The sequence below is a fragment of the Equus caballus genome, chromosome 3 (assembly GCF_041296265.1).
Source record: "Equus caballus isolate H_3958 breed thoroughbred chromosome 3, TB-T2T, whole genome shotgun sequence".
Taxonomy (NCBI): Eukaryota; Metazoa; Chordata; class Mammalia; order Perissodactyla; family Equidae; genus Equus; species Equus caballus.
Genome location: NC_091686.1, coordinates 28,494,406 through 28,782,763, shown reverse-complemented (window position 1 = coordinate 28,782,763; position 288,358 = coordinate 28,494,406). Strand labels below are relative to the sequence as shown.

General features: G+C 43.8%; 2 protein-coding genes across 3 annotated transcripts in view; one reads left to right on the top strand and one right to left on the bottom strand.

The window, feature by feature from the left end:
• The first annotated feature begins 93,975 nt into the window (after positions 1 to 93,975).
• Positions 93,976 to 250,679, top strand: CDYL2 (chromodomain Y like 2). Of its 2 annotated transcripts, none has more exons than XM_023637366.2 (7): positions 93,976 to 94,400; positions 197,506 to 198,094; positions 222,192 to 222,409; positions 230,202 to 230,374; positions 236,603 to 236,813; positions 241,457 to 241,600; positions 244,223 to 250,679. In XM_023637366.2, the coding sequence occupies exons 1-7, from the start codon at positions 94,377 to 94,379 to the stop codon at positions 244,379 to 244,381; spliced, it is 1,518 nt and encodes a 505-aa protein (XP_023493134.1). In that variant the 5' UTR covers positions 93,976 to 94,376; the 3' UTR covers positions 244,382 to 250,679. The 2 variants fall into 2 exon arrangements, with proteins under 2 accessions (XP_023493134.1, XP_070118186.1); XM_070262085.1 differs by lacking the exon at positions 93,976 to 94,400 and adding an exon at positions 147,200 to 147,378.
• A 35,098-nt stretch (positions 250,680 to 285,777) lies between these two features.
• DYNLRB2 (dynein light chain roadblock-type 2) overlaps positions 285,778 to 288,358 on the bottom strand; it is a 9,558-nt gene continuing 6,977 nt past the window's right edge. Inside the window, exons 3-4 of the mRNA XM_023637365.2 lie at positions 286,870 to 287,037; positions 285,778 to 286,020 (exon numbers count right to left, since the gene is read on the bottom strand). Of these exons, the coding sequence (XP_023493133.1) occupies positions 285,977 to 286,020; positions 286,870 to 287,037 (212 nt within the window). The 3' untranslated portion in view covers positions 285,778 to 285,976. The remainder of the gene's footprint in view (positions 286,021 to 286,869; positions 287,038 to 288,358) is intronic.

Below are 288,358 nucleotides of genomic sequence, written 5' to 3'. Positions count from 1 at the left end.
CTTTAGGTATTGAGCATGGGGCCAAACTATTTCAGAGGAAATATTTCAGAAAGGAGGCGTTTCCCCAAGAACTTGGTTACTTCACATCTCTCGGGCGTGAGCTAACTATGATAACGTAAATCACTCCTCACAGGGTTTGGATAAAGGGAGTTGGCCAGCGCCTGGAGCCATCAATGATGCCCCCTGCAAAGCAGCTTCCTTCCGAGTGGATAAACTAACATTTATATTGAGCACCGACCGTGTGCCAGGAGCACACAGCACGTGCCCGCTGCCACTCCAGACACTTCCACGCGCGTTATTTTATTTATTCCTCCCTGACCCTGAGATGGAGATGGCATTTTCTCCATTTTACAAACAAGAAAGTTGGGACTCCGAAGTGTCAAGTGACCTGCCCAAAGACACGCAGTGGAAAATGGCAGAGCTGAGCTGACAACCTGAGCCTGTCCGTCTCCAAGTGCGGGGCAGATGCGGGAGGCTGGCTGGACCAGGAAGAAGTGTGTGTGCGCGCGCGCGCGCGTGTCACCACGTGGGCCTCCCTGTGGCCTGGAGGGACCTGGAGGGGTCATAGCGGGAGAGCCGAGGGTCCCAGAACACGCAGTCTAGTCCTCTTCCAGGGAGAAGGGAGCCTGCTCTCTTGCCGGAGAGCCCATGGCGCGACTCAGGTTTAGTCGACGAAACCCGCTGATCTCTTGCAGGACGCCTGGCCGGGGAGTGTGCGATGGGATTTCGCTTTTCCCGGGGCAGCTGGAGAGGATGCAACCGACAGCTCGGGGCGCGGAGGAGGAGGCAGTGGCGGGGATCCGGGCTGGCTGCCTCCCGAGTCTGTGCGTCGCACTGAGGCACGGGGCTGTCTCAACAGTAGCTCTGGCTGCAAAGTGATCCGCCCAAGAAAAGTAGGTCAGCATGCGGCCAGGCAGCGCTTCCTGCTTCTCCCCAGCGCCCTCGGGCCCGCCCCTCCTCGTCGCGCCCTCCCTTCACTCTCTCCTCTCCTTTCCCCACTTCTCGGCTCTGCCCTTCCTCCCTCTGCGCTGCCGCATCTCTTCTCCCAGGGCTTCGCCCTCTCATCCTGCTTCCTGCCCTCTCCTGTTTCTGCTCCCTTCTCCTTTCTCTCCTCTGTTCTCTCTCTGTCCGTCTGACATCCTCCCCTCCTTCCTCTCTTTTCCTCTCTCCTCCTTTAACATCTTAGCATAGTCACTTCTGGGATCAGTAGTTATTAATACAACCAATGTATTGCTTTTTAAAGAGACAACGTGCTTGCAAAAAAATCAAAAGATGCAGACAAGTTTACACGTGAAAAAGGAAAAATCCCATCAGTTAGACGTAGCCACAGTTAACACTGGGTGAACACTGCTCCCGATATGTATAAATGTCTATTTGTAAATGTATTATGTATATGTATACAGTTAGAGGATAGATATAAATATAAAAATGAGATTAGAAAATAGATGCTATTTTTATCAAAAAGGATTCAATTTAATCATTTATTTTTATATAAATTTAATACAAGGAAAGAAATTATAGTGAAATGGAATGAACTGTTGAATTTTAAATAAAAGTGTCTTTACCACAAGAGGTATAATAAAATACTCCTTTAAGAAGGGGGAAAGGAGAGTGAGGAAGGATAGAAGTGGGGGGGAGAGAGAGAGAGAGAGAGAAGAAAGAGAATTAAGTGGTTGGAGATTTTAAAAAGCTACATGTTTCAGTTTTTAGCTAGTATAATTGATCCTTGCTAAGAAAGATGGGAGCATTAACATTTATGCATTTCCTCCTATCACTTCTCCTTTTATTTCCTGATTTTTAAAGGTAACACTAATGTTTGTTTGTTTGTTTGTTTTTACTATTGGTTCCGTGTTTACATAGATTCAGTTCTTGTCAGCCGTTTTCCCATGTCTTTTGCATTCCTGAATTATTTGTTTTAGGTCCTCTCTCACTTGTCTGGATTTGATTTTGAAGTCCTTGTTTCAAAAATGATTTCTGGGTCCTGTATTTCTTGAACAGCATCCTGGGCTGGGTATAACATTCTCAAGATATACTTTCTTGCATTTAGAACTTCGTAGACATTATTCCGTTGTCCTCTGGCACTGAGCAATGCTGTATAATTGTTTGAGGATAGCTAGATTGTTTTTCTTCCTTGTAGGTAATTTATTTTTATTCCTTGATGTTGTAAGAATTCTTTTTGATTCTATATCATTCCAGCTTAACTGGATGTAATTGGTATTGAGCATTCTGAATAAAATTTTCCTGCAATGGATTGTGCCCTTTAGAGCTGAAAAGTCATTCTTCTCTTTATTTCAGGAAAATTATTTGTATTACATCTTTAAGTACATCTTCTTAAAACTTTGTTAGATTATCAGTTTAGGGACTCAAACATCCATACATAGGATAATTTTTATCTTCCAGATCTATTAGCTTCTCTCTAAGAGTTTAAGATGTTTGTCATTTTAATTGCAATGCAAGCCTTTTATTTCAGTAATTCAATTTTCAGCACAAGATCTATTCTTTCTTTGCAGTCCTGAATTATGTATTAGTTCCATAATACTGTCATTTTGGTCCTCAATTTGTTTCCTTAGTTCTTCAGTCTCCATTTAAAAAGTCGCAGTCTGTTGATTTCTTATCTTGTTTGGAGCTCCTGCTTTATTAAGATTCACGTTCTTACTTGTTGCTGTATAGTCCAAAGTACTTGTTAGGGATTTCCTTGTTTTTTGAGTCATGCTTTCTTCTTGGTTGAGTTCTTTGTTTTATATTTGCACGTCCCTTCCTCCCCGTCTCCCTCCCTCCCTCCCTTCCTTCTTTTCTTTTTTGCCTTAAGTCTGCATAGTTTTTTATGACGTTTCTTTTCATCTTGCTTATGCCTGGGCAGCTCGGAGCAGACATTCTATTTGCAATGATATAGCGTGGATGACTTCTTGACTCTCTTCCTCCCCTATCCAAAACCAGATTGCTTCCCTTCCAAGCTATATTTTGAAGGCTAGGTATATTATGTTCCATCCACCTGTCTGTGGCCTGGGCAAATCCTAGAGGGAGAGAGAGATCAGCAGAGCAAAAATGCTTTCTGTTAGAATTGGCTGGGCTCCATTCCGTCTTCTAAATTCTGCCAAACATCCTGGATCAAGGTTCGCTCCACACAGTTGGGGGTGTATGCTCATTTCCCTGAGAGTTGGGTTTTCCAGTTCAGCATGTAGGTTTGGAGCCTTTTTGTCTGTTCACTTCTCTCTGCTGTTTCCTACCCACCCACTCCCTTTTTCTTCCCAGCAGTCCTTTCGCCTATTTCTATATCAGAAGAGAAAAAGGTAGGAACTGGGGGATTAAATAAAACTTCTCTGGATTTTGTTCATCTATAAGTACAACTTCTGGGAAAGGAGGGTGGCTTGAGAGCCATGCCATGTTGTACTTTCTCCTTTACTGCAGGATTTTTTGTTTCTTTCCTTAATTGATCTTTCATTAGTTTACCCTTTGGGGTCTTTGAATGCTGTTGATGACTTTTTGTTTTTTTGCGGGTTTAACTATTTTGCTCATTGTGTTAGGTGTTGGGGCTGGGAAATTTTAAGATGCAATTTCCTTCACCCTCTTAACCTCTTTGCCTGGAATTTCTAAAGTTGTGCCCTGTCTGTGACAACCAATTGTCCGCAGGCCCACCACTTTGATTTTAAAAAATCCTCCCTGGTCCTTGTCCATATTCATTCAGTTGATCATTCATTCACTCATTCCTTCAACAACATTTATGTTCAAGACACTGTGACAATTATACTATTTCTTCCCTGTCGCTTCCAAATTGCACAGACTGTATATTCCCTTTCAAATTGATCCAAACAGTTTAGCTGAATTGAGAGTATTTTCACCATGTAAGAACTATCAAAGAAATGGATAATTTAAGAAACTTTTTCCAAGTTGTTAAAAGGTAGTTTAAGTTGTAAACATATTCTTTCAATTTTAAAAAGTCTTATAGCAAAGTTCACTTTAGAACCAGCTCATAAACATACACACATACAGACCCCCCACCAAAAAAAACCTGAAGTTGTTTAAAACCTTGTCCTCAGCCCTGCTATGTATTAGTCTTCCAATTTCCTGTGGAACCATTCCCTTCAGTTTTTGCTGTTTCCTGATAACTGCAACATTTTGTTTATATGGTACATTACAGTTTAGAAAGTATTTTCCCTTGCTTTATTTCTTTTTTATTTGACATTTGCTATTTACCTCAACTTACAAGTGGTGGAACCAAGGCTTAGAAGGTGTGACTTTCCTGCATAGCTGGTAAGAGAGAAGAAACAGAAGAAAAGTGGAGTTCAACACAATCCCTATACTTGTTTTCCAAATATCATTTTCTCCTTCTATCTTGAAATGTATACGATGTTTTTGTTTACAGGGAATAAAATTTAGTTCTTGCTTATGGTGAAAAACCATTGTACATACAATTTTGTATCTTTTTTTTTAACCCAACCGCATCATTAACATTTTTGAATTCTCCTCAGTGTTCCAGATGTCATTTTTAGAGGATATGTCATAATTTACGATACGGTTTTCCAGCATTGGGCATTTAGATAGTTTCCAGTTGTTGTTATTTTCCTATAATACCAGGAAAGTAATAAATGTATTTGTGAGGTATAGCCCTTTGCTTTTGTTGAATTATGTCTGTAGGATGAATTTCCAGGAATGAAATTATTGGGAATGTTTTATAATATTGCTTTCCAAAGAGGTCATCTTAATTTATAATGGCACCGGTAATGAATGGGGTTCTAGTTTCACTCCAACTTGGCCCACGTTACATATTGTTTATATTGTGAAATTTTGCCAAATTGGGCCGATTTAAAATGATATGTCAGGATTGCTTTAGCCTGCATTAAAATTTAATAGCATGGATTTTTTTCCTTGTGCTTTTTTACCATTTGTATTGGCCCGTATGAAATCATCTATTTATACCCTTTACCTAGCTATCTATTGGGTCTTGAAGTGTCCATATAAATCTGAATTACCTCAGGGTTTGACATATTTAATCCAACTATTTTTCTCTGTCTATTTTTTCCATACTTAAATTTTTAAAAATTGAGGTACAATTTACGTATAGCAAAAACCACCTTTTTGGGGGGTTTTGACAAATGCATACAGTTGTGTCACCGCCACTACAATCAAAAACAATTCCATTACCCCCCAAAGCCCCTCATGTGCCTTTGTAATGAACCCCGTCCCCCAGTTCCAGGCCCTGGCGACTACTGATCTGTTTTTCTGCCCCATGGTTTTCCCGTTCCAGAATGTCATATACATGGAAACACGCACTCTCTGGCCTTCTGAGTCTGGCTGCTCTCCCTTATTCATCCCTTTGCGATTCATCTTGTTGTGCTCCTCCTCCTTGCTGAGTCGTACTCCATTGTTCGGCTGTAGCTCAGTTTATTTATCCCCCTTTCTGCTTCAACCCTTGTGTTTTTAGTTTTGTAACATCTCCCTTTCTAAAATTTTTGACTTTTAAATAAGTCTATCAGCCAATCTTTTCCATCGCAATCACATCTGTTGAGAAGATTTTATTTAAGCAATTCCTTTTACAAATAGAAGAATTCTGAGAAGCATAATCTGTACATTTGTCTATGATCCTTTCATAGTGGCTGACATATGTCCATATACCATCTTCCACCACTATGGGCCAAATTCTGGGCATCTTGGAGAAAGTGGCACAATCCCGAGAGCTCTCTTGCCGTGAGTGCTCAATTTTAACAGAATTTTAATCATTAGTGGCAGAAATGAAAATGCTGGAGGCAACAGTGAATGCCTGGTAGAACAGGGACATGGCAACACTGACAAGGATGCAGAAGTGAGGTGGCATGTCATCTGGTTGGGATACCTTGGCACCCGGAGAGTAAATATTACTTTAAATTCAAGGAAGTGGTTTGTTTTTATATTAATTGAATACTCAAGTAATCAAACATTCTCCCTGGCAGCTTCTTAAAGCAGTCGATAGATTATTTCCAATTCCTTATCCAGGCCATTGTTAGGATGGAGCTTGCATGGCTTCCTTGAGAGAAGTGGGAGAAGTAGAATGCTCATGGGAACTGATTTGCACAAGGGCTCTTGTACCCTACGGGAAGGGGAGCATGTGACACAGAATCTGGAGGTTTTCCAGATCTCCGGTCATGGCCAGAGATGCATGACACTCTCTCTTCTGTTCCCCTTGGCGGGATGCCTTGCTGAATAGGAGCAGCGTCCTTGAGCCCCAGGATTAATGCCTGCTGCTACCACTGGACTGCAGCCTCCATGAGGGCAAAGGCAGTGTCTGCTTCGGTTATTCTCGTATCCTCGGAACACAACACTTGATAAATACGTTGTTAATTGGATGGTTTGATGGAGGAACAGACAGACTTTGGACTGAACGCTTTTTGCTCCATTTGCTGAAGCTACAAAGGCTTGTATCACATAAATCCATTCAGGAAGCTGCACCTCCTGGTGCAGCGGGAAACGAGTTAGGAAGGCAGACCTTGAGATGGCGGCACAAGAGACACCTAAAAGGCTCTTGACTGTAGCATCCAAGATGCCAAAGAACTGGATGGAAAGTGAACCCAAACCTGTACTGTGGGCGTTCTGAAGTGTCCAGATTCTCCACGAGGAGTTAACCCAGCAGGTTTGGGAGAGTCTGCCTGTGGTTCACTTTGACAGTCAACACTAGGAAAGTGGGGCTCAGCCTGATGGGGGATCTCGCCCAGATACAGGGGGAGGGGAGATTCAAAAGAGCAGACATAAGACGGTTCCTTGGCACAAGAAGGTGCCACCACTGGGCCATTATTTGACTAAAACATTGCCAATCTTCTGAGCCTATTTCCTGAGCCCTGACATCCTCTTTTCACGCCCCTAGTCTTCCTTTTTCTTTGTGGCATGTCTTGTGGCCACCACCAACAGCCGAGTTTTCGGCCAGCTGTGGAGTATGGGGCTCGTCCTCATGGACTGTTGTTCCCAGCCTAACCCAAGTGATGCCAATTCAGAAGTGTGACTTCTGACCCCCAATAGAATGCAGACTTGGTGACGTGGGTCCCTAGGTCCCTGGCTCCCTTGGATAAAGGGCAGGGCTGTCCTTGGCAGATGCTGTGGGGGGTAGCATACGAGCCCAAACACCTGTGTGAATCCACTACTCAGTTTTTGTTTGTTTTGAATGTTAATATGGTGTAGACAAAACAACAAATTGTTTCCCTTTTCCTTTCTGTCACCATTTTCTTCAGAAACACATAAGGACCAGAGTCCAAAGCCCAGTATCTAAGCAGAGAAACAGCTCATTACCAACATGGGGAAGTTTGATTCGAACAGATGCCATGCAGGGAACCTGAAAACCAGCCACAAATGACAGAACACAAACTACATTCACCTCCTCACTGTTCGGCTCCAGCTGGATATCCCCTAGAAACCTGGGGCTCCATATGTCAAAACTGAGCTCATCCCATTCCCTGCTGTCCCCTCCCTTGGTGACTAATATCACGAATATATCTACTTGTTCATGGGGAAACCCATGAGTCACCTTGGCCCTCCTGCTTCCCTCCATCCCCACATCCGGTCACTTACAATCCTCATGATTCTACCTCCTAACTCTCCAGTCTTTCGCTTCTCTCCTTCTCGTCTTCACTCTCCTCCAGCATCTCTAGCCAGGGCGAGTGAGTGAAGAATGCTCCCAGCTAGTCTCCCTGCCTTCAATATCACTGCTCCTCAAATCCAGTCTTACCACAGGCCACAGACATTCTCCATTCTCTTAGGATAAAGGTCTTTTAGGATCTCACCTTTGTGAGTTATCTGGCCTTATGTCCTGGCTTTCCCTTCCTTGCGATCTAGGCTCCATCCACATGAACCTCTTTCAGTTCCTGCAATGTGTGGGCCACTCTCGGCACATCCCCTCTAACCCGGCCTCCACACCTTATTCCCATTGTCTGGCTAATTCCTACCCATCCATCAAGTCTAGTTAGACATCTCTCCTTGGCTCCCCAAACCTGGCAGGGTCGAGAGCCTTCCTATCATCCCTCTCACACTCTCTAATTTCTCCGCCCTGGCAGGTGTCAGGCTGTATCATAAATGCCTGTTTGCTGTTGTAGCTTCGTTGCCTAGTACAGAGCCTGGCACATATAGGTGCTTCATAAATGTTTGTACAACGAATGAATGAACAAAAACAGGAGAGAGATTGGCTTGGTACCAATGAACATGTTAATACCTGATAGGTGACCAGGATGTATCAATAAGAAATTGACTTTCTGGGTAATGACAGTGGTTATTTCTGATTTCCTCTCCAGCCCCCTTGCCCCTTCTTTGTGATCTCTTCCCCTCCTCTTCCTCCTCCTTCTTTTGGCTTACGTATTTATTCTAAAGTTTCTACAATCGACATGTATTTATTTCGTAATACTACAAGAAAAACGGATTCATTCATTGTATTTCCACGAAGAATGAATTTTGCTTTCTGGGTTTGAGTTTTGCATCAAGAGAGGAGATGTGGAGCTCCGGCTGCTGCTCGTTGAAGGCCAGCAGCAGCCCTCTATTCTGGACGTATTTTTCTCGTTTAGCTGCATTTCAGCGTTTCAAGGATTTTCAGCCAATTATGATGGAGGTACTCGGATGAAATGGCTAAAAAAAAAAAAAAGACTTTAAAGTGCTAAAAGTAGGCAAAACAGCAAACGACATTTAAAAGGAAGCAAAAACACTCTGAAGGGAGAAAATGTTACATATCATGGAAAAATGAATTAACTTTGACAAACGCTTGCTGCAAATATGAAATTAAGGTGGACGTGCCCTTGGACAAATAAGCTGAAAATGCTCAGAAGTGGAAGCAGGGGAAGTGACTCCTGGCATGTGTGCTGTGTGAGGTCATTCGGGCGATTGTGCCGCCTTCTGTTTATTGTATACGGTCCTTAAAGGAGAGGTCCTGCCCATCCCACCTGTGGGTGGCTCCTGCCTGAAGGACGACGTCACTCACCTGGGTGGTACCGGGGTCCTCAGGTAGGAAAAGGGGCGCCGGAAGTTTTATCTCAGGTAGGGGAGAAAGAGCACACTGTTTTATCTCGTGGTCTTGTTCTTTGGAGCTAAAGTTAAGGAATGAAAATGTCTAGCAAAACGCTTCCACTCTGCTTCGGCTCCCGGCCAGTTCGTTCTCTGCACGGCCGTCTGTTCTGGTTACCTAATGCCTCATAATAAATTCTCCAAAACTTGGTAGTGTCAGACAAGCATTTTTTGAGTTTATGGATTCTGTGGAGGAATTCAAACAGACACAGTGGGATGGCTTATCCCTGTCTCCCAGTGTCTGGGGCCCTCAGCTGGGGCGGCCCTACAAAGCTGGTGGGTGGAGTCGTCTGCAGGCTTCTGGACTCATCTGTCTGGCGGTTGATGTTGGCTGTTGGCTGTTGGCTGGGGGCCTCGGTTCCTCTCCACGTGGTTCTCTCCCTGTGGTCTTTCTCCCAGGGCTTATTTGGTCTTCCTCGCAGCATGATGGCTGGCTTCCCCAGAGCAAGCATCCCAAAAGGGAGAAGCTGGGCAGAAGCTGTATCCTTTGGATGACCTGTCTTCCAGGGTCACATAGCACCACCTCCACTGGGGAGAGCAGTCCCAGCCCCTGCCCTGACTCAGGGGGTGGGAACATGGACCCCACCTCTGGTGGGGAGGGTGTCTGAGTCATACAGAAAGAGCATGTGGGGTGGGAGGCCTTGCTGCAGTCATTTAGGAACTCCCCTGCTTACAGACCTCCAGTAGCATTCCATGATGAGCCTGGGATAAAGTCCAAGCTCTGGGTCCTACAGGCTGGCCCCCTCTCCCGTGCCCACTGAGCAGCCCTGGAGCCTACTTTGTGCTTCTCTATCACATCGAGGTCCTGTCCACCCCCGGCCTCTACACAGGCTCTCCTCTGCCTGGTACCATCTTCATTTCATCTTTGCAAGGCTGGCTGCTCCTCTTCAAGTCTCCCGTTAAAGGTTACCCCTTCAAAGAGGTCTTCCCTGGCCACTCTAAATCAGCTCAGGTATCCTCTATCACCACACCCTCTTCATTTCCTTTGCTGGTCTATTCCGCTTTGGGATTCTGTATTGATTTCTTGGTTAAGTATCAGATATATGCCTATTTTAATCAAGCTATATCCCCATTGCCTAGCACAGTGCCTGGCACATGGTATTCACCCCATAGAGATGTGTTAAATGAACTAATAAATACTACGAGGTGCCTACCTCAGAGAAGCTGGCTGAAAGCTGGCATCTAGGGCTGGCCTAGAGCCCCAGATGATCACATTTCCAATAGGAAGTATGTTTAGTTCTCCTTTGCTTTTCCCTAGTATTTGCAAACCCCAGTTCCATGCTTTAGCCTAGACTCCTCTGTACTGAGGAAGTGTGGTGGTCCCTCATCAAGGCTAGGAGGGCGTTAAGTGGGAAGCAGCGCCCCCTAGTGGTCAGCATGCTCCTGGCGGTTACAGATCCCAAAGGAAGCCAGGTCTCTGGGAACAAGAGTTTAGATATCCAGCTGCTCTGTCCCAGGTGGAGACTCATTGAGAATCCCATTGATTCATTTTCCAGTTTCACTCTTGGGGAATCTGGGTTTTATTGGTATTAGTGAACGTCGATTTTTATTACAATTGGCGATATGGGGAAAGACTGCATCACACAAATGTTTTTAGAAAAGTCTGTTGTGTCATGTATAAAATGTTGTAGTTATTAAAAACATGACTTTTAGGGAGCTGACGCTAGGTGAGCTGACTCAGAGCAGCTGTGACTTACCTCTGGCTCATACCTTCCATTAATAAAGCCACGTAACTATGGCTTCATCCCGTTGCTTGTCCTCTTCCCTTCATGCACGCTGCTCTGGCCTCTGCTAGTCTTCAGACCTGTGCAGAATGCCCCCATCCCAGGGCCTCCGTGCTGTCTGTTCTCTGCCCCAAGAACTTTCACTCCAGGGGTTTCACGTCTCGCCTCCTCATCTCCTTCAAGCCTTTGCTCAAAGAACATCTCCATGAGGCCTTCCCTGACCACCCTATTGAAAATTGCAACCTCCTTGCCGATGCAGGCCCCATCCCCTCTCCAAAAAACTTAGCCCCTGTTAGGGTCAAGTAAGAATAATTATTATTTTCCACTAATTATCTGACTGCTCCCACTAGACTTTAAGCTCTAGGAGGGCAGAAATTTTTGCTTGCTTTCTTCACTGCCATATCCCCAGCTCCTAGCCTCGTGCCTGGAACATGGTATGCGCTCAGTAAATCCTTGTTAAATGACTGAATAAACAACTCTGTTAATAACAATCCTTTCTTCTAGGAATTTAACAAATAGTTTGGATAATCAACACCAGCAGCCTATGAGATATTTCTTTATGTCTTTGTTTTAAAGAAGAGGAAACTGAGGATCAGGGAGGTTGAGTAATTTGTCTGGGGGAACACAGCTTCTACTTGGCTGAGTTTGGAACAGAATTCAAGCGTGTCTGACTTCAAGATCAATGCACTGTTCAGTCCTGCATTTTCTCTGATTGATGCAGACACCAAAAGAGACCCAGCCCCACTCGGTGGCTGGGCGAGAATAGCCAGGGTCAGAGAAGAGGAGACACACTATTCCAAGGTCAGGAGCTACGGTCTGGGCAGAAAGCATCAAGGATGTGGGCTGTTCAGCCCAAAGGGGCCTGTGCAAAGTTTGGGTGGGGGACAAATGTGTCATTCTCCACGTCATCCCACAGAGGCTGCAAACCAGAAGAAATGGACATGAATTTCAGGAGATTCCTGTCTGTAGAAAGCCTGGCCTACAGAAAATGGGAAGAACAATCCCTCTAGTTTACACGCTGATCAAATTTCCCAGAGAAGCTATGTTCCTGAAATAGTAGAATTCAAGGAACTTCACATCTTATATTGATAACATGATTATAAATGATTATAGGCGATATGATGATAAATATGGGAGTATTTTTAAAAGACTTTTTTTTTCCTAATGCAAGACTTTTTAAACTGAGTGCTGGCTTCTGACTGCTCAGGGCTAGGTCTCAGGAGGGAGTCAAAAGAAGAGGCCAGAGATTCTCGTCTAACGCTGGCAGGTTCCCTCTGGTAGCCTGGAAATGAGCTGGCCTGAGAGATATGAGTTCTGAATGGGGCTCTTCAGGTACCCTGAGCTGGAGCAAGGGCGTGTGATGGTGCAAATCGGTGGTTCTCAAAGTGAGGTCCCTGGACCAGCAGCATACGCATCACCTGGAACTTGTTAGAAATGTAGATTCTTCCCTCTCCCCTCCCCAGTGCTGATCGGGGGCCCCGTAGCCTGTGTTTTACCAAGCCCTCCTTCAGGTGGTCCTGAAGTCTGAGAACCACTGGTGTGTGTATATATATTAATGCAAAAGTAGGGCCTGGGCCAGACAGGCTTACTGTCCATGATAATCAAGATAGTGTCACCTTCTTGAGAAAAGGGCAGACCTGCTTACTGCCCATATTAAAGATTGGAGTTCTCTAAGCTCAGGGTTCCTCTTCTCTAGTGCAGCCTTCTATGTGTGCATCTGGCCGTCACCGCCCTGTGGGAATTGGGGCTTGGTGACCTGGCCCATGAAACTGCCGATACTCTAGCCACTGCTATTGCTATGAATAATAAAGTCCTTTGTTTCTGAGGAAAAAAAAGGAGGGTCTCGGTGACCTTTTGGTTCCTTCAATAATATTTGTCCCCACACAGCTGTGCCAAAGAATCAAGTGTCAGATCTGGGTTTGAATGCAGGTTTGAATGCAAAGGTAGTTAATTTCGCTAAGCCTCAGTTTCCTTATTTGTAAAATGGGGATAAAGAATACCTGCTTTATAGGGTTCTTATATAAAGTTAAAATTCAATGAGACAATGTGTGTCAAGTTCCTGGCACATAGTAGGTATTCAGTGCCTTCCTTTCTCCTTCCTCCCTTAGTCTGGACAGTAGCTTAAGGAAAATTTAAAATTTGATGGGTTTAAGGAATTCCTTGAAGATTTGTCCACACTTGCTGCCTCGAGTTTCTCTCATCCCACTCATTCTGGAGCCCACCCTCGTCAGGTTTTTGTCCCTCTGCTCCACCGAGACTGCTCTTCTGCAGGTTTCCGGTGGCCTCCTTGAGGCAAAATCCACTGGCCCTTTCTCAGTCCTTATCTGACGTGCCCTCTCAGTAGTATTTGACACAACCGATCACATTCTCCTTGACGCGCTTTCTTCTCTCGGCTTCTGGGACAACCTCCTCGCTTGATCCTCCTCCCATTTCTGAATGGCCAGTCTTCTTTGCTGAGTGTTGATCATTCTTTAGCTCTCCAAAGGTTGAAGTCCCCCAGAGCTCAGGCCTTGGACCTCTTCTCTTTTCTATCCTTCCTAGGTGATCTCATTCAGCTTCGTAGTTCTAACCCCATCTTTTTGCAGCTGATAACTTCCAAATGTATATCCCCAGCCTGGACCTCTCCCGTGAAGTGCACTCTGGAATAGCCACCTGCTTTTGCAGTGTCTCCACTTAGATGTCTAATAGGTTTCTTAAATGTAACTTGTCCAAACAGAGCTCCCGACGTTCCCTCGTGCACACCAAATCCCGCACTGCCATAATTTTCTCATCTTGATTAATAGCAGTGCCATCATCCGTGTAACTCAGCCCCAAAACCTTGGCTTCATTCTTGATGCTCCTCCCTCTCTTGTATGCTACATCCAATAAGCAGCAAGTCCTGTTGGTTTACTTTCTGGATCTATCCAGAATCCAAATCTCACCACTCTCTGTAGGTCACCATTATCTGTTGCCTGGAGTTTTGCAGTGCCCTCCTAAATGCTTGTGCCCTTGTTCCCCTTCAGGTACTTTCCACACGGCGATCAGAGAAATCCTGTTAACATGTAGGTCAGATCATGTAACTCTCATGTCCCAAATCCTGCAGTACACGTGTCTCCCATTGCCTCTCTGTATTGGTGTCCTAGAGCTGTCAAAAAAAGTGCCACAAATGGGAGCTTAAAACAACACAATTTTATTCTCTCACAGTTCTGGAGGCCAGAAGTCCAACGTCAAGGTGTCGGTAGGGCCAACCTGTCTCTGAAGTCTCCGAGGGAGAAACCGTCCCATGCATCTCTCCTAGCTTCTGGTGTTCTGCAGTTCTTGGCGTTCCTTGGCTTGTGGCTGCATTATTCCCATCTCTGGCTCCATCCTCACATGGCCTTCCCCTCTGTGTGTCTCCCTGTGTGTCTCTTCTCTTCTCGTAAAGACGCCAGTCATTGGATTTAGGGCCCACCCTAATCCAGTATGGCCTTATCTTAACTAATTACATTTGCAAAGACCCTGTTTTCAAATATGATCACATTCTGAGGTTCTGGGTGGATGTGAATCGGGGAGGAGCACTGTTCGCCCCAGTATACCCTCTAACCTCATATCCTGCTACTCCGCCCTCCTTTCAGCTTCACCCACAGTGTCCTCCTCGCTGCTCCTTGAACACGCCATGCATCGTCTCATCTGAGGGCCTTTGCATTCTCTGTTCTTTTGCCTGGACTGCTGACTCACTCAAGTTTTTCTAAAATGTTACCTTGTCAGTGAGACCTTCGCTGGCCTCCCTGTCTGAAAACCTAACACCTCCCATCAAATTTCATATTCCTCTTTTCAGCTTTATCTTGTCCTCTTCAGCATTTATCACTTTCTAACATACTATATCCTTTACTTCCTTTCTTTGCTTACTGTCTGTATATGCCAGTAGCATGTGGGCTCCCTGAAGGCAGAGGTTTTGTCTGTTGTGTTCCCTGTTCTATTCACAGCACCCAAAACAGTGCCTGGTACATAGTAGGTGCTCAATAAAACTTTTTTGGAAATTTTTTAAATTAATGAACTGAATAGTCTGGGAGTGGGACTAATTCGGCTATTAAAATTGTCATTTAAATTTAAATATAAGCAGTGTGCATGTCTATCTTTTGGGTTTGCCTTTCTGCTGGCTGCATTTTCAGGTGGGTTCTTCTCTTATTTGGGGGCAATGGGCGCCAGCAACTCTAGGTTTACGTCTTACCAGCTTGACAAGCATCTGAGTCACCGATTGCCAGATAACACTGCCTAGCAAGACACCTCCACCCTCAGAGGTTTACACAACAGGCATTTTCTTCTCTGGCTTGTGGGTCTGCTGGTTGGCTGAGGCAGCTCTGCTTCGGTTGGGGGCTGCCTGGGCTTGAGTCTGGGCTGCCGTTTGGATTCTGGTCTACCCCATATGTCTCCATATTCTCCCTGGATCAGCATCTACCTGTGGAATATTCTCCTCCCGGCAAATGGTAGGAGCCCGAGAGGACAAGTGGAAACATGTGATGCCTCTCAAGGCTGTGGCTTAGAATTGACACACTGTCACTCTGACCACATCTCTTTGACCAAAACAAGTCACCTGTGGTGGGGAATCAAACTCCAAATCATACACTCCAAAGGCACGTGACAGGAGAGAGTGAAGAGCTGAGATCAGTCAGCTCATACCCAACAGAAAGCTCAGCAGAAAGAAAGAGACTCTTGTTCAATAGTGCCCATGAAGGTCTTGGGCTGACCCTCGTTTGACTGACTTGGTTCATACCCATCCCTGACTTAATCACTGAGGCTTGGGGCAGAAAATACAATCATTGGTCAGACCAGTGTCATATGCTCATTCCTGGAAAGGGGCAATGGGGTGGGGGTGGTGGTGGAGGTTACCCTCTTCCAAGCCACTGGATTGAGAATCAGAAAGACCTTCCGAAGGAAAATTGGGGTTGCTGTTACCACGCGAAGAGTGAATGGGTGCTGGGAAAACAAACCCACAAGTGCACTATTCCCTCTAACCCTAGAATTATTTGAGACATCTGGCGGCAGTCCCAGGAAGCAGAGAACAGCGTGTGGCATGGCACAGAAGCTGTGGCTCTTGATTTGGGAGTCTGAAAGCCATACTTTTCCTAGGAGTATGATGAAAGGGAAATCCACGGGCCACCTCCAACTGACGTCTCCTGCCATTTGCATGGGAAGTGGGCCATCAGAGCTTGAGGCGGCTTCCAGCCCTACCAGCTCATGATTCACACTCGGGTTGGCCCAATCAGAGTAACACTCAGGACTCACCCAGGAGTCACTTGGAAGAGAATTTCTCTCTCTTCTGCTGGGCTTGAATCTGGGAGGATACAAGGGCAAAGTCTGTCTCAGCTGTGGCCAACACAGCAGAAGTGAAAGTCAGAGAGAGGCTGGTGACATTGTTTAAGTCCCAGAATGCAACCATGCTTCAGCCTGCCATAGCCCTGGTCTTTTCTGTTGCATATCAATAAATTTCCCTTTTTGCTTAACTGGTTTTAGTCGTCCCTAATTGAAATGCTGCTCTCCTGACACAAGGCCTATGCTAGGGACCAACCCTGCCTCTCGCTTGGCCTCTTTTGATCCCATTGTGCATTGAACATTTGCTCCCCTGTGGCTTCAACACCTGTGTAGTTTATCAAAGAAGACTGTAGACAAAGCGACAGGTCATTGACGACAGGTTTTCTGAGTGGAGAAAACTGTCCCCAAAATAGGATACTTTGTGCTCTTCCATTTGAAATGGCTTCACTGTCAAGTCACAAAGGCAGGTTTTGTCTCCTACATTTTAGGTATGTAACATTGCAACAAAGACCCAGTTTCCCTTTTTTGGGATGAGTATATATAGAACTAGCCATTGCCAGAAACGAATGTGCTAGATAAATGTACTCTCATAAGAAAAGGATTTTTCTTATAATTTTACCAAATTAACTAGTATTTTATAGTCTCTATATAGTGCTTTGTAAAGATTTTCATATATGTTATCTGATCAAGTCAACTTAGGTTAAAACCACCCCAAGAGGTGGGTATTATAATTCCCATTTTATGGATCTAGAAATTGAAGCTCAACGAGGTTAAACAGGTCACCCAAAATCTCTAGCTAATGAGGGTCAGAGATGGAATTGGAACCCAGGTCTCTGTGATTTCAAAATCCCATAGTTCACACCACACCGTGCTGGCAGAATGAGGAAGCTTGTGGCAGTGTTGCGTGGATTTTGGCTCCGAGTCAATTTCATATTCTTTGCTGCCAAGACGATCTCCATGCCTTCCTTGGACTATTGAATAAGGGTCATAGAAAAATCAGAGTGTCCCCGATGGAAAGCAGCATCCAGAGTTAAGAGACTGGGATATATTAAGAGATCACCAACCTGATCTCCTTCCCTCATCTTTTACCAAATCCTATTGGTTTTACTTCTTAAACAGCCTTCAGATCTATCCATTTCACTTCATCTCCAAGCCCCCATCTTCGTTTGCCTAGCCCACGGCTATTGCCTCCTCAGAGGTCTCTTGTGTCCACTCTTGTCTACTCCAACCCATTCTCCAAAGTGCAAAGGAGTGAAAGAAACACAAGCAGATCACGTCATTTCTCTACTTAAGATATTTCAATGATTCCATCTTCTCTTGGGGTAAAAATCAAGCAAAGGCTTTAGGGCCATGCATAGTCTGCCCTCTACTCCTAACTCTCAGCTCCCTAATCTCTAGCTCCAGCCACACTGGCCTTGTCCCAGCTCCCTCAGTGTCATCACCCCTTTACTCCGGGAGCCTGTTCCCTCACCTGGATGCTCTAACCACCCCACTCCTCTGTCTCCCGCATTCAACCCCTGTTCACCTCGTTTATATTGCCCACCCTTCCATCTCAGCCTTCTCTGTCCATTCAGAGGAGTCCCCCAATTATCTGTCCCAACAGCACCCTCTTTATTTCTTTTCTTTGTAGCACTTAGCACAGTTTGTAATGATAGGTTCGTGTGGTCATTAATTTCTCTCTCCTCAACTAGACTGTAAGCTCCGTGAGGACAGGGAATGAGTTTGTTGGCTGCTTCTAGTGGATCTTGGCTACCTGCTTTCCCCATTTCCATTATCTGCTTCTCCTTCCTAAGAGCACCCATGTTCTCCTTTGTGGAATCAACTCTACCCCGTTGTGTAACAAATATGAGATTTGAGGGGGAGCTGACAATGTAAGCTCCTTCTTGCTATAATGATTGGTACTTGGCAGAAAGTAATGCAGCCCTAAGCTAGTCTACATATGTCATTTACCTGGCCACATTTGGTTTGTCTTTTCAGTGACCAACTTTGAACCATTAATGGATGATTGAGGGAGCATCTTCTGATTTGCCTTCAGCCTTCCTGCTACCATCAAGGTAGCTTTCCTGAGAACAAATACAAAGCTGACATTCATAAGAAGGTAGAGCTGCGAGCATTGGAGAGAAACCAAGGCAGAGGGTGTTCTTAGCCCTTCATGAGCTTACATTAAGGATGATGCCCCAATTCAAAGCCTTCTCCAGTTAGTTCAGGTCACTCCCAGGGTGGCAATGTTTCTTATAGATGCTGAACCAAATCACTCTTTTTCTTTCTCTTTGGTTGCCTCCTTGTCACATTGTCTACCTTTATTGTTAGAGTCCTGGTGGGAGATTCTTCACTCTTTTCTACATCCATGCCTTTGCAAAGGCCTCATCATGGGTGGAGGGTATGTCCCCAGCCCTTGACCATGTGACTTGCTCTGGCCAATGTTGTATGTGTGGAAGTGACCTTAAGGGGGAGTCTCATACATTTCTGCTTGCTCTCTTGCTCTTCTGCCGTTGCCATGAGAGGAACATGTCCTGGTTAACCAGGTGGTCCAAGGAAGATGAGAAACACATGAAGTGGAGGTGCCTCGGTGGAGCCCAGCCTAAATGAGCCCAACTCTACCTGACTTGTAGACACATGAGTGATAATAAATGATCGTTGTCTTGAGATAACAAATAATTGCTTTGGGGTGTTGAGATCATTTGCTCTATAGCAATAGGTAACTGATACAATCTTCTAAGAAAACACTGCCCCACTGGGTATAGCCATTTCTGCTGGTGCCTTGTGGTTTCTGGCCAACTGTGTGTGTGACTAGCCTTCTTCCCAACTCTCTTCCCCATTTGGTCATGTGGACCACACGGTAGGGCTGTTTATGTTCAGCTTTTCAAATAGTCTTTCTTGAATGCAGCTCCTTCAACTTTTGGCCATTTCCCTTTCTTCTACGCAGGCTCAAAACCAGCTTCTAAGACTGGGTAAAGAAACAGTACTCATGCCACCCTATCCAGTAATTTGCTGTCCTCAGTTCCCAAACCCAAAATTCTATCATCCTCTTTCATAAAAATAAATAAAATAAATGAAAGCCTCCTTGCATTGACAGGCATGCAAACCCAAGCAAACACCTGCCTGTAGGCATCATTAGCCTATTTAATTTGGCAAACTGTCAGCTCTCTGTGATGGATTGAGTCTCCAAGAAGCGGACATTAAGATGGGATTAGACAAGTAAAAGATTTATCGGGGGACTTGCCTGTGAAAGGCATAACAAGGCGGAGGAAGCAAGAAGAGGCAGGACGAGCCTTCAGATTAGATCCAAATCTGACACCTGTGAAAGGAGAGTGGGAAGGAAGGAGGCTTGGCCAGGAAGAGCCTCAGACTGCAGCACAAGTGTAAGAACATTTTGGCCAGGTTGATAAGGAGTCCTCCAGCTAAAGTCACCCCTTCGAGGGGTCCCATGTCCTGTGGGAAAGGGCTGGCACTGTACTGTGCTGTGTTCAATCACTGGGTGGAGTAGCCTGGGAGAAGTGCAGCCTCAGTGTCAACATGGTGCATCCAGATGGGTGGCAGCTGGGGCTGTCCGTCAACTGTGCTCCTGCAGTAGGAGATCTGAGCAGTGCATTTCCATGGCTGCCATGTTCTTAATCCCAGATTGGCTCTCACCTGCTATGCCTGGATAGAGATGTGTATTTAAATAAAATGTTGAGAGAATAGGTGGTTGAGAAGGGGAGAAGATCAGATCTCTCCAAGGAGAGAGTTTGGCCTTTTTAGAAGACATTCATATGGAGCAGACATATGGGATACCTGACTCAGAGACAGGTACCCAAGGCAGGGTGTCTGTCTTTGTCTAAATCTGGAACACTAACCAGATGGCTTTGGAGCAGATAGCAGGTCTTGTGGTTGTTCACCAAAATACCGTTGATTGTCAAAGGGCACATGGTAGCAAGACTGGAGTATGAGGATCACTTCTGCACTTTCCCCTTCAAAGCAAAGGAGGAAGGTACACAAAACCCTCAAGACTTGCCTCCGCAGCCAGACTCCAGGCACAGGAGAGAAGGTGCAGGGTCAGCATGGTCATTCGTGCAACAAACAGTGGTTTCATACTTTTGCTCAGATCAGTGCCAGGTGCTACGGGAATGCTCCAGATAGCCTCCATTTGCTCCCTTCAGACCGTCTCTCCACCCTTCCCTGCCTTGCTCTGGGCCCAGAAGGCTGATTTTCATGGGCAGCATCAGGCTCCAGTGCCCTCTGGCTTCTGGTTGGGCTTGGCCAACAGGGGGTCCTGGCAGGAGATGGGGAGGAGGAGAAAGGAGGGAGAGTGAGGTCAGGTGCTTCTTCCTCTGGCTCCCTCCCTGTGCGGTCAGCTTGCATCTCGATGACTGGCCATCACTTTATTGGCTTCCCTAATGACCCCTCCCTCCCTCCCTTCAAGCCTAGGGTGCTAAGTTCTGGGTTACTCCCCCTATACCCACCCCTTTGTATAATTCAACCCTCCTCTGCTTATCCAATGCAGGTGTGCCATCAGTCTCCTGTGAGGCCTGGGAATGATAAAGGGACAATAACCAGGCAGTCTTGGTCTGTCCGGGGGCAACAGACATTGTCTTAATCAGCTCTGGCTGCCATTACAAAATACCATAGACCAGGTGACTTAAACAACAGAATTTATTTCTCACAATTGTGGAGGCTGGGAATCCAAGGTCAGGATTCAGTTCTTTCTGAGAGCTCTCTTCCTGGTTTGCAGACAGCCATCTGCTTGCTGTCACTATGTCCTCACACGGCAGAGAGCGAGCGAGAGAGTGAGCAAGCTCTAGCCCCTCTTGCCCCATCATAAAGACACTAATCCCATCATGGACGCCCACCCTCATGACCTCATCTAAACCTCCCTCCCTCCCAAAGGCCCCATGTCCAAATACCACCACACTGGGGGCTAGGGCTTCAATATATGAATTTAGGAGGGAAGGGGACACAATTTAGCCCATAGCAGGCATCAAACGAATAATTCCACAAACACGTAAAATTATAATACAATAAAATCTACAATGGAGAAGTATTCGGTGCCCCTTGTCTGGGGTCAGGTGGTGGTCTGTAATGGCTCCCCTGAGGAGGTGACGTTTCATCTGCTTTGTGCTGGGCAAGGAAGGAAAGTTTCAGTGAGGGCAATAGCACACATGAAGGCTGAGGTGGGAAGGAGCTGGGGGCATTCCAGGAACCCAGGGAAGCCTAGGGGGTGGCGGGTGGCAGCCTAGTCACGGCAGTGGGGAGAGTGGTAGCGAGGAGGTTCTAGAGGTGGATGGGGACCACGGGGGGCTTCTCCTAGGAGATGGGTAAGGCATATGCATGGGAAGAGATGCTCAGCCCTCCAAATCCCTATGTCCTGACCCCTCAATGGGATGTGCCATCTTCATCTGGCTGTTCCCTTGTCCCACCTCCTTGAGTCCTGGGCTTCAGGTCCTCTGAAGTTATTTTTCAATTCATGTTTGATCAATTCATACAAGTCTCCCTTGCCCTCTCTTTCTCTTTCCCTCTACAGAAAATAGGCTTCAAAGAGGTCTCCAGTTCAAGGTCACCTGCTGATCAGGTCAGGGCCCCCCTGGCTAAGCCAAGGGAAAAGTCCTAAGGTTCAAAATGCTGAGACAAGGCTGGGCTGTTGCTTTCTGCACTTCTCGTCTTCCTTTGGACTGCAGGGTGGATGGAGGAGTCACTCCTTGAGGCGAGAGGGTCCACATGGCTCAGAGGCAGAACCGGCCTAAAGCACAGAGGGCTGGTTCTGAAAGGTTCCCAGATGCCAGGGCACGTAAGACAGAGTGCACTTGGCAGGACACTGCGGAATCTCATTTATTGGATCCATTATCTGAATTAGGAACAATTTGAAATTATAACCACAAGATAGAAATGAAAGATAAGAGTGCTGGCAATCACCCTTGCCCCGCTTGTCTGTGCAGTGGGCGTTGTGGGGCCTCTCCTGCTTTTCCTTACATTTTAGATCATTTAATTAAATTTAATTGGTTTTTCTGGGCCCCCAAAAATGAAGAAAGGAGTCAGCATTTACTATATGCTAGGCACTGCATTAAGCATTTTGATCCTGGAAGCCACACACAACAGTTCAGTTTATCATTCAGGCTTCCCAGCAGCTCTACAAAGAACGTATTATTATTGAAATTCTATGAGTGGGGATATGCCGAAGCTTAGAAACATTAGATAACCTAATTGTAGTCCTGTAGTTAGAATTATACATCCACCTGTCCATCCGTTCACCTATTCATCTAGCTGTCTAGCCATCCATTTACCCATCTACCCATCCATCCATCAATCCACCCATCCACCCATCTATCCATCCATCCAACCATCTGTCATTCATTCATCCGTCTATCCATCCATCCATCCACCCACCACTTGATCAGCAATACTTACTGATTATGTTTCATGTGTTCTCCGCTGGGCTCTGGGGTATCACTGGGGAAGGAGACACTTCTCTCCTCATGGAACTCAGGGTCTAGAGGGGTGGGTGCTCAGACCTCCGTGGGCCCCTTGGGTGGGATGTGTCAAAGACCTTCTTATCCATTGCCCCATTCCATGGTCCCCTACACAGTCCAGGTCTGGACTTGGGTGTCTGGAAAAACTTAGGGCTATTCAGTGGCACATGAGCTCTCCTCAGTCCTCAAAGGGAATATATTTCGGGTGAGCAACTGACTGAGGAGTATCTCAGGATGTGGTACTTGTAGTGCTAAAACCAGAGAGTCCTGGGCAAACTCGTATGGTTGGTCACCATGATTCATTGGTTCTCAATAGGGGGTGATTTTGCTCCCCATCTCAGAGACATTTGGCAATGTCTTTAGACATCTTCAGTCAGCATAGCTGGGGTGGGGGAGCTGCTCCTGGTATCTAGTGGGTAGAGGCCAAGAATGCTGCTAAACATCCCACAGTGCCCAGGGCAGCTGCCTTCACAAAGAATCATCCAGTTGAAAATGTCAATAGTGCCCCATACACAGGGGACAGGCTAAAAGTGCCGAACAGTTAGGAGCAACGTTCAGCCAGTGGTGGGTGGGAGTTGGAGGGGAACTACCCCAGCTTCTTCACCTGTTGGGTGGGAGGACTGATGCATGTTCTACGTTGTAGAACTTTCCTGGTGGAACCCAGCCCCCTGGGTTGCCCATGGTGGTTGCCTGCCCAGTAACACACCCCTTCATTGGCTGCCTTCCATTCCCTGACTCATTCTCTGACTCCTCTACTGACACTCACCCCAAAACAGCTTGCACTCAAGTTCTTAACTCAAGGTCTGCTTCCAGGGGAACCCAATTTAGCTTTATAAACAGAAAATCAAACACGCCCAATTTTATTGAAAAGATAACAGTGGGTTGGCCACTTGGAAACTCTGCCTCCCCCATTTCTGGCCCCTAAACTCAGTTGCAAGGTCCTGCTGTGCAGCCAAATGCAGATGTGTGAGAGCAGGTGGCCACACGATGCTGAAGCTGCCGCTCCATGGCCCTCTTTGGGCGGCCTCAGCTGCACACAGATTTGCCTAAAGGGATGCAAGAAGGGCTGATGGTGTTGAAGGGAGACGTGGAAAGGGAAGTAGAAGCAGTCACGCAGGCTGGGCTTCCTTTGACCTTGCTTCCTTGACAGAAGGCACTCATGTCTGTTGGCCCAGTGAGCGTACATTGAGGTGTTTTCACCCCTAGTGAGTGTGGGTTAATATGGCGGGGTGCGTCAGGTTCCAAGCTCGGGAGTCAGACAGAGGTGAACTTGAAACCCAGAGTTGGCATTTACTACCTCTTTGACCTTGGATGACTCACTAAGTCCCTTGCCTCATGTGATTGTCATGAAAATTAAATGATAAAATGCACATAGCATGGCATGCGTTGTGCCTTGCATGCCATATAGTAGAAATGTAGCAATTATAATATTAGTGTGTGTGTCTACACATCCAATATATACAATATATATGTGTGTGTATATATAGATATACACACACATATATACATAAGTATACACAAATATCATTTTGCAACTTGCAAGTTCTCATAGAGCCTAGAAAATGTGGTGTGGCTGGCTCAGGCTCCAAAGTATATATCTGCAGAGAGTTAAGATCCCTGAATGCGGGATAAAGACCTATTTTCTTCAAAAGTTTTTTTCCATAGTGAAATTTTCAAATCTACACAAAAGTAGAAAAAATAATATTATGAACTCCCAAATATTCATTACCTAGCTTCAGCAATGATCAATATCTCGCTAATCTTGTTTTGTCTATCCATCCCCCAATATTTTTTTTTTCCTGGAATATTTCGAAGCAGATTCCAGGCAACAATTCACTTCAGCTGTCACCTTCAGTTTGCATTGCAACGAGTTTAGCCTCATTCTTCTTCACCTAGGGCTGAAGACCCTCTGGGTAGTGCCACGAGGACTCGCGTCTGCTCTGGGCCATGCACGGGGTCTCGACTGCCCCTTCCTACAGCCCTGAGGCCTGAGGTCCTCGCCCTCGACATGTGGGTCCTTTCCTCCCAGGCTGTTGTTTGTAATGATGGTTTCGAGGTCGTATCTCATTTATACGCAGGTACCTGCTGCCTGCTTCTCTAGACTCAGCCGGCGTAATTCATGCTGAGCGCCTGTCTCCAATCGGGGAAGGCACTGCTGCCTCCACATTTCACAATAAATATCTTTTTAAATGGCCTGGTGTTCAGGCTCGTTTCTCATTCCAAGGAGGCTTTTGACTGATGACCTAAAGAATTGCTTCCCCGTGACTGACAGGGTAATGCAGTCTCTGCAGCCTCCCCTCTCCTCTCTCTACAGGAGGCTGGGTGAGAGCTGTGACTTCAAGTGCCACAGGACACTTCCAACAGAGCCATTTACCCCAGTCACTACCCATTTTCCTCTGGCCCCACAGGGCTGCAGGCTGCCAGCCAGTAAGTCAGGTCCATCTTGGGGGTGCTCTAATGGGACGCATTTTTGCAGGAAATCAATGTGAAAGGCCTCCAAGGCCAAGGTGAATGAGGGCTCCCTGCCCGCCTGGCTCTGTGAACGCCCTCACTTGAGTCTGCAGGCAGCTCACAAAGGCACAGTTTAACAGAGACCTTGAACCCCACTGAATGCAAAAGCTCTACTAGGGGGAGAGTTGTGATTAGAACTCTCTCTTGATGTGGAGGCCCTGAGCTGCAAAGGCTGGTCATTTTATGATCTCCGTAGGCCCTAGGCACTCTTACTTTGTGAAGCACCTTTCATCACATCAATCACAAGAAAACGGACCCACATCCCGCATGAAATGCAATCATGTATAAATGTTAAGTTGCAGATGACTAGAGGCCTGGGACAGATTCTTTCCCAGAGCGTTCAGGGAGAGCATGGCCCTGTTTGTGCTACCAACGAAAGCCAAGAGGCCTAGAAAACGATGGTTCTTAACTTTCTATTCTTCCATCAGACTTAATTCAGTATTATAGAATCATGAAGGGCCTGAAAAAGTCACCTAAATTGTCCAGTTACACTTTTCTGGGTCTTATGCAGGAATACGTTGCCCAGATTTGGAGTTTTGTGATATAAAAACCGAGCTTGCAATTCTAGGTAACTCACTCCATTGGCAAAAGAAGCCCAGACATCTGCTTTCTAGATGACCTGGGAAGGTCTTTAGTCCTTGGGTGTGAACGGAATCCAGGCTGGAGTGACTGAGTTAGTTCTGCTTTAATGATTGAGGATGCTTCCAAGCTCCTAACCACCTCTATCTCAGAAGTCAGTCAATAAAAAATAAGTGCCATAAATGAGAAGGGCCTGGGGAGCACAGCTGGCTGGAGGCCACCAGGGGGCTCCTGAGTGGCTCTGGCTTCTCCACTCTGAGGGCCATCACCAGGTCATCCTGCTGCACATAGTTTGGTTCTGAGTGTGGCCCCTTGTTAGGGGCTGAGTTGTGTCTCCAAAAATTCATACACTGGAGTCCTAACCCCAGCACTTCAGACTGTGACTGTATGTGGAGTGACAAATAAAAATGGCAAGTAATAGGAATATATTGCAGTATATGAGGAAGCCATGTGGTGTAAACCTAATTCGGCCTGACCTTGTCTTTCCAAAAGGGCCTGACCGTGGCCATTGAGCATGCATTGTATATCTGCTTTAGACATTCCCTATGGCAAGAACAAAGGCCCTTGAGACAAAGTTGCAACTTCCCTCCCCCTCCCAACGTTGGCATTTCCTTCAGAATTAAGCATCTTTCTTTAGGCTGGAAACTGATCGCTGCACTCACCTGTGACCACCCAGCTGGAGACAATAGACTTGCCTCCTGCGACGCCCTCTGAGATAGCAGACCCACTACCTGCTGTGTCCATCAAGCACTGTGCCGACAGGGCAATCTTGTGACTATTGTGGGAGGGACATTTCAATCATATGTGAAACATCCTGTTTGGGGGTATATAACCACTCTGTATACCTCACTTTTTTGGTGCCCTTTCTTCCTTTGGGAAGAAAGGCCCTGGGCCATGGTCCTCAGATTTTAGCTCAGAATAAACTCTCCCAAATTTTCATTTATAGATTGGTTATGGATTATTTTTGTCAACAGGAGATAGGGTTTTTAAAGAGGTAATTTAAGTTAAAATGAGGTCATTAGGGTGGGCCCTGATCCAATATGACTTGTGTCCTTATAAGAACAGATTAGGACACAGACACACTCAGAGGGAAGACCATACGAAGACATGGGGAGGAGACATGTTCATCTACAAGCCAAGGAGAGAGGCCTCAGAAGAAACCAACCCTGCCAACCCTTGACCTTGGACTCCCAGCCTCTAGAATTGTGAGATAATAAATTTCTGTTATTTAAGCCGCGCTGTCTGGGGTATTTTGTACCACATTTTGTAGAGCAAACTCATACAGCCCTCATTCTGTGAATGGACTTCTGCCTCAGTCTCTTTCTCTGGGCCTCACCCACCACTCTCCTGCCCCAGGCCAATCTTTTCTCATCCCCCTCCCAGGGGCTGGTATCTGGACCCCACCTGTGACTGTGGCTTGGTTCTCTGTATGTGCTTTTCTGAAGCTAGCTCTCAAGATGTATGAATACCATGACTGCTGGATTCCTTGCTGAGATGCTTGCGTGGGTTTTGCTCGCCCATTGTCCTTCTTTTGGGAAACTTCCCTTCCCCCATTCCATGTGTTTATAGTAGTCACAGCATCTGCCTTTCTTCTGCTGACCCATCCATCTGGCTCACTCCATGCACCATTATTCTTGACCAAGAAACATTTCAGAGGGAGAATCATGATTTTGGTGGCCAACTGGATACGGGGAGGGAGAATTGAAGGTGATACTGGTATTCTGGCTTGGGCATCCGGATGGATGATTGTGAGACAGGGAACATGGAAGGAAGAGCAAATTTGGGAGAAAATGATGAGCTCTGGCTTTCAACAACTAAGAAATGAGCCAATAAGTGATGTTTTAGGAAGGCTCGTTTAGGATTGAAAGGGAGAGTCTGGAGGTTGGGAGACCAGGAAAGAGATAATAATTGATCCTGGTGACAGAAACGATGTTATTAACCAACCACTTCTGCATTGTAAGGATCATGGCAAATGCCAGGCTCAGATAAGCACGATTATCAAAGGTGGGCCCGGAGCTGTTTTGGGGAGTGGAAACTGGGGAGATTCCATTATTTTACAAGATAGAAGGAAGGGAATTTGAAGTTCCCAAGAGTAATCAAGAAGTGAGGGGGCGAGAGAGAAAGATGGAAGGAGGCTGGAGGAAGGAAGAGCCAGAGACCTGTCTCAGCCTGGAGATTCCATGTAAAGTGACTAGTCCCCGCTGATAGAGAGGCAAAGGAACGTGAAGCACGAGATACCCAACATTTAAAGTTCTCTGCTTTGCTCCACCCCACCTAAACTTTTGGTTGTCTCCTACACACACAACCTCTTAAAGCAGTTTGGTTTTGGTTTTACAAGGAAAAAGAGGAAGGGTCTGAGTGTGGATATTTTCAGCAAAGCGAGAGCATCCGGGCTGTGATACCACGCACCCACTAAGGGCGCCTCAGTTGACAGATGGGTTTCACTTGTACTGTCCGTTATGTGCCTCAAGTCTGAACTCACCAACCGGTTCTGAAGCGTCCTTCCAGATTGCCGCGTTCCACCGCACCCTAGAGGCGCTCGGAAAGCATCTGTTGATCGACTGACTGCCTCACAAAGGTTCTCCCATAAGAAGTCCCCGAATGATCCACCTTCCAGTTCTGTCCAGTGGCCTGGCCTTGAGAATGTTGCTCCAAAGACAGCGCAGAAATTGCCCATTGCCTCTTGGAGATCACAGTAAGGGAAGTGGCTGCATTCAAAGACGCAAGGTTCACTCAGCAGCTTCAGAAACTTTTTTTTTTTTCAGCCAAGTTTCTGTTCTGCTAGCAGTTCTTGCTTGTGACCTAAGGCAGCCAGAGCCCCAGGGACCGATGCTGTCTAAACTTCCTCCTATTTATTGGCCTCCCCTCCCCCGCCCCTCTCCACTGGGCACTTGTGCTTCCCAGCAGCCTTTGCGGGCCAGCCCTTCCTGCACCCCTCCTCCAGCCACAGCCCGGCTCAGAGCCCTCATCCTATCAGATGCTGGCCCGCAGCTGGACGGCAGCCAATCGCAGCCATGAATGTTGGCACCGGGCTTAAATCCACACTGGCCTCCCTCCTGCCTGCGGCGGGTCTAGTCTGGTCTTCCTGTTCTAACGTTTCTCTCTGCTTTGGCCAAGGCGCGTGTGCAGAATTTCTTGGTTCCCATCATACCCGAACAGCTGGTATTTGTGTTACGACATGCGTTCTGAGTGTTGTGGATGCGTCCTCTGGAAATGTTGTCTGTAAATTAATTTTTCTTTTGCATGTTGGTTTGTTTGAGCTATAAGCATCTGCAGCCCCCACTTTAAGAAATTTCAGAGCCCTCTTTTCCTTGTCTTTGAACGGAAGTGATTACTTGTCTGGTTGCCCAGATCTGGCTGGGAGCAGGGCCAAGAATCCCCTCTTATACACACCACTCAGTGCCCACACCCATGCAATAGTCTCTCAAAAACACTGACTCATCCTCTTTATTGCCATCATTCATTCGTTTACAATAATATCGAAACCTACTGTGTGCTGGGGACTGTGCTAGGTACTGAGGAAAAAACAGTGCTGGGAAAAAAACAAAAACCAAAAAAGCCAATGGCCCTGCCATCCTGGAGCTTGGAGTCTAATGGGGGATATAAATAAGCAAACAATTTAGTCCACTGATGTAATAGGAAAAGATGGAAACACCTAATCCAGACTTGGAAAGTCAGGAAAGTTTTCAGGAAGAAATGCCGTGTGCATGGGGCTTACAAAATGCTGACGTTAGGCAGGAAGGGCTGGCTGATGTTGGCCTAACCGTTGCCCATGCCATGCATTTATGCATCTATCGTACAGGTAAATGCCATGTCGCACCAGACTTAAGGAAACAGGGAAAGACATTGACTCAGTGTTTTTTCCATTTCTTGGCAGCCTTTCAAATGGAATTGTAGTGAATTGCTTGTCACTTTTTTGCTTGTAGAGTCTGTGCTTTGTAGGCTCAAGACTTTTGACTCTGTACAGTCAAGAGTTGTTCAGTGTCCTAATGGGTAAGCTCGTTACCCTATGGTAAAGCTGTATTTGGAACCCCCCAAGGTCAGCCTCATCTCTAAGCCTTGCTTTCTGGACATTGACCATAAACTTCTTGTGATACGTGTGCTTTAAAAATATGTATTGAAGGTGGACAGACAGGGATAGAGCACCTATTATTTTATATATATGAAACCAACTCAATCAGCAACTTTGGAAAATTTAGTTAAATTTGGAGTTATTTCAGGTGAATAAGAGTAGATAACACTTGAGTGCTTACTATGTGCCAGGTGCTAAGTGCTTGATACGTATGACCTCATTTTGTCCTCATAACCACCGTGGGGAGTAGGAAGTATTTGCTCTCCAGTGTAGAGATGAGGAGAATGAGGCATAGCCAGGTTGAGTAACTTGCCCCATGTCTCATGGTCAATGGACAGGCAGAGGCAAGAACTCAGGGCGCCTCCCTTTGGAGCCTGGGCTCCTGACCATGCTGACTCTCAGAAGTCCTACATGTTCTTTGTTTTTTTCATGCACAGGATCGAGCTCCCTTCCAGGTCCCTGGTTTGATTCTTTGGGTCGAGAGGATGTTTGGTCTAGAGAATCTGAGCATGGGAAGCGAGCCTGGAGAGAGAGTGATGTGTGAACTAGCACTTTATGGCTCCCTTGACTCATGGGCGAGGCTGCAGATCCATTCTTACAGCTTCTACACTCCCTCGGGGTCACCCCAGAGGGGTGGGTGGGAGCTGAAATCCAGCGCAGCTTCCCAGGTCAAGCCCAAGGGGGTGACTTTTCCAATTCTGCAGACTCTGTGGGGCCAGCCTGGTGGCACAGCGGTTAAGTGCACATATTCCGCTTCGGGGGCCCAGGGATCACCCGTTCAGATCCTGGGTGCGGACATGGCACCGCTTGGCAAGCCATCTGTGGCAGGCGTCCCACATATAAAGTAGAGGAATATGGGCATGGATGTTAGCTCGGGATCAGTCTTCCTCAGCAAAAAGAGGAGGATTGGCGGCAGATGTTAGCTCAGGGCTAATCTTCCTCTAAAAAAAAAAAGACTCTGTAGGGGCTGACTCTGGCCTGCCACCCTGCACACCACCGCTGTAGCAACCTCCCCTGCTCCCAGCCACACCCCTCTGCCTTGCCTGACCTCTGGTGCAGACCGGGCACTTCAGAGCCTATTTTGCCTCCAGGCCTTCCCCATGTAGATTTGAGACTTCGAAGGGCCAACCTGCTTCTCCTTGCCCCACATCCTGAAGCTGTGGCATGCCCCACCCCAGGCTCACACCCGGCAGCAGAATCTAACACCAGGAGATGGTTTCAGGTTTCTGAATTTCCTGGGAGGGGAATTCCAACTAAACAGAGCATTAGGGAAGAAGGAAGAACAGGAATGAGAAGAAGACAGGAAGAAATAGCAGGGGAGATGGATTGCCCATCTGAGGTCACTAATCGAAGCCTTAGGAGAAAGGGGGCCACACATCTCAGGCTAGATACAATCCCTACCCTCTCAGTGGGAGAAAAGTAGGGCTAATGGGACCAGCAGGCATTTACAAATAGATATAGAGCGTTGGGTTTTCAATTTCCCCCAAGTTACCTGTAAAAAATATTAAATGGCAGATGTGAAATCAGCTAACTATATCCTCAGAAAGCTAACTTCTCCGGCCAGAATAAGAAATAAGATGACGTTTGTCTCTTTGAAAGATTCACCTGTGCCCACAATACAGGGGATCCGTGTCTGGGTTTGTGCACATGTGTCCTTAGGCGTGCCCGCTTGCATGTGCCTATGCCGGCATGTGACCATGTGTGTTTGCATGTGTGCGTGCACATGGGGCTCTCTTCCTGCCGCGTCAGGAAAGCACAATGTCCCAGTTGCTTTGGAAACAGCATTCTTGCCCTGACACAGCTGGGGACGAGGGCGCGTGGCAGGCTGTGACATGACGCTGTGTGGCTGTGATTCTCTGTGGAGGCTCTAGGACTGTGGGTTGCTTCTCTTTAGTCCTTGAAGACACATGGGCCATGCAGGATGATAGGTGCCAGGAGGTCTTTTTCAAGGAAGTTATGAAAGCCTCATTTGAAAGCAAATCTGGAAAAGAAAGCCAACTGGCTGTGTAGACGTACTCTTGGATCCTTGTTTCCTACTCCCTGAAGAATGTGCCAGTTCTTCCCTTCAGTGAGGTCTCTTCCAGGGGAGCAGGTACTGGGGCAGAGTGGTGCCCCTTTTCGGCCACTGGGGGACATGATTTAAGGCATCCTTGGGAACGTCCTATATTTGTTTTATATAATGGAATGTTAGCAGCCACACTGTATTTTGGGTACAGAGGATTTTAGTGATTTCTGCTGCAAATGAAACAGATCAATGAGGAAACACCCGGTTAGAGAGACAGGCTAGTAGGAAAGCTTATAAACACAAATGTTGGTTTATAAGGAGTGTGCGCTGGTGTACTTTTTAATAAGGTGCTTATTCTTATACCTTAATCAATAATATCATTCAATCATTAAAGAAATCTAGGGGCCACACAGTGAAGACGCAGGATGAAAGATCCAGTCCATGTTCTGCAGGAGTTCAGAGAGGGGAGAAAGTGTTTAATTCAAGAGGTCATCTCGACAAAGTGTGATTGTGCCGAGGAAGGTGAAGTGCGAGGCGTGGTGGAACACCTCAGAGGGAGGGAGGGCAGACCCAGTGGTGGTCGTGGGATGGGGTGGGGGGGTGGCAAGCTTGTCCGCCCCTCCCCAAGCCCGTTTTTTATTCATACCAGCTTGGGAACTTGTCATTCCTGACCAGTGAGTCAGTTGAGAGGAGAATGGTAATGAGTAAAGGAATGTCACTGTCAGTCTTACCTGGGGGGAACAAACCCACACCCGCAGGCTCTCCTGGATTGCACTCTGACCCATAAAGGCACTGACTGCAAATTGCCATGGCCGTTAGTGAATATTAAAGTGACTTCACAAGTCGCCACTGAATGGGAGTGAGAACACAGATACTAGTGATCGTGACAAGATCAGCTGTTTGTTTTGTCTGCAGGATGGCACTGTGCCAAAAACTCTGCATCCCTCATCTCATTGAGTCCCCACTCATTCTTGTCCCCAGAACTTAGTTGAGAAAACTGCACTTCAATGAGGTAATAGGTGCTGAAGCTTCAGGTCTATATGTCTTGAAGGCCTGAGTCATTGCCACCGTCCCTCACACCCACGGCAGACAGACAGACAGACAGTCCATGCACATCAGTTGTAATGGGTCTCTTAGAATGTGATCAAAATCAGCTTTGTCTCCCTTCTTGCCTCTGCCCACTCCTCCCCCTGTCACGCGAAAAGTTCTTCTCTGCCCCTGATGGAAGCTCAGATGGTCCTATAGCTTTTCCAGCCTCTCTCAGATAATACAAAATATCCTTTCTGATGTCCCAAGGGTTCTCATTTCAGTACTCGGTCTGTTCTATCCTGTGTAAGGAACCAAAATCCAGACCTCCCTACCGATGAGACCTCTGCCCTGCTCTCTGCCAGCTGGGCCCGCTGTGGGCAGGAAGCTGGCAGCGGGAGAGGCTGTGTGGTCAGCTTCGCCCTGTTTCTCTGCCTTTATCTCCCGCAGCTTGGTAAACAGTTTCAGACCCCTGCAGGGTCCAAATGATGGAGGAGGGAGAGAGAAGGGGACACGAAGGGTCTTACTTGTCAGGTCTTGTCTTCAACTTACCGCTGTATCAGAAGGTTGCATGGAGGGAATATCATTTTAGCTCAAAAAAAAAAAAAATTGGCAGATTTTGTTTAGTTTTGGAGGAAAGGGGTCACTGGGACATGGTAATGATTGCTAAAACTAACTGAGCCCGTTTCCTGTACTGTACAATCACATACTCACCGAGAGGTGGCTATGATTACTTTTTCCCATTTTATTGTTGGGGAAACTGAGGCTGTGGGAGATGAGTAATTTGTCAGGTGCTGATAGCTCGTTGGGTGGGAGGCCAGGGAATTGAGCCTGGAGAGTTTGACTTCAGAACCTGGTCTCTTAACTGCCCTACTGTCTGAAGTTGGCTGTCTCTCAGGAGAGAAATGCATTATTCCATACCAACTTGACAGTTTGCCTTCTTTCTTGCTCTAGAAACACTACCAACCAGATAGCATTTCCTTTTAATGACTGGTATCAAAGCAAATCTAATGAAAATGTGTAACTTGGAAAAAACCCAACACTGTCTGAAATTGTAGTAATTTATACTCATGAGGGGATTTCTTGTGCTTGAAAATAACCAACAACTCCATTGGATGGTGTGTAAAGACTAAGGAAAACAAAATAAATCTCATGGGAACTAATTTGTATAACTAGAAACTATCTCAAGAGAATTATTTCTTGTATTGTATGATACTTGGGAGCATATTCCGTACAGTCGAATTTGCACCCGGAAGTAATTTGATGTAGGAAATAAGACACCCTCCTCTCAACTTGTGACCTGTAAAGAGAGAAAAATATATCATTGATCGTGGTTTTCACACGTAACGCTATTATTTCAGTTGTTGCAATTTGTCCCTTTCTCAATGCTTTAGTTTCATTGGTACTCACAGAAGCATTGAAACACTTTTCACATATTCCAATTCCTCAAAGCATTTTTAGTTCAAGAGATTGGAATATTTTGGGTGGAAGCAGGCATTTTGGAGTGGGTGGCTTGCAAATGCCAGTTCTCACCCCTTTGTCCAAGCCATTCCCTCTGCATGGTCTATCTTCACTGTCTCTACTTGTTGAACTCCTACCCGTCATGCAAGACCCACATGGATTGTCACCTCTTCATGGAAGACTTCCTAATTGCTACAACCAAATGGGCTGTCTGCCTCCATTGGGCCATAGAGAGTTTTATAATTTGCCTTTGCAACATTTTGCCTTGTATTGGAGTTGCCTATCTTTGTGTCATTGCCCTAATTAGAGAGGTCTCAGTAGGTAGCATAAGCCAGCTCTACGGCCCATGGGCCAAATCTAGCCCACTGCTTGTTTTTGTATAGCCCTTGGGATAAAAATGCATTTTAGGGGCCGGCCCGGTGGCGCAGTGGTTAAGTGCACACGTTCCCCTTCGGTGGCCCCGGGGTTCGCTGGTTTGGATCCCGGGTGCGGACATGGCACCGCTTGGCAAGCCATGCTGTGGCAGGCATCCCACATATAAAGCAGAGGAAGATGGGCACGGATGTGAGCTCAGGGCCAGTCTTCCTCAGCAAAAAGAGGAGGATTGGCGGCAGATATTAGTTCAGGGCTAATCTTCCTCAAAAAAAAAAAAAAAAGAATGCTTTTTATATTTTTAAATGGTTGGAAAAACAGTCAAAAGAAGAATAATATTTCATGACACATGAAAATGATATAACATTCAGATTTCATTGAACATAATTAAAGTTTTATTGGAAGCCAGCCATGCTCATTTCTTTGTGTATTGACTATGGCTGCTTTTGTACTAATACAGCAGAGGTGAGTAGTTGCGACACACACCATGTGGCCTGCAAAGCCTAAAATATTTTCCCTCTGGCCCTTTATGTTTGTTGACTTCTGCTCCTGAGCAGGTGTCAAATTTTAGTGTCTATCAGAATAACGTGGAGGGCTCATTAAAACGCACTTTTTTGGGCTCCACTTCTACAGTTGTTGCTTCAGCAGCCCTGGGGTGGGCCCTGGGAATCTGCATTTCTAACAAGTTCCCAGGTGCCGCTCCTGGTGCCGGTTGGACTCAACTTTGAGAACCACTGGTCTGAGGTCAAGGATGGTCTTTGAAATCACAGATAGATCTTTACTAATTTGTTATTTATCAAGCCACTAACCTCTCTGAATCTCAGTTTCTTCATCTGTAAAATGGGGTTAATGACAACCTGGTCAGACTGTTTGAAGATTCAGCAGATGAAGTCTGTGAAAATTCCTGGAACAGGTAATAGGGGTTCAATAAATGGCCGTGTCTTTCTTTTCCTCCTTCCATCTCTCCTTCCTTCTATTCTCTCTCCCCACCCCTTCCCTCTGAGAAGAAGCTGTGGATACTCATTTTCTCACTAACTCTGAGTCGTCTTTCTTCAGGAGGCTGCTTTGGAATTGTATAGCCGTGTACAGCTCCTGCTGTGTCTCCCTCCAGCATGGCGCTTGTCCTGAAACCCAAGCAAGGCAGGCTGGGAAACCAATCTTACCTAATTGACTTGAGTACCTACTGTGTACAAGTTTCTGTACTAAGGAAGAAAATTAGGATCAAGGACAGAAAAAGAGATTGTCTGTCTACCTCTCAGAAGTTTTTGTGATAAAGGCAGAGGCCAGGGTTTAAAAAATTAATAGTTGCCCTTTAGTTAATTGTAATCAGGCGGTTTTGTCTTTTTTCCCAAGAAGAATGATAAAGGGCAAGTGCTTTAGAAACAAAACCACGCTGAAATCTTTAAGGAACCAGATATGCGTGCACGCAAAAGAAATATGGGTGGTTTGAAAGCAGGATTTTTCTTGAGCCTAGTTTTAAAACCGTGGTTACATTAAGCACCCAAAGATACTAAGTGTTCCCTAGGATTTTTTTTTTCCCTTTAAAAGTTAGCCATTCTTTCTTCATAAAATTGTTATGAGAATCAAATGAGATAACTAATATAATTGTATTTGAAAATTATAAAGTAGTATTTAAATGCAAGGGAAATCAGGTTTACCACATGAAGTCACAATCTAATTAGGGGAGAAAGAGTGTAATTCATTGGCTGAATAGCAGAGGCTGTGGAGAATTAGGTGGATGCTGGAGGACCTCACTTCTCTCTGTCTTAGCTCCTGGGAATCCGTACACCTTGATTTACCTGTTAAGCTAATTATTGAGAAGCCCTTTTAACTTTCGTGCTCTCAAATTTCTCACTTTCTTTCTCGACGTGTGGCAGAACCTGAAAGATGAAGAATTGAGAATTAAGCTCATACAGTTTCTCTTCACACAGGGCACAAAATGTCAGTCATTTACCTCCCCTTAGCCCTGGTGAGGAAGAGGCACTTTTTCATTTTGCATTTTTCCTTTACCTCCTTCCCATTAGCTCTTTGACTTCTTCGGCTGTGGCCACATTTACAAATCATGTTTATGTTAGTGACCTTCTTCTACTGAGAAAAAAATGTTTCTAGGCAATGGTATGCTGGTCAATGTTTAACAAACTGGCTTTCTGGGAAAGCGTATATGCTTGTACGTTTATTATCAATGTCACTCATGGAAAGGACGCGTAGCACACAATTTACAAGTAATGATAACATACACAGTACTCTTCACTGTAAATTCCATGTAGCTGGTTGATTTTCACAGGATGCTTTTGCTGATTTCTTTCGAATTCTTGTATCCTATGGTTGCAATTGACCAGCAAGTATAGTTCTGGCATAAATGTTGCCTGATATTTTCCTGTATGTTAACTACTAAGATGAAAGTGAAACAATCAAAGATGTTTGTAAGGATGTTTGCCAATGATGTGAGTGGCTCCCTTGCTGACTTGGATAATAGCTTTTGACTACTGGAAGAATATTTCTTTAATTTTTTGTGTGATTATGCCTACCGACCCAACGCACATTTAATTTTAATCTGCATTATTAACATTCTTTTCCATCACTTTCTTGAGCCTAGATGATCAACAAAACAATACGTCAAGCCCTGATTTGTAGCCTTTGCCAGTTTCAGTGGTGTAAATACTCCCATTGCTATGTACTTAGGCCGTTCCTCTGACTTGCGACTTAGGCCATTGTTTATCAGTGTCGGGGAAGGACGTCCAGATGGGATATTCCTGGCTCCCGGTGGCTCGCCCTTGCTTCCAATCTCTGTTTTCCAAATTGGGAATATCAGGTATACTTTCAATGTTTGTTATGGATTCTTTGCTAGTTTTACTTCGTTTTGCTTGTTTCTTTCAACTTTAGGGATGGGAGTTTGGGATATCTGCCTTGCAGCTATCATTCTTAGGAGTTTCTCACGTTTGGAACATTGTAGAGAATTTTGAACATCGTATACAGGAAGAAAATGAAAAGCAGTCATAATCCAATCTCTCAAGATTGCGATGTAGTTCTGTCGGTTGCTTTTTTGATGTACTCACGTTTAGTCTCACTTTTTCTTTCTTCAACCAAATTAGGACCATAGTATACATTCATTTCTAAAGCATTTTTTAAATGAAAAGTATGATTATACACTGAAAAGTGCAAAAACTAATGAACTATCACTAAGTGAAAATGGCCATGGAACGATCGCCCAGGTCAAGTGATGAAATGTTACCGGTCCCTTCAAAGCCCCTCCAAATTTATACCCTCTCCCTTTCCTCCAAAGTTAAAGGTCACCCTATCATCTATTGGAAATTAATTTTGCCTACTCTTAGGTTTCTATTTATAAGCCTATGGAATATACTCTTTTGTGTCTGGTTTCTCTTTCTTAGCATTATGTTTGTGAGAATCATCCCTGTTGTTGTGTGTAGAAGTAATTTGTGCATTTGCACTGAGGATTTTTTCCCATTGTGTGACTCTACCACAATTTATTTGTCCACTCTACTTTTGATGGATGCTTCAGTTGTTTCCACTTTGGGCCTATTTCAAACAATGCTGCTGTGGACATTCTTTTCACGTGTCTTTTAGGGCACATGTACCCTCATTTCCGTTGGATAATCGCTAGGAATGAAGTTTCTCTTCAGATGTCATGTGTACTTACCACCTGGGGAGATGATGCCAACCATTTACACTCTCATCAGTGGTGGAGGACACTTCCTGTTACCTCATGTTCTCACCAACACTTGGCATTGTACTTTTGTTTTTGAACTTTTTTTTCAACACTTAATATCACATTGTGAATGTTTTTATGTGTTAATGATGTTAGTTTTTTCATTTTTTTTTTTGGCAAGGAAGATTGTTTCTAAGCTAACATCTGTGCCAATCTTCCTCTATTTTATGTGAGACGCTGCCACAGCATAGCTTGACAAGTAGTGCTAGGTCCGTGTGCTGGATCTGAACCCTGGTTGCCAAAGTGGAATGCGCAAATTTAACCACTATGCCACCAGGCTGGCCCCTGTTTCATGACTTTTAATGGTTGTATAGAGCAGGGGTCAGCAAACTCTTTCTGTAAAGGGCTGGAAAGTAAATATTTTCAGCTTTGGAAGCCACACAATCTCTGTTGCAACTACTGAACCCTGCCATTGCAACACAAAGGCAGCCATAGACAACATGTAAGTGAATGAGTGTGGGTGGCTATGTCTCAATAAAACTTTATTTATAAAAACAAGTGGTGGGCCAGACTTGTCCCTCAGGCCATAATTTGCCAACCTTTGGTATTTATGAAATTTCCTAATTATAATACTTTTCAAACTTGTTTTTAATCAGGAAAAAATCCACTTAAATCTACAAGAAACATCATCTATTTGTTGAATACCTTCTATGAACCAAGCACCATGTTTAGTTTTGGGAATCTAGTGGCATATCACTTACAGATAGGTTCTTCATGGATCTTACGTTCTAGTTGGGGTAGACTGACAATTACCAAAATAATAATGATAATACAAAGTGAATCTTAACTGGAACTCACTATGTAAAATAGATAAAAGCAGAACTGTTTGACTCAGAAATATAGAACTCAGTGTCCTAACAACTTGACCACAGTCTGGCCCCACTGGTTCCCTCTGTGTTTAGGGCTCTACTGATTACAGCTTGAAAAGCACGACCCAGTGATCAATTGTAGGATGTTGACAGTTTTTTATTATTATGCCACTGTTTTGAATTTTTTTGTACATAAATCTTTACATTATTTTCTACAATAGATGTCTAGCAGAGAATTTATAAAGTCAAAGGATATGACTGTTTTGAAGGCTTTTGCTCTATTTTGCCAAAACATTTTTCATTTTGTGCTACCCTGAGCACTATTATGTGAGTTGTATGTCACCTTTGCCAACATCCGATATTGGCATTTAAAAAGCATTTGCAAATTTGATAGGTGAAAAGTATCACCTTGTTGCTTTAATTTGCATTTCTTTGATTAGTTGAGTGCTGAACATTTTTTCATATTTATTAGTCATTTGCATTTTTCCCTCTGAATTGATGAGAATAGGACATTTTGAGCATAATTTAAACAGAGTTTTGAAAAGAGATTAGCAAATCAATTTTTTTCCGCAGATGCTAGACTTCAAATTGGAACGAGGTCATGGTCAAGAAAAGATTTTTGGAGAACTCTCCTGGGTAGTCAAGCTTGTATTTTTTTCTGGACACATTATTCTTCTTAATTTGATAAAATAATATTTTTTTTTCAAGTGTTTAAAAACACTGTTTGAAATTTTACGGGTGAAGATTTAAGTGTGAGAGAGAAACAGCGTGATGTCAGCAGAGGGGAGAAATGAAACTAGATGTAATGAAAGTAACTAGGTATGTGCTGTGGAGCAAATGCTTGTGTCCACCCAAATTCATTTGTTGAAACCTAAATCCCTAGTGTGATGGTTTTTGGAGGTGGGACATTTAGGAGGCAATTAGGTCCTGAGGGTGGAGCCTTCATGAATAGCATTAGGGCCCTTGTAAGAAGAGACTGGAAGGAGGCAGATGATCTCTCTCTCTGCTCTCCACCCTGTGAGGATTCAAGGTGAAGATGGCTGTGGGCAAAGAAGGAAGCGGGCCCTCACCAGACAGCCATCCAGTTTATATATTCTGTTATAGATATCTGTATTAGTCAGATGTACTAGTCTGTTTCTCCAGAGAAACAGAACCAATATGTATACATAAATCTCTCTCTATAAAAATCTCTATGTATCTTTGTAGAGAGATATATAGATTTATTATAAGGTATTAGTTTATAATAAAAAAAGCTAAGAAAGGGATTTATTGTAAGATATTAGCTCATGTGATTATGGAGGCTGAGAAGTCCCACAGTCTGCTGTCTGCACGCTGGAGATCCAGGGAAGATGCTGGAAGCCCTGACAGCCAGAGAGCCGAGGGTGTAGATTCCAGTCTGGATCTGAGGTTCTATGAATCAGGAGCACCCAGGGCAGGAGATCAACGTTTCCGCTCAGCAGTCAGGCGAGGAGTGAATTCAACCTTCCTCCACCCTTTTATTCTATTCAGGCCCTTGACTTCTTGGCTGATGCCCGCCCGTGTTGGGGAGGACCGTCTGCTCTACTAGAATCTGTGCGTGCTCACCCTCCACCCAAGCCGCTCTAGGTGTCTACTCCTGCTCCCCCTTCAGAGTTCTCAACTGTCCTGGGGGAAGCCTCCGTTGACCCCTGAAGTTAGGTCAGAGGCCCTGTTCTGTGAATCCCTTGACCCTGGACTCCTCTGGCATCATCGCAAAGGTACTTAAATAACCGATTGTGCAATTCAACCTTTGATGTCTGCATTATGGTTGCCACGTCAATGAAGCAAGAAATAAATGGAAGGCAGAATGGGAGCAGTTTTATTGGCCCCATGCCACGCCTCACACGATACCTGTCAGATAACATCTGAGTCCAATCTCTGAGAGGGAGAGAGCGGGAGAGGAAGAGACAGAGGGACAGTGGGAGGGGGAGAGGAAGACTTCTGTATATATTTATTTTTAAGCTGAATTTCTCTTCTCTCCTCTCATCGATTCTGACCCTGATGGAGAAAACATTTTCAAAGGTGGCGGGATAAATTGTCTTGTTATTGCTACCTTTGTCCTTTGTTCTGGGAGATCCCCTCCACCTTCTTGTGAGCTTCTGGCTCTCTGTCTTCAGCATCTGCCCATAAACACTGGAGAAGCTGAATTTTAAAAATCCTAGTGTTGAATTACCTCCCCACCCACCGTTTCCAAAAGGGAGGCAGGAAAACACCCAAAGTGTATATCACCAAGGGAAAGGTAAAAAGTGAGAGTGTTATCACCCGGCGGTTCTGTTCATCAGATAAAAGAGATGCAAGATGGAAAGTGAAACATTACCCAATCCTGGAGTCACTGTGACTAGACCTGTGATATTTCCCCAGGGCCACTGAAGGGATCAGCACAGACCCTTAGACCACAGCTAGGCTGTAAACCCCATGAGTGTGGGCATCCCTGGGGGTCTTGTTCCCTGCTCTGTCCTTGTCATCTCACAGCAGTCTAGCTCATAAATTTGTACTTGGTAACTGTGTGTTAAATGTCTGGAGGAATTAAACTCTTTAATCCGTTTAGAATTCGTTTGAGTGTATGCTGTGATTTAGAGAACTAGCTTTATTTTTCTCCCCAAATTATCAGTCTGTACCTTCACTGGCAAGTGTTGAATAATTTTCCCTTTTCCTGTTGACTGAAAACACTCCCCTCACTGTGTACTAAAATCATAAATATCCTTGGTGCTGTTTCTAACTTTCTATTCTGTTTATTAATCTGTTGATCTATTTGATCCCATCCATCACCCTTTTAATAATTGCTCTTGATTTTTGTTTTTTCAATGGCCAATAGAAAATTTACTTGTTTTTATAGAAAAATCTTACTTTCATAGCTTGTACAAGAAGATAACATTTGAATATCTTTAAAGCTCAGAACCCCAATCACAGAATATCAGAATATTGCATTCTGTCAACACACTTCGTTTAATTTATATGGCACAGGTAGTCATTTTATTTCCAATTGTGGGGTTCTATTATTAAAAATAAAATACAGATTATATTAAAAGTAGTACATTCTACCAAAGGTGCCTGTTTAGTAGGTTAAAGCAACTTTTAGCAACTATCAGCAATGTCCTTTTCTTTCTCTGGACAACTCTGAGTGAGCTGGAGGAAGCCAAACTTCCAGTCTTGTGCAAGGAAGTAAAAGAAATTGTAGAAGACATTATGCATTTCTGGAATGGCTCCTGCCTCCTCATTCCTAATTTTCAAAATCTTCTTGGCTATTCTCCCCCATTGATTATCCCACATAACCCTTACAGTCATTGTGTCAAATTCTGAAAGGGAAATCCCGCTGATATTTTGACTGGAATTGAATTACATTTGAAGGTTAATTTGGGGAATTTTTACATCTTTGCAATATTGCATGTTTTCATCCAAGAACATGATATGCTTTTTTTTTCCACTCAATTGTCTTTGATGTCCCTTAATAAGCATTTTTATCTTCATATGAGTCCTGCGTCTCTCTCTCTTGTTCCCTCCCTCTGTCCTCCCCCTTCCTTCCTTCCATCCTTCTCACTCTCTCTCTCACCTCTTTTGTGAATATATGTTTTTTCCCTACGAACTTTTCAAAGCTAGTTATTTGTTTAAAAAATAGTTATTAAGCTCTTTTATAGTGCCAGTCTTATTCCAAGTAATCTAAGCCATTGACTTCTTTTATTGTGGTGTATATATATATTTGTTTTCAATATATATACTTGTGTTATATGCAAATAAAGATTATTTCAACGGTACACAGAAATTCCACCATAATCTTAAATAGCAGAATTGATTAAGGGCGTCCTTGTCTTGTTGTCTATTTTAATGAGAACATTTTTAGAGTTTTTTTTTTTATGTTAAGAATGCTGTTAGTTGCTGGCTTGCCATTTGATACTGATAGTCTTTGCTACATCATAAGAGTATATTCCAATTTCTATTTTGTTGGGAGATTCTTGTTAATAATCAGGGACGGATGCTCTATTTTATAAAGTGCTTTTCTACCTTTGTTGAAATGGACAAAGTTTTTCCTATTTAGCCCTATTAATACTGAACGAGCTTTGCATTCTTAAACTTCATTTTGGTGTAGCTGTGGATCTTTTAATATGCTACTTTGTTAGGCTTGTTTAAATGTTATTTGGATTTTTGTGGCTCTACTTAAAGGTGAGGTATCTGAGAGAGAAATTTTATGTTTCATTCTTCAAGTTTTCTATTTGTATTTTCTTTCCCTTCTTTCTTTCTTTTTTTTATTAAACTTGCTACAGTTTATCCTTTGCTTAATTGGCCATTTCAAAGTACTATTTCTCAGGACTTTGAACAGATATATCAGTTTTATTACGTTTTCTAGAGTACTAATTTCTCCTTTACTGTAATTATTTACTTCCTTTTCTGTAGGTTTATAGCTTCCTGCATTGACTATTTGTTTTTATTATTTCTTGTTTACTAATAAAAGCATTTCAGACTATGAAAATTCCTCTGAATACAGCTTTGACTGCGTTCTGTGAAATGTGCAGTTTATTGTTGGAGCAATTTTCTAAGTTGTCTCTCTATATAGATTTTATTTCCAACCTGATCCAACAGCTACTTTATAGAGAGTTTTACATTTTGCTGGTGATAGAAGGGTGAGAACACATGCCCTGTACAAATTCCATTTTTGAAAAAATTTTCAAATTTTCTCTGCAGACAAATAAACAATGGGTATAAATTTTGGCATATATTTGTTTACTTCTTTTATTAAAAAATCAAATGTTTTAGTCTATTTTTTGGTCAGTTCTTCTGTTAAGTTTTTATAGCAATTGCTTTATGTATTTTGATGCCAGTACATAAAGGGTCTCGACCATTATGCGTTTATTGGTTCTGCCTTTACCAGGGGATTACATTTTACGTGAGGGAAGTGTTCCTGAAGACTGCAGATCTGACTGATTTTCCCATTGGAATGAATGTAAAGTGTGTATGAGAGAGTATACTTAGTGTGGGTAAACCTTCAACCACTATAGTGTATTTTTATCTCAATGATTCTTTATTTTTGAGCATTCTTCTGATTATTTCTCAAAGGACATAGTATGTCATGATAAATTTTTTACCCTACTTATAGTGTTGTATTATATCTAACTTCTATTTTAAAGTTATTGATTTGGGGTCACCAGTTCAGCAATAGCAATTGTATTATTATTCTACAAACATTCTTATAAATATATAAATAGTTTAAAATTAAAATTTAAAAATTGCTTTTTACTAAAACTGTTATTTTTACTGTATATATAGTAAAATAATAAATACCCACCAAAATCATCTGTGCAAGTTCTAGCATTTAATAGCAATATGGGTTCAGGATAATGACAAACGATGGGGCGTATATTTGTTTTCTGCTAATGTGGTGCCATCATGTGGCAGCATCAATCATTATCATCATCATCATCATTATCTTCATCATCATAACAAATACTATGTAATACATATGCCAGGATGCATTCTAAGTACTTTAAATATATTAACTCACTTAATATTTGTAACATCATATAAGGTCATTATTATTATTATTCCCACTTCATAGATGAAGAAAGTAAGGCACAGAGAGGTAAGGCAACTTGTCCAAGGGTACACAGCTTGTAAATGGCAGAATTTAGACCCTCTGGAGTCCGAATTCCTAACTACCATGCAATGCTATCTCTCCACAGTTTACAATTCACTTGGTTGGAAAGCGCTGTAATTTTGCTATTTTTCAAGTTTTAAAAATGCTAGGCTTTGCATTATTTCAAATTTTGCACATAAAGTACAATTTTCTTAAGATGTTTGTATCCCACTATTTAATTTACTTAATTCAAAATCACACAAAATGTAGGTATATTGTTTTGCTAAATTGCATTACAGAAAGTTTGCATGAGTTTATATTACAATCATACTACCATTATTTAAAAGAAATCTTTGTCAACAGAGGGAAATGTAAAATGACCTATTGTTTAATTTGCATCTTTTATTTCATTAAAAACAAATTTATTGACCTTTAGTGTCTCTTCTATAGATTTCATGCTTATGTCAATTTTTCTTCTGGGGTTTTAGTATTTTGTTCTTTGATTTATGAAAATTCTTTCTATTTTAAAGATATCAACTAATCCTTTAAATTTAAAACACCTTGACAAAATAGTACAGTTACATTTTGTATGATTTTGAGTTGCAGTTGTTGTAATTTTTTTGTTTGCCTTTGCCTCTGAATTTTCTTTCTGAGTTCTTATTTGGTTAATAGAAAATTTACATTTTTATATTATCAAGTCAGTTGCTATTTCCCTTCATAATTTATTACATAGGCAATCCTCCTCCCTCAAGAGGTTGATAAATATTTAATCATATTGGTTCCATTTCTTTTATGATACAATCTTGTTTTATTTAACTCTTTATTCCAGCTGGGATTTCTGTTTGTGCGTGGTGAAAAGGGAAATTCATAATTGAAAGTGAATCTTTACAATCCCTTTGCAGTTGTTAGCCTGGTGTGCTAACACAATTTATTAACATCTCTGTCTCTGATTTTGGATATACCTTTAATGAAATTAACGTACACAATAGATTCTGTTTCTCCATGATTGGTTTTGTTCCACCGATTCCCTTTATCTGTTCTTGTACAGTATCACGCTGTTTATTGCACCCTGAGATAGCTGCAGGGCTAGTCTGCCTCCTCTGGGGTTGTTCTTTGATAGCCTTATCTGTTTATTCTTCCAGTTTCATTTTAAAAGACAAGTTGCAGAGGCGTTTAGAGTATGGGCTCCGGGGCTGGACTTCTCAAGTTTAAATCTCGAGTTGATGCCTACCAGCCCTAAAAGCCTTGGGTAGGTTGCTTCCACTTCCCCATTTGAGAATAATGGTAGTGTCTTCTGTGAGAACAATAGTAGCATCTTCCTCATGGGGCTGTGGTGAGGATTAACAGAATTAAAACACATACTGCACATAGTTTAATGCCTGGCGCAGAGTAAGTTCTAAATACTAGCTATTATAATTTTGTCAAATTCAAAACTCATCCCACTGGGATATTGATTGGAATCATATTAAACCAAATTTATGCATTGGTTTGGAAAGATTGATAACTCTCTCTTTGGGAACATAGCTTACTTTATTCAGGTCATATTGTGCATTTTATCAATGAACATGTGTAATTTTACCCACGTGTAGTGTTCCAGTCGGATTCTTAGTTAACTAGAGCATTTAAGATCCAGGTGGAGAGTGGGAATTCATCCCAAACCAAGCCAGATGAGACCTTTGAACTAAATACTACCCACCAGTCTCTTGAAAGGATGAGCCCTTATTGAATGTGGTGGGTAAAGAGGATAGAAGTAGCATCAGTCACTCCTCTCCTTGATAAGAGTCTTGACTCTAAGACAAGACCCTCTCTGATTAGGAGGTTCTTCCTGGGGCAAGATGTGGCTGGTAGCGATGGTGATGTGGACTGGGCTCAAACTCTGGGTACCACCAACGGTCTTGTTGACGAGAAAGTCAAGGGTTCAACACCTCCACCTTCCCACCTGGATTACGCTCCAGGCCTTGTTAGAGCTGCACACCTATTCCAGTTAGAAACAGTAACCCTCAACTCGCCAGTCCTCCCCAACCTTGTTACATCAGAAACAGGGATGAACTTGTACAGACTGTTTACTCCTGGCATCCACTTAGTAGGAGCACTTATTGACTCATATCCTTTATTTTTCTCAACTAGTCAGTTTGACACGTTAGAAATGACAGCGTTCTTACAGTTAGTGCTTGCAGACCAGCACACATGGTTACTTTTGTTTTCTTATCAAGCACATGCTGCTCATGAACAAATTTGGGACTTGCTCTCCTTTTCTTATCTCTCAAGGCTAGGTAACACTAAACAGAATTTGTTCAGTAAATATTTGTAGCTTTCTTCATATACCACTCATAGTTTTCATTTAGACGTTTTGCAGATATTGCAATTCTTTTGTTATCATTATGAATTGGATTATTTTTTTCTAATTTGTTATTACTAACGTTAAAAGAAAGTCATGATTTTTTGAATATATATGTTTTAGCAAGCCACTTTACTCTTTTCTTTTTCCTTTCATAACTTTTATCGAACTAATCAAGCTTATTATCATTCCCCTCTCCTTCTCTGGTTTAGAAACTATACATTCTTCTTCTGTTCTTTTCATGTCTTCTTTAAATTTTTAATGACATATTTGACTTAAGGTTTAAAGTTACTGGATATCTTTGTTCTCTTTCCAAACATATGAAGACCTTAAAATGGTTTAACTCTGGTCTCCCCTGCCATAGTCCATATTTTTATTGTTTAGTGCTTCCATCTTAGTTTTTTTATTTTTAACATTTTCTTTTGAAATAATTATAGATTCACAGGAAGTTGCAAAGATAGCACAGAGAGGTCCCTGTATCTTCTGCCCAGTTCCCTGTAAAAGTCACATCTTTTGTAACTATAGTGCAATATCAAAACCAGGAAGTTGATGTTGGTACAATGTCTGTTTTTAGTTCTATGTCATTTTATCACATGTGAAGATTTGTGTGACCACTACCACAATCAAGATACAGAACTGGTCCGCCACCATAAAGATCTCCTTTGTAATATTGCTTTATAATCTCACCCTGACCCCTACTCTCCCACCATCTCCCATCCCTGGCAACCACTAATCTGTCCACCTCAATAATTGTATCATTTCAAGAATGTCATATAAATGGGATCACACAGTATGTGACCTTTTGAGATTGGCTCTTTTCACACGGCATAATGTCCTTGAGATCAACATTTGTTCTTGTTATTACTCTTAGATTTATTGATCCGTTTACCAGTTTCTCTACTTACTAGTATTTCTTGCAGTCCTCTACTTCCTTTTGAGTTCAGTTTCTCACTTCATAAAACTATTATAGCCTTTAGTAATTCTTTTAGTGAGCGTTTGTTAGTGCAAAATTCTTTCTGTCTTTGTTTATCCAAAATTATCCTTTACCCCTCCTACTCTGAATGGTAGTTCAGGAGGATAAATATTTCTAGATTCAAAGTTACTTTTTCACAAAACTTCCAAGATATCATATCCTTATCTTCTGACTTCTGATGTTGCTGTTGAGAAGTCCCCTGTCAATCTAATTATTATTCCTTTACAGTTAGTCTTGTTGACTCTTCTCTCCTGCATACTCACCTCTGCTCCCTCCATAGCTTTTAAGATTCGCTTGTTGCCTTGTGTCTTCCACAGTTTCATCACCATATTTTTAATTGTGGATTTATTTTTATTTATCTTATTCTCATCTCAGAACAAATTTCCAAAGTAGAGATTCATGACTTTTTTTTAAGGTATGGAAAATTCTTAGCCAACATATCTTCAATATCTTCTTCTTCCCTATATTCTTTCTCTAAAGTCAGGAGATTTTATATACAGTAAAATTCATCTTATTTAGACATACTGTTTAGTGAATTTTGACATACATAGTCATGTAATCACCACTACAATCATATAGAATATTTCCATCAGTCCAAAAAGGTCCCTCACCTCCTTTATAATTAATCCTCTAATTTCACCCCAGCTCCTAACAACCATTCATCTGATTTATGTCCATAGTTTTATCTTTTCCTAATTGTCATATGGTATAGAACTTTTGTGTCTGTCACTCTTTTTTTTTGCTCAGCATAATGCACTTGAGGTTTTTTTTTTAATTAAAAAAAAATTTTTTTTGAGAAAGATTAGCCCTGAGCTAACATCTGCCACCAATCCTCCTCTTTTTGCTGAGGAAGACTGGCCCTGAGCTAACATCCATGCCCATCGTCCTCTACTTTATATGTGGGACGCCTGCCACAGCATGGCATGCCAGGCAGTGCCGGGTCTGCACCCGGGATCTGAACTGGCGAACCCTGGGCTGCTGAAGTGGAACGTGTGCACTTAACTGCTGCACCACCCGGCCCGCCCCAAGGTTTATCGATATTGTTGTGTGTACTCAGTAGTTCCTTCCTTCTTATTCCATAGTATTTCATTATAAGGCTATACCACAATTTGTTTATCTATTCACCAGTTGTTTCCTGGGTTGGGCGATTATGGATAAGGCTGCTGTAAACATTCGTGCACAGGTCTTTCAGGGGACATCTGTTTCACTTTTTGTGGGTAGATATCTAGGATTGGAATTGCTGAGTCATATGGTAATTGTACGTGTAACTTTAGAAGAAAATGTCAAAGTGTTTTTCACAGTGGTTGTGGCATTTTGATTTCCCATCACCTGTGTTTAGAGATCTGTTTGCTCCATATTCTCACCAGCACTTAGTATTGACAGTTTTTAAAAAAACTTTGTCATTCTAATAGGAGTGTAGCAGTATCTTATTGTGGTTTTAATTTGCATTTCCCTAGTGACGACTTATACTGAGCATTTTTTCATGTGCCTGTTTTACCAACTATGTATCTTCTTAGGTGAAGTGTTCAAATCTTTTGTTCAATTTCTTAACTAGGCTTTTTTTTTTATTATTGTATTTTGAGAGTTCTTTAAATATTTTGAGTATAAATCCTTTATCAGATATGTGTTTTATAAATATTCTCTCCCAGTTTGTGGTTCATCTTTTCATTTTCTTAACCGTGTCTTTCGAGAAGCAGATGTTTTTAATTTTGATGCAGACTATCTTGTTTCTCTCTTTCATGCTCTGTACTTTTTGTGTTTTGTGCGAGAAATCTTATCTTTCTCATGATCACAAAGATTTTCTCTTTTGATTTCTTCTAGAAGTCTTAGAGTTTAGATTTTACGTTTAGGTCTGTGACCTAACTTTTGCATATTTTGTGAGGTAAGTGTTGAAGTTCCTTTTCTCCTTTTCCACAAATTTTGATATGCTGTGTTTTCTTTTCCATTCAGTTCAAAACACTTTTTAGCTTCCTTGGTTTCTTCTTTGAGCCATGGATTATTTTAGAAGTGTCTTATTTGGTTTTCATGTATTTGGGGGATTTTCCAGAGATCTTTCTGTTACAGTCTTCTATTTCAATTCCTTTGGGTCAGAGAACATATTTCACACGACGTGACTATTTAACATTTATTGAATCTTATTTCATGGCTCAGAATATGATCTATTTTGGTAAGTGTTCCATGTGCACCTAGAAAGAATGTCTAATCTTGCTGGTTTTGCCAGAGTGCTCTGTAAATGTCAATTACATCAAGTTGATTTATATTGTTCAAATCTTCTGTGTATTTACTGATTTTCCCTTTGTTCTATCAACTATTTACATGAATTTTGAAATAAATTCTGATTGTGGATTTGTCTATTTCTCCTTATAATTCAGTCAGTTTTGCCTCATGAATTTTGAACATCAATTATTAGGTGCATAATGTTTAAAATTGTCATGTGCTCTTCATGAATTGATCCCTTTTTCATTATGAAATGATTTTATTTATCCTTGGTAATATCCTTTACTCTGAAATCTACTTTGTCTGATTTTAATATATCTACCCCAGATTTCTTTTGGTTAGTGTCTGCATCCTTTTACTTATTTGTGTCTTTGTATTTGAAGTACTTTTCTTGTAGGCAGCAAACAGTTAAGTCCTGATTGTTTTGATCCAATTTGATAGTGCGTGGCTTTTAATTAGGGTATCTGGGCAATATACATTCAATGTGATTAACATGGTTAAGTTTAAACCTGTAATTTAGCTATTTCTCTGGGCAATTTACATTTAATGTGATTATTAATATGGTTAAGTTTAAACCTATAATTTTGCTATTTCTTTTCTCTTTATCTAATCTATCTTTGTTCCCTTTTTCTTTTCTTCAGCCTTCTTTTGGATTAACTGAACTTGCGTGTGTGTGTGTGTGTGTGTGTGTGTGTGTGTGTGTGTGATTCCGTTTTTCTCTTTTGTTGGCTTATCATATGTAACTCTTTGTTTTGTTGATTCACTGATTGCTCTAGGGTTTGATAGTATTATCTTTAACTTGTCACAGTCTATTTTTGAGTGACGTTATACCACTTTACCCATGAGAACTTTACAATAGTATGTGTCCGTTTCTTTCTGCCTGACCCTTGTGCTATGATGTCATACATTTTATTTTTATATATGTTATAAGCCCCATTCTACACTGTCATATTTTATGCGGTCAATTATGCTTTTTAAAAAACAGCTTTATTTAGGTATAATTTACCCATTGTAAGCATACAATGTAGTGGCTCTTAGTAAATTTATATGAGTCTGAAATCATCATGATGATCCATTTCTATCACCAGACAAAATTTCCTCATGCCCATTTGCAGTTAATCCTCATTCCCAATTTCAGCCCCAGGCAACAATTAACCCGCTTTCTGTCCCTATAAATTACATTTTCTGGAATTTTACAAACATGTAGTCTTTTGTGTCTAGCTTCTTTCACTTAGTGTAAATAATGCTCTTGAGGTCCATCTGTGCCATTGCATGGATTATTAGGTTGTTTACTTGTATTGCTGAGTAGTACTCCCTTGTATGGGTGTATATAGTTTGTTTATTTTCATTTGCTCATTCAGGAACACTTAGGTTGTTTCAGTTTTAAGCTATTCCAAATAAAGCTACAGTGAACATTCACGTCCAGATTTTTGTGTGAACATAAATTTTCATTTCTTTAGGATAAATACCCAGGAGTACGATTACTCGATTGTATGTTAGTGTATCTTTAACTTTATAAGAAACTATCAAACTTTTTTCCAGAGCAACCCCCATTTTACACTCCAACCAGCAATATACGAGAGGTCCAATTGCTCCACATCCTTTTAACCCTTGGTATTGTCAGCATTAATTTTAGCCATTCTACTTGGTGTGCGGTGGTATCTCCTTCTGGCTTTAGTTTATATTTCCCTAATGGCTAGAGAAGTTGAACATTTTTTCATATGCTTACCTACTATCTCTATATCTTTTCTTATGAAGCTTCTATTCAAATCTTTGCCCATTTTCTAATTGGATTTTTTGTTTGTTTTCCTACTGTTGAGTTTAAGAGAATTCTTTATATATTCTAGATACATATACTTTCTAGGACATATGATTCGCACATATTTACTCTCAGTCTGTAGCTTGTATTTTCCTTCTTTTCACAGGGTATTACATAGAACAAAAGTTTTTAATTTTGATGCTATTCAACTTATCAAATTATTTTTAGGGGATCATGCTTTTGGTGTCAAGTCTAAGAACTCTGCATAACTCTGAGTCACGAAGCTTTTCTCCAATATTTTCTTCTCCAAATTTCATAATTTTACATTTGTTATATAAATGACCCAAAGATGGCTTCTGTGTGCTGGCTCCTAGGTTGTTTATTTCTTTACTGCAGGCTGAGACTTCTTAGCTCAGAAGACCATTGGTGCCAAACTCAAATTTTTACGCATCAAATTATTTAAAAATAACCCAAACAAGCATATTTGGAGCCTGACTACTTTGCATACCCTGTGAAACCTCACCCAGCAGCTGCTGACCATTAGTAAGATAGAACTTTGTGCTAACAAGACCCAAAGGAGCTCTCTGGCCCAGAGACTCCCCGCTGTGCAGCTGAGTGACAGCATCTAGACAGTAAGACCACTCTCCCATCCTCCTTTTCTCCAGGAGTTTCCTTGCCCTCCTCTCGTTCTGGGTGGTGGCCCCACATTGTGAACCTCTGGATGGTCTTGTACCCTGAGGGAGTCCCTCTCTTACGCAATCCTATCCAAGCCACGCCCAATAAAGCATGTGTGTTGCTGCCTCTCACGGTCGTGCCTTTTCCATTGATCAGCCTCCAAATCCCTTGAACTCCCTACAACATTTTACATTTACAGTTAGTTTTTTGTATAAGGCGTCATTTTGTTTTTTTGCTATGAGTTCCAATTGTTTCAATACCATTTGTTTAAAAGAGTATCCTCTTTCCATTGAATTACTTTTGCATCTTTGTTGAAAGTAAGTTGGCCATACTTGTTTGGGTCCATTTCTGGACTCTATATTCTCTTCTGTTATTTTATTCTTTTTTTTTTTTTTTTTGGTGAGGAAGACTAACCCTGAGCTACATCTGTTGCCAATCTGGCTCTTTTTCTTTTTCTCCCCAAAGTGCCAGTACATCGTTGTGTATCCTAGTTGTAAATCATTCTAGTTCTTCTATGTGGGATGACACTACAGCGTGGCTTGATGAGTGGTGTGCAGATCCGTGCCCAGGATCTGAACTGGCGAACCCTGGGCTGTCAAAGCAGAGTGCATGAATCTAAACACTTGGCCACGGGGCCGGCCTCCTATTTTGTTCTTTTTTGATACTATTATCAATGGAGTTGGTTTCTTAATTTCAATTTTGGACTCTTCATTACTAAAATATAGAAATACAGTTGACTTTTGTATGCTGATTTTAGATCCTGTGACCTTGCTAAACTTGTTTACTAGTGATTATATTATAATACTAGGTTTTCTTTTTTTCATTCTTTGGGATTTTCTACATATAGTATCATGTCATCTGTCAGTAAAAACAGTTGTATTTCTTTGCTTCCAATTTGCATGCCTTTAATTTCTTTTATTCAGCTTTATTTTACTGTTTAGACCATCCAGTATGTTGTTGAATAGGTTTGTTGAAAGCAGACATTCGTGCCTAGTTCCTGATCTTAGGGAGAAATCATTCAGTTTTGCACCCTTAAATATGATGCAAGCTGATATATATATATACATATATACATATTTTAGGAAGATTAGCCCTAAGCTAACATCTGCCGCCAGTCCTCCTCTTTTTGCTGAGGAAGACTGGCCCTGAGTTAAGATCTGTGCCCATCTTCCTCTACTGTGTATGTAGGATGCCTGCCATAGCATGGTTTGCTAAGCAGTGCGTAGGTCCACACCGGCGATCCGAACCAGTGAACCCTGGGCCGCCAAAGCGGAATGTGTGAACTTAACCACTGTGCCACCGGGCGGCCCCACAAGCTGTATATTTTTATTTATGCTCTATCAGGTTGAGGAAGTTCCCTTAGACTCCTAGTTTGTTGAGAGATTTTTATCATGAGTGCATGTTGGATTTGGTTAAATACCTTTTCTTCACTCATTAAGAATATCATGTGACATTGCCTTGCATTCCTGGATAAATCACAAGATAAACACATACTTGGTGTGATTTATAATTTTTTGATATGTTGGTGAATTCAGTTGCTAATATTATGTTTAAGATTTTTGTATCTATACTTATGATGGATATTGATCTGTAGTTTTCTTTTGTTGTAAGGTCTTTGCCTTTGTTTTCAGGGTAATTCTGGCTTCATAGAATGAATTGGGGAGTCCTTCATTCTCCTCTATATTTTGAAAAAACTTGTGAAGAGTTGGTAATATTTCTTCTTTAAATATTTGATAATATTCACCAGTGAAGCCAACTTAACTTTGGCTTTTCTTTGTGAGAAGATTTTAATTATGAATTCAATTTCTTTACTTGTTACAGGTCTATTCAGAATTTCTTTTTATTTTTGGATGAATTGGAATTTCTTTCTAGGAATTTGTTCATTTCATCTAGATTATCTAGTTTTTTGTCTTAAAGTTGTTCATAACATTATCTTATAATTTTTAAATTTTCTGCAGGCTTGGTGATTATGTCCTCTCTTTCAGTCTTGATTTTGCCTGTTTTCTTTTTCTCTGTTCTTTTCTTGGTTGGTTAATCTAAAGGTTTGTCAATTTTATTGATCCTTACAAAGAACCAATTTTGCCTTCATTGTTTTCCTGTTTCCTATGTCATTTATTTTACTCTTCTTTTTCTAGTTTCTTAATGTAGATGTCAATTATTCATTTGAGACCGTATTCTTTCCTGATATAGGCATTTAATTGCTGGCTTTCATAAACTTTAATTTCATAACATTAATTGCTGCATTTCATAAACTTTAATATATTCTGCTTTTGTTTTCATTCAATTCAAAATATTTTCTAATTTTCCTTATGACTATTTCTTTGAGCCATTAATTATATAGAAATATGTTATTTAAATTCCAAATGATTGGTTTTCCCAGATTTCTTTCTGTTGTTGATTTCTAATTTAGTTCCATTGTAGTTAGAGAACATATTTTGAATGATTTCAATCCATTTAAGGATATTAAAACTTGTTTTATAGCCTAATATATAGCCTATCCTGGAGAGTGTTCCATGAGTACTTGAAAGGAATGTGCGTTCTCCATTAACTGGAGGGTGTATTCTAAATATGTTAAGTTGGTTGATAATGTTGTTCAAGCCTTTTATATTCTTTTTCAGTTTCTATCTAGTTATTCTATCAACTATTGAGAGTGAGTTATTGAAATCTCCAACTCATTGTTGAATTGTCTATTTCTCCTTCAACTCTTGTCATTTTTGGATTTATGTATTTTGAGGCTTTGTTATTAGTTGCATATACGCTTACAACTGTTTTGTTCTTTATGATATATGTTGACCCTTTTATCATTATGAGATATTCCTTTTATCTCTAGTACTATTTCTTATTTTAAAGTTTATTTTGTCATTGATAAATATAGCCACTGTAGCTTGCTTATTGTTACTGTTAGCATTGTAAATCTTTTCTCGTCCCTTTACTTTCTACCTATTTGTGTCTGAATTTAAGGTGTTTTCCATAAACAGCATGTAGCTGGCCCTTGCTTTTTTAAAATTCCAATGTGATAATCCCTGCGTTTTGACTGAGGCATTTAAACTAACCATGTTAATGTAATTATTTAGATAGTTGGATTTACATTGGTCATTTTCCTACTTGTTTTCTGTGTCTCCTGTCTTTTTCACTCCTCAGTTCCTTATTTACTGCCTTCTAGTGTGTTACGTAAATATTTTAATTCCTCTGTTGATGTTTGTTACTGTATTCTTTAGTTGTTTTCTTAGTGGTTGCTATAAAGATTATTATATACATCTCAATTTATCACAATCTACTTCAGATGAATACATTCTCAATTTTTGTGAAATATAGAAACTCTGCTGCAACATGGCTTCATTCCTATCCCCTCTGTGTACCCCTGTTGCCATATACATTACATCAATATATGTTAAAATGCAACAGCACAATGTCTTAATCATTGCTTTATGCAATGTAATGTCTTTTAAAAGAATTGAGAAGATACAATATATTTATAAAATCTCTTATGTTGGCCTACATATTTACCATTTCTAGTGATTTTCATCTCTTCTGTGTATTCAAATAACCATCTGTTGTTATTTCCTTTCAGTCTGAAAGACTTCCTTTATTATTGCTTGTAATATCGGTCTGCTATCAGCAAATTCTCTCAATCTTTGTTTGTTAGGGAATGTGATTATTTCATATTTATTTTTGAAGGATAGTTTTGCTGGATAGAAAATTACTGGCCGACAGCTTTTTCTTTCAGCACTTTAAATGTTATCCCACTGCCTTCTGGCCTCCATTGTTTCTGATGACAAGTCTGTTGTTTATCTTATTGGGGTTATTTTGAGGGCAACTCCTTTTGCAGTAGCATGGGGCTATGGCCAGGATGATTCTGCCATCACTGCAAGCCTCCTAAACCTTCGCTTCAAGCACTGCCTCTGAATATGGTCCCAGGCTGATGGTGGCTGGAGCTTGGGGAAAATGATGTAAAAGTGGCCAACAAGTGGTGCCTACAATCAACATGACTAGGACCAGGACTGAGGTGGATCTGCGTCACCAGGCCAATGACAGCACATCTTTGGCTGGCTGGGCACCTGGCTTTGTGCTGATCCCCCTTGGATTTCACGTCACTTTTGTCTTGCTACTTTTCAAGATTTTCTCTGTGTCTGATTTTCTGTAGTTTGATTATGATGTTTGTAGGTGTAGATCTCTTTATTTTCAACATACTTAGAGTTTGTCCAGGCTTCTTAATATGAAGATTAGTGATTTTATAAAATTGGGGAAATGTTCAACCATTATTTCTTCAGCAAGTCTTCTGCCTCCTTCTCATTCTCATTACATGTATGTTGGTGTGCTTGATGTTTCCCCATATACATCTGAGGCTCTGTTTATTTTTTTCAATCTTTTAAATTTATTTTTCAGATTGAATAATTTCTATTGATCTACAAGTTCACTGATTCTTTCCTCTACATTCTATGGGTTTGGAAAAATATAGAATGACATGTATCCATCATTATAGTATCATACAAAGTATTTTCTCTGCTCTAAAAATCCTGTGTGCTCCACCTCTTCCTCCCTCCTCACTCCCAACTTCTAGTGACCGTTGATCTTTTAACTGTCTCTATGGTTTTGCCTTTTTCAGGACATCATATAGTTGGAATCATAAAGTATGTAGCTTTTTTGTTTGGCTTCTTTCACTTAGTAATATGCATTTAAGTTTCCACCATGTCTTTTCATGGCTTGATAGTTCATTTCTTTTTATGCTGAATAATATTCCATTGTCTGGATGCATTAGTTTATTTATCCATTCACCTACTGAAGGATATCTTTGTTGATTCTGAGTTTTGGCAATTATGAATAAAGCTGCTATAAACATCCATGTGTACGTTTTTGTGTGGATGTGTTTTCACCTCCTTTGGCTCAATACCAAGGAGCATGATTGCTGAATCGTATGGTAAGAATATGTTTAGTTTTGCAACATGCTGCCAAACTGTCTTCCAATGTGGCTGTACCATTTTGCATTCCCACCAGCAATGTATGAGAGTGTCTATTGCTCCACATCCTCACCAACATTTGGTGTTGCCAGTGTTCTGGATTTTGACCATTCTAGTAGGTGTCTTCTTGGTGATTTCAGCAAGATATCTCCATGTTGATTTAATTTGCATTGTCCCAATGACATAAGCTGTGGAGCATATATATATATATTATGTTTTGTTTTTTGTTTTTTAGGAAGATTAGCCCTGAGCTTACTGCTGCCAATCCTCCTCTTTTTGCTGAGGAAGATTGGCCCTGAGCTAACATCTGTGCCCATCTTCCTCTACTTTATATGTGGGACGCCTACCACAGCATGGCTTGCCAAGCCGTGCCATGTCTGCACCCAGGATCCGAACCAGCGAACCCGGGGCTGCCGAAGTGGAACATGTGCACTTAACTGCTGCGCCACCGGGCTGGCCCCTGTGGAGCATATTTTTAAGTGCTTATTTGCTATCTGTGTATCTTCTTTGGTGAGGTGGCTATTGAGGTCTTTGACTCATTTTTAAATTGGATTGTTTGTTTTCTGGCTAGAAGAATTTAACCCAACTAAGGAGGAAAGAGAAGCTTCCCTGAGAAAGTGATGACTTGAAAGAAGAAACTTGAATGATGAGTCAGAGTTGGATAGGTTAAGAGATAGGAAGTGAGAGGAAAAGGAAAATGTATAGACAAAGGGAAAATTATATGCCAATGCAAGGAGTTGAGAAACAGGTGCCACGCTTGAAGAAGGCTGGAGGATAATCAAGCAAATGGGAGAATGATGCCTAAAGTATGCAGGAGCAAGAGTTTTATAAGATTATCTGAGATTTGAGATATTTTTCTAAAGAAGAGTCAAAATGAAAAGTTTTAAATAGCTGTAGGTGATGGGTTTGAGTATGTAACATGATCATCTTTTTTTTTTTTTTAGAAAGATCCTTCTTTCACTAAGCGAAAGAAGCCAAATTGAAAAAGCTACATACTATATGATTCCAACTATAAGACATTCTGAAAAAGGCAAAGCTATAAAGACAGTTAGAAGATCAATGGTCGCCAGGGGTTGGGAGTGGGGAAGGATAAATAGGTGAAACACAGAGGAGTTTTAGGTTGCAGGATGGTGAATGGGTTTAGGTGTGGACACAGATTGGTTGCTAGGAAGCCAGATTTGAGGCTACTGTAGGAGTCAAGTTCAAAGATAATTGTAGCTTGGACTAGGGTAACTGTAGTGGGGATGAAGGAAGACATGCAGGATGTGAAAAATGCTTAACATATTGGATCAACAGGACTGGGTTTTTGAGTGTACGCAAGAGAGAGAGGGAGAAGAGTCAAAAATAACTTTGAGATTTCTGGCCTGAGCAACAGACTAGATGATGGTGCCATTTATTGAGATAGGGAAAAATGGTACAGTAGCAAGTTTGGGAGAGGAAGGGAGAAGAATTACGAGGTCAGGTTTAGCCATATCCAGGAAATAAAATATATGGATCTGGAGCTTGTGAGAAAGGAATGAGTTGGAGAGATGGATTTGGGAGTTGTTGGAATATCCATGATAATGGAAGTTTGGGAAGAAGGTGGGGCAGCACACACAAGCTGTGTAGATGGAGTCAAGAAGAAAGAAAGAGGCTGGAAGATTGCCTAACATTAAGGGTGGATAAAAGAAGGATCCAGGAAAGGAGAATGAGTAAAAATACTTAGAAAAGGTGGGAGAGAATTCAGGGAAGTTTGGCACCCCTGAAACCGAGGGAAAAGATATTTCTCAAAATGAATAGTCAGTGGTATCAAATGTTGCAGGCAGGTCAAGCAAGATGAGGACTGAAAAGTGTCCTTTGGATTTGTCACAAGAAGGCATCAATTTTTCTTTGTGAGAGAAGGTTCAGTGAAATAGGTGGAAGTCATAATGAGTTGGTTGAGGACTAAGCTGGTGGTAAAGAAATGAAGGTTGTGAGAACAGAGTCAAGAAGTTTGACTCTTACCGCGACTTCTGGGTTGCCTAATCCAAAGGCCGCTTTCCAGTCCTTTCTTTTTCTTCAAACATTTGACCATTGTGTGTTTTGGTAAGGATGTTTATTTGTCACTTTTGCCTGAAATGTAGTTGGCTATCTCATTCTTGAAAATTAAAAATGCTAAGTTTGTATATATTTTCTTTTACTACACTTTTTTTTTTTTTTTGGTGAGGAAGATTCTCCCTGAGCTAACATCTGTGCCCGTATTCCTCAGTTTTGTACGTGGGTCATTGTCACAGTGTGGCTGATGAGTGGTGTAGGTGCACGCCCAGGATCCGAACCTGTGAACTCCACGCCACCAAAGCAGAGCTCATGAACTTAACCAACTACCCCACGGGGCCGGCCCCTGTTATTACACTTTTGACTATTTTGCTCTATTTGCTCTTTTTCTGCAGAAAGATTCCCACATTAGTTAGACCTTTATAATCTCTCTATGTGCCAACTCCTCTAATATTTGCATTTTCATTCAGTATTGCTTTAATAATTGATTTGAAAAAATTTTGTTAATGTTTCTCAAATTTGTTCTTTGCATCATTTAATCAAGTTTTGGCAGCATTGTCTTTACCGTTTCCCATACAACCGTTTTTTCAATTATAATTTTTTATATTGGTTGTTGGTTTATGTCAGATTGTTCTTATTTCATAGAAAATAGATCCCTTGTATCCTGCTAAATGTAAGAGGTGGATCTTTTATGAACTCTTCTCTTATTTCATGAAGTTTAGCAGAAGATCATTTATCCAGGAGTCTAAACATAAGAGTATATGATGGAATTATTATACATTTGTTATATCCTTATTTTTTTAAAGAAAAATCATTGTCTACTTTAAAAAATCATTTATTATAATAATTGAAGAATGATTTCCTGAAGTGAATAATCCGTGACGATGATGAGCTCCATTGAGCTGAATCTGTGATGATGAGAGTTGCAGTGGAGGGAGGAAGAATCCCTTTATCTGATGCTATTTTCTACTGCGAAGAGCTCATAAATTTCATGGGACAAATGTCATTTATTACTGAGCAGGAGATGGCTCAGATGTGGAGGCTGAAAGAGAAACCTGAGAAAGAAAAGCAGAGGGAGGAGAAGCGGATGAGGAATCTTGTCATCGATGCTGCGGCCCCATTCCGTTCTTCGGTGTCTGTGCTGCTGTGACATCATATCCTGTTGATAAGGGACCCTTGCCACATCCCAGTCTTCAAATCAACAAGGATCTCCTGGGAAATAAAAACTTTATTTAAAATAATAATTTATCATTTTTATGTATGTGTCATTTTTAAAGGAAATGAGTACTAAAATTCTCTCTGAGTGTTTGAGAATTGATAAGTAAAATATATTTGCAGTGGTTTTATTAAATTTTTAGATATATGCTATTTTTTCATTTTCAAGTTAATCCAGATGTTTTTCATGTGTGCAAAATGATGACACGTTTAACACATTCTTCAGTTAGTTTTCATAATACATTTATATTAGGTAAAACTCTTCTAGAATATATATGCTTTTAAAACTAATTTGTATTTTGCTATGCTTTGGGTCCCACGTAACATTCTAAGATGCTTTTTAAAAATCATTGTGCTTGTTTGAAGCTGCGATATCTAAATATGGAAACATCGCATTATTCTGTAAGAGGTCAAATCATGGACATTCTGGCTAAATGATCTTCCATTGTAAAACTATCTTACAGGAAAATCTTCTTTGATCCTTCCTTAGAACTTTACTCCTTTCTCTCAGACTTCAGAACATTTTATGCTCTCTCTTGATTTCTTATCCTGGCATCTCCAGGTGCACTCCACCATTTTTGGTGTGGTAAGGAACAGGAAGAGTGATTGACTGCTGCCACGGTAACTGGTGCCCCGAGTCAACATTCAGAAATTGTCAGACAAGTAATTTCATCACCTTATTATCCAATATTTTCTTCACACAGTGCAGCTTTTAAGCAAGAGAGGTGAGGCAGCATAGATGGTTCCATGCTTGTAGAGTCGCAAGCATAAAGATGAAAAAGATGGCAGGATGATGCGATACTAGGGTGATCTCAAGCATAGAGGCTCAACATGTCCCTTTTACTCATCCAGACAGGAGTTCTGCCAGCTACGGGAACTCCTCTGAAACCGCACCACCTTGTCTCCTCCACCGCTCTCTTGTATTTGTATTTACATTCTTTACCTGTTCCACAGGCTCCAGTGTTTTTCTAATGGAGACATGATTATTTTTAAACTGAGACGTTTGTCTAATTCTGAATCAGTAAGTTCTTTCAATCGCTGCAACACTGCATTCTAAATAATTCCACACTTTCATTACTGTACATACAAAACCTCATACAAAGTCCACTTTCCAGGTGTAATATTTAACCAGACCCAAATGTCTTCCTATTTAATGTACTGTATTTTGATCTTGATTCTTATGACCCATCAGACTCTACATTGATTTTTATTTTCTGTCTACTCCTGCGTGAACGTCCAGTAACATATCAATATCCGGTGTTGGAGAGCAATTAGTTTTGTTCCCAATCCTCTCTGAGGAATATGGATACTGGTTGATACCCTCGTCCTATCTGAGGTTGACAGTGGCTTTGTGTGAAGTGTGTGTAACTGTTACTGGTGCATAGCAAATGTTTAATGACATTTCTCAAACATCTAAACTATCTAGGCAAGATTAAAGGCCTTTGTAAGTAGAATCGTGTTTTAGGAAATGAAGAACTGCGAAGCCAGTGGCTTTTATAAACCAACTCTGAGATTATCGAGGCCCTGGCTCACAGAAAGGATGACGGCTAAGGGGAGGGGGCTTCATTTTGGAGTAATGCAAATGGTCTTAGACTGATTGTGGCGATAGAGACACAACTTTCAATATACTCAAAGTCACTGAGCTTTGTGGGGCAGAGAAAGGCGAGAGGGTAAACCTAGATGGGCAGCACGGATGTGGAGCAGCAGAGTTAATGGCATGTTCCAGGAATGGTAATTACTTGATAGTTATTTATTTTAATTTTTCTTCTTTCTTTATTTTTGCTAATTTCATCAGATTGCTATTCATTCTATTTTTCCCCTTGTTATTTTGGGTTTTCTATTGAAATTTTTTGTTTCATTCTGTTCCCTTTTTTTGTGTTCCTAAGACATCTATATATTATTATTTGCAAACAAGATTCCAACTATTTCCTCAAGAAAGGCAGATTGTAGCCACCCCCCCAACCCCTACCCCATGGTCTTGTACTCCCTAGACATCCTGACCCTGAGGGAGTGTCCTACTCTTCCTGGGGTCTGTCATTTATAATCCCTCCTCGGGGTTCTCAGATGCTGGCCTCATGGCTCTTGCCCAGCGCAGAGGGAGGAAACCTTACAGAATCTCTGCCCACAGGAACCCATTGCCTCCCACCCCTCGTCGATCCATGCAAGAAACTGACCCTCTCAAGAGAGGAACCAGACAGGAGTGGAAGGGGAGATGGGTGTTGAATGCATTGAAAGACCTAAAAGATGCAATTTGCTACAGAAAATAACTGTCAGATTAGGTGTAGGTTAAAGACCTGTAAAAAATTAGAAAAAAATACTGAAATTTAAAAGGATTCTGCTTTTGGAATGTGTCACAATCATCTTTAAGTTCTCACTCCATTTTAAAGAAACCAAGACTGAATCCAGACAGGAGGCATATGGATGTGGTTTATTCAGGAAAGATAACACAGGACTCTTATCCTGTGCTGTCCAATACAGCATGTGTGTAGCTGTTGCCACGTGTGGCTAGTGACGGCTGCATTAGAACAGGTATAGAACATGTCCATCGTCACAGATGGACAGTTGTTGCAATGTTGTAACAGTATTGCGATCAGTTGTCCACACTTAGAGAAAAGTTCCTGCCTCTCCATTACAAACATTGGTTAACCAATGTGCACGTGTATATTTATATGTTTAACATATGTATTATGTTAGTGGCACACTGTTTTAACAGACTAAAAAATTTTTAAGCAATCAATGGTTAGTCTCCCAATCTCACTGGAGAATAAGATTCGACTGTGATTATGTTTTTATGTGCACAGTGAAGTGATTAAATAGTGATGCAGAAGAGGATGGGGAAAGAGTAGGAGATTGAACAATGGGTGGAACCTGTGTTTTCTTCACAGAAAAAGAAAGTAAGTGATTTTTTATTTAGTTATAGAGCACTTAATTTTTTTAATTGCTTTTTTTTTTCTGGGAAAGATTCACCCTGTGCTAACATCTGTTTCCAATCTTCCTCTCTCTTTCTTTTTTTCCTCCCCAAAGCCCCAATACACAGTTGTATATTCTAGTTGTAAGTCCTTCCAGTTCTTCTATGTGAGCCGTCACCACAGCATGGCTACTGACAGATGAGTGGTGTGGTTCTGTGCCTGGGAACCCAACCTGGGCTGCCAAAGCAGAGTGTGCCGAACTTTAACCATTAGGCCATCAGGGCTGGCCCTAGAGTACTTAATTTTAGGATGGACTTCACTGAGAATGAATGATTCAGTACTTTTCCTCAGGATGCTGGAGATGAAGGCACTTGTAGCTCTATTAGCCAGCTGGATATCAGTTTGAGGAGTCTGTCCTGGCCAGCCAAGCCTGTCTCGTGGTCTGGCTGATCCCTTGGGGAAGTGTCTCAGACCCACCCCCTCTCTCCTCCTGCCCCCACTGGACTGGACTGGACTGTCTATGTCATACTTACTCATGTAATTCTGCCCCCTCTCCCAAGCTCCACAAGAGCAAGGACCATGACTGGTTTTGCTCACCACCGTGTTCTTGGTACCTAGCGCATAACAGAACATCGATAAATATTAGCTGAATGGAAGATTAAATCAACAATAAGGTAAGAACCTGTTGATCACAGGTGTGCATCAAATGGGTTCTATTCCTTTAAGGAATGAGAGCCTGGCCCCTGGAGGCGAGAGCATATTTCATTTACATTTATGCATTTGACCCCAGATTGTGTAACTTATTTACAATGGTGTCTGGGAAAAGCTGCAGACTCATAAATAACCAGGCAAGTTAAGGCTGAAGGAAAAAAACGGCTGAAGAATCAGTTGCTTGTTTTAAAAAACTCATTTCATGATGCATTTCCTTTTTCTTATCAAAGAGGCAGGAAGCTCAATGTCTATAAATCTTTAACATAAGTATCCCCCTTCAAAATGAGGACAGACTTTTAAACCTCTCTGGTAACCAGTCTCTTCATGAAAGTTTATGATGCTTTGGGAATAGAGAGTGCTAATTTAAGTGGGGTGCACAGGGAGAGAACACTGCAAAAGAAAAAACAAACCTTAATTTTACTTAATCTCAAATTATAACCAATAATTACATAAGAAATAATCAGTATCTTCCAAAATATAAGCAGTGTTTTACATTTCCACTGACAGCTTAAATGTGTACTCTAGCAATCAGAACAAGGTATTAAAGTTCATTTTCAAGGACTTGCAATAAAAAGGTGAATAACAAAGCCTATGCCAAGACAGACAGCTTGTGAGTAACTGCTTACCCCAGGACTCTCAATGCTTTTGTGAGAGAAATATCAATAAGGAACCTTCTTCTTACATAAATAAGCTGAAGGAAATATCTTGATTTTCAGAACTGATAGGATTTCAAAACAGGAAAATCTTCAAAGCAGATGCATGTTTTGAAAAAAGAACAAAATATTTCTTCCCAAGGCAACATTCATACTCTGGAAACAGCTGAACAATCTCCCTGTTGACTTTTCCCCTTGTTTTGAAAATTTTAATGGTGACTTGGGTGCTGTTTTCGCATCCTGGTCTTGAGTAAATGTGGTTTCAGTCCCCAAATAAAACTCTATATTCTTTACAAATTCTCTACCTTGAGAACGAAATATGCCTCTAAATTACAAGAGGGAACGGGCATGACAACTTTGCATTTTTCTAATTTGTGGAGATGAAGGAATCCTATAACACCAACTATAGGTTTCTTCTACAAAACCCTTATAATTCCTCTGCACACTGTCTCCTTTCCAGAATCTTGTGGCATCTGAAATACTCAAAGCTATTTAAATGCAATGTATTAGTTGTTGAAAACAGAATAGCTTCTTGTTTTCTTTCCCTTATCTTCTCATTGTTGGGTTGTGAGCATTTGTAAACTTGACCATCTTAAAACCTGTGGAGTGGAAACAAGAATTGTAGTGTAGCAGTTAACCCTTCTACCTTTGTGTAGGATCATGCGTTTTCTTGACCTTCTCCTCCATCTTGGCATGGACTTGTTTCCTGTGCTACAGCTTGTGTGCAACTTCGTTCCACTTCCTGTTGGAGAAGAGCCTGTGCAAGTGGTTGAAGCTTCTACCAATAGCCACACTTTTGGGTCCTATAAGTAGAATTCCTTTGAGACCCTGGTCAAAGGGCAACATTCCTGAGGAGAGGACTGGTGTTATGGTAACCCTGGTGCCATCTCACAGGTTGCCTTTTCTAGGATGGCTTCCCTTCTTCTTCCTCTCTTATAGGATGGTTAACCGTTCTCTTTTGTGTGCCATCTCTGTACTCCATGATTGTTTCTGTCCTGGCACCCAGTGCACTTGGCTGCCATTGACTATCCATTTTCCTGATCTCCCTTCCCCTCCAACACGTGCTTAATTTTGAGCTCCCTGAGAATACTGAGAATAGCATTAAGAAATATCATTATTACCACCATCATCATCTCTAACATTTATAGATCATTGACTATATGGCCTGTGCTAAGTGTATCATTGTCTCACTTAAACTTTACAGTGCTTTTACAGAAGGGTAAACTGAGGCTCAGGAGGAGTAAATGACTTGCACAAATTGGTAAGTGGCAGAGGCAGGATTAGAACCCAGATATATGTGATCTGGGCCCTGAGATCTTCATCATGATGTTCCGCTTCTGCATGACTTATTCATCTTTGGATCTCCAGTCACTAACACAGGTCATAGCCCAAAGTAGTCCTTGGCCAACATTTCTTGAATGGATGAATGAATGAGTGTGAAGAATTGAAAGGAGCAGCCCAGGCAACTGAATAAACAGAAGCAGGGCTGCTCTTGGCCAAACATGGAAGGAGGCCAATGTTTTCTTTGCCCCCCTTAAGGGTGTCTCCCTCTAATATACTACTGGACTACCTTAGCCTTCCCATTTTCCTTTCTAGCCAAGCTTACTTTTATAAAGGATGGGATCAATTTATTGATGTGGCCAAGATGCAACCCTCCTTCCAGGAGCAACAGCATTATAATGGGATGTCAAGTTTTTAAGGTGACCCTGAAAAAAAAACCCTGGCCTTGGACAGCCCTGTTAGAACCAATTCTATAGGGAAGTTCTGAGGGTTTTATGACCTGCAAAGCTACTCAATATAGATGTTAAACAGCCTAGTTTCTTCCAATTATGCCTCACTTCAACTGTGTCCTCTTGACACTCAGGGTTCCCCAGTGATTGGGCTGGGAGAAAGCTCCCAAATATGAGTGAAAGATGAAAAATATTCAGTCATTTGGACTTGCTAGCACACTGAAAATTGGACAAATTAATGTTCAACCAGCTGTTTTGGCTTTGGCCCGCCAGACAAAGCCAATTTCCATCTTCGAACTGTTGGGGATCTTCTTTAGGGAGTCTTGATGGAGTGCTTCACGGAGAGCTAGTCTTCACCCAAGTCTATCACAGGAGTCCGAAGACACAGCCAACACCCCATCTGCACTGGTTCCTTTTGGAGATCTGAAGCTGTTGTGACGCGGGTTTTCATAGCACCCAGGAGCTAACAGAACCAAACGACAAATGAAAATCACGTTCTGTAGACCAACGGTTGTCCATGGGGGGCCATTTTGCTCCCAGGGGACATTTAGCAATGTTATGGGGTGGTTTTGGTTGTTATAGCTGGGGAAAGGTGCTTCTGGCATCTAGTGGGCAGAGAGCAGGGATGCTGCTAAACGTCACACAGTGCACAGGACAGCCACTCCTAACAAAGAATTATCCACACCCAGCTGTCAGTCGTGCTGTTGTTGAGAAGCCCGGCAGCAGAGAAGTCAAAATCAGGAAGCAAAATCTGTCGATGCTGCAAAGGGATGAGTATGGGGCTCGGAGTAAGAAGCAAAGTTAAAAAGTCAGAACACAGGTGGATTCTGGAGAATTGGAAGTGGGGACCAAAAGCAGGAGCAAAGTGAGAGAAGCTGAGACCGTTGCTCCGAGCAAGGGCGCAGTGCTCGAGGTTCCTTGAACTTGTGTGGTGCGGAAGTGGGCTTGCCTGATGTCGAGGCATGGGGTTGGACCACACGCACAATGATGGCAGATGAGCAGTGCTCTGGGGATGCAGTTGACCCCTGGGTGGGTGCTAAATAGCCCAGAGGACTTAAAGGATTTGCACAGGCCATGAGGATCTACCACAGCCGTTAATTAGCCCTGGAATTGAATCTAAGACGTCAGTGTATGTCGACACCACACAGTTTCACCAATTCAAAGCATTTGAATGACAAATTTCATTTCTGGGTGGGTTTTTTTTTCTTTAAAGCATCATGTCAGTGTACTGTGGAGGGAAGTGAATTCATTGATGGTGGTCATCTTGATACATCTTGACAGGATCATGAGGTAATGTGGCAGAAAGAAAAAAAATTACTCTTTAGTAAAAAAAAAAAAAAAGAGTATCAAGTTTCTGCCTTGTAGGGGAAGAACAGCATGGCTAAGAGAGGTGAATGGCGCTTGGATGGAGTAAAATACTTCGATGGGACTGTGTGGTTGAGGAAGATGAGCCCCTACCTTCCTTTTCTGCCAACTTCCAGCAAAGCCTAGATTCGTGAGGGTGAGGGAGAGAGCTCAGTTCCTGCGAAGAGAGTAAGGATTTTGAGTGTTGGTGGGCAACCCAAGAAAGAGGGTTTGAGGGACCCAGCATGTGAGAAGAGGGCCCAAGTAACATGGCAGGATGCAGCACCTTAGCGAAAATTGTGGGAGTGAGAAATTCCCTGTAGAGGAGAAATATGGGGAACTATGCAAAAAGGATGCAGTTGTAAATTAGATGCTGTGCTTTTCCTGGTTGTGAAGAAGTGATTTTTAGGAAACCACTTCTATTATCCCCCAAAACCTCAGTAAAACGTCACCGTACACAATGGCCTTGGATAGCATTGTTTGGGGGAGCGTGGGGAGGGAGGAACGTGGGTGGTGCTCACAGGAAGCAGGGAAAAGAGGTGACTGGCAGAAATGCAAGCCCCATTCGCTTTTCTTCCCCATTCCCACTTTCTTGGACACTGGAAAATCGCACGATTTCTCTTAGTACTGAGATGGGGGCTTGAACCATATTATTTGGAGAATAAAAGAAAATGTGTCGGGGTTGGCCCTGTGGCCAAGTGGTTAGGTTTGCATGCTCTATCTCAGCAGCCTGGGGTTTCACTGGTTCGGATCTTGGGCGCAGACCTGGTACTACTCATCAAGCCTTGCCGAGGTGGTATCCCACATAGCAGAACTAGAAAGAACTACAACTAGAATATGTAACTATTTACTGGGGGGCTTTGGGGAGAAGAAGAAAAAAAAATGTGCCCTCAGCAAGCCAGAGAGAACTGGAGGTACCTATTACAGAAATGAGTCAGTGAGAAGAATTATCAAGCAGTGGTGCCCGGTCGGTCTGCACAGGGGGCCCCGCCTTCTCACGAGTCTTCTTGGGAAATGTTTCCTACACAGGTATCTGGAAATTTTCTCATGGCTTTCTCAAGGTCTTTTGGTGACACGTGCAGCCTGAAGCTTTTCCAAGGAGCTGGAGTCTAATCCTTTCTTGCTCAACCTAGCTACAAGAACTTGTGGAAGGGAGATGTGATAAGAGGTAACTCTGAGATACTGTGGCCTGGACTTGCATGGGCCAGAGCCCAGGCTTTCTGCTGGCATTGCTTGCTTCAGAAGATAGATGAATTCTACATCATCTTCCAAAGTCTGTCCTCTGAAGATGTCTTGGTTTTGCTGCATCGCATAGATCACGCCGGCTGTGTCTCCCTGCAGTTCTGGGAGTGCCCAGCGGCCAAACACGGCACAAGAGGCTGTTGAAGAGGCTGTTTGCCAAAGACGAAGAGTTGGAGATGCCAAGGCATTTTCTGCAGTCATTTTTCTTGCCCAATCCTCATCGTCTTCCATTAATCAGGAGTTCTAATGAACAGTCACAGAGTGTCCAGATGACAATAATTCACCTTTCCCCCAATCCTACCAAGGCTGTTTAAATGCAGCTGTAGAAATCATAAGGTTTGTGCATGATAGCTGTGCTCTAGGTCCCATGAACTTCTCTTCCTCCTGGATTTTTGCTCGCTAAGTCAGCTCTAACACTTTCCTTTTCCATCTCTTGGCTTTCCACTGGATCTTGCCCCTAGATCATCATGCAATGGGTTCCTCCTCACTGCTCACGTCTTAGTTCAAATGTTACCTCTTTGGAGAGACCTTCACTGGCCTCCCAGGGCAGAGTATGGCTCCCCCACTTCCCTGCCATTCTGCAGTGGGTTTTTTTTTTTTTTCAATAGTACTCATCACTACCTGCATTGGTTTGTTTGATGCCTCCTTGGTTGCTGTCTTTCTCCTTCTACTAGAATATAAACTCAATGAAGCCCAGGATCTCATCTAATGTGATCACCATGACATCCCACCATCTTCCACTGTACCCTGCGTGTAATAGCTTCTCAATAAATATTCATTTAGTAAATGAATAAATGAATTAATAAGTGAAACTACTCTCTGTAACGAATGACTTTATGGTCTTTTCTCAGATCTCATTCTCCTTAACGTCCCTGTTGGTTTCCCATACACTCGGAGTTACTCTTTATCTTTCCATGCATACGAGGCCCTACCTAATCAGGGGCTGGTGTGCTTATTTTTCCATCTCCTACCACTCTTTGCCTTGCTCCAGTCACACTGTCTTTTCTATTATTTGAACATGCTAAGCTTGTTCTTGATGGTCAAGAGCACAGCCTCTGGACTTGGCTGAATGGGAGTTTGAACCCCAGCTCTGCTTGTTGCTAGCTGTGTGATGCTGGGCAAATTCTTTACCTTGTCTAACCTTCATCTGTAAAGTGTAAGTGATGATAGTACCTGCCTCACAGGTGGTAACTATATGGGGCCCGTGCTCAGAGAATTAAGGAAGTCTCAATGAATGTTAAGTCTTATGAACACAGCATAGATTGAGTCAGAGTTGCAGGTTTTAGCCTGCAAGTCTTTTTCAGGGAAATAAAAAGTCAGTCATGGGTGTGGCTGAGTTCTTTAGCGGGACGAGTGTGGACCAAGGATGTAGAGGGTCAAGGATTGAGTTGTGTGTTGCATTCACAGCAAGATGGAAAAGCCTCAGAGAGAAGACATCCAGAAAGGGTAGGAAGCAGACCAGTGTAGCAGTGTGGGAAGCCAGGAGCAGTGTGGATGGCTGGAGTGTGGCTGCAGAAGATGAAGTCAGAGATACGGGGTGGTGGCAGTGTCTGAAGGCCCTGAAATGTTATCCAGGACATCCTGGAATGTCATCCCAGGAGATTGGGATGTCCTTTTCTTCTTAGCTACTTAGGGCCATGGATCCCTATTGGGTTGAATAGCGTCCCCGAAAAACCTCAGAATGTGACTTTGTATGGAAATAGAGTCTTTGCAGATGTAATTAAGGTAAGGATCAAAACCTTAGAGATCATGCTGGCTAGGGCGAACCCTAAATCCAATGAGTGTCTTTATAAGAGACAAAAAAGGACTCATAAAGACACAGGGAGGAAAGTCATGTGAAGACGGAGCCAGAGATTCGAATGATGTGACCACGAGCAAAGGAATGCCAGGAGCCACCGGAAGCTGGAAGAGACAAGGAAGGATTCCCCCGAGAGCCTTTGGAAAGAACGTGGTCCTACGAACATCTTGGTTCTGGACTTCTGGCCTCCAGGACTGTGAGAGGATAAATTTCTGTTGTTTCAAGCCACCAAGTTTTTAGTAGTTTTTATGGCTGCTTTAGGAAACGAATCCAATCTCTTAGAGAATTTGATGAAATCCTCTTTTTTTTTTATCCTCTCTCCGGGAAAAGACATGTATGTATGCACACACATGTGATTTTGCTCTCAATTTAATGGACGTTCTGAAGTTTATCCATGAGTCCCAAGGTTAAGAACTCTTCCTCTGGATAATGGGGGCATCATTTCTCTAGATAATGGGGCATCATCAACCCAATTGGGTCTGAATTTCAAAACAGTAATCATGGAAGCAACATAGGGATAAATAGGAACTAAGGAGATTTTAAATACTGAGAAAGAATTACAGTGCAATCACTTCCCTTTTCACACTTTTGCAAAATCTTGCATTTTTTTTTTCTAGAATTATTTAAATACAAAAGAAAATTAATAAGGTTGCTTATCATGGGTCCCAAGGTAGGATTTTTAATAAAACAAAAAGGAGCAATGATGTTAATTTCTGCAGTGTGCTCGAGAACGATGGTACTGCTGTGAAGAGGAAAAACACCCCAGAGTAAAAACTTGCCTAATTCACTGGAATTGGGTGGAGAAGCGAGGGAGAGGTGGGTGAGGTGGTTGAATTTTGTGACTTCTGCGGCTAGAGGTGAGGCTGCTGCTGAGAGTTCGAAGCCTGGTGTGAGGCAGGCTCCTCACGAAGGCGCCTAGTGGCCATGACAGAGCATCTCTGGAGAGAGGCGGGGGAGAGCGATGCTAGCCCTGGAGCCATGGAGAAGGGACAGGGCATAGAGTGGGGTTCTCAACTCTCGGGATTCCACCTTCCCTCCCAGCTCTGTGGCAATTTCCTCTCTGCCTTTACAAACTGGGACAAAAGATAAAGATTCTGCTTCTTGAAAGATTCTTTATATATTTAGGAAATAGCTTTAGTCGTCAGGCTGGAATGTATTTTCTAAAGATGAGTGGTATGTTTTGATTACCTTGCATGATCAGAGGGAGAGGAAAAGCCATAAGTTCAAATCCAAATTTAGCCTTGTGTGCATTTGGATAGGTCATATATCCGAGCCTCAGTTTCCCTATTAGAATAAAAAAAGTTGTTTTTAGAATTAAATGAGACAATATCTGCATGGTAGACATTGTATGTGACCTACTCAGGAGCCATCCTCACCCACACTTTTTTTTTGCTAATGGCATCCCAATTTATTCCAGGATAATAGAACCTTATCTCAGCCTGGGGTCCTGTGACTTAGATCTGGAGAAGGAGATGAAAGGGGAAGTTTGTGAATGAAGGCCCATCTTCCAAATAAAAAGACAAACTCTCACAGGGATAAAGCCTTTGCCCCTTCCTCTTCATTCTGCTTTGAACGTTGGATGTGATGTCTGGGACTGCAGCAGCCATCTTGTAACCACAAATGTATTGGCAGTTTGTGAGTGAAGGCAGAGCAGAAAGAGAAAGAGCCCAGGTCTCTGACAGTATCACTGAGAAACTAACCAAAGCCACAAGCACTAACTTCTAGGCTTCTTGTTATATAAGTTAAATAAATTCCTGTTTTCTGTTGCAGACATACGCAGTCCTAACTGTGACTCCTAAATGTGAAACAATATGTCCTCTTCCTAGTACTTGGCAATAGTGAGAGTCAGTAAGCACCAAGACCTTTCCCTTCCCTCCTTTCTTCTGCATTGGTTTAAGTTTTGCTTTTCCTGTGTCATTTCCCAAGGGCCCCATTTCTTTATTTTGTGCATACCTTCATGACACATTCAGTTTTACTCAACAGCATCTTATTTGACCAAATGTCACCTATCAACCAAAGCTACCTTTCTTCAATAGAGCTGAGAATCCAAGAGGAAAAAAAAAATTAGTGGCAATTGTGCAGAAAATTAGATGCAAAGAACTTCCTACTCTAAAAGTGGTCTGAATCTTAGAGTAGGCAGAATCTGAGCAGAGAGCCTCAGTTCTTACTCATAGCTTCTAGCCTCTTACTTTGGATACAGTTTCCTTCAAAACTTGGCTAAATAGTTGGAAGCCTGTTCAAAGCAAGAACGTGATGACAGCATAGGAGGAGAACAAAAAACTATAAAAAGCAAAACTGTGAAGTGAGCATTTTAGGAGCTCGAGGTCATTTGTGTAGCTGCAGGCACCCCACACCAGGAAAATCCCAAAAGGGACCTGTCCTTCACAGCACGGTGAGAAAGGTGGCATTCCTAATTATCCAGAGATGCACAGAAAAGGTTAATCTATGTTCCATATATCCTGCCCAAGGCAGGGAAAGGTTTTAGCTTCTTTTGGAAGATTTCCATTTTTTAAAAGCTTTTCCTTGAAAACAGTAAGCTTCCCATATCTGTGACATTTCACTTTAAATATTTGGATAAACGTGTTATCTTGTTGCCTAGACATCTTACGTGTTTAGAGATTATCGTTCTAAATTCTTAATCTGTATTTGTGCTAACACTCCCTGCAGAGATAAAGCCCCCTTACAGACATGCGATAAAAGCCTATTGGTTTGACTTACCTTTATTTGTAGAGGCTGTGGGGCATAAGAACTTCATTCATTTACTCTTTCAGCTTTTACTTTCAAGAGTTTGTGTCACACCTAGAAGAACTCAAGTGACAGCAGTTGTTCTGATTGGGTGGGTCATCCCAGGATCTCAGGAGTCTTCGAGATGCTTTATCGATGAGGGAAATAAGTACACTTTCAGAGCCCCACGTTACGAAGTGTGGACTGGCTAGATAATGCTCCCCTAGGGCTAATGCTGCTCCAGCCCTGGCATGGAAGGAGGTGATGGAGTTTTCAGTTTGGACTCAACTATTCGTGCCCTTTGGGTAGGGAGAGGAACACAGGTCCTCCTTCACCCCACCATTAGAGAGAACAAGATGCTGAGAGAACTGAACAGGCAAAGTGGACACAGATGTAGGACAAAATTCTGGGGAGAAGCTGAAGCATCACGCAGCCTGGATAAAGAAGTGGAGACCCCAGCATGGGTCATGAGGAGTCTCAAACTTGGGAAGAAGATCAGACCAGACCAGAGCAGAATGTGTTCCTCCATTTCTCTTGACTGTCCCAGTTAAGGGGATTCATGCACTCCTTCAGAAGGACAGGCAATCAGATCAGGAACCCTGTGTGTACGTCCTAGTACCTTGCTCCTAAAGATGGAGGATAAATGAATCACTTCTCAGGACAGAGCTTGGAATCATTCATTCTCAAAACATGTTTTTTCAACTTAATAAACACTAAGTTAGACAACCCCAGGTGTTGTTCATTGCAGACACTGGGACCAAATGGACCCAAGGTTATGACATCCATAGTAGACAGAAATCGGATGTACTATTCTTCTATGTCAAGCATTCTTCAGTTAGACGTCCATGGATTTATATTTGTCACTATATGTGGTGATGGATGTTGACTAGACATATTGTGATGATCATTTTGCAATACGTATATCAAATCATTATGTTGTACACCTGAAACTAGTGTAATGTTATATGTCAATTATATCTCAATGAAAAGAAAGTCTTGAGTATTATCTGTGTTTATTAATCAAATTGAATTTTTGAAAATCTGTAATCATTTCCAAAAAGAAGTCCTATTGATTGGAATTGTATTATATATATGGATTAATTTGGAGGAGAACTGATCAGTTTGCAATCTTATCTTCTCATCCATGAACATAGTATATTACTTTATTTGTCAAAATCTATTTTTATTTTTCTTACAGATTTGTAGATTTTAAAAAGAATGTCAAAATTTATTTCAAGAAATTTTATAGCTGTTGAAACTTTTACAAAATAATTTTCTCCCATGATATTTTATAAATGATTGTAACTAGTATATGGAAATCTATTGTCTTGTTTCATATTTTTTAATAAAATTAGAATTCTGAACTTATTTAATAGTTTTTAGTTGATTCTCTTTGGTTTTTGAAACTAAATAGTTACATATACTGTTGTAATTTACATGTTATTTCTTTTTCTAACTTATTGCACTAACCCAAAATTCCAAGACATACTGAATAATAGTGGTTATTTCAGGCATCGCTTCCTTTCTCCTGATTTTAGAAGGAGAGGAAACCTTATTAATGTTTATGAACTATTCCTCTACCCCTAGTGCGATAGCATTGTTTAACCAGGTGTGCAGCTGAATTTTATCAAAGGGGTTTCTTTTCATCCTTCAAGACCCTCACAGAGTTATTCCCCTTGGATCTATTACTGTGTGAATCAGATTGACGATTTCATAATACTGAACTATCGTTGCACATGTGGAAATAATGCTGGCTGGACACAGAGTGATATTCTTTGAATATATAGTTGTATTTAACTTGCCAAAAATTTTTTAAATGACTTTTGCATCCTTATTTAAAATTACAATTTATCTTCGAATTTCCTTTTTTGGGGGATATTTTTGTCAGCTTTTTTATGGCATCAGAGTTATACTGATTTTATAAAATTAATTAGAGAGTCACCCTCTTTTTCTACATGTTGGAACAGTTTCAAGAGAATAGGAATGAATCTCTTTCTTAAAAGTACTCACCTGAAATACTTCCTGGTCCTAAAACGTGTTGGGGAAAACTTTTTTTTTAACTTCTTACATGGTCATTTGTATTTTTGACTTTTCTACCTCTTCTTAAGTCAACTTTAGCTATTTATAATTTCCAACAAAATTTTCCACTTAGCCAAGATTTTAAAATTAATTGGCATAGCATCTAAGGTATCTTGTGCCATTTAAGATATTTCAGAAACTGTAAATTTAAAACGATTTTGAAATTTCAATTTACAAGATCTCAGATGTGAACGAAGCCAGAGGAAAAATGTCAACTCTGTCTGCCACCAACAGATGGCGATAGCAGTCGCTTTATATTCTTACTTTAGATGTAAGAACAAATGGACTTTGAAAGTCTATCGGAACCTGCATCTGCAGGAGACCTTTTACCATTCCAAACGTCATAGGTGTGCCTTGTTTCTTCTCCTTCCTCCCTCCTTCCCTCATTTCTTTCTCCTTTCCTTCCTCCCTCCTTCTTTCCCTTCCCCACCTCTCTTCCTTCCCCTCCCTTCCTCCCTTCCTCCCTCCCTTCCTTCCTTCACTTGCCTGGCCTTGGAACATGTTGGTCTTTTCAAAGAATCAGAGCTTAGATTTATTTTTTGACTGCCACTTACATCTGCTAATTCCTTATTTTTCAATTTTATATCTTTTTCTAGTTTTTTAAAATTTGAGTGCTTAGTTTATTTCCAATATTATTTAATAATGGAAGGCATTTAACTGTATAAATGCCCCCGCTAATTAACACCTTGACTGTATTCCATTAGTTTTTATATCTGTTTTCACTGCGATTGACTTCTAAATCATCTGTCATAGCAATTTTGATGTCTTCTTATACATAACTATTTAAGATGGAGTCTACTTTTCATTCCATGAAAGGAGTCTTCAATATCTAAGTCCCTGTGATTATGAAGTTGTATAGGGAAGTAAAACTGTCATAACGTGAAACGGTCACTGATGGATTAACCATGTATAAACTCAATCTCATCTTAAAGGTCCCTTCACTGGTAAGACCAGGGCTTTACCTGTCCTTCTGGTCAGATCTCTTTGTCCAGTCACCTCCAGCTGATCGTTGGATGTTTTCCTGACAAAACAAAGCAAGCACATTATATTTGATTAAAAAGAGAGCCTACAGAATTTTATAAGATTCAAGGTGATGTTGGAGAACAGCTGGAATCATCCACATTTCTTTGACAAATAAGGATCTGGCAGAATGCAGGTGAAAGAAGAGGGAAATCCACAAGACGATGACCTGATAGCTTCAGAGGAGAAATATCTAAGTAGAAAAGCATTGAAAGGACCCTTAGGAAATTGGTGAAAACTCTGAATTTTTCTTTCAGAAAAATTACTCTTTCTATTTTCAAACATGAAGGATATTGTCTCATGAGATCCCAAATTTTGTCAGAATAAATATGCCAAAATCAATATTCATTTTTTGTTCTTTAATTTCATTAAATATGCAGTAAAATAATCTCACTTTGATAATTTTTTGTTTCATTTTTCAAGATAAAGTTCTACTCCAAGTTTTCTTCAGTGCTTATTGTGAAATTTTGATCTTCCTTTTAAGGGCATATACTTTAAGAGGATTATTCTCAGGATCAATTATCCTCAGGTAATGTTTGTTATTAATTTATAATTTTATCAAATGTTTTCATTTTGTTATTATGTGTTCTATGTTTATAAATTTTCCGTGATTCCCAGGAAAATGTACTTTCTTATTTTAAAAACTCTATTTTAAAAATTAAGGGTTACCAATTTTATGATTTAGATCCTTTATGGCTTTGTTTATTTTTTGTCTGATTTATCTGCCACAACCAATAATCGTATGTTGAAGTTTCACAAAATCATAGTGTTTGTGTCAGTTTGTCTGTATATTTCTAACAGTTTTTTCCTTTACGTATTTAAGTGGAATATTGTAAGGAACAGAACAACTCAAAAAATTATATATCTTATTTTAAATTTTATTAGTAGCTAGCATTAAATGTTTCACATGCGTTTTTTAATTCCTAAAAAGCTGTGTTCAGTATTTGCTGAATCTTGTACCGTCTTCACGTTGAATTATATCCCTTATTACTAGAAAATGTTCCCCTTTCTCCCATGTACTTTTTTTGCCTAGATTTCTTTTTCATCTAATATTCATTTTACATTTCTATCATATCTTCCTGTCTTCTTTTGTTTTTTTAAATGTTATGTCACTTTCATCTTATGTTTATATTTTGTGAAAAAAACAAGCTTTGGAACTAACCTGTTCTTGTGGCCTAAGTTGAGTCTTTGCCTCCCTTATGGGCATGTATCCCATTGACATTTGTCATTATAATTAATATTACCCCAGTCATCTTATCTCACATTTTCTGTTTTTTACATATCCTTGCTGTCTCCTTTATTTCCTACCTTATGCTATGTTGACTTTTATGTTTGTCTGTGTTTTAAGGCTAATATATCATGTAAATTCTAGTAGTAGTTATCTTCAGTGTTTCAAATTTTTTCTCTGATTTTTGTTTTTCTAATCCCAAACTCAGGAGCAGAGGAGTATCTTTGGGATCCCCAACCCTCCCTCCTCCATTTGAGACAAAGTATTTAGCACAACATGCTTACTTCCTTCTACTTCACAGGTTTCAGTACCAGATATTATTACGTTGTTACTTTTGCATTCACTTTCAGTTTTAAAGCTAGATTAAAAACAGTGATTTAGACTCTACTATTTTGACCAGTTTCAGGGTTTTCTTCTGTTTTCTTTATGATAATTCCATTCCTGAGGCTTTTATTTCGATTGGTATATATAATTAGGTAGTTTTTTCCCCAAGAAAAGTATATTTTCTGAGTTCTTGTTACTATGAAAATGTTATTGTGTTGCCTTTACATATAAATGATTACTTTTTTGTATAAAATAGTTACCTTTTAATTTCTATAAATTGGTAAGGGTTTCGTTCATCACTGTTTTCTTCTATTATAGCTTCAGATTTTGCTTCTGTTCCATTCTTCCTCTTCTTCAGTTGCATTTTTTAAAATTATATCTTTGTTCTTCATTCTCCATCTTCCGTGAGTATCATATTTTCTCTCTTCATCTTAATCTTTTTGTTCTTTTATTCTAAATTCTGGGAAATGTTCTTAAGTTTGCTGTCCATGCCACGTGCTGTCATTTATTGTCTACAATGTTGATTTTAATTCTGCTACAACATTTTAAGTTTCCTTGAAATCTTTTGTTACTCGTCTCCTTTTTTATCTTTTTCTTTTGTCTATTGATCTCAGTTTTTTTCTCTCCTTATGCCTCTTTGATAATTATTCATAGAGCCTATTATTTTTTGTCCTTCTTTTGAGAACTCCAACCAGGTTTTGAAGTTTTTCCTTTGAATTTTGGAGTAGCTCATTTCAGAAGCAAGCTCTTCCCCGAGTTCTTCCTCTTTCCAGGTTTCTTGCTGTATAGGTATGTCTTTCCTCAGATAAACTCCCTACTTTCCTTCTTTCTTTGTGATAAAGAAAAGTCAAATTACATCCTTACAGACATCTATTGGTTCAGAAAAATGTAATGTTTCATCCTTGTCTTAGTGAAGAGAAAAATATTCCTCCTTTTAGTGTATATTTTTAGCTATGCTGTTAATTGAAATCAATACAATAATACTTTTCTCGTAGCTTGCTTTTTAAAAAATAAACGTTATTTCTTAGAATAGTTTTACATATACAGAAAAATTGCAAAGTTAGTAGAAGCCTTCCCATATAGTTCCCATCCAGTTTCCCCTATTATTAACACCTTACATTATTATGGTACCTTTGTCACAATTAGGGACCAATACTGACATATTATTATTAACTAAAGACCATACTTTCTGTACGTTATCTTGTTACCTAAAGTCTTTTTTTTCTGTTTCAACATTCCCATCCAGGACATCACATTACATTCAGTCATCCTGTCTCCTTAGATTCCTCTGGCTGGGACGATTTCTCAGACTTTCCTTGTTTTTGATGAGTTTTTGAGGAGTACTGGTTGGATGCTTTGTAGAATGTCCCTCAGTTGGGATTTGTCTGATGATTATTTCTTAATTAGACTGGGGTCATGGACTTTTGAGAGGCAGACCATAGGGGTAAACTGCCATTCCATCACATCGTCTCAAGGGTGCATGCTCTCAGCATGACTTATCAGTATTCCTCTTGGTCTTGATCACCTGCCTGAGGTTGTGTTTGTAAGGTTCCTCCACTGTGAAATTACTCTCTTTTCTCCTTTCCCTACTGTGCTTTTTGGAAGGAACTCTGTGCAGCTCACACCCAAGGAGGGGGGAGTTATTCTCCACCCCCTTGAGGTGGAGTATCTGCATAAGTTATTTGGAATTCTTCTGCGCAGAGAATTTGTCTCTTCTTACCCATTTATTCATTTAGTCACTCATTTATATCAATACTGACTCATGAATATTTATTTCCTACTTTGGATATAGTCCAATACTACCTCATTTATTTTGTTCCTCAAACTGTTCCAGCTTTGGCTACTGGGAGCTTTATCAGTTGACTTCTTTGACACCCCCCATCGCTGTGGGTTTATTTATTTATTTTGAGCACTATAAGATGTTCCAGGCTCATTTTGTTTATTTCCTGTCCTAGTTCTAGAATCATCATTTCTACAAAGAGCACTGTTTTTTTCCCTTTTTTGAGGAAGATTAGCCCTGAGCTAACATCCACCACCAATCCTTCTCTTTTTGCTGAGGAAGATTGGCCCTGAGCTAACATCTGTGCCCATCTTCCTCTATTTTATATGTGGGACACCTGCCACAGCATGGCTTGATAAGTGGTACTAGGTCTGTGCCTGGGATCTGAACTGTTGAGCCCTGAGCCTCGAAGCAGAGCGTGTGAACTTAACCACTGTGCCACCAGGCTGGCCTCCCCCTCCCTTTTTTTTTTTTCAGTGGAGAATAGTATTAGAAACCAAGATCTGGGCACTAGGAGTGTTCATGCTACTTAAGGTCTTACTTCCAGGCTCTCTCAGCTGACAGAGCAAGGAGATATATGTGTGTCTACTAACCTGTATATATAAGCATAGCTATAAATATTCCTATATGTAAATATTTCTATCTATATTAAGCTAAACGTATGTTTATACTGATGTCTCCAAGTCCAGCCCATTGTCACATGGATCATTCTAGCCTCCTCCCATTGCTTCTCCGTAGACTCCCACTCCAGAAACTTGCTTTGCTTTTAAAATAACATTTCCTTAAAAACAAAATGTCCTGATTCTACAAATGTGTCTGTTTACATGTATGTGCATTACATGCTCATTCTAGAACATTTGACAATGCCTATGGAAGAAAGCCCAAATCCCCTTCTATATTCAATCACTGTTAACATTTTGCCACACGTATACACACATACACACACAAACACGCACACACACATAATTTTATGAACAAAGCTGTAATCATACTAGATATACTATTTTGTAGTGTGCCTTTTCCACTCAACAAAGTATAATGAGATTTTCCCTCTGTCATTAATTATTCTTAAAGGTCATGATTTTAATTACCTGCAGAATATTAACCTTTTGGACACTTACATTTTAATAATTTTTGGTATTATAAATAACAATAATAAATACTCCTAAACATACGTCATTATGCACGTACCTGATTTTTTATTTAGAATATTTTGTGGAAGTTAGATTACTGGGCCGTAGGGTATGACCATTTTACAGAGAATGATAAACAATGTCAAATTTCCTTCCAGAAAAGATAGCAGCAATTTAGCTTACTACCAACATTATATATGAGAATTTTCTCTACATCCTTAGTAATATTAGGTATGGGAATAATTTTTAAAAAACATCAATTAATTAAAATGACGTCTTGCTGTTTTACATTGAATTTCTTTTATTACAAGTGTGTTTGAATAGTCTTTTCCTAAGTTTATTGGCCATTCATATTTCTTCATTTCTAGTTTGCCTATTAATGCCCTTGCCCATTTTTTTGTTAGGTATGTTTATTTTTTATTATTTCAAAAATATTTTAATTTAGAAATAAATGCAAACTCAAGATGGAAAACTTTTTAAAACAAAGAAAAATAATTATCCATGATCTCATCACTCATTCTGATTTCACTGCTATCATTTTCATTTTGATGTGTCTCTTTACACACCAAAAATCAATGTTTTACATTTTATATATAGTTAATTAGAAAAACGATACACTGGACTCCTTGTTTTGTAGGCTGCTTATCAATCACTTAATGCTGTATCATTAATATTTCCTTTTCTACTTAAAAGGAAAGATCTCTTGGGAATGAGTGTCTGTGCATCGATTCGTCTTTTCTGTCGCCATCCTTCATCAGGAAGTCTGACTCCACTCAACAGGTTGATAAGGACCCCAGTCTGGACCATCTCCTCATTTCATGGCACCGTTTTCCGTGCCACAAGGATTTCTATGGGATTAGCGTTCACTCACTTCCTGCGTTCCCTTGCACTGCTGCGGCTGCCATTCCCCTAGCCTTGAGGGCACGGGATAAGGAGCGACGGCTACTCTCTGCTTTATCACTACATTCCGATCATATACACAGGCTTGTCTCGAAATTTTCCATAGCACAACTAAGATATCGCTGTAACATTTCACAAAACTTCTAGAGACCTTGAGATAAAAGAAGAGAAACTGAACACAAAGTTAAAACCAATTACTGGGTTACTTTCTGAGACCACAGATCCAGGTTCCTCCACCTGGGTCCCTGGCTGGCACTGCCAGGGCCGCTTCCTAGACTGGGTTATTCTGGTAGAGGTCCACCTCATTCGCCTCTCTTCTCCTTGGCTTCCTCTAATGCCTTTCTCTTTTGTGGAGCCTCGGGCTCCCTCTCCAATGCAAGTATTCATTTGTCATCTTCTGATTGGTTCTTTGCCATGATGATTGGCAGTTGCAGCGGCCAATCCTCTCAGACATAAAAATAAACCTAGTGCCCTGCCCACACGGGTGGGGCTTGTTTTTGGACACCCTCTCACCCAACAGCTTGTAATGATCAGTACATTTTCAGAAGTCAAGTTATTCAGCATAAAATTGAAATCCCCCATAGGGTAGTAGAAATTCAAAAAGACACAAGCGTAAAGCTAGTAATTGCAGTACTATTTGTAACTGCAAAAGGCTGTCCATTAACAGGATGAATAAACTATGATATTGCCACATCATGGAGTATTATGCAGCTGTAGGAAGAATAATTCTAAATAATGCTAAAGAATGATTTCCAGGATATGATGTTTAGTGAGGAAAGCAAAGTAGACAAAAGTGTGTCTAGCATACTAACATTTATCTAAGAAATAGGGGTATAGGAATGTATGTGCTTATTTGTTTATATTAAAAATTCCATAATAAACCATGACATCAAATAGTTACCTACAAGGGGGGAGAGGGAACAGAGTGGAGGGAAAATGAGAGAAGTAGACTTTCCTAAATATACCTTGTTTGTAGATTTAACTTTGGAACCATGTTAACACAAATAAATAAATGAAAATAAAAGTGAAGCCCCTAAAAATCAAAATCAAAATGAAAACGAATATAAATGTGCGGTGAGTTGGTGACTTAACCAAGAAAGGAGGAGTTATTTCAAGTGAGTTTAAAACAAAGCAATGTGACTGGACATCTCTTGTGGGATAAAACCTAAGGACTATAAAACCTACAAAAAAAAAAAATTCTAGCTTTGTCCATTGAAGAGTCCTAGAAACAATGGCCAACCTATAGCCACAAGCTGGTGTTCACTTTATGGTATCTTAATGCCATGTCTCAGTAAAAAGAACCAGGAATTATTGGCGAAATGCTGGATCCCAGGTCTGGTGCAGGAAGTAGTCAAGATGTCTGGGCATCTTCACATATGAGAAAGCAAGGGTGTGTTCAAAGACTCAAGAACCAACTGGAAGAGGCTCCTGCTGGCTAAAACAGGAGCAATTTGAGAAATAAGAGGAGGAACAGTGGCAATGGGGTGAAACATGTTCAGTATGTTAAAATTCATGTGTTTGTAATGACACTAAAACACATGCCTCATGATCCTTTAGAGATGTTAGAGAACTAACTCATGATTTGGAAAACTGGTAAATGAAAGGGAAGAATGAGGCATTTAGCCAGCCATTACTGTACAAATGTACCTTAGGGCAGCCAAAGACTTGATCAGGAAGATTTCATATAAGTATCCGCTGATTAAAAAGGAAGAAATGATAAATAACCACCATTTTGCAACACCTCATGAAATGAATCTAGGCAAAAATCATGAGAGGCTGCTGAAACCGTAAGAAGGAAGACAGGCAGACATCATGTGCCTTCTGGTGGGAGTGCACACACCAGCTACGAAGTATTCTTGCCCCCAAACAAACCCAATCTAGATCTAGCTGCTGGCATACAGGAAATACTGGGTACAGAAGCACATGGTAAATGACACCACTGACAAATGATTGAGTTTTTCTACAAAAAAATTGCAAGAAAAAAAGGCAGGGGTGGGGAAGAGGAAGGAAGATATTTAAAGGTTACCAAAAATTTAAGAGACATAGCAAACAAATGCAATGCATGGATGTTTGGATCCTGGTTTATACAAACCAATTGTCAAAAAGTATTTACAACACAGATGGGGAAATTTGGGCATCAACAGAATATTTGATGGTATCCAAGAATTAGTGTTAACTTAAGAGTGATGGTGTGGTTACATTTAAGAGACTAGTCCTTATATTTTAGAGATCTATATTGACATGTCTTCAGATAAAATGATCTGATGTCCGAGTCTTTCTTCAAAATAATCTAGTGTATGGGATGGGGGAATAGGGTGGTAGAGATAAAATAAGAAAGGCCTTGGACTGGTTGTTTTGTAGCTGGGTAATGGGCGCATGCAGGCTCACTGTGTTATTCTCTCTACTTTTGCATAGGTTTGGAATTTTTCATTTTAAAAAAGGTAAAAATATTAAAAAAAACAAAAAGATGGATAAGAAGAGGAAGAGGAGGAGGAGGAGGACGAGCAGGAGAAATCCCCCTGTGGGGCTTCACAATACAGTTAGTTGTGTCCCCTTAGGGTTCCTCCAGAAGCTTGTGGTGAAGAATAGTGCCTTCAGGTCCTGTGTAGGGGCCTCTGGGCCTCTATTTCTGGGCTCCTTGGGGGAACTTCATGAATGAAAACATGCACACTCATCTCCCAAGATGTAGGAACAATGCTAAGTCTATTTAGGAAAGAAATATTTCCATATAATCTTCAAGGATGCAGCTTTACCCGCAACAGAGACAGCCTTTCACATGATTCTGGAGAACAGCAATTCCCGGAGTGGTCCAGGCAACCCGGGGGCCCTGAAACCATTCTGGGGATCCATATGATCAAAACTATTTTCATAATAATAAGATATTTTTGCTGTTCTCATTCTCTCACTAGTGTACAAAGGAATTTTCTTTTTTTTTCCAGCTTTATTGAGATAGAATTGACATATAACATGATATAAGTTTAAGGTGTACAATGTGATGATTTGATATACACGTATATTGCAAAATGTTTACCAAAATAAAGTTAATTAACACATCTTTCACCTTGCATAATTACCATTTTGTTGTTGCTGTTGTTATGGTCGGAACATTAAAGCTTTGCTCCCATGGCAACTTTCAAGTATATAGTACAGTACTGTTGACTACAGTCACCATCCATACATTAGATCCCCAGAATTTATCATCTTATAACCTGAAGTTTGTTCCCTTTGACCGACATCTCCCCATTTCCCCACCCATTAGCCCCTCAGAGGAATTTTCTAGAAGCTACATGACTCTAGATAACTTTATTGCTCTGGCGGCTAATGGAATGTGTGCTTGTGTCTTATTTTTTTGTGCATATATTCCTGTGGTGTAAAATTCTTTCAACTTAATTTCTGATATACTGAATATCAATAGATAGAACCCACATACACAATAGCTCTTCAGAGTGCACAGTAACGTCTGAGAGTGTCAGTGGGTCCTGAGACTAAAACGTTGAGAATCTCTTATACAGACAGTGGTTTAGTCACTTGAAGCCACAGAGATAGGCACATCTGTTTCACAATAATGTTGTTGACTTACCATGTACAAAGATGAATCACATTTTGATCTTCTAGACAAAGGAGTGTTGGGTTCATGGACTATAATCCAAGTCCCTTCCTCTTACAACACACACACACACAACTAAAAAATTGATACTGTTTGCTTGCCAGAATCTACCCACCTCCTACCCCAAGATTTCAAAGTCACAAGATTAATTCTTAGACAAGGCTCAACGCCAAACACGTGGGTTTTCCTTCTCCCCTGGTGGTCCCTGCAAGAAGCAACTTTTCCCCCAGGTCTTATCCCACCTGGCGTACTTAAGGCAACAGAAGCTTGACTCAGCTACCCCTTCCAGAGCATATCCCCAGAGTCATGACCCTTTCTTCTTACATCTATAAAATGGGGCCAACGGTTCCTACCTCACTGAAATGATAAAATGTGGAAATGATAAAACATGCATCTAACAGTTGAGTTCTGCCTACAATGCCTAGAAGGAATGGCAACTTCGCTCTAATAAAAGTTGCTGGAGCCCATGAACGGCTCAACACCTTTCTTTACTTTTCCTTTCAATTAAGATCGTTCAAAGAATGTCTTGCCTGGGTTTCTGGGAGGTTCTTCCTTTTGCTCCTTGGCCCTCATTTCTCAGCCTGCCTCACAGCCCCAATATCTGTGGTCTTTTCCACCCCCGAGTCCTCACTCCAGATTCACCCTCTATCCTTAAAGTCTTCAAGGTTCTGAACATGGATCCTGCCCCTGTCCTGCTGGGACAACAGCAGGCCCTCACAGTGTGAGGAAAGGAAGCAAGAAAGAGTAGAAGGAAACAAGGGATGGTCACACATGGAAAGGATGGGACCAAGGGAGTTGCTCATGAGTAGTAGTCGCCATTACTGACTATACACCATTTCAAGAGTCCTTGTCACCTGCTATAGTCCTTCTCACTCCAACAATCTTTGTTTCAATCCATTGACCAACAATTTTGTTTGTATAATCTTTACCCCAGCCCTCATGTCATCTAGCTTAGGTTCAGTAACCATCATCCTATCATTATAATTACTTCCTTCTATATACTCTTAACTCCATCTCCCCTCTCTCCTTCAATTGAACTCACGTGGCGAATCCTACCTATGGTTAAACCCAATGCCCAGCCTGCCCCTGAACAACTGAACGTGGTTGGATAAATCCCAACCATGCTTACTGGTCTGACTGATCTGATTAACTTACGACCACAAATATCCACTGGCCTTCAGTACCTCCCAGCAATACCACTGTATTTTCCTAGTCAAACCACTCTTCTCTCTGAGTTGATTTTTCATATTTTAAAATCTGTCTTCAAACGTCTAACAATAGAAAAACCATATATTTCTTATCTACATCTGCATACCCTTTGGAGTGACAAGGGGTGCTATTAATAGTTTTTTGCGGGGACAATAGACTAAACCAGTATTGTTCCAGGCAAGTCACATTCCTCTATTTGATACCTCTCGTTTTCCCTCACTTTCGTCTGATGATTTCATAGAAAATATAGAAATAATAGAAGAGAGCTTCAGACCTGCCAATGACCTCATTTATAGCTACTTGACTTTCCCTGTTCTTCTAATGCATGGTGTGTTAGCTTCTTGTGGCTGCTGTAACAACTTACCACAAACTTGATGGCTTAAAACAATAAAAATGTATTCTCTCACGGTTCTGGAAGCTAGAATTCTGAAAACAAGTTGTTGGCAGGGACGTACTCCCTCCAATGGATCTGAGGAAGAATTCTTCCTTCCTAGCTTCTGGTGGTTGCTGGCAACCCTTGACATTCCTTGGCTTGTAGACACATTGCTCCAATCTCTGTTTCCATCCTCACATGGCATTCTTCCTGTGTGTCTCTGTCTCTGTTTTCTCTTCTTACAAGGACACTAGTTATTGGATCAGAGTCAATCTTAATCCTGTATGACCTCATCTTAACTAATTACACCTAGAAATAAGGTCATAATCTGGGGTTTCGGGTGGACATGAATTCTGGGGGGGCACTATTCAACCCAGCACAGAAGGATGCTGTGCTCCTGAGTCCAGCCCCTCCACTTTGGCCTTCTGCATCCCCTCCCCACTGGCCTTTTCAAAGAGATGTTCCTACAATTCTCTCCTCTCTCTGTTGCACGACCACTTCCTCCTCTTTATTGCATCATTCCTATCATTGCACAGACACGCTATCATATCAACGCCCCCCTCCACCTACTGACCCACTTCTCTGCTCTTTATAGCAAAAGGCCTTGGATGAGTCACCTGTCCTCACCATCTGTACTTCCTCTCTGCCCAAACTCTAACTCGCTTCAGTCTAGCTTTCAACATTACTGCTCCACTGAAGCTGGTCCCGTCAGGGTCACCAGTCAGCTCCACCTTGCCAAGTCCCACGGTCAGTCTTCTTACCCCACCTCTCACTGACATTAAAGGTCAGCCCTGCTCTCTTTCACTTGGATTTGGGATGCGACACTCTCTTGGTTCCCTCCTATTTCAATCACCCCTTCTCAGACTGCTTCGCTGGCTCCTCGCCCTGCTCCTGACCTCTAAATGCTAAACTAGGACTCCATGCTAGGCTCTTCTCTTCCAGATTTCTGCCCACTCCACCAGCGATCAAAGCTCGTCCCTTTCCTTACCATCAATATGCTAACCACTCCCACAAATGTCCAGCCTGGTTCCTGACTCACATATGGAATACTCCCTCATCTCCACTTGGATGTCAACGTGCATCTCAAAATCAGCATGTCCTAAAACTGAACTATTGATTTCCTCTCACCTAGCCCTAAAACCACCTACAAAATGCGCTTCTCCCCAGTTTCCCCCAGTAAATGGCACCTCCATTCATCCAGAAACTCAGACCAAAACATAGGATTCTTCTACTTTCCTCATATCCCACGTATCCCCCTATACACCCTAGTCCAACAGCTTCTTTTCATCTTGACACCTTTCTCCTTGGTCCACATCTCTGGGATCTCACACCTGGACTTCTCTAATAGTGTCCAGCATCCCGCTTGTCCCTCTTCATTCCATTCTCTACTCAGGAGCCAAGTGATCCAATCATATCTTTGCCTTGTTCAAAGCTCCTCCAATGACCTCTGACATCACTTAGAGTGGAATCCCACTTCTCTACATGGCCTACGAGTCCCTACATGTACCTGGCCTTTGGTTAGCTCTTGGACTTACTTCTTTCCTTGATCCCTGATACTCAGCTTCAGCCACGCCAGCTTAATTGCTGGACCTTGAACACACCAAGCTTCTCCAGCCTCAGGGCTTTGCCCTTGCTCTTTTCTCTCTCTGACATTCTCTGCCCTCTGATTTGATTTGTGTTTTCTCTCTCTTTGTTCAGGTTTCAAGTGCCACCACCTTAGTTAGGTCTTGCCTAACTACCTTATCTCAACCAGTATCCCTTCCCAGCCCTGTCACACACCCATCTCAGTTCCTCTCTGCCTCTTTATCTAGCTTCATTTTTCTTCACCATTCTTATCAATACCTGAAACAATATTATATATGTATTTTGTTTTCTTATTTTATTCTTCACAGTCTCCTCCACTGTACTTCATGAGGGCAGGGTATCGTTTGTTTTGTTCAGTGAGAAAAATACCTAGCATGTTGTAGACACTGAATAAGTAGGACTTTACTTCAGTCATTATTATGATTATTGAAGTAAAGTATTTTTAAATTAATGCTAAAAATAAAATTTCATTAGTAACAAGAGTTTCTACATGGCTTGAGAGCAATATTCATTTTGATGGTTTTATTTGATTTAATTCCTTTCTGTAGGAATCTTGAACATTCAAGGATGTTAGGGACACATATCAAGTTTGAAACTGGTAATAGTAGTTGTAATAGTAATTATAAAAGATACTCTTATTCAGCCCTTATTAGTGACAGGTGTCTTGCGTGGATTATCTTATCTAATTCTTGAAACAACTCTAGGGGGTATTTATCACCCCAATTTACAGATGTGGTGTAGTGGTTTTAAAATATGTCTGCAAATTCTTTGACAGTTTTGGTTTACTTTGTTGGGTTTGGGGGGGCTGGATGACAACGGCATGTGCACACTCAAGCAACCCTATGAAGAGGCTCACATGGCTAGGAGCTGAGGCCTCCTGCCAACAGCCATGTGTGGGCGCCATCTTGGACGTAGATCCTCCAAACTCAGTCAAGCCTTTAAGTAACTGCAGTCCTAGCCAACATTTTGACTGCAACTCCAGATGAGGCTGTAAGCCAGAACCACCCAGCTAAGCTGCTCCCAAATCTCCAACCCGCAGAGACTGTGGGATAAGAAATGCCTTCTGTTTTAAGCCACTAAGTTTTGGGAAAAATTTACTGTGCAGCAATAAATAACAAATCCATTTGGATATGACAGAGAGGTTAAGTCAAGAGCCTCATAGCATAAAGCTAGTAGTGATGATGCAAGAACTGGAATCCAGGTACTCTGACTCTAGAGCCCACATGTTCAACCACTGCACCATACAGGAGGTCAAGATCACATCTCAAGTAATACCAGAAGGAGAATATTGCCGCATTCTAATGCCACTGTTGGGATAGTGCTGCAATCTTTCCTTGGAGGTCACACTGGCTGGTCTTGCTCCATCACGAGGTCATGTTCTAGGCAGCCCCTGCCTTTGCGTCTAAGATCCCCACCTGCCCCAGGCTTATTCCACCTATAGTGGACACCTATCTCCCCGCATCCTTTCCCCATTCCTTTGGGCTTCTGCTTATCTGTACCTCCAATCATATAATTCTGGTAGAGCTGTCAATCATTGTACTTTTCCTGCCCCATATGTGGGTGTATGACTTAAGCTGACCAACTATAGAGTACTATCAGTGAGTGACTACAGTAACTGGGCCAAAACAAGAGCATACGATTTACATCAGCCAAGCCCTCCCCTGGGATTTAGAAATACCATATGAAGTCTCTAAGCTGGGATGACGTGAGCTGCCAGGCATCATATTTTCAGCTGCATGGAGGAAGACTACCTTCAACAGAAAAGATGTCAGCATGCAGAAGGAGGCAGAGAGTGAGAGAGACCATTTTATATCCTTCGAGACCTTGAATCCAGCCAACCCTGAGAGCAACTCCATCCTTTTCTAATCTATGTGCGTCAATAAACTCTCTCTTTGTTTTAGATTAGTTTGAGTTGAGTTTCTATCACTCACCCTTGAGTTATGACTAGTATGAAAAGTCTATCCCAGTTTTTGGAAGACGGTGAATGTCTTCATTCTCTGTGAGCAACAATGGTTCTCTGTCATCTGAAGAACCTGGATTAGAACTGTCCATTGGTTGGGCTGACCTGCCCACAGAGGGTGAAGAAGAGCATTCCCTTCATCCTTCAGGAAACATCTGGCTTTTCTGGAAGCCAGTGATGGTCTGGGGGTAAGCTCAAAATAAAACAGCGTTATGATGGATGGGTAACTCAGCCACTCAGTTTGAAACCTTAGTCATCTCTATATCCTTTCTTTCTTCAGTTGTTCACCTCCTCCCCCAATTCTCAACACACACACACACACACACACACACACACACACACACACACACATCCTGTTAGTCATCAAGTCCTGTTGATTTGGATCAAATGCTTTATGGAAGTAGGTGGAGTAACCACAATGAAAGCTGGTGGCTGGTGGATTTTTCCTTCTGAACATCTTGCAAATCCAGTTTTTCCTCTGCATTTCTACTGTCACCATCGTGGACCAATGCAATTAGTCTCCCTGCCTCTAACCTCCACCCTTGCCATCCATTTCTCATATTTCTCCCAGAATTTGTTTTCTAAAGCACACTTTTGACCGCCACATGCTTTTGATGGATTTAAAAGTCTTCACCGGGTTTCCACTGCTGACTTGCTAAATTGCAAACTTCTTAGCTTGGCTTTCAAGACTCTCCATGAACTGGCCCACATTCACTCTCCAACATCCTATGACCTCTATGAATCAATCTTCTAGTCTTCTCACACCCCTCCCATTGTAGAACTGCTTACCAACTTCCCTTACTTCTTTCCCCAAGTTAAAACACTCTCCCTCCTTTTCTATGAGTCTTCAAGATCCATTGCAACGCTACCTCCTCCATAAATTATTCCCTGAGCATGCCAATCCACAGTGAATATCCCTTCTATGAATTCCGTAAACAATTGTTGTCTAGACGAGGGTTTTTTCAAACTGTGCTCATATTCTCAGGGAGTATTTGGCTAGAGCAAGTCAAGTTTTGGGAGTTTTTGTAAAACTACTGATTACATATTCAAATTTGGCTGAGTGTATTATTTCCATATCCAGTTTCTTTCTTGTCTTCTGCTTCCAAATTACATCCTCGTGCTATGGTTGTGCATTTATTCCCAAGTACAAATTAAGGATCATTAAAATTTGTTTTGCGACCTACAGATAGAGAACTGCTTATTATTAATGTTATTATGTAAAACCATGGCCACTGGGAAAATAGTATGAAAAGGGAAAAGAACCTCTATGACAATTTCCACAGTTTCTAAACCAAATACACTTTATTATTTCCACACTCTCAGCCGTTTTTCCCCCTCACTGTTTTAGTATGGAGGTTTAACTAGAAATTGGTATAAAATTTGTTGTATTGGCATAGTCTGACAAACAGTCATTGTGTACCTACTTTCTGCCAGGAATAGTGATAGATGCTTGTGACACAAAGATAAACAAGCCCCTGCGGGAGGAGGAAGAGTTTTCCAGATGGATTCAATGTAGAAGTACATTCTAAACAGAGGGAACAGCATATGCAAACTCACGTGTCCTAGAATGAGTGAGACGTGAAAACTCTGCGGTCCGGATTCTGTGGAATTTTTTTTAATTGAAAAATTTGGTGACTTTTAAAAGTTTGACAACCTCTGGATTAAACCCTTTCTCTTTGTCATATGTGCCTCTTTGCCATTTCGTTCTCCACAAGGGCAGCTCAGGGTCCAGATTCAGACACAAATAACCTTTACTGAGATCTGCTGGCAGAGGCCACTTCATAGGTCCATAGATCCTCTATTTAATTCTCCCATCATCTTAGGTGTTTATCAGCACCTCCAATTTAGACATGAGGAAAGCAAGGCTCAGATGGGTAAAGTGATTTGTCCCAAGTCTCACAAATAGGAAATGACCGAGGGATGATGTGAGTAACATCCACATCACATCTGGAGAGGTGACCAACTGGGCATTTTTTGGGCTGGGATGAGGAAGACCTTTCTTCCACTTTTCGAACAGCCTGCCGTCCCAGGTTCTAAGGTAACTACATCTTTTTTAGAGAGAAGGCTTTAAACAGAAGAGTGACCGTTTATCCATGATATTAGTAGGAAGAGATGACTTAAGGAGTTTGGACCTTAGAGAGCTTCTCCAGTACCTCCAGCTCTGGAGCTGGCACTTAGTAGGAACTCTTTTTGTTGAACGACTGAATCCTTCTCACGTGCGCGTGGTTAGTCCCTCCTCCAGGACTCAAAGTCCCTTGTGGGCAGGGTCCCCGCTGTGCCTGTCCAGGGACACTGTGCCAGGACACTGGGCAGAGTTTGGAAAACATCTGTTGAATAATGGATGAGTGAATGAACTCGGGGAGGGGGTTATGGCGGGAAGGCCACCCTGGCTCCAAAGACTTTCCAGGGTCGATGGGTGCTGTCCTGGCTCTCCCTAGTGCCTCTGGATGGGCCATTTCGTCCTCCTCCCTGTGGCCTCCCCATCTTACAGACCAGACCGGAGGGAGGGGCTATGCCGCCGGGGAGGCACCGCTCAGCCCCCAGGGGCAGGTCTCCCAGGGCGGCGCCCACTCCCCTCCCAGGGGTGGTGGTGGGGTGCGAGGGAGAGGTGAGGCCCCAGGCCGCTGAGTCCGCCTGGGGCCCCTTCTCTGCGACCTGCCACCGCAGACCTCTACCTGCCTCCCTGGCCGCCCCTTCGCAGCCCGGGGCCGGGTGTGCCCGGCGGGCACCTGGCCCGCCACCCCCGGGGGACCCCGCCGGCCGCCTCGGGAGCCCGCTCGGCGGGCCCGCGCGCTCCCCGGCTCGGGGACCGGTCCCCCGGGGCGCGGCCGGCCGCCGCCCCCGCCCCCCCGCCCCGGGGGCCGGGCCGGGCTCCCGGGGGGCGGGGACTCGCCCAGTGGCAGCAGCAGCGTCCGGGCCGGCGGCGGGCGCGGGGCGGCTTCCTGCAGGCGGCGCCGGGGCGAGCCGTTGCCCGCTGCAGCCGCCGCCGCCGGGTGGCCGGGTCGCGGTGCCGGGCGCTCGGGCCGCGTCGGTGCCTCCCGGGCGCGCTGCGCGGCCGTCGCTGCTGCCCGCGCTCGTGCCGCCGCCGCCGCCGCCGCCGCCGCCGCTGCCGGTTACGCCAGCCCCGCCGCCGCCCGCTCTGATTCTGCGCATAGGCAGCCCCCAAGCCTGTCATTCTGCAAAAACACAGTTTACTCAACACACCACACACACACTCGCACACACACGCGCGCACTCACACGCGCACACCGGCCCCCGCGCGCACACGCACGGAGGGCGCGAGCGAGCAGACGCGCACAACCGGCGAGCCAAGTTCCGCAGCCTGGCATGGCTTCTGGGGACCTTTACGAGGTACGGGGCCGCGGGGGCGCGGGCGGCCCTCGCCGCGGGCGGCGGGCGGCGGGCGGGCGGCGGGGCCCGGGCCGGGGCCGGGGCCGGGCGCGAGCCGGAGTTGCCGAGCCCGCGGCGGCGGCGGCGGCGGCGGCCGGAGGGCGGCGGGGGCCGGGCGCGCCTCCTCCCGCCCGCCGCCCGCCCGCCCTCCCGCGGCGCCCGCGCCCGCTCCCTCTTTCTCTTTCTCTCGCACACTCTCTCTTACTCCATCTACTTTGCGGCCTTGGAGGGGAAGGAGGAAGCCGGGCGGAGCCGGGGCGGGGGAGGTAGCGGTCCCGGGGAGGTGTTTCTCGCCCGACGAGCCGCCCCGAGTGCAGAAAGTACAGGTAAAAGTCGGCGCCGGACGTGCCGGGGACGCGGGGGGCCGCGCGGCCGGCGGGGGGCTGCGGGGCGGCGGGGCGCGGCCCGGGCTGGGCCGGGGGCGCGGGAGACGGGGGCGGGCGGGGGGAGCCGAGCCCAGCCCCGGCGGAGCGGGGTCCCGGGGGGCTGCGGAGGGGGCGGCTGGGTGGGCTTTCGGGGGACACCCGCCAGACCGCTCCCCGGGGCCACGAGGCCCCACCCTCCTGCCCCCACCTGCTGCCCCCGTCACCGGCTCGGAAGCCCTCCCGGCCGGGGCGTGGGGGCGGTCTTTGCGCGTGTCGTGGCTCCCTGGGGGCGAGAGGGGGCGCTGCAGAGGGCCCTCGGTGGAAGGAAGAGAACATGGAAGCCAGAGGTGGGTGGTAACACGTTGCTAGAGGACAAGGGATGTGAGCCCTGCTCTTGGGCCTCTGCGTCTCCCTCGGTGGATACCTGTCTCCAGGTCCACACAGGTAATGGCCAGCATTGGATACTTTGAAAGCGTCTCCAAGTGGTCAAGGAAGACGTTAATTTGGCGTCTTTGAAACAATGGAGAAATAGCTATGGCCCCTGGAGCTAGGTTTTGGCTAGCTCTGGATACGACTCTTCCTGCTTCTGGATTCTCGACGAGTGGACAGAACTAGAAACAGTCCCCACTCCTTGAGGAGAATGCCCCCAAAGAGGTGTTGGCCCCCAAGAGGAGGTTCAGGATAAGGAAGCTAAGAGACCAGCCATCTTTAACCAGAAGGCCTGCTGATCCTTCGAGAAACTAGCTTCAGTGGTCAGCCTGGACCTGGACTCTCTGAAAATGAATGCGTTAACACTAGCTCTGGTTATTAAGGCTTTGGGCTAAATTGAGGTGAATACCCTGAAAGGGTGGAAGTAGCCTTCTGGGTAGGAGACTGTAGGGGTGATTCACCCACAAGAGACTGTAGGGTGATTCACCCACAATGAGCTTTATTTTTTTGGGCCCTCTGGGCATCTGAAGCTTTTTCAGATGGTGCATTTGCTGGCTGATGTGAGAGAAGAAGGATGGAGAACAGGCAGGTTCGCATCTCAGCTCCCTGGTCAACCAGGGTTTTTTGGATGATTCTGGACTTGGTGAGGCCCAGATATGGACCGCTAGTCAGCGCCTCAGGTGGGGCCAGTGGATAATCTTGGCACGCCTTGAAAGAATGATGCAAGTTGACCTCTTCTCTACCCTACTGCCTTGTTCATCCCTCTACTAATAAGGAAAATGAAGTTGGGTAGGAACCTGGTGAAGAACTTTGGCAGATTGTGGCCAACGCGTCACCCACGCACTTTGATCTGTTTCAAGATGGTGGAACAATTTCTGAAACCAAAAGTTGAAGTACAGTAAAATGGAAGATTTGATTGAGCTTCCCAAAATATAACCAGCATTATGAAGACGTTGGCCAAAAGTGGATATTGTTCAGGGGCAAAGCTCCTCTCATTGGGAGCATGCATTTTTCTACTCATTGATACTGAGTCATCTTAGAGCTGCTGACCTTGTCTGGGTCAAAAGTTGCATCATGAAGGCGTTGAGAGGGCATATTAGGGAGTTGTCAGTATTTCTCCATTTAAAGTTTGGAACTTATAGAACCTTCTGGGGATAATTTCTTGTTTAATGTTCATCTGAAACTGCCCTCCTTAACATTGGTAATTATAGTTGCCAGATGAGTCTATTAAGAGGGGAGTTTTTATACTGGCCTTGGAACTATCTTAGCACATCAAGAGTTCTTACTGAAGTTCAATAAACAGGACAATAATAATAATTACTTCTGTGTTGGAGGTAATGGTACTAGATGTAAAATAGTTTTCCCATGGCTGATTATTCGCATAGTCATTACTAAAAGGGGTAACTTGTGTTACGAGAATATAACCAAAGTCAACATTTTTATAGCCTGTGTCTACATTACACAACATATACTGAGGAATTTAATTTGTTGTCCAAATTTAACTTTAAAAACAAGTGCTAAACTGCACCTTAGCATATATATTCCTAACTGTAAAATTGTTGTGTGTGTAAAAAAATAGGATGTTGATTTAAGGACAGATCTTGGAATATCCAGTACATTGATTGACCTTGAAAGAAAAATAAAGAAGAAAACTCATCTCATTCTCAATTATGGCATTGTGTTAACTAAATATTACACTCAAGCACATATAAAATGGCCTCTTGTAACCTCTAACCAAGAAACCACATTTTGAGTGGGCTGAGAACTAATAGCAATTTGTAATTGATGTGTTTCACCTGTGCGTCTACTGACATTATTCTTGAGCTTTCATGGCGAAGATGTGATTTGAATTGTAGAGATTCTTCGTCTTCTCTTTGGTATTTCAGACATTAAATTGTAAAGAGTAAACCTTCCGCCAATAGCATTTTTTAGGAATAAGTGCTGATTTTAAAGATCCCAGGGGCTGGCTGCTGTGGCCAAGTGATTAAGTTTGTGCACTCTGCTTTGGTGGCCCGGGGTTTTGCTTGTTCGGATCCTGGGCGCGGACAAGCCACCACTCATCAGGCCATGCTGAGGCGGTGTCCCACATGCCACAACCAGAAGGACTTACAGCTAGAATATACAACTGTGTACTGGGGGGCTTTGGGGAGAAGAAGAAGAAAAGAGGAAAAAGAAGATTGGCAAGATGTTAACTCAGGTGTCAAGCTTTAAAAAAAAAAAAGAAAAAAGATCCTAGAAAATGAAAACTTTTTTTGTGTAATGGTACTCTTCAGTCACAATGAAGAAATATGGGATCAAGCTCAGTTGCCAAAATTTTGGATCTTGATAGATTGTTTTGCTTTGTTTGTCCTATAGCAGAGATCTCATCGTCTGGTGTGGTATAGCCATCACCTATAGGAAGCCGATCGTAAATATTGGTTGGTCTTTTCAGAGTCAGGTATCTGGATACAAAATGATCTTCCTTATCCAGATGCTGTGGTCTGCATTCTGCTAAACGTGAGGTCATAAAGTGGCAGTCTGTCAGCCATGTCTGGGCTATGTATTTTGCCTTGCCTCGAGAGTAGATCAGAAAAATGGATTTGAGTACCTTTAGATGGAGCATGTGATCTCTAGTTTGTTGTTGTCCCCGTGCTCCCTGTGACCATGCACTCATTCTGCTTCACTCATATTTATGCAGCTCCAGTTGGCATTAGAGTTTGCAACCTCAGGATTGCAGTCAATCATTCTCTAAGATGTTTGGGTATCAGGAAGACATAATCGGTAGAATAAGGAGTCCAGTTCTCTCGTCCATCTCTGTGTCCCTAACTCCTTGCCCATTCAAATACTTGTTGACTGAATCAGTGAAGGGAATACCAAATTAAGTACATTAGTCCCCCTCATCCGCGGGGGATATGTTCCAAGACCTCTAATGGATGCCTGAAACCGCGGATAGCACTGGACTCCATACATACTATGTTTTTTTCCTATATGTACGTACCTCTGGTAAAGTTTAATTTATAAATTAGGTACCATAGGAGATTAACAACAATAATTAATAATGAAATCGAGCAGTTATAACAATATACTGTAATAAAAGTTACTGTAGATCTTAGCAACCTCAGCATGCGATTTTTTTCCTTTCCTTATCGAGTGGAGAACTTTCACGTTTTCACTTAAAGGAAGCACTTCATGGCTTCTCTTTGGCATATCCGAATTGCCAGCATCACCACTCTTGCGCTTTGGGGCCGTTATTATGTAAAATAAGGATTCCTTGAGCACAAGCACTTGGGTACCGTGACAGTCGGTCTGATAACCCAGATGACTACTGAGAGATTAAAGCTCAGGTAGCGTATAGAGCGTGGATACACTGGACAAAGGGATGATTCACGCCCCAGCTAGGATGGATTGGGAGGGTGCAAGATTTCATCACACATCTCAGAACGATGTGCAATTTAAAACCAATGATTGTTTATTTCTAGAATTTTCCATTTACCTCAGTTGACCGCGGGTAACCCAAACGGCGGAAAGTGAAACCACGGATAAGGGGACTGTTGTACCCATAAACAACCTTGGGTGACCTTTGTTATCCTTGTGTTGAGTGTTACCCTCTGTTCTCTTTTCTTCCCTGGCTCATGGTCTCTTGGTGGTGGTAACACCATGGGTAGGGGTGACTCTCTGGAAGGAAGTGTGGCTGAGTCCCTTTCCAGAGAACTGGCCTGTTATTCGTTGGAAAGATTGAATGTCACCCATGTGGCTTTCCCTGTGGCTGTTGGGTGGTATTTCAAACCCCTTCCCTTGTGATTAGCTGACATTGTGGAGGAGGGCTCCACTTCGTTGGCGAAAATGTTCAGAGAGAGTGCTGTATGTCTGTAGAGAATGTCAGTAGTGGCCAAGTTGAAATTTATTGAGATGGACTTGACAGCATAGTTCCTTATGTGATTGTCAACATTCTATTTATTTATACTTCCCAAAGTTCTATCTCAAAAGGTTGAAATGTGCTATATGTCTTTTTTGGGGATTGATAAACAGGCAGGCATCCATATCTATGTAATGTGTACATGTGTGTTTATATATATATATATATATATATATATATATATATTTCTAATATAAACTACTGCTTTCATTCCAAGTAAAATAAATAACAATAGGATAATTTTAGTTTTGTTGAAAGAAATTTACTTTAATTAAAAACTCTGCTACGCTGATAAACACAGGCATTTCTGCTATAGCACTATATATCCACCGTGCGTTCTGCAGAATCATGCACTAAAAGTACAGGGCTTATGGGAAAAACAAGACTGATTCAGACCGCTGAAAACCTGTGGAACTTTGTAACCAGAAACAAAAACAAAAACAAAAACAAATCTAATAAAAGCACAGCTCAGTTAAATCTCTACCAGGCTGTTGTTTGCCTTTAACAGGTCAGTCCATCCTTTACATCCTTCAAATTGGGCCTGTGCTTCCTTCTTCTCTCTGTAGCTTGCAGAGGGCATTTGCTTCTAATAGAGACCACTGTCATCAAGATTAAATCTGGGGGCTGGCCTGGTGGTGTAGTGGTTAAGTTTTTGGGCTTTGCTTTGGCAGCCTGGGGTTTGCAGTTTCGGATCCCAGGCATGGACCTGTATACCGCTCATCAGGCCATGCTGTGGCAGTGTCTCACATACAAAAAAAAAAAAAAATAGAGGAAGATTGCCACAGATGTTAACAATCATCTTCAACACAGCAACAGTCTTCCTCAAGCAAAAAGAGGAAGACTGGCAGCAGATGTTAGCTCAGGGCCAATCTTTCTCACCAAGAAAACAAACGAAAATAATTATGACTGGCCCAAGGTGTTGCCCTCTTCATTCATCCATATAGGGAGAAATTCTTTCGTAGCTTCATCTGTGACTTGCAGCTTCATCGGGCAGGTTAGCAGAGTGGAAAGCATAGTGTTCTCGAAGCCGCCATCAGCCGCTATTCATGTTAAAAGAAGGTGCTTGAGTGTGTATTCAGTTCTGTTCTAAGGTCTTCATATATCAAGTCTCCCTCTTTCCTTAGAGCGGGCTTGCCTATGATTGCTTCCAAATATTAGCAAACTAGGAAGAATGAAATAAGAATCTACACAACTTAGTTGTTGCGCTGACATCATTCCCCTGTTTACCAATTGTGTCTGAACTAATTGCTGTTAAAGAAACACGTGTAGAGGCAGAACAGATGGTTACCGATATAACTTCTTGAATCTCGGTACCAGTATTTGAAGAGGCAGATATGGTCAAAGAAAATACATCGGTTGAGTTGAATTGATTCCTTGGCTCGTAGTAGGCTCCTGATGGATATTGAATGGGTGTATGATTCTCCCACCTTTTGAAAGTTATTTTAAATTATTCCCCGTGGGTAGATGTGAGCTTATTTTCAACTAGACTTTCATGTCAAGTCATTCCTCACTGTGTAAGATCATTTCTTTGGGGGCTTAAACTGTCCTTGAAGGGAGTCGATGTAGCTCCTTGCACCCTGACTGATTGCTAAGGAATGGTTCAGGCATGGTCATTATCAAAGATCCTAAGTATTGGAGACATACGTTTAGATTCCAAAGATGAGTCCCTCTGCATCTCTTGGATGGTGAAGAGAGGTATAGATGTGGCCGAATTCATGCCACCATCATTCATTTGTTCATTTCACATTAATAGAACACCAAATATATGCCAGCTACCGGAGAAATGAGATTGTGCTTTCAATGAACCTACGGTCTAGTGGGAGATAGAGTTAAGAAAATGATTTATAGTGCAATGGAAAAGTGTTAGGACAAGGGAACGTGGGGTTCTCTAGGAGCAGGGGGAGATCCAGCCTTGGGGGAATGGGAAAAGGCCTCCAGAGGAGGTGGTGGCTATTGAGGAGTTTAAATTAGGTGATGAGCATAATCATATTTGCAGGACTTATTGGGAATATTTATCTTTTCTCTTTTTGAAAGCAATTTGTGTATTTTTGCATCTTTAAAAAATGTAAGCATAAAGAGAAAAATAAAAAGTATAATACCCAAGAAAACTATTATTATGCACTTAGCACACACTTGATGTTCAATAAATACTAATGTGATACCTGCATTAATTAAAATGTCAGCTTCTTGAAGTAGATAGAAATGTAAGAGTGAAATTGTTTTCTGTATATATTTATGTAATTAAAAAAACCAGATTGGAATGTAGGGTACATACTGTTTTAAAACTCATTTTATTTTCACATATATATGATATAAAATATGATTCTATATCATGATTTTGAATGACAGGTTAACTTTCTTTGAATAGCTGCACCATTTTGTCTATAGCTAATCCCCTCTTGTTGGACATCTAGAGTATTTCCATTTGTAAACCATTATAAATATTGCTGTTATTAATCTCCATGAACATAATTATTTGTATGCATATCTTATTGTTTTCCTCAGGATAAATTCTGAGAGGTGACATTACTAGGTTGAAGAATGTGAACATTTTTAACACTATTGATATATAACCTCAGATTGTCCTTCAGAAAAGGACAGTGGGTTAGATTGGAGGAAGACTAGTTAATGTGAGCAGTTCATATGCTGTTTCAGTGATTGAAACAAGCAATATTGGTGGCTTGAACTAAGGGAGTGGTAGAAGAGACAAAGAGAAATGCATGGAATTGAAATATTTAAAAAGAATCAGCACATATTTGGTGCATAAGTCAGGCTTATGTTTGTATATAATATAAAATATACAATAACAGTGACTTAAGGTTTATTTTCTTAGATGAAATAAGCTTGGAGTCAGGCAGTTCAAGGTTGGTATGATACTCTGTGAAGTTCTCAGGGTATCAGGCTCCTTCTGTCTCTTTCATCTTCAGCTGTAGCTTCTGTCCTCAAGGTCACTGCTTGGTCCAAGGTGGCCATGGAGCTCTAGCCATCTTTTTCATAAGAGGATGGAGGAAACAGGAAGGAGGCAAGGGCAAAATTTAGGTCATCCTTTATAAACAGCTTACTGGAAGTGCCATACAATCCTGTTTTCATCTCGTTGGCCTGAACATAATTATGTGGTCACACTTAGCTGCAAAGGAGGCTGGAAAATGTGCTTTTTCAGCTGTAGTAACCACTCCTCTCTTCAATAGAACTTGATTGTCAGTATGTAGAGAATGAAGGAAAGCCACGAGTTGAGGAACAACTTCTTGATTTCTGTTTTGGTCCAGTAGATGGGTGGTGGAACCACTCGTGGAGATAGTGAACCCAGGAGGAAGCAGGGATTGAAGGAAGTGGGCTGTGGAAAGGACAATGAGTTCAGAGTATGTGTGGGACAGTCAGGCCTAGATATACATAGCAGTAGGTCATATGAGCCTGAAACTCAAAAGCAGTATCTGGCATGGAGGTAGAGATTGGGAATCATTAGTATCTAGATTATAATTAAAGCCAAAGGATAGTGGGTAAACATGAGGCGGGTGCACTGCTGGAGTACCGGAGAAAATGGACATTTAAGGGATGGAAGAAGAGAAAGAAGATCAGATTTATGAGGAGTAGCAAGAGAGGCAGAAGGAAAAACAAGAGGCTTCGCTGTTATAGAAGGCAATGGAAAATGGCATTTCAAGAAAAAAGACATGGTCAACAGTGTCCTTTGGATTAAATAACCAGGAAGTCATTGGTAACCTTAGGGAGCATCTGTTCCAAAGAGTGTGTTGGTGGGTGGGGAATGGCTTCATTGCAGTGTGATGATGAGTGAGAAGTGTTGGGAATGTGGATGTAGAGACATCTTGTATGGGCAGCACTTTTAAGAATCTCCTAGATAGTGAGGAGAGAGGGAACGTGATATCCAGGGATGAAGTGGGAGAATGGATCAGCCATCTCCATTCCCCTAGTTCTGGACATGCTTTGCTTTTTTGGATGACTTGGATAACAAAAGATTGTGGTGTAGACTTTGGGTTATTGGACTTACATTCTTAGAAGAAGTGAATTTCCGTAAACCCTATAAACCCATCTCCTGCTGACCTATGACTGTTGAGTCCAATTAATTTTAGCTGGAGAAAAAAAAAGAGCATGTATAATGTAGGCATACAGAATCTTTCTAAATAAACTTTGGTCAAGGAAAAGATCTTGCTGAGTGGAGGACAGGGAGATAAAGTTCTTTATTAAGGGTTTGTCAGATCACGATGGTGCTATTGATAAGTGAATGTGATGGTATTTTTTGTGTCCACTTGGCTCCCTCCAGTCCCCAGTTATTCCATCAAACACTGATCTAGGTGTTGCTGTGAGGGTATTTTGTAGATGTGATTAAAGTCCATAGTGAGTTGATTTTAAGTAAGGGAGATTATTCTAGATAATCATGGTGGGCCTGATTCAGCCGGTTGAAAGGCCTTAAGGTTAGAACTGAGGCTTCCCCAAAGAAGAAGAAATTCCATCTGTAGACGGCAGCTTCAGTTGGAAGAGTTCCAGCTTCCCCTTCCTAATGACCTGTCCTGTGGACTTTGGACTTGCCTAGCCAGCCCCACAACCATGTAAGCCAGTTCCTTGCAATAAATCTTGTAATGTATGGTGGTTCTGCTTCTCTGGTTGAACTCTGAAGCAGTCAGGGTTCTAGTTCACACTCCGCCATAATAACAGTGTGCCATTAGGTAGGTCTTTTAGTCTTCTTAAACCTTGGTGGCCTCTGCTGTAAGATGAGATCTCTTCTATTTTTGAAATTTCTCCTGCTGATTTGAGTCTGTTACTTCTTCAGATAAACACCTCCCTTGTTAGTAGCTGTCGTCACCTTGTTTGTATGCATGTGTCAAGAGGGGCAAGCCCAGAGCTCCAAGAACCCCGCCAGGCCTTGGTGTTCTGTCACACTGCTGTTGTTCCATGGAGCTGTGCTTGGATGGCCAGCAGAGGTGGTGCTGGACCTCCAGAGGAGGCCTCTTCTGGGTCTGAAATTCACCCCTGCCTTGAGTCAGCCTCCTGCTCTGGTAGTTGAGTGAATGATGGGGCTTGTAGAATAGCTCCTCTCAGTCCTGATCCACCTCCTCTTGTCCCTTCTTCCAGCTGATTGTCTCCCTCTGACAGTGCCCCTTAGACTTAGCCGGTGGATAGAAGCCGCTACTTCCGAAGGTCGCATCACTCCAGGGAAAAGGCCGTCAGTTGACCAGCCCTTAAAAAGCAATAGGTTCCTGAGAAGCCTTGGAGGGCCATTGGTTTGTCATTTTATGTCCCATTTTTTCTTATTATAAAGGGCACTGCTCCTAAATTATTCCCTCAACTCCAGTCGCCCCAACTCTCCTAGAATCTCCTGGGGGTGACCCATCACCATGTGGCTTCATAAATGACTTAAAGAAGGATCAGCAGAAACTTGAGAAACATCTGTGGGACTTTGGCTCTGGGCCACACACTGCCATGCCAGGAATTCCCCTGCCGAGGGGCCACCACCTTATTCTCAGATTCTTGATCGGGGAATTTTCCTCTTTGGTTTTCATTGCCTTGTCTTCTAGTCCATTGTTTTAAAAATCATGTCTCAAGGGGTCTGCTAACAAACCATGGATATTATGCAAATACTGGATTTGAATTTTATTTAGAAATAGTCATTTAATAATCCATCAATCAAATATTGACTGTCTGTTGACTCCGTGCCTGGAACTTTGTGAGGTGCTAGGGCTGCAGCCTTGAAGGTCTTTTCAATTGTTGTTCAGAATGTGATCATCGCAAAACCTAAGACCCAGATCCGGTTGTAGACCACATTTTTAACACATTGGAGTGTTCAGTACATTAAAGAGGGCAGACAGGTCAACTGTTTTTTGTGAGCAGACCTCAGAATACAGCTTTTCCCGCCATCTCTGGACATATATTTGAACTTGTGGTCAATGCACTGTTTTAGCAGTGTTGTAGGTCTGCAGTGTTCCTGGGAAATTCAGGCCTCTTCATAGCTCTCCACATAAAACTGTACAAACAAATATTCTTTACAACACAGTGCACCCCATTCAATGAAATACCACTCAGTGAGGTGTGAGATACCTCAGTGAAACACCAAGGGTCAGATGGTGGTGGTCGGTGAATGGTCTAGATGTGGTGTGACCATCAGCGTGTGATAACAATTGAAAGTGTAGCACTTTTTCTCCTTATGTTGTATAAAAGGTACTGTTGGGATGATTGAGAGTTCCAGATCCTTTTTCCCTGACTTTTAAATTTGAGAGAAGGAATGTGAGCACTTGTTTTATGTACAGGTTCAGCCACAAAACAGACATGTCCTTCGTCTCTTCTTTCAGACTCCAGGATCGGTTAGAGTGTAGTGTACCCTGATATTGCAAGACAAGATAATCCAAGCCAAACTGATACTGCTACAGCCACTTTTCATAGCAAATCAAAGACTGTTTTCTTATTTACAAGCAGACCAAATGCAGAAATAAATTGCTGAGGCTGTTAATTGGATGACAGCTAACATCCTAGGACCTCATTTAAAAATTTTTCTATTAATCAAAATAGGCTTTATTGTGCTCATGAGTTAACTCACTGATGAGAAGCTGTCATAAGTTAAACTTACAAAAGACATCTATGCTAAGAGATTTTACATATTTAGTTTTCTGGGGCCATTTTGATTGGGAAAAGGGTTACATTGCTGAGCCCCAGCATTTTCTGTTAGACTCTAAGCTCTCTGAGGGCAGGACCATGTCTGTATTAGTCATGATGTATTCCCAACTCTTTGGCACTTTGCTGGACACATAGTAGCTTTTCAGTAAATACTTGTTGAATGAATGATTGAAAACGTTTGAACTGATGCTTCTAGGCCACCTTGGCCTTCTCTTGAGTGAGCTTCCTTTTCTGCTTCCTGTGCGGTGGTGTTCTCTCCCTTTTCTAAGAAGATTCCATCAGATTGTCCTCGAAATTCATGTTTCCATTTTGCCTTCCCCCAGATCTCGTGTAGCTTTGTTAGGTAACAAAAGTCCCTTAAAGCGAATTGAAACATTCAAGCCATTGTCCCTCGTTATGAGTGACGACTCAGTTGAGAGTAGCCATTCTCTGTCGAGGCCTGCATGTGACAGAACCCCTTTCACGCCGACACGCACAAAGACCGCCCTATAGTTTGCAGCTGCCGCTGCCATTTGCAGCTCTGCCTCTTTTCTCTACTCTTGCCTCAGTGGGTTGGCCCTGTTTGATACACACCATCCTTTTTGGGTTGGGCTGCCTGGAACCAGACTCTGAAATGGAGAGTTGTATCCAGAGGGTCTCCTGAAGAATGCGCTTCGGAGATACACCTGTAGGGAAGTGAGGAAGGCAAGACTAGACCAATGGTGAGGCTGACTTGCAGTAAGATTACAACCGAGGTCTCAGCTGATCCTATGGAAGGCTCTTGAGCTGGGATGGCCCTTCAGAAATGTCCCAAATTGAGGCCAGGGAACTGGGCCATCATATCCTTGCATCAGCCAGTCATTGCTGGTAGGCTGCCCCATGGGAGGGAGTGTATTCTTGGGCAGGGAAGTTCCCTGTGGCAGAGGACAGTTCCCTTTGAGGGGCACATCTGTGAGCAGCAGAGATATTCCTAGAAGCAGAGGGGATGGGCACATCCACCCTGAAAAGGAGACCTGGGTGGAGCATCACATCATCCACTAATGGATGCTCTGGATCCTCCAGAATACACGTCTGTCACCTTGGTTGTATTTTAGATTATTGGTGGCTCCATTGAAGACGTCGTTGGTCACTTGCCAGCTTCATGGGGCAGCCTGGTCTTGAGTCCTCACAGACGGGCGTGTGTTAGGATGGTGGTGTGATTCCCTCGTTTCCCCATGCAGCAGGCACACATGTCCACAGGGGGGCCAGTATTTTGGAGGCTGTCATTTCTGTTGGGTCTGTGCCTCTTATTCTTGAAATGTGGTTTTCTCGGTCATTCTCCCACTCTTCAGTCACCTTTGTGTCCTCATCTGTTGCTGCCTCTTCCTCAAACTTTGGAGCTTCTCAGGGTTTTGTCCAGGGTTCTTCTGTTCTCTCATTGTGCTAGGGTAACTGTGTGGATGATTTCCAAGTCTCTGACGCTTGCCTGGACTTTTCTTCCGAGCTCCAGAGCTGTCCATCTAATTCCACTTGGACTCTTCAAACTCAAAATATTCGAAGTTGAACTTACTATCTTCCTGTGTAAAACTTGCTTTTCCTTCTGGGTTCCTAGCCTCACTAGGACCTCCATCCACCTGTTCCTTAGCCAGAAGCATGGCCTCTTTCATTTTGCCCAGATACCATGTATGTTCTTTTGAGTCAGCATCCTGCCTGTTTCTTGAATCTGCCCTTTTCCCTTCTTAATCACTCTCATCACTTCAATTCAGGAGACAAACTCCCACTGCTTGGGTCGCTCCAAAACCTCTTAGCTGATACCTCTGCATCTAGTCCAGTTTTTCTCCATACTCTCCTCACAGGCTTTTTCTAAAATCCCCATTTTATCACGTCTCTCTCCTGGTGAACTACCTCTAAGTAATGCATAAGCTCTTTGTGATTTGATGCCTTCTTGCCTCCTACTGTGTCTCCATTTACAATAGATAGCCTCTCCAGAGAGATCTGCTCTTGGTTTCTGGAACGTTCCATGTACTCTCCTTTAATCACACCCTTCCAGATGACTGGGGTGCTCTCCATCACCAGCCCTGCCCCATTTTTGCTCGCTTAATTCCTGCTCATTCTTTATGTCTCAGCTTAGATGGAGCTCTTGGGAAAACTTCCCTGACTCATCAAAGATTTTCTTTGGGCTCCTGTGGAACCTGATTCTTCTCTCATTATAGCCCTCGCTTTAATGTGTTGTAATTTATCATCTTGTTTTCGAAGTCTCCCCCTGGCTGGTAAGTTTTGTGAGGGCAGGGATTCTCTGTCTTGGCCCGTCTTGAGCACTAGCACAGCGCAAAACTCAAATCTGTGTAATGAGGGAATTAATATACTTGTCTTTTATTTACACGGAAGTTGAAATTGTCTCAGGTATTTCTACAATCTATTTTGTATGAAGCTTGAAGGCATTTTCAATCTTTCAGTTTTCCTAAGGGCATATAACTCCTTAGTCTCTTTTCTTTGTCTTTATTGACCAATCAATCAGTGGATATTGGTTTCTCATAAGCAAAATTCACCGACAGCTTTTGGCTTTGCGTGGTTAATAAAGCTAAGGCAGTCAAAGGAATGCTGAATCTTGGAGTTGGATGGGAGTTTTGAAGTCATCTGCTTAGTCTTCCACTAACATCTCCGACAAGATCAAAAGCGAGGGCCTCTTTTACTCTCTTGAAGGAGACAAATGCTTGAGATGCTAAAACTGGCTACTTGCCTTCACTAAAATCTGAGTGTGTCATACGTGAGACAGAGACAATATCTTCCTGCGCTGTTCTAGAGAGTCGCCTTGAAAATCTTGATGTCATTATTGCTTGCTTATGCAAGACTTAGTAACAGAGGCCAGTGAGGCTCAGCACAGCCTTGAGTCTTGTTTAATTCTCTTGTTGAAGAAGAATGGCGTTAGGATCTGCCTCACCGGCTGAAGTCACAGGCCTTGACATTATGGGGAGCACTTGATATCTAAACTTTTCCTGGAAATCCAAACTCATTTATGAACTGTTGGAAGTCAGATCAAGTATGGAACCCAAAGCACCCATTGCAGTAAAAAGTGAAGGGGCAAAATTCTAGCGTGTTGATAGTTGCATTGCTGTATTTGCTTGTCTGTGTTGCCACCTAAAACCACATTCACTTTGATGAATACGCTACACATGGAGACCCGGGAAACAGACTTTGGTAAGGGTCTTGTCGTTAATAGAAAGAGAAAGGGAACCACCCAATGGCTGCCTTTGGGATGGAAGAACATACATACCCTCTTCAAACCATAGACCTAATTTTCTCTCTGAATTGATGTATGTTTTGGTACCACGTAGAAGGTCCTAGATTGTTTTCTCACCTTGCTTCTCAAACATGGCAGAGTTGGAAGAGTCTTTGATATCTTGAGGGATTTTTATGTTTTATTACTCCCCACCCCTACCCTTGTGTGGCTCTGTCTACGGTATTGTCTTTTTGGGAAGCTCATGCAAACCCCATTTGCTTTTGACTTAATGAGTTGCTGTATATCTTTTGAAGAAGTCTAACCTCTGATCCTAGTTGATGCATAGAGAGGTTATTGAAGTATGACTTCCTATGATTCTTGTATAAAGTAATCTTAATAATAATGGCAAAAACAGTAATAAAAGCAGTTAATGGGTGTTTACTGTGTGGCAGACGCTGTCTAAATTCTTCACTTAGTCATTCCTATGGGATGGCTCCTAGTATTACCCCAGATTGTGATTCGGAAGCCGGGGCTCACAGTCACCAGATGGTACAACCGAGATTTAAACCGGGTCATCTGAAGTACCACTACTCATCTTGTGCTAAATTGTAAAATGCCCATGGGTTCCCTTCTGACTTCCCTCCTTTTGTTACTCGGTGTACTTGTACCGTAGGCTCTCTCTTGGACCTGTGCTTTACGCGGAATCTCGGGGATAGGTCAGTGACTGTTGCACAAGAACAAGAAAAGGAACAAGAAAATATTCCTGCTTCTCCATGCTTATAGCACGAAAACACAATTGTGTATGTCGTGTATCGTTCAAGAGAGGGGTGACCCAGGCCAGCCTGCGTGTTAGCATGTGAAGGAGTTCCTGTGAGATGAGTTCATCAGGCCGGGCAATCTTCCGTTTGAGTCTGTCTGAGTAGATGTTTGTCACGTTGCTTTCAGCCATGTCGCTTCAGAGAAAGTGATGGCTCTGCCCACCTGGTAATTACGATGGAGAACCAGTTTCAGTGGTGTTGGTGTTGGTTGGCCTTGACTCAGGCTTTAGCATTGAGAAGAGTGGTTTTGAGGGCGTTTGGTAACGTTTCTTGGTCAGTCTCATTTCATCCTTTCAGCATCCTTAGGAGCCTCGGTGTATTTTCCCATATGCTCTTTATTTATTTTGGTTGGCATGGTGTCTGCATCCCTTCATGGTTGAAACTGGCGGGATAGTGTTTTGAAACTCTTTCTTCAGTACCATGTACTGTACTTAGAGTTTGGTGTCTGGTGGACAGTGTACATATGGGTTTGTGCTTAAAACAGCCAGGCTTCCCATGGGTGAGGCAAATAATCCCACATGCCAGCCAATGGGTCTGCACACTTGGCTTTAAAAAAGTTAGCATCCATATTGCTAATCTTTACTAAAATTAAGATAGTATGTTCAAATAAGCAGAACCATTCATACCAATACTTAAAGCAATAGAAAGAAATAGGAGATATAGGAAACTAATTTTTTACCATCTGTGTGACAAACTGTAAAGTACTGACAGTAATTTATCAGTGTACTTTTCTGTAAGAAAACTTGAATAGAGAAGAAAACTAAGATATAAGAGAATACATATACAGATGGAAATACAGTTTCTTTCCTTCCTAGGTATTTTGCATTGGGTTGTCCAGAGGACCTGACATTTCTATTGATTCTAGTAAAGAGTCTTAGAGGCTGGAATATCTTAGATGTCATGTAGTCTAATTCCTCCCCCAGTGTGTACATTCTTCACATATCATCACCCAGTTCCTCCTGGGAAACTTTCCAAGGAAGCAAGGTGCTCCCCGTTGAAGGGCAGCCTCTCACATTTTGGTGGAGTGTACTTGCTGTTGGAAAATGCTTTGTTACAGTGAGCCACAGTCTGCCTCCTTGTGCACTTTCTACCTGTTTGTAAGAGTAATGAATTTAGTCGCCAAGAACTATTGGTTTCATTTCATTGGATAGCTCCATTTCCCCTGCTACCGTCCTAGTCCAAGCCATTCCTTTCTCTCTTCTGGAAGAAACAATAGCCTCTTAAGTGGACTACCAACATCTCCTCTTTGCCGTCTTCTGTTCTCATACTGTATCCAAAGTGAATGTTTGAAAAGGTGGTTCTGCACATGTCACTTTCATCCCAAAGCCTTCGATGGCCTCCCATAGCTCTTGGGCAGAAGTCCAAATACTCAACATGGTGTAACACCTGCCTACCTTTCCAGGCTCAGCTAAGAACGCTCTTCCTTTTCTTCTCTGGGTACCAAACTCACTGCCTCTTTCCAGTTCATGCAAATGTCCTTTGCCTCAGGACCTTTGCTCATGCTGTTTCTTGTACCTGGAAGGCCCCCCTGGCCCTGTCTGGTCTCTTCTTCCCTCACTTTTCAGCCCTAAAGTTGATTCACCAAGGACACTTTCCCTGACCCCCAGACCAGGGTAGACCTCCCTGTTATGTATTCTCTGAGCATGCTGTGCTGCTCCCTTCGCCGCATTGGTCCTTGTAATCAGTCAGTTATTTTCATACTTATTTAGGGGCTTTCTTCTTTAAGGCAGGGTCACATCTTGCTCCGTCATGTATCTCCAGCACCTAGAGCATGAGAGGTGTCTGTGGGAGTCTTCCAAGTGTTCCAGAAAGCTTTGGGCCACTAGAAATTAGGACCGTTTCCTCCACCAGAGTAAGCATCACTATCTGTTTTTCCCTCCTTTTATCAATTGTGTTTCCTAACCTTCACCCTCCTGGTTGTTCTCTCGTGGGTATCTCTAGTCTGTTTGACGCCCTACCTTAAATGGACTACCTACAATACTTCTTGGTTTCATCAGCCAAGGTCGCTTCTTGTAATTTGGACGCTGGGCTTGTTATTAATTTAGTCTCAGGAAAAAAAACCAGAACCTGAATTGCAGACTAAATATTGAAAAAATAACATGAATGTAAACAGAAGACTTAGAACTTCTGGGCAATGAGTTAAGTGGAGCTTAGAGGAACTTTCATAACCTGAAACACGTACACTAAAAACAAAATGAATTAACTCAACGTTCATCTCATGCGGTTAACAAAGGAGCAACCAAAAATGAAAGGAACCATAAAAAAGGAATAACATAAATAAAAGCAAAAACATTGATAAAATAGAAAAATAGAATAAGTGTATTAACATTGTATTAGCTTTTTCTGATGGCAAAGTTTTACATATATATGTATATATCACAATTTTTTTTATTGTGGTAAAATATATATAACATAAAATTTGCCATCTCAACCATTTTTAAGTATACAGTTTGGTGACATTTAGTATTTTCACAATGTTGTGCCACCATTACCACTGTCTTGTTCTGGAACATTTTTTATCATCCTGAGAGGAAACCCCACACCCATTAAGTAGGCATTCCTCATTTCCCCAGCCCATGGCAACCACTAATCTGCTTTCTGTCTTTGCCTATTTTGGGTATTTCATATAAATGGATACCTTTATGGATAGCAAATCCATAAGGACAGAAATGGATAAATATATATTTGTGTTTCATATAAATATATAGCCTTTTCTACCTGATTTTTTTTTTTTACTTGCCGTAGTGTTTTCAAGGTTCATTCATGTTGTGGCATGTAATCAGAATTTCCTTCATTTTTATGGCTGAATAATATTTCGTAGTATTGTATGTCTACCACATTTTGTTTATCCATTCATCTTTTGATGGACACTTGGGTTGTTTCCACCTTTTGGCTCTTGTGAACAATGTTGCTATGAACTTGGCTTACAAGTGTCTGTTTGAGGCCCTGTTTTCAGTTCTTTTGAGTATATACTCAAGAGTAGAATTGCTGGGTTATATTATAATTCTGTGTTTAACTTTTTGAGAAATTGCCAAACTGTTTTCCATAACATCGGTGCCATTTTACTTTCTCATCAGCAGTGTGTCGAGGATTCCAGTTTCTCTGCATCTTCACTAACACTTGTTACTTTGCGTGTTTTTTTTTTTTTATAGTAGTCATCTTGGTAGTTGAGAAATGGTACCTCATTATGGTTTTGATTTGTATTTCCTTAAATGACTAATGGTATTGAGCATCTTTTCATGTGTTTATTGGCATTTGTGCATCTTCTTTGGAGAAATGTCTATTCAAGTCCTTTGCCCGTTTTTGAATTGAGGTTTTTTTTTTGTTGTTGTTGTAGGAATTCTTTATACATTCTGGATATTAAACACTTATCAGATATATGATTTGAAAATATTTTCTCTCATTCTATGGGTTGTCTTTTCATACTCCTGACAGTGTCCTTAAATGCATAAAAGTTGTAATTTTAATGAAGTATCTGTTTTTTGTTTCATTGCGTATGGTTTTGGTGTCATATTTAGGGTAGAACTTCCAGTGTTATGTTGAATAGAAGTGAAGAAAGTGGGCATTGTTGTCTTTTCTTGGTCTTAGGAGAAAAGCTTTCAGATTTTCATCATGGATATGATGTTGGCTATGGATTTTTCATAAATTCTCTTTATCATGTTGAGAAAGTTTCCTTCTGTTCCTGGTTTTATGAATGGTTTTATTATGAAAGGGTGTTGGATTGTGTTAAATGCCTTTCCTATGTTGACTGAGATGGTCACGTATTTTTTCCTTCGTTTTATTAATGTAGTGCATTACATTTATTGATTTTTATATGTTGAACCACCCTTGCACTCCTGGGATAAATCCCACTTGGTCATGGTGTGTGATCCTTTTACTATGCTGCTGGATTTGGTTTGCTAGTATTTTGATGATGATTTTTGCATCTATATTCATAAGAGATATGGGCCTGTAGTTTTCTTGTAATGTCTTTGTCTGGCTTTGGTTTCAGGGTAATGGGGGTGTCATAGAATGAGTTAGGAAATATTCCCTTCTCTTCAGCTTTTTGGAAAAGTTTGAGAAAGATTGGGGTTAATTCTTCTTTAATTGTTTGGTAGAATTCAGCAGTTAAGTCATCTGGTCCTGGGCGTTTCTTCGTTGGTAGTTTTTGATCACTGATTCAGTCTCCTTACTTGTTATAGGTCTATTCATATCTCCTATTTATTCTTGAGTCAGTTTTGGTAGTTTGTGTGTTTCTAGAAACTGCTCCATTTCATGTAGGTTATCCAGTTTGTCATGTAGGTATCCGGCAAATTCGATGACCTACATGAACAATGCTGTTTGTTCATGGCATTCTCTTATAATTCTTTTGATTTCTGTAAGGTCTGTAGTAATATCTTCTCTTGGCAATTTGAGTCTTCTCTCTTTTTTTCTTAGTCAGTTTAGATACAAGTTTCTCAATTTTGTTGATCTTTTCAAAGAACCAGCTTTTGGTTTCATTGATGTTCTCTATTTTTCTGTTCTCTTCGCTATTTATCTCAGTTATAATCTTTATTATTTCCTTCTTTCTGCTAGCTTTGAGTTTAGTTTGCTCTTCTTTTACTAGTTCCTTAAGGTATACAGTTAGGTTATTGATTTGTGATCTTTATTTTTTTTTTTCTTGGTGAGGAACGTTGGCCCTGAGCTAACATCTGTTGCCAATCTTCCTCTTTTTGCTTGAAGAAGATTCTTGCTGAACTAACATCTGTGCCAGTCTTCTTGTATTTTGTGTGTGGGATGCTGCCACAGCGTGGCTTGATGAGCATTGTGTAGGTCTGCGCCTGGGATCTGAACCTGTGAACCCTGGGCCACCAAAGTGGAGCACACAAACTTAACCACTACATTACTGGGCTGGCCCCTTGATTATTTTTTAATGTAGGTCTTTCGAGGTATAAATTCCCCCCTGAGCACAGCTTTCACTACATCTCATAAGTTTTTATATGTTTTGTTTTTGTCTGTCTTAAAATATTTTTAAATTTCCCTTGTGATTTTTTCTTTGACCCATTGGTTGTTTAAGAGAGTGCTGTTTAATTTTCACCTATTTGTGAGTTTTCCAATTTTCCTTCTATTATTGATTGCTAACTTTATTCCTTTCCTGTGTTTCCTTCTATTGTTGATTCTAACTTTATTTATGTGGTCAAAAAAGATACTTTATGTGATATCAATCTTTTAAAATTTATTAAAACTTGTTTTGTGGGCTGGCGTGTGGTCTGTCCTGGAGAATGTACCACGTGCACTTGAGAAGAATGTATGTTTTGCTGCTGTTGTGCATTTGGTTTCTGTATGTTAGGTGTAATTGGTTTATAGTTTTCTTCAAATCATCTGTTCCCTTACTGATCTTTCTGGTTGTTCTATTTATTATTAAATGTGAAGTCTTAAAGTCTCCAGCTCTTGTAGAGCTGTATATTTCTCCCTTCCATTCTTTCAATTTCCATAATGTATTTTGGGGCTAGAGCGTTAGGTGTGCATATGTTTTATAATCATTATATCTTCTTGACAGATTTAATTGGAATTTTTAAAAAGCCATTTTGTTGTTTGATTAGGTCATATGAATCTTGAAGTCAGTTAAAACCTCCTAGATTTTTTGGAGGTCCTTAGTTTACTACTTTTTACTGACCCTACCCTTGTGTTATTGACATTTTACCATCTTCCTCTAAATTATATGGAAGATTTTGTCAAATGCCTTGTCGCTTTTAAGATATTGTACATCTGTATCGTTTTCCTTGTGTACAACCCTGCAAATCTTATTAAAGGAGGAAATGAGATTGGTGTGAAGGATTTGCTTATTGTAATGGTTCCATGTTGTTATTGATAAATCATTTCATAGTTTTGTATAGACCTATAAAATAACCTTTAAAAAATCCGTTTTAGGATTTTTACCAAGAATTCACAGCAAGCCGCTTAGTTAGCAGTTTGTAGAACAGGAACAGCAGCGTGTGTGTCTCTGTTCTGCACGCAGTTCTTTTTCAGGATTTTAAAAAATTGCTAGTTACACTCTGTAATTTCCTTACAAGGTTGTTTTCAGGTCCTCAGATCATCATAAGTTTGGGTCCGGAGGTTTGAAATCAGCTAGAATGAAAGTGCTTGTGTGTCTTCTTCTCAGTTTCCTCTCCCCATTATATGTTTTCCTAATAAATACGGATAAAGCAAATACATATTCACTGCCAAAAATTTTTAGAAAATAGGAAAAACAGGAAAGAAAATAACTCACAATTCTTTTATTTAGCAGTGTCCACTGCTAACACTGATGTATATCCTTCTAATCTCTTTTTCTGTTTACACAGGGAATATCCAAATGTGTATGTAATAACCACAGAATACAAAATTATGGCCATACGGTGCAAAATGTTTTGTAACTCTTTTTAATTATATATTATATTTCTTTACTTTCTTTGGTAGTGTCCTATAACATGATTTTAATATGCCATACCGTATAATTTATCACCTTGTATATTAGATTCTATACTTTGCTTGTTTTGAAATTTTCAGTATTTTAAATGGTGATATAACTAAGCTTTCTTTAGAAATCTTTGTATATGTTGCTGATATTTCTTTATGATAAATTTCTAGATGTGGAAGTTCAATGAGTATGCCCTTTATAAAGACTTTTGCTGATACTGCCAAATTGCTGTCCGGCAAGGATTTGCTTGCCATCCAGCAAAGATGTGGCCAACAGTGACTGGCATGTTTGTTTCACTAGTCTCTCAGCACGGCTGGTGTTATTGTTAAAAAATGCAGTTTGTGGGGCCAGCCCGTGGCCGAGTGGTTAAGTTCGTGCTCTCTGCTTAGGTGGCCCGGGGTTTCATGGGTTCAGATCCTGGGAACAGACATGGCACTGCTCATCAAGCCACGCTGAGACGGCGTCCCACATAGCACAACCAGAGGGACCCACAACTAAAAATGCACAACTATCTACTGGGGTGCTTTGGGGAGAAGAAGAAGAAGAAAGAAATGCAATTTGGGAGATGTTTTTCATTTCTTACTGATTTATAAAGATTAAAAAAACTATCAATGGGTTTAATCCTTGTTTATAGCATACATTAACAGAAATATTTATTTTTCTTTCTGGTTAGTTGTTAATTTTGCCTACTGTGATTTTTTTTTATGAGGAGAGTAACAAATTTTTATGCTAGATATATGCAAATTTATGAGTCGTTCTCATCGCTCCATCCTTCCTACTCCTCCCCTTCCTTCTTTTCTTCCTGCTTTCCTTTCTCGCAGTGGGGAGAAAGCCTCCTTCCACGTGCTAAAGTATGTAACTATTGATCTGTAGTCTTTCTCTTTTTTTATGGCATAATTTTTGCACATTGAAGTGTGCAACATTTGTACATTTAATATAGCTGTAATTTCTTTTGCTGTATGGTGTGAAGTAGGGTTAGAGTCACTGCCACTGTTTATCGTGTTTCAGCACTGTTTACTGAATAATTCATTATTTTCCCTCTGATTTGAAATATCAGATTCATCACTGACGAAATTATTACATGTAGTATTATGAATTTGTTTATGGGCATGCTGCTCTTTTCCACAGATTTAATTATTGTGCTTTTAGAAAACATTTTATTATTTGGTAATTTGAGTCCACTTTCGTAGTTCTTTTCTCAAAATGTTTTTGATTATTTCTTTTGATAAAGTGTCAAAATAAAATCCAGATGAGATTCTTCTTTTAATTTTGCTAGATTTACAGACCACTTTGGGGGAAAGTTGATGTGTTTGCAATTTTGAGTCTTCTCCTTCAGAGACGTAATATTTCTCCCTATTTATTAAAACTTCCTTTTATGTGTGTTAGTGAAATTTTCTGATTTTCTTGACACATATCCTAAGTTTATTACTAGGTAGTTTAAATTTTTGTTGCTTTTGTGAATAGAGTTTTATACGTAATTTATTATTGTTTATAAATTGGGAGAGTAATTTTTTGGGATATTTGTCTTTAACTATATACCTTCTGAATTCTTAACAATCTAATATATTTCATTCACTTCTTTTTGGTGTGTTACGTGGTCACATCATCCTCAAATTATATTATCTTTCCTGTCCCTTCTGTTATGCACTCATATATTTTCTACTCTTATTAACCAGAATTTGCAGAAAGTGCTAAATAATAGTGTGGTAGCTGACATTCATGTCTTATTTCTTGCTTCTGATTTAATAAAACTGCCTTTTCTTTCGCCATTACTTAAGGCAGTGGCTATTGATATAAGGCAGATATTATTTTTCCTGTTAATTATAAAAGTTCCTCTACCTATTTTACTGTTTTTTTCTTTTTAACAAAGATTGGATGTTACATTTAATTAGATGTGTTTTTGGTACTGACTGAGGTGCTCGTATGATCTTCCACTGTGTTATAAACTTGGTATAATTTAGAAACCAATTTCCTAAGACTAACATTCCATATTTTGAAATGAGCACACTTGGTGACGATGCAGCTTTTCTTTTAATATTTTGCTAGGTTCAGCCAGCTGCTGTGTGTGTTCAGAATTTTAGTGTTGATGTTCATAAAATGTGATTGGTCTTTGGTTTTCTTTTGGTGTGTGTACTAATTTAGTCAAATTTTTAATGTTACGATAATGCTGATTTCATGAAAGTAATTGATTAACCTTTTTTGTTTTTCCATGTTTTCGGACTAGTTTACACAACATGTCAATTAAATTTTCTCTTGAATGTTTTTTGAAAGAAATAAATTGCTTATGATATTTTCTATGTCTGGAATATTTTTTGACACAATTTTTGATAGTATTTTCAATGGCTGTTGATCTTTTTCATATTTCTCTTTCTTGAGTAATTTTTGGTAATTTATATTTAATAAGAACATCATTCATATTATCCCTATTTTAACATTTATTTGAAGAGGTGCAAATAGTTTCCTCGTATTTTCGGAATATCTCTTTCATGTATTTGGTGATGTTCTTCTTCTCTTCCTAATGTTGTAGCTTTGTGCTTTCCCTCTGTTTTCTATTTTTCAGGTTGCCAGCAGTTTGTCTATTATATTGAATTATTTTCATAAAATCACTCCTTAGCTTTATCTTCCTATTTCACTGTTTTCTGCTTTTTATTAATCAGTTTCTGCTTTATCATTATTCGTTCCTTCATTTGTTTACTTTTCCTACTTTTAGTTATGAAATGCAGTATGCAAACAAAAGTGTAATATTTTATATATATAATTTAATGATAATAATGATAACGAGTGTACTAACCATGTAGTTTAAAAGAGAGAACATCTTTTTAGCCCTCTGTGGTCCTTTTCCAGTGTATGCCCATCCCTCTCTCCAAGAGTAGCTATTCTGACTTCCTGGTTATTTCTTTTACTTTCTCTATAGTTTTACAACATATTTATTATCCCTAAAATTATGTTGCTTGATTTTTCCTGGTATTGAACTTTATAGAATTGGAATTAAATTTATGCATTATTCTACATCTTGCCTTTTGCTCAATATTATGCTTTTGAGATGTATCCATGTTAATGTAGTTCACTTTTACTGGAGTATAATATTGCTTTATAAGAACATATGAATATTTGTATTTACATATATAAATACACAAAGGTATTAAAGTACAATATATAGTATATACCATGCAAATATAAGATATGCAGATATGTTGAATTTATCTATCTATTGTGGATGGACACTGGAATTATTTTATTTTCTTATTTTGTTTTCATGCTTTGCTGTTGTAAACAGCGTTGAATGAATATTTTTGTAGCTGTCTCCTGGTTCATCCATGCCAGAGACTCTCCATGATAAATACTTAGATGTGGAATTCCTGGGTCCTAGTGTACTCGACTTTACTAGCTCATGCCAAATTCATCAGATTATTTCCGAAATATTTATGTTTTCTTTAGGCTTAATTTGTTCTTAATTTTCTAGCTACTTGAATTGATCGATTAGCTTATTTATTTTCACATTTAATATTTGAGCTTTTATTTATATTTATATTTATAGCTTTTAACTTTTTCCAGAGTATGGTTTTAACTACAGAAGTTTTATTACGTAGTTTTCTAATTGATATTTTTTTCTAAATAGAATGTATTCTCAGTTGCTGTTTGCTCTTTCACCCCAAGAGTTATTTAGGAGAGTGTTTTAAAATTTCCATCTTATCAAATTAATATTATTTTTTGATTGTCTTTGTTGTCTTTGACTTCAAGTTTTCATGCGTTATGGTCAGAGATCAAGGCATATATTTAACTCCTTTTTGCAATGTTATTGAATTATTTGTGACTTAATAGGTGACCAGTATTTTATTGATATTTGAAAAGTGCATAATCTCTGGAGAGCACAAAATTTGATATGTATAGTATATGAATAAATATATGTTGATAATGAAGATATATACCTATTAAATAAAGCTGATTAATTATATCAAGTAAATTCCTTAGATCCTTTTTGGTTTTGTCATAAGATGTGAGGTAGTTTGAAGACTCAAGGTCTCCTTGTAAATGTACTGGGTAGGTTTCCATGTCAATGCATAGAGACAATATTTATTGTGAGTACTGATGTGTTTGAACTTATTTATGGCATTGATTTTCTGTTTATTAAGTTTTAATGTTTTCTCTTTCTTGCTATTATTTATTTTGTGACTTCTTTTAGTGTTCTGATAGTTATATATATGCTTCTGTTTTTGTGGTGGTTATTCTTAAATTCCTAACAAATATATTTGAAACTATTTTTTCTACTAATATGTAGACTTAAACAATTGTGATAGCCTCCTTCTTCTTCATTTCCTCTCTAGTGGCCCCTTCTCCTGGCTTTTAATTTAATTATTTGAAGTTTATTTACAGATTTTTGTTGCTATTGTGTTTTTATACTATACCTGTTTCTTAGGCATTGTATCTTTAACATTTCTTTAAATATAATGTCAACAAAATTATTCAGATTTAAATATGAATTTACTTATGACTTCACTTATTACTCTTTTATATATTGCATAATTTTGTTTTTTGTGGACTTGTGTTTCATGATGCTGGAGTATTTCCTCAGGTAGCTCTTTCAGATAGGGACTATGCATGGAAAATCTGATTCCTTGAATATAGTTGTTTGATTTAGAACAATATTTCTTTCTATTGGAATAAGTCTTCCTCTTTTGATCACTTGATATAATTTTGCAACACATTCGTTTTTATTTATTTATTTATTATTTTTAATTTCAGTAACATTGGGTTATAACATTATATAGCTTTTGGATGTACATCATAATATATTTCTAATTCTGTGTAGATTACATCATGTTCCCCACCCAAAAACTAATTATAGTCCATCCCCTCACATGTGAGCCTAATCACCCCTTTTGCCCTCTCTCCTTCCCCCATGGTAACCGCCATTGCAGTCTCCGTTGCTAGGTGTTTGTTTGTCGTTGTTTTTATCTTCTACTTATGAGTGAAATCATATGATATTTGACTTTCTCCCTCTGACTTATTTCACTCAGCATAATACCCTCAAGGGCCATCCATGTTGTCACAAATGGCCAGATTTCATCATTTCTTATGGCTGAGTAGTATTCCATTGTGTGCATACACCACATCATCTTTATCCATTCGTCCCTTGATGGGCACCTAGGTTGCTTCCAAGTCTTGGCTGTTGTGAATAGTGCTGCAGTGAACATAGGGGTGCATGTATCTTTATGCATTTGTGTTTTCAAGTTCTTTGGATAAATTCCCAGCAGTGGGATAGCTGGATCATATGATAGATCTATCCTTAATTTTCTGAGGATACTCCATACTGCTTTCCATAGTGGCTGCACCAGTTTGCACTCCCACCAGCAGTGTACAAGGGTTCCCTTCTCTCTACATTCTCTCCAACATTTGTTGTTTCCCGTCTTGTTAATTATAGCCATTCTGACTGGAGTGAGGTGATACCTCATTGTAGTTTTGATTTGCATTTCCCTGATAGCTAATGATGTTGAGCATCTTTTCATATGCCTGTTGGCCATCCGTATATCTTCTTTGCAGAAATCTCTATTCAGATCTTTTGCCCATTTTTCAATTGGGTTGTTGGTTTTTTTGTTGTTGAGCTGTATGAGTTCTTTGTATATTTTGGATATTAACCCCTTATCTGATATGTGGTTTGCAAATATCTTCTCCCAATTGTAAGGTTGTCTTTTCGTTTTGTTGATGGTTTCCTTTGCTGTGCAGAAGCTTTTCAGTTTGATGTAGTCCCATTTGTTCATGTTTTTCTTTTGTTTCCCTTGCCTGGTTCGACATGGTACTTGAAAATATGCTGCTAAGACCGATGTCAAAGAGCGTACTGCCTATGTTTTCTTCTAGAAGTCTCATGGTTTCGGGTCTTACATTCAAGTCTTTAATCCGTTTTGAGTTGATTTTTGTGCATGGTGTAAGGGAATGGTCTACTTTCATTCTTTGGCATGTGGCTGTCCAGTGCAACACATTTCTTAATGCTAACCCTCTATATTTTGGAATAAATCATACTTGATGATGATGTGCTTTTTAAAAAAAGTATTCTGATGAATTCAGTCAGCTACTATGCTTCTTATCCTTCCTCTTGTGGCCTCTGCCTGTGTCTTACCACTCTTCCCTTTATTTTTTGTCCATTCCCGCCTTACTGCTGACCTTGAATGTCCCATGTTTCATCTTACGAACTGTTCAAAATACTCTTCAGTCTTTGCCTGGCACGCTCTCCTCCTGCTACATCTATGAATTCACATATTTTTGACTCTTATTTCAAATGTCTCTTCCTATAGGAAGTCTTCCTTGACGTCTAAAACCAGATTAGGTTTCCCTGTTTTCTGTTCTAGCACCTTCTTTGTATTCTTTTCCTAGGACTTATTATGGTTTGGAATTTATTTGCTTGACTGTTTGGTCAATGTCTGTCTCCTCTGAAGTTCACAAGGGCAAGGACTGTGTTTGTTTTTCTCGCTATTGTATAATCCTGGCCCCACGTACAGTGAGCGAGACATAGTGGATATGCAGTAAGTATTTATTGAATTAATCCTGCCACTTTTGATTTCTATTTCTATTTTCCTTATATAGTTTATCCATTCTTTTAATTTTATGCATTCATTTATTGTCAAAATGATAAATATAGACTTTAGTGACTTGTAAAGTGAATACCTGTCTCATTATCACCAGGTCTTCATCTTATAGAATACTGTCAGCACCCAGAAGTTGCTGTATATATGAAGTTCGTTCTTAATATTCTTTTACCTTTTTCAGCTCAGTAGTGACTCTTCCTTTTTCATTCCTGAGACTGCTTGTACTTATCTCCTCTCTCTCTCTTGTTTTTTTTGGTGAGGAATATTGTCACTGAACATCTGTGCCAGTCTTCCTCTATTTTGTATGTGGGACGCTGCCACAGCGTGGCTTGCTGAGCCGTGTGTAGGTCTGCACCCAGGATCCGAACCCATGAACCCTGGGCTGCCAAAGTGGAGCGTATGAACTTAACTGCTATGCCACTGGGCTGGCCCCTCTCTCTCTTGTTTTTTTTTTGATCATTCCTGTCATTGGTTTAGTTTGTTTTTAATGTTTTGGCTCACTTTTGGCTTTGTGGATTTCTCTGCTGTTTATTTTCTATTTCGTCTGTTCTTTATTATTTTCTTCCTACTCTTTTTTCTGTATTTGTTTTCCTTTTGGTTAAAAAAATTATAGATGTGGTTTTTTAGTTCATTAAATCTCAGCCTGCCTTTCCCCCCCAAGCATATCAATTAAAATTAGACATTTTTGTTTAAGTACTGCTTTAGCCATATCCCTCAGGTTTTAATATGTGATCTTTTTGTTATTATTGAGTTTAAAATATTTTCTGATTTCATTTTTTTTTTTTTTGGGGTGAGGAAGATTGGCCCTGAGCCAACATCTGTTGCCAACTTTCTTCTTTTTGCTCGAGGAATATTGTTGCTGAGCTAACATCTGTGCTAATCTTCCTCTATTTTATGTGGGATGCAGCCACAGTGTGGCTTGATGAGTGGTGCTAGGTCCGCACCTGGGATCTGAACCTGTGAACCTCTGCCAAAGCAGAGTGCATGAACTTAACCACTACACGACCTGGCCAGCCCCTCTAATTTCCAATTTGATTTAGGAGTGTCTTTCTTAATTTCCAAACATGAAGATTTTCTAGTTATCTTTATTTTGTGGAGTTTTAGATTAATTGTATTGTTAAAGAACGTATTCTGGGGGCCAGCCCAGTGGTGCAGCAGTTAAGTTCGCACGTTCCGCTTCTCGGTGGCCCGGGGTTTGTCGGTTCGGATGTTGGGTGCGGACATGGCACCGCTTGGCAAAAAGCCATGCTGTGGTAGGTATCACACGTATAAAGCAGAGGAAGATGGGCATGGATGTTAGCGCAAGGCCAGTCTTTCTCAGCAAAAAGAGGAGGATTGACAGTAGTTAGCTCACGGCTAATCTTCCTCAAAAAAAAAAAAAAGAGCATATTCTGATGTTCTCACTTAAAAATGCTTTGAGACCTGCCTTATCACTTAGTCTGTGGCTACTTTTTGTAAGTGTTTTGTGCATGTTAAAACAGTTGTATTCTGCACTTGTTGAGTACAACATTCAAATATGTCCTTTATGTTGAGATTATGAATTGTATAATTATGTAATTCTATAATAAAGTAATATTCAAATATTTAGCCTTGCTGATGTTTTGGTTTGCTTGTTCTATCAGTCATTGAGAGGAGTGTATGAAAATCTCTGTTCTGGTTGTGGATATGTCTATTTTTCCTTGTAATTTTATCATTGTCATATTTTGATATAGTTTTATCAGTTTTTACATTGTATAGTTTGAGTTTATGATATTAGGCACATACAGATTTATAATTTTTATATGTTACTGGGAAACTGATCCTTTTTTAAATAAAAGAATCCCTCTTCTTAACTCTAGTAAAGCTTTTTGCTTTAAAGAATATCTTGTCTGATATTAGGAGAGACACATCATATTCTCTCAATAATGTTTGCATGGTATTTATTTTTCCATAGTTTTACTTTCAACTTTTCTGTATTTGTTTGTTTTAGATGTGTCTTTCTATATGGCACATACAGATCTTCCTTGGCTTATAACGTGGTTATGTACTGAGAAACCCATTATAAGTTGAAAATACCCTACGTTGAAAATGCATTTAACACACCTAACCTACTGAACATCATAGCTTAACCTCACCTACTTTAAACATGCTCAGAACACTTACATTATTCTACAGTTGGGCAAAATTGTCTTACACAAAGCCTATTTTATAATAAAGTATTGGATGTCTCATGTAATTTCTTGAAAGTGAAAAACGGAATGGTTGAATGGAAAGAGAGTGGTTGAATGGGAAGAGAGTGGTTGAATGGGAAGAGAGTGGTTGAATGGGAAGAGAGTGGTTGTAAGTGTGTTGGTTGTTCACCCTTGTGATTGCGTGGCTGCTGTTGCCCGCATCACAAGAGGGTGTTGTGCTGCCTATCACTAGTCCAGGAGAAGATCAACATTCACAGTTCGAAGTATCGTTTCTAGTGAATGCGTATCACTTTCGCACCATCGTAAAGTTGAAAAACCGTTAAGTTGACCCATCGTTAAGTCAGGGACTGTCTGTAATTAGGATGTTTAAAAAATCCAACCTGATAACCACTATGTTTTAATTCCAATATTTAGACCATTTATACTTAATATAATTATGCATATATTTGGGTTTAAAACTATCATTTACCGTATACTTTCTCTTTGTCCTACCTATTCTGCATTCCTCTGTATCTTCTTTCTTACCATTTTATTAAGAAAAATTTATTATCCCATTTTCCCTCTATTATTTTAGTGGTTACTCTAGAGTTTTCAACATACACATTTGACTTAAATGCTAATGTTAATTGGCATTTTACAGTCTTATGAGACAATGCAAAGGTCTTAGAAATCTTTATGCTCCAATTTATTTTATTTTATTTTATTTTTTAAAGATTTTATTTTTTTCCTTTTTCTCCCCAGAGCCCCCTGGTACATAGTTGTATATTCTTCGTTGTGGGTCCTTCTAGTTGTGGCATGTGGGACGCTGCCTCAGTGTGGTTTGATGAGCAGTGCCATGTCCGCGCCCAGGATTCGAACCAATGAAACACTGGGCCGCCTGCAGTGGAGAGCGCGAACTTAACCACTCAGCCACGGGGCCAGCCCCCTCCAATTTATGTTTTTTTTGTCTTAGATACTATTGTTTTTAGGTGTTTTATTTCTGTATATTTTAAACCCCACAGGATATATTATTATTATTTTGACTTTCCCTTATTTCTTATTTTTGTGGCTCTTTATTCCTTCTTCCATCTCTAGCTTCCTTCTGAAATTATTTTCTGAAGAACATTCTTTATTATTCCTTTAGTGAGGGGCTGTTGGTAAAATTGTCTTCTTTTTTGTTTGTCTGAAAAATCTGTATTTCTTGGGGCCGGCCCCGTGGCCAAGTGGTTAAGTTCACGTGCTCCGCTTCTGCAGCCTAGGGTTTTGTTGGTTCAGATCCTGGGCGCGGACAGGGCACTGCTCATCAGGCCATGCTGAGGCGGCGTCCCACATGCCACAACTAGAAGGACCCACAACTAAAAATATACAACTGTGTACTGGGGGCTTCAGGGAGAAAGAGAAGGAAAAAAAAAGAAGATTGGAGACAGATGTTAGCTCAGGTGCCAATCTTTAAGAAGAAAAAAAAAATCTGTTTCATATTCATTCTTGAAGGATACTTTTTCATGGAGTAAATAATTCTCAGGTTTCAATGATTTCATTCAGTGGATTAAAGATGCCATTCCATGGTCTTCTGGCAGTCATTGTGTTTATTTGACTCCTTGATTTATGGAGTTGATATTTGTCATCAATTCCCTGTAAATGTGTATTAAAATCCTTCACTGTGTCCTTTTTGTCTCTTAATTTTTTCATTCTTATTATATTCCGATTCATCTTCCAGTTCACTAATTATTTAATTGTCTGTGCCTCATTTTTCTTAAAACTCTTCCTCTAAGTCTTTAATTTTGGGTATTGTATTTTTCAGTTCTAGAAATCTGTGTAATTTTTCAGTTTCCATTCCTTTCTGGAAATTTTCAATGTGGTCTTTTAGCTCCTTGAATCTACCATAGAATCGTTATTTAAAAGTCTCTGTTGGACATTTCAACATCTGGAGCCGCGGTAGGTCTGTATGTACTGTCTGATATTTCTGCCAGTTCTCATTAACACCTTCTCTCCTCTTGTGCCTCTTTATCTTTGATCGTATTTTGAAAAAAAATGTCTGCAGAGCTAAACTGAGGCCTGGAATGATTTTATTTTCTCTAGCTTGGATTTTAATCTGCTTTTGTCAGACACTGGGGAATTGTAGGATCATTTTGAACCACTTACAGGAATGGAGATTTTCTGGGCCATCCAGATAAATCAAAGCTTAGCAGTGGCCTTCAGGAGGCTAGTTTGCTTGCTGTTTCCTCTACTGCTAGAATGCAGCCCATCAGGGGCCCAATGCAAATTCCCAGTAGGTCCAATTTTGTCATCCTCTCAGCTAACTCTTCTGTTCAGGAAATGCCCTCCCATGGCCCCAGTTCTGGATTCACTCCCTGGCTTTCAATTTTCTCCTTGTTTCTGGCTGGGTAATTGGCCAATACCTTCTAAATTCTCCTCTTCTGTTTTTCTTTGGCAAGAACGAAACAATTTTTCATTCTTGTGGTTTTCATTCTTGTGGTTGTCTTATGTGTAACTGTTTCCCCAGTTTTTGTTAGAATAACTGAAGATTTTGTATTTGTTCTTCTAGATTTTTAAATATTCTATCTTATTTAAAGAAAGATTAAAAATTAGCTTTTATATAGCTACACTAACAAGAATTAGACATCAAATCTAATTTTTCCTTTTATCTTTGCTTATCATGAATTATTTGATGGCACATCTACTCCAGTTTTTAAAAATTGTTTTGGTTCATTTTTTGGTCAGTGCATTTTTTTTTTCCTCAGGAAGAATATATGTATGAGTGATGTACTTTCTGGGCTCTTGAAGATCTGAAAATGGAAAACATATTTTTTGTTCTTCCATATAAATAATGTTTAGCTTGGATGGTTGTGAAAATTTTGTTGTGTATTTGTTTCTCTGAAAACCATGGTGTGGAGGAGAAGTCTGATGCTAACATGATTGAAAAACTAATACCCTTTCTCTCTGGTTCTTGTAAGATTTGTTCTTTACCTTTTAAATTAATAAATTTCAGAAATATATATCTAGTATGCAGTTTTCATTAATGTAGGTTGGTACCTAGTCTTTTGATCTGTAGTGAAGTTTTTCAAAATTATGTTGTTAGTTATTTCTTTCTTAAATCATGTTACATTGGCTCATATATTGTAGTTTTTCTGGATATACCCTCAATATTTCTATAATTTTGCTCATCATTTTTTCTTCCTCCTTAATTCTCAGAAATTTCTTCTTAGCTAGTCTTCTAATTCAGTCATTCAGTTTTCTGCAGTGACTGTTGCTGACTTTGTATCTTTCGCAAAATAGTTTCATTGTTTTTATAAAACCTGGTACTTTATAATATAAACAATACAGAAACATCTGTTTTATTTAATACTTTTGAAGTTATCATATTCTTAAACCCTTCTTTCCTTTTCATGAGTATCATTGAGAATCCATATTGCGTAATTTATGAAGCCTTATGAAATTTTATAAATACTGTTGTACTGCGAAATGATCAGTCTCATTCCTCAGTTTAGCGTCCTTAATTTCATCTATGCAAATACGTCTGATTTTCTTTTCAGTGTCTTTGTCTATATAAAGGCATGCTAATTTCTCTAGTGTTAGGAACTGAGCTAAGATTCTACCAGTGAAAGTATTGGTCCCTGTTTGCATATTTCAGGCTGAGATGAAAGGAGCTAGGAGCGGGTTATTTTGCCTGCAATTGTGCGTTGCTGTATTGGCAGAAGGGGCTGAAGCCGGAAGTGTTGACATGACTGGGAGCTTCTAATCCCTTTTGAAGGATTCCTTCATATGTTCATGGTGACAGCCTAATATTAACAGGTGCAGGGTCCCTTCTCTAACCAACTAGGCTGTCCTCATTAGGAGCCATCCGTGGAGTGACTCTTCTTTTACTTAGCGTGGCAAGACTAAGGGATAATAATGGTATCTACCTTTTAGAGCTTGACAATTAGTTGAGACAAACGCTTGTTAAGCTTTTGTGTAGTTACTTGCACATAGTAAGTGCTCAATAAATGTTGGCCTCCACATCATCTCCATCAGCTTATGCTTGGGCTAATTTTTTTCTAACTTTACAACTTTTTGACCCATCATCTCAATCACATAATGACCTAATACGTTACAACTGATTAGCGTGTGACCATATCCCTGCATACATGTGATCTTAAGCACTGAAATGCTTCCATTGCTTCCACTGGCTCATAAAACGTGGAGCCATTGGCTCTGGGCATGGCTGGAGCCCATGGTTCTGGAGTTGTAGGAGATGATTGTGTAATGGGTGTTTGCTGGCTGCTTGATGAAGGCTATCACATTCTATGCTAAGAAGTTTGGACTTTATTCGTAGGTAATAGGGAGCCCTTGAAGGTTTTAAGCAGGGGGTGCTGGTGGTCAAAACTGTGCTTTTGATAGCACAGCTGTCTAAGTATAGAGTCCTAACAGCTAACATTTAGTAATACAGGCCATTTGCTTGTCTAAGTGGTTTATCTGCCTTATCCCTTTTAACCCTCAAGTACCTGTTGCAGACATGAAAACTGAGGCACCAACAAGCTGATAAACTAAGTTACAAATCTAGTGGATGGAGGAGGCAGGGTTTGAACCCAGGTAGTCTGCTCCTGCCACCTTTGGTTCATGTCCCTTTGGAGCCCAAGCTCACCTCCTTGCACGGTCCATTCTTCCGCAGGCACTTTCTTCTTTCCCTTTCTTGGGATCGCCCGCTCTTGCATAGTCAGAATTTCGCTGTGGGGCTCTTTTGAAGTTCATTTGAACTGTCTTTCTTCTTAGAATCCCTGGACAATAGACGCAGCCTTTCAATCACAAAACATTTTGAGTCTGCCTTCCTAAAGTTCGAGATCTCGAATGGAGGTGCACGTCTAAATCAACTGTGGGGTTTGATAAACTGGGATTGCCCTGGCCTCACTCCAGACCAAATGTGTCGACGATGGCAGGGGGGCTCGTCTGTGGATGGACAGATTGAAGAAGTTCCACAGGTGATTCTGATCTGTGGGGGCAAGGTGTTTGAGAACCAATTGTATTGAGAGCTGTGGGAAAGTTGACAGTTATTAAAAACGATAACCATCAAAACCGCCACCACCACCGTTTATGATCCCTTTACTAGGTGTCAGATGCCTTATTATGCTCTTTGTGTGTTTTAATCATACAGTCCTTTGACATAGATACATGAACTCAAATTTGCAGATGAGAATACAGAAGCTCACAGTGGGTCAGTAACTTTTCAAAGTCGTGGAGCTTCTGCGTGAAGCATCGGAACCCAGATGGCTGCTTAACCACCAATGGGGTCAACCTTGAGTTTGCACCAGAATCCCCTGGAGGGCTTTCACGCAGACTACTGGCCCCACCCCCTGAGTTTCTGATTCACTAGGGCTGGACAGGGGGCCCAAGAATTTGGATTTCTAACAAGCCCCCAGGCTTGTGTCCTTGTACCTTCTTTGTTGGACTGAGCCTGTAGCTTTTCTTTCATTGGGAACCATCTCAATTCTAAACTCCATGTGGCGTGGTCCATTGCTTTCACCTGCCCGGTTCCTTTGCTTTGTCACTCTTGTGACAAAGAATCTGCAGAAGCACCTGTCCACAATGATGCTTTTAACCTTTTGAGAGAGAACTTGTCATAGGGGTGAGTTCAATCCTACGTCTCTATGAATACGGCCCTCGATAACTGGTCACCTCTGCGTCTTCTTGCTCTCATTTCGTTCCTCCTGCCTTCCAGATGAACTACCCAGTGTTGTCGTTAATGAACTGTTTAGCTTTTAAGATTTTTATCCTCCTGCCAATAATAGAAGCCTAGATGAGAAGACGCTTGCAAGGAATATACAGCTATTTTGGTGCTGTTTTTAGCATACCAGAGGCAATATACTTTCTCAAGTAGATAGCAGGATGCTTTCTTAGGGGTAATTTCTATTGACATTAAGTTCTCGCCTAGTTTAGGTGTGCCCTGCCTGTACCATAGATTAACGTGTTCCCGAGTTGGATAATACTGTAATTGCACGAGAGCAGCCTGCTGTTTTGAGGAGTCCTATAGCAAATCATCTTTGTAAAGTGAACAGTGACACCCAGTTTATAAATCTAGATTTTCACCTTTTCCTTAAAATGAAATATGCCTACAGGTTGAAGCACTGGTCTCGGAGGAGAGTCTCTGTGCTTCTACAGTTAATTTACCTGAAGATGGTAATTCCTAGTAATTCCGGTAACTGTAGTAGCTTCAAAATAGTCTGAGTCAATTCTCACAGAATTTAGTACAGGGCCTCAAAGAAAAAAAGATGCAGTTCAAGATTTTTCCACGTTTCAGGGAATCTTAGAATTCCCCTGACAGTTTCCTGGTCTTAGGGCAACTTTGAAGTGGTTTGTGCAGTCCCTGACTCTGTTATTATCATAAGTTTGTGTGTTTATTTTTTCTCAGTGCGTTTCCTCCAATGCAACTGCATCTTTATCGCGATGCGTTTGCTCCTGGGCACCATCTCAGCTGCTGAGTGTCGTCCGTGTTGCTGGGGGAGGTCCATGCCGGGGGAGGGCACCTTGTAATTCCTCTTCTTATCCACATAAGCAGCAAACACTGTCCCAAACCAAAGAGGATAGTTTGCTTGCCTCGCTCCTAACCATCATCCCAGAAGTCCTCCAATATTTCCAATGACCACGATGTAGTATTCCTTCCCGGCCATTCTTTCAGCATGTTGTTTTGAAACGAGATAATATTCAGTTGGTATATGGGTCACAACTCTGATCCGTGGTTAAAGTCATTCTGTTACCTGAGAGGACACAGTTGAGGCCAGTTCATCTGGAAGGGCTTGCTGAAAAAGTCACACTACGTAGGACCAAAGTTTCTCTGCATATTTAACAATTTTTAATGCTTATTATATTATATAATTATAAATTATTACATTATAATTATAAATACCACCACATGTTATTATATATAACATATAATATTTAATTATACATAATATATAATACGTTATTTTTATATATTAATATATAATTATATAATACTTTTATTCTTATATTTCAAAATTTTATTGACTGCACTAGCCCAGTTATCTTATATATGAATGTACAGAATCAATTTTCAAGTGAAATAAAGTCTTAGTAGCTGGGATTAGAATGGTATTTAATTTACTATTAAACTTGGGAAGAACTGACTTATTGATAATAGACCAATTGGCTTATTCTCTGATTGAGAATCTGACACCTCTTAAAACAGGTCTCACTGGTATTTTTTAGTAACTTTTTGGTTTGTTTTCTTGATACGGATTTTACATAGTTACATTTTTCCTAGGTATTTTGTTCTGTTCAGTTTTATTTTTGTTGGTGTTGAGAGTCTATCTTTTTCTATTATATTTTTTATTAATTTTATAGGGTAAATTATTGGTTATTGAATACTTATTTATTTATTTATTTTTTTGAGGAAGATTAGCCCTGAGCTAACATGTGCTGCCAATCCTCTTCTTTTTGCTGAGGAAGACTGGCCCTGAGCTAACATCCATGCCCATCTTCCTCTACTTTCTATGTGGGACGCCTACCGCAGCATGGCTTGCCAAGCGGTGCCATGTCTGCACCCAGGATCCAAACTGGGGAACCCCGGGCCACTGAAGCGGAACGTATGAACTTAACTGCTGCACCACTGGGTGGGTCCCTATTGGATACTGATTTTATAACCTGCAGTGTTTCCCACTCTCTCTTGTTAGTTATTACTGTCTTCTGCTTACTTCTCTTACATTTTTTAAGTTCAGTTTTATCTTAAGCAAATAATAGTCAATTTCTCCATCCTTCCTGATAACGGATGCTCTCATTTATTTTACTTGCTTTGTTTACCAGCGTTAAATACTTTTAAATTTCTTTACCAGTGTTAAATACTGGTTGTGATGGGAGCCTTATCCATGATTTTAATGAGAATGCCTATATCACATCATCTTCAGTTTGATGTTGGCTGGTGGTTTAAAAACGACTGGGAATGTCCTTCTGGTCCTAGTTTGCTAGCTTTAAAAAAATAGGGAATGACTTATTAGATGCTTTTAAAAATTATTGAGATCATGTGATTTTTTCCACTAATTGATATGAAGATTTTATTAATTTATTAATATTTTTTTCTGGGACAGATCCTTGATGATGGAGGTATATTTTCTTTTATTATACTAGTGGATTACAAAAATACTGTATTTAGAATCTTTTCATGTATGTTCCTAAGTGGTACTGGGCTGTAGTTTTAGTTGTGTGTAAGTGTGTGTGTGTGTCAGATTTTTCTGTCAAGGTCATGAAATGGCACAGACTGAGTGGGGAAATGTTCCTTTTTCACTATGTCTGGAACATTTTACAAAGCTTCAGAGAGCATTCTTGAGAAACCTTTTCAAATTCATCTCTAGCTTTTGCCTTAAATTGAATTTCTTAATTTTTAACTCAATTTTGTTAATTTGTAGTTATCCAGAAAATCCTCTTATTTCATTGAGAATTTTCAAATTTATTGTTTTAAGTAATTTCCCCATATTTTTGAATTGCTGCTTTATTTTTGTTAAATATCCCTTTTCACTCTTTATTGTGTCTATTTGTGTTTTCTCATTATTTTCTTTAATTAGACTAGATAGAGATTTGTGCATTGGTGGTAGTTTTTGTTTTTAGTAGTGTTTTTCAGAGAACCACCTCTTGCATTCTACTCTTATCTGGTTGTCTTTTTTTGGTGGGGGAGGAAGATTTGCCCTGAGCTAACATCCATTGCCAATCTTCCTTTTTTTTTTTTTACCTTGAGGAAGATTGTTGCTGAGTGAGCTAACATCTGTGCCAGTCTTCCTCTATTTTGTATGTGGGATGCCTCCGCGGCATGGCTGATGAGTGGAGTAGGTCCACGCCTGGGATCCCAGCTCAGGAACCTGGACCACTGAAGTGGAGCACATGGAACTTTGACCCTTGGCCATGGGGCCAGCCTCTGATGTTAAGTTTTTAATGGATTCATTTCTGCTTTTAACCTTAGTAATGCCTTGATTCTGTTTTTCGTAGGTTTTATTTTGTTGTTCTCTTTCTAATTTGTTGAATTGGATTGTTGGTGCATTTACTTTTATACTTTCTTTTTCAATAATAAAACCATTTAATAATTTACTTATGATTATAGTTTTGGCTGTATCTCTATTCTAGAGTGTTCTGTGTGGTATTATCATTGTTGCTATTTTTGAGCTAATTTGTAATTGCATTTCTTTACCCTTCATGCATTGTTTGAGTCTTCCTAAATAGCTGAGGGTTTTTTTTTCATGTCTGTAATTTCTTTATAAATCTGTGATGAATATTTTGCATTTTTCTATGTCTAAAATTATTCTTTTAGGATAAGTTTCCAGAAGCAGGATTAGCTGGTCAAAGGTCAGACTATTTCCTAGGCTTTTGATAGATATGGCCAGATTCTTTATCAGCTCTTTTGGCCATCGAGGACAGCTGGGCCTTTTCTTGGTTGTAGGTGTTAAAAGTCATTCCCCATAGATGCTGGGTCTCTACAGACAAACGTAGAGTGCTAGAGTGGGCTCTGGTCCCCCACTGATGTCTCTGCTCCCTGAGTCCTCACTCTTTGGCGAGGAGATTAGGGAGTTCTCCCTGTTCATCCTCACATAGATCCGAGATGCTTCGACTCCTGGGGACGCTGATGGGCAGTAACTTACAGTTACCTCCACCCTGCAAATGCAGGCAGCCTCCAAGCATCCCTGCTGACACAGAAGTGTCCTGACACGTACTGAGCCACTAGGAAACGCCAGGCATTTTACCTATTTTGCCATCTTAGAATACCTCTATGAGTTAAATAGAATGTGGGTGAGGAAACCAAGACTCTGAGAGGGGCCGTGAGGGCTGAAGTGAGGTCGGTGCCAGTAAGGGTGTGAGCACAGCTCTCTGACTGCCACCCCTGCTCCTTCCACTCGACAGAAGTGCAGGCTGTGTGGCTGGGCCATTGCCCAGGTGCCAGGAGTGAAGTTCTGAGGACACTTCTCCCAGGAAGTCACGTGGGCTTCTCACTCAGCCGGCACGTGTCCACCTTCCCATCTGAGACCCTGCTCCTCCTGCAGCAGGAGGGCCCTGGGGAGCCTGTTGATTCCCCAGTTCATTAATTTGGGAGGAAAGAGAGCCAGACCTCATCACACTCCCAAATGAATTTCAAAATGAATTTCATAGTAATTTACTGAGCTCATACTCTCTGCCGGGTCTCCTGGTGGATTCTCCTGCTGAGTCCTCCTTGATGGAGGGCCCTTGTCGTCTCTGTTGTATAGATAAGGGAAGTAAGGCTTAGAATGGCTAAGTGACTGGTCCAGAGTCACACCATGGACAAGTTGTGGAGCCATGTGGGCTGACACCAGATGGCGATTTTCTACAGTGTTACTCCTGGCCACATTTTATGGGACATGATGGGTGTGACAGCTCTCAGATTCTGGTATATTTTCCCAACTGCATAAAGTTTTTATGCAAAAAATCCCCTTCTCTAGTGGCAGTGTCTTCTAACTTCTGATATTGGGGTGGCCTTTGCTCCTAGCTTAATCTGCATTTGCCCCAAATCCTAGACTCTTGTCCACACAGCCCTCAGAAAGCCATGTGGTCTAAGTATTTTCCCCTGTGGCTTTGCCCCCCTCTTGGTTGCACCCCCTCTTCCCAGATGGACCTGTGGTATATTCACCTCCTTGGTGGTGCGTCACAGGTTGGCAAGGATGGTGTCTGCCCAAGCATCTTGTCCCCACCCCCTGCACAGTGGTGGCTCTCAGGTGCATGTTGGAGACGTGGATTGTGCTGAGCTTGTTAAGAAGGGATAAAAGTTGCACTTGCCTCAGAGGATTATTGTGAGGATTAAATGAGATGATGCACAAGGCATGCTTCCCTCATTGCTATCCCACTGTTAACAACTCTTCCTGTCTCTCCTACGTCTGTTCTTCCCACAGACCTGGTTATTTACCTTGGCTTTTGACAAAGTAGATTATATATTTTAGAAATAAGTCCTTTGCCAGAGATATGTATTCTGCCTATATTCTCACAATCTGTGGATTACCTTTTTATTTTCTTAATTGTGTCTTTTGATAAGCAGAAGTTCCTAATTTTAAAGAAGTTCAGTTTATCAGTCTTTTGCTTTATGTTGAATGCTTTTTGGGTCCTAGTTTAAGAAAACTTTCTACCTGAAGGTCGTGAAGATGTTCTCCTATGTTATCTTTTAGAATATTCGTTGTTTTACCTATTGCATTTAGATAGATGATGGATCTGGAATTAATTTTTTGTATTTGGTGTGAGGTAGGGGTCAAGATTCTTTTTTTTTTTTTTAAGTTGGGAATCCACTATTTCTTGAAAAGGCTGTCCTTTCCCTGTTGCAGTGTTCCCTTATAATAAATGGATTGACCATGTATGTATGGTTCTGTTTCTTTGACTTATTGAAGACTAATGTAAATGAGAATTTTACTACTTCCCAAACCTTCGGAAGCTTGGACTCTGTTGCCTCACTTCATTTCTGTTAGTGTTGTTGTGCCTTTTAATTCTACATTATTTTTGAAGTCTACATACCATTATTATTAATTGTTTTGTACAATGAATATTCATTTATATTTACTCACATATTTATTCTTTCTGTTGATTTCCATTGTTTCTTGCATTTCTAAATTTCAGTATGGAAGAATTTTCGTTCCTTCCTTAAGAATTCTCTTTAGTTTTGTTAATAACAGCAGCGTGCTCCTGAGAGCTGATGGTTCACGTCTTCCAACTCTACATTCAGGGATGTCACTTTGGTAGCTTCCAGTCAGCCATGATGGGAGTATTTATATCACAGAAATTGGAAACTACAAATTAGTGCTTTTTTTTTTTTTTTGGAAGCCGGTTGTTAAAACATTTACTAGCATATTACTGGTTGGTGGCAAATTCTGTCAGTTCTTGTGTCTCAAAGTGTCTTTATTTTACTCCACTTTAGACGGATATTTCCACAGAATAAAGAATTCTAAGTAAGTGGCATTTATTTCCTCTCAGCTCTTCTATTGTTTTTATAGAGAACTCAGCTGTCAGATTTATTGTTGCATTTTTTTTAAGATAATGGACTTTTTTTCCTCATCTGGTTACTTTTGAGAATTTTCTCTTTGATTTTCTGAAGTTTTACTGTGGTGTTTCTAGGTATCGTTTTCTTTTTATCCTGCTTAGGATCTTTGCAACTTGATATTCTCTTTATTTTTAGAAGATTCTTGGTGATCATCTCTTTACATGAAGGTTCTACCCTATTCTTTCTCTCTTCCTCTTCTGGGACTGTTGTCACATATATTTAGACTTTGCCACCATGTTACCCATGCCTACTATGTTCTTTTTTATTTTTCTACCTGGTTTTGCTTCCTGTTTCTATCTGGATATTTTCTTCTAACCTATCTTTCACTTTACTGATTCCATCTGTGTTTTATATGCTGTTAAACTAATTTACTGTATTCTCAATTTCTGTTATTCTGCTTTTCAGATTTAGATTAATTCTGCTCTGGTTAAATTCTCCATGTAGTTATCTATTTTGAAATTATTTTAAAGGTTGTGTTTGCTAACTCCAGTATTTATATCCTCTGTGGGTCTAATGTGGGTCCTGCTTCTTGGTGTGCCTGGTAATTTTTGATTGAATGTGGGACATTTATTTGGGTCATGGATGATGTTCCCTTCTTGCAAAGAGGATTCACCCAGCCTGTCTCCTGAGAGGATGAGGCAGATCGCCTCCGTTTGATCAGAAACTGAGGCTGGTTTGCAGTCTTGGTAAGGGCTGGCTACTTCTGGTTGCCTCCCTCTCCCTAACTGAGAGCCTCATGTGTTTATTTTTGCCTTGGTAGATTCTGAACTCCAAAAATCATCTCCCTAGCACCGTGAGCCTCCGGACAGTTCAGCTGAGCTGTTCAGCCTTTTTCTGCTCAGCACATTAGTTTCTCATCTTCTTTGATTGAGAACCATCAAATGCTTTGAAGGGAAAGCAGGTGTAGAGCATACTTCTCTCTGCCTCCCTTCTATCCCAGCTTTTTGACCCTCAAGTCTTGATTGGACCCTCAAGCCCATCATTCACGATGATTCTCCTCCTCCCAGCCTTGTAAGACTGTGGAAAGCTCTCCTTAGCTTCCATGTACCGTTCTGCTTTCTGTTTGTGCTTCTGCCAAGCTTTTCAGCATCTAATCCCACACCATTTGAGAGCTGGTAAATAATCCAAGGGGAAGAACAGAGAGCAGAATGTCAGGCACACCTCCATGCATTTTTTCCTCTGGGATCTTGGTGCTTCAGCTCCTGGCTGCCTCGGCAGCTCTTGAATGTCGCAGAACAGGTGATGAGCTAGCTTTCCTGGTTGTTCTTGGCAGCAACATTGGTTTCCTAAAAGTTGCTGTGTCTTGGCTGGAATAGAAGTCTAAAGTTTTTTGTTTTGTTTTTCTTACATTATCTGTGTTTGTTCTGAAACCAGAGTTATGCCAGCCACAAAATAGACTGAGACATTCCCATATTTTTCTATAAAAGCTGTTGACTAGCTTTTAAATTATCTTTTGAAAGTTTGAAAGAGTTTGTTAATAAAATCATTTGGGCATGGCACATCCTCCCCCCTCCAGTTGTTCATTGGCAGCTTTTCCTAATTTCTTCCCTGGTTATCAGTTTTGTCGGCTCTTTTGGTAATTGATTTTTTTTGGATTGTTTTAATATGGTGATTAATTTCATCTGTATTTTCCAGTTTCCGGGTTGCCGAGGAAATGTAATAGTTTCAGATTTCTCTGTTTATAGCTTCTTTCTCACAGATAGTGTTTTAGGTTTTGTATTCTGTCTCTCTCTTTGGTTTGGTTTGCTAATTTGTCTTTTTCATCTCCTTTTTTTTGAGGAAGATTAGCCCTGAGCTAACAACTACCAATCTTTCTCTTTTTGTTGAGGAATACTGGCCCTGAGCTCACATCCGTGCCCATCTTCCTCTACTTTATATGTGGGACGCTGACCACAGCATGGCGTGCCAAGCGGTGCCATGTCTGCACCTGGGATCCGAACCGGAAAACCGCGGGCCACTGGGAAGTGGAACGTACGCACTTAACCGCTGCGCCACCAGGCTGGCCCCCTTATCTCCTTTTTTAAAGAACTGATTGTTAGATTTTTTTTGACCCAGTCTATCCTTTTTACTTTTTATTTCTCTGAATTATTTTGTGTTTAAAATTAATCCTTTTTTCTTGCTTTGATTAGGATCATTTTGTTGACTTTTTTCCATGGCTTTTTGTACTGAGTAGTTTACATATTTTCATTCTTGCTTATTTAAAAATTTTATATAAAGCTATTTTTTTCTCTTTGAGCTTAGCTTTGGATGAACCCTGTAAATTTTGGGATGTGTTGGAACTATTGTTTTTATTTAGTATGTAGCCCATAATTTGTTTGGATTACCTTTCTTAGCCAAGACTTAATTATTGGGGTGTTTTGAGGTTTTGTCAGTCCTTTAGCTATTGATTTTTCTTTTTATTGTTTTGTGGAAGGAGAAAATAACTGGTTAATTTCTGAACTTTGGTATTTATTAAGTATTTCTGGTGGACTGGTACTTGCTCAATTTTTGAAAATGTTCCAGAGACATTTAAAAAGACTGTGTTTTGCATTTTTTTTATTGTGAAAAACCTAAGACTGCTATAGACAAATCACCAATTGCTTTACATATTTTCAATAATTTACTTTTTCAACAATTGTTTAATTGATTACTTGCACTAAATAAGATACTGCTAGGCACTCAATAAAGTTTTAGTTTTTTTAATCATAAAATGTGATTACTAGAGAAAATTTGGAAAATAAAAATATAAATAATAAATATGAGTGACCCATAATTCTCTACTCTTAACGTTTTGGTCAAGTTTCTTTGGGTCTATTTTGCTGTTTATACTTTATTTAGACACAGTTGGAACCGCAGTGTACATGTGGCTTTATATCCACTTTATATTTTAAGCCTCAGTCTTAGGCTTGACTATATTCTTTTTTTTTAACCTTTTTTTTTTGAGGAAGATTATCCCTGAGCTAACATCTGCTAATCCTCCTCTTTTTGCTGAGGAAGACTGGCCCTGAGCTAACAGCCGTGCCCATCTTCCTCTACTTTATAGGTGGGACGCCTGCCACAGCATGGCTTGCCAAGCAGTGCCATGTCTGCACCTGGGATCTGAACCAGCGAAACCTGGGCCGCCGAGAAGCAGAATGTGCGCACTTATGATGCACCCCCGGGCCGGCCCCTTGACTATATTCTTATATCTTAAATGTTCTTTATGGCAATATTCAAACTTGTACAGAGAGAGCATACAATTAGCTCCCTTCTGTGACTTTCTCCTCTTTGATGGACTTCTTTGTGTCAGGCTGGGCTCATTTGGAACCCGTAGCCACACTGGGTCCCTGAGAGCTCTCAGTGCAGACTTGTAAGTTAGGAAAGTGAGAGACAGGGGAAAGTTCAAGTTCAGGGGTCACAAGTTAAGTTGGGGATGGGGAAGGGAAGGCGATAGGTGGTGGTAGTGGTGGTGTTGGCTCTGGTGGTGGTTGGGGTGCTGATAATATGCATTGTGTTGTTCTGCTAATGTTATCTTATCTCTTCTTCACAAGAACCCTGTCTTCCATTTGTTCAAACCAAGGCTCCATGGATTACGTGGACCAGCTCGGGATTACCCATCTGAGTTTTAAATGGCAGAACCAGGATGCAAACCTGCGCTCTGGGCCCCAAACCTGCGCTCTTCCCTTTATACTCTGCTGTCTTCCCACAGTCACCTACTGGTGTGAACTGGCACTTGTGTGCTGTGTATACTGTGTGCCGACACGGGGCTGGGGCCAGGGTTACGGAGCTGAGGGTGCCCTGTACAAGGGCTCACGGTCTAGGTGGAAGAAGAACAAATATAGAATGGGATTCAGGGTTCAGGAATCTTGTCCAATAATTCAGGAAAGGCTTTTTGGTGCTGATGTCTGATCAGAAACTTCAGATGTGAGTCAAGGGCCTGCCAGCTGGGCAGAGGTGGGCACAGTGTTCCATTCAGGGGGAACAGCAGAAGCCAGATAAACAGATGTGTGTGCAGGAAACAGAGAACAGAGATGAGATTTGGCTGGAGTGTACAACGCTGAAAGGCAGAGAGAAACTAAGGTGTGCACTCAGTACTTCTAGAGGAGTCTGTGTGGACAGCTTTTGGGTGTGGCCATGCCCTTTTGAGTGGTGCCTGCTTCTCTGACCTTAGAAGTTGGGAGGGAACAAAGCCCATTCCTGATGCAAGAAGGGGCTCCAGAGGGCAAACTACCACCTCGTTCCCACCAGCTACCACAGCCACCACCACCACCGTTACCACTTCTGACAACATCGGTAACAGTGACTGCCGGCATTCATTGCACACTTACTGGGTCCCCGGCCCTGTGCCTAGCGCTTTGTATGCAACATCTTTTTAAATCCTTTCTCAAACCCACGAAGCCTGGGTACTTTAATGATGAGGAACCTGGGGCTTGGAGAGGTTAAGCACATGCCCACGGTCCTGCAGCTAAGAAGGTGCCAATCCAGGGCTTGAACCCTGACACCTCAGACACCCGATGCTGGGCTCTGTGCCACGGGGTCCAGGCTGGTGATGCAACAAGGAAAATGACACGTGGTGGACCATTTCCCAATTTTCTTGAAACATGTGGCCTTTTGGTCTGCCTTTGTTTTATTTATTTTTTGATGCTTTTGAGTCCAGAGAACTATTTCTATGCTGTAAGAAGATTGACAGCACATACATGATGATCAATGGCGACTGACCCTCAGCTTTGGGGACTCTAGGCATAGTGGGGATTGTGGCAAACCCAGAGGGGTAATGGTTGTTAAAATCTAGCCAGTGTTGGAATATAGACCCAGGGCTGCCAGTCCTCCTTTGTCTTAATTTTTTTCTTTTAAAGAAAAGCTGGGAATCTGGATTTTAGGTGAAGTCTACCAGTTTTAAAAAGTCAGCTCAGTGTTTTCAGTGACCCCGAGCCAACAGTAATGGAGCTGTGGGAAAGAACAGTCTCCTAGTGCGTGGTTTCCAGGCTGTGCCATCCTGCCAGAGACCCTCCTGCGACTCATTGGTCTCCCTCTCAGCCCGGGGAGGGGGCCTGCTGACCTATGTGGTTTTGCTGTTTCCTGGCACATCTGGTGGCCAAGCGAGGAGCCTGCCTGCGCCGTCTGGGCCAGGAATCGTTCTCAGTCCGTCTTGGGCACTTGGCTTCCGGTGCCCTACATTCTTGGGGTTACTCTTGCTGTCTTCACCAGTGATTCAGAACAGGCAGAAGATTCCAGAACACTTGAGAGGATGCAAGGAAAATTGCTTAGAAGCTGCACTTAAAAAAAATCTGGCTGTAAGAAAAAATCAAGAGGTCACTTCTGGAGTCGGTACCAAATGGAACATTTCGAGCACGTTCGAAGAAGCCGTTTTCTTCCCGGAGCACAAGTCACTCCTGAATTCAGAGCGCTCGGCGTTAGGAAGTCAGCTCTCCCCTGGTCAGCGGGGTAGGGTAATGTGGTGTGAGTGTGTTGCACACCCAGCCCATGCTTCTGTGCAGACAGCGAGCGGGATCTCAGCCTCCCGTCATCTGCAGATCCTCGTGGGGATGGGGCGTAACTGCCCTTGTTTTCGCCAGGTGCAGCCTAGCACCGCGGCATGGTACCTGGTGGAGAGGTGCCCGGTCCCCAGAGCAGAGCCAAGGGCAGAAGGCGGGTCTTGGGAACCAGTCTAGTCTTGTGAGTTTCGTTCCCTTTCCACTCCACTCTTCAAATTCCAAGGAATTGGGAACAGATGATGCTGTCTCAGTGGCTCGGTGGCAGGCATGCCGATCCCCGGTAGCAAGGGTGCTCTGACGACTCCAGGGCTGTTTAATCAGGTGGTGGCAACGTGCTGCTTGTTCAGGGTGAATCAGTGGTGTCATTGGTCCTCCCTGCCCTCCCCTGTCTTCTGAGGCAACAGGGGGCAACACGAATGAAAGGTCAGTGTATAGAAACCTTTCCAATTGAACAAGGACACCCTAGTGTTCAGGGTGAAAACTCGGTCATGGGTGGGATTGATTTTAAATTCCCTACAGGCATCACAGAGGGAGGTTACAATTGTGTCATTTTGCTCCTGAAAGCCAAATCGAGGAGCAAAATCACCTCCTGTTACAAGCTGATAACTTGTGTACTGTCGTCTCTTTGTAACGATAGTAGTAATAATAATAATCATCCCTAATGTGCATTGATTTAGTATGTGCTTACAGTGTGCAGGCATTGTTTGAAGTGTTGATAGATATTAGCACATTCAGCCTTCAGACCAACTCTACCAACGGGGCGCTGTTATTATCCTCCTCTTATGGATGAGAAACTCAAAGCACAGAGAGGTTAGATGGCTTTCCCAAGGTCACACAGCTAGTAAGCGGTCAGGCTGGAATTTTGCATCCTAGGTGCTCTTGATTCCACTCTGCTGACTGCCTTTTGCCATGGGGTGTTTGAGTATTTGTGACAGGGTTTCATTTGACTCCTGGTTTCAGTGTCACTGGTGTCACAGGGACTGGACATCTGGCTTTCCAGATGCTCAGTTCACACAAAAGAGGTTGCCTGGTGTCATGCACGGACCATGGGATTTGGAATCAGAGGGTCTCGGTTAAAAACCCCAGGCCCCCACATTCTGCCTGTGGGACCCTCAGGCAGCTTGACTGAGCTTCTTACCTTGACTGTTTTGTTGAACGGGCAGCATGCTGGCAGCGCCTGGCTTCTGGGGGTGCTTGTGTAGATGAGGAGAAACAAGCGTTGAGAACGCGCTTTGTCAGCTGGGGGGCCCCAGCTGTGGTCCTCTTATTAGGCCATGTCTGTCACTCACCCTGCAGGTCAGGGGTTTTGCATGTTGTAGCACCAAAGGGGCCACTGGGGTCTCTGTCTGCAGAGCTTTCCTGGGGGAAGGAGACAAGTGGCTCAGTGCCTTCTGCTGGGCTTGTATAACTCAGCGGAAGGGTGGCGTTCCAAGCTTGTCCCCTTTCTGATCTGAGAGTGCTGCTGGTTGTCACAGGGATGAAGTTACTGCCTCACTACCCTGTGCATTGGGGAGAGAACCTGCCAGCGCTTACTTAACTAGAAAGTCCCTTTGCCGTGTTGACACACGCTGTCAAACCTGAGTTTGGTTGAGACCCCCACATGGCATTTCACTGTAGCTCTTGGTGAGCTGGTTTGACACCTATCACTTGGTCAAGTTGCTCAACTTCCCAGACCCTCAGTTTCTCACCTATAAGTCGGGGACAATGACATTTTCTTGGAAGGTTGTTGGGAAGATTAAATAAAATGATGGATGTGGAGTAGCTAGAAGAGGGTGCTCCTGCATGTTCATTTCTTTTCCTTTCGGGTCCTCACTTGTTGCCTTCTGAGGTCAGGACTCCAGAGTGGGGCTTCCTGCAGGAAGGGCATCTTCGTGGTGTCTAGTGCGAGGCGAATGTTAGAGGCTTCAGCGTGTGAGAGGGGAGAAGAATCCGCGACAGCCTCCTGGAGCTCTGCTGTGGTTTCCAGAGTTGCTCTGGGAGTGGGGATGCAGGAGATGAAGGCAGGAAAGGGAGAGCTTAGAGAACACCGCCCAATGTGCCAGCGCCTCCCGGAGCGAGTTTCCCAGGACTTTTCTGCATCTCTGGACTTCGACTCACCCTGATTCGGTTTGAATCTCTTGCTGCTTCTAAGTGTGTTGCCTTGATGAGTTGCTTTAACTTCTCTGTGCCTCAGTTTCTCTCCTTTTTTTTTAAACGGGAATAATGATACTTACCTCCCAGGGGATAGCAAGTCTGGAATGAGACAGTGCGAGTGAAGTCTCTGTAGGACACACTCAAATAGGGTACTCCTTTCTTATCGGAGGAGCCCATAGGAACAGTGTAATCCCCCCACCCCCCGCCCCAACTGCTAACTACGATTTCCTGAGTGCTTAGTAGGTACCACTCTTGTGTTCAGGCACTTTCTGTTTCTTTTTCTTTCTTCTGGTCACCAGGGTGTTGCCTTCAGTTGTCAGTTGTCTTGATTCTTGCTCGTATTTGAAGGGGTTAAGTGTTTTAACAATAAATATTAAAAGAATTTCAGGGGGCCGGCCCGGTGGCACAGCAGTTAAGTTCTCATGTTCCGCTTCTTGGTGGCCTGGGGTTCGCTGGTTCAGATCCCGGGTGTGGACATGGCACTGCTTGGCAAAAGCCATGCTGTGGTAGGTGTCCCACATAGAAAGTAGAGGAAGATGGGCACGGATGTTAGCTCAGGGCCAGTCTTCCTCAGCAAGAAGAGGAGGATTGGCAGCAGATGTTAGCTCAGGGCTGATCTTCCTCCAAAAAAATAATTTTTCAAACTAATGTAATGTTGCTTATAGAAATAATCTTACCTGGATTAAGTAACAACAAAGAGTGAACATAGAGTTCACAGTGTCATGGTTTTGGTGGTTAATGCCAGTCCCTCCTCCCCAGGACGTGGGTGAGACTGGTTCTCTACTCCAGGGCGTAGGGAACATCTCTTCTGGCTTGTTCTGAATCCTCGTAGCTTGTCCTCACTTTTACACCAAGGATTAAATTACACAACGCAGTTAAAGCGTGGAACTCTGCCTTAAGAACATGGTGCCTGTAACGTAGCATGTGATGGTGATGTTGAAACTTTGTACATAGTTCTGGTTATTTCCTTAGGCTATTTTCTACAAGTGGAATTACTGGTCAGAAGATGTGACTATTTCAGAGGTTTTTCATGGGCATTGCCAAATTGCCCTTTAAGAATGTTGTAAATTTAGGGAAATTAGCATTTACATCTCTCCCGCAGTATATAAGAGTGCCCATTCACCTGAACATCTGCCAATGCTGATCAGTTAGTTTAACTTTGGCCAAATTTTGCAAAAAATGACAATTAATTGTTTTATTTTTGAGACTTTTATTACTGGTGAGTTTCAGTATCCTTTATTTCCTGGCCATTTCACATTTTTTTTTTCTCTCTCACACTTCTTTTTCCTGACCTTTCCTGTTGATACGTTTATCTCTTTCTGACGAATCATAAGATTCATTTCAATATTAAAAATAAATGTTTACCGTTTGTTACAAGTCTTTCCCTCATAATGTTGTTTCAAATTTAGATTATGCTACTCTTTGATATACAGAAATTTAAAATGTTTATGTAATAAAAGCTTTTAAATTTTCCTGTAAAGTTAGAAAGACCTTCTCTATCCCTAAATCACGGATGTATTTGTGAATTTATTTATTTTTACATTTAATTCTTGAATTAAACTGTATTCATGTGGTTGATATAAGGTAGACTTCTCACAATTTTCCTTTAAATAGTTAATCAGTTATCCAAACCCACTTTCTTGACTGAATCTACAATCTAAAATGTCGTTTTTATTATACACAAAATCCATCTACAAATATATGTAATGTACACACAGGTCTGTTTCTGGGCTTTTTATGCGATTTCACTTTTTGTCTGTGCTTATATCAGTTACTACTTTATTGTAGTGTTTAATAAATGGTAGTGCAAGTCCTGAATTTATTTTTCTTTTTGTTTCAAAAATTTCTGGGCTATTCCTGCTTCATATTTACTTAAAATAAATTTGTCAGGTTTAGGAAACCCAGATGGGATTTGATTGAAATTGCTTTAAATTTAAAGTTAATTTTGAGAAAATTAGCATGTTTATAGTAGTGAAACTTCCCGTCCACAAATATAGAAGTGTCTCCATTTGGTGAAATCATTTTTTTTATGTGTCACAGTTGTTTTGTGGATTTCTTCATATAATCCTGAACATTTTTTGTTAAATTTATTTCTAGGCATTTTATATTTTTGTTGCTTCCACAAATAGGATTTATTTCCTCCTATATTTTCTAACCGGTTATTGCCGAATGTTGATTAGATCTTTAGTTTGTAACCGGACATCGTTTTGAGTTTTCTCATTCTTTCTAAATTCTTTCACTTCATTCTCTTGAGCTACTTAGATGTATGATAATGTATGCAAATAATATTTTTTAGATTCTTTTCCTGTAGATTGCCTCTTTATTTTTGTTTCCTGCCTTATTGCATTGGCTAGAAGTTCTAAAACAATGGTTCTAGACATCAGGGCTGCCTTTTTTTTTTTTTTGGAGGAAGATTAGCCCTGAGCTAACATCTGCTGCCAATCCTTCTCTTTTTGCTGAGGAAGACTGGCCCTGAGCTAACATCCATGCCCATCTTCCTCTACTTTATATGTGGGATGCCTGCCTCAGTGTGGCTTGCTAAGCAGTGCCATGTCTGCACCTGGGATCTGAACCGGCAAACCCCAGGCCACTAAAGTGGAACGTGCGCACTTAACTGCTGCCCCACTGGGCCGGCCCCCGGCACTGCCTTTTTAATGGTGGAATTTTATGCACTATAGAACTTGAAAGAGTGGGCGTCATAATTGTACCTCTGGAGTAGACCTTCCAAACACTTCCCAGATATGTATGTCCATACTTACATCTGGCTGTTCTGTACTCCCGCCCTCCTCCCTCCAACCTCTACCACTGTAGAAGTGAAAGATAAAGAATGAGAATATACCTGTATTTAAATGATGGGACTTGCAGTGGGGAACATAATTGGCCAATTTCAGGTACTCTGGTTTTTGCTGTATCTTCCTGGATGTGCTTATTCCACGGGCTGCACTAGGGTTGACAAAGGCACAAACTTGTCCTGTGGATGTCAACCCTGTGTAATTTAGCTAGTCTCTTTTTGCTGAGTTAGAGACCTCTAAACAGCTCTCCTGTCTTCTGTAGTCTCTCCTCAGCACCCCCTCCCTGCCTGCTGCAACCACCCCCTGCACAGCCACATGGGGAGAAAACCTAACAAACAAAGGAAAACCCTGAGATCGCTCCAGTCTTTTGTTCCTGCACATCCGTGTGCCTCAGCTTCATTCTCAGGCAACTTGGGCCGTTCTGTTGGGATAATCCAGGTCAACCTTTCTGGGCAATTGGACTGTAGGGCCTGTGTGTGGATGAGAGATCCCAGATGTGGGGCTTCTTTTTCTGGGGAGTTTCCATGACTGGCAGGCAGTGGGTCTGTCTGTCTGGAAGCAGAGCTCCCGTGACTCACTCCTGCCTCCGTGCCCCCCCGCCCCCCAGCTCTGAGCTGGCACTGCGTACTCCGTGGGCCGGTGCTGGGTGGCAGAGTGGGTGGCAGGGCGGGAGGACGTCAGAGCACTCCGGGAAGGCAGTGCCCGGGGCTGTGTGGTGTGCTGGTTCTGTCTGTGACGGCTGCCCCGAGACGCTCCATCCGTCTGCCCTGCTGAGGCTTAGCTCCTGAGTCTTTGGTCCTATGAAGCCTTCTCCAGATTGCTCCCTTTCCCGTGGTGTTCCTTTCTCCCGCTCGTGTATCCCCCGAATCTTTTAAATTTTTTTATTGTGATAAAATACACATAACATAAAATTTGCCATCTTAACCGTTTTTAAGCGCACGGTTCCACGGCATTGCGTACATTCATGTGGCTGTGTGACCATCACCACCGTCCATCTCTGGAACTCTTTCATCTTGCAAAACTGAATTGTGTCCTCATGAAACACTAACTTCCAGTTCCCCCTCCCCCCAGCCCTTGGTAACCACCTTCCACTTTCTGTGTCTATGGATTTGACTACCCTAAGCATCTTATATCAGTGGAATCATACAATATTGGTCTTTCTGTGACTAGCTTATTTCACTTAGCCTAATGTCCTCCAAGTTTATTCAGATTGTAGCGTCCCACAGGCTTTCCTTCCTCTCTAAGGCTGAATAATGTGCTATTGTATGTATATGCCACATTTTGCCATCCATTCAGCCCTTGATGGACACTTAGGTTGCTTCCACCTTTTGCCTAATGTGAACGATCCCCCGATCTTTTATAGCTGATAATAACAGTGGTCAAAGCATTGATGGCTTTTTACAAAGTCATCCCTCTGAACTGTCACAGTAATTTAAAATTTGCCACTATTATCATCTGTATTTTGCAGCTGAAGAAACTGAGGTTTGGAAGAGTTAATAATTTTCCCAAAGTTACTTTGTTTTAAGAACTGCTTTATTGAGATATAACTCACCTACCATACGATTCACCCATTTCTATCCAGTCACAGATGTGCACAACTGTCACACAGTTGATTTTAAACATTTTTATCACCTCCAAAACAACCCATATCCGTTGGCAGTCACTCCTGCTCCCCCTTCCCCTAGCTCCTGACAACTACAAATCTACTTTCTGTCCTCTTTATATTTGTATATTCTTGATATTTCTTATAGAGAGAATTATACAATATGCGGCCTTTGTGACTGGCGTCTTTCACTTGGCATAATGTTTTAAATGTTCCTCTATTCGTAGCGTGTATCAGGACTTCATTCATTTTTAGGGCCCAGTGTTACTTATTGAACCCGTGTAGTCTGAACCCCGAGTCCCACTGTTCACCCCCACTGCTCCCCTACCTGCCCATCACATGTGGACAGGCTCACGTTTACTAGCTGTGTCTTCCCAGCTCCTCCTCGAGTCACGAGGCAGGGACCCAGCTTTGGGTTTCTGTTGCCCGCTGCTGTTGTGGCACAAAGCAAGCACTTAGCAAGTCGAGAATTAGTCAATTAAAAAGAAGCGCTGTGCTTCTTGAATGCTGTGTGTTGGGCGGTTTTGCCAGCTAAACTCAGACGAGGGGTTATTTGTATTAGTATTCTGCGCATGATGATTGTGTGTCATGTTTTGCCGTTAGAAATGAGAACAGACAAATGAGAAAATGTTCATTAAAGGGCTCGGAAACAATGTGAATTATAACTGTATTGATGATGGGGATGTGTCACTATTTGCAATTAGATTTAGGAGCTGGCAAACAGCCCACAAGACAGAGGCTTGCATATGTTGCCCCTGGGTCCCCCTGATGGGCGGGGATGTGTGTGTGTGTGTGTGCATGTTTGTTCCATAGCCTCAAGGTCACTGGCCTACACCATAAAGGGCTGGTTACTGAGGGCAAGCTGGGCAGGTGATCTTTAGTCCAGAGGCCCAAGCTGACCTCGGTTGGGAGGGCTTATTGACCTGCCCGAGGTCCCTGAGCTAGTAAGTACAGAGCGGGGCTCAGCGATGCCAAAGTCCCCACTCTCTTTTTGCTTCTCTCTCTAGCCCTTGTTGTGGACAGTGATTGGAGGCTGGCGAGGGACAAATGTCTTCTCCAAAAGTAGGAGCTGATTGAAGTTCCCTGACTGGCTCAGGTTTGCAAATGGAAGGTGTGGTCTGAACGCAGTGAGGGCAGCTTGCCGAGCACTCTGTAGGGAATCCAGTGATTACTGCTATGAAGTCCCTGAGAAAAAAACATCAGTGAGTGAAAATTCCAGGGTGTTTTTCTAGATCGAACACCCAGAGGTCTAGTTGGAATCAGGGCGATCCTCTGGGGGCGTCTCTGCTGCCTCTGAGAATTCCCTTCCTACCCCCCACTCAGGTCACAGGAGCCTTGTAACAGCGAGCATGTGGTGACAGAAATCACTCCCGTCCGTGAGCACCCGTGCTGGGCCAGGCGCGGAGCTAAGCACTTGCAGGAGTTCCGTCATTTAGTTCTGACCATGGGGTGGTCATCATTAACCCCATCTTGCAGATGAGGAAACTGATGCATAGAGTGGAGGGAAACTTGTTCAAGTCTGTCAGGATGTGACCGGACGGCACTTGGTTGAGTACTGCTTTGTGCAGCGCTGTTTCATCTTAGAAAACAGACCCATTATAATACAGAAGAGTGCAGTTCATATAAATTTTCTTCGTGGCTTAGTGGCAAGTTCACTAGCTTGGGCACCGTTTAGCCTCTTGGCTGCCGGGTTCCAGCACTTCCCTCGCTTTTGAGGTACATCTCAGTCTGTTTGCTTCATCGGAGCCTCTCCTTCTGCTGTCATTTCATGCTCTTTAGAAGAGTTGCTGCCCTTGATGGTGGACAGAAGGCGAGCAAGGGGCATGGCTAGAAAAACCAACCAAGAACTGAGAGAGAGGACTGAGCCAGGTGATAAATACAAGTTTTGTGGTGACTTGAGGCAGGTGTACCTTTGCAGGACTGGCCAAGGGAACAGGAAGGAGCTCAGCGCTCCGGGGTCGCTGGAAAGCCTTTGAATGGAGAGGCTTCAACAATATCTCCGCAGCCTGGGAGGTCCAGATGGTCAATGGTTGGAACGTATTGTGGTGGGAGATCCGTTATGACTTCCTGCACCTTAAATTGAAGAAACGGGAGCACTGGGTTACAAAATGGGGAAGCAGCTCTCAAGGGAACGTGCATGTGGCAATGAGTCATTCGATACCTCCGTTTCCTGGAATACTTAATAACTTAAGGGGGTACATCTGTACCCTCAAGGCCCAACACAGTGTCTTTCACATCATGGGTGCTAATGAATGAATGAGTCCAAACCCCATGCCTCTAGTTGCCAGATAGATTGACTTCCTATGAGAAGAGCTTCCTCTTACCCCTTCCCAAACCTACTCCCTTGGCTCAGTTTCTGTCCAGTTGCTTTCGACCTGGATTTCCTGTCTGCTCAGCTGTTCCAGGTCCACAGCGTGTCCGGTTTCCAACTGTGCCTTCAAGCCCAGTGCACCTCTAGCATTCTCTGTCTCCATGGCCCACATCCCAACTGTCTCAACCTCATGCCCAGGTAAAATGCCCCTCCAAAACTCCACCGTGCAAACACAGAGGTGGTCATGACCCCCCAAGTTCTACTCTGTAGCTTGGCTACCGTGGTTCTAACGTGAAAGCTTTTCTCCCCCCTCGGTAGATTCAACAAGACTTACACGTGACCGAGTAAAGTCTCAAAGTAGCACTCTGGAAATACCGAGCTTTGGGTGATGGCATTTCCTGATATAGTCCGTGACAAGATCACTGCTGCGAAGTGTCCATCCAGCTATCTAAAAGTGGAATAGAACTTTTTTTGTATATGCTAGTTTATCTGTTACCTTTATTCCTGGCAATAATTAGTTAGCAAAGCCAGTCTTCCATTCAGAATTATTCTGGGAGACCTTATGTCTTGCCATCAGGAAGGGACTTAATCTTACTGGGGAGCCATTGCTGAGTTTTCAGAGGGAGATAAGACTGAGATTTATGTTTTAGAATGGTCAGCCTTGTGTCTAAGTGGAGACGAGATTGGAGGAAGGAGACTGAAGGCCAAAGATTGGTGAGGAGCCATTGCAATAGTTTTGGTCAAAGGTAATCACCGTGTATGCGATCTGTCATGAGAGCATCTCAAATCCCCAGCAGTCTCTCTGCTGCGTTGCTTCTCCTCACGAAGGTTCCTTCGTTGTGAACTGCTTTACTTGAGTTTATTGACAAAGCCCTGGGGAAGAGGCACCTCCAAGGTGCCTCTCCTCTGGCTCAGACAGCCATTTCTCCATCTTGGCACAGCAGTGATGTCCCCAGAGGGACGGGAGTTTAGAAACTGCCATGTCCTACTGGATATGAAGAGAGGTCACAAATGCCTTCCAGGAAGCTGCCATAAACATGTCCAGGGAGCCTTGGAGAATGTCCAGAATTGTCAACATTTTCAGAACATTGGAATAGGGCAGGGCCATTGCATAGCCAAAATGGCATTATGAAACTATTCAGAGTGTGTCCAGCAGATACAGAAATAGGCTTCCTGCTCATTCTATCCCTGTCTACTCTCCAACCAGGCTGCGACTGTGGCTCCTTTGAGGTTCTCAGGGTATCTTAAAATATGTGCAGCAGAGATTCTGGAATAATATTAAGAGCTTTATTTGACAGTTCATTTTATGAATTCAACTTCCTCAGTTTCCTCCTAACTGCATACTCCTCCCAGTAAACTACCTTAACCCCTCCCATAAGAGATGCGGGGCTCTGGGGCTGGGGTGGACGTGGTTGTGGGAAGGACACCATCCAGAGACACGGGATATATTGGCTCATTGCTCGAACCGTCACCCTTTTCTATGGATGCTGCTGAGTCTTTTCATCAATGGCCTTTTCACATCTTTTGATGGACTGAATAGATCATGACGCCTTGAGCCAGACAACAGAATTAAAAAGTGTTTGTGTGTGTGTGTGTGTTTTCAATTCCTCCACTTTGACTGTTGTTTTGGGAGCACTGTAACCAATCCAAAAAAAGCACGCGGACCTTAAGAGAGGCTAGTTTAGTTTTTTGAGAACAAATGGAACAAAAAGAAGTCCTTACACCGCTGTCTGGCAATTCAAGGTCATTTTCATCACCGCTAATGACCAGATTCTTAGACTTCTTTCTGAATACTTTTTATGCATTCATTTACTTCGTTATTTTAAAATTTTATTTATTTTTTGATAGTTAAACATGCTCAGGGTACAAAATTCAAAAGGAGCAGAAGGATAAATAGGGACAGTGGTTTTCCTCAAATATCTCCCAGACATGACTCTGATGAGTTACCAGTGTCACGTAAGAAATTCTGTGCATGTTCGAGCTTGTGTGTATATAGAGGAGATTTTTTTCTTGATTGGGCAGATTTGTGATTTTCTCTCTACTGCAGCCTGTGGAGGGCAGAAGGCTCCTGTCAAGAGTTTGGTTAGAAGAGGCCTCTAGACTTGGTGTGACACTCATGTAAGGAACATACCATATTCACTGAATCTACAATGCTGTGAATAATAAGATATATCACTAAGACAGAAAACTATGCAGCCAGTTAAACTAGGCTACTCCCTCAATTGTGAGACATATCCTGATTTCAGAGATGCTAAAATGTGAGAAAAATGTTCTCAGCCTCAGTGAAATGTGGTACTTTATCTTCTCATCATTCAGTCCCATTCATAGATTGTCATTATTATGGTGCTCATCAACAAACGTGATGGCTCTAGTGATTTGCATTATGCCTATTTATTCTGGAGAGAAAGTGGCTCTGAATATAGCTTTGCACTGTTATGGGTCAAAAAAATGTCACACCTGCTCCAATCTGGACTCATTTCCCTCAAGGTCTGGTGCACAGTGATCACCCTGGAGTCCCTTCTTTATCAGCTCCGGGAGTCCTTGCCTTTTTCAACTGTACAGCATCTCCTATGTATTCTTTCTTGATATACACCCTTGTTGTGGTGGAGTGCATTCTCAAGTAGATTCTCGAGAAAGGTAGATGGGAAGTTAATTTTTTGAGATTATCCATTTTCTAAAAATGTCTTTATTCTCCTCTCCCACTTGATTGCTGATTCGGCTGAGTATAGAACTCTAGGTTGGAAATCATTTTCCTTAAGATTTTGAAGGTATTGCTCTGTTGCTTCTGGTGTTCAGTGTTGCTTTTGAGAAATCTGAAGACATCCTGGTTCTTGGTCCTTTGGGTGTAAAACTTCATTTTCCTTTCTGAAAGATTTCAGAACCTTAACTTTGAAATCCAGTCCTGAATTTCCACAGGGGTGTGCTTTGGGTTAATCTGTTTTTGGTCATCGTATGGGATACCTGGTGGGCTCTGTGAATCTGAAATCTCATATTATTTGTTGTTGGAATTTTCTAAAATTTTTAAATTGATTTCCTCCCTTTTGATTTCTCTGTTTCACTTTCTTGAACTCCTGTTATTCAGATGTTGAATTTGTTGGTTCTCTAATTTTTTTATTACCTCTCCTATATTCCTTTTGATTATGTTATTGTCTTTTATTTCATATTTCCTTAACTTCATCTTCGAACTGTTCTATTTCTGTTCTCATGTTTTTTTTTGGTGAGGAAGATTGGCCCTGAACTAACATCTGTTGCCAATCTTCCTCTTTTTGCTTGAGGAAGATTGTCCCTGAGCTGACATCTGTGTCCTTTCCTCTATTTTATGTGGGATGCTGCCACAGCATGGCTTGAGTGGTTGGTGTGTAGGTCTGTACCTGGGATCCAAACCTGCAAACCCCAGGCTGCTGAAGTGGAGCACGTGAACTTAACCACTTTGTTACCAGGCTGACCCCAAGAGCTTTATTTTTTGAGTTTTTGAATATTCCTTTTTTATAGAATCTTGTTCTTATTTTGCATGTGAATTATTTTATCTTTTCTTATTTCTTGGAGGGTATTTATTAACAGCTGTATTGAGATATAATTGAGATACAATAAATTATCTTTAAAGTACAAAATTTTTTTTTTAAGATTTTGTTTTATTTTTTCCTTTTTCTCCCCAAAGCCCCGCAGTACGTAGTTGTATATTCTTCGTTGTGGGTCCTTCTAGTTGTGGCATGTGGGATGCTGCCTCAGCGTGGTTTGATGAGCACTGCCGTGTCCGCGCCCAGGATTCGAACCAACGAAACACTGGGCTGCCTGCAGCGGAGCGCGTGAACTTAACCACTCGGCCACGGGGCCAGCCCCCGAAATTTGATGTTTTGATATATGTATACCTGTGAACCATCACCTCAGTCAATCTAATGAACATATCTATTACTTCTAGTGGTTTCCCCTTGCCTCTCTGTAATCCCACCTACCCCTTCCACTGCCTCCCCACCCCTGTCAACCACTGACGTATTTTCTGTCACTACACATTTGTTTGCCTTCTCACAATTTTATATAAATAGGATTGTACAGTGTGTACTCTCTCTCATTTGGCTTCCTTCACTCGGTATAATTATTTTGAGATTCACCCATGTTCTTTTGTGTATCAATAGTTCATTCATTTTTTGATTCTAAGTGATATCCCATTGGTAGATACACTGCAATTTATCCATTCTCTTATTCTTGGACATGGGAGTTGCTTCCAGCCTTTGGCTATTACAGTAAAACTGCTGTGAACATTCATACACAAATCTTTGTAAGGACATATGCTTTTATTGCTTTTGGTTAAATACATAGGAGTGGAATGCAGGAATCATACAGTAGATGGATGTTTTAAATTTTTAAGAAACTGCCAAACTATTTTCTGAAGTGCTTGTACCATTTTGCATTCCTCCCAGCAATGTGGGAGAGTTCTAGTTTCTCCACATCTGGCATTTGGTATGGTCAATATTATTAATTTTAACCATTTTTACAGATGTGTAGTGGTATCTTGTTCTTGGTTTTAATTTGCTAATTTGCATTTTTTTAATGACCCATGATGTTGAGAATCTTTTCATCTGCTTGTTTGCCATCTGCATACCTTCGGCAGGTGAAGTGGTCTGCTCAAATCTTTTGCCCATTAAAAAAAATGGATTTTTTTTTTTACTGAGTTTTATGAGTTCTTTATTCCAGATATAAACCTTTTATCACATACATACTTGAAAATATTTTCTCTCAGTCCATGGCTTATCTTTTCATTCTCTTAATGGTTTCTTTCAAAGAGCAGAAGTTTTAACTTTGATGAAGTCCAGTTTTCCGAATTTTTCTTTTATGGATTGTGCTTTTGATGTCATATCTAAGAAATCTTTTATCTAACCCAAGATCACAAGGATTTTCTCCTATATTTTCGTCTAGATGTTTTATAGTTTTAGGTTTTATGTTTAGGTCTATGATCCATTTTGAGTTAATTTCTGTGTATGGTGTGAGGTATGGTTTGAAGCCCTTCTTTGCATGTGGATATCCAATTGTTCCAGGACCATTTGTTGAAAATATTATATTTTCTCTACTCTATTGCTTCTGCTCCTTTGGCAAAAATCAGTTGTCTATATATGTGTCTGGATTGATTTCTGGACTCTTTATTCCATTCATCATTTTTTTTTAATTTTTACACCAATATCACACTATTTTGAATACTGTACCTTTGCAATACTGTACTTTAAAATCAGATAGTGTTAGCAATCCAACTTTGTTCTTTTTCAGAGTTGTTTTGGTGATTCAGATTCTTTTTATTTCCATATTAATTTTAGAATCAGCTTGTCGTTTTTACAAAAAAGCCTGTTGGAATTTTGATTGGAATTGCAGTGATTCTGTAGACCAATTTGGAGAATTAATAGTGTAACAGTATTGAGTTTATAACCTGTGAACATGATGTTCTTATGCATTTAGGTTGTCTTAAATTTTTCTTGACAATGTCTTGTAGTTTTCAGTTTGTGAGTCTTGCACATCTTTTTATTGTTTTGTTTGATAATATGGTGAACCACGTTGACTTTTTTTAATGTTAAACCAACCTTGCATTCTGGGGATAAAATTCCAGTTGGTCATGATGTATAGTCCTTCATATATATGGTTGGATTGTATTTGCTAAAACTGTCGAAGTTTTGCATTTATATGCATGATAGATATTAGGTTACAGTTAGTTTTCTTTTCTTGTAATATCTTTGTGTGGTTTGTGGCAGGATAATGTCCTGATAGAATGAGTTGGGAAGGATTCCCTTCTCTTCAATTTTCTGAAGAAAATTTGTGTAGTTGTAGTAAATGTGTGGTAAAAGTGGAGTTTCTCTTGTGAAAAGATTTAAAAATACAAATTCAGTTTATTTAATAGATTTAGGGCTATTCAGGTTACCTATTTCTTCTTGAATTCAAGAGCCTTGTCTTTGTGTCTTTCCAGGAATTTGTTTATTTCATGTAAGTTGTCAAATTTATTGAAATAAGTTAAAAGGATAATATTCCCTGATTATGCTTTCAATATCTGTAGAATCTGTAGTGATGACACCTCCCTCATTGCTGATATTATTAATCTGTATCTTCTCCCTTTTTTCCCTGGTCAGTATGGGTGGAGGTTTATCAATTTTATTGATTTTTCTCATTGAACCACCTTTTGGTTTTTCTCTACTGTTTTTCTGCTTTCCATTTCATTAATTTCTCATCTGATCTTTGTTATTTCCTTTCTTTTGCTTCTTTGGGTTTAATTTGTTTCTCTTTGTCTAGTTTCTAAAGGTAGAATCTGAGTTAATTGACTTAACACCTTACTTCTTTGATAACAGAGGCGTTAGCAGCCTCCCACAAATTGAGTATGTTGTGTTTTCATTTTCCTTCAGTTAAACTACTTTCTAATTCCCTTTTGATTTCTTCTTTTACCTGTTGTAAAAGAGGTATATTTAGAAGTATATTGCTTAATTTCAAAATAGTTAGGGATTTTCCAGACATCCTTAATTAAATTTCTAATTTAATTCTACTTTGGTTGGAGAACGTACTTTATAGGATTTCAGTTCTCTTAACTTTATTGAGACTTGTTTTATGGCGCAGTCTGTGGGCAAGTACTCTGTATGCATTTGGAAAGAATGTGGGTTCTGCTGTTATTGGGTAGAGTGTGCTAGTCAACTGGGGTTCACTAGTAGGAGCAGAATGCCAACTAGGTCAAGTTGGTTGATAGTAATGCCCAGATTTTTCTATATTCTCCTTTTCTCTATGTGTTGATTTTTTGCATACTTGTTCCATTAATTTTTGAGAGAGGTGTATTTAAACCTTTGACAATAATTGTGGATCTGTCTCCTTCCACTTCTATCACTTTTTGCTTTTTGTATTTTGAAGCTCTGTTATTAGATACATAAAGGTTAAGTTCACGTCCTCTTGATGAATTGACTGTTTTGTCATTAGGAAATGACTTTCCTTTGCCCTGGCTTTCTGTGAAATCCACTTTGATATTCAAATAGCCACTCCAGCTTTCTTTTGAGTGTTAGCATGACATATTTTCCCGTCCTTTTACATTTAACCAATTTGTGTGTCTGTATTTAAAATGCATTCCATGTAGCCAGCATATAGTTGGTCCTTGCTTTTTTATCCATGCTGACAATCTCTTTTAACTGGGGTGTTTAGACCATTTACATTTAATGTTGCTCTTGATGTGGCTAGGCTTAATTCTGTTATCTTAATGTTTGTTTTCTATTTGTCCTATCTGTACATTGTTCCTCCTCCCTTTCTACCTTCTTATGTAGTAATTGAATAATTTTTAAATTTTTAATCTCCAACTAGATATACGTATTTGTTATTTTAGTGGTTGCTTTACACAAAATTCTTTGTTTTTTGTGTATCTTGGGATGTCTTTACTCTGCTTTCACTTTTGGAAGTTATCTTTGCTAGATATTGGATTCTTGATGGAGTCATTTTTCTCTTACTGCTTTAAAGATTTTCTTTTTACCGTTGGCTTTCAACATTTGGCTATGATGTGTGATATCTTTGCGTTTATTCTACTTGGAGCTTGTTGAGTTTCTTGGATGTGTAGATTAGTGTTTCTAATAAAATTTTAGGTGTATTCAGCCATTATTTCTTTTGATATTTTCTCTTCCCCTTTCTGTCCTCTCCTTCTGGTACTTCCATTGTGCATATGTTGATGTGCTTAATATTGTCCCACATTTCTCTAAAGCTCTGTCCATAGTTCTTCATTCGTTTTTCTTTCTGTCCTTCAGATTGCATAATCTCTACTGATTTATTTTCAAGTTCACTGATCCTTTCTTCTACCAACTCAAAATTTATTGTTGAGCCTTGCTAGTGATATTTTCATTTTGGTTATTGTCTTTTTCAACTCCAGGATTTCCATTTTTTAAAGAAAATAATTTCTATCTCCTTATTGATATTTTCTATTTGATGTGCCATAGTCATCATACTTTCCTTTAGTTCTTTAACATCTATATAATAGCTGTTTTGAAGTCTTTGTGTGCTATGTCCAATATCTGGGGCCCCTCAAAGACAATTTCTGTTGCCTCCTTTTGTCCTCTGTATATTCATCACACCTTCATGTTTCTTCATGTCTCATGATTTTTGGTTGAGAACAGGGCATTTTGGATAATATATTGTAGCAAATATGAATACTGATTCTCCCCCCTTAACCCTCAACCAGAGTTCCTTTATGTTTGGTAATTTATTTATGTGTTTAATGACTAGGCTGAACTAATTCTGTAAGGTCTATTTTCCCCTCGATGTGCAGCTTCTGATGTCCCTCTTCAGCTTTTACCTCTTGTTTTTATCTTTTAGCCTCACTTCCTATGGATTCCCCCGGTTAACATAAGCCACGTATTGGTCAAAAGTGGTGCTTATGCCCCTTCAACCTGTTAGATTTTCACTCTTTATGATTGGATTTGTGTGTGGCTTAGAGACTACTTTCACAGTTTAGAGGGTTTATGATTTTGCTGTGTGCTGAGGACTGGTATTTGGGATGTTCCTTCTCTAAGACAGTTTTGAGAGAGTGCAGCCTTGGGTGTGTGCAGTCTTCCAAACCATGAAGGATGTGTGTAATTTTAAGCCTTCCTAGGGTCCTTGTGTCTTATTGTTCAGGCAGTGTTTGGTCAGAGGTTATGCTTACACCCCTTGAATCAGTGAGGCCCCTGCCCTTTGCTGACAGGTCCTTGGAGGGGAATACTTTCAAGTCTGCTCCACATCCAGCTCTGTTTACCCTTGAATGGGTGTAGCCTAACGCATGTGCCCAGTCTTCTGGATTCCCAGTTATGAGTGTGATCCCAGGATAGACCGTCTTGGTTGTCCCTTTCCTTGCTTCTCTCTGTTAAACATATGACTGGTCTGCTGTTTTGTGTGTTGCTACTAGTTTCATGAAACCACTAGTCCCCTCTTAATTCCTTGACACCCAAGTCTCCATTGTTTTCAACAATGTCCTTAGTCATGATCTTTTCCATGCTCTGTTCCAAATAATATCAATTCCCTCAGACATAGCTTTCAGCTTGCCAGTCCTGATGACCTCTTTCCCCTTGAACGGAACCTGTCTGTACCACTGCACCAAGCCTGGAGGTGGGGACAGAAGCTCACCTCTCCCAGAGTGACAGTTATGCTCTATGCATGGACACCAGGAAAAGATGGTAGCCATTGGTCTTCTCAGCTTGCCCCTCCATGCATGCAACCTCCACCCCACAAGCAATCTGAGTTGGGGGAGGTGATTGAAGCCCCAAAATTCTTGGCCCCTGTCAAGCCTAGTGTAGAGCCCACATCCTACAAATGGGATCTGTGTTAGGGGAAGAATTCCTGGTCCCTTACCTGGACCTGAGCTTCTGCAACATGGAGCTGGTGGAAGGGTGGATGGGAAGGGGGGATGAGGGACTCTGGGGGCTTGCCCCTCTTAGAGTAGAATTGTAGCTCTAGATTGTGAGCTGGGAGGAAAAGGAACCTCCTTTTTCTTGGCTGCACCACCTGGAGCAGAGCTTCTGTAACTTAGAGCTGAGCAGGGGGCTGGGGGCAGGTCATGGATCAAATGCCCCAAACTCTCCGGGTTATTATTGAGATTTAGTAGTTATTGTTTTATAACTGTTTCTCCCTTTGCTGTATCCACTTAGGACAATCTTCAGAGACATTAAATGTTTCTTTTTCTTTTATAATTTTCACCAGTTAACTTTTTTGTTGGGGGAGAGGGTCTGCTGAGCTCCTCACACAGCTAATACAGAAGTCCTGCTTCGGCTTCTTATTAATCATTTTAAACTTTAAAGGGACTTTTCAGGATAGTTGTAGAGTCACAGAAAATCTGAAAAGATACTACTGAGATTTTCTGTGTACTTCTCCCCCAGTTTTCTCTGTTATTAACATCTTACGGTGCTGTTGTACAGTTGTCACAACTGAGGATCCAGTATTGGTAAATTACTATTAGTCAAACTCTATACTTCATTTGGACTTCAGTGGTTTTCCTTAGTGACCTTATTTTGTTCCAGGATGTAGGGGGCTTGAGGGATTTGGGGGCTGGTTAAGGAATAAGATATGACCGTGTAGCACACCCAAGCTTTATTTGGGCGATGGCTTTGACAGGCTTGTGTGGCGGGAAGGCCCCTTGGAGCATGAGACTTTCCACAGGCTCTGTGACTACTCAGGAGGGTGGCCAGAGGAACTCCTAGGGCAGAGGGGGACAGGTGATGGGCCTTACGTGTCTAGGTGATGTCACTCCCAGCCCAGCAGAGTCTCTGGGTCAGAGAGCTCTGAAGGGCAGTGGGAGCCTGGGGTCTTTACAGTTACTGAGTTTATCTTATCTGTGACTAGCAGATATTGGGCGCAGTTTCACAGGGTATGCAAAGCAAGCAGGCTCTAAATGGCTAAAGATTTGCTCGTTTGGGCTATATTTAAAACAATTGGGTGTATAAAATTTTGAGTTTGGCGCCAGTGAGCTTCACAACCTGCTGTGAAGACGTAAACAACTAAGGGCCAATCTACAGAGGCCATCTCTGGCTCATTTATATAACACAGGATCCCACCCAGAATGTCACATTACATTTAGTCATCATGTCTTCTTGGCATCCCCTGCTCTGTGACAGTTTCTCAGACCCTCTTCGTTTCTCATGCCCTTAACAGTTTTGAGGAGTGCTGGGCAGGTATTTTGTAGAATGCCCCTCAATTTGGGTTTGTCTGATGTTTTTCTCGTGATGAGATTGGGTTTATGGGTTTTGACAAGGAAGACCCCAGAGGTCAATGCCATTCTCGTCGCATAAAAAGGCTACATGCTACATGCTGTCAACATGACTTGTCACTGTTGACGTTGACCTCGATCACCTGGCTGAGGTGGTGTCTGTTTGGTTTCTTCACTGTTAACCTGACGCCCCTCCTCTTTTCATACTCTATTCTTTGGAGTCAAGTCACTGAGCTCACCCCACACTCAAGGGGGGGAGTTGAGCTCCACCTTCTTGAGCGGGGGGAGTGTCTACATTATTTGGAATTCTTCTGTCTAGGAGATTTGTTTCTTCTCCCTAAATTATTTAATCACTAATTCATATGATTGGACTCATGGATATTTATTTTATAGTTTGGGTTATAATCCAGTGCCACCTTCTTTATTTTGTTTGCTCGAGTTGCTCCAGCGGTGGCCATTGGAGGCTCTTTCAGGTTGGCTCCCATGTCCTTTTGATAGGTTTGCATTCTTTTTTTTTTTTGCCAGTTCCTTACCTTCTGGCTACAAGATGCTCCAGGCTCATTTTGTATGTTCCCTGCCCCAACCCTAGAATCAACCATTTCTCTAAAGAGCCCATGTTCCTTTTCTTGGAGAAGGATGTCAGAACCAAGGTGTGAGCCCTAGGCTTACAGTTGCAGTTTTAACTAGGAAATATGCCTCAGCTGCTCTTTCATTCAGTAAATACGTATTGAATGCCAAGCTCTGTACTTGCGGTTGTGTTTTTAGTTATTTAAAACTTGCTGTAAGTAGGATTTCACTTTTTTATGTATAGTACTTAGAAATTCATTCATACTTTAATGTCATTTTAGTAAAGGGTTATAATAAAATTGGAGATGGGGTTGTTCAATTATTGTTTGCTATGCTAAAAGCATTCTCTATTTTACAAACTCCTTCATTGCATTGCTAATTTTAATTAAAAAATGCATATTATTGGGAGCAAACGTGAATGAATATTGGTTTGAATCATTAAACGGTCATCAAATAATTTTTCACTGTTCATGTGGAAAATTTCAAACATACACAAAAGTAGAATATTGTACTGAACTGCTAAGGACCCAGAAGACAGCTTCAGCAGTTTGAACTCATGGCCAATCTTAATTCATCCGAACCTGACTTTTTTTTCTGGATTAGCAAATCATTTTTGAACTTGAAATAGATGTCACTGCTTTTGCGTGACTCAGACACACATAATGGAAGGAGCTGAAATAAATGCTAAGGAACATTTCACGGTTGGCCTTTTTAAGAGCCCATGAGTGACTAATTGTCATGCCTCTTGAGAAGAGGAAAGACTTGTGCACCAGCGTATTAGAAGCTTGTGGGTAGAATGACCCCAAGAATGTTTGTGACAAGTGAGAGTTTGAAAAAACGGGTGTTCACTCATCCAGGCTGTAGAACTCAGATCTCACTCCTCTTGAATGACAGGGCGCATGCTTGTCACGAAAGCGTGCCGCTCACCCTGGGGCTGGCAGGCTTTCAGCAGCAAAATATGCTAAGTATTTTCCAATTCAGCCTGGGTTCAGGTTTCTCAGGTTGGTCCCACACACACCCGTTGCCAGAATTTCTCAGGCACTGCTGGAACTTCCGCATGTAGTTTAGGCCGCGGTGACTGACTGTTTTTCCCTGACGTGAAAATGAGAACTCAGCTTTGTAGACTGAGATTTGCTGACTATAGGATGAGATTTGTGAACTCAGTCGTTCAACGAATGTTTCTTGAGCACCTGCTGTGGGCCAGGAGTTATGCTGGGGACACCATGGTGGGGACAGGACACACATACCCTGCTATGTGGAGCTCGTAGTCCAGGGGTAGAGGGAGCAGTCACCGTAAGTCACACAAATTGCTAATTACATTTGGGATAAGTGTTATAAGGGATAGAAAAGAATGCTAAAAATATAGGGGTCCCTGATGTTTTCTAGGGTGTCGGGGAAGATACTCTGAGGAGGTGACATTGAAGTAGGGCCTGAAGGATGAATAAGGAGTTGGTGAGGCAAGGCATGTGTGCGCGTGTGTGCATGCATGTTTCTGTGTGTTCGTGTGTGTGTGTTGGGGTGGTATATGGGAACTGGGCATATTCAAGCCCAATGTATTAACTTAATATATTTACTTAATTAAGCCCAATTCAACCCCAGTCTCCCAGGGGATAAGACCTACAAAGTCTTTCCAATGGGGAAGAGCTGAACATGTCAGAGGACCCGGGAGAAGGCAGCATGACCAGAGTGGGGCAGGCAGGCAGGCTCCAGACCATGAGTAACTATGGACTGTGATAAAAAGCCTGAGTTTTGTTCCCAAGGCAGTGGGGAGCTACTGGAGGGTTCCAGGACAGGGTCTTTCAGGGTCAGCCACCATGTGTACAATGCATGGGTAGGGGGTCAAGACTGGACACAGGAAGACCAGGTGGCAGGCTGCAGCAAAGGTCCGGGCCAGACATTCCGTGACTTGGCGAGGCAGAGAATTGGGTGCATTTGAGATTTAGTTCACAGAGTTTTAGTGTGGTGGCTTTCAGCCTTTTTAGACTGTGACCTATTAAAAGGAATGTATGTCGCATCATGGGCTCAGTACACAGATGTGTGGTATGTGTATGTGTGTGAAACAAAAGCTTCATAAAAGACTGCCTTTACCACAGGCAGGGCACACTGGTATATTGCATGCCATCCATGTGATGTCAGCCTGTGTGTGTGTGTGTCCTGTGTTTGAGGTGGGTGGAGTGTATTGCGAGATTTTATGAACCATGTTGAGGAATCTGGGTTTTCTTCCTGCACAAAGTGAGATATTTCTAAAGTTTTAAAGCATAGTTGTTTTTTGAGAGAAACAGCTTAGTAATATAGAAAAAAGACCCTTGTGACAGGAACACTAAGTCATAAATAATTTCTCTAGGTCTCTTCCTCCTCCTCCTTTTCTTCTTCCTTTTTGGCAGAGGTTGACAGACTTTTTATGTAAAGGACCAGAGAGTATGTATTTTTGGCTGTACGGGTCATTCAGTCTCTGTCCGCCACTCAATTCTGCTGCTGTGACGGGAGAGTAGCCACATATAGACAATCTGTGAACAAATGGGCCTGGCTGTGTTATCAATAAAACTTTATTTACAAAAAACAGATGGTGGGCCGGATTTGCAGGCTGTGGTTTGCCCACCGCTGTCCTGAGGAAGGAGGGGAATAGCCTTTGGGATCAATAAGAAAGGAGGAGGACTTGATGAGATAAAGTCAGTGTGCTGGGGGGGTGGTGCTTGTCCCACCTGGTCCTCCAGTGGGATCACAGCACTGGAATATGGTGGCCCATCCAAAGGAAGGCCCAGTGGGGCCAAGGTGCATTTTCACACTTGGAGGCTTTGCTTTTGGGGAATCTGGCGTGCAGAAGCAATTGGAGTTAAGGTCTTTACTTAGAGACGTCCCATCTCCCAGCCTCGGATTCAGCCACAGACAGAAGGCAAACTGTAAATTGGATGTTCGGCTCAGTTCGTCAGGGCTGCAAGGCCAAGGCTGGACTTGATACCAGGCCAAGGATTAATTAATGCAACCCTTCTGGGCAAAGCTCCCTGCTCTTGGAGCCACGCATGGGGAATGCAGCCTTTGTGCAGAGAGAAACGGCTCCTAAGAGGAGACGGCTTGAGATGGCTCCTTGGGACTGCTTTTCTCTCTCCAGGAATTCCTGGATGTACACTGCACATGTAAATGCACTTGGAAGCAAATGGTAAGCCTAAGCAGGTGCCTGAAATGAGTCCTGTGACAAACATGGGCCAGAGAGGATGCATCTCCAGTGCTCCTGCTGCTCTTGGCAGGTCAGAGGCCTTCAGTGCAGCAGGAGGGGGTCATGGCACCTGGGCCCCTCTGTGCCTTTGCCCTCTCTGTTTGCTCTGCCAGTGGAAACGCTCATGACCCTCCAAGGGCTGAGTCCAGAGTGGTCCCCTCTATGGAGAGTCACTCCTCCAGTCAAGAATATTTTCCCCTTTGTGGACTCCCTCAGCGCTTTAGACCTCAGAGAGCCCAGGGAGACTTGTATGAAAATTACTAGGACACAAGTCTGCCTCCTGGAGTAGATTATAAACTCGTGGCCTGTGGCTTATCCACCCTTAGATTCTAGCTCCTAGCCCTGTCCGTAGAAGGAACACAATATATTGGAGAGCCAGCATGGGGTTTTGGACAGGGCATAAGTTTTGGAGGCCTGCCACTGACTTCCTCTGTAACCTTGGGCAAGTTCCTGGACTCGTTTGAGCCTCAGTTTCCTCCTCTGTAAAATGGGCCTAATAAAACCAATCTTAGGTATGTTCTGAAGATTACAAATAAAACATGCACGGAGCTTGTGTCCCTGTTCCACTGCTTTGCCATTGACTTGATAAAGTATCTCATCAGAAGGAGCTGGGGTGTGCCGGGGATCCAGTTGAGTTCCCTGGGCAAATTCTGAAGGATCAGCCCTGCATTTGCTCTCATTGACTCTGAGACGCCGTCGGTTATGAAGTGCTCTATTGTTTTACATACCTCAAAACGTTAGAATCACACGGGGAGCTGTCACGTATCTCAATGCCCAGGCCGTAACCCAGACCAATTACATCAGTAATTTGGGATTTGGGCATGGGTCTTGTTCCTTCCTTCCTTCATTTCCTTATTTATTTTTTATTGGTATTTAAAACACCTCCCCAGGTGAGCCAATGTGCAGCCAGGATTGGGAACCACTGCCCTAAAAGAAACACCTCTGTCAATGATATGATGGCTCAGGGCTTCCTTAGCGCCGGGGGCTTTTGTTTTTATTTGTTTATAGAGCTCTTTTAGAAGTTCGCTCGGCTCCTAAGGAGCTCCCTGACCACCTCTGCATTGGGGAGGCTCTCTCCTGGGAGTGCTGGCCCAACGGGCAGATACCAGAAGTGGGCGATGGCCAGGATTTCTTCCTTGCCCTCCTGATGCGTAGTCCTCGAGTGCACTGTCTGGGGGCTCCTGGACTCAGGTTCAGTGGGTGGGGGAAGGGTGGATGGGGCCCAGGGACTGTGAGGACTGGATGGCGCCAGAGGAGGGGGTGAGGGTGGTGGGAGAAGGGGCATAACAGCTGAGTCTTTCCTGTGCACGCTGCTGGAGAAGCAGAAGGGTGGCCTTGATTTCAGCCCTGATTGCAGAGATGATAAAATGGAAAATTGCATGCATCTTAGAATCGGTGGTGGATTATGTGCTAGAAGATAAGTCAGCTTAGGAGGAGGTGGTCAGCAGCGACTCAGCTTGGCAGTGGTGCCCAGGCTGTGTTTGACTGTAGCAGACAAGGAAGCACTCACAGCTCTAGGAGCAGTTTGTCATCGTTACCACTTCCCCTGGTAGTCCCGGTGGAAGTGCTCCCCTTCCTGCCAGGCGGTGTGTCTCTGCTCAGACTGGCTCTCACCTGGGGAAGGAAATCAACCTTCCGAGTCAGCTACGAGTCTGAATCCAGGCTCCAGTGCCTGTTAGCTGTATGACTATAGGCAGACCTCTTAATTTTTCTGAGTCTCAGTTTGCTCACCTGTCAAATGGGAATGATAAAATAGCTTCTGCACCAGAGGATCGTTGTGAAGAGTCGCTAAGTTTCTGCAAGTGAAGTGCTTTGCAGGAGCCGGGCACATAGGATCAGCCAGCGAATGGCAGCAATTGCTTTGCTTAGTTCTCTTGTCCTGCAGGGGTCGTTCTCATCGTGATCTCTTGTACTCCTTCTTTGGCCAGGCACTGGGGACACAGAGGAGGATGCCCCTAACTGCCTAGGAGGAGGTGACATTGTCCTGGGGTCTTGGTGGAAATGCGTTCTCTGTCCTTAGAGTCTTTTCAGAATGAGCACATCTCTCTGTAGCCACTTCCTTATAATGATATGATGTGGGTTCTCTTGGGTTATTTTAGTCTATTCTCTTATTTAAGATATGTTACCCCACTGGTGACTCTAAAGAAAGCGTTTGAGCAACCGCACAGGCAGAATTTCTGAAGCGGTTGGGTTCTCGGGGTTTAATTTTAAACCAGAAACAGTATTACAAGTTGGATTCCCAGGCCAGCCCACTGAAGTCTTCTCTCGCTAATGCTGAAGAATTATAGTACTAATCAGAGCAGCGTGTCCGCTGCAGCCTACCCTCGTTTGTCTAGTGATCCAGGAGGAAAACGCATCCCAAATCCCAGGGAGAAGTGCCAGGGACATGCATTCCCCACAGCCACAACTCTTGCAGGACCCGTGTTGACGGCAGGGGTGGATGGTCCCCAGCAAAGTCATCTCAAGCTTTAAACCGTGTTCCTTGCTCTCGTAGAAGAGCGCACACTCACTGCCAGAGTATTTCCTGGTGGATAAACGAGAGCAACAACAGGGTTCGCCGGAGGCATTTACATGCGTAGTTGTTTTTACACTGCCTGGTCATCGGGCACAAAACTGTGACTATTTACCAATGCAGCAGGAATTAGCATCAAATCTGCATGGGCAAACCTAGTCCCTAGGTTTTGTCTCCTTGCCTCATTGGTTTCCTGGCATTTAGAGTTCAGGGGGCAGTCAGTGGTTTCCAGGGTCCAGCATGGAATCTGGTGTGTCCACAGGGCGGGGAACAGTAGGGGTACGTGGAGGGGCGCCCCCTGAACTGGCTGAGTGGGTTCACCTCCTTAGCCTGCAAGGATGTTACACGGTTTCAGGGCCTCTGCAAAGTCTGGATTCCCTCTCTTCTCACCCTCGTTCTTGGACCTGCCCGTTTCTGCCTCAGTGTTGTTTTGCTCCATAATTAAATGCTGGTAGCTTTACAGGGTTGAGGCATGGGAGATGGGGACATTGTTGGGAAATGATCCAGCACAGGGGGGATGGATGATGCTTTTGAAACTCCCCCTGAACTAATGGGGCTTAGATACAAAGATGCTGGTGGGGGGGTGGGGGTGGGGAAGAAGTTGACCAAGGCAGACCTCAGCCGCTTCTCGGTTTCCCCTTGGGCTGATTCTGTTGTCATAATCTGTGCAAGGACAGACACAGACTGTGAGCAAGGTGCTTCCTGTCCTCCGTGACTGCACAGCGTGCAGCTCGTTGGGCACAGCCTCCTTGTTTCCTGTCACTTTATCTAGGTTCCTGGGAGAGATGGCAGCACGCAGGGGTTCAGAATTGGGGTCCCAGGTGACCTTGTTTTCCTCCCCGCAGCCTGGAGGTACAGATACTTGTTTGTCTCAATTTGAGTTGTTGGCTGGTCCCCAGGCTGGAAAAGCAGGAACTACCCCCAGAGCTAAAAACAATGCAGTGATTCTCAAAATTTAGTGCATGCCAAGGACTAGTGGTCTTGTTACAGTGAAGACCCGTAGACTATTTCTAGATGGTGCTGTAGAAAATTAAAATGATGAAGATCTTGATGATCCTCATTTGAGTCGAATCCCCACTATGTTCTAAGTACAGTCAGTTAATACAGCAACCCGTGAGCCAGTGCTATTCCTAGTTCCATTTACAAACGGGGAAACTGAGGCTCTGAGAAGTCCGATGATATGCTCAATGCCACACAGGCTCCTGCTCTTAACCTCCTTCAGGGGGTCTGGGGCAGAACCCAGGAAGCTGCATTTTATGAACATCCTGGAGCGTCCAGTGCTGGCTTGAGAAGCAGTGCCCTGGACTTCAGGGTCACCGCAGGGCGGGGATGTGTCTGTCTTGTTCAAGAGTCTGTCTCCAGGGCCTAGCCTGGGCCAAGGACATAACACGAGCTCAGTCAGTACTTGTTGAAGTTGTTCTCTTCAGAGGAGTCCTTTGGGAATCTCGGCGTCTCCTGCCGGGTTCCCTGGGAGCGTTAAGTTGTCAAGCCCAGAACTTGTGCCCCAGCTCTGACAACTTTGGTCTTGTTGCCAAGGCCACTTCCACTTGGCTTCCTGATTCTGCTCCAGGATCCCTGCATTGCTCCCTGGCCTGAAGTCCATGCCTCCTTCATACTCTCCCTGTTTCTCTAGATTCCAGGCCCTCCCTTGCTTTGGTCAGTATCTTTCTTTCTCTTTTGTTTTTTTTTTGGGGGGAAGATTAGCCCTGAGCTAACATCTGCTGCCAATCTTCCTCTTTTTGCTGAGGAAGACTGGCTCTGAGCTAACATTCATGCCCATCTTCCTCCACTTTATATGTGGGATGCCTGCCATAGCATGGTTTGATAAGCGGTGCATAGCTCCGCACCCGGGATCCCAACTGGCGGACCCTGGGGCACCAAAGTGCAACGTGTAAACTTAACCACTGTGCCACCAGGCCAGCCCCTGGTTAGTACCTTTCTTAGTGACCAGGGTTCTGTGTCCCACAAAAGCCTGGCTATTGGGACCCTCTTACCTGGGCAGGCTTTCCTAATGCCACCTGTTGGCCTGCACTTCTGGGTTCTCTATCCCATGAGCCACTCCCTACCATCTGCTGCTGGATCCTTGGACATCAGGTTACGCTTACCAGACTGGACTTCGAGCTCCTTCAGCTGCATCCTTTCCCTATAGGGGCCAGTTGTGCTTCTGAGCCTGGCCACCATCCCAGCCTGCCGTGCCTCGAGGCAGAGGTCACATCTGTTTCAGATGGTCAGGTGCTACAGATCCTAGCACTGGAGTCGGTAGGCTTGGGTCAACTCCAGGCCCTCAAGCAAGCACTTTAACTCTCAGAGTCTCGGTTTCAAAATCTGTAACCCAGGTCTGATGGGCCCAACGTCTGCCTCGGGGGATCGACATGAAGGTTAAATGGAATTATGCATCTAAGGTACTTAGTGTCATGGCGGCCATGAGGGTCTCACTGTTTTATCTGTCATGTGACAGTTTGCCATCCATCTGTAAGTGAGTCGTGAGTTTTACTTGCAGATTATTTTGACAATGAGTGTTATACATTAACATTTTATTTTAAATTAGGTCCCTCAGTTTTGTGCAAAGGCAAAAGAAAACCCTCTTCTCACCCCCCATGTGGCCAGGTATAGCACAAGGAGCACGGGCTCAGGAGACAGTCTTGGGGTTCAGTCCTGGCTCAGCCGTGTGACTGACTCATTTGGCCCCTCAGAGCCTCAGCTACTGCATCTGTCAGGTGGGGATCACCGCCTTTCCTGGGCTTTGTTGGGATGACTTAGTGGCAGTGCTTGGGGAAGTGCCCAACACGAGCCGTACAACAGAGGTGTGATGCCCATGCAGGGAGAGCTGGGCACCCTTGGCACCTCCCTATGAGTGCCACACTGTCCCGCTTGGCCTTTCAGGGGGAGAAACTTATTAAAAACTGACCTGCTCAAGGTGCCCCTCTTTTGCCTCCACAACTACGTGGGAAAACTGTTCTAAGAGCCGTGTCATGTTTTGCACGCCAGGGAATTTCTGGTGAGATGGGAGAGATTCCCCTGCCCCATATTTACTTGGATGCTGTGTTCTTTGCACACTTGCAATTAATTAGTCATTTATTTTAACTATTTGTTTCTGTCTGTCTTCTACATATCCTGGCTAAGCCGGAGGTAAGGGGCCTCATTTGTCTACTTCACTGCTCCGCGTCCCCAGCAGCTCTCATGAATACTTGTTGCCTCCCTGACAGTGGAGGAAACCTGAGAAGGGATCTGGCTCAATCTCCAGTTTACCATGGGGGATTTCTCTTCATGGCTCCCAAGGAGGTAGGACAGCCTCCTTACATGCCACCCTGGTGGAATCTTGGAAAGTGTGCTGGGGGTTCTTGATCACCCCAGCTCAGGTTACCTCTCTCTCCGCTGACCTTCCTTTGCGGCAGTGGCTATGTTCAACGTTTTGTCACTGGAGTGTCTAACTCTAGTGTCATCAGGAAATCCAGTCCCCTCTGGCCCTGTGGCTGTCTTTTTTGTAAGATGGAGCCCACCAAAAGTAGAGAGGTGGGGAAGAGAACTGGTGATGTTCAAAATCCTTATAGAAAACACACAAGGCAGTCCAGGACTCTGGGAACTCCTGAAGGCAAAGCTGCTGGGTGTAAGGCTGGGTAGTAAGAGTGGCTACCCTCTATACTCTGTCATCTGGGCAGTCTCCATTCATCCATCCATCTATTCATTTATTCATCCATTCGTCTTTCCACCCTTCCTTCTTTCCATCCATCCATCCATCCATCTATCCACCTTTCCATCCATCTGTCTGTCCATCTTTCCATCTAATTACCTATCATTCATCTTCCATTTATCCATCCATAAGATTTTGATAGTCTACTATATGTCAGGAGCCATGGTAAGTACTGGTATCTCATGTGAGCAAAACCAGACACATAAAACCACTTTAGTGACCAGTGGGTGGGATATACACTAATTAAATAGTCCCACTAAAGGATGTATAATTACAAAGCCATAATTGCTTGAAGGAAACAGCACTTAATGAAGGATTCTTATGGTGGGGAGCCACAGAGGAGGCTTCTGTCTGTGGAAGTGATGTTTGAGCTGAGATAAGAATAAGGAACTAACAGTTACTGAGTACTTTTTATTTGCTAGGCCCTGTTATGATTCTTTTTATCTAATTTATGTATGTTAACTCTTTTATCCTCATAATGACCCCATGAAGCAGGAATGATTATCATCCCGATGAGGAACTGAGACATATAGATGTTTAGACCTATGCCCAAGATAACTACACTTCGGATTTGTCACAAGTTCTGGACAGTGTTTCAGTTCCAGTGTTCTAATTAACGTTGCTGCAAAACAAACCACCCCATAAATTAATGGTAAAACATTTTTATTTTAATGCTTGTGGATTCTGTGGGTCAGGAATTCAGACAGGGAACTTGGGAATGGCTTATCTCTGCTGCATGGTGTCTGAGGCCTCCATTGGACTTGAAGCCTGGGCTGACATGATGGCTAGGGGATGGAATCCTCTGGAAGCCTCTTTACTTGTATGTCTGGTGGCTGATGCTGGCTGTTTGCTGGGCTCTGACCTCGGCTGGAACATCCTACACGTGGTCTTTCCACGTGGGCTCACTTGGGCTTCCTCACAGCATGGCTGTTGGGTTCCAAGAAAGCATGGTGGAAATGGTGGCACTGTATGATCTAGCCACAGAAAGTCATACAAGGTCACTTCCACAAACTCTGTTGATAGAGACAGGATGGTAGAGAAAATGTCAAGGTCTTGATCATCCCTGGATGACCGTTGACTCTGACTGAAGCTAATCAAAGGCTCAGCGGGATCTTCTGAGCTCTGGGTTAAGCCTCAATATCCAAATGGAACATCTTGAACGGTAACCCATGGCTGTTGCTCAGGGCATCTGAATGGCCATTTGATGTAATAAAAAAAAATAGTGCTGCCAATCTTCTGGATGTTTGTCCATAGATGACAATCTGATTGTCACCTGAGTGATTTCAGAATTTCCCCCACAGTACACTGTACTCACAAGCCCCTCCTAGCTTGTCTCAAAACTTCATCCAGCTACCCACCCATCCGTGTATTTATCCACACTTCTGCCCTCCTTTGTACCCATCCACCTAGCGCTTATTAAGTTCCTACTGTGTGCCGTGCACTGCACAGGCAGGGGGAGCAGGAGGAGAGGACGGAGCTCAGTAGATCTTGGGCAGACCCTCAAGGAACACAGTGTCTTGAGAAGATATACAAGTAGGTAGGGCTGCTCGGGGCCACGGAGGGGCTCTTGTCTGTAGTGAAACGCTTTATTAATGAAGCCACATCCACTGTACCTGGGGTGCCCTTGTCCATGCAGCCACCTCTTCTTGTCCCTCTGTTAGGTATTGGCAAAAAGTCCACATTTGCTATCATGGAGGCCGGTGTCCCTTTGGGCTGTGCATTACTGAGCTTGTGACACCCAATGGATATCAAATCGACAGAGCCAGCCATATATCCTACATAAATCAGATGACGGGAAACAGATGTGTCTGGTGGCAATTGTGTTTTCTTTTAGCCACCCATTTTCCTTTTATCCCAGAGCTCTGCACTGCAACTCGGGGCTGTGTAACCACACACACCTTTTGGACAGGGGCCTTACGACCTCCGTCTCTAAGCACCCCACTCAGGCCTACAGAGTCCTCTCTCCAGCTGCCCGCCTTCTCCCTTGCGGTGGAGGGAGATACAGCTGCCCCTCGAGATGGGGTCATTTTTGCCATGTTCGTGTCTGTGTGTGTTCGATTTCTTGCTGCTGCGGCGAGGCAGCAGAGAGATGTGAGGGGCCGGCTGACACGTAGAGGAGCCAGCAGCCAGCATCGTCATGATGCTGATGAATGAATCGGAGAGTTACAAGGGCAGGCAGAGGACACCAGGCAGTGATGATTTACACCTCTGGTTTCTTGCACAGACTCCAGGTGATCAACTGGTGACTTGTGAGGCACTTTTTGGACATTATTTTAAAATAGACACAAACTTAATTGCATTCAGTTGAATCACAGTGGGCAGGGGTTTGCTTTTCTTTTTTTTTAAGTGTGAAGAACAATTCTTAGCCCTCTTTCCCCCTTGCCTCCCCGCCTCACCATGCCCCAAACACCTGGCTTGGGCGATCGGAGTGGGTGAAGCTGGTTGGCTTAATCAAGTGTTGGTCAGATAATGGATAATTCAGGATCCTGTGGGAGGCTCCATCCCTTGGTGCCTCATTGAGTGTGGTCACCCAGGACATTATCCTTTCAAGGGACATGAGGCCTGGGGTCAAGTTTGGGAGTAGGAGTGTCTCTTGAAATATTAAGCTTCAGATGTAAGGTGTATTTGTCAAGCCCCTCTTAGGGCCAGGTGTGTTGCTTTTTAAAGCATTTAATCCACAGAACAACCATTTGAGAGATACTGCGATACTGTTATCACTGCATTTCTGAAGAGGAAAGGGAGGCTCCGAGAGGTAAAGTGATTTGCAGAGGGACACACAGCAAGTAGCTTGAATTAAATCACAGAGCTGTCAGGATTCAAAGCTTGAGTGCTCTCTTCTACACTGCATCCCACGTGTTGAGAGGAGGGGAGAGGGTTTTGGTGTGGGATAGCCAGCTCATGAAATGTTAATAGAAACAGGACTTTCTGCTGAACACTCGAAGGTCATCCCATCTTTGCCCCCTCCCAGGTGTGCACGCAGGCCGGTCTGCCCACCCCCAGCGCCCGCGTACGCTGTCAGCATCTGGTTCCCTGCGTGAGAGCTTGGGGCCATTCGGCTATTCTGACCCCAGTGGTTCAAGATATAGACTTTCTATTTTTCCACAGAATCCATTGGGTGGTTCCTTCTGTGCTAAACATGAAAACGCCTCACTTCCTGTTGGCCATCTGGTTTGTCCAGAAAGTTGTCTTCCTGGTAACAGCCCTGCTTGCATCAAACCCTCCCAGCTCATCTTCTCCCATTAACACGGTGTGCAAGCGTCTTGCAATTTTCCAGGCGTTCAACGAAACCTTTACTTTCTGTTGGTATGTTTTGCCTTGTGTGTTTGCCTGTTGCAAAGGGACGATTCTTTCCATATTTACAGCAAGCAGCAGGGCTGCAAATTAGTTCTAGCAACAGACTGAAGATAACCAGCTGTAGTGGAGGATTCAGATTTGTCCTGTTACAAAAATATGTATTCGCGAAACTAAAATTTCAAATTACTTCCTTCACATCTTGAAATAAATAGTGTGCCGGGTATGTGATAGGCAGTGAAGAACTATTTCTGATTTTTAGCAAAACTGAAAATTAGCATATTCCAAACCCTTCTTTGTCACTTAGCTTTTTAAAAATTTGAAACACAACCCTGTGTGCCTGTGTGCGTGTCTCAGCAAATATCATTGTCTTCTCAGTCTTTGTTTTCGTAACGATTCATTGGTTTACATACATTTTTTTATCTTTTTCACTTAACAAACAATATATTATAGTCATGTACTATTTGGTTACGTAGTGTTTGTAATTACGTTTGGTGGCTTCACACACACACACACACATACCCCCACACCACCCAAACACACATCAGTGTGACAATGAACATCTGAATGCACATATTTCCTTTTTCCTGTCGAATTATGTCCTATGCTTCCTAGAATGGGATTACTTGGTCGAAAGATATGGGCATAACTTGGTAAATATTGCCAGATGACTGCTAGAAGCGTTGTACCAATTTATAATGCTATGTACTTCCTTTAAAAATTCAATCAACCATGGAAGAACATTTTCCATGTACGGTAAATTCTGCTGTAATGTGACTTAGGTATTCCTAATAATCACCGAGCTATCCAGAACCATGCAATAAAAACCCGTCAGGGCTTATGGGAAAAGTGGGGTCAGGGCACTGAACCCAGAAACTTTGTCAGTGACACAGTAAAACAAAGAAGGTAGGACAGTTTTGCACATGTTAATGGTTAAGAAACACAGACTACACTAATTGTGACTGGAGGTTGGCCTGTGGGAGTGGGTGCAGCTTTTGAGTCAGTGTGAAGTGGTGGAAGGAGGGAGGGAGGGCTGTGTGAATCGAGCAAAGTTGTGGATAGGTGTGGCTCATAACACACATGGTGAACTGAGGCAGCTCGTAGATGTGTGGGGTGTGTGCATGTTTCACGTATCCTCTGTGGCTCTGTTTGGCTGGGTTCGGGTTTCTGCATTCACCTAGTGTTTTTGGTGAATGGACGAAAATCGTGCACAAACAAACACAGAATTTGTGTTATGCCCAAATTGTTCCCTCGTATCAATTGCGTTGGAACAAATTTGTGTTTTCAAAACAAGTTATAGCAGAACACACTGTGCTTTTTCTATTTGTATTTCCTTTTGTTTGGCATCTTACGCTTCTTTTCATTTTGCAAGCAGGAACTGTGTGGCCAGAAGAGCATTTTTATCTTTATACTTAAAAATAGAAATGTAGACAGGTAATTGCCTCATTTTGCTTTATAATAAATAAGGATTGCATCAATTTTGCTTTATAATAAAGATTCCATCATTACCAGATTCCTGTCTGCTCTGCCTTCATACTTTAGAACTGAGGACAATTTGAACTACAAAATGAACTTCTGGTACTTTCCGCTTATAAGTTGAAAAAAGACCATGCCTTTTATTTATTTATTCATTTTTAAAAGGAAGTCTGACTACCAGCTAACATTTATTGATTGCTTCCCGGGTACAGTGATGCCCATTGTATTCTCAAGGGACAAGTTGAGTGTTCTCCTCTCTGAGCTTCACCCTCAAAATGGGGTGGTGTTGGTATCTTCGTCAGGGGAGTGGTGAGGCTGTCCCAAGATAATGGGTGACTTCTCCAGTTCCTCTTGGGTGAATGAGGGTTTCCTCCTGTCCCTCCGTCTCATTCTGGTTTTTCCGTTGACCTAACATCCTCCATAACTTTCCCATGAGACTTGGGGGACAGACGGGTATCATCTTTGCCCCAGCAGTGAGGCGTTTGGTCCTCTGAGCCCTTCTGTTGCAAGAGGAACCATCCGCCTTGCTTTCTGGATAATTGTAAGGTGATCTAGACTCCCTGAGTATCCTGACACTCCACTGGAGAGAAAACACTTGTGGTCTAAGAGAAATCAACTGTCTCTTACTAGAATTTTCCCAGTGGGTGGTGATGAAACAGTTGTGCCTTGTATTACAGCCCCCTGGAAGTACCAACCCTTGACTGTGCCAGAGTTCAGATAAGCTGCATTCCCCTAACTTTATGGGGCTGTCTCTCTGGAAGGCCAGCCATAGTCATATGTTACAAACAGGGTTGTTTTTTTTTTTTTCGTACAAACATGAATTCTGTTAAAAACTAGGGGAGGATTATGACTTCACTGTGAGTCTTGACATCAGAATGATGTCACTACAGTGTCTGGAGTTCGTGTTCTAGCATCTTTGAGGCAACTTCCCCTTCCAGGGCATTTAAAGTCATAGAACTGGAAGGAGGCTTCCGGAAGGCTCCTTGAACAAGGATCATCTTATTTAAGGTTTTTCTCATTTATTTTAATTGTCTAAAAGTGTTCTTTCTGGCACCAAATACAATGCCAGGCAGATCCCCGATATCTGTACCCAAGCAGAGTGGCTGGCTCTGGGTGAATGGAGTTGGAAGTGAGGAATTCACCGGCCCCTGCTGCTCCGGGCTGACTTCCTGTGACGCCTCCATTCATTCGTAGAACTTCCTGGAACACAGAGGGAAAACCTCTGACGGCTGCAGCTCAGACCTCCACTTTATCTGCCAGGAGACATGTGTGTAGGTGTGCTTCATTCTAGTCCCGCAGCCGGTAGTCGAAGAGGCAGCTCTCCCAGCCCCGCCTCTGCTCCCCAGGGACCAGAGACCTGCCCCTCTGCCTCATTCTGATGAAGGCTTTCAATTGCCCCGTCTGGGCTTGTAGGACAGGAAGCCTGCACCCCAGCTCTCGTTTCTTCTTCTTCTTTCTTCTTCCAAGTGGTTCCTGTCTACACCACAGACCTTCTCAACCTCGTTCTTCTTATGTTTTCTATCAACTGTGGAGCATCCTTGTCATCCTTGTTAATTACTTTTGTGCGGGGGTAGGGGATGGTTTCCTCTGGGGCTGTGCCTAGCTTCTAGGTTAATAATTCAACGATAACTAATTGTTTACTGGAAGCTGGGGTCACTAGTGAATTCTTTCCAAACATTTGTGCACTTATCTCGGGTTGCTATTATATGTTGATTGGTGACATAACTGATTAGTTTCTGCCTCACCCACTAGACTGTACGTTCCACCAGAGTAAGGACCACATTTGTTGTCACTCACCATCACACCTCTGGTGGCTACTACCGTGTCTGGCATGTGATAAGCACTCAGTAAGTATTTGTTGATGAATGAACAAGTTCCATCTTTGTATCAGCTCTGTGAGAGTAGCTGTGGCTGTCTGGGATGTTATGTTGAAAATAAGAATAATAATAGTAATTATTCTATAAATTATTGTTATTACTGTTTACTGAGTGCTTCTGTGTACTAGATCCTGTGCTGAGCGCCTTGGGTTACTCCGGGCTGATTGGGGCGGGCGCTGTGATTGATTAGCAGTGTCTGCTTGGTTGAGGGGGCAGTAAGGAAGGAAAGGGATTAATTGGTGAGTATTGAGAGCTCTGCCCGATATATCTCACTGACTGGCAGGCAAACAAACATTTTGTTCAACTCTGGTATTTGAGTTTTTACTGGTCACCTTCATTGTCCAGTCCTCCCAACCACATGCACACATCTGCCATCTTGGAAGCTCCACGTGTCGCGCTGGGTGAGCTCTGGAATGGAGTATGAGGCATGACAGTGGGCACACAGAGCACAGTGCAGCTGGGAAAGAGGGGGAGTGGGGCCCCCCTGCTTACCTGGGTGCAAGGTTTGATTCCAGCACAGGCGAGGCTTCAAGGCTGACAGCAAGGGTCAGCAAGGCCAGGTGTGGTTCTGGAAACAGAGTCTGGGTGGGGGTGGGGGAATCCCCACCAGGGAGACAGGACTCAGGGGAATGGTACCCAGGAGCCAGGCATGGAGGAGATCCTGGCTGCTAGGTTCCAGTTCCGGGGGAAGGGCTGGTTACTCCTCCCTTTCCTTGAGCCAGAACATGAGGTAGGGTAACCAGAACAGTCCCTAAGAGGACCCCACAGGAAACCCCTATGGCCTGAGCCAGCACAGGGTGACTGGGAGACCTGCCATGGGGCAACTTGGGTGGGTGATCACTGACCCATGGGCACCAGATCTTGTCCAGTGGACATTAGGGGCAATCCAGGGAGCAATGAGGAGTTTGACAGCTCTAGCCCAGTCCTGAATCTGGGAGGGTAACAAGCGCAGGCACTCCACGTTCTTTCATTTATCAAATATTTACTGTACACCTGCTCTGTGACAAGCCTTGGAGTTCACAGTTGAAAGACACAGTCTCTACCATGGAGGAGTTCACAATCTAGTTGGGGAGATGAATGAGTTTTTAAAGCATAGTGCTATATGCATACATTTTTCTATGAATAAAAGGAAACCGTAAATGTAAAAGAGTATACAGAAGGTAATTAACTCTAATCTTACTCCCTGGAAATAACTTTCCTGTTCACACCCCTTCCTCTCTTTTTGGCTAGCTATGTGTGTATTCTACATGTTTGAGATAATTCTATAAATAACATTTTATATTCCTGTTAATGTTTCCTTCTGATCCTTTCGTGTAGGGTTATACTACGTTATTGAGCTAATTCTGTAATAAATTTTCTATCACGGTGTATCAGTTATAGACTTAGTGGCTGAAAATAGTAACAGTTTATTACTTCTCCTGATTCAGTGGGTGGGCTGGGTGGTTCCTCTGTTGGTGTCATCTGGGCTCACTCATGCAACTGGGATGGGAGGCCCAAGGTGGCCTCACGCACCTTTCTGCCATGTGATGCTGGCAGTTGGGTGGGTGCCTCATGTCTTGTCATCCTCCGGTAGGCTAGACCAGCTTCTTTGCATGGTGGTCTCAGGGCAGTGAACCAAGGAGGTGAAAGGAGAAGCTACAGTGCCTCTTAAGGCTTATTTAGCCTTTGGAGTTGAATGAACCACGTTAGGTTGGTTAAAGCAAGTCACAAGCCTAGTCCGGATAAAAGGGTTGGAAAATACACTCCACCCCTCGAAGGGAAGAGAGGCAAAGTCGAGTTGCACTGGAGCATGGACACAGAAAGATGTGACTCATTCAGGGCCGTTGCTGGAACAATCTAGGATTCCCTGAAACTGTGAGCAGCATTGTTTTTCATTTAACTCTTCGTCACCTTTCATCGTCAGGAAACGTGTTTGTAGATATGATTTTTAAGGTGTACGTATTTCATTTTAACCTGTTTGTTAGAGATTTAGGTTTTAGTCTATTTCCATGTAATGCTGAAATAAAAATGCAGGATGCTTTGCCAAGTTTTTGGAGCCCTTGAAGAGGTGTTACAAGGTCAAGGAGTATGACCATTTTAAGGCTCTTAATAAATATTGTAGAATTCCCCTCTGAGAGTGGTGCCACTTGTCACCATTAAGCATTATTGATTTTCAAAAAAATCAATGGATAAAAATCAGCACCTCCTTGTTTTTGTTCACATTTTTTGCTCATTCATGAGATAAAGTGTTTTTACGTATTTCATAGCAATTTGTATATTCCATCTGTGAATAATTTCTTCATGTCCTTTGCTCATTAAAGCATTTTCTTCATGATTATTCCTGAGGTCTTCGTATGTTAATTATTTAAGCTTTTGTGTGACGTATTTCTTGATCTTTTCCATTTTACTGTGTGCCATTTGATTTTGTTTCTGTTTTTATATACAATTTTTCTTCTGAGTGAAAAAGTATGCTATTTAAATATAGAATATCTTTCAACTAAAAATCAGATGGCTCTCCACCTCTGTTTTCTTCTAGGTTCTCCTAGTTTTTCGTGGTGTGTGTGTGTGTGTGTGTGTGTGTGTGTTTGTTTAAGCTTTCTGGCTCTTGGAACCACTTGGAATTCATTTTTAAACAAACTGATCCCCCCAAACTCTGCTTTCTCTATTGTGAAGTGAGGAGCAGTTTCCCACCCTATTCCTATGTAATTACCCCGGTGCCACTTATCCAAGAATTCTTCTATTTGGCTCTTATTTATTTATTCTTTTTGAGGAAGATTAGCCCTGAGCTAACATCCGCCGCCAGTCCTCCTCTTTTTGCTGAGGAAGATTGGCGCTGAGCTAACATCTGTGCCCATTTTCCTCTATTTTATATGTGGGACACCTGCCACAGCATGGCTTGGTAAGTGTGTGTAGGTCCGCACCCAGGATCTGAACCCGCGGACCCTGGGCCACCAAAGTGGAGCATGTGAACTTAACCGCTGTGATACTGTGCAGGGCCTGGCGCTGACTTTTGATGCTGCTTTTTCTTTTTCTTTTTCTTTTTTTTTCACAGATTCTATTTCCTAATATACTAAGGGATGCTTCTGGGCTTTCTCTCTTGTTCGGTTGATTTTTTTTTTCCTTCCACAATACTACACTCACAATGATTGTGGCTTTATAGTCTGTTTTATTACATAGTTGTGGAAGTGCCTCCTCATTCTTCTTTTTTTAGAATCTCTCAACTATTTTCGTTTAATTCTTCCAGAGGTCCTTGAGAATCATTTTGTACAGTTCTGAAAATGGACCCATTGGGATTTTGATTGTAACTGCTTTGTATTTATCGATCAGTTTGTTGCAATCTGACATCTTTAATATATTAAGACTTCCCTTCCAGAAACATTGTACATATAGCTGCATTTGTTAAAGCCCTTTAAAATAGCTCAGTAGAATTTCGTGGTTTTTCTTTTTATAGTTTCTCAATATTTCCTGTTAAAGTTAACCTTTACTATTTAATCTTTTTGATTGCTGTTTGGAATGTGCTCAGTTTTCCCTTTCTATCTTCTAATCGGTCCTTTAAGTTGTATAGGAAATGCATTAATTTAGAAAATATTTTCATTGATTTAAAAATGGCACAGATAACTGTCTAAATAGTTTGCATTGAAAAAAGTTAATACAGAAGAATAGTGAATAAAAATGAAAGACCCCCTTTAGCGCCTCTTCCCCCATCGCCCTCCCTGCCTGAGAGCCAGCCATTGTTAATGATTAGGCAATGGTTATGGACAATTAACAATGCGTTAGTCTAGCCCTTTATCTATTTGCACATGCATATTTTAACAAATGGGCTCATCCTATTGTATCCAAGCATATAGCTCTGTTTCAATTTCTTTACTCATTCTCCCAGATAGATGATTACCTACAGTTACCTTTATGTCTTTTTTCCGTTAGAAATAGTCGTACAGTCAGAATAGATGCCCAGAAGCGAATTTGCTGGGTCCAGGGTTTGTGCAGTGTTAATTCCCAGCGGCTGGATACAACAAAGGTTTATTTCTCATTCATGCTAATGTTCAGGGTGGATTGGTGGGGGGTTCGGCTCCACCTGGTCCCTCAGGGGCCCAGGCTGGTGAAGGAGGCTTCACCATCCCGTAGCTGTACCGAAGGTAACTTGTGGCTTCCCTGATGACCGGCATGGAAGAGAGAGGGCAGGAAATGGAACGGTTTGTTCAGACGGGACACACATTTCTTCTGCTCGTGGTTCCTTGGCCTGAACTAGTACGATGTGACCCTAAATAATGTGTATGTCTGTTGGTAGCAGAGGGCATTTAAAAAATTTTTAAGATATCTGTCATCTGTGCATTTTTAGTTTTTGTAGGTATCTGTTAAATTACCCTCCTAAAGCGTATATTGGTTTACATTCTGACCAAGGGCACACGTAGCTATTCATTTCCCCACACCCTTGCCAACATATGTTATCATTTTGCTCTATCTTTTTCATTGTTTTATTTTTACTTTACTTTTCTCTTTTGCTGAGGAAGATTTGCCGTGAGCTCACATCTATGCCAATCTTCCTCTATTTTTTATGTGAGCCACCACAGCATGGCTGATGAGTGGTGTAGGTCTGCGCCTAGGAACTGAACCCAGCCCACCAAAGCAGAGCACGCTGAACTTAACCACTAGGCCACCAGAGCTAGCCCTGTTTTTACTTTTCTTGATTACTGAAGAGATGGACTCTGCTTTTTAATGTCTGCTTTTGCTCCTTTGAAGTTTTTATTCTGGTTCTTTGCCTATTTTTATTAGTTTTTCATTTTTTTATTGATTTCAAAATTTTTACTGTAGTCTGGACATTAACCCTTTATTATAAATGTCAATATTTCATCAGTCTGTTATTTATCTTTTTTAAAATTATTATTGATGAACCTACATTGACACATCACTATCATCCAAAGCCCATAGTTTATGTTAGGGTTCACTCTTGGTGTGGTGTACATTCTGTGGGTTTGGAGATGTGTATAATGATGTATGTTCATCGTATAATATGCAGAATAGTTTCACTGTCCTGAAAACCCTCTGTGTTCCTCCTCTTCATCCCTCTCTCCCTGCAGCCCATGGCAGCCCCAGATCAGAGTCCTAAGTGTGTATCTGTGGGTCTCTGTGGATGTCCATTCTTTCATTCCTGTTATAGGTAATTTGTGTTTTCACTTTTGTTTTTTGCTAAGTCTGGCGAGAGGCTTATGAATTTTTTAGTTCTTTAAAAGAACCAGCTTTTGATTTCATTGATATTCTCTATAATTTTGCTGTTTTTAATTTCGTTTATTTCTGTTTCTATCTTTACTGTTATTTTCTTCCTTCTGCCAGCTTTGAGTTTAATTTGCCCTTCCTTCTTGCTTCTTAAGGTGGAAGCTTAGACTATTTGCTTTAGGCCTTTTTTCCTATTCTTACGTAAGCACGTAACGCTGTAAATTTCCCTCTGAACACTGATACCGAATTTGTCTCCCACAAATTTTGATATGTTGCATTCATTTCATTTTCATTTAGTTTAAAATATTTTAAAATTTCCCTCAGTATTTCTTCTTTGATCCAGGGATTAATTTAGAAGTATGTGGTTTAATTTCTAAATATTAGGGGTGAGATTGTCAGATATATTTTTGTTAATTTGTGGTTTAATTTTGTTGTGGTCAGGGAACATAGTTTGTATGATTTCTATTCTTTTGAACTTTTTAAGGTTTGTTTTATGACCCAGCATATGGTAAATGTTCCATGTGCACTTAAGAGAAATATGTATTCTGGTGTTTTTTGTAAGATCTTTTATAAATGTCAATTAGGTCAAGTTGATTCATAGTATTTTGGGGGTATTTTGTATATTTGTCGATTTTACATTTTCTTGTTCTATTAATTACTGAGAGTAATGGTAAAGTCTCCAATTATAGTTGTGTTTCTAATTCTTCTTCCAGTTCACTCAGTTTTGCTTCATAAATTTGTAATTCTAAGTGTGTAAACATCATGTATTGTTACATATTCTTAGAGAGTTTTATTTTTTATGGTGTTTTTATTTTTAGTAGTATTCTTTGTTTTGAATTCTACTTTTTCTGATATTAATATAACTACTCAAGCGTTCTTTTTGTTATTATTTCTCAGCTTATTTTCCCATCATTTTAGTTTTAACCTATATCTTTATATTGAAAGTAGGTTACTTAGAAACAACATATAGTGGAGTCTTGCTTTTTCATCCAATCTGATAATATTAGTCTTTTAATTTGACTTTATGCCATTTACAGTAGTGTCATTATTTATATCATTATATTAAAATCTTTCATCTTGCTAGCTGTTTTCTATCTGCTCAATCTATTCTTTGTTTCATTTTTCTCCCCTCTTTTGAGTTAAAATTTTCAAAAACATCCAGCATTTCTTATGATTTATTTTTATCTCTGCAGTTATTTATATCTCTTGTTTATTTCTAAAAGTGATGGCCCTGAAGTTTACGTTACATCTCTTTACTCGATTTACCTTCATATAACTTACACTGCTACCCGTGCAGTTTGATGACCTCACTACAGTATAGTATGCCCATCTCCCTTCCGCCTTTGTCCTGTTGTTGTCATACAGATTACTTTTCCATATGCTGTGAACACACAGTACATTGGTGCTCTTTTTTTTTTTTTTAAGATAGTCATTTAACTTTAGAGCAATTAAAAGTAAACACCAAAAAAGAGTTTTATTTTTATCTTCCTTTGTCCTCTTTCCGGTGTTCTTTATTTCTTTGTAGAGATGCAGCTTTCTGTCTGGGATCATATTCCTTCTGTCTGAAGAACTTCCTTTAACATTTTGTGTAGAGTGGGTCTGCTGGTGATGAGTTCCCTTATTTTTTGTCTGAGAAATTCTTTCTTTTTCATTTTTGAAGGCTATTTTTGCTGGATGTCAAATTCTTGCTTGACTATTTTTTCTTTCATCACTTTCAAGATGCTATTTCACTGTGTGCTATCATGCATGGTTTTTGATAAGTCTGATGTAATTCTTAATAAATATATCTATTCCTTTCCTAGTTGTTGATCTCTTTACCCTTTCAGCTTCTTCTGAGTCATTTTTGCTAATGTATATGTTATTCTTTTTTCATAATATGCATTTAATCTAGTATTTCAGACTTTTCAGAATGCATGGCATCACTTGCATTTAATTTACATGTTATATTCTCCTTTCCTTTATGATTGATTTTATTTGTATTTTCTCTACTTTTCCTTCAGTGGGATTTATCAGGAATTTATCTATTTTTTGTCTTTCCTCAAAATCAGTTGTTACCCTGTTTTGATTCCCTTCTCATTTCTTTTTTAGTATATTTTTAAGATATTTTCTTTAGTGGTCCTATGGGGTTTACCTTTAATATGCTAAGTCTATGACAGTCTAGTGAATTGATAGCAGCTTAGCTTCAATAGCATAAAAAAGTCTGTTCATATATGGCCCTCCTCCCCCATTTCTGTTGTTATTCCAAATTACATCTTTATATATTCTGTACCCATTAACATACATTTGAAATTATTGCTTTATGCCTTTGTCTTTTAAATCATATAGGAAACAAACAAAAAAAATAGTTGCAAGCCAAAAATACAATAATACTGGCTTTTATATTTACTTCTGTAGTTATCTTTTCTTGAGTTCTTTATTTCTTCATATGGCTTCAAGTTACTATCTGATGTCCTTTCATTTCAGCCTAAAGGACTCCCTTTAGCATTTCTTGTAGGACAGGTCTACTAGTGATAAATTACCTCAGTTTTTGTTTATTTCAGAATATCATAATTTCTCTTTGATTTTTAAAGGACAGTTTGGCCTGATGTAAAATTCTTGGTTGACGGTTTTTTCTTTCAGCACTTTAAATACATGATTCCGTTGCCTTCTGGCCTTCGTGGTTTCTGATGGGAAATTAACTGTTAATCTTATTGAGGGTCCCTTGTATGTGGTGAGTTTCTCTCTTGCTGCATTCAGAATTCTGTCTTTGTGTTTGTCTGTCAGTTGTTTGATTGCATATCAAACACTGATGTCTCAGTGTGGATCTCTTTGAGATTATCCTACTGGAAGTTTGTTGAGCTTCTTGATATCTTGATTATCTTTCATCAAATTTGCAAATTTTTGGCTATTATTTCCTCAAATATTCTTCTTGCCCCTTTCTTTTTCTCTTCTCCTTCTAGAACCTCCATTATGTGAATGTTGTCACCCTTGATGGTGTCCCATGGGTCTATTGGGCTCTGATTATCTCTCTTCCTTTTTTTCTTTCTGCTCCTCAGACTGGATAATTTCAATTAAACTAGGTCCAGATTTATTTTTATAATCTTTATTTCTTTATTGATATTTTCTATTTGTTGAGACATTGTTATTCTGGCTTCCTTTAACTCTTTGTCCATGATTTCCTTTAGCTGTTTGAGCATGTTTAAGACAGTTGATTTAAAGCCTTTGTCCAATAAGTCCAATGTATGTTCTTCCTCAGAGACCATTTGTCTTAAGTTCTTCTGCAAATGGGCCATATTTTTTGTTTCTTTTAATGTGTTATAATTTTTTGTTGGAAATTGGATGGTTTGAATATTATAACGTGGTAACTCTGAAAATCAGACTCTTCCCCATCATCAGGGTTTGCTTTTATTATTTGCTGTGGACTGTTGCTCTTTGCTTAGAGTCTTTTCTAAACTATTCTTTTCAGTCTGTATTCTTTGTCACGCATGGTCTCTGAAACCTTTGTTCCTTTAGCCTGTGTTAAGCTAGTTGTGACAGATTTGCTTGTATGCCAGGAGAAATAAAGACAGAATATGAAGAAAGAAGGAAGGAAGGAAGGAAGGAAAGAAGGAAAGGAGGAAAACAGAAGGTAAGAGAGAGAGAGAGAAATCAAGCAAGCAAGTAAGCAAACCCCTCACAGGCTTTCCAAATGGTTTCTGTGTGGGGACAATTCCTTCAATGCTCAGCCAGTCCCTTTACAGCTCTGCCTTAGTCTTCACTTCCTGCTTGCACTAGATGAAAGCTTGGGCCATCTTAGATTTTTTCTGGGCATGCATCCTGCCCTGGGCATGTGCATAGCTTTCCAAATTTCCCAGTATACACAGGCATTTTTGAATGCTCTAATTTCCCAAAGAAACTCTCCAGCTTTTCTTCTCAAGCATCTCTTGTTTTTCTCAACTGCACTCTTTTTGCCCCAGTTGGCAGCAGGCTGTTGATTTGCCTTACATTGTTTTGAAAGAATGATTCTGCATAGCATGAGTAAGTTTTGAGTGTAATGAAACAAAAACAAGTGCTTCTGTGAGTCCTTCACATAGCCTTTAGACAAGTTAGAGCAAACACAGTTCTTTGAGGGTAAGGTCTGCTCTGCTCCCGCCAGAACCAAGGACCCTGGCCCCACACTGGGAACATGGGCTGCCATATTCCCGACTCCTGCTGAGCTGGGGGTGGGGCGCAAGGGTGAGTGAAGATGACGCAAAGCGTTCCTACTATTTAAGTTGTGTTTTTTGTGATTTAGTGTTTGTTTGGTTGCTATAAACTTTGTTTCCCAGAATTCTGAAACAGTTTATTCTGACATTTTTGCTTGATTTTTCAGTGTTTCTGTGCAGGGACGGCCCTTGGAAGCTGCCTACTCTGCCGTTTTTTGCTCCTTATTTCAAGAATTTCGAATGTCAATGAGTTCAGCTTTTTAATATTTTCTAATTTACTAATAATTATTAATCTTTATTTTCTAGTAATTTGTTTTTATCTCTTGTTTACTACTAATTATTATTATTTATTCTTTCCTCTTCCCTAGAGTGTTTTTTTCTTTGTTTGGTTGCTCATGGTAGATGTTTAATCCCTCTCTCCCTTCTTCTTTCCTTTCTTCCTTCCTCCGTTCCTTCTGCATCCCAGCTACTTTGACATATTTGGGTACTCATTTTTAGATTTTGAAAAATTGTTATTGTAAATTTTTCTCAGTGTTTTATCTGTGGTTACTTAGGGTCATATTTTTTCATTTGCAAGTAGTTGGGATTTATTTTTAAATTGTGTTATCGTCTAGTCTTATAGCGTTGTATGTACTTAGCAAACACAGTCTGTACAGGATCTTCTTTTTGGCATTCATTAGGGTTTTTCTCTGATATTTTCATATTTAATCAGTTTTCATAAGTGTGCTGTGAATGGGTTTCCTTAAATTTTGCTAGAGTTTATTTTTTACAAATTATGCAATTAAAAGTTTGTTTATAAACATATATGCAATATTTACTAGGTTGACCATCATATTTATTTAATTCATATTCTTTATATGCATATTTTCCATCTGCTTGACCTGTCTAAATCTGAAAGTATTGAGTTTCAATCTTCTGTTCAAATTATTTCGATCAGTTTTCTGTTGGATTTATATAGTTATTTTTTGATCTCTTATTTGATGCAGGAAAGTTCATGCCTATTATGTATTTAGTGAGTATTTTTAATTTAATAAAATCTTCCCTTCCTATTTAATGTATTTTTCTCCTCAATTTTACTTTGATAGTCTTTACAAAATGGAATCCATCCTGCCTTATGTATTTTTCTCTATTCTTTTATCTTTTTTTAATCACAAAGCATATTAGTATATAATGAGTGCTTAAAACTGTTAGGTTTTATGATTGTTGTTACTGTTATTCAGATGCTTTTTGTGTGTGTGAGGAAGGTAGGCCCTGAGCTAACATCTGTGCCAATCTTCCTCCAATTTATGTGGAGTGCCACCACAGTGTGGCCTGATAAGTGGTTGTAGGTCCACACCCGGGATCTAAAGTGGCAAACCCTGGGCTGCCAAAGCGGAGTGCATGAACTTAACCACTACACCACTGGGACAGCCCTTGGATGCCTTTTTTTTTTAGTTTTAGTATAACCTGCAGTTGTACTTTATAAAAAATTCTTGAAATACTTATAGATTTTCAGAAGAGTTATAAACCAGTGCTCACAATTATTTACATCCTATGCTATATACATTCATCAAAACTGAGAAATTAACATTGGTGCTGCATTAGGAACTAAACTATAGACTTTATTAGGATTTCACCAGTATTTCCATGATGGTCCTTTTCTGTTTCAGCACCTGACCCAGGATACCACACTGCATTGAGTCATTACTTTCCTCATTCTCCTTCAATCTGAGACAGTGTCTCGGTCTTTCCCTGCATTTCACGACTTTGACACTTTTCAAGAGTACTGGTCAGGTGTTTTGTAGACTGTTCCTCAATTTGGGTTTTTCTGATATTTTCTCACGGGGCTATGGGTTTGGGGAATTATACCATAGAAGGGAAGTGCCCTTTCAGGGAATCATATCAGAGTATACGTGACATCAACGTGATGTGTCACGGGTGATAGAGCCTTGATCACAGGGGTTTCGCCAGGTTTCTCCACTATAAAGTTACTCTTTTTCCCTTTGCCAACTCTATTCACCGGAAAGGAGTCACTGAGTCCAGTCTCTCAAAGGGAGAGGAATTAGGTTCCGTCTCCTGAAGGGAAGGGTGTCAACTGGTGGGCCTCTGTTAAATCGACCACGGTAGTTAGTAAATATGCTGAGGCTGTGCTAGCATCCTATTTCTCTTTAAAATTTTACCCACTAATTTCAGCGTCCATCTGTGGATCTTGCCTGTGGCAGTTACCCCTGTGGTGTTCTAATGGTGATTTTTCTATTTCCCTTGTTCTTTTTACATTTATTATTTGGAATTCTCCTGTAAGGAATATTTTCCTTTTCTTCCCCATTTGTTTGTTTATTCCAGAATCAGCAAACTCTTTCTGTAATGGGCCAGATAGAAAATATTTGTGGACCAAACAGTCTGTGTCACACAACTAACTCTACTCTTGTAGTGTGAAACAGCCATAGATAATGCGTAAGTAAGTGGGTGTGGATATGTTCCAATAAATCTTTATTTTTAAAAACAAGCATTGGGCCAAATTTGGCCTGCAGGCCAACTTCTGATAATTAATTCATTTATTTATATCAGATGAACTTATGGATATTTATTTTGTTCTTTGGGTTATAAATGTATTACTATCACTATTTATTTTATTATTCAAATTGTCCCAGCTTTGGCCTTTGGGAGCTCTTTCAGTCAGCTCCTTTGACATTTGCCCATCTTTGGGGTTTATTTATTTATTTAATTTGTGAACTTTCTTATTTTCTGGCACTACAAGATCCTCCAGGCTCATTTTTTAAATGGGTAGTTTGTATTTTTGTCTCTTAACACATGAGATGTCTTCCTCCTTCCTTCTCATCGGAAGGTCTCAATACTTGACTGGTTTTAGAGTTCTTAAGTTTACGATGTTTATTTTTTGTGTTCCGGTGTTTAATGTTCTCTAAAGTCTGCCTGATGTTTTTCCTACCATTTTGGATGGACGGTTGGGGTGTGAGGGTGGGGAGTTTAATGTTTTGAAACTACGAGGTTTTGCAAGAATAGATATGAAGTCGATTTCCTCTCAGCCTCTGCTGCCCCCATCACTGAGATCTTTTTTTGACCTACAGACTCAAGATGTAGAAATTTCTTCTAGAATGCCTTGTTAGTGTTCTTGTTTCATGTTGATGTTTTCCCTCTGCCAGACTTACATTGGTTGGTTCTCTGTTAATGGTCCTCGATGTCTCTTCTCATTTTCCTTCATGTTTTCTTTAAAAATCTCTATGTCCTTTTCTTCTGCAGTCTTGGAGAGCTTTTTAAGTATGTTGTCTATGTCACCGATTTGACTTTCTGCATGTTGATTCTGTCCTTTTCTGGTTCCAATGGGAATTCTACTTCTTTGTTTGCGTTTTTTCTTTGGTTTCCTTACATCCTGTCTTATGTAAACCAGTCTTCTTTCATTTCAATTTCCTTGTCAACCTGTTGGTTTCGTTTCATCACTTATCTTTTTTTCCTCCCTCTCTTTGAAAAACAGAGGTCTTATTTTCTGCAGTCTTTGAAAACATGACACAGGTGCTATCCAAGATCAAGACAAGTGGTACTTTTCTTAGTATGACTTTACTTTGAATTTTTAGTTATGATTATGTCCTGATAGGTTTTATAAATATGTCCTGTGATGATGTTGCTGTTACCAGTTTTTGTCTGTGTGTTTTTGATCAGAGAGCGGTCTCTTTGGTTTGGTGTTTTCCAGTACAGTGGGTGTGGAAATTTCTCTTGGTCCCTTGTCACTTGGATGCTCCTGAGTTCACCATTCAGACTCTCGCCCAGAGGTTAGCTTGAATTACATGGCTCTGAGCCGAATTTCTTGGTCTGGCAGCTATTTCGCTGGTGTTGTTCTGCTGGACTGAGCCCAAGTGCCTCCTGTTGGTACTTCCTTCTCTGACTAGATAATCTGAAGCACTCGCTCTTCTAGACCTCACACAGCCCATTCCTAGTTGCTCTCAGAATTTGTCCTGTCTTTATCCTTCCCAAGGACTTCATACCGCAAATTGTATTGATGGGGTCCCTGCGCCTTTCTACCCCTAAGGGAGTTGGTGTGGGATGTTGAAAGGATGCAGAAAGAGAGGTCCTTGTGGATGTGGGGCTTGAGGTCCAGAATCAGGGAATGTCTAGGGATGGCGGCTCTGGCATATGTATGGGCAGACAGCAGGTGTGCACATCTTCCTTTATCTTTTTTGGCCTTATATTTTGCATTCAGAGGTTAAGGCATGTACTAATAACCCAGAGTTTCTCAGTCCAGCCCTGTCTGGTGTAGGGGGCATCTCTTCAAGAGTCTGGAAAGTCTTTGATTGCTAATCCTGGGTTCCCGAGCTATTGTAATTTTATACACTGTTGTTGTTGTTTGCTGGGAAGCTAGGATAGGGAATATGATTGATGAGTAGTCTGTTTCCATTCCAACCAATGGAGAATTGGAGCAGGAGGCTCCATGGCATGAGGGGGACCCCAGGCGAGTCAAGCTCAAGTCTCCGTCTGAACCATGTAAAGGAGCTCTAGGTTTCCTGTGGCCTTGGCAGGAGTTGAGGGGAGGCGTCTGAAGCCACAGATGTGCTGTCAGCCTCAGGCGGGTTGGGCCCCCTGGACAAGAGTGGGAGGTGGATATAGAGCAGTCACTGGAAGCAAGGGACCCAGCACGCATTGGCCCAAGATGTAGCTCTCTGCTGCTGGCCAGAGGCGGGCAGAGGTTTTATCTTCTATAAAAAATGGGAATAAATTTACTGACTTGTTGGGTTATTTTGAAGATAAAATGAGTCAACATATAGGGATTGTGTCCTACAGTGGCTGGCGCTTAGTGAATGCTGAGTGAATGTTAGGTGGTGGTGGTTAGCTGCTAGTAGAAGGCTGAGGAGGAAGGTGGGGAGTGACCTCTGTCTGCTTACAAGGGCACTGGTCCAGATTTTCTCCATCTCTGAAGGTCCAGTTTGGTTTCAGATTAAATTGTCCTTTCTCAGAGGAATACTCCTGCCCACAGGATTTGAGTGCCCTGCTTCTTCCACCCTTCTTTTTCACAGCACCCTTGTCTTCACCATCAGAGCACCTCCCATGATTTGTTACTACATGTTATTTGGGCTCACTCCTTTAGGGGCTTGTCCCCTTCTAAGCTGGTGGTTTCCCACTTGTGCGATGTGGCCAAGGGGCTAAGAAGTTGGGCTAAGGAGTCGGACGAACTAGGGTTCTAGTCTTGGCTAGCCACCTCCTGACTGTGTGATGGAGGGGAAGTTACCTACCTTCTCTGAGCCTCAACTTCTTCACCTCTCCAATGGTGAGAATAATGCCCAGCGGCAAGCCTTGGTATAAAGATGAAATCTAACACCTTATAACTACTTAACACATTTCCTGGAACTTAGCATCTTCCAATAAAGGTGACTGTCATCATCATTATTCCTAATGAGACAGCCATCCACTTGTCATGGCGGCATTGGTGATAATTGCATCGGAATTTCCCTGCCCACTCCTGCAGTAGCGTAGCATCTCTTATTAACTGGGATCACAGAGAGTAAATGTTAATTAATGATTTGGTTGAACTCTAAGGAATAGTTCAGGGTCTCAGATTGCTTATCTTTGGAGAAAGAAGCTGGCGGGTGTGTGCGAGCATGCGATTTTTGAACACCATCCATGAGGTGGTTAGTCGGTACACAGACAAGGGATGGTTGTTTCCATTTGGAGGGCCTGTGCAGGTAGGGTGGGGTGGTGCATGGGGAGTAGAGTGGCCAGCACCCAGAGGCCCAGGTCTCTGTTTTCAGCGGGTGTAAGGAGTTAAAGGACCATGGCAAAGGTTGGGGGAGCTTAGAGGGGAAGAAGGAATTTCCCAGACGGAGAACCTTGCGGTCCTATGCAAGATCAAGTCCTACATAATGTGGGCTTTTGTTATCAACACAACAAATCAGAATTCTGGTTCAGTTTGAGCTGCTCCTGAGAAGAAGAGGAAAGAGGGTCGGAAAACCTACGCAGGGATGAAAAGGAGATTAGGTACCAGGAGACAGTGGATTCAAAGTCTAATGGGATATGTGGGACCCAGCTTTCCTCTGAGCAACTGCTGGGCATTTTGGTCTTTCAGAAAAAGCAATTGTTTTTCTGGACCTGAAAAAAAGCTTTCTTTTCCCCAGTGTTTAAGCTGGAAGAAGTTAGGTATATAAAAGCACTTTTGTCAACAGAAGTTTCATACATATCAGAGCAATCCCACTCATCTCCCTGTGGTGCTTTGCGATGTACAAGACACTTTACTTTCCCCATATCTGTTTCCTTGCAGTTCCTCCAAGAATCTTGCAGGTAGCTATTATTATTATTTCTATTTTAGAGATGGGGTCACTGAGGCCCAGAGAGGCTGGGCAACTTGCCCACGGTCTATGTGGATAGAAAGTGGCAGGGCCAACAGTTTTCCCCACACACCAGGCTGTTAGGGGTGATCCTGTTCCTACTTTTAGTACTGTCTCTCATCAGTATTGGGTGAACTTAAGTGGAAACGGTTGTCAAACCACCCAGTGGCTTTGTGGATGGGACTAGAGGTGGGAACTGTGGCTTTTCTGTCCCCCATAAAGCCACTTGTGACTCTGTGACTCAATATTTCAGTAACTAGAAGGGAAGAAAAGCAAGCTCTCCTCCTAGCGTGGCCCCAAATAGCTAGGTAGATATTGCACCCTTGCTGACCCCCCAGGCTTCTTGAGCAGCCCTGCTCTGCAGAGCCATCCCCCATACTTGGAAGGACTTATCCAAGTAGGTGGACTCTCTCTTCTTCCCAAGGAGGAGTTGATTATCCTAAAGAGATCCTATTCTGTAGTGGGGAAACTTTCTGTCTTTAGATGCCACCATGGTTTGTGTTCGCAGGAGGATGTGCAAGATTAAGTGACCTTTACTATGGAATGCAAAACTACTCATTTGTATATTCTCCACAACCACCCTGTAAGATAGGTGCTGTTATTTCCGCCTTGCTGGATGAGTCATCTGAGGCCCAAAGAGGTTTAGTAACTTGCTCAAGAACACATGATAAAGGCTTAGCAAGAGATTTAAACCAGATGGTCTTGCTCCATAGCCTGTGTTCTTAAATGCTGTACTAAGCTCATTTTGATGAGTGAGTGCCATCCATCTACTACCCATCCACTCTTGAACTCACCTCTCTACCTACCCTTTTACTCATCACCCATCCATCCAATCATCTGCCCATTTATCCATCTTTCCATTCACCCACCCATCCCACTGTCCTCCTATCTGTTCATCCATCCATCCATCCATCCATCCATCTACCCACCTACCCATCTCACTATCCACCCAGCTGTTGATCTATCTATCAACCATCCATTTTTTCCTCCTTCTTTCTTTCCTTCTTTTTTTCCTTCCTTCCTTCCATCCATCCATCCCACTATCCACCCATATGTTTATTCATTCACTCAACCATCCATTTTTCCATTCATTCATCCAGCCAGCCACCCACCCACCTATCCATTGTGTTGGCTGTTTGTCTAACATGGTTTTCTAGAGCATCATCTTGGGGAAGAAGTTTCTCCATCCTGGGAGGCAAGCATGTGCTTTCTGAAGCTGGAGACTTCCATGCCAACACAGATCCCTTAGCTCCCAAGAAATATCTGGGGGCTTGCTCTTGACACCCTAGGTTGATGTTCTTGGGAATGCTGCTGTTTCAGGGAGTGCCAGGTTGCTTGTTCACTTTCCTCCCTCTGTAAACCTGTGGAGGGTTTCCCCATGCAAAGTTCTCCAAATCCGCAAAGCCACAGGCTCTTGCAGAAATGCTCTTGACTTTCTGAAGCATTGTCACAAAAGAATACTCAACTAGCCTCTTTCCTTGATTAAATGGTTGGAAGCTGGATTAGTTGGCATGGTTTTACTTTTTAAAAAAACTGTTGTAGAATTTGTGTGTTACATCTAAAAATTATGTAATAAATCTAAAACAGATGTTCACAGAGCATTTTATAAGGAGAGAAATTTTAATAGAAACGGGCCAATTTGATTTGAGATAAATCAATTAAGGAAACAATTTTAATTGGCTGTGAAGAAGCAGTATTATGAAGAGGCAGTATGGCCTAGCTATTTACATATCTATTAAGTGCAAAGCAATGAAAGTTTTGTTTAATTAGTTTGCATAGCCTCTGTTTTGCATAAACCATTGGGGGACAAGCTTACTTTTCAATTTTTTTTACATTATATTGTGGAAAATTTTAAACAGATAAGAATTCAGACATGTAAACATAACAGTGATGTAATGAACCCCTATGTACCCATTACCCATCTTTAACAATTATCAGCTGTAACTGTATCCCCTTTCCCCTATTGTATTGGTTTTCTTTTCATGAGTTTTGATGGCATATTCCTCACTTATTACTGAATTTTATTGGGTCAAAATTTCATTCTAGAAAAGTGTATTATGTTGACATTGAAATATAATAAACTTTTGAATAGAATTGCTTACTTTTTCATTGAAATTTAGCTTTTTTGGTAGAGCATTGGGAATTTTCTGTCATTTGTTCTAATTAAAAAAAATTTGAATCTAGAGCAAAGTTGGAAGAATAATAAAGGAACCCTCACATACCCCTCACCTTGGTAGACCAGTGGTTAGTATCAGGACTGGCATTTTCCTAAGTGTGTTTTTCCATGAGATTCCTTGAAGACAGGGGAGATTTCCTTACTGTAAAGGTACGTAGACAGTAGCACACGGCTCTAGAACCAGAGAGACACGGGTTCCGGTCTCAGCTCCACCACCGCCTAGCCCTACATTGTAGGCAAGTTGCTTCGTACTCAATCCGTTCGTCTACCAATGGGAGTAATGATGGTGTACACCCCGTGGGGCTATGCAAGCACATAACAGGCCATCAACAAGTGTGACCTATCACCTTGCCGTGCGGTTGTGCTCCCCGCATGGCGGCTGGGGGAGCTGAATAGAAGGAAATCGGGCTTTGTTGATTCAAGTCATTTTGGTCAATATGGAAGATTTTTGTAGTTGAGAGAATCGCTGGGCCTCGTGATTAAGAAAATAAATCCAGATGAGAGGGTTCAAATCCTAGCTCTGCCCTTCCCACCTTGGAACTTGGTTGAGTGACTTAATCTCTCTGAGTCCTTGTTTCCTCACTGTAAACTGGGGGTGGAGAGAATACCTACCACACTGGGATGTGGGCAGGAGAAAATGAGATGGGCGCATCCTTGCCCGACATTTAGTATTGTGTCTGCTTCATCCATGCCCGGTGAATGTTAGTAATCATTAGTATTATTGTAAGGGCACATTAGCATTGTGCCCGCCATAAAATACCCCGTAAATGTCACTTATTATTATAAGTGAGGGTGAAAAAGCCACACCAAATTGGTCTTTAAAAGTCTGGTTCCACTTTGCTGCAATGAAAAGAATAAAGATCTTTCCTGAAAGCTTGCAATGTGATTTCCAGTAGGAGTAAGTCTGGGATGGACAGACGGATGCCAACAGCAGGGCATGGCATCACTCAGTCATCGTGGGAAATGACCGTGTGCCTTAGGTTCCATTCAGTGATGTCCTAAAATAAACCAGCCTTCTTGATGGTTCCTGGAAGTGTCAGCTTCCTGCATTGATCAGCTCGCCCCATGGCCAGGGCGGGCACCTCCTCCCTGAGGGCTTGTGCTGTCCTTGTTGCCTGTGACTGATCTTTTCCTCTCTCTCTCTCTTTTCTGACTCTCATCTTGTATCCCAGGTTGAAAGGATTGTAGACAAGAGGAAGAACAAGAAAGGGAAATGGGAGTATCTTATCCGGTGGAAAGGCTATGGGAGCACCGAGGACACGTGGGAGCCCGAGCACCACCTGCTGCACTGTGAGGAGTTTATCGACGAATTCAACGGGCTGCACTTGTCCAAGGAGAAGAGGATCAAGTCAGGGAAGCAGGCCAGTGCCTCCAAGCTCCTGCGGGACAGCCGAGGCCCATCCGTTGAGAAACTCCCCCACAGACCTTCTGAATCTGGAAAGAGCAAAGGGACTTCCCATAAACGGAAGCGAATCAACCCTTCCCTGTCCAAGCCGAAGAAAGGGTACCCAGCCAAGCCCCCTGCGGGAGGGGACAGGGCCACCAAGACGGTGTCTTACAGGACTACCCCCAGTGGTTTGCAAATAATGCCCCTGAAAAAGGCTCAGAATGGGCTAGAAAATGGGGACGCCGGTTCTGAGAAGGACGAGAGGCACTTCGGAAACGGGTCCCACCAGCCCGGCTTGGATTTGAATGATGTCGGAGAGCAAGACCTGGGCGAGTGCGATGTTAGCCACACGGCGCTGGCGGAGAACGGGCTCGGTATGTGGCTTGTCTTCCCCTTGCGTTTGGCCCTGGCCACGTGGATTAGGGCTTTGTGTGCAGCCTAGGGAGCTGCATCTGACCCCCAGCCAGGCAGGAATTCTCCCTTGTCTCTCTCCACCAGGGCCGAGTAGACTTGGTCATATGCCCACACTGGTTGCAGACACCTCTGCGTGTGGGGAGGCCAAGCCCCTGGTGCTCCAGCCAGGGCCTGTAATGGGTTGAAAACCCCTGACTGCACTTCAGGACACCCAAGACCATGGGAACTAGTCTAGAGCCCCTGCTCTGAGGGCAACTCCAAGTCCCCATCCATCAGGACCCCGAGACTCATGTCCCCAGAGGGCCTGTGCCTTTCTGGGGCAGCATGCACCTCACAGAGCCTTGCTTGCCATCTCATTGTGCTCCCAGCAGTGTAGCTTGGAGAGGGCATCTGGGCTGGAGTCTGTTCCTCCTTCCCAGACCCAGTTTGGATGTGGAGTTCTCCAAACCTGTCTGTAAGCCTGAGCCTCTTGCCCTTCATCTGTTGCTAACATGCATGATCTGGCCCCATTTCTGTGTCGGGTCCTAAATGCCACCTGACCCCATCTTAGGCTGTTCTTTGATTTGCCTCTTCTTACTCTACCCTGGAAGCCACACAGCAGTGATTATGGAATTCCTTCCTCTTCCCAAGTCCCCACAGGCAAAATTAAGGAAAGAGGAGGCAATGACCCAGGTAATTCAAGCTCCCAAACCTGACATTTCCTCCATAGTCCAGTTGCTTCTTGCCTGAGTCCTTAGTGGCTCAAATCATCCAGGTTAGCCATCCTTGCCGGTTACACGCATGCCCTCATTTCTCGCATACCTGTGTGTCTACATGGTGGCGTTTCCTCTTTCGCTGCCAGAACCCTAAGCCTCGGGATGTCAGAAAATCCTGCATGAGTGTGGACAACCCACGCCCAACAGAGTTGAGCCATCCGATGCTCTGGATGGAACCAGAGTGTGAGAACAGGGATGCTGGGCTGCAGGTGGGACGGGCTGGAATTGCTCACGGAGGGATGGGATGACGGAGGCAAATGCAGCTGAGAGGCATGGTGAGTTCAGAGTTCAGAGTGCTCAGAAAATGCCCCGCTGGGGAGACCAGGACATCTTTAGGGACTCTCCCCGGGGAATCCGAGCGCTCCACTTTGAGGTTCCTCTTTCTCCAGAGAGAGAAATTTCACCCAAATAGGATTTATTTATCTCTGCCCCAGATTGACTCACGTTTCTGTCTGGGGATCCCTGGTGCTGACATGACCCTGCCTGCTAACATATGTAAAAGCTGTTTGTTTTGAAAATTCATCTCTCCGAGAGGAGCGGGCTTGTGTCGATGAGGCCTGGCATGAACACCCATGTTCGATGTTCCTGTGACAGCTGCCAGCAGTGGAGGAATTCCCCGTCGTGGGGAGGGCGGCTGGGGAGGGGAGATTTCGAGGCTCCTTGGGTGCAGGCTCAGGGAACTTGGGCTTGATTCCCTGCACCCTGCCCTGCTCAAAATGTGGCTGCCCTGAGAGTGAGGGGAGAAACATGAGGGTGGACGGTTTGCTGATTGGAGCTGCTAGACCTGCAGAATGAAGGAGAGAGGCCAGACTGGTGGAGAAGGCTGGAGGAAGGCACGCCTCTCCTTCATGCAACTCTCCAAAGGGGCAGAGCTGCCGGCCGTTTGCTCTCCATCCTTGGGCCTCGTCGATGCCCCCTGGCTCACGATCTGATGATGGGGCGTGGTACCCCACGACCAAGGGAAATAGGTGAGGACGAGCCTGCTGGCCTCAGTGGCGACCTTGTACACCCCCAGCATTAACTCTGGAACGCTTCTTTACACTTTCTCGTCCCTGATCCCTCGTCGGCCTCATTTGTTCCCTGAGGTTGAATCTTCTCTACTCCACCTGGGCCCACCTGGATAGAGAGGAGGAAGCCATCCCTTTTGTTCGGTTTTGGATGTTCCTGAAGGGCCTTCTTGCTCAGTCACATCCCATCGTATTGGTGTCCTTGAGAGCCTCTCATAGGCTGTCAGATTCTCAGATTTGACCCATAGATTACCTGGAGCCTTGTTAGAATGTTGACTAAGGCTGGAGGAGCCCTTTCACCAGCACCTGGTGACTCTGTGCATCTCAAGGCATGCTCTGTGCGCAGTGGGGGTGGCAGTGAAGTTTCTGATCAGGTGTCGGTTTAAATCGTTTGATACTTTTTTTGAGCACTTCCTAAGGATTAGTCACCACACTAGATGCTTGGAGTAGAGTAATGAAGAGATAGGTAGGGACTGCTCTCTCTGACACTTACAGTCTACTCTCCAGTAAGCTGAGAGTAGCTGTCCCTAGGTCAATGTTGAGATTCCTGAGGCTGGCTCATCGGAAGGAGTAACATGTATGTTATGTAGATGGTATGCCTTTCCTATACCTGCAGTGACATCTCCTGTGATCACTGGGATGATAAATGCTCCAACCACTGTCAGCCTTTAACACTCTAATTAGAACGAGCTTATTATCCAGGTCTTAGGGTAATTGGGGAGAGGAAGAGACTGGGAATCCTTGCCAGAAATACAGAGTGGTTTGGGGTTCTTGGAGAAGACCCAAGGCAGAGGGGGTTTTGTGGTTCTAGAACTTTCCAGCAAGGGGTTGGAGGTGTCATCAAGCAAAACATGGTTCCACTTCTGTTTTCAACCAGAGGGAAGCCTTGATGAAGCCAGTATCCGTGTGCCTGAGGACCCCTGACTGTCTTTTTCCTCCCTTCTTCCTTAACCCTGCCTTCTCTGACCCCCCTCCACCAAAGGATCCGGTTCCCCATGGCAGAAGGGTGAGCCAGCGGGGTTTTCAGCACAGAGGCGGGCTCGTCTTTGCCGGGCAGAAGGGGATGGGGAGATCCTGGCTACGCTTTCCCAACATTTGTTTTGGGGGTGGGCTGTTGCTTTTTATATGATTTTAACTTGTCTTTGGTGAATTATGGTTCTGCATACAGAGAAGCAACTTATGTAACACGTTACTCATTTACTGCTGACTTCCCTGATCTGTGCTGTGGGAACAAATGCTAAATTGGGGCTCCGGCGGGTGGTGTTTTGGTTTCAGACTGCGTTTCCCCCAGCACTGTTGTGAAGTGTACGCAGCAACTCAGGAGCGCTCTTGATTCTGATTCTTCTCCAGTAATGACAAACGGCTCTGTGGTCCAGGGACCATCTGCCTCGGTACCCCTCGGGGAGCTTGTTAAATATGGGCTCCACCCCAATGGAATGAATCGGGATCTCTGGGGCAGGGTGTGGATTATGCATTTTAACAGCCATGGGTGTATATAGTAGTTCCTGTGGAAGCATTTGGTTGTAAGTGATGGGTGGTTCATAGATCTGTTTGTTGGTAGATCCAGACTTACTCCTTGGATTTTAAGCTTGTAAGTGGGAGCGTGATTTGGTCCTTTAAAGGTTTAGTGCCTGACATAATTTCTCTTCCTTGCTAATGTACTTTTTACCAGGCATCTCTTTTCCTCCTTAACAGACCAGTTTCATCTGTATGGAAAAGCTTTTGGGTTCGCTGACCCCTCCTGTGGTCTGGCCCAGGAGAACTTGGTCTGTCTTGTCTAAGTAGACCAAAGCATCTGTACTTTACAATTCAGATGAGCCTTTAACCTGTGGAAGCATGCCTAATCAGGAGCCCATGTTTCACTCTGAGCCCTAGCACAGCACAGCCGCCCAGTGTTCTCCTCATTTCCACGAAGCCAATGAATTTCCACTGTTGATGCTGATCCTGTGGCCCTGTGTTCACATTTCTTTGAATTTTGTGAATCATTTTCCTTGTCTTCTGGTAACTGTTGTCTGTCGCACAGACACCGCCTCTCAGACATTGCTTGATTTAGTCTTTTCAGAATTGTTCCTATCGTTGAATGAGTCATCCCACACAAACGTGCAATATTTATCAATTTCTCTCCATTGATCTTTTAAAATTGTCTCGGCTTTCACTTCTATAATGTTTGTTTATCTCTTCCTACTCACTGTTTCAACATGATTATCGTTTTCCGCTTTATTGATCATCATGGAGTAGCCGTATTTTAAAGGCACTTCAGGACTAAGCACAAACGCGAATGCCCTATGATTTTCGAGAACCTTGGACTCTCAAATGTGGAGCCGCATGAGAATCCCCTGGCGGGTGCGTGCACTGTGCCAGTCCCTGAGTTCCTGATGCAGTAGGTGTGGAGGAGATCTCAAGAGTCTGCCTTTCTAGCCAGTTGCCCGATGCTGCCACGGGTCCAGGACCCCACTTTCAGAACCTCTGCTCTAGACTAATGAGCACCAAGATGGTTGAGACAGAAATGGCAGATGGCGATTGCGAAGACCGATTAGTGGTGCTGGGGAGAGCTGAAGCGCTTTTGCCCTGGACCTTGAGTTTGTGTTTGGGAGAATGTGTAAGTCAGAAGTTTGTGAAGTGGAAAGTGGTAAGTTCAAAGTTTTCGAGAGCGGGCACTTCCCTGGGATGAGGCCTCAGAGTGTACAAAGCACTTTCTGTGATCATCACGGCATCCTGAGCGGTGGCTGCTCTTGTTCTACCCATTGTACAGAGGGGGAGACTGAGGTTTCAAGTGTCCGGGTTGGGACCAGGAGAGAAATGCAGGCAGTTTGACTCCGGAGCTGGCCCCTAGATCGCTGCCCAGCTGGCTTCCAGGCAGTTCCTAGGCCCTAATCACTGACAAAAACGCACCCTGATTGGTGGCCGGGCAGCGCTGGTGGGGCAGGAGCCACTTCTTGGACACATCACCCACATTGGTTATTGATGATAATGCTTCTAAGCCTGAGATACTATGACTAACTCTGTGCTGTTCAAGCTGAAACCCAGGATAAAATGGTCAATTTTCTAAAAACATCCAACTTAACAAAACAGACTCAAGGATGACTAGAAAACCTGAATAGAGCAATAACTAGTCAAGAAATGATTAAATCAGTCATTACAAAGCTCTCATAAAAAGCAGAAAGAAGTCATCCAGGCCCGGATGGTTTTGCAGGTAAACCCACCAAATAATCTAGAACAGATGGTCCCTCTCTTATCCAAATGGTCGTGAAGGACAGAAGAAGAGAAAACACTTCCATTCCTTTGAGGAGCCCAGTAAAACCTGGATTTCCAAACCAGACCAGGAGGGGAGGAACGAGCAAAATGACAGACCAGTTTCACTTAAGGATACACCAGTAAAAGTCCTGAATGACCCCCGGGGGCTTGTTACAGTTCCCACCATACTTCCTCAAAATTTTAACTTTTCCAGAAACTTCTCCATGCCCTGAACTTGACCCCAGTTCATGACCTTTAGATTCACCACTGCTGCTGGGAGTGCCCAGCTTGTGCCCAGAAGGAGCCTAGGGGAAGCTGGCTTGGGACAGCTCCGAGTGTCATGGGCAGTGGCCCCCAAGCCAGCTGGTGAGTCACAGAAAGCTCAGGGAGCATGTCCACTCGGCGGCCTCCCGTTAAGGCAGGTGTCCGTTTCCCTGGGCACAGCTGTTCTTTTAACACACTTCACACACCTGCTCCCAAGCCAACAGACTTGAGCCAACCATTTTGTTTTTCGAAAGCAGGTCCTTTTCTAAACCAACAACGACCACCGAAGCTTCAGGGGTTCTTATGTTTTGTCTTGCAAAGCATGGCAAGCAAGTGACTTTGCTAATGAATGAACTTAAGTCCCTTTTCCCTGGTAATGTGAGGACCATCCAACTTGGCCACCGCCTCTGAGTGGAAAGTGCCAGATCGTGATGGAAAATCTGACTGTCACCTTGACTGGTGGCAAGTCCAAGGGAGAAATCCACTCTTGATTGGTTTGCGGATCCTGGGTTTGATTCTGGCATCCGAAGGAGGCTGAGGGAGTCTTGACCACTGTCAGGATTCGGAGACGAACTTTTACTCTCCCTGTCAGCTCAGATAGTGTTTTCCTCTCTCCCCTACCTCAAAAAACGTCTGAGGAGCTGTTTCCAAGCCACCACTCATCAGTGGCGCACCAAAGCGGGTGGGGAGGGGAGTGGAAGCACCCCTACCAGCAGTGAGAGGGGATACATTGTCTGCAGAGGGTCTCAAAACAATAATCAAAATCAGTTTTCTGACTTTAATGGAAAGCTGCTCCTCCCCATTGGGTGGACCTCCGGGCCCCTGGCCTGCCCCCCACCCTCTGCTCTGCCCATACAAAGGCCAGTCTTCATTCATGATCATGATGTGGTGGTGCTGACTCCTTCTGTCCAGGGAGCCTGCCCACCCTTTGTGTCTAACATACTGGATATCATTTAATCTCCTCAGTGGTTCCCTGACTTAGCAACTTGACACAGCAGTGTAACAAGGTTAGCTGTGATTGGCCTTGTTTCTAGATGGGTAAACTGGGGCTCAGAGAGGTTGAGACAGAGTGCCCCAAGGGGAGGAGTTGGGATGTGGTGTCAGGTCTGTGATGCTGAAGCTCTCAGAGGTCTGTGACCAGTTGTTTTTTGTTGTTTGTTTTGCTGAGGAAGATTAGCCCTGAGCTAACATCTGTGCCAGTCTTCCTCTACTTCATACATGGGTCACCGCCACAGCATGGCTGACGAGTGGTGTAGGTCTGCACCCAGGATCTGAATCCGCAAACCCGAGCTGCTGAAGCAGAGCATGGCAAACTTAACCACTACCCCACAGGGCCAGCTCTAAGTGACCAGTTTTATAAATGAAAAAAGGTCCTTCCGGGATTTAGGTTCAAAGCAGCAAACCTTTCCCTGGGTCCTAGGGCAACATTCTGGCCAGTACCCCCAGGCCTTCCTTTGGGACAGCTGCATGGTTCCAAAGATGCTGACTTGGCATTCCAGGCAGGTGGAATCACTGGTCCGGAGTGCTTTTCCTCTGGGCCTTAGATTAAGACACACACACACGCAGAAGAATCCAAGGCCTCACGGAGAAGGTGACATCTGAGTAAAGACTGGAGGTGGTGAGAACATCTTGTTTTAAACTTAAAATCCCGTCTGTGTCAGGCATGGGGAACTGCTTCCCCCTTTTTAGCTGCCCAGGTTTTACAGTGTGCAGAAAAACTGTCCTCTCTCTGACGGACGGCTAGGCTGCCTCCAGAGACACATGCTCTTACCAGCCCTGGCAGTTGCCAGTGTTGGTCGTGTTTTTCCAAGCTCTGTTGTTTTGATTTTAGTTTACAGATGAAGATGGGCATCTTCTCATATTCCTTCCACTTGTGTTTCTTTCCCTGGGAGTGGCCCAAGCATAGTCATGCCAGGTGTAGCAGGAGGTGACATTCAGTATGGTGGGTGGACAAGGGCCACGTCACCTCTGGCAAATTGCGTAGTCTCTCTCAGCCACATTCTTCATAAAATGCATACATCTTGGGGTTGGCATAGAGAATAAGTGAATTCATTCATAGTAAGTCCTTAGAGTATTACCTGCCATATGATAGACAGTTAATAAATATTAGCTATTGTTATTTTTCAATCCTTTTCCCGTTTTTCTAACTAGGGTCTTTTGTATTTTCCGATTTGTTTTTTAGAGCGCTTTACATATTGTGCATTCTAATCCCTGGTTATATATGTTAACTCAACCAGTGCTCATCAAGTGACTACTGTATCACCAGGAACTGTTTAGACAAATAATTGCAATGTTATATACCACAATGGAGATGTGCAGAAGATCCTGAGGGAGCTGTAAGCAGGGTGCCTAAGCCAGCTAGGTAAAGAAGTTAGGAGAGGGCTTCCTGGAGGAAGTGATGTGCAAGCTGAGACTGATAGAATGAGCCAGAACGAGTGAGGAAAGAGGCAGGGATGGTGGGAGGCGATGACAAGCAAGCACAGCGGCGTAGAGCCAAGGATCAGCATGTGGACGCATGGTACCACGTCGTGAAGAATATGGCAGCCCAACCAATTCTAGACACCTTGCAGGGGAGGCCAAAGCTCCAGGAAATTCCCTATGCAGTCGGGGTTGGCTTAAGAACCAGATAGATGGAGCCCGCAGCTGGAGGTGTTGTGGGATTCTTTCTGGAGGGGGCTGAGGAAGTCCTTTATGCAGCCCACACTCTCCAGGCCTGCGAGGCCTCCCTGATCTGGCCTGCCTTGAACCCTTCCCCACACCCGTCTGCCCGTGTTGTGCATGTGTGTTCCCCTCCCTGCCGGCCCTCATATGAGTGGTCAGCCTCTGCTCATCCTTCATGGTTGCTCCAGCAGCAATTCCCCCTGGAACCCTTCCCTGACTCCCAGTGTGGGTCTGCCTCTGGATTTGTTGGCGCACATAGAACCGTGTTTCTTCCCTGACAGCATTCACCTCAGTTTGTGCTGGTCACAACCTGATTGCCTGAATAACTTCTGCCTCCCTCACTAGACTGTAAGCTCCACGAGGGCAGGAATGGTTTCTGTTTTTGCTCACAGTTTTATCTCCAACACCTGACAATGCCGGCCACATTGTAGGTGCTTAAGAAAACCTGCTGAATGAAGGAGTGAATGAATGAATGGATGAAAGAGGGAAAGCAAGAAGCCTTTCCTTCTTTAGGATGTGGGTCCTGAGGCCCCATTGTGAATCCTCCTCACGACTGTGAAATCCTCTCATCACTTGTCTCCATCTCACCCTCCCACCTCGGGTTGCCCCTGGCTCCTGGTGCCCTGTCATGGAGAGTTAATGTCTTGTCAGGGCTCTTCCCAGCAACTAAAGGATTCCCTTTCTGTCGTCTTGTCTGACGCTTGTTTCACCATCTGCCGTGATGGTCCTACTTGCCAACTTCTCCTCCCTTAGCATTCACGCAGCCTCCCTGGCTCTTAATTAAGCGCCTGGGCTCACCCCACCCCGCCCTCCATCAAGGGGATCGCGTATCCCTTTCAGCGAGTGCATTTCATTTGGGTTGTATTTTCTCTATTTTGTCTAGTCCTTTGCTATGAAAGAGAAAATGCAGTGGCCTTCTTCATAGAAGTCCTGGTTACAGAAAAGATTTTGAGATTTCTCCTTTAAGTTTGAGGTAAACTTTGGAGGCAGCTTGGGAAGGAAGAAACTGGAAAGAGTGAGCATGGGCTTTGGAGACAGAGGGCCTGTGAGTTCAAGTACAACCCACCTCTTGTTGAGTGAGTAACTCTAAGCAAGTCATAGTGCTTTGGAGCCTCGGTTTTGACCTCTGTTCTGTGGGAATAACCATCCCTACTACAAAGGATGGAATGATGAGTCCCAGCACGCAGTCAGTGCGGAGTGGGTGTTAATTTCTCTTCCCCTTTCTTAGACTGTGTTGCTTATGGAGCCTCTCGCTTTACCCTACCCTCGTATGTCCTGTAGCCTTCTCATCAACACTAGGATATTAATTTTCATTCTTTCTATGTAAACCAGCAAGGCGAATTCAAGAGGCTCCACTTCTGGGTAGTGGGATGACTGACCCTGTCACTTCTGTCCTTGATGGAAGTCATAGTCTTGAGTCTTCCGCCCGCCATCTTGGTGATGATAGTACCAGGTTGGAGGTTGCCATCTTCAAGTGTGTTTTCTTCTTCTGTGACATAGAGCTCTGGTGGTTTTTCCCACCTTCAGCCTCTTTCTCGACTCTCTCCCAGTTCTCCTCACTAGCAGGAAGTGGATCTATGCTGAGTTCCCAGAGTTTAAACAAGATGGCCGATTGCTGGCCTGCCTTTTCACCAGCAACTCCTCGCATCACTTGGTGGTGAGAGAGAAGCAGCTGGCCACAGGTTTACTGAGCACCTGTGTACACCAGGCCTGCTGTTGGGTGCTGAGGCTGTGGCCGCGTGTGGGAGATTCTTGCTGTCCTCACCCAGCTCACACTCTTGTGGGAAAACCCATGTTGTGCTAAACATTCTAGCACACCATGATATGGGAGCACCCTACATGAGTGAGGAACCCACTGGAACTAAGAGATTAGAGAAGGACTTCCAGGTGGAAGCAGCATCTAATCTGAGACCTAAAGGATGCGTCGAGTTTGGTCAGGCAAAGAGGAGATGGAAGAACGTTCTGCACAGTAGGAACTGTATTTTATTAAGATTTGTAGGAAATATGTAACATTTACCACAAATGTCATCAATAAATCTCATTTATACTTTTTTCATCAAACATTGAGTGACTGCTATGAACCAGTACTGTGAACGTAGAAGTGGGTCACTGTGTACCTTGTTCTTGGAGTATATTGGTGAATAAGACAAGATGCTCTTAGTTTAGGGAAAAAAGCAAAATAGGGAAAAGACAAATAAATTGACAGTTTCCATACGGTGTCAAAATAGCCAATGTTTATTTATCGAGCCTGTGCTCTGAGCCATGCCCTATTCTAAGCACCATGTATGTAGTTATTCATTTAATCCAGGAGGGAGAATTTATTTCTCTTCCTATTTTACAGATAAGGAAACTGAGGGATATGGAGACCATAGACTTGCCTATGGGCTATCGGCTGGTGGGTGGCTGATCCAGGCTTTGGATCTAGTTGGCCTGGCTCTGGACCCATTTTCTTAATGATGCTGCTGTTCAGCTTCTTGAGGGTTGGGATTATCTGGGAGTGTGGAGGAGAGCTTGAAATCATTATTTTTTTTTTTCTACGGTTCAGTTAAAGAGGCATTGACTTTGCGCCCACTGTGTGCTGGGAGCTGGGAATATAGAGATGACTAGGCTCATGTTCTAAAGAACTCGAAGCTTATTAAGCTAATTAGGGGATCAGATGGTCCCAGATGACCAGCTGCAAAGCCGAGTGTGCTGAGAACTCAGGAAGGGCCCAGACAGACCGCCACTGGGGCTTGGGGGTGGGCTGTTCCTGGGCACTTGGGGAGGAAGATACAGCTGCCCGGAAGGGAAGCATTTCAGATGGCCCTGAGGGTTCGAGGTGTGAAGGGGGATGGAAACATCACCCTGGGCCAAGGGGACAGCTGAAGCATTTTCCCAGAAGCAGGAAAGTGCAGAGAGTTTCAGAGAACCTCAGACAGTCCTGGAATTTAGGGCGTTTAATGGGCAGGCGTGGGAATTCAGGTTGGAAAGTAGGATGAGGCCAGAAGGTAGAGTTTGTGAGCAGAGGAGAGTCAAGAAAAGAGGAGGAAAAGGATTTTCAACAGAGTCACTGCGTACTTTTGCTGTGTTTGAGGAATCTGGCCTAATAGTCCTCTAGAGTAGGCCTGGCTGTGGAGGGCTCAACAAGGAGACAGGCTTTGACCTCTGGAAAAGTCCCTTTCATCGAGTTACTTTGCATTTTGCATTCATGCTTTGCTCTGCTGTTTAAAACATTTAGATGTCTGATAATAAACATCATAAGATGTATGCTCATCACCCTCAGCAATTCTGAATAACCTTGGTGGAGTTTGTTCAGGCAAAGAGGAGAAGGAAGAATGAAATTAATGAATTTCTTCCTTGGGCTTTCTTGGAATTCACGGCATATGGATTTTGTCAGGCGTGATTATAACATGCCAGATGATGGCTAACATGACTAAGGAAGATTTTTTGTTGTTGTTAAGGTACCTGTAAATTTGAGCTTTGCTGTTGAGTTCAGCCCCAAGATCAGGGATTCTGCATATGGTGACAGGCTCTGGGACAATGACCAGCCCTGAAATAATGGTACAAGTATTGAGTTCAGGTGCATGTTGGGCTCTTTGAACTCTCATGACATGAGTGGGTGGAGTGACTGGAGGGTTTTTTCAGCTTCAGTACCACCCCTCCACTCCCCTAAAGATCCTGACCCCCCAGCCCCACTTGTGTTGAAAGAAGCTGCTGAACCTGCTGGTGGCACATCATTCCTTCTCATGTGCTGAGACAGAAAAAGGCCTGACACGTTAACTTTGCGCCCGTGTACTTCCCCTCTCGCTGCACTGTCAGAATGGCCTGCAACGCTTTAGGGATCTTTGGTGAGTCAACCACAGACCAGGAAATGGTTCTCATGCACTGGAACTATCACTTTCTCTTCTGAGAACTGCAGCTGGAAAACCCTAACCGCGCCGTCAACAAAGTGATGATTTTGCTCAACTGTGGAACCGATGAGTCTTCTCTTTTGTTTTAAGCCTTCCCTCCAGCGAACCCTCTCCGGAGTTGGCAGCTGAAGGGGCTCCAGGGGGTGAATGGCCTTGGGGTGGTCCCAGCCCTGCCTTCTCTCTGTGAATCGTATCTGCTTCCCAAGGTGGCGATCGTGACCAGAATGCTGAGGGGAATGACGGGAAGGGAAATGCCTGGCACTTGCATCTTTTTATGGGGCTCGCAGCAGATCCATCACAATCTCCTTATCCTGCTTTCTGGCCTCTTGCTCTCACTCTCTTACTTTTGGCCAGGAGCTAGAAACTTCTATAGGTCCTCCATTATATGTCTGGCATTTACTCCTTTATCCACTCATTCGTTTATTCCACAGTGACTGACCCGCTTCTGTGTGCTGGGCTGCGTGGGTTCTGAAGGTGTAGCAATGACTAACATGGCCCTTGCCTTTAAGAATCCATCTGAGGGTGAGGAAGGGAGTCAGACGTGCGAGAAAAGTTCTGTTGGGACTTGCAAGTTCTGCAAGGTAACTATCCCGCAGCGTGATGACCCACACTGGCCGACAGGGTAGCTACCAACAGCTACCAACCACATGTGGTTAAAGCTAGATTTCAATTAATTAAAATTAAACATTTAAAAATTTCAGTAGCCATCTGTGGCTCTTGGCTACTCTATTGGGCAGTGCAGATACGGAATGTTTCCATCTGTATGTTGGACAGCGTTGGATCAGACTGTAGGATCCATATCTGTTTCTGCCCATCAGTGTATCACAAGTACCAGGCTTGTCCTAGACACTCATTACCTCCATGCTGAATGGATGGAGGAAGATGTGTAAAAGATGTATAAACAGCCAGAAGAAGAAAGATGCGTTCTCTGGAAGAATTCCTAAGCAGGTAACAGTGGAGCTGCATTGAAAAGGATGAGGAGACCCTTACCAGGTGGGCAGGAACGGAAGGGTGTTCCAGGAGAGAGAATGACTCTGGTCTCGCCACTTCTTCCTTCTGCGTGCTGATGCCTCAAACCACAAAAGGTGTTACTATTTTCTTCACAAGGGAAGGAAACTTGTAGCACTCACACCGTGTTCTCTCCCAGGGCATCTTTGAGAGGTGTGATCTCGCTCAGCTGTTGTGAGGCAGAAGGGCCAGGTGTGATATAAGTATAAGTCATCTAGGTGTGAGATCAACCTGATTTCAGAAAACAAGTGTTTTCATGCACGTGACTAATATAGAGCTTTGGAAGTGTGATTGGCACATTGAGAAATGAATATGGACTGCTTCTCAGCATCGGGAGCATTGAATGTGGGATTGGCACGTGGTATGATGAAGTTGCTCCAGTTTCCTCCATTTTTTTTTCACTCATTCATTCACTTGATGAGCACTTTGTTGAGCAGTTGCTGTCTGCGAGGCACTGTGCTCAGTCCTGCAGACACAAAGGTATCTCTCAGCCTTGTCCCCAAAGAGCCTCCAGTCCAGCGGAGGCATCAGGCAGATGTATAGCTGATGATAACACTGCAAAATGGGCTTGGCTTGGTAGCAGTATCACACGACACCAGAACCAGGTACGAGTGCTCGAATTTTCTTTCCTGCTTTGTTCAGCAAAGACTAGGCTCTTTGGAAGAAAAGCAAAACATCCCTCAGAGCCAACACCAGCGTTAGGTTTCAGAGTCTTGATGCTTGAGTCAAGAGTATCAAGTTTGAAGGCAAGGTGCTGGAGTTTGGACCCCATCCTGGCACTTTGCAGTGGTGTGACCTTGGGTTTTGGTTTTCTTATCTGTAAAATGTGGATAAAACGGTGACTTACAGGGTAGTTATTAGGAATGAATGAGATAAGCTGTGTGAATCACATAGGAAACACTCAACAAAATGTTATTACATTATGGTGAACAGTAGAGAGGAAGGACGTTGAGAATGATGCTGTACCGACCCTAGAAGTCTCCGCTTTGGGTTGTTCCGGGGCAGGTGAAGATCTCTCCTTGCCCAACTGCCCATGATAATCAAAGAGCTGCCCTAGTTTCTGAGAAGTAGTGTGTGAGTGTGGAACCAGCATGGATAAAGCCTCCCTCAACCGGGGATAGCATCCTTTGTGATAGCATCCTTGGTGCTCTTCTGTGCTGGGGGTTTGAGATGTTCTTGGTGGAGAATGTGGGCACAGACTCTGAGCCCTGCCTAGAATGGCTGTGTTTCCTGAAAATTCATACTGCATGGCAGAAGTGTCCTGCCGTCTGTGCAGTCCTCTGTGGCCTCCTTCAGACCTTTACCTTCCGTCCTCCCAGAAAGCTCACCCCTAGTCCCAAGGCAGCTTATCTTTCAGATAATGGGTTTCTGTTTCTCTTTGTGTATCTTACAAACTGCAGTGCATTTCCTGACACACCTTTTCTTGCTTCACGATGACAACAGCACACCATTTCTGGACACTTTAGGGGTCATTCTGCCATTTCTCGGTTGGTTGGGTGGGTTTCCTTCCCCCATCACCTGAGTTGAGGTGTCCTTTTCAGTCTTTAAGAGTCTCTCCTTAGGGAATCTTCCACACACCTGGATTCCTTTTTCTAGATTCTTTGTCCAATCTGATCATCTCTTTTAATATATGAGTTTAATCTGTTCACAGATTAATGTGATTATTAACATATTTGGATTTTTTTCTCCTAGTTTATTTTGCATTTTCTTTTTATTATTCTGCTTCTCTGCCCTCTCCCATCCCCATCTCATGACTTTTTCATGCTTTTTATTGAATTGAATGTTTTATGTATTTCCTCTCCCTGGGCTGACTTGGAAACTAGCTATAGATTATGTTCTTAAATTTTACCATACATACTTAGCTATAAATTTTTCTAACAAATATGATATCCTCCTATTGTGTGTAGCAAGGAGGACTCTATTCAGCTTTAAATTCTCATTGGAAATCTTGTTTTTGTTTTGTATACCAAATGGTGTTAAACATCAAAGATTATGTTTATTATTTTCACAGCCAGTAATCACATTTACTGAAATTTTTTTAATCAACTTTGTTTCTTTTATCCTACACCTTCCTCTGAATTAACTGTTTGATTTGCTAAAGTTTCTCTTTGTAATTCTTTCAGACTCCGTGGTAGATAAACTCTCTTAGTGTTGGGGTGCCTGAAAATGCCAATTTTCTTGGTTCTTTAAATGCTGTTTTAGCTGGGTATAAAATTCTTGATTGACAGTTATTTTCTCTCAGCATTTTGATGATAGTAGTTCATTTTTTCAGGCCTCTGTTATTGCTGTTGCTGCTATCAGTCTGTCAATCCTTTTCAATAATGTGATTTTTTTCCTCCATGCTATATTTTAGGATCTTCTCTTTACCCATGACATCCTGCAATTTCATTATCATTTGTCTCTTCATCCTCAGAGTGCTCTTTCAAACAAAGAACTTGTCTTTTCTTTTTTTTCCTTTTCTTTTGGTGAGGAAGACTGGCCCTGAGCTAACATCTATTGCCAATGTTTCTCTTTTGCTTGAGGAAGATTGTTCTGAGCTAACATCTGTGCCAATCTTCCTCTATTTTTTTGTTTGTGGGATGCTGCCACAGTGTGGCTTGACAAGCTCTGTGTAGGTCTGTGTCCAGGATCTAAACCTGGGACTCCTGGGACGCCAAAGTGGAAGGCACTAACTAAACCTCTACGCCACAGAGCTGGCCCCGAACTTGTCTTTTTTTAAGTTCCGGGAAGTATTCAGCTATTATCTATTTAGATAGTCTTTCCTTAGAGTTATCTCTTATACAGAATTTTAATTTTATTCTTGTTTACAGGATATTTGTTTTTAAAATGTATTTGACTTTTTGTTTTAAGATAATTTCAGACTTACAGAAAGCATTATAGAGAACCTCTGTTCAGATTCATCAGTTTTCAACATTTTCCCACATTGGCTCTCTCTCTGTATAGGTCTCTGTGTTTATGTATGTATGCGTGTGTATGTACATACGGGTATAAATAAATAGATTCACACATACGTACACACTCATAAGTTATATACAAATGATTATACAAATGATTATTTTTTTCCTGAAACATTTGAGTATAGATCACACACATCGTGCTTCTGTACCCCTTAATATTTAGTATGGGTATTTTCTAAGAAAAAGGATATTCTCTTAAGTCAACACACAGCACAGTTATGAAATTCCAGAAATTTAGCATCAGTACAATACTTTTGTGTAATCTGTGGTCCTTATTCCACTTCTCTCTTTTATCCCAAAAAAGTCCTTGAGAGAATTTTTCCTCCAGCATAGAATCCAGTCCGGAATCCTGTGATGCCTTTGATTGTCGTGTTTCTTTATTCTCCTTTAATCTGGAACAGTGCCTTGGTCTTCCGTTGTCTTTAATGATGCTGACGTTTTTAAGAGCACAAGCCAGTTATTTTACACACTGTTCCTCAGTTGGGGTTCCTCTGATGTTTCCTCAAGATTACATTCAAGTTACTCATCTCCACTAACATGCTTGACATGATGTTATTTCTTCTCCTTTATCTGTCTATCATCCATCCATCTGTCTGTCTGTCTATCAATCATTTCTACCTATTATCAGTGCAGACTTGAAAATTATTTTATGCAGTGGTTTATAATCCATTACTCCCTGTTATTTATTTTTATGTTCCAACTATCCCAGATTTGGCCAGTGTGAGCCCCTTCAAGCTGCCTCATATGTCCTTTGACATGCCTGACTATTCTTTTCATCACTTCCTTACTTCCAAGTACAATAAGATTTTCCAGCCCAACTTGTACCTTGTCTGTCCAGCCCTGGAAGCAGTCCTTTCTCTGGAGAAGCCCTGGTTTGTTTTAGTGGGGATTGGTATTTAGAAGCCAACATCTGGGATCTAGGTGTGCTCATTGTAGAGTTTCATTTCTTCTAAGCCCTTTCAGCTGACAGAGCTGGGAAATATATATAATTTTTAAAATCATCAGTTCATACCGATACCTCAAATTCCATTCTAATCTCATCAGCTTTTTCCTTGTCTCCCCCTGTTCCATAGTTGCATAGAGAGAACCCTCTCTCTCCATAACACCACACATTTACTCGTTTGCTCAACCCTATACTGCTCATAAAATAATTTTAGAATTGCTCCACCCTTACCACTATGAAAAGAAACCCTAGAAGAGCTCAAGATTTGTTTGAGGCTATATAAGTCATATTATCACACCCAAAAGTTATTTATGTTGATTCTCCCTGTGCTGCAGTGTGCTTATGTTATTCATTTGAAATACGATGAGATTAATTTCTTTCTATTTGCATGCAGCTTATTTTTTCCCCATCCTTGTCAATTTTATTTTCTTAACATGCTTTAGCATCCTTCCAAAAATTAAAACAAAAAGATATATTCAGAGATTGTCCCTCCTTCCACATCCCTTCTACTTTCTGCCAACCACTTGTGGGTAACCAATTTCATTGTTTTCTGATTTATTCCTCCTGCATTTCCTTTTTGCAACAATAAGCAGATTTATCTATTTCCTCGTCTTTCTTACACTCTCTTGCCTCCCTTCACTTGAAGGTATATTTTGGAAATCACTCCGTGTTACTTGTTAGAGATAGTTATTCTTTTTACTGCTGCATAGTATTCCATTGTGTCAATGTACATAGTTTATTTCCCCAGTCTATGCCTGGATATTTAGGTATTTTCTAATATTTTGTGATTGTAAATAATGCTGTGACAAATAATCTTGTGCATGTATATTTTTGTACTGTTAGAGATATATTTTCATGTCGCATTTCTAGAAGTGGGATTGCTAGGTTGAGAGTAAGTGCACAAAGAGTTTTGTCACCTATTGCCAAATTCCCTTCCATAGTGGTTGTACCATTTTGCCTTCCACCCACAAGTAAGAGAATGCCTGACCCCCCACATTCTCTCTAGAAGAGAATATTGTCAAGATTTTGCACTTTTGCCAAGCTGACGGGTAAGAAATGGTATCTCAGTGTAGTTTTAATTTTCATTTATTTTACTGTGAGTTTTAATTTGCATTATTCTTTTGAGTGAAGCTGAAATCATTTATGTTTAAGGGCCATTTTTACGTAATATTTGTGGATCTGTGCATCTCTTCTGTCCATCTTTTTCCTGGAGGACTTTGGTTGTCTTGTCTTCAGTGTTGACAAGTTCTTTAATTTGGGCGTCTTAGTCTTTTATCTGTGATGTGTGAATATTTTTTTTTCCTGTTTGTCATTTGCCTTTTAATTAGTTCTTTACCTTACTCCCATCCTTGTTTCCTTTCTGCCTGCTTTTGTTTGAGAATTTCCTATTTTAAATGAATGTTTGTCTAACATCTGTCCCATTGATCATTCTAAACGTCCCTATTTTAAAGTCCTTGTCAGATTGTTTCATGAAATTCATTCTATTGTATTTGGAGTAATTCATGTCACAAATGTTGATTTTGTTGGCTAGATTTCTAAGCATTAGATATCTTCCTGTTTTGGTATTTTGGTGCACAGGCTCATCTCAAGAGGGAAGGGTTTTTTGGTTGGTTTTCTTTGCTCTCTCTCTCTCACTCTCTCTAATAGTTTGTGTTTGCCTCCGCCTGGCCCAGAGCTCCCAGGAAAGCCTCCGCCCTGGGCAGCACATGGCTCTGTTATCGTTGTTCTGCCTTCATGGAGAGACTGCACGCCATCCCCTGGAGTCAAGCCGTCTGCCTGGGTCCCGCTCCCATCCTGCATGGAAGACTTAGTTTCTGCTGCCTTCTAGTCCACTTCCTGCCCACGGCTCCCGGCTCCCAACCTCACTTACTCCTTCGTGTTGGTGTTCTGCCTCTCACACACACACATGATTATCTTTGTGCGCCCAGTATTTTATCTGTCACTTCTGTGTGTTTGGAGCAGAGGGACTGTGTCAGAGCATGGTCTTTTGGGAGCCTTCTTAATGGGAAATACTTCTGTGTACTCCAAAAGAAGGAATGTGAGAAGGCTTGAAGGGAACAGAAGGAAGGAAACCAGCTTGATGGGGAGTTTCCTACATCCCCCCAACGCGGCAAGCGTTGTTGCCTTTACTTTGCAGCCATCCTGCGAGGCAGGAGTGGTTTCTCCCATTCCACACGCGGGAAGTCGGGGCACAGAGTGGGCAGTGGGCTGCCCAGCCTTGCGGCCCCTGAGAGGAGGGAGTGTGGGGGTTTGAACGCTCATCCCTCATTGGGTTTCACTCGGACTTTTGGGCTCACCAGGTTGGTCAGTCCCCTCTCTGCCTGGAATGCCCCGTCTCTTGGCCTGGGTCTGTGGCTGGGCTTAGAGGAAGGGTGTGGCCTGGGAGTAGGGGAGGCCTGGCTGTAGGACTCACCAGTTCATCCCTCTTTTCTGGAATGACTTGGCGTCCTTCAGCTAACATTTGTGAAGTGCCTAGGATGAGCCGGGCACTTGGCTAATCCCATGTGGGTTCTTTAATTAAAACAGCTCAAAACAACCCTGAAGAGCAGGTACCATCAACCCCATCTTATACTCAAGGAGACTAACACTCAAGAGCTCATGTGGCTTCCTCGCTTCTCCCAATTAGCAGATGCAGGGCTGGGATTTCCGTGCTGATTGCAAACCCCTAAACTTCCATGCTTCCGGTACGTTCTATTTCCCATGGCGCCTTCCCTGCCAGCCTGCCGCAGTCTCTTGGGAGGTATGATGCCCCAGAAGGGGAGAGTCTTGAGGGCGCTAAGTGTGAGGGCAGAGTCTGAGGGGCTGCAGGGGGGCAACTTTCCTCTGCGTCTCCTGGAGGGGCCCGTTTCAGTCCCTGACATTCAGAAACATAACAGGACGTGAATTCAGGCCCTCAAGGAGTCTGTCCTCCCTCCCTTCCTTGGCCCAGAGATGGTGCATCTTCCGGGTTACCATGGGAGACTCAGGCCCACTGTCCTGATAGAGAAAAAGGCTTTGAATTCACAGAGACACTCCCCGCCCCCATTATTCTTTGTCACAGCACCACGTTGTTTTCCCATCTGTAATTATTTTAGGTGTCAGTTTACTTGTTTACTTCCCATCTCCCCGACCTGAAGCAGGCTCTGTGGGGGCAGGGGCCTTATTTCTCTAATTTTTGTTGGCCCTCCATTGTCTAGTGTGAGAGCTAGCTGTAGGACTTGATAAGTAGATTTTTAGTGAATGAACGAATAAAATGAGAGTCAGCTGGCTCCAGTCCTGGCTCTACCATTTAAAAGCTCTGTGGCTTCCAGCAAGGTATTCGCTTTTCCTTATCTGCAAAATGGACTCACAGTGGCAGTTACCTAGGACCGTTGAGAAATTGAGACAGCGTATACAGAGCTGCTCAAAAAAGATAACCCTCGTGTCCTCCTCCTTGATATAATTGTTAATTAGCACCTCAGCTCGGTTGGGGGGTGCAGAAGGATTTTATTCAAACCTTCCCCAGCCCCAGAAAGCATTGATGTACCCAAGCCCTGAGCTCCTGACTTCTCACCAGGCGAGAGCCGGTGTCCACTGAGAGCCGCTCCCGTTACGTGCTAACCTCCGCCAGCAGGACCACAGCACGCATCGGCCTGGTCTGCTGAGAGACCGTGGCCAGCTCCAATTAGGAAGCCCTTCCGCAGAGCTGAAGGTTTTGAGGTTAACCCTGAAGAAGCAGCTCCCTTTACACAGCCTTTTAATTAAATGCCTGCGTTTATTTTCTGGAGTGCATTGAATCATTTTACCCGCATCGTGGTGTCTGACAAAGGCCAGTTGCTCTGGGTAATGGAAAAGTGCAAAATGAGGAGGCTTCCTGGAGTCTGTTGGATGACACAGGCACTGCTGCTTCTGTGCCCCTTGGCGGCTGGGCGCTCATCTGGGTACAGACCCAGCATGTGGGAGAAGCGGTCCAGGGAAGCATTTCCTGGTTCCCACCTTTGGCTTGGTTCTTGAGATTCCAAGACCCCCAATGCTGATTAAGGGTGTGAGTCCACTCAGGTGGATCCAGGGCTCCAGAGGCCGAGGAACAATTCCCGTGGACTCCTCGGTGCACAGGTCTTATGCTGGGCTGTGTTGTACGTGATGGTGGCCCTGCCCTCAAGATGCTCACAATATTGTAGGAGAGACAGGGTTCACACAGAAAATATTTTTGTGCTGAGCCAGGCTGTAATGATTATAAAGCAAGTGACAAGCAACCATTTATGCATTGTATACTATCTCCCAGGTCCTTTAAATATGTTATCGAATTTGACCCTCAAAACCTGCTCTCTGAGGATCAGCAAACAAGGGTGTCCACCCCGTCTACAGTAATTTTCCCAAGTGGGGCACAGGTCTGGCCTCATGGGGCTGGCTTCTATTGGTTCCAGCATTTCAGTCTCTGTAGTGACTTCTTTTCCATCCCTGCCAGAAACAGAATGAAAGGTTCCGACAGTGCTTAGCACGTAGCTATGTCCTTCTCTGGGTTTCCTCGTACCCTTCCTCCCGCACCACTGCAGCTTAACGAGGTCATCTTTGAGATGCAGCTCCATCCTGCATGGGGCAGTCACCCCCCGCCTCCCAGCAGGAATGGTGACACGCAACAAGCTTTTCAGACCTTCATCAGTGTTCAAGCACAACCCTTGAGCAAGGCTGCTCACGCCCCGGCACCAGTGGGGCTCCTGGTGATAGACCAGTCTGTGGATTGTCTGGACCCTGGTTCCCAAAGCCTGGTTGCTGGAGCAGTGGCAGCAGCATGGGGGGGGGGGGGGCCCACAGGCTGGGTTTTAACAGTTCTGCAGGCCATCCTGATATGCTCAGGTGTAAGAACCACTGGGCCAGGTTCTCGAACCGGCCTGCATGTCAGAATCACCTGGGAAGTGTTTATGGTTTTTAAATTTATTATTATTAACTTCATTTTAAAATGTATTCTTTAAAATAAACTTCACTTTTTAAACAGTTTTAGATCTACGGAAGAATTGGGAAGATAATACAGAGAGTTCCTGTAATACCCCACATTCAGCTTGTCCTCGTAATATTAACGTCTTATATTAGAATGTACGTACGTGTGTTACAGTTGATGAACCAGTGTTGATATGTTATTGTTAACTGAAGTCCATACTTTATTCAAGTTCCGTTAGTTTTCACCTAGTGTCTGCTCAAGAGTCCCATCAGGATCCCACATAACATCGAATCGTCATGTCTACTTATGTTCCTCTGGGCTGTGACAGTTTCTCAGACTCTCCTGGTTCTTGATGACCTTTGTGGTTTTGAAGTGTACTGATCCGGTATTTTGTAGAAGGTCCCTCAATTTGGATTTGTTTGATGTTTTTCTCCTGGTTAGGCTGGGGTTGTGGGTCTTGGGAGGAAGACCACAGAGGTACCGTGCCCATCTCCTCTTATCATATCAAGGGGACGTGCAGTCATTGTGACTTGTCACTGTTGGTGTTGGTCTTGATCTCCTAGCTGGAGGGGCTTTGACTTCTCCATCTGCCCCCGTCCGGTTTCTCCACTGTCCAGTTACTCTCCCCGCCCCCGACTTCCCACGCTGTGCTGTTTGGAAGGAAGTCAGAGTGTGTACCCCACACTAAAGGGTGGGGGGTTATGCTCCCCCTCCTCAAGGGCAGAGGATCTCTGTAGACTATTTGAAATTCTTCTGGACGGGAGATTTGTCTGTTCGCTCCTGTTTATTAATTTATTCAATCATTCATTTATATCAGTGTGGGCTCATGGGTGTTTATTCCATACCGTCAGTTATAATGCAATACTTCTTTATTTTGTTGATCAAATTGTTCCATCTTTGGCCATTGGGAGCTCTCCCAGTTGGCTCCTGTGTCCTTTTGACATACCCCCATCATTGTGAAGTTTATTATTATTTTTCAGCCACTACAAGCTTATCTTGTCTGTGTCCTGCCCCAGTCCTAGAATCAGCCATTTCTCCGGGGAGCCCTGGTTCCTTTTACTGAGAATGATATTAGAAGCCAAGATCTGGGGGCTGGCTGTGCCCACTGCTAATTGGGGTGTCATTAATTCTGAGCCCTCTCAGCTGACAGCAAGGAAATACCCGTGTATTCCTAACCTGTGTATACACGCTTATCTATAAATATTTTTGTGTGTCACCATCTGTATCTGCTCTAAGCTAAACCTGAGTTCATACTGATGTCTTCAACTCCAATCCAGTACCACGTGGATCATTCTAGCTTCCTCCCCTCGCTTCTCTGTAAACTCTCACTCCCAACAGTGAGAAACCTTGTTCCTACCCTCTACTGCCATTTGCGTGATGTTTCACTTCCAGCATGCGTGTATAGTGGTATCAGAATCGTAGCTTGTACCTACCTCCGTTGGAATCAACTTTATCAACCGGAGCACAGTGCTTCTCTACAGACTATTTGCCTTTAGTCTTACAGACTCCACTCATTTCTGAAGTTACTCGGGTCAGCTCCTTTCCTGCTGCCCCCTTCAGTGAGGGCGTTTCACACATTTGTAATACTGTTGGATCCTTCTGTGACATTCTGCATTCCATCCTGGGATTCCCCCAATCTCTTAAGTTTTTAAAAAAATTTGTGTACTTTAAGATTCACTCTGCTGTGAAGTTCTTTGGGTTTCGACAAACACTTAACATCTTTTTTTCACCATTATAGTCTCATACAGAATAGTTTCCCTGCCCTAAAAAAAATGCCCTGTACTTCACCTGTTCTGCCCTCCTGTTACTCCATCTGAACCCCTGGCAACCACTGCTTTTTTTTACTGTTTCTATACTTTTGCCTTTTCTAGAATGTCCTAGAATTGGAATCATGCAGTGTGTAGCCTTTTCAGACTGGCTTCTTTCTCTTAGCAATATGCATTTAAGATTCGCTCATGTGTTTTTGTGGCTTGATAACTGGTTTCTTTTTGTTGCTGAATAATATTCCATTGTATGAATGTATGATCGTTGGTTTATCCATTCATCTGTTAAAGGGTGTATTGATTGCTTCCAATTGTTGGTGCTTGTGAATAAAGCTGCAGTTTTTGTTTTGTTTTGTTTCGTGGCCATAAGTTTTCAAAGCAGTGCGTTCCTTGTTGCTGGAGGCATCTGAGCAGAAGCTGGGTGCTCACTGGCGGGTGTGTGGGAGAGGGGAGTCAAGGACCACATGGGGCCCTTCACGGAGAGCCCTGTCTGTCCTCTTCCAAATTTGGGGATGGAGCAGTTAAACCCCCGGCCCTTCACCACCCCAGAACCGAGGCTGCACGGGGTCCCCATCGCATCCCACCCTTTCCGTGGAAATCTGAACGTTCTCTGCTCGCGACGCTCTTGTGCGATCGTTGCCTTGTCAGTTTCTCACTTTGTTTATCTGACTTCGGAAGGTTCTGCGCTGACCAACGGGGCGTTATCCCTGCACAGCCCGGTGAAGAGGAAGCTGGAGGCAGAGAAGGACTACGTCTTTGACAAGAGGCTCAGGTACAGCGTCCGCCAGAACGAGAACAACTGTCGGTTCCGGGACATCGTCGTGCGGAAGGAGGAGGGCTTCACGCACATCCTGTTGTCCAGTCAGACCTCGGACAACAACGCGCTGACGCCCGAGGTGAGGGGGCAGCACCAGAGGGAGGGTCAGGCGGGAAAAGCCTCTCCCTCAGTCAGGGCGGGGCGCTGCTTTCTCTCCGTTACATCGATGCAAATAGCCAACACGCACACAAACTTGGCTACAGGACACAATCTGCTAATCACTTGACGTACATCACTATTTGATCTTTATGACCAGGGCACGATACTGTCGCCTTTTACAGGGAAGGCCCTGGTGAACAGAGATTCAATAAACTGAGCAGGGTTGCATAATTAGTCAGGGGGCAGCCCCAGAATCCAAACATCGTGTCTGGGGCTTTTCCAGCTAAACTACGTAGTAGTCAGCATGTCAGATTTCTGTGCTTTAGACGGACTTCTGTTCACTCAACTCACTTACTTTTTTTTTTTATTGGGATATAATTCACTTACCATAAATTTCACCCTTTTAAAATGTACAATTCAGTGGTTTTAGTATATTCACAAAGTTGTACAACTATCACCATTATCTAATTCTGGAACTTTTCCATCACCCCAAAGGAAATGCTGTTTTGAAATGAGTGACCTGTTGGTGGTCGCTCCCCTACTCCCTTCCCCAGGTCCCTGGCAGCTGCTAACCTACTTTCTGTCTCTGGACATTTCATACAAATGGAGTCGTACAATATGTGGTCTTCTGTGACTGGCTCCTTTCGCTGAGCATAGCGTTTTCAAGGTTTATTCGTGTTACAGTGTGTCTGTGCTTCCTTTCTTCTCATTGTCTGGCTATGCCACATTTCATCTATCTGTTCTGCAGTTTGGGGACGTTTGGGTTGGTTCCACTTTTGGCTATTATGAATAATATCACTAGGAACATTTGTGTACATGTTTCTGTGTGAACATATGTTTTCAGTTTTCTTGGATATCTTCCTAATTGTGGAATTGGCTGGGTCATATGGTAACTCCATATTTAACTTTTTGAGGAATTGCCAAGCCGTTTTCCACAGTGGCTGCACCATTTTACATTTGCATCAGCAGTAAGTATATGGAGGTTTCAATTTCTCCACATCCTTGCCAACACTTGTTACTGTCTGTCTTTTTGGTTATAGCCATTTTAGTGGGCGCGAGGTGGTATCTCTTTGTGGTTTTGATTTGCATTTTCCTAACGTCTAACCACGTTGGGCACCTTTGTGTGTGCTTCTAGGCCATTTGTCTATCTTTGGACAAATGTCTATTCAAATCTTTTGCCTGTTTTCCAAACTGGAGTTTTTTACATTGTTGAGTTTTAAGAGTTCTTAAAATATTCTGGACACCAGGCCGTAATCAGATACGTGATTTGAAAATCCTTCCTCCCATTCTCTGGGTTGGTTTGTTACTTTCTTGATGGTGTCCTTTGATGGACAATTTGAAAAATGTTGATGAAGTCCAATTTATCTTTTTTCTGCATTACTTTTTGATGCTAATCATATTGTCTTAGGTGAACAGAACTGGGAAACAATGAATACTTAATGCAGTTGGGTCGACAACACCATTCAAAACGTGGGGTACTTAGTGGGGAGCGATGAGGGGACTCTTGATGGCGCAAATGTGGGAAAACACTCAGCCAAGCGGCCTTCTCCAGCTAGACTGACCTGGGGCACGGCATAGAGTCGCAATGACAAAGCAATGACAGTGCAGTGGCTCTTTGTGCTTTGTATTTGCTATTGTCCCGTTTCATCCCACCGGTCCCTTCTGATGTACGCTTATTATGATCCACATCTTACCGATGAGGAAACTGGCTTAGAGAACTTACCGGGCCTGGGGTCACATGGCATAACCGAATGTCGCTTTGGGAGGGCAGGGCAGGCACCGCTGTCACTCTTGCTCCCTATTTTGTCTCTCGCACGCAGCCCGGTGCCTGCCCCATTGAAGACAGTTAACTGCAAAGCCCCTTTTCCCTGTCCCTGTAATATGCTTCACTCTGCTTTCGTTGGTAGCAATGAACACATGGAGGGTCGGCCACAGGGCTGTGTCTTGTGGGGCACACAGTCGAGGAGTGACTGCCCACCCAGACTGGGATGGGTAGGATGGCCTGACCTTGCCTGGTGTATCCAGTACACTCGGCGAGGCCCAGGAAGTGGGGTGGGGTGGGGTGGGGTGGGGTGGGAGGCGCTGTGTCCTTGAACTTGTCATCACACGTCCTATCAGCATGATTTGCATAGACTTTGGTTCTTTTACAGGATGGTGGGTGTGACAGTCAGGAATGACCGCCAACCTGTAAGCGCAGAGACGTTTGTCGTTTGTGGGGATGGTGGTTGCTTGTTGCCCCTCCTTTAAGCATGGTGTTTTGGGGTCTTTCCCTCCTCCACCTTTGGAATCATCCCAGGGTTCTCTGCTGTGTAGACCTCTGTATAGGATTCAGAGAAGTCCAGACCTGGGGTTTACCCCAAAGGCTGTTCTGCACATGTTTATGTACCTGGAAACCTTGTTATTTTAAGCTCGTCCTGAAACATCCGCAGGAGACCAATTCTTGTTGGATTTTTTCTACTTCACTACTTTTTAAAAGCATGCTTTAAAAAGACACAGCCTTTTCCTTTGATGAATCGAATAATGTGAATCTCCCAGTTCGTTCTGTCTCCCTGGATCAGCTTTGCATGTTAACTACTGCCTACTCACCGTGGAGAACGCGTGGCATCCTGCCGATTTAGGTGCACGGCGTCTCACCTCCCAAGACAGGAGCTTGGTTAATTCGGGCTTGCATTCCTAATTGGCGTGTGTTGGTGACAGAACAGGAGGAAAATGGAAAACTCTTATTGATCTGGTGTTTTCAGCTGTCTCAACAACCAGAGTGGATTAGCTGTATGGATAAGCCGGCTAACCGGGTAACGTGGGCCCAAAAGAAAGATCCTACTGAAGTGAAGAGGTGGTGTTAGCAGAGGAAGACTGATTTGGGAGTCTAGCAGACCTGGGTTCGAATCCTACCTCCACCAACTCACCCCTTCTGTCCCCTCGGGAAGCTCGTTTGCCTCTCTGAGCTACAATATCTTGCTTGTAGGATTAGCGGTAACATCTGCAAAGAGGCTCACAGAGTACCTGGCGCGTAGGAGGCCCTCCACAAATGTTCCTGTCATTGTTAGGGTGAAACAGAGGTGGTTTAATGGGCACCGGCAGACCCGGCCTTGCTCGTTTGTGGAGGGACAAGAGGGGGCTGCCTTCACAGTCATAACTGAATTTCTTTTTCTGGTTGTATATGTGACATTGATTGGATTGGCCTCATGGGCAGAAATTCATACATTGCTGAGTGTGTTAACTAGATTCTGAGGCTAGCGGGTGTGTCGTAATATTTTTCCTGTCTGGAAAATAGCGAAGAACCAGGAGAATAATGAATATGCCCCTTAAGAAAAGAGCCAGCACAATAAAGTCTTGGTGACGGAAAGCTCATCCTCTTACCCCGTTAGGAGAGGACCCCATGCCCTCACTCAACTCCCGGTTTTCATCAGTGCTCCCAGCCTCAGCAGACAGCAGCACCACCACCCCGGGAGCACCCCAGACATGCAGAAGTCACATGTCACACCTTCTTATCATACACCACATCCACACTATCTTCAAGCTATTTCATTCTTAAATAGCTCCCTGATATGTTTCCTTCTCTCTGTTTTCATTATAAGCTTCCTAGTTCACACTACTAGGCTGTCCTGTCTGGACTATCACAATTACCTTCTCACAGGTCTGCCCACCTTCACGTCTCCTGCCCTGTAATCCATTGTCCACAAGGCAGGCAGAGTGCCCTGCCGGAAACACAAGTCTGATCAAGTCACCCCTTCCACACACATGTATACCCATACACACTGTGAACACATCACTGGATCCCGATCACTTTGGTTAAGAATTAAAACCTTTGGGCCAGCCTCGTGGTGCAGCGGTTAAGTGCGCACGTTTTGCTCCAGCGGCCCGGGGTTTGCCAGTTCGGATCCCAGGTGCGGACATGGCACCGCTTGGCAAGCCATGCTGTTGGAGGCGTCCTACATATAAAGTAGAGGAAGATGGGCATGGATGTTAGCTCAGGGCCAGTCTTCCTCAGCAAAAAAGAGGAGGATTGGCAGCAGTTAGCTCAGGGCTAATCTTCCTCAAAAAAAAAAAAAAAAAGAATTAAAACCTTTAATGTGGCCTGTAGTGTAAGTGCATTCTGACCCTTGAGCCTCACCTCATATCACATGTCACTCTTCTCCCCAGCTGCACTCCAGTCACGCTGGATTTCTTTCATGCTCACACCTGCCCCTGGACCTTTGTGCATGCCTGTCTTCCTGACTGAAACAGCCTTCTCTTCCTCCTTGCTTAGCTGACCCTGCTGTTCCTAAAGATCTCAGCTCAGCCATCAGTTCCACAGGAGAGTCTTCCCTCACCTCCCTGACCAGGTTGTATCGCTCTCTCATGTGCTTTCATAGCACCATGCGCCCCTCCCTTCTGGAACTTATCCCAGTTGTTAGTGCACGTGGATTTGCGTGGTAATTTGTTAAGTGTCTGATTCCACCCGTTAGACTATAAACTTCTTGAGGAGGTAAATACTGTGCCGTTCACTCAATTCAATAAACATTTGTTAAATTCTACTCTGTGCAGGGCTCTGGACTAGGTGTTTCAAGGGTTATGCAGATGAGCAGGATACTATTTTAGTTCTTAAGGGATTGTATTGTCTATTACTGCCTAACAAATTGCCCTAAACTTAGCATCTTAAAACGACAAACATTTATTATCTCACAGTTTCTGTGGGTCAAGAATCCGGGCCTGGCTTAGCTGGATGCCTCTGGCTCAGGGTCTCTCACAAGCCCGCAGTCAGGGAGTGGGCTGGGCTCCACTCTCGACTGAAGGCTCGGTGGAGGGGGAGCCGCTTCCAAGCTCACCCAGGTGGCTGTTGGCAGGTGTCAGGTCCTCACTGGTCAGAGACAGCAGTTCCCTGCCTCGTGGCTACTCCACGTGGGCTGTGGAATGGCCTCTCCATGGGGCTGCTCACACGTGGCACCTTGCCTCCCCCAGACCGAGAGCTCCAAGAAGGGGAGAGAGCACAAGAGGATGGCCCAGATGAGCTATAGTCCTTTTGTAGCCTAGTCTCCTCTTGAAAGGGACCTCCCTTCCCTTTTGTCATATTCTCACGCTTAGAAGTGAGTCACTAGGTCCAGTCTACACTCAAGGGGAAGGGATGACAGAAGGGCATGAATATCAGTGGAGGGGATCCCTGAGGACCAGCTTACAGGCTGCCTGTCACAGGGATTTAAGTCAGGTAGGAGGCAGGATAAGGTGAGGATGCGCCTGTCCTATAAGGGAGTGCGTCAGAAGCGTCATAGCAGGATTGGGGGGTCAGGAGAATGAAGAGTGTGCCTTTGGTTGGTGATATTTGGGAACGCCTTCACGAAGGTGGTTGCGGTTGAGATGGGCCCCGGGTGACTGAGTTGAGCAGGTAAAGATGAGGTAGAGACAGGGACCCTGGTCTGCTCTCATTTTACACCCACTTCTGATGGATCTGGTTATCTGCGTCCAACCCGCGGCAGATCGGAAGCTGGAAGCAGTGGAGGACGACTGTGCCTCCCCCAGCAGATGCTGACAGCGGAGCCAGCGCCTGACAAGGCAGGGAATCTCAAGAACAGATTTAGGACTTCAGGCGCATGGCGGGCTGGTACCATTGGTTATCGCGGCTCATCCCAGGAGCCTCTGAGGGGACTGGTCTGTCATACACCAGCAGGTGACCACTGAGAGTTGGTTACGTGTGTGCAGTGTGTTGTGTTGAAGAAGGCAAAGGAGTGTGTAATAATTTTAGAACATTTTACTTTAAACAAACCAGTGACATTATAAAATTTGGGGTCCTTCAAGAAGGTGGAACCCCAGCCATCAGTCCCAATTGGATTATCAACACAAGAAAGGCAAAGGAAAGGTGTACTAAGTAGATATAATTTTTTTCAAATTAAAAAAATGTACTTTGTACTGTTGTTGCATGAATAAAACACAGATTTATTTCCATTTGGTTCTTAAAGGAGGTGGCTGTTTTGTTGCATGTTGTTTTCACTAACTGACAAGGAAGTGTGACCACAGATGGAGAGGCCACTCGGAGTCCGGTGTGGAGAGGCAGCTTGTGCTTTACAGCAGGGTTTCTTGTGTTTGCCTCCCAGAGAACAGAGTTCACATGTGGGTGAGAGCATGTCTGTTTCTGGGGGCAGATGGATGGAAGGACCCACGAGATAGTGGCCTCTTAGCGTTTTTGCTGCTCACAATGAATGGCCATGGCTTGTACCCGGTTAGAGGGGAAAGTGCTTCCCTGTCCTCACAGAGTGCAGGCCAGGAGAGTCTCGTTTCAGATTGACGTCTCACCCTGTTTGTTCCACTAAGATTTACCCATTCATGGAAGTCATCCTTCCGTATGGAGTAGAAGAGAGAGAAGGGCCAGCGGGATGAGGTCTGCATCCTGCTTCTTCCCCTGACTGGTCACCTCCGGCAACTTACTTCACTTCTCTGAGTCCTCCTCCCTTCACCTGCAAGATTGGGATACCACTCCCGACCTTACAGGGTTTTTGTTTGGAATAGAATATTATATGGAAATGACTCGATGCGGTCCTAGCACTTCTAATGCTTACGAAATGGGGGCTTCTTTTAAAAGTATAATTTAAAAAGCAGTGCTCTCATAATATTTCCCCACTGTCCTCTATGATTATGCCTACTGGGTAATTAATAATGGTCCTTTAAAAGGCTGCTCACTTACTGTCCCCCCACTGGACTCTCAGCTCCATCCAGGTGAGGGCATGCCTTGTTTTCTCTTACCGTGTGTTCTCTGCATGTATTTTTTCTCCTTCCCTAACTTCTGTTGGATTGAGTAATTGAGCTTTTATTTTACATCCCCCCATTCATTATAATTCATGTACTTTTAAGAAGTTTTCCTTAAGTTTTGTACCCCGAGCGAAGCCTAAATGTGGCCGTTCCCTCTCCACCACTCCAGACATGCACACCTGCGTGCTCCACAGTCATCCCTCCTCTCGTTGTACACACTCTTCTCTCCTAGGACTAGAGTTCTACCTTGGGCAAACCCCCAGCCTCCACGCGTCGATATCAGGATGGTGACTTTTACAGTCAATTCTTCTGTTGATTTATCCACATGTTCACGTATCATCCACATTCACCAGTTTCTTTGCTGGCTGATGTTCCTTGCGTATCAGTTTTTTTCTTTCTGGATATAGTTTTCTTCTTCTTGAAGTGCATCCTTTTTTAGTTCTTTCCATGAAGGTCTAAGAGTGGTAACATTCTTTTACCGAAATTGCCTGATCTTTACCCTTGCTTTTGAATGATAGTTTAGTTGGATACAGAATTAGTATTTGATGGTCATTTCCCTCAGCACCTGGAAAATTTTCTGGGTCTGATGCCAAAGCCCACTTCCTGTGTGCCATCTGCTAGCCATGCAAGGGTCTTAGTTGGATTAAGGATGTGCCAGGGCCGGGCCTCCTAGAGATGGCTAACATACCTCACCTGGGCTGTGCAGCGGACTCCTTCCCATGCCTTGGAAAGGGCTGAACAAGCAAATGCTGGAAGAAGATTTGCAGAGATTTGCGGGGATTAAACGACTCCCAGCCGGGCTTCCCAGTCTGCCCAGTGACCCACCACCACCTTATTAGCACTCTGTGCCTGCCTCGGGGGTAGTACAGGGTCCCTGGTTATGGTATTTCTTTGTGTGGCCTGGACGTGGCTTGTATCTGGGTGGGGGGTACTCCCTGCACAGGCAGAGCAGAGTACTCACCTCCACCCTCAGGAGTGAGGCCACCGGTCTGAAAGCCCGGGGCTCACAGGACTGGTCCTTAACATTCCTGCAAATCCTCCTCTGCCCGCAGATCATGAAGGAGGTCCGGCGAGCACTCTGCAACGCGGCCACGGACGACAGCAAGCTGCTGCTCCTCAGCGCGGTGGGCAGCGTGTTCTGCAGCGGCCTGGACTATTCCTACCTAATCGGCCGGCTGTCCAGTGACCGGCGAAAGGAGAGCACCCGGATCGCGGAAGCCATCAGGTGAGCTGTGCTCCTTTTCGCACACGCTGGGGCCCTCCTCGGGTGCCAAATTTAGCAGGTGAAAGCACAGGCTACTCAGTTAAATTGGAATTTCAAACATGAAGAATTCGTAGCATAAGGATGTCCCGTGCAATATTTGAGACATACTTATGTTAAAAAAAATTTGTTATTTATCTGAAATTGAGATTTTAGTCAGGCATCTTGTATTTTCCTGCCAAAATTAGAGATGCCTTTGCTTTCTAGGTTGGATCCCACTTTATTCTTTCGATTGAAAAGAGATTTTATTTCCTTAGGTTAAGCCCCGTGTCTAGTAATGTCTATGTATTATCCACAGTGCTCCTGCCCTCTGGCTGATGGTGAAATCTTTGAGTTTCTGGGCGTTCCTGTGCCCTGGAGCTGACGTGGCTCAGCCCTGGGGAGGACGATGGAAGGGTTCCCTGGGAGGCTGTGCATTTGCAGACCAGATGGGGTTGGCCGTGTCTCCCCCTCTCTTGTTACCTTTGAGGCAAATGTTGGGATCCTGCGGGTGACATCCCATTGCAGCAATCAGTATTTCTTCTGGGACTCTGAAGGGTGGTTAGTTCCCTTCTCTTTACAGATTTATCAAAAGCAGGTGGGTGTGATTTCCAGCGGAGGCTGTCCCTTGTCCTCCGCCCTGGGAAGGGCACCCGGGCTCGCTGCTGCACCTGCACCGTGCTCAGAGTCATGGTTCAGTAATGCCACCTGGTCTTATTCCACGTGGTGTCGGGGATTTTTTGGGGCCTCCAGTCTTGCTGTGCTGTGGCAGCGTCACACGGAGGCTGATTCCCCCACCTGGCTGTGGGGGGCTTCCAGGGGTAGCGGAGTCTCCAAGAGATGACGTGGGGACACCCTCGTATGTGCGGTTCCGAGTCCCTCTTCAGGCTGAAGCGTCCCCTGGGGTCTCTGCTCCAGGACATCCATGGGCTTCCTGTTGCAGAATTCTTGCAGAGGAGACTTGAAAAGCCGCAACGCTGTATGAGAACAGGCTTCGTGGTTTCATGCTGCGCTCAGGGCTCCTGGGTGCAGACAGCCCTGGCCATGTCCACGGCGGGGTGTCCCCTGCTTGTCATGTCCACATGATGCAGCTGCCTTGTCCTGTAGCAAGGGGAGCAGCAGGGTCCCCAGTAAGCTTCTCTCCTCATTTATGGGACCATCAGAGATGGGGCCTGAGGACAGCCTCGGCTGTAGCCGCCATCATCTGGTTGGTGAATTCAGTGGAGGCATTAGCTAGATTTCCGGAAGTCCCAAACTCCAGGAGATGCTCAACCCATTAGCCCACCTCTGGACCACACAGTCAGTGGAATTCAGGCATTTGCCATCCCGTCAGGAGGATGAGTTTCTCTTAGGCAGAGTGGAGGCAGAGATGGCACAGGGCATTCTTCTTCATGCTTCAAAGGGAGTGGTAGTTCCTCATTCATGATCTGGTAGGGACGTGGGGAGAGGGAACGGGGATGTCCCCTAGGCCACTGATTCTCAGCAGCGACAGCACAGAGAATCCCCAGGGAGCTTTTCCAAAACCCAGCTGCTTGGCAGCACCCGCAAGAGATCCTGAATTAAAGAGTGTGGGGTGGGGCCAGCACATCTTTGCTATTAAAGTTCCCTCGGGGGTTGTAGTGTGCAGCCAGGGTTGCGAACCCTGCCCCATGCTAACCAAGAGGTTTCTGTACCGCTGACTGACAGCACTAAGTTTTAGAAACAAAAAGATCCTTATTTTTATGCAAGAGAGAAAAGGTGGTTATAAGAGAAGTGGGTGAAGAGGAAGGTGATAGAAAGGATAAGGGGGAGGTGAGGAGCTTTGAGAGAAATGGGTGGGGGTGCAGACAATATGGCCCCATAGAGAAGAATGCCCATGGGGTCACCACCAAACTCCTATGGGGGGGCTTCGGCTCCACCAACTCTGTGGTGCTCCCTCCAGCAGCCACACTTCAGAGTCTGGGACACAATGTGGCAGAGAAGCATCGTGAGTAAAGGGCATGGTCAGTAAGTGAGTTTGGGCCATGCTGGCAGCTCTGTCCCACTCCTGCAGATTTTCCCGGCATGTTAACGTATTTACCGTCTGAGAAGTCTCTTGCGAGAGAACTTTATTTAAAATCTAGCATGGCTGAAACATCTTTTGGCCATCGAATCTTATAAGCTACTGACATCTCTCGTAATTCTCTTGGGACATGCCTTCTCTCGGCTGGGCTGACCTCCAGGATCTGGGCATGCTGCACAGCCACAGCAACCCCCCCCACACATACACTCCCCGCCCCAGCAGTGCTCCCACCCCGTCCTCATCGTTTCCTAAAGAAAACATGTGCGCACATGGCCCAGTGCGCCGTGTTCACTCTGCAGATGTTCATTGAATGAATTAGCAGATGTGGGAAGAGCTCGGTGATTCATTCAGCAGAAGCCTCTATCCAGGACCCAAACAGAGCTGCCTGCCCGCCCTGAAAGGGAGGCTGCCCTCACCTGAACTCCTCACAGGTGATGTGGTGGCCTGCTGGTGGCTAGCTGGACCAAGAGTGATCAGATAAGCCATGTGAAACGCTTGGACTCTTCCTGGCACATCCTAAGTACTTAGAATAGGTATAAAGAATTGTTTTCATTGTTACTACTGTTATTTCTGGCCACGAGTTCTAGCTAAGCCTGGGTCTAACTATGGAGCAGGCTTCCAGAGCAACCCTCTGGGGCTCTGGGATGACTGTCACCGTGTGGATCTGGTGCTCACAGGCTCTGTACCGGCTGACCTGGCTCTGAGCTTTGGCAGTGAAAGGGCCGCACCCCACGGCTTAGTTAAAGGGAATGGGCAGCCGGGTCACAAAGGAAATGCCAGTTGCTCCGCATGAAATCCAAACATCCCCATGTGCAGAATTTTGCTTCTGAGCCTTCTCTGGGCCAGGAGAACACATCACAGACACTGAGAATGGAACGAAAGCCACGTCTGCCCTCCCCGGCAGATGCACTGGCCGTAACCATAGCGGCAGCGATCCAGGGCTCCCCGGGTGTTGGGCACTGTGCTGGTGCCCTGTGTGGACTGTCTCATTTAATTCTCATACGGCCTATGGGGACACACCATCAGCTTCCCTATTTTACAAGGAGGAAAGTGAGGCTTCAGAGACTGGTAACTTGTCCAAGATCTCACCACTAGTTAGGGACAGAGTCGAGACTTGGCCCCACGTCTTGGAGACGTCAAAGTTCCTGCTGCTTCTACCACATCAGAACAGTCCAGCAGCTCAGGCAGGCAGAAGCCGCAGGGCTCGGGTTGAGCGGAGGAAGCTGCGAGGGCCGGGGTCAGCCTGATGGACTTGGATGCTGGGGAGGACAGCCAGCCATCTCCCTAGCGCAGCCCCGCTGTCCGAGTCAGGATCAGATATCTGAGCAGCAGCGTCTGTAATGCAATATCCTGTTTGCCGTCTGGCTCCCCCATCCCCTGGGCCCTTGCGATAGAGATCTGCTGCTCGAGGTGAGAGGAAATGGATGGGGAGAGTGGTCTGTGCTTCACATTTTTCTATCAAGGAAATGAACTGATGAGGCTGCTTGCATTGAAACAGGAGGGGTTGGAGATGGAGGGTTGGAGCTGTGCACACTGGGCCCCTTTGCCTCAGGGGTCCCTGATGCTCCTGCACAGAGCTTAGGTTGTACACAAAGCGAAAGTCTCTGGGGTCTAGAGGGGGAAGCTTCCAGAAGGTTGTGAGGGCTCAGGTGAATTCCCAAAGGACTGTCATGTGGATGACGGAGCAGAGGGAATGGGGGTATCAGAGATTCCCACGTGAGGCCCACAGCAGGGATGGACCCCCTTTGTTGAAGATGGTCAACAGAGGCCAGAGGATGCATCCTCAGGATGCTGTGGAGGGAATTCTGCCCCAAGGGGAAGATTTGGCTCCATGACTCTTACAGTCCTTCCCAACTCTGAGATCCAAGATGCCAGAATTGTATGAGGGTGTTTAGGAATGGGACGTCTGCCAAAGATCACCCAAACCCTGTGGTTCCAAGGACCCTATAAAGAAGCCCCACATCCCCTGCAGACTCCAAATTGCATCTGGTAAGAAGTACTTGTTAAAACCAGCGACTGAGGCTGTGAAGTTAGGAAGCCAAGCCAGGAAATGGACCATTGGAAAACCAGGAATAAGAGGGCCATGGTGCCAGGACTCCCTCTTTGTAGCACTGTCCTTTGGGGGTCAGCTGAAGTGGGGCCAGCAGCGGCTGAGATAACCCATCATCTACTCAGAAAGAGTCATACAGGAGTCAGAAATGAGATGTCTCAAGCCTGAGGTGAGGGTGCATACTTTCATGATGACATATAAGTCATAAGATTCCCCCACCGCAGCGAAATGTTAAGCAGTCTTCTCACGGTTGAATCCAATCCCAACATGTCACCATGACACCCACATCATTTGTTAAGAACTAGGGGGGAATAGTATCAATTGAGAAGGGATAAATCAGCTCTACCTTTGTATTAGTTAAGTATTAGCTGCTCTAATAATAAAACTCAAATATATATTATGGCTCAAATATACATTATGAGAAATTTACTTCTCACATAGGTGAACCTAAAGCAGGTGTTACTGATCAGCCCATGGCTGTCCTCCAAGTGGTGACTCAGGAACCCAGCCTCCTTCCACCTTGTGGCTCTTCCAAGATTGCCATGCTCGTCAAGATGAGAGGGCTTGGAGAACCACATGGTGGGAGGTTTCCATGCACCAGGCCTGGAAGTGCGTATATGGTTTCCACCCACATTCCCTTGGCCAGCGCTTGTTTACTTGGTCACAGCCAGCTGCAAGGGACGCTGGGGAGCGTGTTCCAGCAGTGGACCCAGGAAGAAGAGGACAGGGAAGCCAGGCCTGGTGAATAGCTAGTGTGTCACTGCCACACATCTGCAGTCTTTGCTCTTGTTCTGGGAGAATCCTTTATGTATTCAGCAGCTGTTTACTGAGTGTTCGTCCTGGTAGGTGTAGAGACAAAGCGGTGCACAAGGCAGACCTGTGGGTTTCCTTAAGGAGCTGAAGGGGGAGGAGAATTCAAAAACAAGAAAGCAAGCAGATAATTAGGATAACTGCAAATTGTGATAATGGGAGAGTTTTCCAAGAACTCTCAGAGGCCCGTGCGGCTCATGCACAGTGAGCAGGGGTGAGAGAGACGTGAGATAAGCCTGGAGAGGTGAGCAGAGGCGGACCAAATCACGGTCGGGAGTTTGGACTTTATTCTTGTGAGTTCTTGGCAGTTTCCAATCTCCCACCTGAGGATAATGAAGGAGGCGGGCTTTCCTAGATGTCTTGGATCTTCCCTCCATGTCCAGATGCATATTAAAATGTTATGGATCTTATATAGCAACTAGGGGGAAGGTGAAAAGCGTTCTAAGGCGAAGGAAGTAGAGGTTATTGCGGAGTCTCTGCTGAACAGGTGAAGGTGCGTGCTGTAGCCTTGCTCAGTGCGGAAAGCAGGGAGACAAAATACTGCTGAATCCCATGGCCATGGTTCCAGATGTCTCACGCCTCCAGGGGAGTCCAGTGTCCTTCCCCAATTTTGATCAAAGCCACCCTAACGCACAGACCCTCGCCAGCATTCTAGAGCCACCCTTAATGAGTCTGGCATCCTTTTAGGTAATTGAGAATCAGACAATTCTAGGAAGGAAAGAAATCTTAAATGTCATCAGTCCCCACCCGTGCCCACCATCTGAAACCTGGATTTCCTCTGCAACATCACCCAAAGTGATCAGCGAGCCAAAACTGGAACACCTCCAGTGATGAGGAGTTCATCCCTCCCAAAGCCGCCCACTCCACCTCGGCCAGGGCGCTTCAAACATCCCTTCTCTCCTTGAGTTCAAGTGTGCCTCCTTGTAACACTTGCCTTTTGGTTCTATTTCTGGTTCTGGTTCCAAACCTTAACATGCAGGTTGTCTTCCTTAGGATATCTACAATTTGTCAGTAACTAGGGAGTGGAAGGATGTGGTAACTGGGTCCAATATTGGGACAACAGGTCCCATAAACCTGGGATCATCTGGGAAAACTGGGACATGTGGTCACCCCGTGAATTTCCCTCTCTCTGAAAAGCTGGCACTTGTGCTTCACACCTGTTGCTGGGAGAGAGGGACCCTGCCTGGTGCCCCTCCCTTCTGACGACCTGCGGGTGCATCACAGCTTTTTTCAGCCTCCGCAGAATGAAGGGTGTCAAGGGGTCCCCACAGGCCTGGGCACCTGTTAAAGAGAGTCTTCTCTCTCCTCCTAGGGACTTCGTGAAGGCCTTTATCCAGTTTAAGAAGCCCATTGTGGTGGCCATCAATGGGCCCGCCCTGGGCCTGGGCGCCTCCATCCTGCCCCTCTGCGACATCGTGTGGGCCAGCGAGAAGGCCTGGTTTCAGACCCCCTATGCCACCATCCGCCTCACGCCCGCCGGCTGCTCCTCGTACACCTTCCCCCAGATCCTGGGCGTCGCGCTGGTAAGTCTCTCGTCTCTCCCGTGGGCTTCCTCTCTGTGATGCGTGGATTTGGGTCCCGACAAGCCCCCTCCTCTACCCTGCGTTTAGGATATGGTCCTTCAGGTGGATAGAAACCTAGGGGTGCTCCCAGCCTGTGGAATCTGCTGGTGGTCTCAGCTTCCTCTGCCCACCACGCCAGAGGAGCTGGGATGCGGCGCAGCTGATCTCAGAGCCTTCAGGCTGTGGGGGCCGGATCTCAGGGGCCGGGTGGCTGAGGACTGAGAGGGTGATGGGGATGTTTACTTATTGAACATGTACTGTGTTCACTTACGTTAGTTTACTTAACTAAGCACTTAATTTAGTTAAGTTAGTTCACTTAACTAAGCACTAAACTTAAGTTTGTTCACTTAACTAAGCACTTAGTTAAGTTATTCACTTAACTAAGCACTAAATTTAAGTTTGTTCACTTAACTAAGCACTTAACTAAGTTAAGTTAGTTCACTTAACTAAGTACTTTGCATAAGTCATCTCATTTATCCCTCACAACAGCCCGATAAGGTCCTGTGTTAGGGTGGGCTGTGCGCTATAACAAAAAATCCCACAATCTCAGGGGTCCAAACAACAAAAATTTCTTTCCCACTCTTGCCACAGTCCAGTGTAGATACTGACTAGAAACGCAGGTATCTTCCATCTGGTAGATCTGCCTTCCTTTCCAGCCAGTGGGTGAGAAGAGAGAGCCTGGAGGACAGCCTGGAGGTGGTGCATCTTCACCTCCACTCACATTCCATTAGCCAGGATTTGGTCATGTGGCCACACCCACCTGCAAGGGAGGCTGGGAAATGTAGTCTTGCTGTGTGTCCAGGAAGACACAGAAGGGATTTTGGAGATCACAAGGCAGTCTCCACCCCAGGTGGAACCTGTTATGATTTCCGTCTTGGAGGTAGAAAGCTAAGCTCCGGGCACTTGAGGAGCTTGTCATATCACGGGTCAGTAAGCAGACAGAGCTATGTTTGGGTGAGGTCGTGGAATCCATTGTAGGCTGCAGTCAGATTCTGCACCAGCAACCAGAAGCAAGGCTGGGCAGGGGCGAGTACTAATAACACCTAACACTTGGAAAGCACTCACTGTGGCCAGTGCTTGACAGCCTTTAACTCAGTCCATCCTCACCACAACCCTGGGAGGTAGGACAGTTGTTATCCCCACTTGACAGTTGTGGCGACTGAAGCTCAGAGAGGTTAAGTGAGTTGTCTAGGGTCACACAGTGGTAATGGCAGTTGTGGGATTTGAACACAACCTGTCTGCTTTCAGAGTCTGTGCTCTTAACCAGTATGTTTATAAAGGAGAACCCACACTGAGGAGTGAGTCTGAGATTAAGGGTCTCTGCCTGTTGTTTGTTTGAGCAAGATGATACTGTCTCAAGTCAACTTGCATCTCACTTGTTAACAGCTTGTCCCTTATAAGAAGGAAGGTAAGCAGACCTGGTGCCTTTGACTCCCCCAAAACCAGTTCTGGAAAGTCCCAGCGCCCACATGTGTGGATGTAGGTGCTCTCGTCTAGTGTGATCGAAGAAACCCGCCATCCTTCTCTTGCAGTGGACACCCATGACTGTTTGCTGAACCCACTGGCTCCGGGGTCAGCCCCTGTGTTGTTTGTTTGCTCTGTTTGACAGATGCTTCTGGACGCTCCTCCCCTCCCCTCGCCATTCCCGATTTCTCTAGCACTGAGTGCCAGGTCTCCTTGATCCTCCAGTATGTGATCTCTGTGAGTCTCTCGCGAAGCCTGTGGTGGGTCCTCTAGATTGAGTTTGAGCTCCTCATTTCAGCTCAAAAGGTTTCTGCGAGCCCCCTCTTTGTTCCTTTTCTCGTTTCATCTCTGGCCTCGACATTCACATCCCAGCAACTCCAAAAGGTCGCTCCCAAGGCCTGGGAGCTCAGCTCCGGCCCTGCCTGCTTTCCTAGCCCAGCAGACTGAGGGCAGGGCCTTCTCTGTCCCTCGGACTCCTGAGGCCCTGTCTCTCTCCCCGCCCCAGACTGAGGTCCTCGGGTGGAACCCTCTAGGTGCTGGGGGCCCCTGGGACTTAGCGGGCGCTCACTGAAGTGCTGCTGGCGCCGAGATTCTGCACAGGGACGCTTGATGGTTTTGAGGCTCCCTGCTGTCTCTTTGATATTTCCAGTCTGAAGAATGTGTCCTTGCATTACACACCTAAACCACATGGACTCTCAGATTGCAAAGGACCCAGTGGCTGTCCCCACGAGGCTCGCCAAGCTTGAGTTGCCCACCTACTATGTGCCAGACACTGGACCAGGCGTTTTCCACATGAAGATCTCATTTGCTCTTCTCAGCATCTGCAAAGGCAGGTGTTCTTGTCCTGTTTTACAGATGGAGAAACTAAGGCCTAGAGAGTTGAGGCGGTGCCGTAGCAGCTGTTGCTCCTTTTTTCCCCCAAGAAGCCTCAGTGGGCTCTCAGTAGCCCCAGACATTCATTGTCTTACCTGGTTAGAAATACAAAGATGAGTAACACGTAGGCTTCATCCTCAATAATCGCCAGTCTGTGGGCGCTAATGCACGGCTGGCATGGTGTTTCCCACTCTTTTGTTATCTTATTTAATCCTCACGGTTGTCCAGAGGTGGCAGTTGGTACCCACTGTAGAGATGAATAAACTGAGACTCGGAGAGGCAAACAGGTTTGCACAGCATCACAGGGCAAAGCCGAAGGCTGAGCAAGGATGTCTGATCCTACAGCCTGTGCTTTTGTCTATGCTGGTCCTGTAAACCTTTGCCTTCCCACCTGGGGAGGTAGACAACTACGCAGGTGGCCACATTGGTGGTTAGAGAAGGCTCCCAGCGGGGCCACCTCCCGAGTGAGTCTGGAAGGATGGGAGCCCCCATTCTGTCCCTTCTGTGTGGCTTGTCGTTCGTTGATGGTAGCATGAAATGGAAGGGCAATTGAGAGATCAGTGGAGATGGTCAGCAGCCCTCGCCCACCGGCACCACCTCGTCTACGCAGCAGGGCCAGCAGGTGGGCTCGGAAGGCCGTTCGCATTGAGGCCCTCGGGGCTGCTTTAGGCTGCTCACCGTCTCCCCTGTGGCAGAAAAGTGAGGCCGGCCGGGAGCCCAGGAAGCCACCACTTTCCCTTTTGGTGTCAGCCACCGTGCTCTGCTGAACCTGGTGCCACTCTGGTTCCTCCCTGTCCCTTGTGGTCACAGAAATGTTAACATTGTCCATTCTTATCTCTTTCTCTCTTTCATGGCAATCATTTCTGAAACTCCAGGAATGTTGCTGATTGAGACACATTCTCGCTGACTGCGTCCTTTTCGGCTCCTTCTACTGAGCTCCTTCCTTCCACTTCTATTTCCTGAGGCGGAGGTGTTTCTATATAAGTCTAGTGACATATATTTGTCTTCCAAGCTCTAACTAAATGCATGCTTTAGGCTTATTACCGACCTGATAAATTTCTTTCCTGCGGCATGAACCATCGTCCTTTGGGTCATCATGGCCCATCAGTGACAACCAGAGCACAAGCAAGCACGTGCATAGGTCCAGAGGCTGAGAGAGCTGGGCCTTTGAACATCCATCTAGGAGCGGCTTGGCGTACAGGGGTGGGAAAGGAAGAGCGGGGGAGGCAGTGGATGGCAGGTCAGGGATGGGCTGGTCCGCGGTGTGGAGGAGGTGGGGCTTCATCTTGAAGGAGATAGGGACCTGTCACCTGGCCGTGACCATTACGCCCTAATTATTGGTGGAGAGTGGCTTGTTGGTAAGTTCTGGCGGTGACTGCACTGTGCTCTGTCTATACCTGGGACCTTATCCACGTAGCTCCTCCAGAACGTGTGACAGCTGTGAACTTCAGAGCAAAGGGAAATTCTTTGGGGAGTGGGGTGCAGGGGAAACCACAGAAGGCAGGGCAGTGCGTTCTGCCCTTCATGACAGAGCAGTGTCTGTGCCCAGCCCTGGGCCACCGGGAGAGACACGCCTCTCTGCGTTAGTATCATGGTATTACTCAGGACCTGTTTGGCTGCCAGTGATGGAAACACTTTAGGTGTAAAGGGAGAAAAAGAAGGAATGTAATGGTTGCCATAACTGGGAAGTCCAGAGGTGGAGCTTCCCTTGGGGCCGCCAGGGTCCAGGCATTCGAGCATCATCAGTATGCTTGTTCTCCGATCCTCCTTTCTTTGTGGACCCACCACTCCACAAAGCGGAGACATGGCAGTACGTGGCCTTGGGCTTGTTGTCTTTACCCCACAACCAGAGAGGGAGAAAGATTCTTCCCCAACTTCTCCAGCTTGGAAACCTCACAGAGAGCTTTGTTTTCTAGGGCAGATCAGGTTCATCCCAGAGCAGTTGTCATGGCCGAGGTGTCAGCCCTGAAATGTACCTAGCCGGAGACGCCTGCCCACTCCTGTGGGTCTGGGGAGACGTGGGGAGGGGTGTTGGGCAGGCGAAGCCACACTAGGAACATATGGGAATTTAAGGAAAGCTGTGGACCCTCTGCTCGGAAAGATGCCCATAGACACAGACGTCTGCTTGTGGTTCCCAAAGCTTATCTGACCCCAGGGAAGCATCCTGCCTTCGAGAGCTGGGACTGCTGCACACAGCGAGCCCAGGCCTCGCTAACAGACGTGGAGGCGCTCCGGGCTCTCAGCCTCCCCTGTCTTTGCTGTTGCAGGCCAACGAGATGCTCTTCTGCGGGCGGAAGCTCACTGCCCAGGAGGCATGCAGCCGAGGACTCGTGTCCCAGGTCTTCTGGCCAACCACGTTCAGCCAGGAGGTCATGTTGCGGGTCAAGGAGATGGCGTCCTGCAGTGCGGTGGTGAGTTCCTGTGTCTTCGTGTGTTTGTCCTTGCAATAGACCCATTTTACAGATGAGGGCAATAGGGGACTAATTGACCTGCCAAAGGTCATGCAGGGAGTGTGGGAAAGGCTCCGGGTAATTTAACAGACCCTACACCTCGGTGTTGAGAGCTTAAATCCAGAGGAGACTCTCGGTCAACATTGTTACACATTCCCCATCCTCTCCAGTTTGCAAACCTTACAGAAGAGATTTTTACTCTGGGATGGAATGTGTTGCCTTAGAGGAAAGTCCTAGACACGCACGAACACACAAAAGGTCTATAGTTTTCAAGGAAGTGGAAAGTGAAGGCAAAGAAGGACAAAGGGTGTTAAACCGGCCGAGAGGCAGAGAAACAGTGCACGCTGTCCTTGTATGTCATTTCTCCTACCCGCCGAGCGCTGGGCCCATTGAAACGTCACCATTTGACTCTGAAGACGCAGGGAAAAATAGATAAATAAGTAACACCTCCGCAGAGGCGCCGGTTTTTAATTGTCGATTTCATCTCATAAAGTCACTCGGAGCAGAGTATGGAAATACCCCGTTGAAAGGTGCGAGGAGGCTGCCCCCAGAGCCACGGGCCGTTGAGGAAGTGAGAAAGACTCTCTGGGGGAGTGAGGCCCGGGCTCTTCCTGGCCTTCAGAGTCAGGGGGGTGCTGCGCTGGATTTATGGGCCCGACCCGAGAGCCTCTCTTCCTTCTCCCCGTCTCCCCTGAGCCCCCACCCGGCTGTTGTGCCTCTCCTGATCCTCCTCATCAGCCTCCGTTGGGCACCTTCTGTGTGTAAGCTCCGCCCCCTGGAAGCTGACAGAATCAGGGATGATGACGATGGTCCCGTACCTTGATGCACACTTAGCGCGGGCCGATCACTGTGCTCATCTCTTTCAGTCTCCCTGATGACTACAGTGACCTACTCGTCCCACTTTGCCTTGGACTTGCCTGCTTTTAGCACCGACAATCTCGTGTCCCAGGAAACCCCGTGGTCCTGGGCAAACAGGGTGGTCGATGACGCTAGGAGCAGCTGCAGAGAGAGGCAGGTGGAAATTCTAAGCGGAGGAGACGGCATGTCTGAGGGCACACGAGTCCAAAAACCCACGTGGAGTTTAGGCAGCGGCTCATGGTGGCGCAAGCAGGTGCACAGGATGTTTGAGGGACGCTAAGACTGAGAAGGACGGGGGGCAGAGAGAGGCCTCGAAGCTCCGGTGAGGAATTTGGCCTTTGGGCAGCAGAGGTTCTCAGGTGAAAGTGGCTGTTGAAGAGAGGCTGCAAGGAAACGTCTCCTGTGGACAGTTATGCGTTCAGGAGCTTTGGGGTGATTTGCCCAAGAAAGGAATGTACTCCACGGTCTCTGGGAGGTGGTGGTCCTCCGAGAGACTCTTGAGATGACAGAGGTGGTCTCGGCCGGCCAGCCCCTTAGCCTCCAGCCCCTGCTGAGGAGTAAGATCACGGCCTTGTCCACCCTGCTGGAGCAGGCGCTCCTGCCTTGCTTCTTCCTGTCCCAAAGCGCTCTGGGAGAGCGTCACCGAAGGCTTGGCATCAGCACTGGTGGAGGCCGGGGCCAGGACGCCCGATGCCTCACTTCCCAGCAGTGCTCTGCCACAGTGAGCCTGCAGTGCGTCCTCGGAATCAGCCAGATGTTTCCCAGCCACATCTGTCAGGCAGCTCTAGCTAACTCCTTCCCTGAGCTCAGGTCCTTCATCCATAATGTGACGATAAAAATACCTATCTGCGGGATTATCATGAGGAAGAAGTAAAAGAATGCGGGTAAAGTACTTCTCACAGAGCCTATTGGTTAATGGTGATTGCAGTGGCATTGCTGTTATTATTACTATGCTCACCACGATTGTCATTACTCACTATTATGATTATTTTACTATTAGCACCATTATTACTACTATATGACTACTTTTACTGCTATTATCACTACCGCAATACTATGGAATTCTTACTATCATTACCATTGTCACTGCTATATTACCAACATTACCACTATTATTACAACTGTAATACTATAGTTTTATTACTATTATTGTCGCTATTATTACTCATTACTATGATTATTGCAGGTATTATTACTCATTGTTACTGTGAGTGCTACTATTATTACTGATGCTCTTAGTACAAAGCCTGAATAAGGGGCCTTGCTGTTGGGGTGAGTCACGTGGGTACTTTGACGCCCGTTAGTTCATTTCATTATCTTACTGTGTGATCCCAACCATCCTGGAGTTCGGTATCATTACTCCTGTTTCACAGATAATGAAAAGGAAGCTCGGGGAAACAAAAGCAGTGTTTCCCACACTTTTTCACGACACTCATAGAAAATGATCCTGAGTTTATGTCACCCTTGGGTGAAGACAAAGCTGTTGCGGTCATGGGTAACGTGGGCCTCACTCAGCCATCCCAGGGATGAGGGCTCAATGTCTTGGCATGCCTGGAATCCATTCTGGGTATTGCTGGGGACACGGGCCTGGGAAGCCCCGGAGCACAGGAGGCAGCCTCCTCTGGATTTGGACATGGGAAGGTTAATGGTGCCTCCTAGGCCCTGTCGTTCTTCTGGAGCAGATCCCCAGGGCCTGGCTAACAAGCCTTGTGCGTTTCCCTTCAGGTGTTAGAGGAGTCGAAATGCCTGGTTCGGAGCTTCCTGAAATCCGTGCTTGAAGATGTGAACGAGAAGGAATGCCTCATGCTCAAGCAACTCTGGAGTTCCTCCAAGGGCCTGGATTCCCTCTTCAGCTACCTGCAGGACAAAATCTACGAAGTCTGAGACGCCGGGCTCCCTTGCCCCACTGCCCCAGGGCACCTGACTTCCAGCTCTGCCCGTGTTTCAGAAATCGGAGCACAGCGTATGCCCGGCCAAGCAGTGTGTCCAGGTGTCTCTTCCTACCTGGGGCTGTGTCCATTTCCTCGTGTTGTTCGGTTGCTCCTCATTGGTTCGGTTTCGTGTAACAGATGGGAAACGCAGCATACTTGGCCTCCCCCGTTCCCCCTCCCTACTGGCTAGAGAGCTCTCGAGGGCTATATCTTCCCAGGCCTCTGCCAGGTACGGCTGTCCTGTCCCCACTTGCTGAAATGCACCATCCTGGTCCAGGAAGGGGAAGACCAGTTTCCCCCATCCTTCTGCCTCAGGCTGTGTCTACACAGTGCCTCTGATTTGGAGACTCGGCTGTCTGGCTCTCTCTGGTTAACTGCAGATCTGGTGACAGGGGCCCATCAATCTTAGGGAATTTCCAGACCAATGAGCAAAACGATTGTGTAGAGCCAGCCTCAGTTTTCTCTCTGATGCAAATCTGTGTGACTTTTAGGGCTTGGTCTTCAAACCCAATTGAGTGATTTACGAACCCAGATATTGTACATTTAGGAATGTTTTGTTAAATATATATTTTTAAAATGATGTAAGTGGAAATTCTGATAATTTATGTGTATTATATGTAAAGCTAGTTTTGCAAAAACATGAACTACTAGGGAAATGTTTTTTCTTTAATCAGACTTATTTAATTTATTTATTTTTGTTTGTATATTATGATATCTGTCGTTCACACAGATATTATTTTCATACTGCCCTGGACCAAATCCCGTACAAGGTTTATGCCGTTTGGTGCATTCTAGCAATGAACCATATAGAAATAAAATTCAGAGGGATGAAAACAGAAGGATTTCTGTGGTTAAAAGGAACAGATCTGCACCAGATCCTCTATGTGTAAAATGGTTCTCAGCTGTAATAATTGGATACTTGTTCTTAGCAGAAATCATGGAAGAGTTTTCTCTTCATTCACATCAGGGAGCAATAATCAGGGATGAAGTCTCCTGCCCACAGCCCCTGGCTGCATGGGGACCCCAGTGTCTGAATTTAGACCATCAGCCCAAAGTCCCTGGGACAGCTGCGAGGAAGGACAGGTTTGGGTGTGGGTTTAGGTTTTGGTTGGTGAGGAGAAAGGTAAACATCAAGATTAGAGCAGAGAAATAGCAGGAGCATGTTCTGTATGAGTTTCAAACCTGTTACAGGCTAAGGATCCAGAGAGAGTTAGATTCTCAGAGTGGTGGGATTTTTCCATTTCATCACTGCTCGAGTGTTCTCAGAGCTCCTTTGCTCGTCCCATCTTCTCTTTCCCTCTGTTAGTCTCCAGCCTCTTTAGACCCTCCCTTGCGGAGAATTGAGTGGAGCCATAAGAGTTGTGTGCAGCTGGGGTTGGGAGCTAAGAAGAGGAAAAGGTCTTTGCTACAGTTCTCTAGCTCTCTCTGGTCCTTTTTCCTCTCTTAAAGGTGGTCAGATGCAATGGGCCAGCAAGTAGAGAGGATTCATAACCCTGAGCTTTGTGTTTCCAAGAACGGGTTGAGTGTCTACACTGTGGCTAGAGACATGGTCCTTTAGACAATGAAACTGAAGCTTATCTGGACTCTTAATTCTTAAGATGGCCTTGGTTCCCTCTGTAGGAAGCCTCTCTCCTTTTGAGTTTCCCCATGACGTCATGACGGTAAGGAAGAGGAGGTTTCTCGCCTTCTCCTCCCTTCTCTTCCCGTCTGTGACGTCTTGGCCATGGGGAGCCAGCAGTGGGGTAGCCAGCTTGGCTGAATCCACCCAGAGGAAGATGGAACTGAAGTCCTGTGTACCCTCCACTTCGTCCACGTGGGATCCTGTAGGAACTGCAGACCTAGACTCTAGGGAATTACTATGGGGAAACACCTGCTTTTGCCCAAATGCCTCTTGTCACGGCTCCACTTGGGTTTTGTCTCTTCCTCTGAGGAAGCGAACGTATGCTTTCCCGAAGCCCCCAGACAAACCTCCTGGTGTGTTGCGGCAGATAATCTCTTCACCATTGCTAAGCCCTCTAAAGAAAGAGCCCCTTGCTTTCTATGTACCTTCTGGGGGCAGCTGTTTGCCATCTGTAGAAGCAGTGCCAGGATTCTGGTTCAAGATGGAAGAGGATGTTTGGAATTCCTTCTGAGCAATGTCTGTCTTTGTTCCTTGCTGAAAGAACCAGAAATGTTTTAGCTTTGGACATATCACAAACCCAAGCTTCTAAACATTTCAAGGATCTCTGATGATAAGGCAGGAACGTGAAACCATTCCTAAGGTGGAATTCCTGTTGTTAATTTTAGGTTCTGGATAGAACAGGAGGTGTTTTAAAAGGCAGTCTGTGTTTTGGTTGTTTCCATACAGTCACTCCAAGAGGATGTTCCACACGTTGGGCCAAAGTTGGTTAAATCTGTTTGCTTCAGGGTAGACTGAACCATTGAATTTCTCATCTTCTGGAGAGTTGTTTTGATAAGGTGTAGATGAAATCCAGGTAACTTACAGGAAATTGACCTGGGATGGAAAATGGCAGACCTGTGGGTGTGTCAGGGTTTATCCTAGTTGCTTTCTTGAGGCAGAGCTCAGGCTTCCATGTTTCTTCTTCTACCCTAGCACCCTCTCTCCACCCAGAGGATACTTTCTGCCCCCTCTCTCTCCTGCTTTTCCTCCATCGTACCCCATGTCTGTCACTTCCCAGAGCCTGGGGCAGGTCTTTTAGGAATGCTGCCTGGTCTTGGCACCCCAACCCCAGAGTCACCTTTGGGGGTGGAAGAGCAGCTATAGGTGGGAAGTGGAGGGTACCTCTTTTGTCAAGGAACCTTCTAGACAATCCACTCCTTGACATCCTGCTAGCCATTGCATTGGAACTCTCCTTCCCTCTCTGCTCCAGCCCCTGATGGTTAGTTCCCAGCATCTTCAGCATCTTGTAGTGGAAGCATTGAAGTTAACAGCCCTGTTCCAAGAGGACTTGGGAGAACTTTGCTGAGGTGGCCAGGGTCCCTCACTATTCAGAAGTCACAGCCTAATGCTGATGTACCCACGTGTCCCTTCCTGCTTTGAAATAATGTCTGTGGGTGAAATCATCAACAGTTACCCTCTAAGAACGAAATTGGATAACTAGGAGAAGGTAGTAGAGAGTCGATTTAAAATATTGTTCTTCTTCAGTGTAGGTTAACCTAGGAAATGTTCTCTCTGAAGCATGGAAATACGTTTTTCCCGTATGAAGTTTAGGATGAGGATGGAAAAATAATAATCACAATAGATTTTGGGCAATGCCACTGTATCTCTGAATATCCACATTTAAAAATAGCCTCAACTGAATGCTGAATTGCATTTCCCATTATTAATTGTTGTTTTAAAAATTTTTTTAACGTTTTTTTAATTTGAAATTTAGTCACATTCATGCAATTTTCCAATCTAATTTCTGTGGAAATTTTTTTTAACAAAGAGAAACAAATGGAAACATCGTCAAATCTTCCTAAGTGAATATTTAAAATACAGAATTGCTTCTCTTCTGTGTTTCTGTTTTCAGATGCTTAGATCTGTTGTATATATTAGTTTAGACACTCTTACTAATATACACAGTATTTAAGACTCTAAATGAGATTTCTTAAGGATTTTATTTTATTCTCTGTAAATGGTTTTGTATGATCTTTAAAAATCTACACTTTGCCTTTGTAGATATTTAAGGGGAGCCATTTGGGGGTTGTCTTGCATGTATATTTTTTGTTGTAGATAAGTGTTGCTTAGTTATTTCTGCAAATTTTGGTTGAAATGCTTACAGACTTTAATACAGTATATATTTTCAGAATATAAACTTTTATATTTCTGTGGTAAGTTAGGATATGCGTTTTAGGCAATCTTTTACATTAATATCACTTGTTCTTTCAAAAAATAGCACACTGGTTTGGTGCCAATGGTTTTTTGTTTTTTTTTTCCCCCCCGTTAGACTCTAATGCTCTTATATTAGTAGAGAGCAGGTTAATTTTCTTTTCCTCAAAGGAATTGAGTTTGAAAATGTATTGAATTTGTGAATAAGCCTTACCATTAGGATCGGTAAATTTTCCAACCTTTGCAACTACATATATAGTTTAAGATCTCCCCATAAATTCTCACTGTGTGGCACTTGATGAAGTTTGTGAACCGAGCCTTAAGCTTGTTGCAAAAAAAAAAAAAAAAAAGGGTAATACGGGTTGTTTCTTCCAAGCACCGTAAGCCATGTTGGTGGACTTAGTGTACTCTGTAAGTCATGGCTACTCTGAAGAGTATGGTTGAGTTGATGGCGCCCGGGGCCAGATAGGCACCTTGGTGATTGTCTATGGCCATACAAATGGACCGAGGACAGGTTTTCCGGAGCCACCTTTGTACTATTCACATGGTTTGGACACGGTCACAGGGAGGGCTGCTGGTCCCTCATTTGTTCTGAACAAATGGCATTTCCTGCTCCTGACCTTGGCAGTTGACCCCAGGTTCCTTGCGGATGACCTGGAAACTTCCAGCCTGGCTGAGGTCAGCACTCCTTGAGAGAGGTTAACAAAGTTTACATGTGAGTCTTACTGTGTAGACAATCTGAAGTCGATTTCAGTTGCATAATCAGCATTCCCATGTGTCCTGAGTGTCTTATCAATGAGCTGTGTGTGTTAAGTCATACTAAAGCTGAGTTTAGCAGGGCAAGGCAAACTAGATGCCGAACATACACATCCACTGAGTCAGTCTGCCCGGGGTTGCTTTAATGGAGCGTAAGTCATGGAGCTCACTGGTGGCGCATCCCTTTGTCTGGGACCTGATAAAACCAACTAGAATTTGGTCTTAAATTTTTAAAAAGTTATGAGCCCTTTTGAAGGATCACCCTTCCATAATTACCAACCGATTCTCCTTACCAAGGCTTTAAAGATGGTCTTGAGACCAGGGCTATCAGTATGTCTAAAGTCAAGTTATTTGGTTCATTTCTAGTAAGTGTTCATAAAGTCAACTTATCTACCATTAGAATGGAGATTTGCTTCAAATGTTTGCAGTGTGTGTGGCAGTCAGAAAAACTGACATCTAGTTTTAAGCTTCAGCTCTGGCGTCTCCATGGGTTGACCATGTCTCATTGGCCCAACACCTGGCCTGATGCTGGAGCCCATTGAGGTGACTCTGGGAAGTTTGGAGGGTGTAGAGTTTCCCATCTAGTATTTAATTTGTCCCTGTGCCATTCGTTCCAGCTTGAAGTCATTTGCCAGTGTCCATGTTGACAGGATTGTGAAACCAAGGACCAAAGAATTCCATTAGTCCAACAAAGCATGAGTTTCATAGATTGTGGGCACAGGTAGATAGAGATGTGCCTGTTTCATGGCACAGAGAAATTGTTCCCTTCCACCAACCTCATGCTCCCCCTGGCTGGCCCTCCAGAGGGGTCCGTTGTCACCTTGAGAAGGCTCTGAAAGATGAGTTTCTCAGATGGAGACACTCTGTCTCAGGTGGGTGTTTCTGCTGTGCAGTCCCAACCTTTATCCATGTCATCAAAAGTGGAGGTCTGGCATTCTTCCGGCTTGTCTGACAAGTGTGGACTGCTCCATCTGGACAGAAACCTCCAGTGAGACTTTTTCGGATGTGTCTACACTGAGCAGCGATCCTGCAGTTGCCAAATTTCCACTTCTCTTTGTTCTACATCCACCCATTCCAGTTCCTATTTGGCATGAGAGGAATTTTCTTCAGTTCTCTCACCAGGTGATGCTCCATTCCCATTCACGATGCAATCGTTGATCCATTAACCAGTTGAGAAATGATTGATGATGAAGAAGTGGTGTTCTATTGGTAAGGCTTATTACCAAACTTCTGATAACGAAGCATGCTACCAAAAACGGATCCAGTCCCCCCCAGGAGTGTTGGGGTTCGATCATGGATGTAGCACTCACACCAAAATCCAAGGAGACCATTGCAAATTAGGCTACTCGTTTTATTTTGCCAGGTTATCATAGGAGAGTCTTTAACTAGTCCTGAATATTTGTAAGTATGAGTCCTTCATAGAATTATAAAGCAGGTACAGCTCACCCTTTCTCACCACGTTGTAAATATTTCCCAAGACTGGGTGCAGTACTGAGGGATAATAATCTTCTGATTTATCAAATGCTGACTGTTTAGAGCAAATTGTACACTCTCTTTGTGAATGGTCCTGTAACGTGTATGAACACATTTCTGGGTGCCTTAGAAGTTGTATTTTTCATGTGTGCTAATATGCAGTATTTATACATTGTGAGAAGCTGCTTTGAATAAAAAGGTTGAAACTTCATCTGCCTTGGCTCGTGTTCCCCCTTTTGCAGCCTGTACGTGAAGTTCTCAAGCAGGTTCTGTGGTTTCTGAACAGAGAAGTTTCTGGGGCCTCCGGGGGGTTGAGACGTCTGATGCTTCTAAGTTGTGGCTGGGTTCCTGGCGAGCATAGGCACCCCACCCACGTCTGGCCTGAGGCTTGAGTTATTCAGGCAGGTTGTCACTGGGTGGCAAAAGGTTGATTCTGGAGAGCGCTAGAATGGGGGGACATGGGGTTATTTTTCAGGGGGTTGATGTGAGCATTCCCCTCTTCGCTGGCACACCCAGAATGTTTTCTTGCAAAGGGCTCCCTCCTCGCTAGAGATAAACCTCCACAGGGCTCCATCGTGTACAATCCCAGCTGCCACACGTGGCTAACGACAATATTTGTCACTATGGAATTATGCCAAGTCCTTTCACATGCTGGATCTCGTTGCTTCTCACAACATGGCTCTTGTAAGAAGCACACTGATGAGGACACCCGGCTTCCAGAGCCTGGCTCCAGAGACACTGGGGGTGCTGCAGGAAAGAGGAAAAAGGAGGCTTTCAGGGGCTCGTGGCAACAGGGAATTCTGGGAAAGGGATTTGCACAAAGTCCTGGTCTACCCGTCCGTCCATCCAGCAGCCATATTGAGCCCCCTGCTCTGTGTCGGGCACTGCACAGGTACCGAAAGACAGATGACTCAGAACGTCCTGTCATAAACGAGTTTGGGGTCTAGGAATGTGAGAAAGGTGAGAATCCTGCCTAGTTCTCAAACCGCCCACAGGAGAGAACGCCTTCTTAAGCAATGGCCATCCCTCAGAGTCTGGAGGATGGTGCACTGTTAATTGTTCATTTCCCATCAGGTCCCCGTTCAGTCCGTGTCGGCCGCCCAGCCAGCCTTGGCTGGAGCCAGGATCCTCCCTCTACCGGCCTCCCTTTCCTTTTTCTTTCTCTTGTTCTTGGTGTCATCATCGTTGTTGTCGTCATTGTTTTGTGTGCCTCTTTGCGTGTCTCCAAGGTTCTGACTCCATCCTAAGTAGTCAAGGTCACAGCTGGAAAGTCCCTAGCTCCTAACTGCTTCTGGTCCTTCCGGTAGACTGGACAAGGCCTTTCGGATGTTTCAAAGTGTAGCATCTATAAGACAAACCCTCGTTCCTTTGACTGTCTCGCACAGGCTCGCTTTGATGTGATGTTATGCTCAGTGAGCCCCTTCTCCAATAGTGAGAGGCGAGTGAAGAAGCGAGAGAGTGAAGCGGGCTGAGACTCCCCTCAGGTCAGATATTGCAACAATTAAGTGATTCGCCAGTATATTGAATAAGCAGTAACAGAGTGTAATCGCAAAAGCAATTTTTTCCCTCCGTCCCTTTAAGTCTGTTTATTAATGGAGCCGTCCTCTCTCAGCCCTAGATCCCAGCCTGCGGATGGTGGGCTGCAGGACCCGTCTGGTAACTAATAGCTCCTCAAAGTCACAAACACTAACTTAGGAACGGCAGCGACTGCCTCCCTGGTGGAGCAGCTCGTCAGCCTCGGGCTCCTGTCTGTTGAATTTCTCAGGCATGAGTCAGATGCCAATCCACTCTGTGCCCTCAGTTTTTGGGGGTACATGTAAATCTCTGTTGATGTCACATGAAAGGCGAGGCCTCTCACTTACTTTCCAGGTGTGTGTGCGTCACATGGAGATACGTGTAGGGCCTTGTGGGTCATGGTGAGCACTGAAACTCTCCCTCCGAGTGAGATGGGAGCCCTGGAGGGTGTGGAAAGGCGTGACCTGGACTGACTTGTGATTTAACAGATTCACTCTCTGACAACAGGCAAGGGCGGGGTGAAGGCAGAACAAGGAGACCAACAGGAGACTTGTGCTTGTCCGTCTGCCCTTGACGCATCCTTGAATCAGGGTGAGGCGGTTGAGGTGGTGAGAAGGGGGGAGGTCCTGAGTGTATTTTGAAGGCAGACCCAGGTTTGCTGGTGGGCTGGTTGTGGGGTCGGAGAGAGAGGAGTCAAGGGTGATCCTGGGATTTGGGGCCTGAGCAGCTGGAAGCTGAATTGTCCCTAACTGAGGCAGGGACAGCTCTGGCCTTTGGGGAACAGGTCTGAGTGGGGTGCCGTGAGCTCAGCTGAGACCTAGTATCAGATGCACAGGATGTTTGACCTCGCTCAGCCTTTGGGGGTTACAGCTGTGCCTGCCTTGTAGTGCTTTTCAAATGAGTAAGTGAGATTTACACACACGCACACACACACATATATAGTGACTGTGTATGTATATATGAGATTTATTTAAATATATAAAAGACATTAATAGATAAAATTAGATTATATATGATGTTTAAAAGAGTTGTTGGCATATACCCTTTTAATGATTAAATGAGATTTGCACAATGAGATTTATATATGTAAACGAAATTTTATATATATAGTAATTAGAACAGTTGCTAACATACAGTCACTATTTAATGATTAAATGAGATTGTCATATTATATGCAAGATTTTATATATATAAGATTTATATAAATGAGATTATATATAAATATACAAGTTTTAGAACAATTGGCAGATAGTCACTATTTAATGAGTTAACATGATTTATATATATGTGTATATATGCAGCATTTTATATATATGATTTATACAAATATATGAAATTATATAAATGAAGTTAGGCACATATATGAGATTTTATCTCTATGTAAAATGTTTAGAAGAGTTGTTGGCACATAGTCACTCTAGTGATGCAAGGAGCTTTACATATATGCATGAGGTTATACATATATTCGATTTATTTAAAATAGGATATCAGATAGATACAAACCTACAGCCCTACACACATGCGCACATACACACACACACACACACACACACCCCTTTAGGATCGTCGTAGGCCGGCATTGCTGCTGAATCACCGGCAGCCATACCATTACCTGTGCTGGCAAGTGCCGCGGGCAGAGGCTGGGGCCCCCAGTCGGGGAACTCAGCGCAGGGCTGTTTCGGCGCGAGTACGCGCAGCCTGGGCTCAGGAGAAAGCTGGACAGGACGTGGTACGGTCCCTCTGGTCTCTCAGATGAGAACCTGACTCTGCTGGTAGCCAAGTGGAGCATTGTCCCCAGAAAGGCTCCCCGGCTGTGACATCCTGGCACATCGTCCTCCGCTCCTTGCTGGCCTCCGTGTCGCGTCCTCGTCTGCACCTGGGGCTCGCACTCCGCCTCCCAGGGTTGCCGTGAGGATTAAACGTGAGCGTGAGCGAGTGGGCGACCTGCCGCCCTCTCCCTGGGGGATTCTGCAGAGCAGCCCCATCAGAAGCTCTTGGGTTCTGAGGCTTCCATTGAGGTCTGTACTCCTCCATCCTTCAAACCCCTTCCCGTAAATGCCGATGCCATGGCATGGGACCAGGGATGGGCTGGGGGCCTTCCCAAGCTGGGGTGAGACTGAAGCCCTTTGGGCAGCGAGCCAAGTCGAGAAGTCAGCATCCAGGAGCGGTCAAGCCTGAGCAGGGTGCCAATCTGGAGCGGCTGGCCAAGAGCCAACACCCAGCGACAGAACGGACAACAGGGACAAGAGCCATTGGGACGGGAGCTTCAGGATGCCGGGTAGTGGGGAGACCCTGTGCATTTTATAGGGCAGCTGCCATCTTGCCCAAGGATGGGGAGGGGACTGTCCAGGGCACCAGGCGGACAGGAAATGTCAGTGTGTGCGTGAATCAATGATAAGTCCTCCAGGACTGTCCATTTTAAGAAATGTGGAAAGATTTTGCTGAGAGAAGTAACTGGAGAGATCATAGGTGAGAATGTTAGAGATTCTTAGGTTGTAGTGGAAACAGCATGATTTGAAATCAGACAACCTTGCATTTAAATCTCTCATTTGGCTTCGATGGAGGACACAATCTTGATTTCCTAATCTGTACAATGGGCACAATAACTCCTCCTATGGGTTATGATGAGGCTCATGTGAGCTAAATGCAGAATGTGCCCAGAAGAGGGGCTGCCACGTGGTAGGTGTCCCATAAATATCGATTCCCTGATCCCTGCCTCCTCCCCTTTCTCTTAAAAGCAAAGGAAACCTGGCTGAAGCGTGGGGGAGGGTAGGAGGAGAGCTGGGAGGCAGAGAGGGTCTCTGTAACTCTGTCCTCGGGGACTGACATCCAAGCTGGTGTAATTCGAGAGGCGCCAGGAGACCCCACCCACATGGGAAATCCCCCCCACCAGATGGTGACTTGTGGGGTGTAATTTAATAACCCCCAGGATTAAGAGCCTTAAAAATGATTTGTGGCTGCAGGATGATTGGGGTCCACGGGGTTAGCCACTGTGCGCAGAGGAACACACTTCCCCTCAGGGGCACCCAGGGACATGCCCGCTGGGTGATGGGGGGAAGGCTAGTCCTTGGGATTTTCCACTATTGTCAAACATAGAGCCCTAGGCTTTGCCAGGACAGATGGCGAATGAGCTGTTGAGGTGACAGGGGACCTGATGGGTTCTAGCTTCGTGGCACACTTGGTGTCCCAGGATGCCACCTGTGCAGTCACACTTGTTTACGCTTTCACTTCCAAAGATAGGTGCATGAGCTGCTCTCCCCGCCATTTGGATGGTAACAAGCAGTTACTGACAAAGAGGAGAAAATTCAGACATTGTGGGCCAATTTCTGGCAGAATAAATCTGCGGCTGACAATTTTTTTAGAAGTCTTGCGATTGCGTCTTTAAGATGGTATCTACCCTTGCCCACATTTCCTGTTTAATGGAAGAGACTTTCTCTCCCCGTTCTCCTCCCAGAGACTTGCGTTGGTCATCACGTTATCATCACAGCAACAGCCCTGGGGGAGCAGGAAGAACATGCCATTTGGAATCAAAGAGAGCTGGGTTCAAATTCTACCTCACACACCGTGTGTGGCGTGCTGTGAACATACAGTTCCTCTTGGCTTCAGATGCCTCTTCTAGGTTTTGTTTTTCTTTAAGGATGAAGAAATAACATGCAGACATACTATCGAATAATGCACACTTATTTCAGGTTAGTTCCTTGTTTATAAGGTATTTTTTTGCCCAATCTTTTTTAATGCCTCCATTTAATAGAAGAGAAAACCTGGGGCTCAGAGAGGTGAAGTGACTTGGCCAAGGACACACAGTGGTAAGCAGTGAGCAGAATTCCAACTTATTTATTTGTCTTTTCATTCTGAAATAATTTCAGACTTACAAAAAGCGTTGCCAAAATAGTACCCCCTAAATCCCGCATATCCCAGATTCCATCAAATGATGACATCTTGCGTGAGCATGGCACAATGATAGAAATCAGGAAATCAACATTAATAGCAATGTTATGACCTAATTATTCAGATTTCACCAACTGTCCCACGAACGTCCTTTTTCTGGTCCAGAATCCAATCCAGAATCATGCATTACATTGAGTTGTCCCTAATTTCCTTTGATCTGGAACAGTTCCGTCACTTTTCTGAGATTTTCTTGACCTCGACGATTTGACAAGAATAGAATGTGCTAGTGATATTTTGTAGAAGGCCCCTCAGTTTGGGTCTGTCTCTCTCCGTTATTAAATTCAGGCTGTGCATTTTTGGCAAGAAAATCACAGAAGTGATGTTGTCTTTCCCAGTGCGTTACATCTGGAGACACATCACGTCCATTTGTTCCCTTACCGGTGACGCGTCAACTCGATCATTTGGGTTTAGATTCCAAAGCTTCCATTGCACCATGCTTCCCACATTCTGATTTCTGTAAACTGCACCCAAACGGTCAGAATTGATACCGTCATTGAAAATAACATTAAATGACCTTGCAGCTCAAGATGCTGCCTCTACACTGTGAGTTTACTCGAGGGGAAAACCTGATTTTGAATCGCCAGTGTTTTTGTGCCTTGCACAGAGAGAAGTCCAAGATGATGTTTGCTGACTGAATAAACAAATAAAATAACGAATACATGAATGAACAAGATTCCCAATTCAGTTTGCTCCTTGGGGGTAGGAAAATATACCCTATTTATCTCTTTATTTTCTGTAGTGCCTACAAACAGTAGGAATTCAATTAAACTTGAGCGAATAAAACTAAATCCTCCTGATGGATATTTCCTTGCTTATAGGAAGAAGGGAAAAATGGTTGTTTTATCTTAAAAAAATTTTTTTTTGCAGGTGTTTCTCTTTTCTAAACAAAGGTATTTCTGCTTTGATCCTGGGTGTGTAAAAATAAATAATGACTTTCTCATCTTTGGTTGTTCTTGGTGTTTCTGCAGATGTAAACCAAGACTATTTAGTTTAAGAAAGCTGCTTAATGAGTTGAGGCTGTAGTAAGCAGAATTCTGAGATGGCCTCAAGATTCCCACTGCCTGGTGCTCACACCTTGTGCCCTCGAGTGTGGGTGGGCCTGCCCTAATCAGGTGAACCTTTATGGGACTAGAGTTCAGAGTCGAGAAAAGTCAGAGATTCAAAGCTGAAGCATATTCTCTCCTGTTGACCTTGAAGGACCAAATGGAGAGAGTCACATGGCAGGGAATGGCCGGAGGCCTCTCAGAGCTGAGACCGGCCGCCGGTCAATGGCCCAGAGCAAGAAAACAGGGACCCCAGTCTTACAAACACAAGGTGCTGAATTCTGCCAACACCCTGAATGAGATTGGAAGAAGGCCCGAGCCCCAGCTGAGACCCCAGCCCCAGCGGACACCTCAATTTCAGCCTCGTGAAACTGTGAGCCAAGAACTCGGCTACGCTGGGCCCAAACTCCGGACCCGCGGAAACTGTGAGATGATAAATTTGTGTTGTTTTAAGCCACTCGATTTATAGTATATTACACTGCAATAGTTTTGCCTTTTCCAGAATGTCCTATAGTTGGAATCATATAGTGTGTAGCTTTCTCAACGGGCTTGTTTCTCTGAGCAATACGATGCGTGTACCTTTCCTTGGTTTTCTTCGTGACTTGCCAGCTAATTTCTCGTTATTGCTCTATAGCGTCTATCGTCTGGATCTTCCAGAGGTTGTTCATCCATTCACCGATTGGAGGACATCTTGGTTGCTTCTGAGTTTTGACAGTTAGGAATACAGCTGCTGTGAACATGCGTGCACGGGTTTGCGTGTGGATGTACGTTTTCAACTCATTTGAGTAACCTAGGTGCGCAGTTGCTGAGTAGTAATAGGACCGTGTTTAGCTTTGTAAGAAGCTGGGAAACTCTCCTCCACAGTGGCTGTACCATTTTGCATTCCCACCAGCAACGAATGAGAGGTCCTCCTGCTCTACATGCTTGTCAGCATTTGGTATTATCACTTTGGGGGATTTCAGCCACAAATGGCACTTAAAAATGTTCATTACTGTAAGGGGAAGCCCTTTCTCCCCCTTCCCATGTTCCCACTTCTGCTCGTAATATGGGAACGCCCAGCAATGGCTCTGACATGCTGGGGCGACAGCTCCCGCTTCTTTCTACCCCTTGTTCAAATTTCTCCGTGGGCCAGGAGGGTGCTCCCCTGATCAGTGAGGGCCCAACATCCACTGGGCTTGTTTTCCAATGAGAGGCTGGGTCCCGGGGACAAATGTACAGCTCTCCCCCCGGGCTGGGTGTGCCCCCTTGGGGAGAGGGCTGCCATTCTTTGTTTTCTTGGCCTCTGATGAGAGGACGAAGAAGAGGAGGTTTTCTTTGGGGCGGCAGGTAGGTAGGACGCCCTGTGGTGTTTCCTAGTCGTGCTTTAGCAGGAGCTCCACCTGGGGAGGTGGGCTCCCGTTAATCAATCCGATATCCCATCGTTTACTATTTGTGTTTCTCAGCTACGGAACCGAGAGGGAACAACAACGATTCCTCATACAGTTATTGTTCACAGTATGCAGATGCCCACTACCATTGTTGACTGTCCGTAAACCTCAGGTCCCATGGTCAGTGTACCATCATTAATCCTGTGTCATCACTCCTCACAAGGAACCCAAAAGTGATGTCTTATTACCCCAAGCACCTCAAGGCTCCAAGAGATCACACAGCTAGGAAACAGCACAGTCAGACTTTGAAGCTCTAGTTGAGTCACAAGCCCACACTGGTTCTTCTAGAGGTCAGAGCTCGGGGGCGGGGGCCTTTCTGTTCCTCGGAAGAGATGGGGGGTAGTTTCTTTGTCTCCCTATTCAGTCCACCGTACATCCTTTCCCTTGGGCCTCACTCAGAACAATTTTCCCCATCAGCTCCTGGATTAGGTTGTTACCAAGGGAGGGAGAGCCTTAACTGATTAACTTCCGTGCACGGGGGGCCATAGACTGCCTTTCATATCTGTTGTTTTGTTTACTCCCTACAATGAACCAGTTGGTTGGGTAATATTATGATCTTCTTTCTACAGAGGAGGAAACTGAGGCTCAGAGAGGTTCAGTAACTTCTCCCAGTCCATGACTAGTCCCAACTAGCAAATGGCAAGTGCTGGGTTTGGTGCGTGGCGTGGTCTCATTTTAAACCCTATGACCTTTACTCTATACTGGAGTCCTCAGACTCTTTGGTCTCAGGCCCCTTTTATGCTCTTAAAAGTGATGGAGTGGCCGACCTGGTGGTGTAGGGGTTAGGTTTGCACATTCTGCTTCGACGGCCTGGGTTCACCGGTTTGGATCCTGGGTGCGAACCTACACACCTCTTATCAATCCATGCTGTCGTGGCATCTCACATATAAAATAGAGGAAGATGGGCACAGATATTACCTCAGGGCCAATCTCCCTCAGCAAAAAGAGGAGGATTGGTGGAGGATGTTAGCTGAGGGCTAATATTCCTCAAAAAAATGTCATTCAGATGCAACCCTTAATGACTTAGTAGATTCAGGTAATGGTCACTTTTCCTGTTAATTTCACCAAAAGGGAGACAACTAGACATTATGTCCCTCCTCATGGCAGGACACACCACCACGTGCCTCTATATGAACTTCCAATGTTCAGGAAAGGAGAAACATACGTTCCACAAAACTCCGTCCGTGCAATTAGTCAAACCTAGAACGTGGAAAACCACGCAAAGCATTTCAGCATTTGGTTCCTTTACCAAATGAATTTCAAGGAAAAAAATACCAATGGGAGGAGGGAACCCAGCACAGACATACCCACCAATCGCCATGTGCAGACTGCTTCAGATCCTGATTTGAGCAGAAAACAATGTGTGCCTGTGAATAACGTTTAAGGAATTGTTGGTAGTTTTTTGGTGGGATAATGACATCGTGGTTATGATTTTTTTAAATATCTTTATAATTTAGTACTATGTAGTTAAGTATTGAATTAATTTCTAAGTGCTTTACTTCTCATACCATTTACCTCATTCTTTTAGACAAAGTAAGAGAAACCCAGAGAAGTGATTTGTCAAGTTCACACCTGGTACACGGGTCTGAAGGCAGGAGGTGGAGGGAAATCGTTCCGCCTTGTTACAGCTTGGCGCCATACCTTCACCAACTCTCGTCGGTCTGTCTTGGTGTGGCTGCACTTCAAAGACCCTCCTCTAGAGAGATAAAGCTCGAGATGGCCGGGAGGGACAGGTGGTGGCCTCCATGGCTCATCCAAGAGGGGTGTGTCCTTGAGTGCATGCACAACCCCCTCTGTGGACCAAACTGGGGGATGAGGTAGCATATTGTAGGGCCACTGTGAGGAGTCAACGAGAGAAGATCAGCATTGGTATTGGTATTGCTGTTTTATTCAAATGTGCCAGTCATGGAATTTCAAGCTGTGGCTTTAGCAGGATTCAGGTTAGGGGTTTTTCTATGGAATTCCCTATAGATAAGTTTGAAAAATACCCAGAAACAGCTCCATACCACGAAAGGAAATGCCAAGAGCAGCTTGATTAAGACTGAAACTCCAGATGTTACCAACTTTCCAAACACGTGCAATTTCATGGTGAGTAACAAGTGGTAGGCAGGGCTGCTGACTCACAGGCTGGGAGCCAAGGGGCCTGGGTTGTCTCCTGCAAGAACATTTCATCAGCCAGTTGCCACCTTGGCACTGCCTGGTCGGCCCGTCTCAGAGGCCAGGCTGTTTTCACAGTTTACGATGGTCGGTCCACACCGACAGATGCTCCTTCCTGGAAACGTGTGCAGAGTGCAAGCATTTCTTGTTTTGGAGTTCCTGGTTGACAGCTCAGAACCTCATCTTCCTTCCAATTAGCCGGTGGGCTTGGGACATGGATTTGAAGAGGTGAAGTCATGAGTCTGGCCTCACACGAACCTTTTACCTTCCTGAGGAGTGCGCGAACGCTTGAAGGAAATTTAGATGAAATCCTGGAGCACTTATCATGCAATCATCTTGGGAGAGAAGCACTCTTAAGGCTAACCAATTGCCTCTGCCAGGCACGGGGTTTCTCAGAGTAGCAGAGGGAGGCTGTGGATGAGTCATTACAAGCCCACCCCAATACTAAGAAGATAACCGAAAGATTTGGGCCTCCACGTGGTCAGTCAGCAGCTCGATCTTCTGAGTGGAAGTCCCAGCTGGGCAGCACAAACTGTTGTGTTCACCCCAGGAGTCAGAAATGTCTGGGCAAGTCTAGAGGATGGTGGGGCGGCCTCATGGGGTTATTTGCTTGAGGCCTCTGGGAAAGAAACCTTCTGAGGGAAGACTGAATCCAGCCAAGGAAGCATGGTCCAAGAACAGGACTCAGTGTGTGAGGGACCCACTTGGTTGCTGCAGTCCTGGGGGCAAGGCAGCTACAGTGAAACCTGAGCCCCCAGTCGGAGAGCGGCTGCACGTCAAGACTTGGGGAGGCATCGAGAGCCCACGGCTGCCGTTTTCTGTCACCAGGGAAACAGGATGTAGCACAAATGGGGACAGGTACTTTCCCAGTTGGGGTGGCTGTTGGAGCACAGAATGACGGTGTCATGCTAGAAGGCATGGTGCAGGGCAGTGGGCCTTTGGGCACGGAAGTGACCCTCCCCTACAGAGATAAATCTCGAGCTGGCCAGGTGGGACAGATGGCGGGCTCCATGGCGTATCCAAGAGGGGTGTGTCCTTGAGTGCATGCGCGACGCCCCCTGTGGACCCAACTAGGGAGATGAGGTAGCATATTGTGGGGCCACTGTGAGGAGTCAACGAGAGAAGATGAGCGTTGGTATTGGTATTGCTGTTTTATACTTTTTGTTGTTGTGTCAAATGAACTTTGGCTCTGATACATGTATATATCTATAAAACTGTTAATAATTGAATTATGTAATTCATGTAAAGCCCTTAACCCAATGTCTGTACATAGTAAGTGCTCAATAGCTGTTGGCTATTATTATCATTATTATAATTATTAATGGAGGCAGTGGTACCAGGATAGCAGGAGGCATTAAAGATGGGCTACATGCTACTCCATTAAAGACAGGGTCAAGCATAGAGAAATGCCTTTCGATTACCATTACTATGAACCCTATTTTTATCCCTAGACTAAAAATAGGCCTGGCACACACAGGTTAATATTTAAATAAATATGTTGAACTTAGTAGAAGAGAAGGAGAGAGAGAGACTCAGAATAGGGACTTTCAGGTTCCACTTCCCATGTTGGTTCAGCCCCACGGGCTGGGGGCCCACCGTAAGCCGCTGTGTGAGGCGCTCTCTCTTCGCCATTGGGCTTCACCCTCGCAGACTTTCCTGAGGTGTGATTTCCCCCTGTGAAAGGAAGGGAATCTGAGGCTTGGGGACTGGGAGATCCCTGGTCAAAGTCTCGTTCTGCCCTTCAAAGAGATGATGAAATGGAGGCTTGTGCAAGCTTCTGCTCACGCTATAGATGACGTAACTGAGACGTAGGAGGCCCGAGACGCTTGTCTAAGATCTGAGGCTGGTTAGAGCCAGCCGCCAGCGCCAACATTGGAACTCTCATCTCTGACTTCAAACCCCTTCCTACCGCACGGGGCTTTCTCAGGGGTGAGAAAGGTCCTGGAGGTCCTGGCAGTCAGTGTGATGGGAACAAACATGGAGATAGAGTGGGCTGGCATCTGGGCTCCCATCTGTGTCCCTGGCTCTCCGAAGAACGTGTTGGTCCAGCCAAGGGGAGAGATGCAGGGTGAGCCGGAGAACTGGTTTGGCTGAGCGTTCTAAATTTAGAAGGGGACTTGGATGTGCCCTCCGTGGCTTTTGACTGGAGCCCAAGCTCCGAGCGTGTTGGTGTTTTTCCTCTTTGGTTTCCCCGCGGGGTGGGGAAGCTGCTCCCCTCTCAGGTTCCTGAGGGCTCGGTCCCCGGCGCCAGGTTTATAAATACCCTCTTCCCTTCCCTGGCAGTTCTGACCCAGCTGATTGTCAGTAACCTCAGGGTTTCTCGCAGAGCCTCTGCACTCCGATTCACCAGGGTGATAATCAAGGGTGGTGGGTCACCCCCGACCCCGGGAGGGTCTGCGGCAGAGGTGTGGCATGACCCTGCAGGGTGCAGCTTCCAGGAGCCGCTGTCCTCCTCACTGTGGCCTTGCCAGACATCAAAAGTTATCTGGGGAAACCACACTTTCTTTAGTTGCTCTCAGATAAAGGGATTTGGAGGTTAGCACTGTGCGTCATTAAAGGGAGCGGGCGCATGGAGAAAAGGTCACGGGGGGAGCATCTGTAGAACACTGTCTGTGTGCCAGGCTTGTGCTAACTGATTTAATGTTGGTGATACTGTGAACAGATACTGAGGCTTCCATGTTGGCTAGATCTCTGCAGCCATCTTTACGCGGACTGCCTATTTACTCACCCATGTGATTCCATACAATCTGTACCATGATCCAGGGACTGAAAGGGTCCTGTTTCATGGCTGGGCCACCTGAGGATCCGAGAAGAGAAGTGACTTATCCAAGTCGCATGGCTGGTGCATGGTAGCTGCCTGAATTTTCTCTCTTTCCACAGTGCCATGTTGAGAGCCCCTATCATCTTGAACGCTGGGCAATTAAGCAACTTAAAAAGTTTTGGGGGCCAGCCTGGTGGCTCGGCAGTTAAGTGCGCATGTTGCGCTTCCGCGGCCCCTGGGTTCGCCGGTTCGGATCCCGGGTGTGGACATGGCACCACTTGGCACGCCATGCTGTGGTAGGCGTCCCACATATAAAGTAGAGGAAGATGAGCACGGATGTTAGCTCAGGGCCAGTCTTCCTCAGAAAAAAAGAGGAGGATTGGCAGCAGTTAGCTCAGGGCTAATCTTCCTCAAAAAAAAAAGTTTTGAAGTCCTGTAGGCAGGGGCTCAAATCACAGCACTGCCACTTGCCCTAAGACCCTGGGCAAATCCTCTAAACTTATCTCTGTGAACTCAGCTCATGCAAGGGTTTTCTCACCCCTGCGCGCAGAGAGATCGAAGGCTAGTGGATCTTAAACTTGAAATTTCTATGGAAGGGAGCTCTGTGAAGTACGTTGGAAAAGTTCGGAGACTAAGAGCCCTGTATTTCTCTGCACTGTCCAATATGGAAGCCGCTAGCCACTTGTGACTATTGAAATTAAAAAATGCAATTAATTAAAATTAAATAAAACTTCTAATTCAGTTCCACAGCCACACTAGCCGCATTTCCAATGCACCGTCACCTGTGGCCAGTGGCCACCATACTGGATGGCCTCGTTATAGACCATTTGGATCATTGCAGAAGGTTCTGTGGGGCAGCGCTATTCTAGAAGCTCCTGATTTTCAGTCCCCTTGTGCCCTCTGAGTACACTCACTCTTTTCAGACCAGAAGGCAGGTCTAGGGCATGGGAAATATGCTCACTGTGGCCAACACACAATAGTGGATGGAGAGAGGAGCCAAAGAGAAGCTCCTGGTGGGCCCCTCAGTCTCGCCGCCATCTTGCACAAGCACACTGGGCTTGAGGGGAAGGGTTTGATGGCACCGGCACTGGAGTCAGGGCTCAGCTCTCCATTTTCCAGCTGTGCAACTGCAAGTGAATGAATAAACCTCCCTTGGCCTCAATTTCCCCAGTTGTGAAATGTGTATGCTGTGACTTCACAGAGGCTTCTGGGAAAATAGGAGGCGCTGTCTCAAAGCCCTGACACAGAACAGGTTATGATGATGTGTTTGTTCTCTTCCCCTCTGCTGGAGAGATGGCCGGGCGCGGGGGACCTCAAAGCCAGTGGACCCTCAAACTGCTGCCAGGCTCCCCGCCCTCCCCGCAGCCACGTCTCTAGCCTGGTTAGTCCTGTCAGGAACTTTATTGGTATAGGTTCCAGCATTTGGTGAGACAGAGAATTGTCCCTTCACCAGGAAACAAATACAACACTTTCCCCAAAGGAAGGAGGGCAGAGGGGAGGAAGAGACCAGAGTGCTGGCAGTTGTGGGAACCGATCCCCTCCACCCACCCAGTGCCCCTTCCCTTCTCTCCCTCCACCCTCTGTTCCCTTACTCGCCCCCCAACGCCCCCTTGCCTAGTGAAAATAGCACCCTGTGGCTGAGAATTTCAAACTCCACAGTAGCAATCACAGTCACAGCTATGGTTTGTTGAGGTCCTCGATGCTCCAGGCACTTTCCAAGGTATTTACATACAATATTATAAAAGCCCTCATGTTATCAGTCCATTTTACAAATGGGGAAACTGAGGCCCAGAGAGTTTCACTAACATGCCCAAGGTTGTGTGGTGGGGAAACATGGCTGAGCAGGGGGAATTAAGTTCAGGTCTGTAGGAAGCCAAAGGCCCGGCTTCTTCCACTGTTCCACACTCCCCATGGGGTCCGGAAGATGAGGATGTGAGAGTGACTGGCACGGGGGAGGGCTTTTATAACTGTGAGCCGTGGTCCAGCTCGAGGCGAAAGCTCAGGCTTGGTGGCATCCGCGCAGCTTTGAAATCTGGCTCTGAGTTGACCAGCAGAGGGATCTTGGGCAAACTGCTTCAAAACTTTTAAAAACCAATGTAAGTTTCAGTTTCCCTATCAGTAAAATAAGACAGAAATTAAACCTCCGAATGATCTTTTGAGGATTCATGACTGAGGGGGAGGGTGGACAAAGTGTCTGGCCCCCGGTGGGTGTTTGAACTCCATTAGAGATGTCTGCCCTTGCAGCTTTCTGCTCGCCCTGGACCCGCCCTAGAGTTTCTCAGCCTCGCGCTGTCGACATTCTGAGCTGACAGTGCCTCGCGGAGGGGCTGTCCTGTGCGTTGCAGGATGTTTACCAGCATCCTTGGCCTCTACCTACTAAATGCCAGTTGGAACAACCAAAAATGTCCCCAGACTTTGATAACTGTCCCCAGGGGCTAAAGTCCTCCTTCCACCCCCTCCTGGTGGGAACTCTGCCCCAGCCACACTCATCCTCAGATTGACTGAAAGTGGGACGGGTGGTGTTCACGCCTGAATGCTGTTTGTGTCCTGCCACCGAGCAGCAGACGGAGGCGGGGATGCTGCTGGAGCGCCATCTCCCAGTGCACGGCCTGGGGTGGCCTGCGCTGGCGCCTTTTGAGGATTGGCACCCAGCTCACAGTTTCAGCCGACAATGATCCGAACAGAAGCACTCTAATTGCCTGAGGATCGGGTTTCCTCGAGGGGTCATTTCTTTCCAGGCTCCTGTTGCTGTTTATTTATACTCATCCCAATAAAAAGCATGTGCTCAGCTGCCAGGGGTATTAACGATGGAAGGGTCGCTCCAGACGGCGCCCGGGGAGGCGCTTGCAAATCCACCCTCCAGAGGTTCATCTTTTGCTGGATCTGCCTGGCAGGGCCCTGGTGGGGCTGAAGTGGGGTGTGTGTGTGTGTGTGTCCATCCGTGCACTGAGAACGGGCATTTGCTACTTCTCTGAATTACCACTTGTACTAACACAAGTGCCTCCCCCAAGGAGGCTTCTGCCCTCACATTTGGCCTCCAGACCGGGTCTCTGCCAGCCCAGCCTTCCTGCACCCCATCACAGACCCCTGTGGCTTCCAACTGGACTCTTGGGAGATGCTGAGACCCAAAGCCATCCAGCTGGTTACCCCGCTAGAGGGAGCTAATGAAGTTAGAGAGGATGCATACACGTGTGCAGCCTCCACCGTTAACAATGAGCTTTCTCATGGTGATCATCACGATCAGGATAATATCAAATAAATGACCTTTCCTGACTCTGTGCCAACCACTGCGCTGTTCATTCATTCATTCATTCACTCATTCGCTCACTCATTCATTCCTTCAGACATTAAAACAGACAAATATTGATTCCCGCCATGCCCCAGTCATCATTATAGTGACAAACCAGTGAGGAACAATCGGACAGACCATCAGACAACTCTCACGGAGCTGCCAATTTGGGGACCCCTCCCCTATATCCACACAACGGTAAGCAAAATCCAAGTAGATGAACAAGACCATGTCCGTTACTGATAAATGCTAGGAAGAGAATAAAATGGGCGAATATGACAGAGATTTGCTAAGGCAAGAAGAGCTTCGTCAGCATGAGGGTGTCCTCAGAGAGGACCTCAGCCAGGCCCTTATGCAGATGGTGAAAAGTGTTCTTGGAAGAGAAACAGAGCGAATGCCTCGAGGGGGCAATGAGCTTGGATTACTCAAGGCACAGAAAGGGGTCCAGAGCACCTGGAGCCTGGAGAAGCAGTGGGGAAGAAGGGGGTCCTGGGAGGGAGGAGGTGGTCAGAGAGGCTGGCTGGGCCAGGCATCGAAGGACTTCTTAGGCCGTGATGAAGAGTTGAAGTTCAACTGTAAGTACAATGGAAGCCGTTGGAGGGTTTTGTGTACCAAGCCATGAGGTCTCTTGTATGCTTTTTAACAGCTCGTGTTGTCTGCAGTGCAGAGAAGGGGCCCAGGGGACAGAGGCACCCAGGGACACCAGCTAGGTGAGGGCCTTGAGGAGGCGGACAGGTTCCTCTTGCTGCTGTAAGAAGCTGACCACAAACTTAGAGGCTTTTACAACAGCAATTGGCGATCCTACTGCCCGTAGGGCAGAAGTCTGAAATGAGTCTCGCTGGGCGAAAGTCAAGGTATCGGCAGGGCTGGTTCCTCCAGAGGCACCGGGGAGAATCCGTTCCTTGTCTCTCTTTCCAGCTTCTGGAGGCCGCCCGCATTTGTCGGCTTGTGGTCCCTTCTGCATCTTGAAAGCTGGCACCGTAGCATCTTCAAATCTCTCTCTCTGACCTCTGCTTCCATCGTCACATCTCCTTCTGCGACTCAGACCCTCGCACCTCTCTCTCATAAGGACCCACCTGAATAACCCAGCATCGTCTCCCCATCCCAAGAGCCTTAACTGACTCACATCTGCAGAGTCCCTTTTGCCATGTCAGGTGACCTATCTGCACATTCCAGGAATTAGGATGTGGGCCTCCTTGGGGGCCGTCGTTCTGCCGACCACAGGAAGTGAGTGCCATGCAGCCTTGGAAGATGCCGCTGGGGATGAGGAGAAGTGAGTGGACTGGGGATTTATTTCAGAGGCAGGACCCATAGGACTTGCTGGTGGTTGGGCTGTCGGCTGGGAGGGGAAGCGAGGAGTCGAGGAGGGCCCTTTACTGAGGTGGGAAGAGAGCAGACTTGCGGGTGAGGAGGCTGATTGAGAGGTTTTCCTGGCCGTGTTTATTTTGAGGTGCCCCCCTGACAGTCAAGCGGAAATATCAAGTAGGCAGTTGGATGGATGAGTCTAGAGTTGAAGACAGAGGCCAGGAGTGGTGATAGAAAAGTGGGAGTCATCAGCCTATGGACAAAATGTTAATCATAGGACGGGATGAGACCGCCTGGAAGAAAACGGTCAGGAGGAGCAGAAGGTGATGGCCTTTTAAAGATGGAGAGGAGGAGGAGCCAGCGAAAGAATAACGCTGCTGAAACAGAGCTGACCATGTTGCCCCAACACCTCCTGTTCCCTGAGCCTCAGTTTCAACATCTGCACTGGGGAATAGAGATAACGCCTAACCCTGTGGGGGCGCCCACCCCACCAGGCAGAGTGCCAAGTGCTTCGGACACGTTGTCTCATCTCAGCCCCACTGACAGCCCGATGAGGACATTTTATCATCTCCATTTCACTGTTAGGAAAACTGAGGCTAAGAACGGCGTTAGGGGGGCACCTCTCCAAGGTGCCGCAGCTGGAAGGTGTGTCCCAGACCCAGGTCTGAGCCGCTCCAAGGCCTCTGCTCCTTGTTCCTCCCTCGGCGGCGTTCTGCACCTCTGAGATGCTTCCATTCACCGGTCATCATAAATCATCTGACGTATTCCTTCCCTGCCGGACTGCGCCCCTCTGGAGGACAAGGACTGTTATTCTGTTGAGTGCTCTGTTCCCAGCACCCTCTAGTTGAGAGACTGTCCCTAACCAGCTGTTCTCCGGCCCTGCCAGCCCCACAGGCTTGGGCACCATCTGATACAGACAGGAAGGAGCTTGGACAGAACCCTGTCCAAGGACAAAATCCTGTCCTGTCCTACAGCTGTTTAGAACTCTGTCCCCACTCCCTCAACCCCCCTGCCCCGCCCCGGCTGTGGGGGCACCTTCTCTGCTTCAGGGGAGGCTGCAAGGCCAGCAGATGCTCCCCATTAACCTAGGGCCCGAGAGCATAGGTCCTCGTGCCGGTCCTTGGGCTCCTCAGCGGGCCTTTAGAATCTGCCAGGGGCTGGTTCTGAGAAAAGCAAAGCCGCCACTTCTGCTTCTGTGTGTTGGGACTTGCATCCTCCGCAAGGAGGCTGTTTGTCCTTCCTTCTCCCCTTTCTCCTCCCTGCCTTTCCCGCCTCCCTCCCCTCCTTCCTCCCTGCCTTCCTTCCTTTCTGTCTTCCTTTCCCCTCCCTCCCTTCGTTCCACAAACACGTAGGCAGAACTAGGCACTGGGCGCACGGTGAGGTGGAAGGTGGGCCTCGTCCCTGCCGTCACGAAGCTGAGTCGAGCCCAGTGGTTCTCCTTCCTGGTGGAAAGTACTGACGATGTCTAAGCCACACCCCGGAGCAGCTGAATCGGAATGGGGTGAGGGGGAGCTGGTGATGGTAGAGTTGGGGGAAGTCAGGCTTCTGCACTTTTTAAAATGTCTCTAGTTGATTCTAATGCCCAGTGGGCCTGAGAAATGCTGGTTTCGGAGTCTAATGGGTTAGCCCAATAACTCTCTAAATAATGTAAAACTGCAACCCTGACACGTGCTATAGGGGTGGCGAATGGAGTCCAGAGGGGATATTTGGGGGGTTTGACTTGGTAGGGAAGTCAGAGAAAGCTTCTTAGAGGAAGTGACTTTGAGCTGAGATCTGAAGGACAGATGGGTAGGAGTGAACCAGGTAAAGAGATGAAGAAAAAACGTGTGCAAAGGCCCAGTGGCAGAAGAGGGCATGGTGAGGACACTGATGAGGTAGTCAGGAGGAATGGGCGTGGCTGGAGCCATGAGAATGGGTTGGAGGGGGAGGAAGGAGGGGGAGGAAGCAGGGGGAGGAAAGGAAGGGTGGGGGTGTGGTTGAGGTTGGGAAGGGTGGGACAGGTGGGGGGTGGGACAGGCGGGCAGGAGCCAAACCACTCAGGTTTTGTTGGCTTGTGGGCTAAGGTACAAGCTTTGTCTTTATCCACAGATCAAAGGGAAAGCATGAAGGCACTGAGCAAGGGCCGGCCTGCCCACACTTACAAACACACTGCAGGCGGTACGTGGAATGCGCAAGGAGGGGGTTCCAGGGTGCATTTGAGGGACACCAGTCAGGAGGCCACGCTGTGGTCCAGAAAGGAGGACAGGAACTGGGACTATGATGTTAGCAGTCAAGAAAAGTGGCCGGATGCCAGAGGCTAAGTCACTTGGCTGGACTCACACGCTGGCAAGTTCAAACCCAGTTCAATTGTCTTGCAAAAAAGCCCATTTACTAAGTCACCAAAATTCTAACTGCAGGTTCCCCCCTCAGAGATTCTTGACATCATATGCATGGGTCAAAACCAGCATTTGCAAAAAAAAAAAAGAAAGGAAAAGAAAACCCAGGATAGAATGGAATAAAATACAGCTTAGGGTATTGCCTGCAGTAAAGGCGAGGGTTGCTTCTTGCAGACTTGGTTCCCTTTTGGACACCTATCTGTAGACAGGTGTCCCAGGTTGTGATGTGAAACCTCTTTCTTGCGGCTGATCACGGCCAAGGCGAGGCTGGAAACCGCTGCTCTGGGAGGCTCTTGTGTTCCCCACCTCTGCTCCTTCTTTCCTGCTGACCCTGGGTCCTAGTAATGAGCCACAGGAGAGGCAGTCCGTGTCCACCCCCCGGCACCTTCTGGTTTCCCATAATGCAGTATTGTGAAGTTGGGGGAAGGGTGGCAGAGGGGCCGGGCCCACGACTTGAGCTGCCACGGCAGGGGGGTCCTGGGGAAGGCCAAGTGAGCCCTCCCTGACTCAGGGTCCAGCCCAGCCCAGACCTCCGCCAACCTCGTATAATCTGCTGCGATGTCCGTGCCGCCAGCCCCAGCCCCGGCGATGAGTCAGAGTCCTGGTGCCCCAGCATCATCCCTCCAGCCCCGGCTGCAGGCAGGAGTGGGGCTGCAGAGCCGAGAGGCCTTTCATTTGTTTGATGTAAGCCCTCGCCGCCAGACGGGGCGCGTCGCCAGCGAGGCCTGGTTTGGCCCGGCCTCTCAGAAAGCACACGCTGCAGTCTCACAGGACGCATCCTGGAGGACTGAGAACGGGGCTGCTCATGCTCCTTCCCAGGCCACCATCTCCCTGGGCCCTGGGACTCCCGCTGGCCTGGCCCTCGGAGAGAACTTCCAAGTCCCCTTGATTTGGATTTGAGCCCCAGCTGGGTGACTCCAGACACCTTATCCTCTCCAAGCCTTCGTTTCCTCGTTTTGGGGACTCTGTCGTTCTCTTCCACAGCAATTATCCCTCTTGGAACGATAGGAACAATGCTTGAATTCCAAATAGAGCCCCAGTTCGGTTGGAAAGGATGACAAAGGAGCCTCTCCCTCCCTCAGATAGTACTGTGTCTGGCTCTAACCATCTACTTATTGAACTCTCTTCTCTTCTTAAATTCCCAGCACCTTTTGGAGCCAGTTCTGGCAAGTGAAATGTAGACGGAAGTTCCTGGGAAAGGCTTCTCTTCCCTACGGAAGCCTGGCTCAGAGAGAACTGTTTGTCTCTCCCTCTTCTTCCTCTGGGTATAGGCACGATGTCTGGAGGGACAGCAGCCATCTTGAGACCATGAAGATGTACGATAAAGATGAAAGAAAAGAACAATAGAAGAAGCACATTTGTGACTTTGTGACATTCAGACTTCAACTGCTCACCTTCAGAATTCTTATCCATTTACACACTGAAATGAGATTCTTTGACTTGTAGGCAAATACAATTTGACTTACATAGTCATCTATTCACGTGAGGCCTTATCCCTGAATTTATTCATTCAACAAACATTTATCGAGTCCCTGCCACATGCTAGACAGTGGCTCTTCAGAGGTGAATCAGATTTCAATCTTACCCTGAAAAGGCTCAAAGTCGAATGTGGGTAGTAAGAAATGTGGAATCCTCATATCAAAGGGGGTCTCCCTGCCCCCTAAGATGTAGTTATGATCAGCTGCAACACCTGTGAATTCCAAGGTGGTTTTACAACCTCAAGTTCAAATTTAGATCAGACTTCTGGCTTCTGTTAGGAAGTTCCCGTCTCCAAATCTTATCTCTGTCGCTCTATTTGTGCCCACATGGATCCAAATGGGAAACATCTTCTTTTACCAACCAATCAATTAGCCCCTGCCAAAAAAACTCCCCACTTATCCAAGACCTTTGTACAGCAGGCTTGGCTAAACGTTTGGGCAGGCACACCCCCAAAAATTAAAAATTGAAAATGACACCCTCCTGTTCTTAAAAATCATATGTCGTCTCCCACAGTCACTCTTCCACCCCCTTCTCCTCTTGCCTCCTCCGCCTCCCCCACCTCAATGAATGTTACATGCCTGTCTAGACAGACCCCAGGTAGCTGGGTGCTGAAGGTAGCAGGGCCTTGAAGTCAGACGACCTAGATGCCAATCATCTAGTTTCTCTGTGGCTCATGTTTCTTGTCTGCAAAAGGGAGCTCAAAACCCAGCCCTGCCTTGCAGAATCTGAGAGAGGGTTCAGTGGGACAGTGCCTGGCACAGGGTCCAGAGCATTTGTGGTATAATCCATATTCCAGCCATATGCCAGTTCTAGATTACCTCCCCCCAAGGCCCCCAAAGGAGCTCATTAAAAAAAGTTTCCATCTCAAGTAAAAACCAGCCACCACTGGGCTTTATATTTCTGTGGTTCTAAGCAAAAATAAGAGGAATATGTGTCTTCATGATGACCCAGTGAGCAGAGAGGTGGAATATCTTCCAAGAAAATGGGATGTTTGGGACTGCTGACATGTTTGGCCCACTCTGCTCCATTCCTCCAGACCAACACCTGTCTATCAAATTGTGTTACCATGATGGGAAAGTTGAGGGAACGCCCCTCACCCCCTTCACATGTGCCCCAATGCCCATCCCGTTATTTTTCTGTGACCGGGACTCCTTTTCTTCCTGCAAATCCCTCTCTGAGACTTCTTTTTGTTATTGAGATATAATTCATGTAACACAAATTCACCCTTTTAAAGTCTATAATTTGGTTGTGCAACTATCACCACTATCTAATTCCAGAACATTTTCCTCACCTCCAAAAGAAACCCTGTACCACAGGCCGCCACTCCCCATCGCCCCATCTGCAGCCCATGGCAATCCCTAGTCTGCTGTCTGTCTCTATGGTGCCTCAGAAATTTCTGCACCAACGTCTCAAGTCTGTGAGGCATGCTTCATCTTTAACAGCTTTGGCCCTGACATCCCCATCTTATCTTTCCTTCTGGATAGTGGGTTTAATTTTCCCTAAGATATCCTTTTCATTGTTTACTCAGCATTTGAAGCTTCCTGTATCTGTGGAACCCCTTAGTGTATGGCTATTGTAGGAGGCAGATGCCATCTCTATTAAGACTAAAAAAGTTAGATGCGTGCTTTCCCAGACTCCCTTGCAGCTAGACCTTGCATGTGTGAGCTAGGCTCAACCAATGACTTGAAATCTGGAGCTAGTGGCCCCCAAAGTCAGGGATAGTGGAGAATCTTTGCTGGTAGTTGTCGTGCCTCAGCACTAATGTCCAAGGCCCATGGGTGGCCACAGCAGTGGGCCGTGCTCAGTGGCACCAATGTCCTCACTGGGCTGGTTCTGATTCTGATTGTGGTCCCAGCTGTCTCTTAGACTCCTATGTTCCTGGCCATTGTTTCAGCCGGGTCCTCTGGCCTTCCCAGCTATTGTGTGAGCTGGACCCTATCTTTAAAATAGATTCCCTTTCAGTTAAAATCATCCAGAGTTTGTTTCCATGACTGCAACTGAGAACCCCATCTTAGTTTAATAAGAAGTGTTTTTAAAGAGTAGAGTCTTAACCAGAACAGGTTCATAGAGGTTTGGTCCCAGAACACTGCCATTGAGAGGGTGCCACATTTTAAAGATTGCAACCCCCTCCTTCCATGTTCTTCCTTATTCCTGCTCAGGGAGTGGTGCACTGGCCTCCTCCTCTGGGACCATACCCTTAGCAGCAAGCGGACGGAGATGGAGATGCAGACTCAAGATCAAAGGCATTGATGGTCCATCCTGGGCCCCCTCTGTGGGGGAGGAGGCCAAGGCCCTCTCCCTTCTCTCCTGCTTAGAAACTGAGTTTCTGACTGCTTGTCCTCTGTTATGGGTTGAATTGTGTCCCCTCAAAAGATACACTGAAGTAGGGGCTAGCCCCGTGGCTGAGTGGTTAAGTTCGCGTGCTCTGCTGCAGGCGGCCCAGTGTTTCATTGGTTCGAATCCTGGGTGCGGACATGGCACTGCTCATCAAGCCACGCTGAGGCGGCGTCCCACGTGCCACAACTAGAAGGACCCACAACGAAGAATATACAACTATGTACCTGGGGGCTTTGGGGAGAAAAAGGAAAAAAATAAAATCTTTAAAAAAAAAAAAAAAAGATACACTGAAGTAGTGACCCCAGTACCTGAGAATGTGGCCTTATTTGGAAATAGGGTCATTGCAGATGTCATTGTTTAGGACAAGAGCATACTGGAGTAGAGTGGGCCCTTCATTGAGTGTGACTGGTGTCCTTATAAAAAGATGAGAAAACAAACAAAGACAGACACACACCTGGGGAAGAAGCCCATGTGATGACAGGGTCAGAGATGGGAGAGACGCAGTTTCAGGCCAAGGAACGTCAAAGATTTCCGGCCACCACCAGGAGCTGGGAGGAGGCGAGGAAGGATTTCAGCCTCCAGAACTAATTTCTGGAGAGAATAATTTCTATTGTCTTAAGCCACCCAGCTTGTGGTACTTTATTACAACAGCCCTAGGAAACTAAAACATCCTTTGTACCCGAATCCTTGGCAATAGCTCTGCTTACGACTCCAGACTCAGAGGCAGAGAGAACTGGCTGTGGCTCTCAGCTCCGTTACTACCAGCCCCCTGGGTTGGGACAAGCCGTTTGCCTTCTCGGAGAGCCCATTTCCTCATCTGTAAATGGAAGATGAACATGCCTCCTTCAGAGACTGTTGAACATTTCAAGTAGTGCCTGGCACATAAATGGCAACTATTAATATTAAACAATTTCTCCTTGTCAGTATCTGGCCCCCACGATCGCATCCTGGTGAAGGGGAATAAGTCTAAAGCTTGCTCAGATCAAAGCCATGGATTATTCAAAAACAATGAAGCCACCTTTCAAAAGAGAGGATAATTCCTTGCATGCTATGCTTTCCCCCCCACTTTTTAATATCTTTTTGCACTTCTTAGTTTACGGGGCAGGAAGGCTGCCTTCTCGAGAAGAATGGGTGCTAACGCACAGGGCTGCCCACCACATCCCAGGGACAGAGCCCCCTCCCCACCATCCAAGGCAGGGTCGAGGGGGTGCAAATGCTGTGTGGGCAGCCCGTGGGGAATCTGGCCTGCGATCTGGGGAAGCTCAGCACAGCCTGTGGCTTTAATATCCGCTCTCCAGAGCTTCGTCTCCACTCGAGATGGCTGGGCTGATTGTAGCGCAATAAAGCTGGAGTTATGGTGGGGGCGGCTCTGCTCTCGCCGGCTGTTTCATTTAGAAGCTGCTGTAATACTCTTTGGGGAGAGATGGCAGTGATGCAAGATAATTCAGGACTCTAGGAGTCCAGGACGTTTATGGTCACTCCTAACCCCAGGGATTTCATGATTCCAGGCATGTGGCTGCACAGCAAGGCCAGCCTGCCGCTGACATGGGGAAGAAGATTAACAGGTGTGGGGCCCTCCCGGGTGCCAGGTGGTTTATCCACAATTATCTGTGTGTACCTCCCAACAACCCGTAAGGTGTCTTAGGGCAGGTTCCTGAGAAGTGGGCGGTGTCCGAGTCTTCCTGTGCAGGTGACTAATCCAGGAAGAGCTTCCTCAGGAAACCTGCAAGGGAGCAGGTTGGGGGAGGGGAAGGAGCCCAGTGAAGGTGTGACTTCAGGCCAAGACCCCTGGAGGGGAGCTGCAGTCTGTTCCTGCAGGGGCCCTGGAGGGCAAACTGCCCCTCCCCTGGGTGCAAGGGAGCTGGACTTCCACACCCATCCGCTCAGTGGCAGAGGGCCTCAGGGTCAGCGTGAGCAAAGGCTGGGCACTATGGTCCTCCCTGTGCGCTTACAAAATGACTAACTGAGAGCAGGTGGAAGCAAAACTCTCCGAAGCCAGCAGAACAGCACACAGAAGTGATGAAAGGACCCAAGGGCATGTGGGTGGAAGCCAACAGTGTCTGCTGCAGGGAACAATGAAGATCCCCATTTTACTGATGAAGAAACTGAGGCTCAAAGAGTGAAACAACACTCCCTGGTGAGGTGAGTGGCTGAGTCAGGATCTGAACCAAAGCTTTCAACGCGTGTACTCTTTCCACTGCACGGTGGACCTGATGGCGGCTGGGAGCCAGGGGCTGAAAGCATCGACCTTTCTCCTTTCTTTTTACCATTTCTTGTTTCTTTTACAGCCAGCCCTCTTTTCACAGACCTACTTTCTGCAAGGAGAACTGGCTCCACATTTCCTTCTACATGGACTTCCTCCTGCCACCCCCCAAATATATTTGAGTAGCATTTTCTATGCTTAAAAAGGCAATAAATAGTGATGAGAATGAGTGATGGACCCCTGGCCTGCAATGCGGATGGAGCTCACCGGTGTACTGATGGCGGGACTAAGCTGGACCCAGAGAGTCGGATTCCACTCGTACAAAGTACACAAAGAGAAAAGACTAATCTCTGGTGACAGAGGCCAGGCTCTTAGTGACCCCTGGGGTGGCCAGTAGAGACTAGAGGGAAGCCCAAAGGGCGCTTCCTGGGGGCAGTCACGTTCCATTTCTTGATTTGGGTGCTGGTTACAGGTGTGTGCTCAGTTTATGAAAATTCATTGAGCTGTGTACTATGGTATGCATGCTTTCTGTATGCGTCTCATACTTCAAGAGAAATTCAAATTGCAGAAAAAAAGCGAAAGGAACAGACAATAAAGAAGGGCAAAAGGGAGAAAACAAAATCAGGCATAGTCTCGTTCACTCAGCAATCACTATTCTTTGGGTCATGGTGTGTATTTTTCAAAATCTTTCCAGGGATGTGTGTGTGTGTGTGTATGCACACACACGCGCGCGCACACACACACACACACATACATGCAGGTGACAGAGGTCCTGGCTGTGTCGGAGCCGATTGTCCTAATCTTGAGAGTAGAATAGCCTGTTTGAGTGCTGACAAAACAGAAATAATAATGGATGTCCCAAATTGGGAACTGATATTCTGGGAAGAGTCGGGAAGGGACAGGTCTGAAGGAGACCTCAGATGTCTTAGGGATCTGCGAAGTGGAGGCTCCCGTGATAAAGTTGCCCTTGTTTATTTAAAGTACGTGCCCCTATTTGCCCTCGCAACTGGTGACGAGGATTATACCAGACACAACTTATTTATTTCTCATGCAAGCTTTCCATGCCGAGTGTAGACTAAATGCGGACTCTGAACGATGCACGGGGTTGGGGGGGGGGGTGCAGTGACAAATAAGACTTGGTTTCTGATCTCAAGAGGCTTTGAATCAAGCAGTGCGACTCTGGGCAAGGTACTGCCCTTGCATGAAACTCGTTTTCCTTATCAGGAAAATGGGGGTAATAAAGTCTACCAGCCAGGTTATGTTGAGATCATTGGGGTAACATCATAAAGAACCTGGAACACGGCGTGGGCTCCATGACTGTGTATGGCATTGAATAAATGCTGTAGGAGCCTGGTTCAAGCCCACACTAGGATCCAGGCATGTCTGCCAACTGGTAGACTGGCGCTGTCGGAAACCTGTTTGCACGGCTGTTTTGGAGCATCCCCGGAGAGAACTTATTCTGAGCAAAGAAGAAGGCAAGAAAAACCCAGGATTAACCCAGTGAGGCTCACCTCTCTGAGTCGGAAAACTATCTGATTATGGAAGGGTCTGTACCCAGGAAAGGTCCCTGTGTGTAGAAACTGAAAGGGTGCACTTCACAAGGAGCCCAAGCAGAAGGACTCCAGAAATGGGAACGAGGTATTTCCCTCCACTCCTTCCAAGTAGACCTCCCAGGTGGCAGTTGTGCCTGGGATGGGAGGAGATGGTGGTGGCAGGTGAGGGGGTGGTGCCCACTAGCCTGGTGGTTCCCAGAGGCATCTGCAATATTCAGAACCTAGTGGTTGTGGTAGGAGCAGCGTCGTCCCCATGGACGTGGCAGTGCCAAGGGAAGAGGGTTGGAGCAGAAGTCATGGAGATGCCACGTGGAAAATGGCTGGACTGGCTCAGTGGCAGCCTGAGGTGCTCTGGGGACCCCCAAATGCTCGGAGTGTGAAACCTGGCTGTGGAATCAGCTTTGGCTGGATTTTACAGGGCATCTCTTTTCTCTTTCTTTTAGTCAGGACTGGGGTACAAGTTGACTTCTATACAACACTTTTTTACTTCTCTCCCCAGCTGTTAATAACTGTGGCTTTGGGGCGCCTGGGCTTGGCAATGGAGGAAGATTTCCAGAAGAGAACAATGGTAGAGTGGCGGTGTTCCTACACTTGCCTAGTCATGAGCCCTCACCCCGGGGCAGTTGTTGGGGCAAAATACATTTCCTTGGCCTTGGGTAGCACTTCTCAAACTTCCATGGGAGCAAGAATGCCCTGGGAATCTTCTTAAGTGCAGATTCTGCTTCAGCAGGTCTGGGGTGGGGCCCCTTTAAGGGCTGTTGTGTGTCCGTGTGGGGTGGCGAAGGGCGGGAGAAGAGGACAGAACGGAAGAGGAGTGCATCCTGCGTCATGAGAGCAAGCAGCTTTGCTCACCTCTGGCTCAGCCTGTGTGTGAACGACCTCCCTATTCTTAAAGCAAAGCGTGAAAACCCCTGGCCCAGAATATGCCTCGCTACGCAGTTCTTTCTGCAAAGATTGCTCTTTCCCTCTTCTTAGCATTGTAAATTCCTATTCCCCCTTTAACCTCCAGCTCAGGGACGTCTGTTGGAATGCAGCCTTCCTTAAACACCAAGCACTTTATGAGTCCTTTCACTGTGTGGCATTTGCACTGTCCCTCACACCTACCTCGTTAGTTGCTATTATCTCACTCTATCGAAAACGTATTTTTTGTGCACCTATCTCCATTATACACCAGGAACTCTTTGGGGCAGGGATGATGTCGTCCATGGCTGCTCCTGGGCAAAGAGTGTGCCTGGCATAAAGAAATTATGGGTTAAATGTTTGCAGCATGGGGCATGACCTGGTTAATGGTTCCCCGACTCAGCACACCTCCTTTCCTTTAAATTCTCAGATGGAGCCAGTATTTTGCTTAATTCGAGATTTCATAAATGGCTATTAATCTCTGCTGGCATCTCCTGGAAATTGATGGGCTTGGCAAGATCAGGTAAACATGTTCAGATAATGTCCTTTCTCCTGTCCTCCTGACATCACTGATGGCGTTGTGCTTTCTTTTTCCTCCCAGAGACACTTTCTCCCTACTTCCTTGAGATATGATCGAATACCCAGGCGAAAGGTTCGGAGTTTGTGAACAACTTAAAGTTCATGTTGGATAAAGGATCTGGCTGACAGCACCATGTGGGGCATTGTAATCTGATGATGCTGGCGCCAACCCATTCCCCAGGGGTCTGGGACTTGCCGATACAGGCCTCCCATCCATGCTCCACAAAGGGTGCAGCTGGGAGAGCTGGAACCTATTCTGAGAAGCTGGGCCTTCTGCTCTCCTGGCATTGATGGGAAGGCCCCAGATATCTCCTTGGGGCTATTCAGGAAGCAGAAAGTTGTGCAGAAGCAGAGGCAGAAGGAGGCCCATGAGAGTTACTGACCTGCCTTAATTCATTTTGCAATCTGAATTGAGAACTTCATTTTGCAATCTGAATTGAAAAGTTTTAAAGCTTCTAATTGGTCAGAATCCTGTCTTGAGTATTCTCAGGGGATGTAGCTAATTATGTCTACTTCAAAGGTGCTCATTAACTTGGTGAACCCTTTTTCAACTTATCTCATGATCCAGGGAACAGTGTTTCTGAAATAGGACCTGGGTGGGAATAGAAATGTTGACTACCCCATAGACACTGAGCACCCCCCCGTGCCAGATTTTCTGCCAGGCACTGGGGCGGGGAGGTGGGGGGTAAGACTAAGACAGAGTTTGTGTCCTTAAGCCTAACAGACTGTCAAATGAACAACTTCTCTTGATTGGGTTGTTGAGTCAACAGAGACAGTTAATACACACTAGAAAATCAGTCTGATGAATTGAACTGACCCATCAATCTGGCATAGAAAAGCTGGTTATGTGTGTAGGCAGAGTAGGGAGGGGAAGGAAGGAATGGTTCGAACTAGTTCCAAGTGTGGACAGAGTGGGAAAGGGACAAAGCACAGTACAAACTAGTTTTATGTGTAGACACAATGGGAGGGGGATAAAACGCTTGGTGAACACACAAAACAGCAGATGTGTTCTCGATGGGGAGATTGGTCCTGTGAGCAATTCCTGAGATGATGACACTCCATGAATGGAATGGTGGTCTGACACCCTGTAGACTCGGATGGTTAGATGGTTGCTGGGGATTAGAGGGGTTTGATGAAAGGATTAGGAGTAACTCTACTTGATGAACCCATGTAATATTGTCAAATGTCAACATTGTGACATTGATCATGTTTACAATAACATAACTGCTATGATGGTCATCTTCCAGCACTGATTGGTTCTCCATGTACTGTTGATGATGGTGATGATGATAAGAGCAACTACCCTTTGTTGAGCATCTACTAAGGGTCAGGTGCTTTATATAATTTCTTCTTGTCTCCCAACAGCCTACAATGTAGGAGTTATGCTCTGTATTTTACAGGTAAGGATTCTAAGGCTCAGAGATGTGACTTTCCCTGTCATATGTCTTGAGAGTCAGCAACGTAAGGGAACAGTTAAGAGTGTGTGCCCGAGCCAAGCATTGTGGTTTTGGTGCCTCCTCTGACATTGCAAAGCTCGAACGACCTTGGGCAAGCTGTGAAACTTCTCTAAGCCTTGGTGTTATGTCTGTAAAATGAGACTGTTGTGAAAATCCAATGTGCCTGTCACAGTAAGCGATTAACATGTGTTAGCCGCTACTTCTGCTGTTTTTCTCTCCTCCTTCTTCTCCTCTGAGGCCTCCTCTTCCTTTTTCTTTCTCTTCTTTTAAAAATAGTGACATAGTAAATTATTATTATTATTATTGATAGCAGGGCTGGGAGTCAAAGACAGACTTGTCTGGCTGCAAAGCAGTGTCCTTTCTTGGGTACCACACTGCCTTCTGGGGACAAGGAGATGATAAGTTGTCAAGTGAGTCTATCCTGGACATCGTGATCCCCTTGTCTGTCATATGGCTCTCCGCCACTCCAGACACCCCGGGCCACCTGGAGTGGTTGGTGCTTTGGGAATGCATCTGCCCAGAGTCCAGATGGCCAGTTCTCTTTCCAGCCAACGACAAAGGCAGATGCCGCTCACCAGGTGGAATGAACTAGAGACCGCTCCCCAGTGAGAGGGACATCTCTTCCTCTTTCCCATCTAGAGTTCTGCCTCCTGAAGAGTCCAGCAGTGGCCTATCCTCCTGTTTAGCCAAAGCCATGGGGTGTGTTTTGAAGCAAGGGGCTGGATGACCGCAACCCATCTGTTCAGGGCCTCTGATTAATATACACTTCCTGGGGAGCCCCTGGGCTCCTTGACTGTGTCTGATTAAAGCAGCCAGGGGTGACCCAAATATAGCCCAAATGTGTTAGGTAAGGACTCTTTGGTCTCAGGAAGCAGATAAAACTCACTCTGGTAGTGTACACAGAAGAGGCAAACTTACCAGAAGGCTTTAGAAGTGTCTCGTAAACCCAAGAGTAAACATGTAGCTGAGGATCTAGAGCATTGCAGGGAACCCATGGAATGAACATTCTGTTCTTGCTCTGCGTTACAATGCATGGCTCCCGTATTCCTTCCTTCCAAGAACTGGCTCTCTCTGCTGTTCCCCTGTGGAAAATATGGGCACCTGCAACACTTGTTTTTTTGTGCATAGCTCCAGTCACAAGGGGACCTTCTCTCTCTCTTCCAAATCTAAATACCAAGGAAGCATCTCTCATTGGCCTCTTCTGGGCCAGGTCACCATTGACAAACTTGATGGAATTGCACACGGATATTAAGACAAATCAATATAAATCCTAGGTAGGAAGGTGGAAGTGCTTATTAAATGATAAATAAAGGGATTAGACAAAATTGTGTATCCAACAGGATTACAACTCTTTAAATCTATTTATGCATATGGTTGAAGATTAAAAGAGGCCACGGTGAGGTGTATTAAATGGCTTGTATTCTGGTAAACTCAGTTTATTTTGCTACCATGGCTATTAATAATAATAATAATTGGCATCTATGCTGTACTATACAGGTCAGAATGCACTGGGGGTGGGCATTCTGCACAGCTGTAGGCAAGTAAACTGAGGTTCAGAGAAGTTGTGGACCCCGGCAATATACAAGCAGCAGAGTCAGACTCTAGGTCTCACGCTCCTTCACCTGCACTGTATTGTATCTCGTGTTGTAATCTTGACCAAAGAAAGAGAATTTGAACATCAGTTCTGCATCAGGAACATTCAAGTTTGACGACATCTAGAGAGAGGGTCCTGAGGTCACGTGTGGTGCAAGGAAATAAGGAGTGGAGGTTTCCCAGAGTAAGAACCCAGGAGGAAGTAAGCAGGTTCAGTCTTCTTTTCTCTGTGTTCAAAGAACGGCTGTGTGCATGGCTAACCCAACCCTCTATGTCAAAATTTGCATAGGAAATATACAGAAAGATGTTACTAACCTTAAATATTCCAAATATTAAAAGTAGTCCAAATTGCCCTGGAGACACCTGAGTTTCCATTACTAGAGATGATTTCACATGAAGGAAGCACTCTAGTTCCCCAAATGTGAGATACCAATTGATCTTTTGTAAGGCTTCTGACTGGAGATGTTGCTGCCACTCTAAAAACTCTGTTAAGGTCCCAAACATGGTCTGCTTTTTTTTTTTAAACAGGGAATATAGATGAAATATTGGGTGATTTAATGAATATCTATGGCCAATTCATCTAAACATACTATAGGTTCCAATTCAAGGGCATTATATTATTTTCTAACATCAGAAGAGTAAGGATATTTTGCCCCATGTCAAAGACATGTTGGGGATAATTGTAATTTGTCAAAGACCAATAAGGGGGGAAAATCCAATTCTTAGTCTATGGTAATTTTTGCTTTTGAAGAGGATAGGGGATCTAGCTCAAAGGCCAGAATGTACCCAGTAAAAGGGGCTGTGAGAGGCAGATGCCTGCTGGGGCTTTGGCCAGGCTCCCATCCATCCTGTACTGGGATGGTCCTGCTATTCAGTGATGAAGATTTGGGAGCTCGTAATGCTACTGATGTGTAAATGCATTTTCAGCTATTTTATCAAGCTGCCCTTCCAGGTTCATTATAATTAATATTTATGGTTGGGATATGTTCCTCCAGTCATTCTACAAATAGGTCTATTGTTCAGGTAAAATTTATAGCAAGTTGGACTAAGGGGAGGCACCAGTGATCCCAGGCTTGTACATCTCGTAGGAAACAAAAGCTTTACCAATGGTTTTGTGTGGGTGTGGATCTTCAGTCTATAGGCCCAGGCATCTTTTATAGAGATAATTAACTATGCTGTTATGAATCCAAGGGGGGATGTGAATGTCTGTGTGCTGGAAGGCAGAGGCGGGTGGTACAAATTCCCCAAGATCATATCCTCCTCTGTTGTAACTGGCTTTGGCAAGTTCTACTCTCTGTCTCTCTGTCTACTCTCTGTCTCTCACAAAGGGTTACAGCTTCCTCTGGATGCAAAAGTGCAGGCAGGACCGCAGCAGAGTTCCCTGCCCAGTGGGATGGAAGGGTCTTCTTCCCTGCAAGAGTCCACATGGAGCCCTGGCACTTGCAACAGTGTCATCTGCACCTGCCAGAGATGTCCCACTGCGACATCTCAAATGGGGCTTGAAATTTCTGGCTGGGCCAGGAGGAAGGAAGTGGCTTTACCACTCAGCCATGCATCTGCTGATGAGCTCTGGCTGACTGGGGAACTATGGGGCGATGACAGATTTAGGCATTGGAATAAAATGCTAGCTTTGGTGTGCAGATTAGTACCTCCCCAAAACAATTTTTTGGAGGGTATGGATGGGGTTTCACATGCCCCCCAATAAGATCATAAACACCAATTCTGTAGGCATTCCCAGTCCATTACAGACCTACATACTTGATTCTTGACAGATGCCTGACTCCCAGCTCAGGTGAAAGCCTTACCTGTAAAACCCAGGGGTCGGAGAGATGATCTCTGTGGTCCTCTCCCTCAATAATGCATTTCCTTGCCATGTGGATTCCAACAAGATCTTGTTTATGTTGGAAACTGTCAGCAGATGCTGAAACTATCCCCGGCTGAGCGGGTATTATGGTACCCAGACCTCACGGGGCTGAAGGATGGGGTTGGGTCCATGGTGATGTGTCTGGTCTCCAGGTCATGGCGCAGAAGGAAGGGGAAGCACTCACCTGTCATTAAGACTTGCTCTTTGGCTTAATTTCCACTACTTACAGGCTGCATCTGGGTCCAATCAGGAGGGGCTCAGGGGGATGGGGAGCAGGTGGCACTGAGGACTCCAGGGAGAGCAGATACAAATTCGATACCACCTAGAGGTGGAGAATAGACAACAAAGGGTTCTAAAAACAACTTAAAAACTAGAGACGTGACAACCAAATGCAGGGTGTGACCCTTGACAGGATCCTGGGTTTAAAAACACAGCTATAAAGGATGTTATTGGGACTATTGGGGAAATCTGAATGTGACCGTATTAGATGACATTATTGTATCAATCTTAAATTTCTTAAGTATGAAATAGGAGTTGCAGGAGCTTAAGTGCCTGTGGACCCCTGTGCAGGGTGACCTGTGCCTCCTGAGAATCCTCTGGGGAAGGAGAGACAGAGGCACACAGGGGAGGAACAGGCTGCAGCTGTATCTGTAACGTTTTCTTTCTTATTTTTTGGGCGAATCTCAAGGGAATGATGCTGAATGAAAAAAGTCAATCCCCAAAGGTTATATACTATGTTATTCCACTTATGTAATCTTGTTGATAGGTCAAAATTATAGAACTGAAGGACAGCTGTATGGGGGCCCGGGGCCAGGGGCTGGGGGGTGGTTACAAAAGGGCAACATGGGGCATCCTGGTGGTGATGGAAATGCCCTGCATCTAGACTGTCAGTGCCAATTTCCTGCTGTGATCTTCTACTACGGTTTTGAAAGATGCTGCCATGAGGGAAACTGGGTAAAGGGTACCCAGGATCTCCATGCTATTTCTTACAATTTCCTGTGAATCCTCAGTTACCTCAAAATAAAAAGCTTAGTTTAAAAAAGAGGAAATAAGGCACGTATGGCAAAATATCAACTTCTATATGGCTCTTGGAAATCTGTTGTGTTTGTTCTACTGTTTTCTGAAAGTTTGAAATATCTAGTGAAAATAAAACCCTTCAGAGTTATCTAGTCAGCCTTCTGAGTAGGCGTCCTTGCCCAAGACCCGCTCCTGGTCCCCTCGGGCTGCTGTGATGGAAGGAAGTACAAGTCTCAGGAGTTCTGCAGGGCTGGGAGCAGATGCTTCGCTGTGGTGCTGACCCAGCCGACTCTCCCTGCCCTTGCTGACCCTGGGAGGGCGTCTAACGCTCCTCGAGGGTGGGGTGCCCTCAGAGCTCCCGCAGGGCTCCACTGGATCTCCTTGACATGTTAACAAAAAACAGACTGACTCTTGGTGACAGTTACTTCTAGACTAAGCTGTCGCAAGGAAGACCGTCTTCTCACTAGAATCCTTCAGTTTCGTATATTATAAAATTAGAGACTTGCATACCAGAATTTATTTATTATATAGCTTAATCACGACTTTGCATTCAAAAGAGACTAAATGAGAGGTGTAGAATAGTTTAAATGTACAAATAGAAAAGCATGTCTAAAAGATCAGCTAGATTGGAATACAATCTTAGGAATCATTAAAGAGGAAAGTGTTTTCCACCCAGTGTCGCAAGACAGACTCGGCCATAGCAGGGCTATTCACACGGATTCTGAATGACAATCAGCAGATATTCCTTATCTGTGGAGAGAGAGGGACAAAATTAATCCACCCTAAAAATTAAATTTGATAAGTGAGTACTTCAGCTAATCTGCTTTTGTCTTCAAAACATCACTTGGACCTTGTGTAGACCAATGGCTTCCCACCGTGCCTGCACACCAGAATCACCTGTCACGCCATTAGGAAATACCTTTACCCAGAGCTCAGTCCTAGAGAGTTTGATTTCATTGGTCTGCGGTGGGCTTCCAGGCATCGATCATTTTTTTTAAAGCTCTCCAAGTGATTCTGATGTGCAGCCGGGGTGAGAACAGGAGTAGAAAAGCTTTGCTGAGCTTACGGGTAATTCTGATCTTACAGATGTACCATAGAGCAGTTTTTTGGACCCTTGGTTTAGGAGCATGAGTCCTGTTTTACGCTGACATCTCCTAACACCGTGAACGTAATTCCTTCAAGGAAAGAAGGATTTCGGTGGCTGCTGTCTTTGGTAGGCCAGGCGGATGAGCTCCCTCCCCAGGGACCCTAGAGGCCTGCATCCACTCCCTCGCTTATCTCCGGGACAGGAGACATCTCCCCTACCCTCCAGAAAGTCTGTGTGCTAAGTTCACCCAACATGAGACCTACATATCCTAAATTTTTTGATTACTAATAATAACTGCAAGTGGGCAAAATTCAACTTCTTCAGAGGTCCAGTTAATCCCTAATTTCACAAAATTTTCAGGTTGGAACTTTCAGATTCAAACTTCTTCATTTTGTCATTGGAGAATATGTGCCATATTGAATATTAAAATCTATACTCCTGGTTCTCTGAAACAAAATTTTTATCCAGTAACGTAGAAGACGCTTCAAATATGAAAGGAAATGCAAAATTACCTGGAGCAACCATGATTTCATGCTTCTTTGATCGGATCCTAAGGAAAGTGAGGTCGTTCTGAGGATCAATATCGCGGACAGTGCTCCTGGCTTTCATCGTCAGCTGATGAAGCAGACCTGCATATTGAACTGTTGTCGAGTTGTCCAAGGTTGTTCGGATTGGAATGCCTATTACGAGATTTAATTTGGGGTTAAAATTTTTTTCCGCTTATAAAAGTAATATGCACATTGTAGAAATATTGGCAAATACTGATAATTGTAAAGAGGAAGAAAAGTGATGGCTGATATTACTCCCTGGTAACAATTTTAGTTTATTTCCTTCCAAGCTTTTTGTCTCCACATGGATTTTAAAATATAGTTCAGTCAAACTATAATTACGTATTTGACAACTGCATTTTTCTTCATTTAAATGTTAGCATACAAGTTGCCCTTGTGGGTGACGATGTCATCATTATTTTTAGTGGCTGTACACTTTACTATTTATGGATCTATCATAATGTAATCAATCCCCTATTGTTGGATTGTTAGATATTGTACATTTTTTTCGTAGCCAATGGGGTGTCGAACATTTTTGTTCAAACACAGATCTTTTGGAAGCTGATAATTGATTATTTCAGTACGGATTTAACATATTACTATACACAAAGGATCTTCCCAAGCCTCCTGTCTACAGCAAGTCTGCTTTGAAATGCTTGGGCTCTGACATGGCGTTACTTTTCTTCCCTGAGGCTCGAAATAGAAATGGATATGTCTGCACATGGTAGAGAGCGTATCAAAAACGATTTTCCTAACTCCTCACATGGTATTTTGCAAACCTTAAAGTTTATATTAGAAAATAGCAACAAGGTCACTATAGTTTTGCTCGGCATTCCCTGGTTTGCTCTCATTCTTGGTTTAAGGATTATTAAATCTGGCTATGTGTGTGCTCTATTGTTCCATTCTATGAGTTAAAACAGAACCCATTAATTTAACTGGAAAAATCTAGGCAGACAAATATGCAAGTATAATTCAATTCAGTTCTGATCAATCTCGCTCAGTTCAGGTCTCCCAGCGCTCATGCTTACTGTGTAACAGGTGCTGTCCTAGGTATTTCCCATGTACTGTATCTAATCAGAGATGGCCTTCGTATTATTTTGAGAAATACCACATAGCCAGGGAACTCCAGGGATCTGATTTGCAAATGTGCCTTTAACTTAGGGGGACATAGGAAGGTGAATTTGGGATCGCTAGCAAATTCCTCAGGTACCTGAATTAAGGCCGATCAATAAAAGAGGCCAGCGTGGCTCTTGGGTTCCCCCAGAGAATTTAATTCCAGAAACTGTTAAACAAGATGAACACTTCAAGAGTGGATGAATGTTACCAACTTGAGATTTTACCAGTTTTTCATGAAACCCTTTGAGAGCCTCAATTCTGACTTTGAAACAGAGCTAATTTCTTTTTCTTTTCAGAAAACCGTTATCTCCAGAATAGGTCTTGCTAAATAATACGA

Bases quoted from the DNA above. Each gene is read 5' to 3' on its own strand.
- CDYL2 (XM_070262085.1), top strand. From the start codon at position 147,337: ATGATGGGACTTGCAGTGGGGAACATAATTGGCCAATTTCAG. The intron at 236,814-241,456 runs GTAAGTCTCTCG...TTGCTGTTGCAG, and splicing joins AGATCCTGGGCGTCGCGCTG to GCCAACGAGATGCTCTTCTG. The intron at 241,601-244,222 runs GTGAGTTCCTGT...GTTTCCCTTCAG, and splicing joins TGGCGTCCTGCAGTGCGGTG to GTGTTAGAGGAGTCGAAATG.